The 230191-nt window shown below is 44.3% G+C and overlaps 1 protein-coding gene across 5 annotated transcripts; it reads right to left on the bottom strand.

The window, feature by feature from the left end:
• Positions 1–28422: 28422 nt before the first annotated feature.
• DOCK11 (dedicator of cytokinesis 11) lies at positions 28423–226505 on the bottom strand. Of its 5 annotated transcripts, none has more exons than XM_047765105.1 (54): positions 226254–226499; positions 178051–178167; positions 177878–177967; positions 176827–176909; positions 175496–175565; positions 174774–174869; positions 159786–159920; positions 156087–156264; positions 155616–155695; positions 154021–154104; positions 149994–150134; positions 148555–148767; positions 141691–141813; positions 139616–139698; positions 136517–136639; positions 136247–136323; positions 132779–132963; positions 132622–132687; positions 130795–130887; positions 128211–128334; positions 123871–123992; positions 123295–123381; positions 120633–120722; positions 114254–114372; positions 112332–112401; positions 112126–112251; positions 110867–110938; positions 109422–109568; positions 106050–106133; positions 103414–103525; positions 102857–102895; positions 101037–101215; positions 94990–95106; positions 94279–94354; positions 93330–93439; positions 90802–90913; positions 85452–85518; positions 83445–83492; positions 81727–81869; positions 80472–80587; positions 77770–77907; positions 73149–73331; positions 70117–70230; positions 67493–67708; positions 67348–67405; positions 57589–57695; positions 48094–48216; positions 45330–45443; positions 44649–44795; positions 38225–38435; positions 37664–37854; positions 37114–37214; positions 35311–35449; positions 28423–28893 (listed from the first exon to the last, which is right to left on the bottom strand). In XM_047765105.1, exons 1-54 carry the CDS (start codon positions 226353–226355, stop codon positions 28771–28773), a joined length of 6264 nt encoding a protein of 2087 aa, XP_047621061.1. In that variant the 5' UTR covers positions 226356–226499; the 3' UTR covers positions 28423–28770. The 5 variants fall into 5 exon arrangements, with proteins under 5 accessions (XP_047621061.1, XP_047621063.1, XP_047621062.1 ...); XM_047765107.1 differs by lacking the exon at positions 226254–226499 and adding an exon at positions 224907–226054; XM_047765106.1 differs by lacking the exon at positions 102857–102895.
• Positions 226506–230191: the final 3686 nt, after the last annotated feature.

Below are 230191 nucleotides of genomic sequence, written 5' to 3'. Positions count from 1 at the left end.
AGAGCCATGCTTCCCAAACAGGGGTGATTTTGTCGCTACAGGGGACCTTTAGCAACGGCTGGAGCTATTTTTGGCCGTCAGGACTTGAGGTGTGGGGGTGCGTGCTACGGGCGTCTAGTGAGTAGAGAGGCCAGGGATGTTGCAAACACCCTATGACACACAGGACCAGAATGGTCTCCCACAACAAAGATGTCCCCCGCTCAAAGTGACAATAGCTGAGAACTCCTGAACTATCGTACACTTCATTGTCTTTTGTACTTCACCCCTGCCCACTCACTGTCCCCATGCCCACCCGAAATCAGCGAGAGGAGTTCCCGTTATGGCTCAGGGGTTAAGAACCCAGCTAGTATCCATGAGGACACAGGTTGGATCCCCGGTCTTGCTCAGCATGTTAAGGATCCAGTGTTGCCGTGAGCTGGGGTGTAGGTTACAGATGCAGCTTGGATCCCGTGTTGCTGCGGCTGCGGCATAGGCTGGCAGCTGGAGCTCCGATTCGACCCCTTGCCTGGGAACCTCCATATGCCACAGGGGCAGCACCCCCCAACCAAAAAAAAGCATAAAGAAAAACCAGTGGGAGATTAATGCTAAAACTTGTCCTTGACACCGCCGTTTCCTGTATCTAGTGTACGTCATTTCCCCACCCCACCAACCAGCCATGCAGTCGCTGCTTAGGTGGGAAAACATCCCTCAGACCTACTCTCCCTGCTGCTCACCTCTACTGTTGTGTTTAGGTCCTTACCAACTTTCTGATGAATAGATCACAAAGGTCTTTGGATCCACCCTCCACGAGCCAGATCTTTGCAACGTGCACATCGGATCTTTTCACTCCCAGCTTAAGCTGTGTAAGTGACACCCCTGCCCTCAACTGCCATGAAGGGCAGTCTCAGCTCCTTGGCCTGCAGGCTTGTTTCTCCATGGCAGGCTCCCCAAACTCCTCCCAGCCTCACCTCCAGCCAGCTCCCCAAGTCACTGGGAGCTCTAGCCCTCCTAGCGGATGGGTCACCTTCAGGCTGAATGTCCCTTAGAGGCAATTTTGTTTGGCCTACATCGTGTTTCAACTTATCTAGATGCCCAAAATGAAAAACAAAACAAAACACAAAACCACACACACACACACACACACACACACACACACACACAAACAGCTTTTGCAGAACACCCCAGATCTTTAGCGTCTCTTAAGAAATCAGAAGTTCTGATAACATTGGGCCTGTGTTCCCTGTGCCAGCTCTCAGCAGGTGCTAAGCAGGGCTGCCACCTTATCAAGAGGGCCCATGCCTTGCATCTGCCCAGGCCCTATGCTCCCAGGCCTGGCCTGCTTCCCTTCCTCACTACTTGCTGACCCCTGTTTGTCACCTCTGATATTCTCTCACTGCAACCCTTTCCTCTTGCTGTTCTCTTTGTCTGGGAAGCTTTTCCATTCTTCAGATGTCACTTGTTTTTTGAGCTTCTTTTACTCCCAACTGCAAAATTCTTTACTTCCTCGTATGTGTGTGCCTATCGCACTTGGCAAATTCCTCTGCTGCTGCAGCAAATAATAAATACAAAGGTTTGTGTGTGTGTCAGTTTCTGCCACTGGATACAAGTTCCTGGATCCCAGAGACTCTATCCATGGGGACTCCAGGATTTCCACCCAGGAGGAGCTTAGGACCTGCAATCTGATTGGAAGGGACAATAACCAGGGGACTTCTCTGGAAGCCTTGTGTACAGCAGGCAAGCACACTGCTCTTACTTAGGTTCCAAGTTTATTTTGGGGTGGCTGCATGGAAGACACTGTCTGGCACCACAGAGAATATAAAGATGAGTATAGCATGATCAGTCCAGGTTTCATTGACTTGAAGTTTCTTACTTTTGAGCAAGTGGTTTTCTTCTTAAAGTTTCACAGGGTGTACTCAAGAGAGTGCTGTTTGCACAAGAAAATGCAACAAGGAGTTCCTGTTGTGGGTCAGTGGCTTAAGAACCCAACATAGGGTCCATGAGGATGCAGGTTTGATCCCTGGCCTTGCTCAGTGGGTTAAGGATCCAGCGTTGCCTCGAGCTGTGGTGTAGGTCACAGATGCAGCATGGATCTGGCATTGCTATGGCTGAGGCATAGGCCTGCAGCTGTAGCTCTGATTCCACCCCTAGCCTGGGAATTTCCAGATGCAACAGATGCAGCCCTAAAAAAAAAAAAAAAATCTTTTTAAAGAAAAAAAGGAAAATGCAGCCAAACAAACAAGCAAAAATGCTCTTTCGTGGTACAGGTTTCAGAGAAAGTTGAAACAGACCAATATGTTTGGAATTGCTTCTGAAGGCTTCTTGGAATAGATGGGAATTGAACTAGACCTTGAAGGATAACCAGAACTTAGAGAAAGAGAGAGAAGAGAGGGAGGGAGGGGAAAAGGGAGGAGAGAGAGCCTATAGGTGAACAGTAATTAGCCTTTGGCTGGATCTCAGAAGCAATAAGGCGCCTCTGAGGATTTTACCAGCAAGGTGGTGACATGCATAATAAAAGTGGTATTTACGAGATCTGGTTGTCTAAGATGGATTAAGACTTCCTTAATTCTTTTTTTTTTAAGTTTTTTTCTATTACTCAAATGAATTTATCACATCTGTAGTTGTATAATGATCATAACAATCCAATTTCGGAGGATTTCCAGCCCATAACCCAAGCACATAAGGCTCCCTTCATTCTTGCCCAGAGGCAAGAAGGCTGGAGAAAGACTATTTGAGGTATTAGCAGTCAGGGACAGGGTTGGCCTCTAGGCAAACTGTGAGCTCCACCATCAGACCCCAGGGACTGGGAGGCCACTTCTTCCCTGGGCCAAAGGGTGCGGGGCACTGTGCTGTGAAGAGCGGGCCCCTGGGCCCTGGCACCCCTAACTGTCTCTCGCTCCCCTTGAAAGCATTCAATTTCCCCCTCAGCCGCTCCCTGGCCTCTCTCCCTTCAGCTGCAAGCCCTCCCTCTCTGGAACTGGCCCTGTTCTGCTTTCTTGCACTTTGGAGGAAGGGCCACTGTGCATCCTCATTGGCATCCAGGGCTCCTCCTTGGGCCCCAGGTTGGGGTACTCTCCTTGGGGCCGCTACCCCAGCACCCAGCTTGGATCCCTGCAAACTTTTCACTGCACCCTCTCCATCCTGGATCTAACACCCCATCTAGGCCCTGTCCCCTTTCTGCACAGGGTCAAGTGCAGCCTTCAATGGCCGTGAAAGTGCTCCTGCCTCCCCACTCAGGACTCTAGGTTAAAGATTCAAATGCATCGTTTGCATGTCAGCCTTCTGTGCCTTCTTGCCCTGAAAAGTCCCCATTGTTTGTCTTGAAAGTGTAGGGTAATTTGTATTGACATTTGAACCCAGAAACCTCCAGTCCCTCTTGCCTCTTAGTGGTCCCCTCCATCCAAGGTGCCTCCCTGCTAAGGGGGCTCTTCGCATAGCTATGACACTGCCCTAGGAATCAATGCTCTCATTTGCACATCGCCAGAGGTCACTTTGCCTATCTGGCTGTTGGACGCTGGGCAAGAGGAATGGAGGTCTCACTTTTCACTTGGAGAACACCAGGTGTGGGGGAGGCTGGGGGAGCAGCAAATCCCGTCCCAATTTAGTTCCTGAATCATCACGCCATCTCACCCACAGCCCTTTACCTGGATTGCCCTTTCTAGCTCTGTGCTACTTAAAGCGGAATGACTGCAGCATCCTTGGCGCTGAGCCATAGCTGTGTGCACGCAGGCCCAGCCTCCCTGCGTCTCAGCCACAGAAGCAAAGGCCCATCACTTAGCTTCTCTGCATCCTTACTTCCCAGCCTTGCAGTTTTGATGAGTTTGCTTTATGACACAACGTACAGTTTATTTTTGTAAATGTCCCACGAGTGTCTGCAGGACAATTCTCCAATTATTGGGTCCAGTGTTCTACATGTATCTGCTGAATCAAGTTTGTGGATCGTGTTGGTCAGATCCATGCACTTGCTGAGTTTGCTTTTTTTCCTGTCGGATTTCTCAGTTACTGAGGTGTGTTGGACTCTCCCAGTGTGATACTCTGATGGTGGGTTTGTCCAGTTCTCCTTAGAATTCTGTTGATTTCCACTTTATGTACGTGTATTTTTAAGGCGTTTCATCAGATGCATGCATATCTAGAATTGTTAGAGCTTCATAGTGAAGCAAGTCATTAATCATTATGAAATAACTTCCATGAATCTACAAATGCTTTGGCCTCAAGGTCTATTTCGACTAGTATTAGCATAACTTCATAAGCGTTCTTTTGCTTAGGGTGTGCCAGACACTGTTTTCCCACATCCTTCCTTTCCTGTCTCTGCCGTGAAGTTTTAGATGAGCTCTTGGGAACAATATATAGTGCAAATTTGTTTTTTTTTCTATCTGATAGGCAATCGCCATCTTTTAACTGTAGAATTCAGTTCTAGTATGTCTACTATCCTTATTTCTACCATCTGATTTTGTGCTTTCTGTTGGTCCACTTTTTTTTTCTGTATCTTTTTTGTTGTTTATGGCCGCACCCACGGTGTATGGAAATTCTTAGGCCAGGGACTGAATCCTAGCTGCAGCTCCGACCTACACCCCAGCTGCAGCAACACTGGATCCTTTAACCCACTGCACTGGGCATCAAACCCACAGATCTGCAGCAACCCAAGCTGCAGCAGTCGGATCCTTAACCCACTGTGCCTCAGTGGGAACTCGCTTTTTTCTCTCTCTCTTTTTTTTATCCTCTCCTCTCTCTTTTTTCTTTTCTTTTTTTCTTTCTTTTTTTTTTTTTTTTTTGTCTTTTTGCCTCCATATGCCACTCCCATGGCATATGGAGGTTCCCAGGCTAGGGGTCAAATCGGAGCTGTAGCCACCGGCCTAGGCCAGAGCCACAGCAATGCAGGATCTCAGCTGCATCTGTGACCTACACCACAGCTCACAGCAACGCCAGATCCTTAACCCACTGAGCAAGGCCAGGGATCGAACCCGCAACCTCATGGTTCCTAGTCAGACTCGTTAACCACTGCGCCACGACGGGAACTCCTATCCTCTCCTCTCTTGAGTTCTTTTAAACGTTGTATGTGGAGGCGGGGGGGGGGGGTCTTTTTCATTGTAAGAGCTTGCTTTATCTCTCATAAAATATGCATAAGACTAGTACCTACCACAGGGTTTGTTGTAAGGATTAACTGAGATGAAGAAACTCACATAAAATGTCTCTCCAGTACCTAACACATAGTAGGCACTACTAAATGGGGACTATTATTAGAAGTTCTAGTACCCTTTCATCTTTAGGGTTCCCTTCTGTCTTGCTGTTCCGCTTCTGTGGTTCTCCTTTCTGCTGACAATATCCCATTTGTTCTCAGTCGCTTTTCTTTCATTTCTCCTTTACCAGTTGATTTCCTGGTTCCGCTCACCCTTTCTTCCCCAGGCCAGCTCCATGTTCAAGCCACAGTGGTGAAGCCCCTTCGGGCACGGGACGATGTGCAGGGGATCTGTGGCACAGCGGGGGCAGGAGGTGAGACAGCGGTGCCTTGTCCTCTGATCCCCATTCCACAGGCTGACAAAGGTACCGCCCAACACGTGGCCGAATCTGTGTGTCCCTCTAGGCTGGCCACGGTGACACTGGATCCGCCGGGATCATCGGTTTCTGTGACGTGGGTGCAAGGCCAGAGAACTCGCCAGCTAGGACACAGTTTAATTCTTAGCTCCTTGGCCAGATCCTCGCTGTCCACTCTCAGGAAGAGGCCCTGCTGTGGGAGAGTGGGTGTCACCTCACTAGGGATTTGTATATGTACTAACCAGAGCCTGGAAAGAGGAACCATTTGTACTCAAACACACTGCGGTCAGAGGAAAATTTTGACATCATTGTTGTGACAGCACTGCAACTAAATTTATCAAGTTATGTATTTTGCGTGTGTGTGTGTTATGTGCTGCTTGGAGAAAGCAACGTATGTTTCCAAAAAGCAAAAACTCCCCAGACCAAAAAGGAAGCCCTCTGCTAATCTGATATTTATTTGCCATGATGATTCCTTACTCCACTTACTTCAAATCTTTGCTTTTTCTGTGTCCTTTGTAGCATGACATTTTTTTCCAAGAGAGACTGTGTCACTGGAGGAACATTGGAACTTGCTGGAGTTTAGGGTGTTTTTCTGTTCTCTGGTGGTTTCCCTACTTGGCTTGAAGTAAACAGAGGTGCTGAACATCCATATATATGTTTTTTTGTCTTTTGTCTTCTTAGGGCCACACCCACGGCATATGGAGGTTCCCAGGCTAGGGGTCTCATCGGAGATGTAGCCACCGGCCTATGCCAGAGCCACAGCAACGCGGGATCCGAGCCATGTTTGCAACCTACACCACAGCTCATGGCAACACCGCATCCTCAACCCACTGAGCGAGGCCAGGGATCGAACCCACAACCTCAGGGTTTCTGGTCGGATTCATTTCCGCCGCACCACGACGGGAACTCCGAACATCCATATTTTGCATGGGCCTCACACAGATAGGAGAGTGTCATCTTTTGATGACCATTAAGCATACATTTTGATTCTTCACAATAAACTCTAAGTAGACGCTGGTGGTATTTTTTGAAACTGCTTTGTTACAAAATGCAATTTCAACTTACAATGTAGATGAAATGCATCCCTGTTAGCACGTACAATAACGAAATGCCTCTCTGTGATTGGGAAGTTCTGAAAAAACAAACCGTATATAATGTATTGTATCTGTCTTCATTGAGGAGAGGGCTACTGCCAGCATGGAAACAGGAGCAATTTAATTTCTTGCAAACCACAGAAAAGATCTTGAGTAAAAGGTGAGATAAACATAGGCTGGAGACTGAGGTGCAGGGTGCAACACATCTAGGGAGGTGAGAGAGTTTTAGGAAATACTAGGAAAAGGAATGGAGGAGAGAGAGGGAGGGAGAGGGGAGAAAAATGGGAGCGAGGGTCTTCTAATTTTAGTAGTCAGGTGAATGTCTGATTTGAAGTGAGTGTGAGGGGGTTTTACCTCTCCTAGTATGTTCTAGACCAGTGGCTCTCAAGGTTTTTGATCTCAGCACTTTTTTTTTTTTTTTTGTCTCTTTAGGACCGAATCCGTAGCATATGGAGGTTCCCAAGCTAACGCCAGATCCTCAACCCCCTGAGAAAGGCAAGGGGTCGAACCCACATCCTCATGGATACTAGTCAGATTCGTTTCTGCTGTGCCATGATGGGAACTCCCAGAATTCACTTTACATGAGTAAATTAGATCTCAACAAAACAAAAAGATCCGTTCCAGAGCTTTGATTTTCATTAAGTACTTACTGAGTGATTGAAGGAAAATACAAGAAAACCCATGAAACTTTCTTTCCACATGGAAGCATAAAGGTTTAATTAGAAAGATATTCCTCAAGAGTCTTTTTTAGGATTTTGGTCTTCATCCTCAACCTACGCTGTACTTGCAGGCAATACCGGATCCTTAACCCGCTGAGTGAGGCCAGGGATCAAACCCACATCCTCACAGAGACTATGTCGGGTCCTTAACCTGCTGAGCTGCAACAGGAACTCCAAAGGTTCTTGGTTCCAAGGCCTTGGCTCCTCTCTGTGTATGTGCATTGCACTGATTAGTGTTAAGTTCAGCTGAGAGCAACAGAGCTCCAAAAATAACAGTGGCATAAATGTGAGAAAACTTGTCTTATATAACAGCCCAGAGAAAGGCAGTCCAGGCTGGTATGAGTGTATGTTCCCACCATGCTCTCAGGCACCCAGGCTATTTCAATCTTGTTTTTCCAGCCTACGTGGCCTCTGTTTCTCAGGTTACCTCATGGTCCAAGATGGCTGATCCTGCTCCAGCCCTCACTTTTACATTCCAGCTGGCAAGAAAGAGTAGGATGGCAAGAAGAAGGGACATGGCAGGTGTTTTTTAAGGAAGATTCTCCGTAGCTTCCAAATGCCATTTTCTTCTGTATCCCTTTGGTCAGAGCTTAGTTGTGATAGTCTTTATCCTGGGTGACTGTCCAACTAAAAATTCTATCACAGATGTAGATGAGAATGGATGTTGGGGGATGATATCCACAATGGTCAAATCTTGGCCACAGTGGTCAAATCTCAAGTCATCAGATGACAAGTTAGCCATATGCCATGCTAGTTTCAAGTTTTCTCATCCTTCCTGGCACTTTATTTTCTTGCATTCTCAACTGTACCTTTCAGACATTTCCTCAATAAATATTTGTAGAGCACGTACTATGGATCCAGGAACTGCCGTGAACAAGACAAAAGCCCTTGTTCCCATGAAGCTTATATTCGAATTGAAGGTGACATACCATAAACAAACCAGAAAAGGTGATACTATAATGTCAGAGGGTAAGAATTGGGATAGAGAAAAATAAAGCAGGTTATAAGGGGATGGGGAGTGGGGTGAGCAATTATTAGTTCAGGGAAGGGCTCTGTGATAAGGTGGCGTTGGGGTAGAAATCTGAATGCAATGGAGAAGCAAGCTGTGGCGTTATTCTGGGCAAGAGCATTTCGGGCAGCGGCAAGAGCAAGTGCAAATGCCTTGAGGTTGACGTGGACATGGTAGGTTTAAGGAACAGCCAGGAGGCCTGTGTGACTGGAGCACTGTGGGAAAGTGGCAAGGGAGGTGGCAGCGGTTCACCAGAGGTGCCAAAGGGCCAGATGAACCAGAGCTATTATTGGAGTGAGAAGAGAGGCCATCGGAGGGTTTGAACAGAGGGGCGTGCCATGATCTGTCTTAAATTTTAAAAAGATCACTTCGGCTATAGGGTTGAGAATAGACTCTAAGGTAGTAAATGGTGGATGTAGGGAGATAATTTAGAAGACTGTTGTGATTGGCCGTGAAACAGGGGCATGCATTAACCGAGTGTTTCTCCGGTGCCAGATGAAGGAAGAAGCAAACGAATCTGTAGCTTATGCTTCTCACCATGAGGAACTTAAAGAAAACCTGGGAGGGACGCGTGCTTCTGTCTCCCATAGTTTCGGAAAACCTTTCTTTGCAGTCTTCAATTTTGCTTAACTGTCCATGTCAGAAAGCAATACGGAGGGGCGGAGCGGGAGGTTGGGGTGAGCAGCTGTGAGCTCTGATTCACGGAGCGGGGACACGACAAGGTCCTGCTGCATAGCACAGAGAACTGCAGCCAATGTCCTATGAGAAACCATAATGGAAAAGGATATTAAAAAAATAATGTATGTATAGTGGTTCCCGCTGTTAGCACAACGGGATTGGCAGCATCTGTGGGGGCTGGGACTCAGGTTCAATCCCCAGCCAGGCACAGTGGGTTAAGGAACCTGCGTTGCTGCAGCTGCGGCTTGGATCTGATCCCTGGCCCAGAAACTCCATATGCTGTGGGGCTGCCAAAAAGGAAAGTAAAAATAAAAATAATGTGCATTTTTATATATATATATATACACACACACATATATATAAATATACAAATATATATATACACACGCATAAAGAAATACACAAATAAAAAGCAAGTAATATGGACAAGTTCCTGATCTAAAGTGGTATAAATAGGAATGAAGAGGTGAACAGATTCAAGAACTATTTAGGAAGTGAGTCTTGCAGGAGTTGCCTGATTAGACGTGGAAAGGCAGGAGCGAGAGGATTCGAGAGCAACAGAATCCAGCCCACTCATTTCTGGACAACCCATAACATAAGAATGGAACCCATTTTTTAAAGAGTTGGAAAAAAAAATCAAGACTATTTTGTAACATGAAAATGCTATGAAATTCAAATTTCTGTGCACGCAACTGAGGTTTTATTAGAACACGGCCCCACCCCTTTGCTACATACTATTTACAGCTGCCTTCTTGGTGCAGCCTTGAGTTGGTTGCAATGGAGACCATATGGTCTGCAGAGCTTCAAGTATTTCATATTTGGCCCTTTATGGAAAAATATGCCTACTGCTAGTCTAGATGATTTGCGGGTTTCTGGCCTGGGGAATTGGATCGTGAGGTGCTCGTGGTCCCCAGAGGGAGTAGCCCAGCAAGCAGCTGGGTATAAGGCTCTAGAATTTAGGAGAGAGGCCTGGGCTGGACACCGAGCTAGTGAATATTAGCAAGCTTCCCCTTCTTCAGAAGCAAATGCCCAAATTCCCACAGTGTCTTCCTGCTCTTTTGGTAGGGGCTTAAAGCTCTGATGTTCACTTCAATTTCAGTGTTTGCTTTACACATAAAACTGCAATTCCTTTTATGTTTTTTTTTCTTTTCCTTATTTTTCTTCATGGCCTCACCAGCAGCATATGGAAGTTGCCAGGCTAGGGGTCCAATCAGAGCTACAGCTGCCAGCCTACACCACAGCCACAGCGACGCCAGATCTGAGCTGCGTCCTCGACCTACACCACAGCTCATAGCAACGCCGGATCCTTAACCCACTGAGCAAGGCCAGGGATTGAACCCGAGTCCTCATGGATACTAGTCAGATTCTTCCCCCCTGAGCCACAGTGGGAACTCCTGTAATTTCTTTTAGAACCTAAAAGATGTGGCATGGCTTGGGTAAAGACTAGAAGGTTTTAACAATTTATTCGAGAAATTAGAGTTATCTTCAGTTTAGTCTCCAATCTTCCTAAGACATAAAGCTTTTTCTTGTTTAAATTACAGCTAAAGGGCGAAGAGGGGGGCAAAACTGGATCTTTTGATTTTGTTGCTCTAGGTTGTGCTTTGGCAGAGGGGCGAAGAACAAAACCAAAAGGCAGCATCTTTGTATTCCTGAATTCACATGGATTCCTGCTGAAAACAATGGTTTTTCATAATATAAAAATAACAATGAGGAGTTCCCGTGTGGCACAGCGGGTTAAGGATCCAGCCTTATCACTGCTGGGGCTCCGATCACTGCTGTAGCATGGGTTTTAGCCCTGGCCTGGAAACTAGGGTGTGGCCAAAACACAAACAAACAAACAGCAAACTATCGATTCTTCTGGACACCACTTGCTTCGTTGGTTTGAACGTTTTTGTCCAAATCAACTGAACTCAGACTGGGTACTGTCTAGCAACAGCCTTCCAGTGTCAGGGAACTGAGTTTTGCCTTCTCCTCCCTTCCTTCCTTCCTCATCCTTTTATGCTCCTGCATCTCTCTTTTTCCCTTGATTTGTCTCGGTGGTGTGGCTCAGAGTGTGAATTTTTACACCAGATTCCCCGGTTGAAGTTCTAGCTCTGCCACTTATTAAGGATGTGATCTCAAAGCACTTACTAGCTGCACTCTTCCTCAGTTTCCCTATTCATAAGACGGTGGGTAACACTAGTAATTACCTCACAAAGTCACAGTGAGCATGAAATGAGTTCGTGTAGGCAAAGCACTTGGGTTTTTTTGGATTTTTTTCTTTTTTGTCTTTTTGCTATTTATTGGGCCGCACCCGTGGCATATGAAGGTTCCCAGGCTAGGGGTCGAATCGGAGCTGTAGCCACCGGCCTACACCACAGCCACAGCAACACGGGATCCGAGCCGAGTCTGCGACCTACACCACAGCTCACGGCAATACCGGATCCTTAACCCACTGAGCGAGGCCAGGGATCGAACCCGAAACCTCGTGGTTCCTAGTCGGATTCGTGAACCACTGAGCCACCATGGGAACTCCTGCAAAGCACTTGTGATGCTGCCAGGCACATATTTAAGTACTGTCTGAGTTATTATTCATGTCATCATCCCTTCCACATCCCTTTTTCTCTTTTCCCCCTTGGGTTACTGCCTAGACGTGGGTTTTCTTTTCATGGGTGCTGAGTGTTGTTCTTCTATGCGGAACCTCACAGAAGTGAGTCCTGACCTGACTAAGTCAATTCTAGGTGTCAGTCACGTTGGCAAAAGGCCTGTCTCTCAAACCAAAACCAAACTTGAACTAACTTGAATTGGGCAGGAGAGCCTTCACTGGCACATCTCTTGGGACACTGATGCTCCATCTTCACCAAGAAGATGTCACAGTGCCTAGGAGGGACGACCTTCTGGGGTGAGAAGTAGGTTTTGAATGGGGAGAAGCAGGGAGAAAAAGCCAGGACCTCAGGTTAAGGTGTCTCTGAAGTTGTGCCCGTCTTTTTTAAGGCTAGATGTTTCAGAGGTTTACTTCCTTTTGTGCCTTCCTAGAGTTTAATAACGACGTCCCCTCCTCCTCCTTGGACTGTCATTATTTTAATTTACATTTCTTTAATAAGAAAGTTGAATCAAAAAATGTTTATCAACCTTTTGCATTTTCTCGTCTGCAAATTGCCTACTCAGTGTTCTTTAGCCATTTTCCTATTGGAAATTTCATCTTATTGTTTTGTAAGAACACTTTTTATATTAAGGATATTTATCTTTATCATATGAGCTGCGCATATTTTACTTAGTTATTTTTCTTTGGATTTTACTTACAGTGTTTTTAATTTAAATTCTTCGTGATCCAAGTAATTAGTTGCTTTTCCTTTTTGACTTCCGGATTCTGAGTCTTCTTATAAAGACCTTCCCAACCTCAAGACTGTACATATAATAATACCTGTCCGATTTGAGTTCTTTAAGGGTCTTTTTTTTACATTTAAATCTATGATCAATTTGAAATTTATTTTGTGTAGCTAATAAAGTAGGGATTCCTTAAATTTTGTGCAGATACCTAGCTGATTATTCCAACACTATTTATTGAATAATCCCAACACCATTTATTGATTTCTTTTTTGAAATGAAACCTTTGTTATATAGATTTTGACATATATTATTCTATTATATTCTTCTGCCTATTTCCATATTAGTAAGTTCCCAGTTTTAAAAAAATGATTAAGGCTTTATTTTTTTAGAGCAGTTTTAGTTTCACGGCAAAATTGAGAAGGTACAGAAAACTTTCCATGTACCTCCTGCCCCACGCATATGTAGCCCCATTATCAACCTCTCCCACTAGAGTGGTGCATTTGTTACAACCGATGAGCCCACGTTAACACATCATCATCACTCAAAGTTCACAGCTTATATTACCGTACATTCTATGGGTTTGGACACATCTGCAATGATATGTATCCATCACGACAATATCATACAGAGTATTTTCACGGCCCTAAAACCCCTCTGTGCTCTGCCTATTCATCTCCCTCCATCCACTTCCAAACAGCAACCCCTGGTGTTTTTACTGTCTGCTTCGGTTTGCCTTTCCCAGAATTCACATAGTTGGAGTCATACAGTATGTAGCCTTCCCAGACTGGCTTCTTTCACTTAGTAATACGCATTTAGGGATTCTCCATGTCTTTTCAGGGCCTGATTACACATGTCTTTTTAGGGTTGAATAATACTCCCTTGTCCGAATGTACTTCAGTTTACGTATCCATTCACCTGCTGAAAGACATTTTGGTTGCTTCCAAGCTTTGGCAATGATGAATCAGCTGCTATAAATACTCACATGCAGGTTTTTGTGTGAACCTAAATGTTCGTGTCCTTTGGGTAATTTGCTGGATCATAGGATCAGTGTATGTCTAGGGTGTAGAAATGACCAAAGGGACTGTACCATCTCACATCTCCAGCAGCAACGAGTGGAGCTCCTGCTGCTCTACATCCTTGTCAGCATTTGGTGGTGTCAGGCTTCCAGATTTTGGCTCGGTCTCATAGATGTGTAGTGGGATCACGATGTTGTTTTAATTTGCATTTTCCTGATGAGATATAGTGTGGAACATTTTGGTAAATGCTTCTTTTTTGCAAGTATATTCTCCCAGTTTGTGACTTGTCTTCTCACTCTCTTGACTTTCACAGAGCAGAAGTGTTTAATTTTAATGAAGTTCAGCGCATTAATTAATTCTTCCATGGATCTGTCTTTGGTGTTGTATCTAAAAAGGCATCACTATACTCAAGGTCATCTAGGTTTTTTTCTTATGTTACTTTCTGGGAGTTATATAGTTTCCCATTTTTTTTTGTCTTTTTTTTTGTCTTTTTGCCTTTTCTTGGGCCGCTCCCGCGGCATATGGAGGTTCCCAGGCTAGGGGTCTAATTGGAGCCATAGCCACCGGCCTACGCCAGAGCCACAGCAACACGGGATCTGAGCCATGTCTGCAACCTACACCACAGCTCATGGCAACGCCGGATCCTTAACCCACTGAGTGAGGCCAGGGATCGAACCCGAAACCTCATGGTTCCTAGTCAGATTCGTTAACCACTGAGCCACGACGGGAACTCCTATAGTTTCCCATTTTACATTTAGATCTGTGATCCGTTTTCAGTTAGTTTTTGTGAAAGGGGTGTGGTCTGTGTCTAGATTTGTTTTTTTGCATGTGGATGTCCAGCTGTTCCAGCACCATGGGTTGAAAAGACCATGTTTGCTCCAGTGTATTGCCTTTGCCCCTTTGTCGAAGATTAATTGACTATAGTTACGTAGGCCTGTTTCTGGGGTCTCTTTCTGTCCCATTGACCCCTTTGTCTATTCTTCCACTTATAGCACATTGTCTTGATTACTGTAGCTTCATATTGAGTCTGGAAGTCGGGTAGTATTAGTCCTCCAATTTTATTCTTCTGTAAATGCTCAGCTTTAATAAGCTACATTATTCATTTAAATGTCTGCTAGGGCAAGCCTTTGTTTCTTATTCCTCTTTTGGGGGTATTCTCTTAGCTGTGTCTTTTTGTTTGTTTGTTTTTTGGTGTTTTTTTTGGCTGTGCCCACAGCATACAAAAATTCACAGGTCAGAGATCAAACTCAAGCCCCAATAGTGACAATGCTGAATCCTTAACTGCTAGGCCACCAGGCAACGCCTTTCTTAGCTGTTTTTGCATCTGTATTCTCTCTGATAAACTATAGAATCACTTCTCCAAGTTAAGAAAATCCTTTTGGGATTTTGACTAGGGTGGCATTGGATTTAGGTATTTAGGAGAGACATCACATTTTTGCAATTGTGACAAGGTGTGCTTCTCCATGGATTCAGGATTTTTTTTTTTTTTTTCCTTTTTCAGCCACCCCTGTGGCATATGAACGTTCCTGGGCCAAGGATGTAATCCAAGCTGGAACGGCAACCTGTGCCACAGCTGCAGCAACGCTGCTGTATCCTTAACCCACTGAGCTGGGCCAGGGATCGAACTAGAGCCTCTGCAGAGACAAGCCAGATCATTAACCCACTGCGCCACAGTGAGAACTCCCAGGACTTTTTTTTTATGCCCTTCAGTAGATAGTCCTCTTGACCTAAGGCTTTTTTCCTTCAAGAGTAATAACTTTTTAAAAATTGTATTGAAGTACAATTGATTTACAACGTTGTGTTAATTTCTTCTGTACAGCAAAGTGACTCAGTTATGCATCTACGTTCTTTTTCGTATTCTTTTCCATGGCTTTTTACTACAGGACATTGAATATAGTTCCCTGTGCTATGCAGTAGGACCTTGCTGTTTATCCATACTGTATATACTAGTTTGCCCCTGCTAATCAGGGCTAATAGCTTAGAGATCTTGGGGTTTGTTTTATTAAAGGGATTAAGCTGCTTCATAGATGGCAGCAACAATAGAATTGGAAAGGTTTGGCCTAGGGAGCGAGTTGGAGGGTCTCTAATAGTGAGAAAGGCTTCAGCAGAAAGTGGAAGGAAGGGACAGCTACAGAGGTGGTGAAGCAGACTAGAGCATTCCTGCAGACTAAGTGCCAAGTTAGAAATGAAAGTCAGGGAGTTCCCGTTGTGGCACAGGGGAAATGAACCCGACTAACATCCATGAGGATGTGGGTTCGATCCCTGGCCCCGATCAGTGGGTTAAGGACTGGCATTGCCATGAGCTGTGGTGCAGGTTGCAGACGCAGCTTGGATCCTGCATGGCTGTGGCTGTGGCGTAGGCTGGCAGCTGCAGCTCCGATTCGACCCCTAGCCTGGGAACCTCCATATGCCGTGGGTGCGACCCTAAAAAGCAAGCAAGCAAGCAAGCAGGAAAGCAGGAAAGCAAGCAAGCAGGAAAGCAGGAAACAAGCAAGCAAGCAAGCAAGCAAGAAATGAAATGAAATTCAGGTAGACTCCTACTACTGCTTGTGGCATACAAACATGCAAGGGGGAAGATAGTTGCAACTGAGGGTAAACGCAGTCATTAGTATGAAAGAGAGATGTCTCGGTGGACTTGCATTAGTGGAAAGACCTGCCAAAGGGTCCTTGAGGACAAACCAGCTGGAGGAGTAGCTGTCAAGGAGTCCAGTGAGGCGGGCAGTCCTTCCAAGATAGCATTTCTCAACTTCCGCAGGACTGACATTCGGGGCCAGGTAGATTTTTGCTGTGGGGGGCGGGGGGGCGGGACTGCCTGTGCATAAGAGGGTGCTTAGCAACATCCCTGGTCTCTACCCACTAGACGCCCATAGCTACCCCACTTCCCACCTGTGACAACCAGAAATGTCTCCAGACATCGTCAAATGTCTTCCTGGGGAGCAGGGGGCATTTCTCAGAACCGCTGTTCTAAGATCTAAGAGACCAAGGAGCAAAGGCATAACCGAAGAAGTGAGCTTGTGAGGCCAGCCAGGAGGGTGCTGGCGGTGAAGGTCAGGGTTTAGGCAATGGCCTCCTGGAAAGGGGAAGTGCAAGATACCCACCCCCACTCTGCCACATCCTGGTAGAGGGGGTGGGAAGGTGGGGTAGCAGACTTGCTGAGGATGTCCCAGCATCAGAGGAGGAAGAAGCAGAGCAGGGCAGGGAACGGACTGGCTCATAGGCATCCAAAGGCAGAAATCTTTGCTGGGGAAAACCTGGCAGGGAGGGAGACTGAAATGTCAGATTTGGGGTGGAGAGAGGGAAATTCTAATCAGTTCCACCTTCAGACATTTCCCTAGTGTAGGCTTATCAGATCCTTTAAAAAAATTTTGTTTAATGATAGCTGATTTACAATGTTCTGTCAATTTCTGCTATACCACAAAATGACCCAACCCCCGCCCCCCCCACATTTATACACATTCTTTTTCTCACATTATCCTCCATCATATTCCATCACAAATGGGTTAGGTATGGTTCCCAGTGCTATCCAGCAGGAAGCTTGACAGATCCTGACTAAATGTCACTTTTCCCAAGTTGGCTGCAGAAACTTGCTGAAATGTGCTTGGGTGAGATAAGCTGGAGTTGTGGGGCATGGTTGTGGAAATTGATTCGTTCAGATGGTGAGCGCTGAGAAAACTAACGAGAGGAGAGCGCACAGCATGGGAGCAAGGCGGAGCTCTTGGGGAGATGAAGGGACTGAGCAGAAGAGGACAGGGTTAGGAGGGGGCTGGGAGGTAGGGTCCAGAGCTTTCCTGCAATGCCAGGAGACAGCAGACCTCAACTCCAAGCTCCATCTCCTGAAGTGGGGATGAAAAGTCTCTCAACAGGGTGGGGCAGATTTTCCCCTACGGGGTTTCTATAGCTACAGAGAAATGGGTGGGAAATGGGGGAGGGAAACGGTGAAAACTTTCTGATCTTTGTCAGGAGAGCTGTAGAATGGTTATCGGTGAACATTGACAGAGGAAATCCAAATGAGAGATAGAAATTAAGCTCAATTGGGAAGTTTCCATTGTGGCTCTGCGGTAACAAGCCTGACTAGGATCTATGAGGATGTGGGTTTGATCCCTGGCTTCACACAGTGGGTTAAGGATCTGGCGTTGCTGTGAGCTGTGGCATACATGGCAGGCATGACTCTGATCCCCGGTTACTGTGGCTGTGGTGGAGGCCAGCAGCTGCAGCTCTGATTCAACCCCTAGCCTGGGAACTTCCATATGTCTCAGGTGTGGATCTAAAAAGAAAAAAAAAAAAAGAAAGAAAGAAAGTTAGCTTGGGTCCTCAATAATTTTCAAGTGTTTAAAAGGGTGCTGAGAGAGTTCCCATCGTGGCTCAGTGGTTAACGAACCTGACTAGTATCCATGAGGACCTGGGTTCGATCCCTGGCCTGGCTCAGTGGGTTAAGGATCCGGCATTGCCGTGAGCTGTGGTGTAGGTCGCAGACGCGGCTTGGATCCCACATTGCTGTGGCTGTGGTGTAGGCTGGTGACTACAACTCCGATTTGACCCGTGGCCTGGGAACCTCCATATGCTGCAGGTGTGGCCCTAAATAGAAAGAAAGAAAGAAAGAAAGAAAGAAAGAAAGAAAGAAAGAAAGAAAGAAAGAAAGAAAGAAAGAAAGAAAGAAAGAAAGAAAGAAAGAGTCAGGCTCACTTGAATAAGGTTGTGTATTTAGAGACTCTCTATGGAGGGAATACTGAGGGAGTAAATGCCACCAGTTCAATCTCAAATCCAAAATCCCTTCTGTATGATTCGGATAGTGGAAGCTAAGCAGAGAGGCCCTAGAGCTTGGGGGTATAAGGGCCAGCTTGTCAAGATGTGTATGGAAGCCATAAGTCACTGGCTTCTGTTCAGGAAGGCAGACACGGGCAGGGCCGATATTCAGCCAGGAAGCACCAGCATGGCCGTGTCCATCGCTCACTGCTAGCATCTGTGCATATTTGTTGGTGCCCACGCCACACAGGAGATAACATCCCTGTGCAGGGGTACGGATCCCTATCACAGGGCAAGACCTAGAGACGCAAGGGTGATCTGTGAACGATCAAGTAGAAAAATGGCCTGACCTTGAACCATCCATCGGACCCACTGGAGAGGTGGGTCCAGTGACAGAGAGCATGAGGTGGCTGGCAAAATTCTGCTATGCTTGGGGGTAAAGCTTAGCATTCTAGCGAACACGTATAAAGATGCCACAGTCAGAGAGCTGTGCCAGACATGGTTCTCTGTGCTTTATGCACCTTGCCTCACTGCTCTTTCATAGTAATGTTAGAAAGTAGGTACGACGAATAGCTCCATTTTACAGATGAGATAATGAAGGCAAAGAGGGCTTAAGTAACATGCCCAAGTGCCCACAGCTTGGTAAATGACAGCGTAGAGCCTCTGACCCAGCCAGTTGGCTTCTGAGCCTCTGCGGCCTACAGAGCGTCCCAGGCTGGGGGTCAAATTGGAGCTGCAGTTACCGGCCTACACCACAGCCACAAAAGATCCATAGCCTTAACCCTATGTAGATGGAATGCCGAACCTGTCAGAATGAGAATAACCATCAGAGGGTGACAGAGCCCCTGGGGAGGCTGTGAGGACCCCTAACCAGTCCACTCCCTGCCAAAGTCTCATCTAGAAGTGCAGGGGTTTCATGAAACACCCCATGGGGCCATCACACTGGTGGCTCTTCAAAGAGAAACCAGCAAAGGTTCAACCCACGGAGACAGAGTTGGAATGTTCCCTCCTGAAGATCTGCCTTCCAGGGCAACTTTAAGTTTTGTTTTCCTAACAAAGGAGGAGGAGGAGGAGGTGTTAGGAGCGGTGGTGTGGTTACCTTATTTTCGAAAACAAAACATTCTGCGTAAATACCCCCGATTTCTTTCCTGAACATAATTTCTTCTCCACGTGGCCTGAATTGTATTCAGCTGAACTTTCTCGACTGGGGGTTGTGGTGGAACAAAGTGCAGCCAAGTGTCCTTCTGGAAGTCTCTCGTTTTCCCTGTACTTGTTCTGATAAGGATAATTCTGTCAACTCAGGCCTTTTCCCTCACTCAGCCTCATTTATTGTGTGTGTTTGTGTCTAGATTTCGTCTGGGCTGTGGAGGGAGGGCACAGGACAATTACCATGATCTTACAGTGGTTTGGGAGGCATCTCAAGTCCTGCCTATGGCAAGCAAGAATTCTGAAATAATTAATTCACTGTATGAGCTAGTGAGCTTGGCATTGAACAGAACCCCATATCTATACTGGTTCTGCTTTTGCGTTTCAATATGTAATGTCCAAACATATCTCGACACACTATTCATTACATCCTTCAAAAGAGACATAAGATGTTTCCTTTCACCCATTCAGGCAGAAGACCCAGTCCAGTTATTTCTTTACTTTTTTTTTTTTTGGCTTTTCTCTTTTTAGGGCTGCACCGCAGCCTACGGAGCGTCCCAGGCTGGGGGTCAAATTGGAGCTGCAGTTACTGGCCTACACCACAGCCACAAAAGATCCAAGCCGCATCTGTGACGTACACCACAGCTCATGGCAACACCAGATCCTTAACCCACTGAGCAAGGCCAGGGATTGAACCTGCGTCCTCGTGAATACTAGTCAGGTTCGTTAACCACTGAGCCACGACGGGAACTCCCCAGTCCAGTTATTGACAGAAAAAGACTACCCTTGGATTAGCTACTAGATTATAATCTCTCATCTGCCTATCTGCCCACCGAATATTGCCTGGCTCGCAATGGGGGAATCAAAAAATTGTGACAAATGGTCTACAGTTCTTGGATTGTGGTCCTTGTCTGCTCATATGACAGCTTCCAATGATTTTTTTTTTTTTTTTGGCCATTTCTTGGGCCGCTCGGCATATGGAGGTTCCCAGGCTAGGGGTTGAATCGGAGCTGTAGCCACCAGCCTACGCCAGAGCCACAGCAACGCGGGATCCGAGCCGCGTCTGCGACCTACACCACAGCTCACGGCAACACCGGATCGTTAACCCACTGAGCAAGGCCAGGGATCGAACCCGCAACCTCATGGTTCCTGGTCGGATTCGTTAACCACTGAGCCACAACGGGAACTCCCCAATGATTTTTTTCTATTGGAGGCACACAGTCAGCATGCAGGATGAGGCATCCAGAGCCTTTAAGATTCTCAACCCTAGGAGATCTACTGAAGCCATGATTAGGACGAAATTCTAGGATACCCAAAAAACCAGACTTGCTGAGCAGAACTTGACTGAGGTTGGCTGGAAAAGTTTTCTAACATGGGAACGAAGCAAGTAAGAGTGTAAATTTTCTGGACAAAAAGAAAAAGCCGATTTACTCAATTTAGGACCAAAGGACAAGGGAGTCAGAAAAACAAGATAGGAGTTCCTGTCGTGGCTCAGTGGTTCATGAACCCGACTAGCATCCATGAAGATGTGGGTTCGATCTCTGGCCTCGCTCAGTGGGTTGCGGATCCGGCGTTGCCGTGAGCTGTGGTGTGGGTCGCAGACACGGCTCGGATCCTGCGTTGCTGTGGCTGTGGCTGTGGCTGTGGCTGTGGTGTAGGCCAGCAGCTGTAGCTCTGATTCGACCCCTAGCCTGGGAACCTCCATACAGCTGGTATGGCCCTAAAAAGACAAAAAAAAAAAAAAGAAAGAAAGAAAGAAAAAGAAAAACAACAGAGAGAATGTTCCCCGACTTTAGAGGCACCCTGTTATTATTTTTCCTTTGCATGGCCCTTGTGAGAGGGAATGGTTTTTAGGGATTTTTAGAGCGGGAATGGTTTTAAGGGTCAGAGTTCTTATAATAATTAAAATGGAGTTAATTTTTAAACTTCCTCTTTAAAGCCCTGCCGAAGGTACTTCCTTACCATACACACGCTAGTTCCTACCCTGCCCTGCACGAAGCCTTTTTTGTTCCACATCTAGAAAAGCTCTGCCTCTTCAAGCACTTGTCATTACCAGTGATTTGCTATTATCAGATGTCTTCATATCTTCCTCTGTGACTAGGGCTTATCGCTCTCCGCCGCAATCTCTCTGAGGGCTGGGATATTATCCACATTGCCTCGCGTATAATAAAAGCTTTAGCAATATCCGCTTATCTAAACTGGCTGTATTTCCTTGAGACTGCTCAAGTGCTTATTCTGCGGCAGGCACTTTGAGGTTCCCGAGAAAGAAAGGTGAAAAATCAGACACAGACTCTATCCTTAGGTAACTTGCCGCCTTAGTCAAAAAGTGGAAGGGAGGAAAATTATTGGTGTCTCTAGAAAGTTGCAGCAGAAGACCACAGGAAATAGTAAATAATAGTTGAAAACACTGTGGACTGTGAGTCAGGATACCTTGGCTTCATCTCTAACGTGGGGTGTATCTTGAGTACATTTCTGAACCATTTGTCATCTATTTCCCTACAGGTCACACAGGGATCATATGATTACGGGGGGAATTGAATCAGAAAACAGATGCAAATCCCTTTGGGGGAAACTTCCTCAACCTGATAAAAAGCATCTATGAAAAACCCACAGCGAAAACCATACTTAAAGGTGAAAAGACTGAAAGCATTCTTCCAGAGATCAGTAATAAGACAAGGATGTCTGCTTTCACCACTGCTATTTTACATTCTACTGGAAGTTCTAGCCAAGTGCCAAGTGAGAACATGACATGAAAAGAATCAAGATAGGAAAGGAAGAAGTAACACTATCTGTATTTTGAGATGACACGATCGTATATAGAAAACACTAAAGAATCCACTGAAAACTATTAATGCTAATAAATGAATCCAGCAAGGTTTCAGGATATAAGGTCAATATACAAAAGTCAGTTGTGGGAGTTCCCGTCGTGGCGCAGTGGTTAACGAATCCGACTAGGAACCATGAGGTTGCGGGTTCGGTCCCTGCCCTTGCTCAGTGGGTTAACGATCTGGCGTTGCCGTGAGCTGTGGTGTAGGTTGCAGACGCGGCTCGGATCCCGCGTTGCTGTGGCTCTGGCGTAGGCCGGTGGCCCCAGCTCTGATTCGACCCCTAGCCTGGGAACCTCCATGTGCCGCGGGAGTGGCCCAAAGAAATAGCAAAAAGACAAAAAAAAGAAAAAAAGAAAAAAAAGTCAGTTGTATCTCTGTAAGCTAATACACAATCTGAAAATGAGATAAAAAAATAACTCCCTTTGCCACAGCATTAAAAAGAATAAAATACTAAGGAATAAATGTAATAAAAGAAGAGCAAGACTTCTACACTGAAAACCACAAAACACTGTTGAAAAAAATTAAAGATAAACTAAGGAAATAGAAAAACATCCTGTGTACTTGGATTGGGACTTTTAATATTGTTAAGATGGTAATACTTCCCAAATTAAATTACAGATTAACAGTAAATACTACCAAAATCTCAGCTACTTTTTTTTTTTTAAAGAAATTGACAATCTGAGTCTAAAATTCATATGGACATGCAAGAGACCCATAAGATCCAAAACAGATATTCTAAAAAGAACAAATTCAGAGGACTCACACTTCTCAATTTAAAAACTCACTACAAAGCTACAGTGATCAAGACTATGTGGTACTGGTATAAGGATAGACACATAGATCAATGGAATAGAACTGAGAGCCTGGAATAAACCCATATGTTTATGGTCAACTGATTTTTGAAAAGGGTGCGAATTCCATGGGAGAAAATAGTCTTCTCAACAGGTGATACAAAGACAGCTGGATAGCCACATGCAAAAGAATGAATTTGAACCCCTACCTCAAACCATATACAAAAACTAGCTTGCAATGGATCAAGGACTTAAAAGTAAGAGCTAAATCTATAAAACTTGAAGAAGACACAGGTATAAAGCCCTATGACCTTGGATTAGGCAATATCTTCTTAGGTACGACATTAAAGCACAAGCAACAAAAGAAAACATAGATAAACTGGAGAGCATCAAAATTAAAAACTTGTTTCAAAGGACACCATTACAAAAAGGAAAAGGAAACCCACAGAAGAGGAGGAATATATGGAAATCATTTGTCTGATGAGGAACTTGCATCTAGAACATATAAGGAACTCTTGCAACTCGACAAAGGACAAACCAGTTTTCAAAAATGGGTAAAGAATCTGGACAGACGTGTCTCCAAAGAAGATCTGAAAAAAGTCAACAAACACAGGGCAGAATGCTCAACTTCATTAGCCATTAGGGAAATGCAAACAACGAGCCGGGTAAGGTACACTTCACATCCACTAGGAAGGTGATAATCAAAGAGGCAGATAATAACAAGTGTTGTTGAGAATATTGAGAAATTGGAATCCTTATTTACTGCTGCTGGACTTAAGGGTGTAGCTGCTGTGGAAAACAATCTGGCAGTTCTTCAAAAGGTCAAACATAGAGTTATCATGTGACTCAGTAATTCAACTCCTAGGTATACACCCAAGACAAAAGAAAACATCCACCCAAAAAAACTTGTACATGGGTGTTCATAGCAACATTATTAATAAAGGCCAAAAAGCAAAAATAACCCAAACATCTACCAACTGATGGACAGATAAACTGTGGTGTATCCATATAAAAGGAATATGTTCAGCCATAAAATGGAACGAAATTCTAATACATGCTACGACACAGGCAAACCTTGAAAACATTATGCTAAATGAAGAAGCTAATCACAAAAGGCCACATATTGTGCCATTCCATTTATATGAAATATCTAGAATATAAATCTATAGCTACAGAAAGTAGATTAGTGATTTTCAGGGGCTGGAGGCTGGCTGGTGAGCAAGCAGGGTGGTGGGGGGAGGGTGCATGTGAGTGGTGACTGCTCAGGTGTTTGGGGTTTCTTTTGGGGGTGATGAAAATGGTCTAAAATTAATTGCGGTGAGAGTTGTGCAACTCTGGATATATTAAAAACCACTGAATTGCGCGTTTTTAAAATCTATCTATTTATTTAGCTTTTTTAGGGCTGCACCCGCAGCATATGGAAGTTCCCAGTCTAGGGGTCCAATTGGAGCTGCAGCTGCTGGCCCACACTGCGGCCACGGCAATGCCAGATCCAAGCTGCATCTGCGACCTACCCCACAGCTCATGGCAACGCCGGATCCTTAACCCACTGAGCGAGGCCAGGGATCGAACCTGCAACCTCAGGGTTCCTAGTCGGATTTTTTTTTTTTTCTTCCAGTCGGATTCTTAGTCTGCTGAGCCACAACGGAAACTCCAAATTGTGCATTTTAAATGAGTGAATGTATGTGAATTACATCTCAATAAAGAGAAAAACAGAAGCAAAAAAAAAAAAAAAGCATGTTGGAAAAAAATTTTAAATGCCACACAGAGAGGCAAAATCTTTAGAGAATGTAGTCACAACTTCAATCAGGAGTTGGATAAACATACATACACACTTTTCTTAGGGTGACCATTATGTGGTTAGGGACTAGAAAAAAAGTATTATCGTAACTGGAACCAGATAAACAAAGCACTCTTACGGCCAACTCCCAGGATAAGGGAATGGCCTTGTTACACGAACCCACTTCCCATCCCCCACCAACTTTCCTTCTACTCCTTTCCCTTGTGTTTTGATGGCTGAAATAGTGTACTGTTAGAACAAGACTGAAGGTGGCCCACTGTTTTGTGGCTCAGAAGCCTGAAATATGTATCTGGTTATTAATATGTTCAAGAACTTGGAAATTCTTTTTTTTTGTCTTTTGCCTTTTTACGGCCGCACCTGTGGCATATGGAGGCTCCCAGGCTCGGGGTTGAATCAGAGCTGTAGCCACCGGCCTACACCACAGCCACAGCAATTCGGGATCCGAGCCGCGTCTGTGACCTACACCACAGCTCACGGCAACGCTGGATCCTTAACCCACTGAGTGAGGCCAGGGATCAAACCTGCAACCTCATGGCTCCTAGTCGGATTCGTTAACCACTGTGCCAAGACGGGAGCTCCGAATTTGGAAATTCTTATTGCAATATATATATGACTCAGGTTCTTCATTTCAGGCAAACTTGTATTTATAATCAAAGGCTTGGGTTTTTACTGTGCTGACCTGCTTAGTTTGTTAATTAACTAGTGAGTCATCTCTAGTTCTGTGATATGTTGGTCAAGGTTCCCAGATTGTTGCTATCACTGCTGCTTTCTCTTTCATTTTTTCAAAGATGTTTATAATATTTACACAGGCAGTCAAGTCACATAAATACGGTAATAATAACAATCTCATCTATAAGATATGGTGCCACTGGTGCACTGGTTACTAGGAAAACCTGCATGGAGTTACTTTTTTTTCTCTATGGGTTATCACTGTAGTGATAAACTAACACCAAGGGTGACTTCATTCACATTTGACAATGTGTTCAAAGACTTATCAAAACAGCTTCCAGGGGAAACTGGACTCAAGCTTAACTGCAAAATAATCAGTACAGCAGAAATGCATTCTTTGATGTGAACGAATCTGTAGCAGGCAAATCGCTTCATGAAATCATTAAACTATATAAACAGCAATACCTAATATACACAGTTTCAAAACACATTTAGCTGGTTTCTGTAGACTAGCCCCCGCATCCTCTCTCTATAGCTTCTGGCCCTCAGTCTGAAAGTTGGTGAAATAAATCTAGTGAAACTATGCCATGACCTGGAGAACTCATCGGCCACAGGACACAAAATTAACTCTTCCTTTTTCCTCCTTGGCCATCAGTAAGTCATGTCCAGTCTTTGCACACAGTATCTCTTAACTCGCCCTTTCTTCTCCATCCTTGTTCTTATCTATGGGTTTATGGACTCACAACTAGATGATTGCAACAACTGTCTAACTGGTTTCCCTATGTCCATCTCTCTCTGCCTCAAATACATGTGGTAGCAAAACAGGATCAAATTTCTAAAAATCACATTTAATTGACTCATCTGTTTAAAAACCTTGACTGGCTCCCTCACATGTACTGACTCGAGTCCATACACTATTTGTTAGCCTGGCATTCAAGGCCTTCCCCAAAATCTAGCTCCAAATTTTATCACCCCACTACTCCCTTGAACAAAACCGGTCCCCTCACCATCCTCTGAACTTCTGCTAATTCTTTTTATACCTTTGCTCATGCTGTTCCTCCTGCCTAGAAAACCCTCTCATCTTTGAAAGGGTCAATCTTTTGTCCATGAAACCATCCTTGAACACTGCAGTTCACAGTGACCTACCTCGCACTCCTTGAATGTGCTAAGAGCTATCAACAGTGTCCTTCATTTGGCAATGGTCATATCCAACTTTTTTGTCTTATATTGTTAATTCTCTCTCTCTTTTTTTTTTTTAGATACAACACCAAAGCCATGGCCCATGAGAGAAATAACTGATTTTTAAATTTAAAACCTCTTCTCTGTGAAAAACATTTTCTTCTTCTTCTTCTTCTTCTTTTTTTTTTTTTTTTTGTCTTTTTAGGGCCTCACCCATGGCATATGGAGGTTCCCAGGCTAGGGGTCCAATCGGAGCTGTAGCTGCCAGCCTACACCACAGCAACACCAGATCTGAGCCACGTCTGTGACCTACACCACAGCTCACGGCAACGCCGGATCCTTAACCCACTGAGCGAGGCCAGGGATCGAACCTGCATCCTCAGGGATGCTAGTCAGCTTTGTTTCCACTGAGCCATGATGCGAACCCCTAATTCTTGTATTATTAAATTTTGTGTTGATCTTGCCTCCTTGACTAGACTGCAAGCTCCTTGAGGGCAGGGGCCATCTATTGTACTTTAAAATGTTACCCACAGGCACAATACTGTGCTAGGGGACATGTTAGGGACAAATTATGGACAAAAGAGTGTGAAGTTTCCCCAGGACGCCTCATTCTCAGATGGCGGCACTCTTCTCAGAGTCAGTGCTAGGCGACCACTCTTGACACACACACGCCAAATATAAGGATGGCAAAGGTGAAACTAACTCGACAGGTTACTCCAAAGTATCAGGGACCTATAAACGGCCTTTGAAATTTCTGAATCTTCTATTAAAATACAAGACGAACCTTTAATCAATAATTTCATGCTCCCCAAAAGCTTAAAAATGACCTATAAAGAAAAATGGCCAAGCCAGGTGCATAATCTCTATGATTTACTTGATCACAAAGTACTTAAAAAACCAAGGCTCCATCAACCCACTTATATTTCAGTGTCTATCTCGCCTTTTTTCCCCACCTATAAAATAGGCTAAACTACATCCAAAAAATAAGTCTAGGACTTAACGTTTACATGAAAGGCAGCCAAAATTCTATGGATAATGCAAGCTAAAAACGTTCTTCCCATCTTGGTTGCTCCTGAATTACTTCAGTCGTCTGAGGTTTCTTCACAGTTAGAGACGTAACCCTTAGCTAGCACTTGGGAAATCTGTGGTGGTTATGCGTCCTGACCTAAGAATGCTGTAACCACCGAGTTCTATCAAGATGCTTGTTAACCTTGTAAACTGAAGAAAATAATCGTTACAAAATGCTTATCCTCAGGCTCTGCTGCTAAAGCTTTCAAGTTGCATAGTATACTGACTGCAAATTCTCAGAGATTTTTTTTTTTTTTTTTTTTTTTTTTGGCCACACCTGAGGCATACGGAGGTTCCCAGGCTAGGGGTCCAATCAGAGCTGCAGCTGCCAGCCTACACCACAGCCACAGCAACACGGGATCTGAGCCATGTCTGTGCCCTACACCACAGCTCACGGCAACGCCGGATCCTTAACCCACTGAGCGAGGCCAGGGACGGAACTCGAGTCCTCATGGATACTAGTCCAGTTCTTAACCCGCTGAGCCAAGATGGGAACTCCTCAGAAGACGTTTTGTTTCACTTTTATGGATAGCCTCAGCTGATGAAGCTTTGGCAACAAGTGCTGGGAGCAGGCAAACCTATGTCAGAGAGAGACCGACTGGACTACCTGACGTTGCTGTATCAATACCTAAAGGATCAGTAAGCTTGGTATTCCTCTGCTAATCCTTTCTTTGTGGACTCTGCCCTTTTAAATACTGCTTTTGTTTCCTTAAGCCAGTCTTGACCATTGGTAGGCAATCTGAAGTATTCACATTTGAAGGAAATTTTATCAATTTTTTTTCCTCCAAGGATTAGTATGACCATGAGTTTAGCTTCCTGTCAAGAAAAATGCTATGTTCAAAGTATTATTTCCTTCACTTCTAATTACAAATAAGTTTTACCTTTTATTGTGTTCCATTATACAATTTTACATAGTACCATTATTATTTTAAGCAACAATTAAGCAAATCGAATGGATGTTTTTGAGCTCTACTTCTCAGTATATAGATTTACCTAAAAAAGTACAAAGCAAGCACAGTGGTGCAATTTTCCAGGCACTTTCAAGTTGCTTAAATATTTACAAATATGTAAGCACCCTGTTGGAAAGCATGAAAATTTTGGTGTCAGGAAGAAACACTCCATGTACAGCAAATCTTTAAATTTTAACATTTGCACAGCTCCAAATATTCCTGAGAGAGTTCATTCTTGTTGTCACTTTCCATCTGCTCGTCTTCATATTTCAGCAGCGTATCTTGGGGAACCATAACCTCTGTCACTCGATGTCCCACTAATTGCACAAAATACATGTAATGTGTTGCTCATCCAGGGGGAATGCATTGTGTCTTCTTGTAATATCTAAAACAAAAGAAATCCCCATGTTTATCATGAAGCAAAACAGCCACTGCCAAAAAAGTATGTGTATATGAAATCACAGGCATATTTCAATTCATCACTGACACTTAGCTATTTCACATGACATAAAGCAGAAAGAGCAAAGAAAAACATTACCGACTCAAGTCTTCAAAGCTGTATTACAAAGGCAGCATATCAAAAAAGCAGAAAAGATCTGGTTACTCATTTAGAAAAACAAAAGGGTGTAAACAGCAAAATTCAATAAAAAGCGAGAGGTGATACAGTCTTTGAAATATTTTTTTAACAGATGGTCATGACAAGAGGCCTAAACAGTGGACTGGTTGATACAATTTACAGATCATCTTCTTATCGTGGTTCCCAGATCACCTGTGGGGCTTTTCAAACATGCAGGTACCCATATTCTCCTTCCCTGGATACTTGGGAAATAATATTGAGTGAGGAGAAAATGAGTGAATATTTCTAAAGACACACTATAATTGTACAAGTTAATGGATACAGAAGATTCTTCTTGGAAATGAAGAACTCCATCAATAAAAATTTTATATCTCATAAGTATATCCCATAAGTATATAAGCATACATATATTCATATTAGTATAGATGTTTTAAAAATACCCATTTTGGGAGTTCCCGTTGGGGCGCAGTGGTTAACGAATCCGACTAGGAACCATGAGGTTGCGGGTTCGGTCCCTGCCCTTGCTCAGTGGGTTAAGGATCCGGCGTTGCCGTGAGCTGTGGTGTAGGTTGCAGACGCGGCTCGGATCCCGCGTTGCTGTGGCTCTGGCGTAGGCCGGTGGCTACAGCTCCAATTCGCCCCCTAGCGTGGTACCTCCACATGCTGTGGGAGTGGCCCAAAGAAATAGCAAAAATACAAAAAAAAAAAAAGCAAGAAATATCTCATGCCTGGATTAGATGGAATAAAAGAAGAGCACACACATCACATCCAACTTCTTTACTCAACAGTCCCAACTTAGGTCTCGAGCTTTCAGTACCAGTTTCTCAAGTTAGCTCTGGAAATTCAGCATTAAGCCTGCAAACTGATTTATGGTGGCAGTAATGGGTCCTATCATTTGTGTTGCTACACATCATGTCTTGTATAAAGCCCATAATAGAGAAATTTCCTCTTACAAAAATCATAACTCATGACACTGGTCTGAAAGCCCAGGAGAGGTTTAAGAGATGACTAATCGATTACCCACACCTGTCAGATCTGACAAGCAAAGAGAGCACTCACCATGAAGCAAACAGGACAGACCAAACAGACACAACGATAGCTACCACCAACTCTATCTAATTAAGATCTGCAATTAATAGTCTTTTTTAAAATTTATTTTATTTTTTGCTTTTTAGGGTCGCACCCATGGCATATGGAGATTCCCAGGCTAGGTGGTCGAATAGGAGCTACAGCTGCCAGCCTATATCACAGCCATAGCCACACCAGATCCGAGCCATGTCTGTGACCTACACCACAGCTCATGGCAACGCTGGATCCTTTACCCATTGAGCAAGGCCAGGGATTGAACCGGCAACCTCATGGTTCCTAGTCAAATTCATTTCCGCTGCGCCACAACAGGAACTCCTGCAATTACTAGTCTTTTTTTTTTTTTTTTTTTGTCTTTTTACTATTTCTTGGGCCGCTCCTGTGGCATATAGAGGTTCCCAGGCTAGGGGTCTAATCGGAGCTGTAGTCTCCGGCCTACACCAGAGCCACAGCAACGCGGGATCCGAGCCGCGTCTGCAACCTACACCACAGCTCAGGGCAACGCCGGATCGTCAACCCACTGAGCAAGGGCAGGGACCGAACCCACAACCTCATGGTTCCTGGTCGGATTCGTTAACCACTGCGCCACGATGGGAACTCCTTACTAGTCTTAACATAATATAAATCCCTCTTAAAAAGTCAAAAGCTTGAAGAGCTTTTGGCATAGTGTAACAGATTACATTGAAAAAGGCCAAGGAATAGCCCAGCTGTATCTTTTTTGTTAAGTAATCATTTACAGAGCTCAACAGATAATTCACATTTCAGTGCACAACTATATTTTATGTTGTATTATTATCTTTTCCTTTGGGAAATAATGTCTCAAAGTGTATGACCAAAAAAAAAAAAAAAGGCTTTTATATGAGACTCTAGTAGGAAATATTGATTCACAAAAATTCACTATAAAGTCAACATTTGCCCAAGGGAAGGCACACCTGAATATGATTGAGGCCTTATGACAGCACAGCCTGCATCAATATAAACCAATAGAAACTAAGGTTTTTCTTGGTAAGCTATCAATATATAACATCAAGGGTCTAAAAATATTAGTCTCTAGAACTAAATAAAATAGCCATGATTTATGGAAATTAAAAAAGATAGGTGGGAAATATGACAACAGATTTGTAAAATCCATGCTTTGCAGTATCAAAAAAAAAAGAGATAAAAGGAGTTCCCATTGCAGCTCAGTGGGTTACAAACCCAACTAGTCTTCATGAGGATGTGGATTCCATTCCTGGACTTGCTCAGTAGGTTAAGGATCCAGCATCGCCCTGAGCTGTGGTGTAGGTCGCAGACATGGCTTGGATCCGGTGTTGCTGGATCTGATTTGACCCCTAGCCTGGCAACTTCCATATGCCACAGATGCGGCCCTAAAAAAACAAAGCAAAAAAAAAAAAGAGAGAGAGAGAGATCAAAGGCCTCAAAACGGAGTCACTTGTGCTAAGCCTACATCACCTCAACGAGACTCAATATCTAACCTAATTTTAGTTTCAGCCTTTTCTAGGCAGGTAATCTTAACCAGTCAAAACTGTGTATGTATGACTTTCAATCTGGAATTACCTGGTTGGCACTAGTGAGGTGGTCCACCTGACAGACCACCACTGTGCCCAGAGGAAGGTGACCTTGCCTGAAACAATCAGCTCTTTTCTAGAATAACCTCTTTGTCCTGCCTCCTTCTACCTGTAAAAGCCCTCCATTTTGTAAAGCTCTATGGAGCTCCTTTCTATCTGCTTGGTGGGATGCTGCCCATTTCGTCAAACACCAAATAAAGCCGAGATCTTTAAAATTTACTCAGGTGTATTTCGTTGTTTAACAAGGGCAAAATGAACTTTATAAAACGACTACTCTAAATGTCTTGATCACAGTAATAGCAGCAAATTGAATAATTTGCTTTCAATTTGAATAATTTAGAGGTCAAGGCTAGGTCATACAGTTGCATGCAAATCATATCATTGTAATATAATACACGTTGGCTTAACATGATGTAATTGTTTTATATCTTTTGTGAAGGAGGAGTTTTTGCTGTCTTTTCCTAAGGACTGTGGAGAACAGCAAGGCAGTTTCTGGGAACAAATTACGTCGTCTATTCGATCAAAGCATACTCCAGAACAGGGATGGTGAAGAGGGGTGTACCCCCCACCCACTGTAATCATGGGCCGAGCTTGAGATACAGACAATAAAGGAAGCGGAATGACCCCCTACCTGCCTCCTCCTCATCACCTGGCTACTGTGGGAAGGAGGCAAAAAGGGGCCTCTGCAAACAGCAGCCAAGGTATGTCTCGCAACAGTTTCCACTCGGTCCTAAGCGGGCTAACATAGGTAAAGAGGGCAGAAAGAAGAAATGGAACACTGATTCCAGACTTCTCAGGCCAACCAGATTCCCAGCCATGACAACGGGAGAATAGGCGTCTCATCGAACAGACGGGATGATGCAAGGCTGATGGACTGGCTTTTCCACACTGAGAAGATGACAATGGTTAGAAAACGAGACTCCTGGAGTTCCCATCGTGGCTCAGTGGTTAGCGAATCCGATTAGGAACCATGAGGTTCCCTGGCCTCGCTCAGTGGGTTAAGGATCCGGCATTGCCATGAGCTGTGGTTTAGGTTGCAGACGTGGCTTGGATCCCGCGTTGCTATGGCTGTGGCGTAGACCCGCAGCTACAGCTCCGATTAGACCCCTAGCCTGGGAACCTCCATATGCCACGGGAGCGGCCCAAGAAATGGCAAAAAAAGACAAAAAAAAAAGAAAAAAGAAAACGAGACTCCTGGTCACTCTGTGTGAATGTGGGCTAATTATACCTAAATTTTCCCAAGTCCTTTCTAAGAGAAAGCATACAAGATCAATTCCAGGAGGCAGAGCTTGCTTTGGAGTCACCTAGCTTTTGGTTTCCTCGAAATGTCTCTTCTCTCCTCCATCGTTATACTGCAGCTCTTTGGGTACTGACTACTGGCGGCCAAGTGCTAGCTACCTCCTTTGTGTGACGGTCTCACAGAGGGGACTGCCTCCAAGCAATCACTGAAACGCAGAGAGCAGGACAGAGGACGAACCAGCGCTAAGAACACATTCTCTAAATGGTCGTGGTCTCCGGAGGAGACAGTTTGGGGGTGGGGGGGTGTGCTTGGGTTATGGGGTGGAAATCCTGTGAAACTGGATTGTTACGGTCATTACGTAACTACAGATGTGATAAATTTATTTGAGTAATAAAAAAATAAATTAAAAAAATAAAATAAATGGTTGTAATCATCCTTGTTTCTTTTAAGGAGTCTTCACTGCATTTAAAATTTTTTGCTTGTTTGTTTTTATCTGTGCCCACAGCATGCAGAAGTTCCTGGGCGAGGGATAGAACACATGCCACAGCAGTGACCCAGGGCACGGATGTGACAACACCTCTGTGCCACCAGGGAACTCTCCGCCACATACACCAATGAAAAGAAAAAAGGGAGTTCCTGCCGTGGCTCAGGGGTTAACGAACCCAACTAGGATCCATGAGGATGCAGGTTTGATCCCTGACCTCGCTGAGTGGGTTAAGGATCCAGCGTCGCCGTGAGCTGTGGTGTAGGTCGCAACGCGTGGATCCCGAGTTGCTGTGGCTGTGGCGTAGACCAGCAGCTGTGGCTCCGATTCGACTCCTACCCTAGGAACCTCCATATGCCGTGGGCGTGGCCCTAAAAAGACAAAAGACAAAGAAAAAATGAGTTTGAAGAGTTTCTAAAGCAATTATTTCTTATTGAGTGTTTTCCTTAGTAAGGGAATGAAGGAGACTTTATGATAAGCTTAATAGACTCAGGCACCGAGGGAACCAGACCATCACACTGTGACTTTTATGACGGTGCTGAAGATGTTAAAAGACTTTGGTGGCAATCTAGATACAGAGTGGGTTGTAATCACAGATTTTAGGACCTCAGTGTAGGAATGACGTTGACCAGGATAATTCAGAAGTAATCTGGTTTTAAGGTAAGAAGGTACATAAAAGCCATACCACCTGATTATGACATCATTTCAACTCCAAGTGGTGAGCCGATCTTCTATGTTTTTCAGACTGTGTTTTTACTAAGTTATCTGTAATTGTCAATCACGCTCAGTCATAGATTAAAACGCTAGGTTTTATGAAAATAGTTTTGCAGGCTGCATGGGGACTAAGCCAATTCTCAAATTTTGGAAATTCTTCAGGATCTCACCTAAACGAGAGTATAGTGGTCCCTTGGTATCCTTTAAGGATTAGTTCCAGGACCACTGCCCCCTGTTCCCCCAACCCCACCCATGGATACCAAAGTCCGTGGAAGTGGGAGTTCCCGTCATGGTTCAGCAGAAATGAATCTGACTGGCATCCATGAGGACAAAGGTTCGATCCCTGGCCTTGCTCAGTGGCTTAAGGATCCGGTGTTGCAGTGAGCTGTGATGTAGGTCGAAGACGTGGCTGGGATCTGGCATTGCCGTGGCTGTGGCTGGCAGCTACAGCTCTGATTCGACCCCTAGCCTGGGAACTTCCACATGCCGTGGGTGTGGCCCTAAAACCCCCCAAATCTGTGGATGCTCAAGACCTTTATATAAAATGGCACAGTATTTACATATAACCGATGCACTTCCTCTCCTATACTTTAAGTCATCTCTAGATTATTTACAATAATGAATACTATGCAAATGTGATATAAATAATGGCCTGTGTGCAGCAAATTCCAAGTTTTACTTTTTGGAACTTCCTGGAATTTTTTTTCAAAAATTTTCAACTCGCAGTTGGTTGGATCTATAGATGCAGAACCTGTGAATATGAAGGGCCAACTATACCTAGATTCTTAGAACCAGGAGAGGGATATTCACTTAGGGACCTGGCTGCCGAGGGCCCTTTTACTTCTCTAGGGCCCTTCTTGAGAGACTCTTAGCCACGTTCACAGTAGATCAACTCAGACATGCTCAGCTACTCACTTCTAATGGCACAAAGAACAAAATGGCTTATTACTGACAATCGCTTCAGCAAGCGCTTCAAATTTGATTTGCATTACATCACTTAAATGATGAAAGAAAACAGGAGCACATTTTAAAATAACAGACTAATTTCCACACATTTCAAATCCATAGGTTGGCTAAGGAACACTTTTGGGATCCCAGGTCATGTTTTCATTTTCAACCACTGTAATACTTGCCTGCTCATGAATAATGTCAGACAATTCTTTCACCATGTCTCTGAAATTTGACTTTAGCCCTTCATGGTACTCAACTTGATCCTCTTTAATTAGCCGCTCATTGAGCTCCAGTGCAATGCTGCATGCTTGGATGAACTTCCTACGGATGAAGATCAAAGATAAAGTTTTTGTTATTTGTTCCTAGAAAATCTCACGGGTGATTTAATACTTACTTTAACCACGGCTTGCCTGGAAGGGAGATTAGAATCCTCTGTTTTTACCCTGTGCTTTTGCTAATGACATTCCCTAAATCTGAAATATCTTTCCCGTCTTTCTCCTCTGGTCTCTTACCTCCTTCAAAACATGGCTCAAAACACACACCCTCTAGGAAGCCTACTCGCTCAGTCATTTACTTGATAATGCTCTCAGCTAAAGTTGTGCTAACGATAATTTACATCTGTAGATAACATCATTCATTCAAAAAAATTTATTTAGGGCTAACTATGTACCCAGTACAGCGCTGGGTACTGTAGATAGAAAGTACCTGTCCTGGACTGGTAAGAGTGGGGACAGAGAATTGATGACATCATAAAAGCATTTTTTTCATCATTTCATGTGTTTACATTTAATGTCCATACTTAAATTTTCATGACTTTTTTTTTTCTTTTCTTTTCTAGGGCCGCACCTGTGACATATGGAGGTTCCCAGGCTAAGGGTCGAATCAGGGCTGTAGCTGCTGGCCTCCGCCACAGCCACAGCAACGCCAGATCCGAGCTGCGTCTGTGACCCACACCACAGCTCAGGGCAATGCCGGATCCCTAACCCACTGAGCGAGGCCAGGGATCGAACCCACAATCTCATGGTTCCTAGTCGGATTTGTTCACCACTGAGCCACAACGGGACTCCTTAATGTCCATACTTAGAACATAGGTCTTAGGGGACAAAGTACCTCACTGCCCATTTGTTTTGTATCCCTGTCATAGCAACTAACAGAATCTTATTGTACATGCCAGGTATTACTAGATCCTGAATTACTGTTACTGACTACTGGTTACTGTGTAACCTGAAACGGTTGATAACACAGAGATAGGAAAAGTCAAATGTCAGAAGCAAATGAGTAGATAAGTCATTATCTTTCTCCTTAGTCTATTTTACTCATCTCTCTCTCTTATTCAGAATGTAACCTCTTTTTATATACGAAACGGGTTTTTTTTCTAATGTAAGACCATTCAGACATGCCTTAGCTTAGAGGGCTGCTCAATCCAGACAAGATATCACATGCTCCAGACTGGCAGAAATTAAGAACATGGGATAGGATCAAGTCTATCCAACCCTTCCTATTCCAGATGGTCTGAAAAGCTGTAACATGATGTCCATCAGGCAAAGGAGCAAATCGTGTCATGAATGAAGGCTTGTGTTTGTGTCACAATATCCAAAGCAAAAAAAGCGCGTTGGCATATTTCATCTCTTTGGTCACTAGTAATTGGTTCAAGCTCTGTAGCAAGAGAGAGATCACACATTTCCTCACTACTTAGAGTACCACTAGAAGGTCACTTCAATGCTGTAAAAGAGAACAGAGAACATCCCTTTTTGGAGGGTCATTATTTGGTGAATATTTTTGTTTCTTTTAAGAAGGAAGTAGAGGAGTTCTCTTGTGGAACAGTCGGTTAAGGATCCAGCGTTGTCACTGCAGTGGTTTGGGTCGCTGCTCTACGTGGGTTCCATCCCTGGCCTGAGAACTTCCACATGCCATGGGTATGCCAAAGAGGAAGAAGAAGAAGAAAATGGAAGAGAAGTCTAATCCAAAAACTACAAAGCACTTACCTAAACATGTCTTTCAACTCATTTACTTTCTTAGGTGGATACTTGCTAGCTTGACTATCATTTAAGAACGCCCTTGCATAAGCTAAGGGACCTGCATTTACCTAAATTACAAAAGGAGAAAAACGAGAGAATTGTTAGAAGGCCATCAAGAAGTAATTTCTGCATTTGTAATCTTAAAAAAAAAAACCCGATATATTAAAAATCCACATTGAGAAACGTATTTACTATTTTTTTACTGTAAATTTATTGGAAAAAGATTAACCAAAGCAAATCATCTGCAAAGATGATAGTCTAATAAGTTAGTTAATAATTTCTCACATGTAAATGTAGGACTCGGCTATAGTCAAAGGGATTTCTTTCAAAGTCCTCTGATATAAAACAAAATTTATAGAAAGTAAATATAACTTCTCTGTTGAGTTTATTAAAAATAATGGACAGGTTTTTGCACTCGAGAAGAGTATAACACACAATTACCCTGAGTGCTTGCTCTGTGCCCTCATGAAAGAGGAATATCAAGAAACATTTAATACATGTTTAGCAACCAACATACCTGCACTGAAACACAGCCCTGCAATTTAAGTTGGAGCTGAATCATGTCCACATCAGCAGAAGAACAAAGCTTTTGCAGTTCTGCAGTTTTATCTTTTATTTCATCAGTAGCAACATCAATCGGCTTTAAGTTAATCTGCTGTTCGTAGCTTATAGGAATCCTCTTCTTCACGTATGGGAACGAGTTTGAAGCTATTAAATGTTAAGATTGAACAAATGAGTTTTTCAGATTGCAAATTCAAATTCGAGGAAAAATATGTTGTGCTTAATTCTCCCGATGTCTTCTCTAGAAAATACCTTAGGAGAGCAATTAGACAATGAGAAAGACACTCAGGACTGAGGGAGAAATTCTTTTTATGAGATACCTCAGAGCAATTATGAGTTACACATGGGAAAACAACGGTTTATAACGTAGCCTTGTTTGTGCAAGCTAGCGACTGAACAGCAGTACAATGGATGACTGACATTTCAGTTACATTTTCCTGCTGACCTGCTGTTACTTGTGTATCAAAAAAAAAAAAAGACCATATCAAACAAAGAAGTCCTGCCAAGTCCTACTTACTAGTCAAGATCGTACGGCGTTTGCACTGTTCTTCTATACAACCTTGTTTTTTGCCTGATAGTGTATAAGGAGCCTCAAAAACAAATCTGTTGATATTATGGTTTCTTTCAAACTCAGTCTTTCTTTCTGTGAGTTCTTTGTCATCAAAGTAGGGCTTCACATAAGTGACTTGGATATGAGCATATTTGGGATCAAGCTCTTTGACATTTACCTGTAAAGTAAAACAAAGTTTTGTTTTTTATTCAACAGAAGGGAAAAGGGTGTGCAGGTGACCTACTAAATCCGTGGAAATCGACTGAGGAACACTGTCATTGAATACACTGTGAATTGACTATGCACCTGAAAAAGGTCTTTGCTTTTTAGGGCCAAACCTGCGGCATATGGAGGTTCCCAGGCTAGGGGTCGAATTGGAGCTACAGCTGCCGGCCTACACCACAGCCACAGCAACGTGGGATCCAAGCCTCGTCTGTGACCTATACCACGGCTCACGGCAACGCCGGATCCTTAACCCACTGAGCGAGGCCAGGGAGGCCAGGGATCAAATCCACATCCTCACGGATGCTAGTTGGATTTATTTCCACTGCGCTGCCACGATGGGAACTCCTGCTCTTTTTTTAAGGATCACCTCCTTCTGATTATAAAGTTACAGGAACCTATTTGGAGATTATGGAAATGCAGGCAGAAAATAAAACCTGTAATGCTAACACTCAGCAATGACCATTATTCACACGTACAGATATTTCTTTCCAATCTTTGTTTCTATGCTCATATATTTACAAAGGTGATTGTGCTGAACATTGTTTTATAATCTGACTCCTTAAAATATAGTAAAATGGCTAACGACATTTGAATTCCATCTCAATAAAAATATATTATAGAGAGGATCCTGAGAAGACGGCAGAGCACCAGAAATCTTTCTACAGAGATGACGGTTACACTGGCAGAATCTGTCTGATGTAACTATTTGGACCTCTAAGAATTTCTTGAAGACTTGCAACTTCCAGGGGAAGGCTTGGATGGAAAATTGCAGTTAATTTTGATTTTGATCAATTTTAGCTCTTGGCACTGCCCATGCCTCATCCCTTAAGTACAATGGCAGGCACTTATGCACATGTTTCTGGAACAGCTCTCAGGCAACCCAGGATGAACAAGAAGGACTCAGTCTTCCAAATATTGGGAGTCTGTGCTATGACCACTGGTTGTGGCTTCTGATCACTAGTATCCACGAGGATGTGGATTTGATCCCTGGCCTTGCTCCGTGGGTTAGGAATCTGGCTGTGGTGTAGGCTGGCAGCTACAGCTCCGATTTGACCTCTAGCCTGGGAATTTTCATATGCCATGGCTGCAGCCCTTACAAAGAAAAAAAAAAAAGACTAAACCATGAAGAAACAGGAAGATCTGAGTAGATCTTTAACCAGTGAGGAGACTGAATCAATAGCAGAAAATTTCCTGACAAAGAGAAGCTCTGGACCTGATGTCTTCATTGGTGATGTCTCCCAAACATTTCAGGACAGCTAAACACCAAGCCTTCTCACATTTTTCCAAAAAATGTGAAGAGGAAGAAATTCTATGAGGTCAGCATTACTCTGATACCAGAGCCAGACAAAGACAGTACAAGAAAACTATAGACCAATATCCCTTATGAACGAACACTGATGCAAAAGTCCTCAACGGAATACTAGCAAACTGAATGGAGCAGCACAGTCAAAGGATTATATGCCATGACCAAGTGGGATTTATTCCTGGGATGCAAGGTTGGTTCAACATTTGAAATCAATCAATGTAATACACCATATTAACAGAATGAGGGGGAATGAAACAGATGATCATCGCAATCGATGTAGAAAAAGCATCTGACGAAACTCAACACCTTTTCCTAATAAAAACACCCGACAAACAAGGAATAGAAGGAAGCGTCTACAATCTATTCAAGGGCCGTTGTGAAAAACCCACAGCAAACATCATATTCAATGGTGAAAGGCTGAAAGCTTCTCCTCTAAGATGAGGAATAAGGCAACTTCTGTCCAACATGGTGTTGGATGTACTGCTGAACTTAAAATAGTGAAACAGTAAATGTTATGCATATTTTACCGCAATGAAAAACATTATAGGTATCACAGTTCTATATTATAGTCATCAGCATGACTTTTACTGGATGGATGTGGATGAACATAATTTATTAGATCAGTCAGTCCTTCATTAACAGACTCTTAGGTTGTTTCCCAACATTTTGCTATGATAAATAATGCTTCAGTCAACATCCTTGTATTTAAAATTGTATGGGAGTTCCCGTCGTGGCGCAGTGGTTAACGAATCCGACCAGGAACCACGAGGCTGCGGGTTCGGTCCCTGCCCCTGCTCAGTGGGTTAACGATCCGGCGTTGCCGTGAGCTGTGGTGTAGGTTGCAGACGCGGCTCGGATCCCGCGTTGCTGTGGCTGTGGCGTAGGCCAGTGACTACAGCTCCGATTGGACCCCTAGCCTGGGAACCTCCATATGCCGCGGGAACGGCCCAAAGAAATAGCAAAAAGACCAAAAATAAATAAATAAATAAATAAATAAATAATAAAATTGTATGGATTTTTTCTCATTTGTTCCTTAGGATAAATTCTGAGAAGTAGCTTAGTTAAAATATTTACATGGTATTAGGGATTTTGTTACATGCTACCCAACTGCTCTATAGAGAAGCTTCCCAATTTGTACATCCACAGTATTTGAAATTTTTTGTTTGTTTGTTTTTTGGTCTTTTTAGGGCTGCACCCACAGCATATGGAAGTTCCCAGGCTAGGGGTTAAACTGGAGCTTTGGCCTACACCACAGCCCACAGCAGCGTGGGATCTGAGCCATGTCTGACCTACACCACAGCTCACGGCAACACTGGAGCCTTAACCCACTGAGCGAGGCCAGGGATCGAACCTGAGTCCTCATGGATGCTAGCCGGGTTTGTTACCACTGAGCCCAATGGGAACTCCCAGTGTTTTGACAATTTCAGAGGAGGTACTCTTGACTGCAGCAATCCTAGCCTGTGGAGGAAGGGGACCAGGAAAGCGGAACGTCTCTATTCCCAAGACATAAAATCACAGTAGCTGCGGACTACTTAGTAAAGAGTCTAAATTCCATGTTAAAAGAAGCTATGCTGCTGGAAGCAAATCTCAGAACAGTCTTTCTTGGAGTTTCAATCTGTAGGCCCTAATACCCTCCCCTCCAGCAGTCTCTCCATTAACTCCAGATGGGTCCCAGGACTGTCCTACAGTGTTCTCCCGACTAGATTTGACTTTGCCTTGCACGTTGGTAACTTTGTCAATATCCTTGCAATCTGAGAGTCAGGCCTTTTTTGTGTTTAGCATAGGAAACAAACAAACAAACAAAGAAACAAACCAAAGAACCCAATAAAAACCTCCCAAGAAACAGCCCCTGCATCCTTTTTTTTCCTCCACATATACAGAAGGACAGACAAGGGACAGAAAGTTTCAAAGCATATTTTAAAACGTCTCCAACCCCATTCTGCTTGTTATTCTATAAAAAGCAAAAAGCCTATATCTAGAAATCCTTTCTGTTCTCTCCCATTAAAAAGCTCGATTTCTCCAGAGAAACCTCAGGAGACAGTTGAGGATGATTATCTGGCTCAGACAAAACATAGACAGGAAACAGAAAAGAGGTCAAGCCTGATTTTAGTTTTATAAAAGTAAACTATGCGTATGGTAAAACATTCAAACAGTACACGAGGGTATATATGAAAAGGAAGAAATAACTTTTTTTTCCCACATAAGACTCTAGTTTTCTCTCCTCAGGGCTAACCATGGTTAACATTTTCGTATGTTTCATTCCGGAAATAGGAATATCAGTTTGTATGCAAATGTAATCATCCCATCCATAATGTCTTGTACCTCACCATTTTTTTTCTCTCAATGTCTTTTTTTTAGGGCTGCACCTGCGGCATGTGGAGGTTCCCCGGTTAGGGGTCGAATCAGAGCTACAGCTGCTGGCCTATGCCACAGCCACAGTAACGCCAGATCTTGTCACCCTTGTCTGTGACCTACACCACAGCTCATGGCAACGCCGGATCCTTAACCCACTGAGCGAGGCCAGGGATTGAATCCACATCCTTGCGGATACTAGTCAGGGTCATCACCACTGAGCCATGATGGGAACTCCCATTAATATGTCTTATTAGGTTCATATCAACAGTTAGAAATTTTTTAATGCTTAAGTTACTAAGTCCATTATATGCATAATACTATTTCTTTCTTGCTTTTTTTTTTTTGGTCTTTTTGCCTTTTCTTGGGCCTCTCCCACGGCATATGGAGGTTCCCAGGCTAGGGGTCCAATAGGAGCTGTAGTCCCCGGCCTCCGCCAGAGCCACAGCAACGCAGGATCCGAGCCGCGTCTGCAACCTACACCACAGCTCACGGCAACGCCGGATCGTTACCCCACTGAGCAAGGGCAGGGATCGAACCCACATCCTCATGGTTCCTAGTTGGATTCGTTAACCACTGCACCACGACGGGAACTCCAGATAATACTATTTGCAGTACTAAAATCCTTTTTTTTTTTTTTTTTTTTGCCACAGCATGCTGTGGCTTGATCTCAGTTGCCAGACCGCTGCACTACTAAGAAACTCCCATAAGCACCTTTAAACATACATCTTTGTCTACAAGATAAAATCTTAAACGTGAAATTATGGGGTCTGAGGAAACATACATTTAAAATACAGGAGAATACTGCCCAACGGTTCTTCAAGTTGTTTATGCCCTTAAGCAGATCTTGTTCTTTGGCAAGTAAAAGAGGGGTTTAATTTTTAATTTCACACATTAAGAAAGAAACAAGGATATTAAAAGTAGCAACTGCTTATTACATCTGCTGCCTGTGACGAATGACTAAAATATTGTGCACACAAACACTGTCAGGAGTCCAGCTGCCTGGTGGTAGTTTGTCATTAGGGCTCCTTGGCCGAGTTTTCAGAGGCAGAATAAAGTAAGAACTTGTATGTTGTTCTGCAAGGCCAGCCTTCCACTAACTTTCCATTTATAGTGTTAGTAGTGTGACAGTGAGCCTAAAACTTTTTGGCCACAAGGAGACACAATTCTCTGTTGTCTTAATTCAATAAAACAACACAAAATAGTGAAACTGCTACGAAGTAGAGAGGTTTTGCTGAATATTAATGAAATTTGAGCCTGCCGGCACATCTATTTTTATTTATTATTTATTTATTTATTTATTTGCTTTTTAGAGCTGAACCCGCAGCACATGGAGGTTCCCAGGCTAGGGGTCGAATTGGAGCTATAGCTGTTGGCCTACACCACAGCCACAGCAACACCAGATCCAAGCCGCGTCTGTGACCTACACCACGGCTCACGGCAATGCTGGATCCTTAATCCACTGAGTGAGGCCAGGGATTGAACCCACAACCTCATGGTTCCTCATCGGATTCGTTTCCGCTGCACCACGACGGGAACGCCAGCACATCGCTTTTTAAATGTCTAAGGCATGTGTTCAAGATAGAACCACCTCCACGATATATAAGTAAGCCTACGAAGGGACGAGATCACTTTCATGGTAGAAAAGGACGTGTCTTCACCATTGCCGTGGGCTTTTCACTCTGGCAATGCGGCCCCTGTGAGCTGTTAAGTGCTTTGCACAGCACCACGCATATCACAGTCACTGAGTAAATATTGCAAGGGCCTACAGATCCTGCACTGTGTAGATGCTTCCGACCCTAAAAATCGGCTCTTCTGGACACACCCATGGTGACGAAGGAAAGTCAGGCATTCCTACAGTGCTTGCCTGAAATTCTGTCTGTAGGAAACTATGCATTTCTAAGAAAGAACCTCTCTTCCTGGACCCTTTCTCATCCTTGCCTTGGAAGGACCTAGTGGATGGATAATCTTTGGAGCAAGACATCTCTCCTACACCTACATCACTGCGAATGTAACTAATGAACTAAGGATACCTTAGAATAAAATGTGTGTCCTAAGATGATATGAATCATCAAGTACGAAACTGACAATCACGATGCCCAACAGCATGTGCAATAATGGCTCATCTTTATTGAGCATGCGAGCTTCTATTATTATTAGCGAATGCTTTTTATTTACCAGACCTCTAATCACTTTCCAGATATTAACTCATTGAATCCACAGGACAATCCCATGAGGAAGGCTCTATTACTAACGTCACATTACTGAGAACAATGAAGCACAGACAGCTTAAGGAACTTCCCCATGGTCACACAGCTAGCCGGGGGCAGAGAATGGAGATGTGCATCCTTCCATCCGACTCCAAATCCCTGTCCTTTCTTTCACAATCTGGAAAGGCTCTATTTCCCACGCCTCTCCATCACCAGCTAAAAAAAGGAAAAAGTCAGAAGGAAAGTACCACACTTGAAACTAACAAATAATGATCTCAAAGTGCAGGGCATATGTTACCTTGTCTGAATCCTGAATTATTTTGACATTCTCTGTGCCAAATTTTTCACCATAAAGTTTAATAAGTCTCATGGAAATCTCCGAGAGGCCGGTGAGCTTTGGCTCTTTATAGATGTACTCCTTTCCATCCTCTTCTTCAAAAAAAGACTATTATAAAGATAAATACACGATTTATAAATAGTAGGAGCAAATTACAGCATTTAGAGAAACTCTACTAAATAACTAGCAATAACGTATTTGAAATCGATTTTAAATAACACTACCCAAAGCCACATGCATATATTTTTTCTGAAACAAATGAGAATTTTCAAACTCACAGTCGTATGAATCTATTATTGGCCTCAAGATTGTCACATTCTACTTGTTTCATTCCCCGTATACTTGATTTTTTTTTTTTTTTGGAAGCTTCCAGTACTCGATAGTAAGTATCTATTTAAGAAGCTTAACAGAAAATGAAACCAAAGGAAAAATTCAAATGTTTTATGTTGTCCTCTGACCTAGGGGATTTAGATATGGAAACCAAAGTGAACTTTATACTTAACGAAAGAGGTCTCCTGCTGTTGCGACAGGTGCTCTATCTAGACAGAATCCTAGACCCAATAACTGCTATTACAGTAATCTAATAATTCAAAGGTGAACGTTCAAAAAGAAAAACACCTTTATGAACCAGAGTATACTTACTTGGCCATAAAAGGCAACTCTGAAGAAAGTGCCTAAAAGTCTTTTTTTGGTGTGCATAACCTCCAAAATTTTTGTGTAGGCTCCATGAAGAGTTCTATAAACTTGAGTAAGTTTCTGGGAAAAAAAAAATGAGAATAAACAAATTAGCTCCATCTTTTGCTTACTAAATGTCTAAGATAAATGCACAGGGAAAAAAAGGCAACGCTATTTCCTTTTCAGAATGGTTTTGGTGGGATCATTCACACTCGCATGGCCCATGGCCACAACAGGACAAAACTCCTTAATAACTGAAGGTCATAGGCTAGAACGTCAAAGAGTCAAATAACACTGTATTTCTAAGGCTCATGCTTCATTTCCTTCCTAGCTCAATGGCAGTGTATAGCTTTCAAATATTGTGTTATCGACTATCATTTTCTGTCTGAATTATTTTAACGGAAAGAGAAGCAAAATGCTTTGTTTGCGCCCTTAGGTGGAGAGATGCGAATAAGCAATCCGTGCAAACACTTTTGGAGAAGAAAGTAAAATGCAGATACAAAAATAACAATAACTGCTTTGATAACAAGTTCACGGACATTTTCAAAGAATATACTCTTCTGCACACCCAGAAAAAGGGAGCATACACTGTGCAAAGAACGTTATCAAGAGTATGAAAAGACAACCTACGGAACGGGAGCAAATATTTATAAATCACAGATCTGGTCAGTTTTTCTATCCAGAACATATAAAGAAGGCTCACAATTCGACAACAAAAAGACAACCCAATTTAACAGTGAGCAAGGAACCTGAACAGACATTTCTCCAAAGAATATATATATGGCCAACAAGCCCATGAAAGATGTTCAGAATCACTGGTCATTAAGGAAACACACATCAAAACCACACTGTGACACCTCTTCACATCCACTAGGATGGCTATAATAAGAAAGCAAAAACAGCAAGTGTTGGTCACCACGTGGAATGTGTACACTGCTGGTTGGAGGGTAAAAGGGAAAACAGTTTGGTGGTTACTCAAAAGTTACACACAGAATTACCAGATGATCCAGCCATTCCCCTCTTAGGTATATATCTAAGATAAATGAAAATATGCCCAAACAGAAACGTACACATAAATGTTTACGACAGCGCTCTTCATAACAGCCCCAATGTGGACACAACCCAAATGGATAAACAAAGTGTGGCATATTCATGCCATGGAACATCATTCGGCCATAAAAAGGAATGAAGTACTAATGCATGATACAACTTGAATGAACCTCTAAATATTAGGCTAAGTGAAAGAAGCCAGACACAAAAAGGTCCCATCTTTTATTAATCCTTTTTTATGACACATCCAGAACAGGCAAAGTCCACAGAGACAGAAAGCAGAGTAGTGGTGACCAGGGGAGGGTGGATGGGGTGGAAAGTGATCACTTAAAGGATATGGAGTGCTTTTCTGAGGTGACAAAATGTTTTCTAATAGCCTGATCTTCAACCTAAGAGTAAGAAAGTAGGTGTTTTAAAACCTTTACAAAGGTTCTTAGGATGTAATACTTTGATAGAAGGGGCCATGCCAACTCTTGTCTTGTCTCATAGGCTATTCTTTGTCATCTATCCGACCTAGATTTAATTATTTACTTCTTGCTTTTTAATATAATTATTTGAACTCCACTATGGGTTTTCAGACATGCCTCATAGACACGGAAAGTATGGCAAAGAGAGAAAGACCTAGAAGCTAGCAAGAAAAAGCTTGATCAGAGCCAGTTTGCGGCAGAGATGAGAACACTACACAGATGACATTAAACGTATGTTTTCACTCTTGGAATGAAAGAGTGAACAATGAAAGACTCCTTGTTATATTTAACGGTAAATTATGTTGTTTTTTTAAAAAAAATGGCTTGAACCCTAATTCACCCCTTCCCAGCACAGCAGGGTAGGAAATTATGCTGTGAACTTCGAGACTTGAATATAAAAAATTCCTGTTCAGTACTGGTGGCAACAGCTGTTTATTATCCTGCTATTCTTTATTAAGTGCCCTTCATCAATAGTTTTAGTCTGGCAGGCTAAATTGAAAAACTCATAATAGGACTATTACTACTGTCTTATTATTGCCCCCACTGTCATCTGCCAGCACCTTTAGTCCCCCTGTCAAATTGCAAAGAATAGAATCATGCTTATGCCTCTTCCCGGGCAACAAGGAAGCCAACAGCTTTTTTTTAAGTGAAGATTTTAGTGAAGACAACTTTGACGGTTTTCTGCCAGGAGTGGAGGAGGGGAGATTGCGAGATAAGAATGTTTTGAGAATAATTATACCATTACTACTGGTATAATGTAAATGTCAATTCATATTTTACTTTTTTATTTTTTTATTTTTTATTTTTGTCTTTCTGAGGGCTGCACCCGTGGCATGTGGAGGTTCCCAGGCTAGGGATCTAATCAGAGCCGTAGCCACTGGCCTCCACCACAACCACAGCCACAGCAATGTCAGATCTGAGCGGCGTCTGCGACCTACACCACAGCCCATGGCAACGCCAGATCCTTAACCCCCTGAGTGAGGCCAGGGATCGAACCCATAACCTTATGGTTCTTCGTCGGATTCGTTAACCACTGAGCCATGATGGGAACTCCCAATTTATATTTGAGATGTTTCATCTTTAATTTCATTGGGAAATTATAAGAACATACCATAGGATTCTAATTTTAGACCTTCACAGCATTTTTTAAGGGCTGTAACTTAAGATCAAAATAAAATATATAGGCCGGTGATGCAAATGTTTAAATTATCTACCTCGAACTCTCGACGTTTCTCATAAATTGGAATGATCAACTTGGAAATTTCAGAAATTACTTCATAACGCTCTGCTTTCCATAAGCCATCCACACATTGTTCTAGCAACTCCAGTAAAACTTCCTGTATTGAGAGAAAATGCAATCAAGAATTAGAGACAGTTTTAGAGCTCTGGGCAAATATATTTTGAACTATTTCCACTTAATACAGAACAGAATGTACTAAATTTAATGAAATGCACAAAAGGAGTAGAGTTGTGTGACTATATTTTCTAAATCAAAGACTTGAAATATTTGAAATTGAAACTATTCTTAAAAGCACAGAATTAGGAGTTCCTGCTGCGGCACAATGGGGCTAAGAGTCGACTGCAGTGGCCTGGGTTGCTGTGAAGGCAGGTTTGATCCCCAGCCCGGGGCAGTAGGTTAAAGGATCCGGTGTTCATATCCGAGTGTCCCCTTGGCGGTTTCGCCTAACCTCGAAATTAACGTAATTCCTCCATTCTTGAAATCATATTTTAACCTTGGATCTTAGATGTTAAAGAAAACAGAGAAACACTGTTTTTTTTAAAAAAAAAAAAAAAAAGGACCTGGTGTTGCCGTAGCTGTGGCATAGATAGGTCACAGCTGCAGCTCAGATTCAATCCCTGGCCCGGGAACTTCCCTATGCTGTAGGTGCAGCCATTAAAAAAAGTATGAAATTAATATCGACAATAGTAAATGACATGTATTTATTTTATCACATAATGAAGATATTAACCGTACTTGTAAATGGTAACACATTGAGAAGAAAATTTTTTTTTCTTTTTTGGCTTTTTAGGGCTGCACCCTCGGCATATGGAGGTTCCCAGGCTAGGGGTCTAATTGGAGCTGCAGCTGCCGGCCTACACCACAGCCACAGCAATGCGGGATCCGAGCCACATTTGTGACCTACACCACAGCTCACGGCAATGCTGGATCCTTAACCCACCGAGCGAGGCCAGGGGTTGAACTCGCAATCTCATGGTTTCTAGTCAGATTTATTTCCGCTGCGCCGACTCTGAGAAGCAGTATTTTTATTTATTTATTTATTATTTTTTTTTTTTGTCTTTTTGTTGTTGTTGTTGTTGTTGTTGCTGTTGTTGCTATTTCTTGGGCCGCTCCCGCGGCATATGGAGGTTCCCAGGCTAGGGGTTGAATCGGAGCTGTAGCCACTGGCCTACGCCAGAGCCACAGCAACGCAGGATCCAAGCCGCGTCTGCAACCTACACCACAGCTCACGGCAACGCCGGATCGTTAACCCACTGAGCAAGGGCAGGGACCGAACCCGCAACCTCATGGATTCGTTAACCACTGCGCCACGACGGGAACTCCGAAGCAGTATTTTTAAAAGGGGATACATTGTTCTAAACTGAGGATGTTTGGATGTCTAACAGGGTAAATTCCACTAAGCTTATAAATGTCCATTATTTTTCCTTTGTATTGAAATTACATTTAGGAGTTCCCATCATGGCCTGGGAACCTCCATATGCCTTGGGTGCGGCCCTAGAAAAGGACGAAATACAAAAAAAAAATTACATTTACACACAATTAAGAGAGTCTTAGGACAATTTGACAACTTTCAAGCTGCTGCATTAGTGACATACGTGTTTATTAAAATGATGTGATTTTAGTCAAGAATGCTTCCTTCGTCAAAAACAAAAACCAAAACAAAAAGAATGTTCCCTTCTTGACTGTTGGTTCTAAAATTACTGAGAACGATAGTATGATACCTCAAGACAGAGCTCTCCAACCCTGCCATAGTGACAACAGCTGCTATAAAACAAATTTATTTGTGAACCATAATCCCATGTTGTCAACAGTAAAAAGATGAAGCCAATTACTCATGCGATCCATTGGTCTTAACAGTTTGTTTCTATCTTATGGAGATGAACTTCAGACCCAGAGAACTGACTGCGAAAACGACTCTTTCAGTATGTCCTTCAGACAACTTTGAATTTATCTTCTTCCTGAAGTAGCTGTTTCATTTGTGTTTCCTATCTAGCCAGTGGTCACACCCTATAAGCTCCTAGCTAGAAAACTAAGAGCGGTTTTGGATTTACCCTTCTTTATGGGTTGAATTGTGTCTCTTTCATGGGACATTCTAACTCCCTCAAATGTGACCTTATTTGGAAATAGGGTCCCCGCAGATAAGATTAAATCGTGAAGGTGAAGTCCTACTTGGAGTAGGGTGAGCCTTTAATCCAATAGGACAGAGACACACAGGGAGAAGCCATGCAACGACAGAGGCAGAGATTGCAGTACTGTAGCCACAAGCCAGGGAACATCGAAGATCAAAAGCTCCCAGCAGAAGCTGGGAAGAGGCAAAGAAGGTTTCTATCCAGAGTTTCCAAGGCGCATGGCCTTGATGACACTTGATTTCAGACTTATGGACTCTAAAACTGGGAGACAATAAAATTCTGCTTTTTCAACCATCCACTTTGTGTACATTGTTATGGCAACCCTAGCACACTAAGACACTCTTCTTTCTTGACTCATTGCCTAATCAGTTCATCCCCAAGTTCTTTCAGTTTCACTTTCTAAATACTTCTCAAATCTGACCCTTCCTTTTCATTTCTACTCTCACTGCTAAGGTTCAAGACCTCCCTTTTTTTTTTTTTTTCCTAAGTGATCTTTATGTCTCCAGCCTTAGTACTTTCAAATCAATCCTCCCACAAATCTGCTGGAGGCCTTTCCACAGAAAAGAAAACCACGGACTTGGAGAACAGATGTGTGGTTGCCCGGGGGAGTGGGGGGAAGGGGAGGGAGAGGGAGGGAGGGGGAGCTTGGGGTTACAGATGCAAACTCTTGTTCTTGGAATGGATGAGCAATGAGATCCTGCTGTGTAGCACTGAGAACTATGTGTAGATACTTAACAACCCAGCACGACAATGGGAGAAAAAATTATGTATACATGTACGTGTAACTGGGTCCCCATGCTGTACAGTGGGGGGGGGGGAGTGTGTTGGGGGAAATAAGAATAAAAAATAAATTTAAAAAAAGGGCTCTGATTAAAATGTAAACCAGAGCACATCCTCCTTCTCGTCTCAAAATCTCATGATGGCTCCCCATCATGTCACAGAACTAAGGACAAGGTCTCTCGTTTGACACACAAGACTTGCAGTGATCTGGCTGATAAAATTTTATAATATCATTATTCATCATGCTCAGCCTTGTACTTTATACGCCAACAGCAAAGAACTGCTAGTAGTTTCCCTGAAGCACCATGGTGTTGACCTCACTGTGTGCCTGTTCCCTTTTGCCCTTTAATCCCTTTCATTTAGTTGACCCCTTTGAGAAGATAAAGCATCACCTCTTCCAGGATCCGTGTCCTGATCCGCACAGAGTAGCAAGACACCAGACATCTTTTCTTCCTACTCTGATAATTCAGAGGGTGGATATTTATCACTATACTTCCCATTGTCTATGTAGCTAACTTTCCAAATAGGCTCTGACTCTTCAAAATAGGGACAATATTTTGTATGAGACTATACAGTAGATGTCCGTTAAATGTTGCTACTTCAATAAGCAATCTGTATGTTAACATTTAACAGCCAGATTTAAAATTTTCAGCAACAGTGGGAAGGAAGAACTTTGGAGGAATTAAAAATCTGTTATAAACTAGTAAGGTTTGTCCCAGGAAAATAAAGTTGGTTTATAATTTACCAAAAAATCAAGGCAAACCGAATAGACCATGTAAACAGAATAGAAGAGGAAAATGTAATCTCCAGCAATAGATGCAGAAAAAGCATTTGAAAAAACTCAACACCTCTTCATGACATTAAAAAAGAATCCTCAGGGGAGTTCTCATTGTCGCTCAGCGGGTTACAAACCCCACCTGGCCTCACTCGGTGGGTTAAGAATCCGAGTTGCTGTGAGCTGTGGTGTAGGTTGCAGGCTCGGCTCGGATCTGGTGTGGCTGTGGCTGTGGTGTCGGCCGGCAGCTGTAGCCCCCATTCAATCCCTAGCCTGGGAACTTCCATAAGCCACAGGTGAGGCCCTAAAAAAAAAAAAATAAAAAAGACCTTTATCCATCTGATAAAGAGCATCTATTAAAAACCTACAGGGAGTTCCCGTCGTGGCGCAGTGGAAAAATGAATCCGACTATGGACCATGAGGTTGCAGGTTTGGTCCCTGCCCTTGCTCAGTGGGTTAACGATCCGGCGTTGCCGTGAGCTGTGGTGTAGGTTGCAGACGCGGCTCGGATCCCGCGTTGCTGTGGCTCTGGCGTAGGCTGGTGGCTACAGCTCCGATTCAACCCCTAGCCTGGGAACCTCCATATGCCGCGGGAGCGGCCCAAGAAATAGCAACAACAACAACAACAACAAAACCTACAGGTTGAATATGCTTCTAAATCTGGGAACAAGTCATGAATGTCTGCTCTTACCACTTCCATTCAACACTGTGCTGAAGGTCCCGGTCAGGGTAATACGGTGGGGATGGCGGAGGCATAGAGATTGGCATAGAGTAAAACTGTCTTTCTGTGCAAATGGCATGACTATGTAGAAAACACTAAGGAATATATAAACTACTACAACTAATAAGCAGATTTAGCAAGGTGGTAGATTATAAGATCCATGTACAAAATCACTGTATTTCTATACACTAGCAACGACGCGTTGAAAAAGAAGATAAAAAAAATCAAGCCACACTAGTTCCAGTGGCATCAAAACATCCCATTGTCTAATAATAAATCCAGCAAAAGACTTCTACTCTGAAAAATCACAAAATATTGCTGGGAGAAATTAAAGACTACCTAAAGAAGTGTTCATTGATCGAAAGACTCAATATTGTTAAGCTCTCCATACTCCATGAAGTGATACAGAAATATAACAAAATCTCTACGAAGCTTCCGGCAGGCTATTTTGAGGCAACAGAAAAGATGACTGGAAATTATACACGGAAATTTAAGGGATATAGAATAGAGAAAATGACTTTGAAGGATAAAGTTGGGGGGCTAACACTATCTGATTCTAAGACTTATAAATTTATAATGATCAAGACAGTGTGATATTGGTATCAAGATGGACAAATAGATCAGTGGCACGAAACAGAGTCCAGAAATAGCCCATAAACATAAAAAGAACCGAAATTTGACTAAGGTGCCAAAGTAATTCAGTGGGGGGTAAAAGTAAAGTTTTTATTTTTCCCCAAATGGTGTGGACCATACAAAATATCTGTCTAGAAAAAAAAAATGAACCTTGACCTCTTTTTCATTTCATGCTCAAAAATGAATTTTAGATATAGACCTCAACATAAAACTCATAGTTTATAGGAGAAAATTTAAAGCAATGTCTTCACAGTCTGGAGGTCAGCAAAAATGTATCAGACCAAACACACACACACACACACATATGTGCGTGCGTGCAAAAAAACATTAAAAAATGGTAAACTGGACTTCATCAAAACCCAAGCTTTCTGCTCAATAAAAGACTCAATCAAGAAAACGAATATACAAATCAAAGACTGGTAAATAAAACCACAGCTGACAAAGGACTTATATCCAGAATACAGAAAGAATTCCCATAAATTGCCAACAACAAAAAAATGAACAATGCAATTTTTAAAAATGGGCAAAAGACTCGAATAAACATTTCACAAAGGGATATACCAAAGACAAAGAAGCACATAAAAAAAGAGCTCAATACCATTAGTCATTAAGGAACTACAAAGGAAAAAACAGTGAGATACCAATTCATGCCTAATAGAATGATAAAACCATAAAATGTTTAGCAATATCAGGTGTTGGTAATGACGTGGAGCACCTGAAACTCTCATCCGTTGCTGGTGGGAATATACAATGTTCCACCCACTTTGAAAAACTCTGGGAATTTCTTATAAAGGTAAACATCCTAACTTCCCTAGGACCCAGCAGTTTCACTCCTAGGTATTTACCCAACAAAAAGGAAAACATATGTCCACAAAAGGTCACAGATAAGAACGTTAAAGGCAGCCTTATTTATGACAACCTCAAACTGGAACAATTCAAAATCCATCAACAGGAGAACGGATTTAAAAATCATATACCAATATAATAGAATATGTAGCAATGAGAAAGAACTTTGGATATACTCAATAAGGTGGATGTGTTTCAAAACCATTAGGTTAAGCGAAAGAACCCAGATACCAAAGGGTACATACTCAATGATTCCATTTTTAGGACACCAAAATAATGGCAAAACTATGGTGACAGAAATCAGATAGTGGGGATGAGGAGACTGACTCCTGAAATGGGCACAAAAAATGGAACTTTCTGGGGGAATGGACACGTTCTATTTCTTGTTTCTGGTGGTTAGTGGCATGGGTGTCACAACTGTCAAAATCCATCAAGCGATTCACTTAAGATGTGTGCATTTTATTACTTGCATTGTATGTATGTTACTTACATCTTTAAAAATTATTACATAAGTCAGAAATGCAGTTTTTTTCCCCCCGGGCTGCACCCGTGGCATGTGGAAGTTCCCAGGCCAGGGACTGAACCTGCGCCACAGCGACAACCTGAGCTGCTGCAGGGACAACGTTGGATTCTTAACCAGCTGTGCCACAAGACAACTCCCAGAAATGCAGCTTTAAAAGCAAATTCAATTATTATTGGTTTAACTCACCTGTTTAAGGCACTAAATGAACAACAATTTGTATTTTTCATTTCAATAAAACTAGTAAATCAATGACAGTTCGTTTTCCATTGGCTAGGGCCTGAAGACAAAGCCCTATTATATAAACTGAAACATAAAACGGCATTATGGAGAACATGATTCTAACTGTACACATTAAATTAAAAGTATGTATAAATTATTACTGTAGAACACACAAAAAAAGCCTTCCAACAAATGTGTTTACATAGACTACTGATTATAGTTCTTGACTAATAAGAAATATTACCACGCTTCTTGAGAGTATAAAGAAGGGTCAGGCTCAAGGCCATTCCTATGACTAAGCTGGAGCTGCTGTTTGGAAGAAAGGATGTAACTTCAGTTGTGCTGAACCATTTCCCTCCCATGAGCTCTCTGCCGTCCGCTCACACAAACTGGTGGTCTTAGATGAAAATCATCTTCGTCTAACTAGGACCCAAAAAGCGAATTAATTTACCCAAGGCTTCAAAGTCAAGCAATGAACTTGTGACTAAAATTCAAGCATCTTTTCTTGTTGCTGATTTTATGTCCCCCCCACCCCATGACATATGGAAGGAAGTTCCTGGGCCAGGGATTGAATCCAAGCCACAAGTGCAGCAGTGCTGGATCCTTTCACCCGCTGTGTCAGGCCAGGAGTCAAACCTGAAAATTCAGGCATCTTGATTCTCCGTTATGATTAATTAATTAGAGTCTTCACCTGCCCAGTATAATATTATCGCGTTTATTTTACTGATGAGGTGAGAGAGCCACATAGAAATAGTAGCTAAAGCTTCTAGACATATATTATTTTAGTTAAATGAACTAGAGCTAGCTTGAGACTGCTTATATTTAAAAAAAAAATAAAAGGGCATTCCCACAGCGGCGAAGCGGAAATGAATCCGACTGGGAACCATGAGGTTGCGGGTTCGATCCCTGGCCTCGCTCAGTGGGTTAAGGATCTGGTGTCGTGAGCTGTGGTGTAGGGAGCAGACGTGGCTCGGATCCCTCGTAGCTGTGGCTCTGGCGTAGGCTGGTGGCTACAGCTCCGATTCAACCCCTAGCCTGGGAACCTCCATATGCCCCAAGTGCAGCCCTAAAAAGCCAAAAAATAAAATAAAATAAAAATAAATACATAAATTAATTAATTTTAAAAAATAAAGTTTAAAGGGTGTCACTTAAACCTGGCTGCTTCTTAGGTTTCTTAATACAACCTTAAAAACTGTATTTCTACAGATTCAAATCCTTTAAATCTCTGCTTTCTGTTGCTTCTTTCTTTTTTCTTTCGGTCTTCACATTCCTTAATTGTGAGCATCAGTGTGATTCCGTCCTTGGCTCTCTGATCTTTCCGTGGTATATTATCGCCCATTCTCACTCTGCTTTGGTTCTCACACAGCTATGACTTCTAGATGTTGCTCTCCAACCTTGATCTGTCTCCCTAGACACAGTTCTGAATTTCTAATGGCCTGATGTTTTTTCCATTTCGATAACCTTGCACTTCAAATTCAACGCACAGCAAAAACGGAATGCAATCATCTTCCCTGTAAAAGCATCCATCTGTCATTTTTCTGTAACATTCAAGCCTGACTCTCAGCACTACTTTTGACTCTTCTCCTCCCACAGCCAGCAAGTCTTCCTCTTTTCTTCATAGTGTTTCCTGAATCTGTCACTACCTGCGGGGAGGCCTGACTGCCTCACGCCTGGATTCTTGGGGCAGCCGGCCCTCTAGCCTCTGCCTTCAGCCCCTATCCATCTACCTCTGATACATTTCCCGTAGCACCACAAACTAACCTTTCCTCTTCCTTGCTTTCATCTTGTCATTATTCTGTTCAAAAACCTCTGACAACAATTCAACTTTCTGGTCCATAAAACCTTCAAAGTTTCTCAAGATCTGATATCCACTACTACTCTTCTTGAGGTGAACCCAATGGCCTCTGTACCTCCAAACAATGCCTTACCCTTTCCTACCTCTTAGCTTTTGTTAAGGTATCAAACGTATATCAAAGGTATCTCTTACCCTTTGTGTTGTTTTGTTGTGCTTTGGAGGGCTGCACTAGAAGCATGTGGAAGTTCCCAGGGTAGGGGTCGAATAGGAGCTGCAGCTGCCAGCCTACGCCACAGTCACAGCCACGCTGGATCCGAGCTGCGTCTGCGACCTATACCACAGCTCACAGGAATGCCGGCTCTTTAACCCACTGGGCAAGGCCAGGGATCAAACCCATGACCTCATGGCTCCTAGTCGGATTCGTTTCTGCTGCGCCACAATGGGAACTCCAAAGGCACCTCTTACCTGTGACTCTGCCTGGAACATACTGTCAAAAGGCACCGTTTTACTTTTTTCCATTTCATGTAGGAGTTTTACCTCTTTGGGTAGACACTGGAAGCCAGGGATTAGCCAGGGATCTAATTATTTTATAGCTCCTATATCACTAAGTCCAAAGCCTCGCTCCTAAGTCAGTGCTCAACAAATATTTGTTGAGCGATTAACAGGTGCAGCCGTTTGCTCTCCATGTGCAGTTTAGAGCAGAAATTTTCCATTTGTAAATACTTGTATGCATCTTCTGCTTAGCTGTTACATGAACTGTATTTGGATGGAGATTTTTTTCAAAGTATGCTGACTGTGATCGGGTTACTGGGATGGTGAATTGAGGATGATAAATGGTACATTTCTAAGACCAGACAATTAGAACTATTCCAGAGATAGGGCTCCACATTCCAAATAGGGACTTCTTTTCCCTGGGCAGTTATAATGCTCACAGTTCATCAACTCTTGGTAATCTTTCAAATTGAGGTAGCTGTAATAGTTTTTTAATGTAAATAAATATGAAGAAGTTAAATTTGTGTAACTGGCAATGCAGGCCCTGGAGACTTACTTCACTATAATGGACATCCATCATTCCAGCATCTTCTTTCATCGCTCCCTCTTCATCTATATTGGGAGTAATTTTCTTGAAGGCCGAACATCCATTAGGGAATAATTCTGTGCGAATAAAAAGCAATCAAGTGAATTTATTTTTCAAAAGTGTTTTGTAAATAACAGATAGCCTTACAGCGATCTTGACCCTTAAATATAAACACATACTTCTTCGTAAAGGTCAAAGTCCTGAGTGCCATTTTCAGTAACAAAAAAAAAAAAAAAAAGAATTTTATAAAGTATTTTTATTTACTATACATCCTACAGGTCTTTTTCCTCCAAAGTGAGCTCAAGTTACTTACAAGTTAAGTTTCATTCTCTGACTATGCATTGTCTTCAATGGTTAGTATAGTAAATGCTTTCTTAGGGTGAACTAAAAATTGTTACATACACTTTAATCCTGTGTACGTTTACGGTCTGGCACTTAAACAAAGATGGAATGTACTTTTCAGGTAAACACTGAGCTTTTAAAATCACCTCTAGTTCCTCATTTCACTGGAGGACTGTAAAACAAAGTGGGTTGCTGGCCTAGCCTAGGGCTTGTAAAGAGAGGCAGGAAATAAAACAGACGCCAGAGATGAAGCATCCTTGGAGAAATGAGATGGGGCACTGGAAGAACCAGAGCTTCTGGTGTCAGACAGACCCCGTTCTATCACTAATTGGGTGATTTTAGACATGTTTTTCTCTCTAGGACTGTGAAAGGGTTTGTCATCTGTAAAACAGAGATAATAGTTACCTTATAAGAATTAAATAGAAGCGTTTAGTGAATTATTACTAAACAAAGCTACCAATAAATAAACTCGCTGTCTCTAGATAAAATAGAATAATTGCTAGCAGCTGGTATACTAAGTGACTCCGCAGCTGGACTCCTGGGAAGTAGGACGTGAGCTCAAGCTGACAACAGCTGCTGTAGGATTGTGGACCAAACTGTCACTGTCCAGCAAGGGTCTGGGTACAGAAGGCTACATGGTTGCCTTACAGATTCTGGACATGGGAACATGTCCAAACACTCCTGCTGTGGCTGCCTTTACCTCTAAGTGGGCCGTCACTTTAGAGCGAAGGAAAATTCAGTCTCCTTATATCAGAATCAGTGGAAAGTCAGTGGAAAACGGGGGGTCACGAAGGCAGCAAACAGCTTTTGCAATCTACTGTTCCACAAGCTCTCTAATAGTGGTGCTTAGAAGTGATGACCTACTCATGACTATTTGGTAAGCTTCCTGCTGGTGGAGGATGGGGAAGGAAGAAGGAAGGATTAAGAAAGCCAAACCTCATATACCGAGATTCCTCAGATTCTGACGGGAAAAGGGTCATGTATCATGGCTTAGATTTGGCCAACTCTCCTGGCCTAAATGAAAGCCAACTAGACATACATCTTCTGGTTAAGATGCTTGATGGAACATGAATTAGCAAGTAAGCACCACATGTCTATGAGAGAAATGACAGAGAAGCTTTCATTTAGGCCAGGAGAGTTAGCCAAATCTAAGCCATGATACATGACCCTTTTCCCATCAGAATCTGAGAAATCTTGGTCTACGAGGTTTGGCTTCCTTTTTCTAACACTATCCTCCATCGTGTTCCATCCTAAGTGACTAGATTCTCATATAACCTTCCGTCATATTCTATCCCCCAGATAGAAACACATAGGGAGTAGTTGCTGGATTTCTGTGAAGGAAGAAGGAGAGGCAGAGATGAAGATGAGATTTACTTTGACCCAATGGACTTAGGGCCATTTTTGTTCAAAGAAATCAGGTCATAAAAGACACCGAAGATAGGGTATGACTTATTTCATTTCTGAAGAGACGCGTGCCTCAAATGGTCTATTACAGACATCTAGGGGAGTTCTAGTCAAAGGGCTGGACCACAACAAAATAAGGAACTGCACCAGAATGTAAATCGAGTCATTATTTCCTGCTTGAGAAAAGTCTTGGTATGAAAAAAAAAAAAAAGGTTAGCTGAACTAACCAACAGGCTCCATGACACAGCCGATTTACATTCAGGTTAATACTCAAACGGTCCTCAGTCTGGAAGCTGGTCTAAGGGATACTATTTTTTTTTTTTTGTCTTTTTGCCATTTCTTGGGCTGCTCCTGCGGCATATGGAGGTTCCCGGGCTAGGGGTCCAATCGGAGGTGTAGCCACCGGCCTACACCAGAGCCACAGCAACTCGGGATCCGAGCCGGTCTGCAACCTACACCACAGCTCACGGCAATGCTGGATCCTTAACCCACTGAGTGAGGCCAGGGATTGAACCCGCAACCTCATGGTTCCTAGTCGGATTCGTTAACCACTGAGCCACCACGGGAACTCCCTAAGGGACACTTTTTGTGCAGCAATGCATTGGGAGGAAACGTCCTACTTGATTACCTCTATCAAGACGAGAGCTAGGCAGTAAGGAAGAAGGCCCTGAAACTCAACAAAGCGGAGGGCCAACCCCTGAAGGTCTCAGGCAGCCAGATCCATGACTGGGGGAAAAATAGCTTGTCTATTCAGAGGATGTTATTTTTTTTCTTTTGAAATGATTTTTATTTTTTCCATTATAGTTGCTTTACAGTGTTCTGTCAATCGTCTCCTGGACAGCAAGGTGACCCAGTCACACATATATATATACATACATTCTTTTTTCTCACATTATCAGGCTCCATCATAAGTGACTAGATCTAGTTCCCAGTGCTATCCAGCATATTCTGAGGATATTATGTGAAGTGATCCCCAAATCTAGGGTTTCTCTAGAAGGCTGTGCTTTAGGGGAGGACAAAAGGTGCCACACTCCTATGCCTGAGAGCTGATGAGACTACAGCAACTTGGGAGAGAGTCTTCCGGTGCGTCTCTTAAGTGGAAGGAGGGTAAATTATGGTTCTTCTCAGAAACAGACAGAGCAGTACCTACTCTTGGACTGTATTGTCTGCATTATCTGCTGTAAAGGCTACTTTTGTGGATTTTCAGTTTCAGAGTCCACTACTCTTGCTAAGTTTATTATCTTAATTCCTATGCCTGATGACAAATCTCTGCCTAGAGAAGCCTCTCTCCCCCTCTCTCTATATATATTTATTTTTATTTTATTTTTTTGTCTTTTTAGGGCCGCACCCATGGCATATGGAGATTCCCAGGCTAGGGGTCTTATCAGAGCTACAGTTGCCGGCCTACACCAGAGCTTGCGGCAACACCGGATCCTTAACCCACTGAGCGAGGTCAGGGATCAAACCTGAATCCTCATGGATGTTAGTCGGGTTCGTTAACCACTGAGCCACGACAGGAACTCCTCTCTCTATATAGATACACATATACATACATATACATATATGTCCCTTTGTTTGCTTAAGTAATCAACACCGACCAAATTATCCAAGGATAAGAGGACTCTTGTTTCCTAGGGTCTTTAAAATGCCTGGGGAAAATTCTTGGGATTCCCCCTAGTCTTGTTTCATTTAGTTGTGCTTCAGATGCAATAAGCTGCTGAATCTAGAAGTGACCAGTGTATATGTCCCAACAGAGGGAGGCAGGTGTGTGAGGGCTCACCTGTAGCCCTAGGTAGCATTACATAAGGTGGTATTGGAGAGTCTGCTTTGGCTCTTTCTGGTCTGCGACCTGGACTCCTGACTGCCCTTCACAGCGTAGCTTCTGGATTCCCGACTGCCGTCCTAGGGGAAGCAAGGTGCCAACTCTCCAAGCAGAGACTGCTTCCTTGAGCACCAATTATCTGGCCCATAGAAAAGAAGGGAAGCGCTTGGAGGATGGGAAAGAAGCCCAACCTTTGATAAAATAGGACTGCTAGTTGGAAGAGGGAGAGGGGCTAAGAGCCTCGAGGGGAGGGCCCTAAAAGGAAGAAGCTGTGATTGGGAAGGAATTGGGGAAATAAAAAGCTTTGCAGGAGTTCCCATTGTGGCTCAGTGGTTAACGAATCTGACTAGAAACCATGAGGTTGCGGGTTTGACCCCTGGCCTTGCTCAGTGGGTTAAGGATCTGGTGTTGCCGAGAGCTGTGGTGTAGGTCACAGACACGGCTTGGATCCCATGTTGCTGTGGCTCTGGCATAGGCCGGCGGCTACAGCTTCGATTCGATCCCTAGCCTGGGAACCTCCATATGCCGAGGGAGCGGCCCTAGAAAAGACAAAAAAAAAAAAAAAAAAGCTTTGCAGAACTTAAGCTATCAGATCCTGGGTATAAAGACTCGGGAAAGGGAACAACATGACTCTATAAGGCATGGAAAAGAAATGTCTTTTTCTGGGGTGATGGAGGCGCCCTACAGGCCTGAAGCTTTGCTGACCCTCAGATGCGCTATGTGGTGGTGGTAGAAGAATGCAGAGGCAGAACTCTTGCCTTCCCTGGGGGGCCAACAGTTGTGCGCTCTCTCAGGAAGAGAAGAGGGAGAGGCACGTAAGTCTAGTCTCCAGAGAATAAGATCTAGAACATTCTGAGGTTCTCAGAGAAAACAGAAATAAGGACATTTAGATCTGTTTTTTAATTATATATTTTAATTATATATTTTGGTGGGTGTGACTAATACCGTAGTATCACCACTTAGATGTGACTTAGGAAAAAGGAAGAGGATGCTGATCTTTAAGGTCTCTGGTACAAAGAGCAGGAGCTCTGGCCGCCTGCAACAAGTCTGAGGGTGGGGGTGCAGCACGGAGACCTGCATGCCTCCCTCCCCTTTTCCTTTCCCTTCAGTGCCTGAAACGTGGGGAAAGAAAAAAGGATCTAGAAATGGCCCCTCACTGGTGTTCTGCGGTCACCCCTGGAAGCCAGGGGCCCAAGTCCTTGCTCTGTTAGGCAACCATCCAATGGGACAAAACTATTTTTTTGTTTGTTTGTTTCATTTTCTTGTCTTTTCAGGGCCGCACCTGCGGCATATGGAGGTTCCCAGGTTAGGGGTCTAATCAGAGCTGTAGCCGCCGGCCTACACCACAGCTCACGGCAACGCCAGATCCTTAACCCACTGAGAGAGGCCAAGGGATCGAACCCACGTCCTCATGGTTCCTAGTGGGATTTGTTAACCACCGAGCCACGACGGGAACTCCCTGGAAATAAATAATTCTTGATTTTTGCTTAACTTTTAAGGTCTTCCCACTTGTGAAAAAAACTCTAAGGAAATATTTTAATATATTTAACTATTTTCACTATCTAAAGGGCATAGGTTTATACTTACTGGACAGAAAACTCTTATTTCAGATTTCTACTAATTAAAAAGATGAGAAATAGTAACCTGATTTACCTGAAAGATATACCTAAAACTTTATATAGTGCCGTGTTGAGGGTTCTCCTATTTGTTAGTTTATTATAATTGCAGGTGTGCAATGTCGACATTTATTGTGCTGTAATTGCACAGGCAGACAAGTGATGTGGGGAAAAAGCCTCTAACAGGGCCTTCGTTTGGCAAGCTTGTTTTCCATTTTAAAGCCACGTTCCGTACAAAAAAAAGAAAACGAGGGTATACCAATTTCAAATACACAGACTATTCAAAAGAATTGCACTATCAAACAAAGTGTTACATTTAAAATATAACTAAAACGAATCTACATTTTAGTCATGACACCATGTTTGAGAAGAAAGAGATATAATGAACTGCAGGAATTCTGGAATTAAAAAACAAAACAAAACAAAACATGCTCGTGCTTTCAGAGCCAAAGCCACAGTTTGTGACTCCCACAAGAGGGTTTCATTTTGTCCTAATGTCACTCACTGGACTGGTTTCAAAGACAGTGGGAGACGTCTTCACAATGTCTACTGCCAATCAATTTTTATTTTTATTTATTTATTTTTTGCCTCCTTTTTTTTTTTTTTTTTTAAGGACTGCACCCACAGCATATGGAGGTTCCCAGGCTTGGGGTCTAATTGGAGCTGTTGCTGCTGGCCTACACCAGAGCCACAGCAACACCAGATCTGAGCTGCGTCTTCGACCTACACCACAGCTCACGGAAATGCCGGATCCTTAACCCACTGAGCGAGGCCAGGGATCAAACCCGCATCCTCATGGTTCCTAGTCGGATTCATTTCCACTGCACCATGATGGGAACTCCTGTCCCTCAATTTTTAAAACCTAACTCAACTGTTTTACTATTTAAGTAGTTGTTAAGAGTAGTCAACAATATTACTTTTGGAAAGGGAAGCTTTCAGGCAGGGTTTTTTTTTTTTGTCTTTTTGCCATTTCTTGGGCCGCTCCCATGGCATATGGAGGTTCCCAGGCTAGGGGTCGAATCGGAGCTGTAGCCGCTGGCCTACACCACAGCCACAGCATCTCGGGATCCGAACCGCATCTGCGACCTACACCACAGCTCATGGCAACGCCAGATCCTTAACCACACTGAGCAAGGCCAGGGATCGAAGCCGAAACCTCATGGTTCCTAGTCGGATTCGTTAACCACTGAGCCACCACGGGAACTCCCAGGCAGATTTCTGAGGTACAGAGTTGCAGGATTGTGAACCCTTCAAGATCATGGCTCCTTCTTTTGCGCCTCCCTACCAGCCCCGGCTATACTGAAATATCATTGATACCTAACACTGTGTAAGTTTAAGGTGTATGTGTTGATTTGACACATGCATATACTGTGAAATAATTACCACACTAGTGTTGATCACTACATTAATTACGATTTGAGGGGGAGTGAGAACATTTACGATCTACTTGCTTAGCAACTTTCAAGTACATCACGCAGTATTGTTAACTATAATTACTATGTCCATTAGCTATCCAGAATTTATTCATCCTGTAAATGGAAGTTTATACCCTTTGAACCCAAATCACTCAAATTCCCCTATCCCCGGCCACCAACATTCTACTCTGTTTCTACCAGTTTGGCTATTTAAGATTCCGCATATAAGTGAGCTCATACAATGTTTGTCTTTCTCTGACTTACTGCACTTAGCACCAAGCCCTCAAGGTCCATCCATGTTGTCACAAATGGCAGGATTTCCTTCCTTCCTGTGGCTGAGTAATATTCCATCGAGTATATGTGCCACATCTTTTTTTTTTGTCTTTTTGCCTTTTTCTAGGGCCACTCCCACAGCACATGGAGGTTCCCAGGCTAGGGGTCGAATCGGAGCTGTAGCCACCGGCCTACGCCAGAGCCACAGCAACTCGGGATCCGAGACGCATCTGCGACCTACACCACAGCTCACAGCAACTCAGCTCATCCACTCAGCTGGATCCTTAACCCACTGAGCAAGGCCAGGGACGGAACGTGCAACCTCATGGTTCCTAGTCAGATTCGTTAACCACTGAGCCACGATGGGAACGCCATGCCACATCTTCTTTATCTATTCGTACAGATCCATTTCATGTTTTCATGTTCCTAATTAGCATCCTTTCAGGTCAGCTTAAAGAACTCCTTGCAGCACTTCTTCTGAGAGTTTTAATGGTGATCAACTCCCTCAGCTTTTGTTTGTCTGGGAACATCTTTATCGGTCCTTTATTTCTGAAGAACAATTCTGTTGGATAGAGTACGCTCGGTTTTTCAGCACTTGGAAAGTATCCTCCCACTCTCCAATGGCCTATAAGGTTTCTGCTGATAGTATCCCATTGATCACACAGGCATTCTTCACTCTTTTGCATTTTTCTTTGTTCGCCTCTGGCTGGATCATCTCAAAAGCCCAGTCTTCTCCATTCTGTTGGTAATGTTCTCTTTCCTTTTTCTTTCTTTCTTTTTTTTTTTTTTGTCTTTTTTGCTATTTCTTGGGCCGCTCCCGCGGCATATGGAGGTTCCCAGGCTAGGGGTCGAATCGGAGCCGTAGCCACCGGCCTACGCCAGAGCCACAGCAACGCGTGATCCGAGCCGCATCTGCAACCTACACCACAGCTCACAGCAACCCGGGATCGTTAACCCACTAAGCAAGGGCAGGGACCGAACCCGCAACCTCATGGTTCCTAGTCGGATTTGTTAACCACTGCGCCACGACGGGAACTCCCTCTTTCCTTTTTCATTTCATTCATTGCATTCTTCGCCTCCAGAATTTGGTTCTTTGAGATTTCTATCTCTGTTTAACTTCTCGTTTTGTTCATATACTGTTTTCCTGATTTTGTCGAATATTCTGTTCTATTGTAGCTCATTGAGCTTCCTTCGAACAGACAGTCTTAATTCTTTATTGGGGAAAATGAAGATCTCGATGTTTGAGTTTGGTTACTGTCAGATTATGGTGATCCTTTGGTGGTGTCATGTTTCCTTCGTTTTTCACGTTCCTTGAAGTCTTGCGTTTCAAAAATTCCAAGCCTTTCATAGACTTTCTTTTTGTTGTTGTTGTTTTTTAATGACTTTCATAGACTTTCTACGTTTACACCTGCTCTACACTTCCCGCTCCTTCTTATGGCAGAACTCTTAAGCTTTTGTGCAACACACCAGGCCAGGTGCTAACAGCCTCCCAGTTGCCTTGCCAAGGGTGGTCTGCAGATCTCGATGTCTTTGTGGTTGCTCCCTGGCCCACAGATTCTGGCTGGCTTTCTGCATGTGCTCACTAGCCGTCTGGCACAGCTTGCTCTCACCACCATCAGGAGCACACACAGAGATCCAGCTATGGGTGGGGGAGTATGTGCGTGGGGCACACGGAGCATGGGGAGTGCCTGTGGGCCAGTCGGGGGAATCCACAGACTAAGTATCTCTAGCAGCCTGTCGGTGGGCTTTTTAATGGAGTCTGTAATGCAGCCGGCAGGATGTGTGTCCCTGAAATGCCTGCCGAGAATCACCGCTGCTGCTCACCCGGTCTCATCCTGCCTCCTAGTTATTTGGCTCATGACTCAGTACTCTGGATGGGGCAAGAGAGAAACGGGCCTCTTTGGCAGCATCCTGTACTTCTGGGAAAGCTAGATGCCCATTCACGTGCCCTCACTTTTCCTTGCAGAGGAAATCATGGACGACAAGACTGAGCTGTGCCCACGTCGGGGAAGGGGTGACACGAGTGAAATCAAACTGTTCCTCTTACCCTCACCAGTGCACTCAAACTTCCATATATTTATTTTTTGCTTCAACGGCATGCTGGAACTTCTCCACTGGACTTCTGGACTCCCTCCAAGGCCCTCTCATCCGTCTAAGACAGTGTTCTCAAGGGACTCCCAGACTGCAGCCCAGAGGGGCTGGAGCCAGGTCATAGGCCACTGCAGGGCCCACAGACAGGACCAACATCTGTCTGCCTACTGCCTGATGCACACACAGGTGGGTGGAATTCCTCCCAGGTCCTTTGACATTTGGTGCTGGATCCACAGCTCCCCCAAAGGCGCTTCTGTCCATGGATGGACGCCAGATTGTTGTTGCGATGCAGACACAAACCAGGGATGTCTTTTTTGGCCATCCTGCTCATGTGCTGACTCTCTTTTAATACCAAGATATTGTGGCACTAAAGTGGCTAGAGAGAGCTAATCTGTGGGCAGCTGGTGGCGAAGCTGAGGTAGATGAGGGGGAAACAAATGATTTGTATTATCCAGAACTGCTCACAAGCCCTGAGAAGAATTTAATTGATGGCAGTCTTCCAGGGAGACAGTCTTGGAAAATAAACACTGGGCATCAAGCCTGGCCCTGCACTATTTTAACTTATTCTTGTACTCTTAAGGAAAGCAGAAGGCAAATGAAAAACTCCAGTTTTCTTTTCGAACAACTTCTGTTGAACACTGAAGGAGGCTACAGGTGAACATATTTTTCAGAGCTCAATCGTATCGCACTGACAGCTGCAAGCCGCAACGATAAAAACTCATTCTAACCGAAGTTCGCCCCACCTCTAAGAACAGAAATATCTTACTTTTCCGATGAAGAAACTCTGCAACCAAAGCTGCTACATGGACGTAACACATTGCTGCCTGAAATAGGAAGACAAAGAAAGAGGTGTCAGGGTGTGCTCCAGGAGTCTGCAGGGTTGTGGTTAGAATAAAGCCATACGTAGTCACCTCTGAAAAATCTCCATTTTTTATATGAATCTTGGCCATGCTATCAAGCCAGGTTTTCCTGAGCTCCGGGGTGCTTGCATAGGACTTGGCTAAGCTGTACTGGAGATCAATTAGCATTTCAGGGTCTTTCTCATGCTCCTTCATTTGAGCAGTGGCCATGAGAACAGTACGGATTCTCTTGGTCAAGTCTTTGACTTCTGTGGGAAAAGCAGTTGCCTAATTTCAAAACAAACAAACAAAAAGACATGTTTATCAATGTTATCAATGTGCTCTAATCCTAGGCATCCAATCCTGGGAATAATACACAACTTCTACCCTTTGTTAGAGTTCTTGGTATTTGGTTCTTGGCATGTTACTTACATAACCAAAGACTTTTAAATTAATTCTTTAAAAAAAATCCAATTAGCTCAGGCTTCAAAGGTACTAAATTTGATGGTAGTATATTCACCATACATAAAAACATGGACTCTGAGAGTTCCCATGGTGGTGCAGGGGAAACGAATCTGACTAGGAACCTGAGGTTGTGGGTTCGATTCCTGGCCTGGCTCAGTGGGTTAAGGATCCGGCGCTGCCTTGAACTGTGGTGTAGGTCACAGACATGGCTCTGACCCTGCGTTGTTGTGGCTGTGGTGTAGGCCGGCAGCTGTGGCTCCGATTAGACCCCCTAGCCTGGGACCCTCCAAATGCCGCGGGTATGGCCCTAAAAAGCAAAATAATAATAATAATAATAAAATAAAATAAAAATAAAAACATGGACTCTGGAGGCAGACTATCTGGCTTTGAACTCCAGCTCTTCCACTATGAATTCTACCACCATAACTGTAATCTATATTCGCCATTATCATGTAATTTTTGTTACAACACTAACTAAAAATCAACAGTTTACTATGCTCCAGGCAGTGGCTTAGGTGCTTTACATGTTTTAATTTTTACAACAACCTTATGAATTCAGGACTTTTTTTTTTTTTTTTTTTGCTTTTTAGGGCCACACCTGTGGCACATGGAGGTTCCCAGGCTGGGGGTCCAATTGGCGCTAAGGCTGCTGTCCTCCACCACAGCTCACAGCAACACCGGATCCTTAACCCGCTGAGTGAGGCCAGAGATCGAACTTGCGTCCCCATGGATGCTAATCAGATTCGTTAATGCTGAGCCACCACGGGAACGCCTGAATTAAGGATTCTTATAATTCATTTACTATTATAATTCATTTTTTCATGGGGAAACTGAGGCACACAGCATAACATGGAATTGAGGGCAGTTAACAACTGGTAAAATAAACTCTTTTAGGGTATGAGTAAAAGATCCGAAACGACATAAGCTGTTTCTGTGCTCATGGGATTAGCTGGAGCATATACTGATCTCCTGAGGAACCAGCAGAACTGGCTGAAAAGCAAACTTTCCCAGCCTGAGAACGGCTGGCACTGCTCAGTGAGGTTTTTTTGTTGTTGTTGTTGTTGGTTTTTGTTTTTTCTTTCTTTTTTTTTTCAGTCTAAGCTACATTCCTATGGGAATATTTTTTGGTACATAGATTCGACACGTCCCAAACATCAAGTATGCTGTGACTGTGAGCTTTTTTCTTCCAGATTTTACACAAATTGTCAAATAATGCTGCAAGATGACCTTTCCCAAGAATAGGAATGATTCCTCTGGGGAGGAAAAGTTCTCTATTGGCAAAGGATTCTTCTTCCCTTGTACACATGCACCACTGCAGACCAGAACGTATCTCCATGTAAAAAAACAACAAATGAATGTTTCCAATGTTATAGGTTTTTAGCATACAGGTAGGAAAAAGGAATGGTGGTCAGAGCCTTGGGCTTGGCCTCAGCCAGCTGGTGCCTAAGAACGACAGCCTTGGACTTGGGTTTGCCAGTAAGTATCTCTGGCAAGCCCCAACAGATGATTCTTAAAACTCAGAAAACCATCAAATAATGAATCCCTTCTGTGCCCTTCCTCAGCTGTTGGCAAAGGATCAGGCAGCTGTTAGCTCCTCTAAAAAGTGAGGTTTTCTGAAATTCCAAACTCAATGCTTAATTAATCTTGTAAATGATAACATCTGTTAAGGAAGGACCCAGGCCTTGTCTGAGCAAGTTTAAAAATTAAGCCTAGGAGTTCCTGTTGTGGCTCAGCGGTAAAGAACCCGACTAGCATCCATGAGGACACAGCTTAGATCCCTGGCCTCGCCCAATGGGTTAAGGATGCAGCGTTGCTGTGAGCTGCAGCCACGGTCACAGACGTGGCTCGGATCTGCGTGGCTGTGGCGGTGGCATAGGCCGCCAGCTTCAGCTCCGATTCAACCCCTAGCCTGGGAACTTCCATATGCCGCAGTTGTCGCCCTAAAAAGACAAAGTAAATGAGTGAATAAATAAATAAATACAAATAAAGCCTAGAAAAAATTCAAATCCCCCGTCATAACTGTGTACACATAGTATGGTCGCTCATCCACACATTTAACTGACAATGGGTATGTGCTGTGTACCAGGCAAAGCCTTGACTGGTGAAGCTCACATCGTATACATTCTACACCACATAGAAGTTGTAAATCCAACGAATAGTTTAACTCGAGGAATGTAAACTTCCCCGACAGTGAACATTAGTCCGATTTATTACTTGAAGTGAGAACATACCTTCATAGGTCTGTCACTATTTGCAAAATTATTGATAATGAATAAAGACTCCTGAAATCTTGATCCTCCACTCAGTGCTACGTCAGCTATCAGCTGGCTCACGGCAATTATTATCTGTGGGAAGAAGCAAATACTGTTTTTCAAATGTCTCTTGAACAAAAGCTGCTTATTTTCATCATTCTATAAGTCCACAGGCACTCATATGAAACGCTTCTTTTAAAGATTCTACACAGTTCCATCAAAATCTATTTTCTTCGTACACGAGGGATTTAAATTCTATTGAAATAGCAACTTCAGAGGTTCCTAATTTCATATTTTATCGGGACTTTTCTTGGTCAGATATGAAAAAACTTTACAAAACTCATGGCACAGCCAGATCTAAAACTATTTTCATAATTAATGAACAGATATCATGATGGTCAGGTCTCTACGTTCAATGTGCTTGCTAGGTAGCAGCTATGGCAAAGCTGGGAATTTGTTCTGATGGTTTCTCATCTCTTTTCACTAGTCTACTTCAGTGTGCTGAACTTCCAGCTCCACCATCTCAACTCCCTTCTCTGCTGCCTACCTGGTTTAGACAGCAGCATCTATGCAATGGCATCTACAATATGTAATGACAGCAGTATAATGCAATGTAATGGTGCTTTTTCATCTCTCAGGCTCGTTTGGTTGAATACCTAAATGATTCAGGCTGAGGTGTGAGTGGCTGGTCCTGAGATGCAAGATGCTATAGGAGCTGAGTGCGGGCTCTTGAATCAGACTGCCCTAGATTCAAATCTTGACTTTATCCATTATTCACTGAGCAGCTTTGGAAAAGTTATTTTTATTCTCTCGTGCCTCACTTTCCTTATTTGCAATATGGGGATAACAACTGCTACCTTATAGAGCTGTTATGAGGATTAAAGAGATCTTAATCATTATAATACTAGTTTATTGAGCACTCAGAAGCCTGCATGAATATTAATTCATTTATATTTGTTTTTTTTTTCTTCTGTCTTTTGTTGTTGTTGCTATTTCTTGGGCCGCTCCCGCGGCATATGGAGGTTCCCAGGCTAGGGGTTGAATCGGAGCTGTAGCCACCGGCCTATGCCAGAGCCACAGCAACGCGGGATCCGAGCCGCGTCTGCAACCTACACCACAGCTCACGGCAACACCAGATCGTTAACCCACTGAGCAAGGGCAGGGACCGAACCCGCAACCTCATGGTTCCTAGTCGAATTCGTTAACCACTGCGCCACGACGGGAACTCCTAATTCATTTATATTTGAATAAAGCACTTGAGGGAACTGAGGTCTTAACGCAGAAGAATGGACCCTAATGGGGAATTTCAGACACACCAGCACGCTAACTACAGAAATGTTTGGCAGAAGGCGGTACTCAAGTGACACCTCCATGGAAGCAAATATCAGACACCCGAACATATAATGTTGGCCCTAGTATCCAAAAGTAACCACGCAGAAGATTTTTATACGGAGCATATTCTTCTCTCAGAGTTTCACATTACTGATGACATTTCTAAACAGCTGCTTATGGCTGTTTCACCATCTATAACCCAGTCTCTAATAAACGACACCAATGAGACAGAGCATGACAGTGAAGACAGAAATGTGACCAAGCATTTCCTGTATTATAAGGAGGGCTAGTGAGCCAAGAAGTCCCAGCTGTGATTCAGTTCAGAGCTGTTTCATCAAATAATCAAAAAAAAAATATGGAGACACTGGCTAGCAACTGCCATGTCCTAAGTGTCCACTATGTACTAGGCATTTTGTGCCCGGCACAATACACACTTAATTTTCAACCCTTGTGATAACCCTGCAAGGTGAAACATACTTGGCCTCAATTTTACAGATGAGGCAAATAGTTAAGAACGATGGCGTAACTTGCCTAGGGTCACAATAATAAGTAAGTAGCTGAACTATAATTTAAGTCCAGTTTGATTTCAAAGTCCATTCTTCCCACTAAACCTTGTCTCTCTCTCTCTCTCTTTTTTTTGGCCATGCCCTTGGCAGGTGGAAGTTTCCGGGCCAGGGACTGAATCCGAGCCACAGCTGCAACCCAAGCTGCTGCAGTGACAACACCAGGTCCTTAACCCACTGCACCACAGGGGAACTCATTCTCTCATTTTTTTACTAAGTTGGCAAGCTGAAACACGAATAACACAAACTATTACCTGTTATGGGATATCTAACAAGTGTTTTGTTTGTTACTTAATCATCTCATCTAATCCTCACAACAACCCTATGAGGTAGAGAGGGATATTTCCACTATCTTACACAGGAGGCAAATGAGGCATTGAGAGACGAAGGAAGTAACAAGCTCGAGGTCAGACACTGTGCGGTAGTCCTGGAATCTGAACTAGAGTCTACCCTCTTAATACCCATGCTCTAGAGCAGTGCTGGCCAATAGAAATAAGATGTGAGCCTCATGCCTAATTTTAAACCATCTAGTAGTCACATTAAAAGTAAAAAGATAGGAGTTCCCGTCGTGGCACAGTGGTTAACGAATCCGACTAGGAACCATGAGGTTGCAGGTTCGATCCCTGGCCTTGCTCAGTGGGTTAACGATTCCGGCGTTGCCGTGAGCTGTGGTGTAGGTCGAAGACGCGGCTTGGATCCTGCGTTGCTGTGGCTGTGGTGTAGACTGGCGGCTACAGCTCCGATTAGACCCCTAGCCTGGGAACCTCCATATGCCGCAGGAGCAGCCCTAGAAAAGGTAAAAAGAGAAAAAAAAAAAAAGGTAAAGAGGTGAATTTTGATGTATATTACTTAACCCAATAAATCCATTCAAAATATCATTTCAACATACAGTCAATGTGAAACAATTGAGATATTTCACTTTTTTGGTATGTGGTCTTCAAAAGCCAATGTGCATTCTAGATCTATGACACAGCTCAATGTGGACCAGGCACATGTCAAGTGCTAAATGAGCACATGTCGCTAATAGCTATTCTATTGGATTGCGTAGCTTTAGATCTTGACACAGAGGCTAAAGATGGAATAGAAGAAAGAAGAGGGACTCGGGTTTCCACTGACCTGCAGATGTGTCCTCAAAAAGGTCTTCCTTTTGGTATACTCAAAGTTGTTTCTCATCAGAAGATACAAAAGTGCAGACGCTTCATTTCTGGTTGAGCTAATCTTTGACGTGCAGCACTTTAAAACCTCATAGCAAAACGCAGCACACATGTTTACCCTTCCTTTGAAAAAGGCCGAGGGAAACTAAAGAGAAGGGAAAATATAAATATCAGAAAACTCCATCATAAACATCAATCTTCTCTCAGGGGCCTATTATATTTTCACCTAGAACGAGGCTGGGTGCTTTGAGGATACAAAATCAACATAAGGCCAGGGCTCTGCTCTAGAGAGGCCAACCTAGTCCCAACCAGAAAGACCAGGATGAATCAGTGATAGAACAAGTCATGTCAGTATCCAAGTTTCTACAAAGTGTGAGGTACTGAGTATAAATGCTACAGATCTAAGAAGAGCTTACGATGGTCTGGAAAAGAAGCTAAGTAGGTTCTCCATCATATATATTAAATTAATGAATGACTGAAACAAAGGATGATTGACAGGTCTCAATTTGGGCCTTCAAAATGGGAAGCTGCATTAGTTACTCTTTTGCTTTATATCTAAATAGTTCCTTATATTATGAACTTCCAAGTGCTGAGAAAATGATAGACAGCAGGAATCTATTCGGCAAATAAAGCTGATCTTTTAACAAAATGGGGTATAGACAAAATGCATGCACACAAGCATAAACATGTGCCCCCTTTACTCATACATAGTGTTGATTAAAATACATTTTGGCCTCGAGAAAGACTTTGTACAAAAGTGGCTATCTAGGAGTTCCTGCCGTGGCACAGCAGAAACGAATCCAACTAGGAACCATGAGGTTGCAGGTTCGATTCCTGGCCTCGCTCAGTGGGTTAAGGATCCGGCGTTGCTGTGAGCTGTGGTGTAGGTGGCAGATGAGGCTCGGATCTGGTGTTGCTGTGGCTGTGGTGTAGGCCAGCAGCTGTAGCTTCACCTGGACCCCTAGCCGGGGAACCTCCATATGCTGCGGGGCGACCCTCAAAAGAAGAAAAAGAAAAGAAAAAAAAGGGGCTACCTAATCCTTGAAACTGTCAAGGGGCTGCACTTTGAGAATATATTCAGTCTCTTTCGTGGGAGATAAACTATGCACAGGCTTATTCTAATCTCCCATGTTTGCAAGTCTAGGCAAGCACATGGTAAGCTACTCCAGGGTCCACAATGGATGTTTTTCAGGGAGTATGAAGCTAGAGGGCCACCCTTTCAAAATGATTTCTTGGCAATATGGAATTTAAACCTGTGTTATAGGAATCTATCTTCTTCTTTTTAATCACCTTAACACCAAGCCCAATGCTATGTGGATAATGAACATTTAATAAATATTTCCTAACTGGCAACTGAGAAATTTCAATAGTTTCACCAGATTAAACCAAATCTTGTTGGGCAAGATATTCCAGTATGAAAATAAAGGTGTAAGGGAGGGCACAGCTGTAGTGTAGTTAGTCTGCTATAGTGAGTTTTCCTACCTAAATCACTTCTCTGCGTGGGCAGTGAGCAAAATCATCAGTGACCTTGTCACTGCCAATTCCAATGCACAACCTCTCCGCTTCATCTTAACAGACCACTCGGTACCTCATCACGATGCTGAAACTCTTCTCCTTCGGCTTCCAGGATACCCTTCTTTCTTGCCTTTCCTTCTACTTCTGTGACTGCTCCCTCTCACCCCCTCTACAGATTCCTCTTCCAACTCTTTCTGTGTTTTTTTCTCCAACATACTGCTCTTTTTTTTTCTTCCTGGACATACTCCAGGGGAAATGAAACCACTCCCATGGCTTAAAGTACCACTGGTATGCCAACGAGCTCCTTGGTTCACTACGTTCCAGCTAAACTGGGCCTTTCAGTTCCCCAAATTTCAAGCTTTATCCCAACTCCAGGCCTTTGCATATGCATGTCCTTCTAAAATTTTTTGTTTGTTTGTTTTACTTGCTTTTTAGGGCCACACCTCGGCATATGGAGGTTCCCAGGCTAGGGGGCGAATTGGAGTTGCAGCTGCTGACCTCCACCACAGCCACAGCCATGCCAGATCCAAGCTGAGTCTGTGACCTACGCCACAGCTCCTGGCAACGCTGGATCCTTTACCCACTGAACAAGGCCAGGGACTGAACCCATAACTTCATGGTTCCTAGTCGGATTCACTTCCGCTGTGCCACAATGGGAACTCCTGGAATGTTCTTCTTTGAACCTTTCAAAGAGCAGGGCCCCTTTTCATATTTCAGGTCTCATTTAAAAAGTGACAAACTTATCTAAACTAACTCCCACAAATCATTATTCTCTGTCACGGCACCTTGGTTCTGTCCTAGAATGTGTCACAAGTATGACTTTATTGACTCGACTATTTTCTGTCACCACCACCCTTGCCCCCCCCATTCGACTGAAAGTGTCACGAGGGCAGAGACTATACTTCTATACTACTTTTGAGAGATTTTCCCCCAACTGCAACAATTCTCTCAATAAAAATCCAATTGTGTCAGAGTTCCCGTCGTAGCACAGTGGTTAACCAATCCGACTAGGAACCATGAAGTTGCCGGTTCGATCCCTGGCCTTGCTCAGTGGGTTAAGAATCTGGCGTTGCCGTGAGCTGTGGTGTAGGTTGCAGACGCGCCTCGGATCCCGCGTTGCTGTGGCTCTGGTGTAGGCCGGCAGCTACAGCTCTGATCCGACCCCTAGCCTGGGAACCTCCATATGCCACAGGAGTGGCTCAAGAAATGGCAAAAAGACAAAAAAAAAAAAATCCAATTGTGTTTCTTCCATGCTCCCTGATGCCTAAAAGATGCCGTCTTGCTCCTGCAATGAGTACACTATCATCTGGTCCCCACTGACCTCTTCAGTCTCATCTTTTGCTGAGTCCATACTATACCCTAATTCCAATGCTGCAGAGAAACTTTTGCTAAAGCACAGTGTTTCTCATCCTTTTCCTGTTAACCCTCAGTTCTCTGTATAGACTTCCTTTACTCCAATGGCATCTGTGGATGCGCATCAGTGTGCGCGTGTGTGCTTCCCCCTACTGGACAATAAGCCCTCAGACTGTACCCCTGACACAGTGTCTAAGTACCCAGTAACTTTGTTAAATGGATTATTTCTGGGTTTTTTTGGGGGGGGTTGTCTTTTTTTTTTTTTTTTGCCTTTTCTGGGGCTGCTCCCACGGCATATGGAGGTTCCCAGGCTAGGGGTTGAATTAGAGCTGCAGCCACCGGCCTACACCACAGCCACAGCAACGCAGGATCCAAGCCGCGTCTTCGACCTACACCGCAGCTCACCGCAACACTGGATCCTTAACCCACTGAGCAAGGCCAGGGATCGAACCCGCAACCTCATGGTTCCTAGTTGGATTCGTTAACCAGTGTGCCACGACAGGAACCCCCCAAATGGGTTATTTCTGAATCTCTTTCCCTTAGTTTCTGAGAACATGCTTGTACTGAACTCAGGTTTCCATTTCTTTCTTCAGAAGACTGTATTAAAGAATGGCAATTTTAAAATAAACCTTCCAATCCACCTAATTTCTATATCACTTAAACACAATAAGCTGCCATACAAATAATGATGATAAGGAAGTTTTCCATGCTCAGCTATCCTATTACACAAATCAGTTAATTAAATTTGTCTTGTTGGACTTACATATACCAGAGTGGAGGCCTAGCCTGTGCCTTTCCATAATTTTAAGTCCATCTTGGTTTCCAAGGCATATTATTATGTTTAAAAGCTATCAAAACCAGACCAGAAATAAATCTTTGCTATCAGCTTCAGTCCTGGTTTGTCCTAACAGCGTAGTCTGAAGTTTTAGTTTAGATGAGGTAAAGGGCCTGAAAATTTAGAGCCTAGGGATACAATTAGCATTGAAAGGAAGGATTCATTCATTTGAATAGGTATTGAGTGCCTACCATTTGCAAGCTATCATACAAGGCCCTGGGGTTATAAAACTTGGTCTCTGTATTCAAAGTGCTTATACATGAATACACTCATAACTTACATATTTTCAGCATGATAATACTTTAAAAAGAAGAAAAACTAGCAGTTGGTCATTTTAAAATGATACTCTCCAAAAGAGTCTGCTCAAAAAAGAAAGGAACGACAAGAAGAAATACAAAGCACATGCCGGAGTTCCCATCGTGACCCAGTGGAAAGGAATCCGACTAGGAACCATGAGGTTGCAGGTTCGATCCCTGGCCTTGCTCAGTGGGTTCAGGATCCGGCGCTGCTGTGAGCTGTGGTGTAGGTCGCAGACGCGGCTCGGATCCCGTGTTGCTGTGGCTGTGGTGTAGGCCGGCAGCTACAGCTCCGATTCGACCCCTAGCCTGGGAACCTCCACATGCCGCAGATGCAGCCCCAAGAAGACAAAAGACAAAAGACAAAAAAAGAAAGAAAGAAAGAAAGAAAGCACCTGCTGGTTTTAGGGAATTTTGGTCAGGCCCTCTTGATGTATCTTGCTGTTTGGTATTTATATTTACAAAGGCAGGATGTGATGGCTCCAGGATCTGAGGTTTGGCAACGTCATCACAAAGATCCTTGTTGCTCCTTCCTTCCTGTTGTGAAGCAAGGTGACTAGCAGCTACAAAGCTTTTTTCCTTACCTTACTAATGAAAGCTCGCAGTGAGGCAAAGACATGTTTCAGCGACACTTCGGACTGCCCATTTTTAAGAAAAGCAAGATGAATATCAAATACTTTTTTCATTAATGGGTTGTGGCCATCATTATTTAAAAGCTGGCTCTATAAAACATGAAAGAAAAATTGCAGAAATAATTTAGAATGGGAGAACAGACTTTACCCACACCTGTTTATCAAACCACTGTTTGAAAGTTACAGAAAACAATAAAAAAGTTTAACATAATCTAAAAACATTTGCGCCCTCTTTCAACTTGGAAATCGCAAAATACTATATATAAACTATAACTATAGTTTTTTTTCTTTCTTTTTTTGGCCGTGCCCATGGCATGTGGAAGTTTCCGGGCCAGGGACTGAACCCGTGCCACAGTAGCGACTTGAGCTGCTGCAGTGACAATGCTGGATCATTAACCTGCTGCACCACAAGGGAACTCCAAACTACAACTATACTTAAGTTCGGCCACTTTAAATAGATGAAGAAAAGGTTTTTTTCTTCCAGTGTAACACAGCAAATATAGAACTAGTATGGGAAGAATATTTTCAATGAACCTCATCACACTGCTTCTCAATTAAATCAGCAAAATGGAGTTCCCATGTGATGCACTGGAAACGAATCCGACTAGGAACTATGAGGTTTCAGGTTCAATCCCTGGCCTTGCTCAGTGGGTTAAGGATCCAGCGTTGAAGTGAGCAATGGTGTAGGTTGCAGATGCAGCTGGGATCCCATGTTGCTGTGGCTGTGGTGTAGGCCAGTGGCTACAGCTCTGGTTCAATCTGGTTCAACCCCCAGCCCGGGAACCTCCATATGCCTCAGGTGTGGCCCTGAAAAGCAAAAAAAAGAAAGAAAAGATCAACAAATAAAAAATGGATACACAGTAACCGGGCTTTGTATTTCTCTGAAAGTGACAAAGTAATGTAAGAATTAAGGAAAATATCAATTCTATTTTAAAAGTCTATTATCTAATTTGCTTTTAAATGCATGTTTAGTATAAGATATGTTTAGCTACTGGTGATAAATTAAACCCTCTATGAACAGAGATAATAACAGGTATCACAATTAAACCAGCAATGTAAGTTGTTTAAATGTTCCTTCCAAAGAGAGATATACGAGAAACAACAATTTACAGAGAAATAGCCATTGATTTGTGAACCTTTTGTTTGTTTGTTTTTTTAAAGGCATTGGTAAACATCTCCAGTCTTATTCTCCTATCCTTTAAGAAACGAATTAGCAGGTTACAACTTGGCCAAAAATAACAACAAAACCCCCAAACCATACCCAAACTTGTAACAGATCTAATGGTAACAATGACAGCCAGAATCCCTGAATGGTGGTAGATCTTTCTGGCTCTTTCCTTAGTCTCCTTCCAAGCATGGGATGGTGGTTACAAGCATAGCCTCCTGTGATGACTGGCCTGGATCGGAATCCTGATTCTGCCACTAACTAGCTACCTGACACCAACTTCCTTCCCTGTGAGCCTCAGTTTTCTCTTCTAAAATGGGAAGAAAACAGTATGTATATCACAAAGCTAATAGGAGGATGTAAGGTGAGTTCGTATTTGTACTTTTAAGTTTGTCGAGGTGTATTTACATACCACATCATTCACCTGCTGTAAGTACAGGATCCAAATACTTTTAGTAAATTTACGTGCTTGTGCAACCACCACGACCCAATGTGAGTGCATTCCCACCATCTCCAAAAGTGCCTTGGTGCCCATTTGTGGTCCCCTTTTCCACCTCCAGTCCCACAATGAGAAAGTGAGTTCATATTTCTAAAGCACTTAGGATCCTGCCTGACATCTACCAAACGATGTATGTTCAATAAATAAGAAAAACCTGAATAGGAGGAAGGCCTACCAGGCAAACCTCGAGACCAAATGGCTTATTAACTAGCATGATAAACAATGAATTTGGGTTGCATTTTAATCAGAACAAACTTAATACTTTAAAGGCATGCTGCAGCCTGTTTCTTATTAGCATCTAATTCAGTTTTCACGTATAAGCCTCTTTGAAAAGCACAGGCCAGGTTGCCATAGTACATCTGGAGGGCTGAAGCAATTAACTGAATTACTCAGAGAAAGGGGAAGAAAAGAAAAAAAAATTATCTGTAACTCAGATGAAGAGCCAGCAAGGGTTTTCACTTGTGAGTTCTCCCAATACTGTTACTTTACATTCTATAGTCTTTATTTTTCCAAGCACTCTCACATCTCATTTTATACCTTCAACAACCCTGCAAGATAAATGCTTTTCATTTCTTCTTCTTCTTTAATCCCGGCAGGGATGATGTGGATCAAGAGGTAAATATCCGAGAAGAACCACTAAGCACCTGACAAGGGAAGCCAGCCAACCAGCCGGCCTGGACATCATCTGGCTTGACAAGACACCTCATCGTAACGGGTATTTGGATAAACTGACTCAGTCATAACATGGGCCACAAACTACTGGACATTTTCATAAAAGTGTGAAAGAACACTGCTTTTAGGAGTTTCCTGCTGGCACAGTGGGTTAAAGATCCAATGTTGTCGCTGCTGTGGCATGGGTTCTATCCCTGGCTCGGGAACTTTCCACATGCCAATCTCCTTTTGTACGACACTGGGTTTCCTCCGACTACTTAATTTTCGTCTAGTATCTTCTTTGCCATGATACTGATTGAATTCTAACTTCATTTTTACCTTGAAGCACTGGGTGAAAAATGATATGGTATCCAGTACTGTTAGGGAAACTTCAGTAGCAGTATTGCCTTCGAGAAGCGCCTGATGGAAAATGTCTGCTTCAGTTGTTGCAGAACCTGGGATTTAAAAAAAAAAAAAGGAAATTAAAACTGCCCAACACAAAGATTCATGTAATAGTTCTGAATGGTTCTTTCCCCCCTGCAAAGACAGAGACAAGCAAGAAGAAAGCAGGTTCTCAATACCTACAGACCTACTGAGTTTCACTGTATTTCTTTCTTAAGCAAATACGGTCTGGGTTCATTCCACTAATTTTTACTTCACCTCTGGATCAACAACTCTGCAACATATAATCAGGCGCCTACTTCTTTGGAGACAAGATTTCAGTGGTGCACTACGCTGATGTAACTAGGAAGTAACGGGAGAGGCATTTCAGGCTGTGCTGCTAATTATGTGCGCAAGAAATGAGAAAATCCTAGAAATGCAGCTCCATTCCATACTGTGGTGCCCTATGGCCAGATGTTTCCAATGATGCCAATGATATGAGGTTTGTTTTTAAATCAGAAGGAAAACAAAACATCCGGGCCAACTGAAGGGCATAGGTTTGTTACATTTTTCCAAGTGACAAGAGCAAAGCTGAAGCCTGTAAGACTTGCATTTTTTTTTAAAAGGTCTTGAGTCTATTAGCTCATGATCCATCTGCTCGAGACATTTGTTTTTATTATCAGTCCTTATCGCAAAGCCAGTTCTGCTGGCTTCCTTTTATGCAACCTCCAAGAGGACTGCATGGAAATGAACGTTTTCTCACTCTTTGACTTTTTATTCATATTTGCTTTTCAAAGGATAGCTTCCTCCTTGTCCTGTTCGACTTGTCAATACTTCAACCTGTGTGAAATACACCTCTGTCAAAATATTTACAGTTCTTTGATTTCTGCAGTCAGCTCAGCATGGGTAATGCCTTAATATCATTGAATGAACAATGGTAACTCTAAACAAATATTATTTTTACTATTATATTAAGATGCCATTATTTGCATTAAAGTAGAAATAAAAGCTATTCTATGTAAAACAATATGATAAGAACAGTAATTCAATGGGAAAATGTCCTCCAAAACTAAGAAAACACACCGTTGCCTAAAATTTCTTTAAAAAAATCAATGCATATTTTATTATATATTCACATCTGATAAAATGATTGTACATAAAGTTGAACAGCATTACATGTCTGCTCCATATGGGAGCACACATTTGCACTTACTATGATTAAGGGTAAATGAACTTTCCAGGCTACTAAGATGCTGCAGCCGGGCCTGCATTATTCCCGATCTATTTCGAAGAGCTGGCATGGTTTGCGATTTCCGGTCTATTCCAAAGTGTTTTGACAGCCAGGCATCATGCACCCTAAAATAAATGTTCAAGTTGGGAAAGATATTGAGATATATTATATTTTTAAACTAATAAGTGACTAGGTTTTCACACAAGCACGGGGCTATGCTCAATATTCTACCAACGATTATTTAGCTTCAATGAAGTGTCACTGGAAATTGAATGAAGTTCCAGTGTATATTTAGAATAGCTTATGTTGTAAGAATATAAGTAAGGAATTTAGAGGTTTTCTTACTTCTCTTCTCCTCAAAAATATACCAGAATAAAGTGGATAACACTCCAATAAGATTCAGTCTTTTCTCAGGAGGTGAGGAAGGACAAGAGTCAGAGAAAACTGTGAGAGGGCTATTCAGAGCTGGCCTGAGACAGGGAGAATTCTTTGAGTTAGATGGTCAAGAGTGAGTGCCTATTTCATCTGCTTCTGGACCTGAGATAAGCTGGGCTCAGAAATGTTTGCTCTTGGAGTTCCCTTCATGGCTCAGTGGTTAACAAACCGGACTAGGATCCGTGAGGATGTGGGTTTGACCCCTGGCCTCGCTCGGTGGGTTAAGGATCTGGAGTTGCCATGAGCTGCGGTGTAGGTTGCAGATGCCGCTCAGATGCTGCACTGCTGTGGCTGTGGTGTAGGCCGGCAGTCGTGGTTCTGATTCGACCCCTAGCCTGGGAACTTCATGTGCTGCAGGTGTGGCCCTGAAAAAACATAAAAGAAGAAATGCTTACTCTTTAAACATGTCTATTTACACATGTTTGTTTTCCTTTGTCAGGTCCCATTTAAAAAAAAAATTACAACTGGGTAATATAGGAACTAAGGAAGAAAAAAGAGTCTATCCTCTAGTGAACATAGACAGAGGGTCCGCAGAATCTTGGCGGTTCGGGCTCATGGTGGTAGTTCCCATGCCAGTTCCAATCCAGATCCCAGTGCTGGGAGAAGACAGTGGAAATTGTCCCCTGAATTATGAGGAAGTTCTAGAGACTCAGCAATAAACCCCATCCCAGATGCCTCTTTAGTGTTTGGAAGCGCCACAGAATTGAACTTCAAAAAAAGAACCCTGAATTCCTTTAATGACCAACTCTACCCCTGAGATACATCTTCTTGAAATAAACAGGTAATCTTTTCCTCAAACGTTTTCATAAGTATTTATTTTACAAAGACTTACATAGCAAAAAGAAGAAACAGGTAATACACAACGTATGTCCTAAACGCTGTGGGGGATTTCTAAGTACTTTAGTAACTAAGGTGAGTATTGATAGGTTGTAGATAAAAGTACAGACCTTACAGTTGTCCTCACTTTACGATTTCCTGCCTTCCCCTGGATCTAGCCCTTTCTCACATCCTTCAGAAGAGACAAGCATCTGTTCTAGGATTAGAACAGAAACTCTGCATATCAGTCTAACCATTACCCTTTGGAAAACTTAAAAGATTTATCAGTTCACATTAGTTCAATTTCAACTTTGAGTTGAGACACATTAAATAAATCATGAGCATCTTAATGTTAACGCAAACAAAATCATCTAGGGTTTTACATGATTAAGACTGCCCTCTGCTGGAAGAGAAGAAAAAAGTGGAAATTGCAGTGCTATGGGAATTACCTTGCTATGTTTCTCTTCCCCATATATCTGAAGTGAAACAAACATACTCTACAAAGAAAAACAATAGCATGTTAGTAAGATATTACCATACTTGGCATTTTAACAAGTAATATTGGAAAATGCATGTGTTACAAAGAATGGCTCATTTAAAATCAATTACAGGCGGAAACGAATCTGACTAGGAACCATGAGGCGGTGGGTTCAGTCCCTGGCCTGGCTCAGTGGGTTAAGGATCCGGCATTGCCGTGAGCTGTGGTGTAGGTCACAGACGAGGCTCGGATCTGGCGTTGCTGTGGCTGTGGATGTGGCGAAGGCTAGAGGCTACAGCTCTGATTAGACCCCTAGCCTGGGAACCTCCATTTGCCGCAGGTGCGGCCCTAAAAACACAAAATAAAATAAAATAAATTACAATAATACATGTTTTGGTACACAAAAATAAATATACAGATAACTACTTGCTTTCTACTAAATATAACTATCTTTCTACATTTACTTGCTATAATTACATCAGCACCAAAAGCCCCAAGTTATTTTTTTACTTCTCCTATAGTACATTTATTTCATTTTTAAAAGATTTTTACTTTTTCTTTTATAGTTGATACAAAAGCCTCAAATTATATTATGTCTTTATATAGCGTTATAATGGCATTTAAAAAAAACGCATCACTGCAAAGTATCCTTTGTGCTCTACAATGTGTCATATCCAAGGTCTCTAGTCCAGTCATTCACAGCAAAAAATGTTCTTAAGCCCTAAAAATTGGGGACGATTGCTATATTTTTTATAATGGCATTAAAACATCTTCTGGTGTTGAAAAGGACAAACACAAACAAAAAAGTCAGAAGGACAGCAAACTAAACCCCACACACCCAGCACCCAGCAGCTTCCACAATCATCGGCTCATGGCCATTCTTGTTTCTTCTACCCCAAGCAGGTTCCCCGATCTCCCTCCGCACTCCCTACCGCCTATATTTTTTGAAGCAAACCCCCAACATCATGTATTTTCATTAGTAAATATTTCAATATAATTAGAGTAGTTTTTGTTTATTTATTTATTTATTTTTTTGTCTTTTTGGAGCCGCACCTGCAGCATAGGAGGTTCCCACGCTAGAGATCGAATCGGAGCTGTAGCTGCCAGCCTACACCAGAGCCACAGCAACTCGGGATCCGAGCTGCGTCTGCAACCTATACCACAGCTCACGGCAATGCCAGATCCTTAACCCACTGAGCGAGGCCAGGGATCGAACCCGAAACCTCCTGGTTCCTAGTCGGATTCGCTTCTGCTGAGCCACGACGGGAACCTCTAAAAATCTTTACTGTTTTGTTTGCTGACGTGGTCTACAAAACCTTGAAAGACTTTAGTAAGTTTTTAGACATTGTCTACCCCCTTTGTGTTTGGGCAGACAGGCACATACACTATCATACATGTATATTATTTATTTAGAAATTTCTTAAATTTCATTCTCATTTTTCTTTTACCTTTCAATAATGATGTAAAAACAGCTCAGCATACAATACAGGACAACTTCCCACCTGCACTTAGGAAAAAAGGCTAGATATTTTTCCCCAAGTGTCTTGGAGTGGATATATATATACACACACGTTTCTCAAGTGGTTAGAATTACTCAGCTCTATATAAGAGTCCAAATTCTAAATTCCAACATTTGAGCTGCTCCATTAAGCCAGCATCTGCTCTAAATGAATGATTTAGGACAGCTGGTGCCACTTCTAAGTTTTCCAGATCACAGAAAGACTCCTGAAGGTCTGCAAAGATGGGCTATTATTAGCTCAAGTTTTCTGTACCATCACAAGTATTTCATCTCCATGTGTTTCTTCTATCTATGTGTGAAGAACCCATATGTCAGTCTCCAAACTATCGAAATAGTTTAACGTTTTCTACATTATTAACAAATAAGCTGTTGAAAACAGAAAAGGGGTAATATTTTATTATGTACAAAAATTGAGCTCCCCCAAAGAAGAGGAAATTTTATGAAAATAATATAACTTACTCTAGAAGTATGAGAATGTTTATGAGCTCCTGAGGAGATACTTTATTCCAGTAAGTTAAAAGTGTATCTGAAAATGGAATAAAAAAAAGTATTAGATCTTGAAATAGCATACTTAGAGCAAACGGCATAGCAAACTTCAAAGTACCAACAACTTAGCTTCAACAATCATCAACTCACAGCCAGTTCTGTCTCATCTATATCCTCTCATCTCACTGCCCAAAACACACACTGTATTCTTTTGAGTTAATTCCAAATATATTGTTTATTTGTAATTATATCAACTTCAATAATTATTTTTATTGATTTTATAAATTTTCTTTTGAATGGCTTATCATCCCTGAATTGAGGATTTATTAAGGACCTGGGATTTTTAATAAACTTCCAAAAAGTTTATGCAAGATGATGTGTTCACATGCATTTCTCTGAAGGGAGGGTCATACACCTTTGCCTGCTACTCAAAGGGTTCTGTGAACCAAAAAGTTTGAGAACTTTAAACTTTAGAGAAAGAGACAGATAACTTTTTTTCCCCCTGTCTCTGCCTTTGGATTATAAACTCTCATGTCCTGGCAATATATAAGCATACACACGGCACTCATGGAACAAGTATTTCTAATATAAAAGTACCTTGAATCAATCACATATACTTCTCTTTCAAGCTGTTCCTTTAACTTCCAACACACTCACTGATTTTTTTAAGAAGAAAGATATTACCCCCACTTAATCTTCCATTCCTTTTTTATCCCATTCAGATATAGCTAATGCTGTCAGCAAATGGTCTTCTAAATTTAAAAGCCCAGTAGGGATCAAGAAAGCCGGCAATGACGTAATTGCCAGCCCCCGAAAGATAGGAATGGACCACTAGGCAACGAGGGCTAAACGCGGGGGTGACAGGGAGGGACAAGAATGAGGATTTTGACTTTATTTCCAATTTACTCAAGACCATGACCATTGATAGTCTTCAATCGTTATAAAATATGGATCATCGGGTATAAAGAGGCTAAATAGGGTCAAATTAGATTTGTTTCAAAAATAAAGTGTGCAGCAACTCTTGGCCTTCCCCCCCCCTTCCGGTGCCTTTGATCTCAGAGGACCGGTTTCCCCTGGAAGTCGATGCGTTTCCGGTCACCTGGCCCAGGGCGGTTTGAGGGCGCCATCTTCCTTCACCGCCCCGCTGCTTCTTCCTGCCGAAAGGAGGCTCTAGCCTCCTTTCCACCCCAATCTGGGCTCTTCTGTCCATCCCTGAGCCATCCTCGAGGCACTCCCGCACCTCCCTGCGCCCTCCTTGTAGCCTGAGGCTGCTTCGCAGGCCTGTGTAAGGGGTGAAGCGTCCGCGGCCCAGCTCTAGTCAGCTCCCCTTCCGCCATTTTGTCAGCAGTGGCCTCTCTCTAACGTTTCCCAGTTCCAATCCGAGAGACAAGATGCAGGCAGGGAACGTGGGTGGAGGAGACAGGGAAGGTGGTAGGAAATCTTCCACAAAAGATAAAATGCAGGTTAGCGTCTGCGACTTATCTTCTGATGATTTTAAGAAAACCTGGCTAACGCTCAAAGAGCTCCACGATAAAGAGCTACAGCGTATACAGGCGAAACTAACTACTTTGAGGAAAGAGCGATTGGCAGATGGGAGGTGGTCGGGCTCCACAGCCAAAATTAAAGAGTTGACAGAGCAACAGAAAGTCCTGAATAACACCATCCATGACCTGCGACAGCAGTTAAATGCCAAAGTATGTGACCGTTGTTCAATGAATGAAACGTACAGGAATACGCTACAGCAAGAATTTTACGATATCCAACAACAAAACCTGAAGTTTATTGCTGAGCTCACTGCGGAAAGGAATAAATTACGAGAAGAAAATAAACAGCTTTCCGCAAGACTAAAAGTGAACCAACACCAGTTTCGCCGTTCTTTTTCCGATAGTGATGATGACTTCATTCCTTGCAGTCAAAGGAGCGTTTTTTCAGTTAGGGAGCCTCCGCCGGGGTCTCAGGTGCCTCTGCCCATCCAATTGTTAAAGCAAGCAAATACTGAACAGATGAAATCTGCAGGGAAAAAGGAACAGCCACAAAGTCCAAAGTTTCCAATTCCATTTTATAGTCAGGACCTCTTTGAGGTGCCAGAGACCCCTCTTGAGAAGACGTCCTCCAACAGCAGCAAGCCTACTACAGGAAGCAATGTCAACCAGAAGTCACCTACACCTTTTCCTTTAACATCTACACTGGGTCCCCAAACCGGGTGTGGATTTCAGGGTGACTCAACCCTCCCTGAAGACAGGCTTGGCCGACCTCAAAGGAAATCGATCTTGGCACAGAAGACCTCCACACAGAAGGCCTCCGCACAGAAGGCCTCCGCACAAAAGTGTGAAACTCAGATGGACTTCTCTTGGAGTCTTTCTAGTATTTCCACGGCAGAGACCCCCCCTATTCAAATAGTGTCTGAAACATCTGAGGAAAATATGCCTGATTATAAAAAAAGCTCACTTCCCTCTCTTACACAGAGAAAGGATAAGCTCCCTTCCAACGTCTTTCCTTTTGAAGGGACTTTAAGATCTACTGGGAAAAGAAGATCAACGATTGGTATTGGATTTTCAGTGAGAGATGGCTGTAGCCAGATGCCTCCCAATGAACAGTCGACTTTGAGGAAGAATACTAATGAAGCTGCAGGTGCAGGATATGGTGCCGATAAGCCACAAGGTGAGACCCAGAGTTTCATTTTGGGGTCTGCGATAAAGAGAAAAGCCAAGATGCAGTCAGAAAGGAGGGCGAAGTAACTTTTGCTCGTCCTCTCTCTTCGGGAGACTGCTTTTCTTTCCCAAGAGGACGGTCTTCCTGTCAATTCAGACTGTGTAACTGATAACCCCTGATTTTGATCCCACTTCTTAGAACATATTAAAGACAATAAGACCTAACAAAAGTTGGACAAATGACTAAGACTTTGAAACAGTGAATTACTGCCAGTTAATAAAATTTAGCTACAAACAGAGAAGGAAATGAGATCTTCAGATTTTCTCTACTTCCGTATAAAAGTGTAGAGGTCTACCATCTTTTTGTTGAAATGAAGTTGCTACTGTTGATGAGCCAATAAAAAGGCCAAAAAAGAAAGCCAAGAGAAGACCTCGAGTATAGACTGTAAGAGTTCAACATGTGAATGCACACAGAGTAATGGAAATGAAATATTTACTGGACTTGACAAAATAACTAGACTCTGTCCACTGAGAAGAATCCAGAAGCAGATGCTTTTCAGAATAAAATGAATGTGACACAGATACTACCGGCATGACTATATTTACAAAAGATAAAGAGATGGTACAGACTGTATCCTAGCTATTTGAAATGTGCTTCTAAAGATCGAGGCAAGACCAGAAGAAGGAAAACCTAGTTAACGAAGATCAAATATTCAGCAAGCAAGGTCAACATCGGCAAGAGAAGGAGGAAGGTTCTTAAGAAGCAAAGCAGTTATGGTTTTACCCATGACCAAAAAAAAGAGGCAGCCAGCGGCCTGTCACTGGTTATCACAGTATGTGGTATGTGGGTGTGTGTGTGTGTACGCACACGTGTGTGCGCATGTGCGCCTCTGTGTGCGCATGCGCCTGTGTACTGGGTGGAGGAGGGGAGAAGTAGTAAGTAATGCATCTCCCTCTCCTCCTCTCCTCTCCTCTTCCCTCTCTCCTCTCTCTCCCCGGATCACCCTCCTTCTTACTTTCCCTGGGCTGTGGTGGTATTCAACTGCTTTTTTCTTTCCATTTTTTTTTTCCATGTGCCTCTTGGGTCTTTACAAGAAAAAAAAAAAAACCCCACAAATTTATTGAGTGAATTCATGTGCCATAAAACTTACCTATTTCAATAGTGTACACTTCAGTAGTTTATGGTATAATTCAAAGAGTTGTAAAACCATCACCACAGTTTTAGAATATTTTTGTTACCCTAAAAAAGACCCCATACTTATTAGCAGTCACATTCTACATTTCGCCACTTTTCACCTTGTGGGGAGACAAAATACTGAGCTGTGGCTGTGGTTGTTAACTCACCCATTATCTCCTGGAACAAAATACCACCGGGGTTGAAAATGATCTCCCTTTACTGATTTCTTTCCCAAAGCATGGAGGCTCATCACACAGCTTCAATATATAATCTTCGACTTTTACTCTAAATCATATATTCTTAGAACTTGAAGATTCTAGTCCTTTGAAACTGTTTTATTAATGTACTTTAGAATTAACCATTCATAGCTAGCTTTTGACTTGTTTCAGTGTCTTTAGCAAGTTAACTATCAACTTTATTTTATGTTTTTATATCTCGAATTTTTTTCTTTTCAGGGCCACACCCGTGGCGTATGGAAGTTCCCAGGCTAGGGGTCAAATTGCATCTGCCACCCTACGCCACAAGCCACAGCAATGCAGGATCCGAGTCATATCTGCGAACTACACCACAGCTCATGGCAATGCCGGATCCTCAACCCACGGACCAGTGTCTGGGATCGAACCTAGTCCTCATGGATACTAGTCAGGTTCATTACTGCTGAGCTACAATGGGAACTCCAATATATCTGGCATTATTACAAAAAAAAAGTTTAAAGAATATTTATTAAAAACAAAGTAAAAATAGAAAATAAGTAAAATATAATTATTGTATGATTATAACCCAGGTGCTTTTATGTTTTTCATTCCTGCATATTTTTTTTTTCCAGCAGAAACAGTGAGCAAATAAAGAAAGGGGAGGGAACTGTATAAACAAATGTGGTATTAGGGATAAGATAACCTTCTGATTTTACTTCCAGAGGACATGCAGTTAATGAAAATCCTTTGATTATATTCTGTCATATAAGGTAAAGAGGAAATGGTCATACTAGTAAATACACCGACACACCAAGGAAAAAAGAGCAGAGCCTGAAAAAGAAGCTGATACCATACAAAACCATATGCTGGTACTTCAAGGATAACAGCATTCCTTACCCTTCTTACTCTCCTTCCTGTCTTTTTGTTTGCTTTTGGTTTTCCAAATCCTGGGTCAAATAAAAGCTAAAGTATGAAATATGATATTTGGTCATTTTATTTCCTTCTGTTTATATTGGTCATTTAATGCATTATATATGCTCTGCATGAAAAAAACTGTTTAGCACTTCATTTCAGAAACGAATTTTTTAAATCAATTAAAAAAAGTATTTCAAGGAATCAAACTTGTATGACCAAAATGAACCCATTTTAAGTTAAAATACAGGAATAGTCTAAGGTCAAAGTCTTCAAAGTTCTGTTTATAACGTGCATGTATTTGCAGATGATGGTCAGATATTTGTTGCAAGAACCTGTGAACGTCTGCGGGTAGAGTCGAGTCCATGATTAATATGCGGGTAACTCACCTTCAGAAATCATTTTTACTATATACAAATAGCACATCAAGAGGCTTCTGATTTCATACTGATCCAGTCGGTTATACTGGGACACACTACTCCTTGTAGAACTCTGCCGGGTCTGTAATGTAAAGACAGGACTTTGGTGAAACAACATTGGTACTATAGTTTCCCGTGGCCTTTAACTCTATAATTCTTTTGATCATTCCTGTTTGGGAAAATTCTAAGCATAAATTCAAATTTTATTTTATTGTCTTTTTGCCTTTTCTAGGGCCGCTCCTGAGGCAATATGGAGGTTCCCAGGCTAGGGGTCTAATTGGAGCTGTAGCCACCAGCCTACGCCACAGCCACAGCAACACGGGATCCGAGTTGCATCTGTGACCTACACCACAGCTCATGGCAACGCTGGGTCCCTAACCCACTGAGCAAGGCCAGGGATCAAACTCACAACCTCATGGGTCCTAGTCAGATTCGTTAACCACTGAGCCACGACGGGAACTCCAGGAAAATTTTTAAATAGTCATATGTGGCTATTCCAGGAAAAATGGCTTTTACATCAAGGAGAAACTTAAGGTACACAGAAGCATAAGAGACATTTTAAACTCTAACTTGAATCTCTCCTTAGAGCTTATTAAAATCCAGCATCCAAATAATAGCTCAGAAAAATCTATTTTAAAAGGGGACCTAAGAGTTCCTGTTGTGACTCAGTGGGTTAAGGACCTGACATTCCCTCTGTGAGGATGATGCAGGTTTGATCCCTGACCTCACTCAGGGAGTGGGTTAAGGATCTGGCGTTGCCGCAAATTGAGGCATAGGTGGTAGATATGGCTTGGATCCAGTGTTGCCATGGCTGTGGCGTAGGCTACAGCTCCAGCTCCGATTTGACCCCTGGCCCTGAGAACTTCCATATGCTGCAGGTGTAGCAGTAAAAAGAAGAAAAGGGGGGACTTAATGATATTACAAGACAATTTCACCAAGGAAGACCCAGTAATACTTCAAAATTAGAGCCTCTACAAAGTAATGATGATTCCATTATTTAGTGATTTTTGTTAAAACATAAGCTAAGCATGACAAGATCTGACTTACTTGGGAATTTATATGAATACAGTAATAATAATCTCTTAAAGAATCCACCCTTGTTAGAAACCAATACTTTTAGTTGTACTAACCTGGGCTGGGGGATATACATTCACTAATGTAGGATTTACTTAGAACTTTTTTTTTTTTTTTGTCTTTTTAGGGCCATACCCACAGCATATGGAAGTTCCCAGGCAAGGGGTCAAATCAGAGCTATAGCTGCCAACCTACACCACAGCCACATCTGTGACCTACCTGCAGCTTATGGCAATGCTGAATCCTTGACCCACTGAGTGATGCCAGGGATCGAACCTGTGTCCTCATGGATACTAGTCGGGCTCATTATCGCTGAGCCGCGATGGGAACTCCCTTAACTTAGAACTTTCACTTGGAGCAAAACATCTGGGTTTTGAATGGGTGCTTTGTGATGACTAGCAAGTCATTGACCCTCTTTGTATCTTATTTGTTTTACCTGTGACAGTGTCTGTTGTCTTAATTCTAAATGGTGTGACATAAGATCCATTACGAATAAATTACCAATTACCCAAAGACTCAAGGGAGTATAATCCGGTGGTTCCCAACCAGCAGCATCGGCATCACCCGGGAACCTGGAAATACAAATGAGCAGGCCCCATCCCAGGCCGACTACATCAGAAATGATGGGGATGAGGCTCAGCTGTCTGTGTGTATTAAGTTCCCCAGACGGCTCTGATGTGTACTAAGAATGCCATGATCTAGGAGGAAAAGTGCCGAATTGGAAAACTTCAGTTCAGCCCTTGCCCTGCAGTGCCGTGTGGTCGTCCTAAGTCACAATCCTAGTTTTCATTTGTAAATTGAGGGTTAGAATTTATTATTTCTATGGACCCTTCTAATTTTATATGATTCTATGATTTTACATCGCAGCATGACAAGGCTTTACAGGTCCAAAACAAAGTTTCTCTGTCTCAAGGAAGACACATTCCAAACTTTAATGTTAGGCCTGAAACACTTGATAAAAGAGTTAGCAAATATATTCTAATTAAGCGGTGCTGGGATGCTGAGATAATCAACTTAGGGACCTAAAAGATTTCCGCCCATATTACTACTGTCGGTACTCTTATTACGAGAGAATAAAAAGCCAAATTAATCCTGCCAGGAAGTGACTTAAGTGACAAGGTACATTAGGCATTTTAAACGTGAATCTTCCCTCTTTAGAATAGGTTCGCAGTGTGCTGGGAGGTAGAGCACCTAGAAAGTATTCAAAGTGAGAACTCTGAAAGATGAATCCCCTATACACAGTTTAAGATATCCAAGCAGCAGCTGCCAGGGTAAGAAGAAACTGCTACAACATCTAAGAATTATAGGATGCTTTTACAGATCCAGAACAGGCTACAGAATAGAGAGCCTCTTACTTACATAAAAAGAAAGACTGTTGTAGTTGAACACATCACTAGGGTTATCCTATATATTTAGGTTCTTACATTGTCTCCAGGAGTGCCCTGATCTGGGAATCCTGCGGCTCCTTCTGGGATGAGGGAACCTCTTGAATCTTCCCTCTTAATTCCATGTCCATTTTGAAAAGCTCCATAAGCTGAAAAAAAGCCAAGTCCTTGTTAGCAACAGGAGGAACCATCAAAAATATTTTCAAAAAATAAATACTAGGTTAATTTAAGACATGTTTTAGAAAATAGATCTAAAACGTGAAGTTGAGGAGTTCCCGTCATGGTGCAGCGGAAACGAATCCGCCTAGGAACCACGAGGTTGCGGGTTCAATCCCTGGCCTCGCTCAGTGGGTTAAGGATCTGGCGTTGCCATGAGCTGTGGTGTAGGTTGCAGACACGGCTCGGATCTGGCGTTGCTGTGGCTGTGGCGTAGGCTGGCAGCTACAGCTCTGATTAGACCCCTAGCCTGGGAACCTCCATATGCCTGGGGTGAGGCCCTAAAAAGACAGAAAAAAAAATAAATAAATGAAATGTGAAGTTGACAAATTATATCAAAATACCGTAAGCAGCCAATAGCAATTTCTTTTAACCTCTCGAAACACTTTATTATACATGAAACTATAAGCGATTCCTTGGAAATCACAAAGCCAAACAATTAAGAGAGAGAATTTTATGGATAAGGAAACATTGGCTCAGAAAAGGGAAGTGTCTTGTACAAGATTGGAGACAGATAAAAGGGTTGGAAACCAGTGTTTTCTCATTATCTTCTATTTTCTTAGTGTACTAAACCACATTTCATACAAGCTAAGACAAGGAAACCTAATAAGCAAAGAGGTGTGGCTGCAAGTATGAGTCAGATTTTAATTAAACTTTAGAGGAGATCATGCTATGTATAGTTTTAGTATGAAATAGTTTAAAAATACAGAAAAGTATAGGGTACATTTTCTAAAGAGCCATGCCACGTATAATCTTTAAAGGACTTAATTACCGGTGTCTTTGTCGGAGCTCAGACTCCCTCTACTTGTAGGTGAAGTAAAGCCACATGCAAACTCATCCCTGGATGCCTGGAACACAATGTGATACCTCTGTCATTTAAGCAAATCCATATGCTAGCATAAGAAACTGGAATTAACAGAATGAGATGGTACCCTAATTTTAAACAAAGCTCACTGTCAAAGTCTGCAGCAGGTATTTAGGTGACATCTCCTGAAAAAAATGAGTCCCAGTAGGAGTTCCCATTGTGGCTCAGCAGGTTAAGAATCCAACATAGTGTCCATGAGGATGCAGGTTCGACCCCTGGCCTCACTCAGTGGGTTAAGGATCTGGCGTTGCCATGAGTTGTGCTGTAGCTCACAGATGTGGCTCAGATCCTGTGTTGCTGTGGCTGTGGTGTAGGCCGGCAGCTGCACCTCAGATTCGACCCCTAGCCTGGGAACCTCCATATGCTGCAGGTGCGGCTCTCAAAAGACAAAAGACCAAAAAAAAACCAAACAGAAAAACAACTCTGTCTTAACAATTCCCCAGGTGGTGCGTACGCACATTACGGTGTGAGAAGCACTGCTCCAGGACCAAAAGTGTACATGTAAAAATGGAGTAAAAGGTGAACTACTGAGACCATTCAGCATAGGACCCCGATTCCAAATGCAATCAATAAAACAGGCAGGTCAAACGCCAAGAGAAACACAATAATACTACTTACAGAATTAGGCATGGCTGCACAAGAATACAATGTATCTCGACCCGCTAATCGCTGTATATTTTCCAAAAGCAGTCCAACGAAGGGGAGGTACAATTGTGCTATTTTGGCCTGCTGGTTCTGAAAAATAATTATCAAAAACTTAATAGGTGTATCACATGTATATGTTACAAATAAAGTTGGTTCCATCTATCAGTTTAAGGACCAAAAGCTGGCTAATGTCTGTAATAAATCAGTGAAGCATAAATCTAGACTCCTAGTCTCAAAACCAGTTAGCACAGAACTGTGTTGGTATTTGGATTTGCATACAATACAGAGTCAATCACACCCTTCAAACATAACTACATAAAGTAAAAAGGCAAAAAATTTTTTAAATAGCAGTTGACCCATAAAACAGATCCCATTAGCCCTGTTCAATTCCAGGAAGGGGTGAGTTTGATAAGAGCAGGGATCACATCTGTCTTGTTCACTGCTTCGGCCCGGTGTCTGGTCACAGAGGATATGCTCAATATACATTAGCTGAATGAATGAATACATGGAAGAAGTAAAAAAAAAAAAAAGATATATTAGCTATTCATTCAAGAAATATTGTTTTTTGTTTTGATTAAAGCTGCAATGAAAATAATGTGGGAGTTCCCACTGTGGCACAGCAGGATCAGTGGCATCTCTGCATGCCAGGATGCAGGTTTGATCCCTGGCCCGGCACAGTGGGTTAAAGGATCTGGCATTGCCACAGCTGTGGTGTAGGTTGCGACTGTGGCTTGGATCCAATCCCTGACCCAGCAGCTCCATATGCCATGGTGCGGGCAAAAAAGGAAAAATAAATAAATAAATAAGATAATGTGATCTTGGTCCATAAGACTGGAGAGACTGATGTATTTGTAACATATCAATCTGTATGTAGACCTGTCAATATGTATTATGTAAATACATAAGTAAAGCTGGCCACTGGTAGTCTTAATTAATTGGTAAAACTCTTTAACAAATTTATTTATTGCTTTTCTCAGCTACAGACTTTCCTCACCAGAGATGTACATATATTCAAATCAGCAAAAACAGTGGTTGTGATGGCACAATATGAGTTGCCCTCCATATTTCAGGGTTTGGGGAGGTGTGTCTGGAGATAAGGCCTCTGGGGCACAATGATCAACCTACAGACTACAGATCAATAGCATCTCCTAATTGGTTTAATTTGCATTTATTCTTGAGGTCGAACAACTTTTCTTATGTGAATTGGCCATTTACACTTCTTCTTTTGTGAATTTCAGGAACCCTTAACGATTTTTTTTTTTTTTTTCCTAGGGCCGCACCCTCGGTGTCTGGAGGTTCCCAGGCTGGGGGTCTAATCCGATCTACAGCTGCCGGGCTACCCTGCAGCCACAGCAGCGCCAGATCTGAGCCGCGTCTGCGACCTACACCACAGTTCACGGCAACACGGGATCCTTAACCCACTGAGTGAGGCTAGGGATCGAACCCAAAACCTTATGGTTCCTAGTCGGATTCGTTTCCACTGCGCCACAACAGGAATTCCAGCAGCCTTATTTCGAACATATAATCCTAATCAATAATAGTCTCTCTCCCTAGGGGATTCTGGATCAGTAGGTCTGGGCTGGGACCCCAGAATCTGCCCCAGATGGTGCTGATGTGCATAAAGGTTTGAGAACCACTGATCTAGTTCAACTTCCTGCCCAGGGCCCTTACCTGTACCCCTTAGTTTTTAGACTTCTCCTTAAACACTCCCTTTCAGATGTTCTCTTAGAAAAGTCCTTTAACTGATTCTAAGTTCTGTCTGCTAAGTGTAGTTCTGCCCTTTGGATCCACAGAGAGTAAGTCTGCTTCCACTTTTACATGGCAACCCTTTAAATATTTGGAGACGGTTACCATGAATTGTCTTAATTCACTCTTCACAAGGCTAAATAACTGTTACTACTTTCCTGTAGTCTTCACACAGCTTTTCAAGAATTTCCACCATCATCATTAACCTTTTTGGCAGTTGTCTACTTTTTCAGTGTCCCGCTTAAGGTTTGAGAGGCAGGATAGTCTGGTGGTTAAGAGCACGGATTTTGAAATTTAGACACACGTAAATTTCAGCTGTCCTGTTACTAGTTACTTGATTGTGATCAAGTCATTTAACCACAGTTTTCTCTTTGGTAAAATGGGGATAATAATGGTGATATTAATCCATGTGAGCTAATATTTGATACAGTGCTGGGCATATATTGAGTCTTCAGTAAATTTTAGCTGCTATTGTTAATATTACAGCTTCTAGGAGTTCCCGTTGTGGCACAGCGGAAATGAATCAGACTAGTATCCACGAGGACGAAGGTTCGATCCCTGGCCTCGCTCAGCGGGTTAAGGATCCGACATTGCCGTGAGCTGTGGTGTAGGCTGCAGACGCGGCTCGGATCCTGTGTTGCTGTGGCTGTGGCGTAGGCCGGCGGCTACAGCTCTGATTCGACCCCTAGCCTGGGAACCTCCATATGCCCTGGGTGTGGCCCTAAAAAGACAAAAAATATACATTATAGCCTCTAAATGGGGGCCCATCGGTTGACCTGAGAGAGGCGATCACTAGGGAAGGAGATACTACACTGCTCTCGGGTGAACAGAAACACAGGAAAACATACAGTCGGTGGAAAATGTATCAAAAGTTTTGTTGGCACAAAAGACAGAAAACTATCTATGAATCTAGTTACAAAAAACAGGTTAGATAAATAAAACAAGGTATATCCATATGATGGAATACTATGCAGATTTTTAATTTTATTTTTTATTTTTTTGTCTTTTTAGGGTCGCATCTAAAATTCCTGCAGATTTTTTTTCAATGTGGGAGATCTAATCTTCAGGATACATTGTTAAGTGAAAAAAGAAAAATGCATAATGGCCTCTCTTATATATATGGCATATAGGCTTGTGCACACATAAAACAGAAGTATGTATGAGAAATGATAACAGGACTTGCTTCTGGAGACATAAACTGAGGCATGGTGGTAAGGAATAGGAGAGGGGCATTTTGAATTTTTTTTTTTTACCGTGTATGTAGATTACGTTTTAAAAAAGGAAAAAAAAATTGCTCACAGTCCAAGTAGAAATTGCAACTCTTAGGCATCAACATCACTTGCAGTGGGTAAAGGAACTGATACAGATCCCAGAAATAAATGTTAGATGTTGGACGTTCTTGTTCTGAGCAGGAAAGACGTCTCGTGGCAAGTATAACAAGTCAGGAGATCTCCCAAAACATTTTATGAGAAGCACTTAATAGGGACCAACGTCATCCCTATAATTTCATTAGAGGAGAGGCTGAGGAGTGGCAACCTCATTGGAATGGGGGGTGATTTGTAGATCTAGTCTCAAAGCTTTCCACAGGAAGCATTTTTTTTTCTTTTTTTTTTTTAATTTTTTGCTATTTCTTAGGCCACTCCCACAGCATATGGAGGTTCCCAGGCTAGGGGTCTAATCGGAGCTGTAGCCACCGGCCCACGCCAGAGCCACAGCAACGCGGGATCCAAGCCGCGTCTGCAACCTACACCACAGCTCAAAGCAACGCCGGATCGTTAACCCACTGAGCAAGGGCAGGGACCGAACCCGCAACCTCATGGTTCCTAGTCAGATTCGTTAACCACTGCGCCACGATGGGAACTCCAGCATTTTTTTTCTTGACTGAATTTTTTTTTTTTTTTTTTTTTTTTTTGCTTTTTAGGGCTGTACCTGTGGTATATGGAGGTTCCCAGGCTGGGGGTCGAATAGGAGCTGCAGCTGCCAGCCTACACCACAGCCACAGCAACACAGAATCCAAGCCGTGTCTGCGACCTACACCAAGCTCACAGCAATGCTGGATCCTTAACCCACTAAATGAAGCCGGGGATCAAACCTGCATCCTCATGGATACTAGTCAGGTTTGTTACCACTGAACCATACCGGGAACTCCCCTTTTGACTGTATTTTTATTTGGGGTCACTATGGGAGACCCAGTGGAAATCACAGGGGCTTAAAGCTCCCATGTCTGCCCTCACCTTGGCATCATCATTAATGGTGAACATGTTTTAAGTGAATGTTTTTGACAAATGACCTTGTAATCAAGCCATGTGTGAACTCTCTGGGCCAAAGAAAGAAAGGAACTGAGGTGTAGCGAACTGGGCCCATGAAGCAAAGTTTCATTGGAGAGAACACTATACTCATTTAATACCTATCAGAAGATTCTGAACAAAGAGGAAAGGGCTTTAGAAATCACTGAAAGGGTAACAAGGTTGACATTTCAATTTTTCCTATAGCCTAGAACCTCAAATACTCAAACAGGCATAGTGTTATTTACAGATAAAAATAGTGGGGGGGGGTGCATGTGTGTGTACATATACTGCTCTCGGAATTTTAAAACGTAAATAATGTGCAAATGTGTGATATAAAATCTTGAAAATTCTACCTCTAGGTAAGACACTAGGGAAATCCCATTTCCTTGACTTTCATCTAAACATGCAGGGAAAGAAAATACAACTTCCTGCTTCAAGGAGGGGAAGTTCATTTTGTCCTTTTCCCATGAATCCTTTGAAATCACAGCTAAAGACATTTTTTTCCACATTACATAAGATCCATTTCCCCACTCCTAGATGTAACCGGAGCCCAGTGGTAACTGGCATGTTTAAAGGTTTGACACAGCTTGGTTGGAATGGACGACTTCTAAGATATTGTTTTCATTTCGATATATCATATAGTTTACTTAGGTTAAGTCAATATCAACATTCATCAAAAAGAAAATGGCACAGAATTGAGCGAATTCCACTAAACGGGAGTATGTTATTTATAATTACATTTTAAAAAATGCAAACGGATGTAAGTAACAAACAACATCTTGAATCAACGAAGGAGTTTAAATCAACTTTAGGATAGAAGGACGTGAAGAACACTAGCAAAATTTGTAAGTCAAACAAATCTTTGTAATTAGAGAAGTATGATGGGGTGCGGCTGGCATGTATTTTCTGTTTGTTAAGGAATACTGTAGAAAAAGAATAAAATCCATCTCCAAGTCAGCTTTGCAAAGTGATTACAATAATAAATGACCTGATCATTTTGTTATTTACATGTGAATGTAAAAACAAAGGGACAAATGAGTAATTATTAGACAATATGATGTTACCCTGAGTCATCCGATACCAGGTAAGTACGTTAGGTTATTCTCGATCCATAGTTTGCCATCTACATTTTGAAGCCCATAGGGTGTAGTGTTAATAAGATTTGACTGTACACCCTACCCCTGTATATAAGTTAAAGGTGCAGGAAATAGCAACTATAGCTGTGGCCTCACACATAGACAGTGTGTGCTGTGTGCAAGGCTTATAGTCACACCCACATTTTTTTCAGTAAGAAGAGAAACTTCATATTACCTATTTTATATCTGACATACTTAACATGTCTTATTACTAATCACTTCATAATAATAGCATGTTTGGTTAGGGAGATATACTTAAGGATATATATGAATGCATGTATTTGAAAAAATGCACATGGCTACAACCGTATATGATTTTTTTAAAAAAAATCTTAATGTAACAAATCATGAAGCAGATGTGTTGTTCTTTGAACATGATTTGAAAAACCAGTGTTTTTCTTCAAGAGTGGACTGAACAGGGAGTTCCCTTCCTGGCTAAACGGTTAATGAACCTGACTAGGAGCCATGAGGATGTGGGTTTGATCCCTGCCCTTGCTCAGTGGGTTAAGGATCCGGCGTTGCCGTGAGCCGTGGTGTAGGTCGTAGACGCAGCTGGGATCCCCTTTTGCTGTGGCTGTGGCGTAGGCCGGCAGCTGCAGCTCTGATTTGACCACTAGCCTGGGAACTTGCACATGCACGGGTGCGGCCCTAAAAACAACTAACGAACAAACAAAAACAGTGGACTGAACAGTATTTTTAAACCTAATCATTTGACACTGAAACAAAACATATTTGTAAAAATAACTTCACCAATACTCATGTCGCTCCTTGCTGAAAATTTCATCTTAAAAGGTAAAATCTCATTAGAAACGAACTACTGCGTTACTGATGCTAAGCCAGACAGCCTTACCTTGTGCTGGTATCGAGTGTCAAATGCATGTTTTATCAAAAGATTCTTTATGACAGAGATAGCTGTATATCTGATCTCATAATTGTCTTGAAGAGCAATGGCGGTTTCCCTCAGAAGTAGACCAACCAAGAAGTGATGCTTGCAATACTCATCTGATAAACTGTATTCAAGATTTGAATCTGCAGTACAATGAAATTTAAAACCCATTTATAAAAATATTCAAAAATTGCTCTAACATGAACATACTATATTTATTCCTTAGTCATATGTGATCATGCTAGCAAGAGCTCTATTTTTATTAACAAATATGAACGATTTTCCTTATCATATAGAATAAGCATGCAAAATTTTACAAGCTAGGACCACACATCACTGGGGCTAAATGATAGCCTTAATGAGAATTTCCGTTGGGAAGACAGTCCCTAGAATTCTTTTTCTTCCTAGATGCTTTTCAGATCGTAAAAATCTTAGAATAAAACCTAGAGTGAAAGAATGCAATATTTGGCAATGTTTTAATACATTTCCTTATAGCTGAAGAAATCTAGCTACAACTACAAATTGGAGTAATTCTCTCTAATAATATTTGCTTGACCTATCTGTTTATATTTGTAAAATAGGAAAAGGAAGAGAAACCAGACAACTGAAATCACTGTAACGGTATTGACTGTTTCAGTAAATGTTATATATTTTGGCCCCAGTACGAGGGGGTACAAGAACAATAAGAAAAACAGCCTCATCTCACTCAAAGTCATCATCACACAAATATATATCTTTTATGTCATAGAATTCCCACTTCAATCTATTTCTGTCGCTTCCTTTTTTAGCTCCTCGTCCATTTTAAATCCCAGTGGCTAATATCCTAGTTGGGACTTGCCTTCTAACGACTCAGAAGGGATTGTGACCAAGTTGAGTAATTCCTCCAATAGATATCTACTATTTTTATTTCCTATCCTCTACCTTTTAATTTTAGGCCATAAAGCTGAAGGATATGTTTCCCATTTCTTTTCTGGCCCCGTCAGCACTTAATGTAATGCTATGTATTCAGTTTGGACTTAATAAATGCTAAATCAGATTTAATCCTAAATCCTTACCCCCTTCCTTTCCCTGAATTCCTCAAGCTATGAATAAATACTGGGATATTTGAGCTCTACTTGCTCAGAATCTAATAAGGGAGTGGCTGAATAGGGGTGTTTAGGGTTGGTTTGTTTTTTTAACATTTTTTTCTCCATTTCCACTGGCGTAATTCAAGCACCATCGTTCAGCAGCTATTCTCCTAGAAACCAAGGCAGCTGATAGTCTCCCTGCCACTGGTCATTCTCTTCTGTGAAGGCCCATCATCTTCTATGCGCAAGGCCAGTACTGACTAACCCAGTGGGCTTTAGCTGGGTAGATTATACAGTGGTTGTAAGGTTGTTTTTACTTCAGTGATTTGAATAAATCCAATCAGGTAGTTTCATCCACACCTTCAAAACTGTGGCCAAGCAGTCATTAAACAGGGTCAAAGAGAAGGGACGTGAGCCTGGGAGAGATAAACACACACTTAAAGAACCCTCCAGCCCCCATGCTGGCTTGAGCCAAAACTTGTTCTCGGAAGACATTGTTTTAAAGTTGATTGCTCTAGCAGTAAAGGCTCAAGCTGATTTTAAGAGTAAACAAATATTACCCCGCCTCCTAGGTTTTCTGGGTACAGGAACTAAAGCCTCATTTTGGCAAGGGAGGATTTGAAAAGCAAACAAAGCCCCCATCCATCTTAGGCATTCATGAAATAATCGCTTTTAAAAGACAGCAAACTACTTTAGAGTGAACCGAGTTAAACCTACCTACTGAAGTCAAACGGTCCACCGCAAATGAAAAAAAATCTAATTAATATATGAAAAGAAAAGGGACAAATAAAAAACATAGTAACATAAGAATAGTGCTACACAACAAAGCATTCAATAAAACTAGCAATGGAGATAACTGAAGGCATTTCATAAATTTAATACATACATATTTACTATTTTACTCTGCCTTTATACTTCTCCTTTGATGTTCCATTCAGCAGAAATGCATTTATATGGTTTTTTTCTTAACCGTCTCACATAAGAGTCCAAATAGTACTACAGAGAACAATTTTCCTAGCATCTGACATCTGGGCTTAAGCAGTAGTCTATGTACCACACCGAATTTTGCATACTGTGAATACTACCCCGACACTATGAAGCACATGCAGAGTATCGTTAACTAACCTATCGTTCGATAGTAATAATTCTGAGGTTACCTTTAGATTGACTGGTTTAACTAGAACACATTAGACTAACTATACTAGCACTAGCCAAAAAGAGGGAAAAAAAAAAGGAAAACAGAAATCCAAATGATGGAAAACACAAATACGGACCTTGAACTCGCTGAAGTTTAGGTTTTGCAAATGCCATTGGCAAATTCAGAGGAATGTAATGTTCATGATTGCAAATTGTTTGCAGAAATTCAAACTTGTATTCAGCCAGAACCTAAATGGAAAGAAATTACACCCGAACTCATATTTAGTAGGCATTTACTATCTTCATAATTAAATACAGAGCATTACTTTTCAAAACGGAAGGGTTTAGTATTTTAGACATACCTTGAAATGTGACCTATGCAGTAAAGAGTTAACGTTGCAGGCCCAAGACTGCTCTCCTTAAAAAGGCCCGCTTGCCAGAACACTGTAAATTAACTATACTTTAATAAAAAAAAAATTTTAAGGAGTTCCCGTCGTGGCGCAGTGGTTAACGAATCCGGCTAGGAACCATGAGGTTGCAGGTTTGATCCCTGGCCTCGCCCAGTGGGTTAAGAATCCGGCTTGCCATGAGCTGTGGTGTAGGTTGCAGGACATGGCTCAGATCCCATGTTGCTGTGGCTGTGGTGTAGGCCAGTGGCTACAGCTCTGATTCGACCCCTAGCCTGGGAACCTCCATATGTTGCGGGTGCTACCCTGAAAAGACAAAACAAAACAAAACAAAAACACAAAAAATTTTACAAAGAGAGAATAAAGGCAGCACATTCTCAAAAACAAATAAAAAAAAAGCCTGCTTGCAAGGTTGGTCATTGGCTGGCATTTGGGAAATTTGATTTTTTAAAAAATAAGTTTCAGGTATATGACATTACAATGTGACACCTGTATACAGTACAAAGGGATCACTCCCACCGTTCTAGTCACCTTTCATCACCATACACTTGACCTCCTTCACCCATTCTGCCCACCCCTTAATCTTACCCTTCCCCTGTGGTAACCACTAATCTGTTCTCTGTATCTGTGAATTCATTTTATTTTGTTTCATTTTTCTTTAGACTCTACATATGAGTGAAATCATATAGAAGTTGTCCTTCATCTGACTTATTTCATTTAGCATAATATCTTCAAGATCCATCCATGTTATAAAATGGCAAGATGTCACGTTTTTTAAATATCTGAGTAATATTCCATTACACACACACACACACACACACACACACACACTTCTTTATCCATTCATCTGTCAACGGACACTTAGGTTGTTTCCTTATCTTGGCTATTGTGAGTAGTGCTGTACTGAACATAGGGGTGCAGATCATTTCAAATTAGTGTTTTCATGTTCTTTGGATAGATACCCAGAAGTGGAATAGTTGGGTCACATGGTAGTTCTAGTCTTAAATTTTTTTTTGCTTTTTAGGGCTGCACCCAGGGCATATGGAAGTTCCCAAGTTCCCAGGCTAGGTGTGGAATCAGAGCTGCAACTGCCGGCCTACACCATAGCCGCAGATAGCAACAGAGGATCTGAACTGCATCTGCGACCTACACCACAGCTACGGCAAAGCCAGATCCTTAACCCACTGAGTGGGGCCAGGGGTCGAACCTGCCTTCTCATGGATGCTAGTCGGGTTCGTTACTGCTGAGCCACAAGGGGACCACCCGCCAATACTATGTTGAATATAAAGTGGCAACAGTGGCCATCCTTGTCTTGTTGCTAATCTTACAGGAAAAGCTTTCAGTTTTTCACTGTTGAAGGTAACATTAACTGTGGGTTTGTTATATGTGCATTTATTATGCTGAGGTACATTCCCTCTATACCCACTATTGAGAGTTTTTATCATAAATGGATGCTAAATTTTGTCAAAGGCTTTTTTGCATCTATTGAGATGATCATATGATTTTTATCTTTCATTTTATTAATGTGATGTATCAGGTTAGTTGATTTGTGGATCTTGAACCATCCTTGCATCCCTCGAATAATCCCACTTGGTCATGGTGCATGATCCTTTCAAGGTATTGTTGGATTTGGTTTGCTAATCTTTTGCTGAGGATTTTTGTGTATCTATATTCAAGGATACTGGCCTGTGATTTTCTTTTTTCTTTTTCTTTTTTTTTTTTTTTGTGCTGTGGGAAATCAGATCTTGAAACAAACATTCCCAAGATGATAAGGTTATGCCTTCTGTGCCAGCCTGCTCAGACTGTTTGTGCAAACAGTGTGATTTATGGTGAACATCTGCTTTTCCTTTCCAAGACTCTGAAATTTTGACCAACCTCCAATATGTGACTAGACCCCAACAAAACCCCTAAACTCTGAGTTCCAAATGGGCTTTCTTAACCAGAAATATTACACAAGTGTGGCTCAATTTTCACTCCTGGATAGAGGACGTGCTCTCTGTGACCCTTCGTAGGAGAGAGGATGCTCAGGAAGCCTGCACATGGGCTGCCCAGAATTTCACTTGATGACTCTTTCCCTTACTGATCTATCTGAACATCCTTACTATGTGAAATGTCATGAATCTTAGCCATGAGTACGACCATATGTTGAGTCCTGTGTGTCACTGTAGTGAACCGCCAAACATGTGGGTAGTCTTGGAGACCTCCCCCCAAACACTATCCTTTTTTCCCTGCTTTGAGGTACAGCTATACGCAAAGTACCTAAATGAAAACAGCAGTTCTGAAATCCTCCAGAGGAGAATAAATGTCACCCTTGGTCTCACACTCTAATGTCTAACATCTACTATAGTTATGTTCTTCTAACTTACCTTAGGATCTTTAGGGCCGAATCCAGATATGTAGTCATTTATCAAATTGAAAACAAATCCCCTATCCATTAGTGTCAAACAGCGCTATAGAAACCAAATAAAAGTGAACAGTTAATTCCATAATTCTAAAAGTCTATCAAGTTTTTAAAATTTGTTCCACATTAAGAAGAGGATTGAGAATAGGAAAACTTTCAGAGATTTAGGTGATGTTAAAGAGATAAAGGGCAAATGACTTGTCATCGGAATTGGGACTGAACCGTATAATTTTCAAAGCAAGATATAAACACACAAATACATACATATATATAACGTATATGTGTATAAACATACACATAAACATATATGTGCATATATATATATATATAATCTATTGAGCTACATCACCTCATTTTGGTTAACTCTCCAAGCTCGAAGTGAACTATAGGGTGGTCAGTTAGCTACTGAGAGGAGGGATTGCCTTTGTAAACATTTCAGGCCAAAAGGGAAGTTTTTACTTTGGGTCCTGTGAAATCCTGGCCTATAAAATATTCTTCCTCTATGACAGCCCTATTAGCTGTTCATATTTTCCTGCTGTGGTTCTCCTAGTTAAGGCTTTCATTACCTTGCAACTGCACAACTGCACTTATCCTCCTAGCCAGTCTTCCCACCACTAATCTTTCCATCCAATCCATTCCAGATTAATCTCTAAGTCCTATAGCCCTAATCACTTTTCTTCCAAAAAGCTTTCAATAGTTTCCTATTGCCTCTAGCATAATTTCAAACTCTTTAGCTTGGCATTCAAGGACACTCACAAGCTTGTCTCAATCTACTTTTCCAGTTTTTTGGGTTTTTTTTTTTTTTTTTGTCTTTTTAGGGCCGCACCCATGGCATATGGAGGTTCCCAGGCTAGGGGTCGAATTGGAGCTACAGCTGCTGGCCTACACCACAGCCACAGCAATGCAGGATCTGAGCTGTGTCTGCAACCTACACCACAGTTCACGGCAACGCCGGATCCCTTAACCCACTGAGCGAGGCCAGGGATCAAACCCGCGTCCTCATGGATGCTAGTCAGATTCACTTCCGCTGAGCCACAATGGGAACTCCTACTTTTCCAGCTTTATTTCCTAATACAGCTCACATACTTATTATCCTCTCGAGATGCACTATGTATTCCCACCTTTGGGTCTGTGCTCACGCCAGGCCTAGCCAGCAACTGTATCACCACTTCCGCCTAACTCGTCCATTCTTCCATGTTCTGATGAGATCCCGTCTTCCAACTACCTTTGTTCACAGGACCCTTTAAATACTTTATACTAGCTTGCATTTTACTTATTATTTTCCTGTGCTTTCACCTAGAGAGCACAATATTTTTCTTTATGTTCTCCATGATGCCTAGGCGATCCCTAGACCATTCCTATGAAATACAAGGAACTCAATATTTGATTAACCAGCTGTCTGCATATCATCTTTCACGTCTCCTGTCAACTTCCGCTGCCTCATCACCTCTCACCTGGATTAATGAGGTGGGCTTATATTTATCCATTCATCCAAAAACATTCTGAGGATCTGTTGTGTTTTAAACAATGTATTACATTCTAGAGAAATGCAAAGGTGGGTAAGACATGCTCTTCCGTCTTGTCCAGGGGTAAAGACAAATAAACAATTAAAATAAAGCACAACAAGAAGTTATAGAAGTATGTGAAGGACGAGTAAATAACAGACGGGGTGATCAGCACTGCCTGGGAAGATGAGGAAAGAGCTAAGCCTAAACAATGAATGGACTCTGCCAGGCAGACAAGGGGGAAGGGATTGATCTAATTGGTTACCTTAACTCTGGCCTTTTCCTTACTTCTTTCATTATACCAGCAATACAATTATCTTCAAAAATCTTTGGTGTTCCTCCATTGCATGTGGATCAAAATCTAAAATTGTTACCCTGACATTCAAGGCCTTCCATCACCTGGCACCACATGGCCTTTCCAGCTCTATCTCCTTACACCCTAAACTCTGCCCAATGACTTTCTCGCTCATTCCTGAACAATTCTTGAATGTACATATCTCATCTATGCTTGTGAATCCTCCACCTGCAACACTCCCTGGTCATGATCCCTCCCTTTCTTATGTTCCTGTTGTATTTTGTTGTTTGTACTTTCAGTAAAACAGTCATCACTCTTTATCTTGTATAAGTATTTGAATATAATCACAGAGACAGCCTCTCACATCTTTGAATCCTCACATAGAAGGCAGACAAATGTTTGTTGATCTGAATTAGGTAAATACCACTATTAAATCAACTATGTTCTATTGCCTTTACATAGCAAACTTCAAGTTTCAGCTCCATGGAAGAAACTGAGACTTCGTATTTCAAACAGTCTCATCTTTACTTTAAAAAGACAAGTGGGTATTTGATTTTTTTTTTTTTTTTTGGCCGTACCCATGGCATGTGGAAGTTTTGGGGCCAGGATGGAATCTGTGCCACAGCAGTGACAACCCCAGATGTTCGGTTTTTAATACACGAGAGGGCTTATATAATAGTATCAAAACTTTATTTCCATTCTGGTGAAGAGAGGTCTTATATCAGAAAATAATGCTCTGAAGACCTGAAACCTAGTTGTGAATTTTAAATAAGAAAACAAGGGTATGTTAGACATTAAAACTGCCTGGATGGATTATTTGCCTGTGAGGTTCTTAAAAGAAGGTTGAGATATGCTAAAGGGCTGAGAGAAGACAGGGAGTGGAAAGAAGCAAGTAAAAACTAAGTGCATTACAAATCCATGCTCCATCACTGCAACAAGTCAAATATTTTTATTACCCACTTTCTAGAGCAATCGCATTCCAGCCTTGCCCCTTACAAACTGATAATAACAAAATATAACAATGAGAAATGTGCTATCTTTCATAAACACAGGCGTTTCTAGTATCTCTCAAACAAAATAATCTCACTGGCCCAAATTACCAATTTTTATTTACACATATTAGCAACAAGCAGATGGCGATTATATCAGCAACTTGTAGACTGTGCTTTTGGTTCAAGAGTTACAAACTCAAAGGCCAACAGGGGTCAGAGAAGCGATTGAAATGTATGAAGAGGATCAGAGGTATATTAAGGAGTGGTGGGGATTGTGGCAACCTAGAAAGGACAGGCCCCGTCTAAAGGCATTTGAAAAACAGCATGTAAAACAAGCAAGACAGGCATGCCTTCCTGATAAGCCGCCTGTGGAGGACCTCTGAGTTAATTAATTAGCTGTTGGAGGTGGAGGGATCAAACTTGACTGTTTAACTCGGCGGCCTAGCTGAGTCTCTAGAAAGTGGGTAATTGTTTTTTCCTTTGGCTTTAAAGACCATAATGGCGAAGAATAATTCCTTACCATGTTCTGGTTGCCTTTAACTCACCTTCAGGAAGCTAGCCAAACTATAATTGACATTTCTGGACTCATCAGGAATCTCTGCATAGCGAATGGTCACGTGGGGAATGATTGCAAGGAGCAATGAATGTAAGACATGATGATATGCCTCAGGAAATCTCTGGCCTCTGGGAAGCTTAAAGTAAATAGGCATTAAAAAAAAAGAGTTGCAAAAGGTCTAAATCAACCACTGGTTTTATTTTCAAATACATTCTGTATATAAATGTGTGGGGATTTTTTTTGGGGGGGTTGTCTTTTCTAGGGCCATACCCACGGCCTATGGAGGTTCCCAAGCTAGGGGTCAAATTGGAGCTACAGCTGCCGGCCTATGCCAGAGCCACAGCAATGGGGAATTCTACACCACAGCTCACGGCAACGCTGAATCCTCAACCCACTGAGCGAGGTCAGGGATCGAACCCGCAACCCCATGGTTCCTAGTTGGATTCATTAACCACTGAACCACGACAGGAACTCTAAAAATGTGTTTTTAACTAGAGTATATTTCTTCTCCCAACTTCAAAACGACATCATTAAATTGGGATTGGATGGGCAATGGCCTCCTACTGTACAGCACAGGAAACTGTGTGATTGGGTCACTTTTCTGTACAACAGAAACGGAAGAAACAATGTAAATCAACTGTAATTTAAATTTTTAAAAAATCACTCATTCAGTGTATACTTTAGGTCACTGTAGGAACTGTCTGGACCTCTAATAAGATAACTGAACTGAAATCATGAATAAGAGGGGGTCATTCTGACCCAACTTTGGAATCAAGTTCCTGAGATATAGGCCCATCTGGTTTTCACTGCATCTTTTTTTCCTGCCACACAAATTATACAAGTATCCAAGCATCTCATTTTCAGTAAACCCGTTCTGTGAAAATTCTGATAAAAATGATAAATAAGAGGTGAATATATTTTACTTCACAAGTCTTAGCTTTCAATTCCTATCACTGAGAACCTTTCTTTGTCCTTTTGCAAGAGTTTAAAATACAACACAATGGATACAGCACATTCCAGGAACACATCTATTGCATAAAGGGTTTGTAACTTTGTACATGTCTTCGACCTGTCTAAGAGAATGGTCTTTCTGACTTGGTACCTGTTGTTCTTCCCAATGAATGTTTTCAACATAAGGTGTTTATAACCACAAGGCAAAGGGAAAGCTTCAAAGATAATGCATGGAACGTGACAAGTACCTCCCAGCAAAGAATCTATGCGGAAGAGTCTCTGAAGATTAGACTTTGAAAACATGAACTGTCGGACCTCAGATTTGTGCAACACATGCACCGTTTGTTTGGGGTTTTTTGAAGCAAAATTGAAAGAGCTAAGAGCCCTTAAAATTTAAAATGGGATTTGCACGTGTGAATGGCTACCTGTGAATAAGATTAGACTTCTCTGTCTAGGTTAAGTATTATTCTTGAGCCTACTTACCTTAATTTTATTCTCTTCCAACAAGTATGTGGCCATAGACTTTGCAATAATTTCAAAGAAAAACCATGAGTACTAAAATGAACAAATAAATAGCAATCAATCTTTAATAGTTACCCAAATCCTTGAAGCTTAGCAAAGTTTAAGCAATCGGTATGGATTTCGTCTCTGAACTTTAATAACATTTTAAAATGATCGAAACTGACTAGCCAAGTCCCAGGGAATACCTGCAAACTGTGTTGGCCACGAGGTAATATTGGACCTCAAGGGCCGGCTGGCAACACACAAAGGGCGTTTAGTGGGAACATTCCTTAGTGGGGAGGGGTATTTTATCACTGGCATTGCTTTGATTTGCCTACATGTAGTGATAAGAGCGAATCGACTTTTAGTTTACTTTATTATTGCTTTTAAATGCTCTACACACAAAGACGTATATCATTGCCTACACCCAGCGGGGGCCCCAATCGCGCCCGTGGCACAACACTGGGGCCCGCCCAAGTAGCAGAGGTGTCTGTGGAAGGGTAGTTGGAAGGGTACAGAGAAGCTGCAAGCAGATACAACCTAAGATACCTGAAATGGCAATTCTACCGTTAATAGCATAAACAGTAAAAAATAATGACAGTAATCAGGGCCATTATTTGAGGGCCTACTATATACCAGGAACGACATGGTAAAAGGCTTTGCTTTTATTTTAGAAGCGAGGAATCGGAGGCTCAGAACTGCTCAATAACCTACCCTAGGTCACAGAACTATTATGGGGTAGGTACAGGATTCTAATCCAGGTCTCTGCTCCCCAATTTTTTTTTTCTTCTTGGGGTCGCACCTGCAGCATGTGGAAGTTCCCAGGCTAGGGGTCCAATCGGAGCTGTAGACGCCAGCCTACACCAGAGCCACAGCCACGCAGGATCCGAGCTGCGGCTGCGACCTACACCACAGCTCACGCAGCGCCGGATCCTTAACCCACTGAGCGAGGCCAGGGATGGAGCCCGCAACCTCATGGTTCCTAGTCAGGTTCTTAACCACTGAACCACAACGGGAACTCCCCAAATTCTTTCTATTACACATTCAGCTGCAGGCAGGGGGTAGGCGGGGAGAGTGAAGGGAAAGAAGGAGGTCCTGTGGAGAACTTAGGGGAAGGGATACACAGGCTAAGGGGCGGGGTCACCTGAGAAAATGATGGAAGACCAGATGTGAATTGGGAGGGTCCCCACGCAAACATGGCCCTGGCTGCTTTGGGGGCCTGCTGTGTCCTGTGTGCTTACCTTTAGGAGTTTGTTTATTGATAAAAAGTCTGCAGACTGTTTCAATATCGCGATCATCGTAGTAGCCAGCGTTTCATGTATCAGCTGGGCCTGAGGAACACTGGGTTTTTCAGGTCGGAAGCTATACTGCAATCAGAGAAAATGGACCGTAAGGCCAAATTCTCCCAGAAGACGACTTGCTCAGAAAGAAAGCTTATGCCACAAACCTTTATGAAAGATCTCAAATAATTATCCAAGCCTTCTTCATGGCACTTTGAGACGATATGTAAGAGAACCCTGAAACAAAATCCACAAAAGTCAGCCTGTCAGGCTACCATTAACCACCGCAGTTTGCCTGTTAAATAAGACTATCCTATGTAACCCTAAAAATATCTGACACTGTCAATAACGAAAGGCGAGAGGATTGCCTTAAAAAGTAATGGGGATCTGGGCCTGACAAAGATTTCGGCATCTAACATGCTCGGGGCCGTGTAGAATATATTTCCTGGTTCCAAAGACAGATATTTTATTTTGGCAGCCCAGATATTTTATCTCCTTTCTAAATCCCATTGCGAGTATGGTCACAGCTACTAGGTAGTAAAACAAACAAACAAGCAAACAAAAAAACCTTCAGTAAGGTAAATATTGCAATCCCCTCGAGGGAGAATAAAAGGAGAAGAATAGAAAAATAAAATGTTAAGCATGTCAACAGATGGGGGATACAGGGAAGGGAGAGACAGAGCAGGTGTGATGATAAAAATCGGAAGTACATCTAAAATTCACAGCAAGTTTTAAAGTTATGAGACCAGCAGTGGTTCTTCCACTTTGGCAGCATCCGGACCACCTGCAGGGCAGAGTACTTGACCCTCTCCCAGAGTTTCTGATTTGTGAGGTCTAGGGTGATATTCCATGCCTGACTTTTTTTTTTTTTTTGTCTTTTTGCCTTTTCTAGGGCCACTTCTGCGGCATATGGAGGTTCCCAGGTTAGGGGTCTAATTGGAGCTGTAGCCGCCGGCCTACACCACAGCCACAGCAACACAGGATTCGAGCCGCATCTTCAACCTACACCACAGCTCACGGCAACGCGGGATCGTCAACCCACTGAGCAAGGGCAGTGATCGAACCCGAAACCTCATGCTTCCTAGTCGGATTCGTTAACCACTGCGCCACGACGGGAACTCCTTATGACTGGCATTTTTAATAAGCCCTCAGGTGCCACTGATACTGCTGATCTGGGAGCCACATTTCAAGAACCACTGGACTAGTACAATGCTTTTAAAATTTTCAACCAGACTATGCCCAACAGCGGAGAAGAACAAATAAAATGCAACTGTGTGGAGCTCAAGCCCTGCAGGGAAAGGGTTTTTTTTGGGGAGGGGGGAGGTTTTGACAAGAGCAGAAGCAGCAAAGCCAGAAACACCCGGCACTAGGCTCACCATTTTTAAAAAAAGGTCCTGTTTTAAATTTGAAATATAGGTGCATTTTGCATTCTACGCTACAATGCACCCTTGCTTGTTTACATGTACAAAGAACACTCCATTATTCTTTTGAGTAAAAACTGATGGCCTAGGGCCACTCTGTCCAATAGGAGAACCACTGGTAACAAGTGACTATGTACATTAATTCAAATTAACTACCATTAAAAATTCAGTTCCTCAGTTACACTTGAAGGGCTCAGGAGCTAAATGGGCCTAATGGCTACCATATCGGACAGCACAAGTACAGAACATTTCTGTGATTGGAGAAAATTCGATTGGACAACATTTGTCAAGGGCAATGGTTGTCAGACCCCATTGCATTATGGCATCATTAGGGAAACTTAAAAAAAATACCGATGCGGAGTTCTAACCTCAGAGATTCTGGTTTAATTGATATGAACGAGGGTCTGGGAACAGACATTTTTTAAAGCTTCCTAGATGATTCTACCATGTAACAGTTTTAGAACCCCCCTGGTTGAGGAAAACAGTAAGTTTATCCTATGATTTCTGGTACCTTCTATTCCTGGGGCTATAGGTCCCTCAGTCTGAGAAGCCTGAAACTAGAGAAGGTTGCTATTCGATTTCTCCCTTGGAAGAAAATTTATATTTAAACCAAAGAAATGCAAAAGGAAACAAAAGTCGTGTCTTTGTATTGTAACCCGGCAACTCACATGGTGCAGTTGATGGGAACGTCATCTTCGCGGGTCATATTTGTGAGAACTCGGAAGAGTTGCATAAGAATTACAGGTAGAAACTGGATCATGACTTGGATCTCCATGGCATGCAAGCACTAAAATAAGTCATCATTAGTTACGAAAACCAACAGAATCTGACATAACTTGCAAAGGTGAAACAACAAAAAATTAAGTCATGGGAAACATATTCACGAGAATACAAGTTCACTTCAAGGCAAGTTTCAGGGGGTAGGGGACTTGATCAATTGCTTTTTATCCACATTTGACACTCTGATTGTCTTAGTTGATTTATTATTAAATGCTCTGCGGAAGATAAAAAGCATAACTGGGATAAACAGGTTTGGGAATAAAGACCATTGACTCCTGGTAAACCAACACTCAACGGGGGTGGGGAGCAGGTGCGTTTGGAGGTCCTGGAGACTGGCCTACCAGCCACTGGCATTTGCGTGTTTTACAGGAGAAAGTGGGCCATTGCTTTCTGGGGAGAACTTATGTGGGATTCAATAAAGTGTGTTTCTATATATAAGTGCCTTAATGCTGACACCACAAAGTGGGGCAGCTCTGCCTTCTAACAGCCGCATAATACATTTCTTCACAGTGCTAACTAACCCTCTATCTCTAGCGATGGGCATGTTACCAACAGAAAGAAGACATGGGTTCATATATACATAGAAATGACACGAGCAGCCACCTTTGGGAAAAGGTCCTTGCTTCTCCCTTCCCTTCTCTCTGTGTTCATGCCTTCATGTTCCTTCATTCACTCGCTCATTTAGTCAACTGGCCACCAAAAAAAAATCTCACTGAACAGCTTGTACACCAGTTCAACATTCGCCGTCATGGGAAATACAGAGATGGATAAGACAAGTCTCTCTACTAAGGAACTCCCTTCCTCTCGGATCCTCTTTCCACCCTTATTCTCACCATCCCTTTTCAGGCCTCTCTCAACTGTATCTGAATCATCTCAACAGGGACCTCGAAGATTTCCATGCAACTTCTCTTCCATCAGATGCATAAGGCAAGATGCTGAGTTCAAGGAACCTATGGTCTCCCCTTCGGGTCCTTCCTCACTCTTGCCTTCTCTCTTCCATCTCACAGCCATCACCCTTCTTCAGGACTTGAACCCATAAGCCAAAGGGTCTAATAATTTTCTAGTAGGCTTCTCTACTGTTTCTTCTCGGTCCCAATAAGTCCAACGCTCATTTCCAAAAAGTAACTCTCCTCAAATACTGGTTCCATCAGGCCACCTACAGCTACCATCAAGATTTTTTGGGGAGTTCCCACTGTGGCTCAGTGGAAATGAATTTGACTGGCATCTATGAGGATGGAGGTTCAATCCCTGGCCTTGCTCAGTGAGTTAAGGATCTGGTGTTGCCATGAGCTGTGGTGTAGGTCTCAGACACGGCTTGGATCCCACGATGCTGTGTCTGTGGTGTAGGCCAGCAGCTACAGCTCTGATTCGACCCCTAGCCTGGGAACCTCCATATGCCACAGGTGTGGCCATAAAAAGACCAAAAAAGTTTTTTTGATGTTTCTGCATTACATAGGGCAATGGTTTTCAACCAGAGACCACTCTGCCCCCACCCACAGGACATCTGGCAATGTCTAGAGACATTCTGAGTTGTCAGATTGGGGGTGAAGGGTGCTATCGACATGGAACAGATAGGACAGGGTGCTGCTAAACATCCTACAATGCACAGGACAGCCCTTTACAACAAAGAACTCTCCTGTCCCAAATGCCAATGGTGCCAAGTTTGAAAAACTCTGACCCAGGGTATAAAGTCTAAGTTACTTAAGACCCAACTACATTTTTAGCCTTAACACTCAGCATTCCTCACAGGGTCAAACTGGTGTCTTGACCGTTCCTTGAATATATCATATGTAAGCTTACCTTCGTGCCTTCGTTCACATTTTATTTTATTTATTTATTTATTTATTTTTTGCTGCCCCCACAGCATATGGAGGTTCCCAGGCCAGGGGTCCAATCGGAGCTACAGCTGCCAGCCTACACCACAGCCACAGCAACGCAGGATCCGAGCCACATCTGTGACCTACACCACAGCTCACAGCAATGATGGATCCTTAAGCCAGTGAGCGAGGCCAGGGATCGCACCTGCATCCTCATGGATGCTAGTCAGATTCGTTTCTGCTGAGCCACAATGGGAACTTCTGTTCACATTTTTCGGCCACATCCTAGCCACCCTTCCAAGTCAAGTTCAAACCCTCGTTTCAGCAAAAGCCATTCATTCACTCCATTCAACAAAGGCATACTGAATGAACTTCCAATTGCCAAGCACTCCAGAAAACCATGATTCCCACCATCAAACGGGTCACGGACTATGGGAGGAAAACACGTGGAAGTAAATGACCTCCATACATACAGTAACCAAAACAAGTATATACACAACGCACAGAGGAAGCAGCAGCTGAGTCTGCAAGGGAGGAGGGAACATTCCAGGTGGCTTCAGAGAGGAGGAAGGTTAAAGGGTATTAGGATCACATCAGGTAGGAAAGAGAGAGACGGGCATTCCAGGCGGAGCTGATCTCCCTGCTCCAGTACTGTCCCTCTGTCATTTATTCTCCACAGGGTTTGTTTTTTGTTTTTGTCTTTTTGCCTTTTCTAGGGCCGCTCCCGGGGCATATGGAGGTTCCCAGGCTAGGGGTCCAATAGGAGCTGTAGCCACCGGCCTACACCACAGCCACAGCAACACAGGATCCGAGCCACGTCTGCAACCTACACCACAGCTCACGGCAATGCCGGATCCTTAACCCACTGAGCGAGGCCAGGGATCGAACTCGCAACCTCATGGTTCCTAGTCGGATTCGTTAACCCCTGCACCACGACGGGAACTCGCCGCCACAGGGTTCTTTTTGAAAGGCACATTCGATGATGTCCCTTCCTTCCGTTACAAACGAAACCAACCATCACAAGCCAAAAGCCGTCAGGAGCTCCCCATCCTACAGGTACCCTACCCCCGCCCTGACGCCTCTGAGGCTGTCCTCCCCCTTCACTGCTCCCTGTGCTCCAGCGACGCTGTCCTTGTTTTTTTTCTGTCCTTCGCAAGTGCCATTGCAAGGTGTTTACACCTGCTGCAATACCCCGTCATCCTTTTAACACAGCTTCACCACCTATGCTGTCTTCCTCTTGCCAGTTTCTTTCAGCTCGAAGTGTCGTCCCCTCCTCAGACAGGGCCTCCCTGACAACTCCACCTCCACTGCACTCTCGCTCATGTTCAATCGCATTAACCTGTGCTGTTTTCTTTTTTTTTACTTTTTTTTTTCTTTTTATGGCCGTACCTACGGCACACGGAAGCTCCCAGGATCGAACCCGCACCCTCACAGAGGTTCTTTACCTGCTGAGCCACAACGGGAACTCCCCTGTTTTGTTTTCTTCACAGCACTGACTCCTCGCTAATGGGACTGACTTATTTATAATCTTTCTATCCCAACTAGAGCAGGTCTGCTGTCTGAAGTTGTCCTCTATTATATTCCCAGCATCCAGTACAATATCTGGCCCATAGTAGGTGCTCAATAAATATTTTCGGGGGGGGGGAGGGATGACTGAATAAATGAATAAAACAAGGAACCAAAGGATAAGATAAGGAAGGGAACCCTCTAGTCTCAGTGGTTCCTCAGTTTCATGACCTCAGCATTTTATCCTGTATCACACATTTAATATTTAGTTACGTATTGCCTAAAACTATCATGTGTACTGCTTGACCTATATGGTAATTTGACCTTTGTGGTCCTGTCTCTCTGACTGGCTGGAGGATTCCTCTGGGCAATGAGCCTAAGTGACTCTTCTTTGCAAGCCCCACAGCATCCAGGAAAATACTGAACACGTAATAAGAGCTCAGCATATGGATGTTAAATGAACTGATGAAACAACGTCATTTACAGGGACACCAGATAGCAAGGGAGAAAGAGCACGGGGCTAGGAGTCAAGAGACACAGCAAAGATGCCGGTTCGGCTCAGCTCTGTTACTAACCAGCTGAATGACCACAGGCAAACCATTCTCCTTGGGCCTCAGTTTCATCATCTGTAAAAAAAATCGCTAAAGATCCCTTTCAAAACTAACTTTCCCTGCAGGAGTGCGGCTCTCACTTGGCACTTCATTCACTGCCACTAGGGGGCGGGCACAGGTCATACAAATATCAGAAATTCCACGCCCTGAAAAACACAAATTTGAGTACTTTCTTTTCCCCCTTCATTCTAAGAAATCCAGTCTAGGAAAAGAGCGTTCTGTTTAATTCTGTTAAAACTTTTACCGAGCTTCCCCACTGGAAGAGAAAGCCAATGGGCTGAACATTCATACATAGAGCGGGAGTTAGATGATTATTATATTTCTTAATGATACTTAAGAATAACAGCCACCATTCATCAGCTACCTCCCTGACTCTTCCCTTCCAACAGGATTATTTTCTGTGTGGGAGGTGGAATGATACTTTAAAAACCAAAGTCACAGCATGCCATGCCTCTGTTCAAGGCTTCCCTTCTCAGGTGGGGTAAAATTCCAACGTCTCACCGTGGCTTACGAGGCCTTAGCTGACCAGCCCCCCAGCTACCTTTCCAGTGTGAGGTCCCCCTCCTTCCGGGTACCAGCCTCACTGGAACTCCTGCTGTTCCTTGATCGCAACAAGCAAGCCCCTCGGCGCCTTGGCACTTGGTTTCCAGCTCTTCCCCCCCAAGTGCACAAAGCCGGCACCCTCCTTTCCTTTAGGTCTCTGTCAAATGTCACTTTATGGGAGAGCTCTTCTTTGACGCTTTACCTAAAAGCCGGACCCCGGATCGCCCCTTATTCTCCTTTACGATGCTTTGGTTTTCTTTACGGCACTCATTACCACCTGACACAACACACAGTCAGCCCTCCGCAGCTGCAGGTTCTGCATTTGTGGATACAGAGGGCTGAGTGCAAGGGGCTCGAGCATCTTTGGATTTTGATATCGAATGGAGGGTCCTAGAACCGATCCCAATGGACAGAGGGACTGCTGTATATGTAGATATTTATTCATTTAGGGGTTTATTGTCCATCTGTCTCCATGACAAAGTAAATAAGCTCCTTGAAAACAGGGATATTGTTTGCTTTCTTCACTTCTGCTTCCAATGTTTAGAACCACGCCTGGCCCTTAGGAAGCACTCAAGAAACAAGTGTGGAGTGAATGAATATTATACAACAGATGCCCTATCTCACTGAGGTCTCACAACCACACTACAAGTTGGTGTTATTGCTTATCCCTATGTGGCAGATGAAGAAACACAGGCTTGGGATAAGTGTGGTAACTTGGTCAAGGTCAATCACAGAGCTAATATGGGACAGATCTGGGACACAAACTCAGGTTGTGATTCCAGAACCCCTATAGGTAGGTATGCTCTCTTGTCATACTACCTCTCCGAAAGAAATGACCATTTTTTGTTTCCTGAGAAGATCATTAGCAGTACCACATGTCCAAAGGGAAATCCTGCAGAGGCTTCGTTTAAAATCAAAAGTCCTGGAGTTCCTGTTGTGGCGCAGCGGAAACGAATCTGACTGGGAACCATGAGGTTGTGGGTTCGATCCCTGGCCTCACTCAGTGGGTTAAGGATCCAGCATTGCCATGAACTGTGGGGTAGGTCAAAGACTCAGCTCAGGTCCTGCGTTGCTGTAGGCCAGCAGCTGTAGCTCCAATTCAACCGCTAGCCTGGGGACTGCCATATGCCTTTTTTGCTCAAAAAGGCCAAAAAAAAAAAAAATCAAAATTCCTCAGACTTGCCACAGCTGACTCTACTGATGGAGCAGCCAAAAGAAAAGTCACTGTCAGCTAGGACGTGTGTCCAGGGCTGCCATGCCAGGGAATAAACAGAGTCTTGGATTCTCAACACATCTGGTAAAACATGGCTCTCTCTTAGGCAACATGCAGAAGCTAGGTTCTCTCTTTCAAGCTGACCCTTTTGATAATCTTCCTCCTACAGACACAGGAAATCATTTCCCATTTTATTCCGAGCAAAAGTGATTTCGTTTCTCCTGGCGGCTCCCCCCCCCCCCAGCATTCTCCACCTTGACTAGCCAGTCAGCAAGATGAGAACAGACCAAATCGATTTATGGAACCGAAATCAACATTTTCATGTGAATTCTCAAAATAATGTCGTCGAATTCTGGCTCTCACTTTTTCTTCCTCATGGAGCAATTCTGCTGTCTGCTTCTAAACAGCCATGTGTTGGAAAAGCGCATAATAGAAACTGTTCTCTTGAGGAGAGACGAAAAGCAGCCTAAAGTGTTAGCTGGATTTTCTCTCCCCCCGCCCCTCGCCTCGCATCAAAAACGTGGCAACAGAAAGACCTGAGAAACAAACCTTTCACAGATAGTGGCTGTGCATTTACCTTTAAATATTTAATGAGCTCCCCTGGACCTTCTTTCGATCCTGACTGAATCAGCTGGCAGTGATGGAAGAATTTGTGCACATGTAGATCCTGCAAAACAGATGGACACGGCCACCTGAAGTTTGATTCATTACCTGAAAAGCTCTCTACCTCTCTCCCACCCCGCCTTCCCCCCCAATCTTGCAGACCTGTTGACCTGGCTGGTTGTTTGTTTTTGTTTTGTTTTGTTTTTAGGGCCACATCCACGGCACATGGAAGTTACCAGGCTAGAGGTTGAATCCAAGCTGCAGCTGCTGGTCTGCACCACAGCCACAGCAACACCAGATCCGAGCTGCATCTGTGACCTACACCACAGCTCACGGCAACGCCAGATCCTTAACCCACTGAGCAGGGCCAGGGATCAAACCCACGTCCTCAGGGATACTAGTTGGGTTCGTTACCCCTGAGCCACAATGGGAACTCCCAACCCGGCTGTTCTAATGGCCACACTTGGCAGCTGCAGCTTCCAACACGTGTGTTCATAATGAGCGCCACGACCCTCCTGAGCAGCACACAAAGCACCCAAACCGGGCACCCTCAGCATATACCTACACAGTTTATGCCCAACTTGTCAAAAATTTGTTTAATTAATTAATTTATTTTTTTGGCCTTCAGTGTAAGCTCTGAAGGTGGGCTGCTTCTATGTCTTAATGAAACGAGCAGGATGAGAGGTCTGAACTGACAGGTGAGGAAAGGGAGCAGCACGGAGGCTTCAGAACAACAGTCTCAGGTGTTCAAGGCACACCAACCAGAGTCCAGCTGTCCTATATGGTGTCTGCAGAGGTTGATTTTTTTTTTTTTTTGCTTGTTTATAGGGCCACACCCAGGGTGTATGGAGGTTCCCAGGCAAAGAGTGAAATTAGAGCTACAGCTGCCAGCCTCCTCCAGAGCCACATCGATGCCAGATCCAAGCCAGGTCTGCGACCTACACCACAGCTCAGAGCAACGTCGAATCCTTAACCCACTGAGCAGGGCCAGGGCTCGAACCCACATCCTCAGGGTTCCTAGTTGGGATCATTAACTGCTGAGCCATGAAGGGAACTCTCGAGAGGTTGATTTTTGAGGACAGCCCAGATTGTATTAGGAACTGGCATCATGAAATTTGTATTTTGACCTGCTTCCTCTCATACTACCTGTGTGACCGCGGGTAAATCATCAAACCTGACCGAGCCTCAGTGTCTTTACCCACAGAATGGTGAGGTGGGAAGTGGGGACCCAGAGCGACCTTGTGGCCACACCAAGGGGCGTGGACTTCACCTTCTCCATCCATAATTTTTCAAACTGTGCTTGAGGCTTCTCAGCTCTTTGAGTCTAATTTCATGGATGCTACCAAGAGCAAATGGTAATAGCCAGCCATGATCCACTGACCGCCAACTTCTGTGTTCGACTCCAGTCTAACCATGAGAAAAACATCAGACAAGTTCCAACAGAGAGGAGTCCTACAAACTACCCGTACTCCTGAGAACTGACAAGGTCACCGCAAACAACAGACGTCTCAGAACTTGTCACAGCCAAGAAGAATCTAAGGAGATGGGACAACTAAATGTAACATGCCATCCTAGATAGACTCCTGGAACAGAAAAGGGCATTAACAGGTAAAAATGAAGGAAATTTGAATATAGTCCAGACCTTAGTTAATGATGATGTCTCAATATTGCCTCATTAGTTGTAGCAAAAGTGCCACACTAGTGCCAGACATTCATACTGGGCGGTGGAAGGGGGGGAATTACCTGGTGACCTGGCAGTTAAGAATCTGGCATTGTTACTGCTGTGGCACGGGTTCGATTCCCGGCCCAAGAACTTCTGTATGCTACAGGCACAGCCCCCAAAAATAAATAAATAAAATTTTTAAATTTTTTGTTTTAATTTTAAAAAAATCCTAGGGGAAACTACATACAGAGATTATGGGACATCTGTGTACTCTCCTCACAATTTTTCTGTAAATCTAAAACTGTTCAAAACAAATAAAACATATTGTTTAAAATGGTGATAATAACCTCCACATTCCTTTCAGAGTTTTGTTAGACTCGAATCAGTTAATGGTAATCTGAGAAGAATTTTAAATTTGAGCTATGATTAAGAATGATGGGAGCTACCGTTGTGGCACAGCAGTAACAAATCCGACTAGTAACCATGAGGATGCGGGTTCAATCCCCGGCCTCACTTAGTGGGTTAAGGATCCGGCGTTTCCATGAGCTGTGGTGTAGGTCACGGATGAAGTTCATCTCCTGCATTGCTGTGGCTGTGGCAGAGGCCAGCAGGTGTAGCTCTGATTTGACCCCTAGCTAGCCTGGGAACTTCCATGTGCCACAGGTGTGGCCCTAAAAAGAGGCAAAAAAAAATGATGTTATTACTAATGCGAAAGTCAGAGTTTCCACTGTGGTGCAGTGGGTTAAGGATCAGGTATTGCTGCAGCGGTGGCATAGGTTGCAGTTGTGGCTTGGATTCGATCCTTGGCTTCAGAACTTCCACGTGTCCCAGGTGCAGCCAAAAAAGGAAAAAAAAAAAAAACTAATGAGAAACTCTCTCAGGCCACAACTTCTTTAAGGCTGTAGGGATCGAATATAGTCTCTTTTAGTCAAGAAATATACTCAAGTATTAAAACTGACAAAAATCAACTTACTTGAGTGTAAATGGTGGACTCTAAGTGGCTTTTAATCTTCAACAAAGGCTTTGCACCATCTACCCACTTAATATCCACATTAGATTGCTGTGAAGAGAAAATACACACATGAGTTTCTGTAACATAGCAATGGATAGACGAGCAACATATGACGCCTTGATGCATTTCAACATTTTCTTTCAGAAATAAATGCGTTAGTTTCACATATAGGGAATTATTGGAGAAAATAACCTGCCTTTAGAATAAATGTATTCTAAATCATCTTGAATCTCCAATCCTTGGCAGGCTGATGCTTTTATAAATTGCAATAAAAATTACTAAGTAAAGGAATTTTCTAAATGATACACGAGATTGAAGACCCATCTTAAAAATCATTATTAGAATCAACAGACACGAGGTAACTTTGCCAAACTATTATAAAAGCTTCCTGACATTCATTTTCCAGACTTATCTTTGCTGGGTGGATCAGTACCAGTCCTCAAACCACACTTTGAGTAGCTATCAACTGCGCCAACGGAATTCGACTTTTTAAACATTTCATCGCAATTACTTCAACAAATACAGATATTTTCCTACCCTTCTGGATTCTGCATCATTCAGATTCAAGTAGCCTGGGGGAAGGTTGGCGGAAACTGGCAGCTGCTGCTCAAATGTGATGATTCTACCATCCTTCAGCAAAGGTACCCAGGCAAAGCCAACTGCCGAGACAATAATCAGCCGTGAGAAATGAGAGCGCAAATGCAATTAGCTACATGAATATCTGGCCGCTGGCGAGCAGGACGGGGCTGGTGATGTCGCCGGGGGGGTCTGCATGTGGGAGTCCGGGTGTTGGGCATCAGAGTACTGGGGAAGGCACGATGAGTTTGGGATGTTTACTACCTCCTAGACTCTAACGACGCACAGCTTTTCCATCTAACAGAATTATTGAGATACCAGAGTGAGCTAATATACAAAAATACTTTGAAACTTCTAAACTGCATCAATGCCATTATCTTTACACACTGGCGGATAATTTTTAGTAGACTTATGTTTCTTATAAGTAACTTTTCTTGGCCACACCCATGCCAGCCAAAGGTTCCCAGGCCAGGGATCGAACCCACGCCACAGCAGTGACCCAAGCCACAGCAGCGGCAGTGCCAGATCCTCACCCAGTAGGCCACCAGGGAACTCCCTGGTAGACTTATGTTTTTAAAAGAATTCAGATTCTCTCGTCCATCCTCACTAAAAGTACAGAGGGCCCCATCTGAGACTATAATCCGAGAGCAATCACCCCAAAACTTCTTCCGGCAACCCTAGGGTAAGGAAGGGGCTATGGAAAATTAAGGTCACAAGTCAAGGCTACATTCCATATTTCTACAAGGCAGTATTTAGCTGGGCGGGTCTCCTGATTACAGAAGGAAGAGGTGTAGTGCCAGGGCAGAGTGCTTACAACCAAAATCCACTGGAGAGTTGCCTCCCCAGTTTCCACATTTCTTAACAGATCTACCCCCGAAGAGCCTCTTGGCTTCCTATTAGAACACTCATCATGTTCTAGCTAAAAAAGCCAGAGCCATCTGTGTTGTTCAAGTCCAGCAGTGTCAGTATTTCCATTATAGAGATTACTCTGGGCTTCGAGTGTTTATAACTCAGCTGTAGAAAAGCTTGCTCTGGACTGAGTTTTGGCATATGCGAGAGGGTGTTGGCCGGAGAGTGCTTTTTAAAGCCACTGCTCTCTGATGCTTTAAAATTCTTCACGTTTGTGTGTGTGTGTGTGTGCATGCGTGTAGACTGTGAACACAGGAGTCGACACAAATCTGGTTAGAATGTTTTCATTCACGTGTTCAATTTGGCAAACGCTTTCATTCTTAAAGAGACTAATCGGCTGCTTTCTCTAAGTAGACCGAATGGCTTTCTCAGACGCTGAAACACGCCCGAAGGGCACCTTTGCTAATATAACCTCAGAAATGGTTTACCCAGAGCTCTGCTTTTATAAAAAGCAGAGGAAAGTAACATGAGCAGAAGCAGCATTTAAAAAGACTCTGTCAAAGTCGTTAAACTTAAAATTAGACAACAGGATTCCAGTCCCGAAAGGAGGAAAAGATATTTCGTGTTCTTAGGCCACATTTTTTCCTCATTGAAATTTTTACTGAGATACAATTCAGAGGCCATGCAATTCATCTATTTCAAATACAGAATTCAATGGTGCTTAATATATTCACAAAGCTGTCCAACGACCGCCAATATCTAATTCCCGAACTTTTTCATCATCCCAAAATGGAACTCCATAACCCTTAGAAGTCACAGAATATCTTCCCCTACGTCCAGTCCCGGACAACCAAAAATCCACTTTCTGTCTCTATAGAATTGCTTGGAAAACATGTTTTGCACAGTAACATTTGATTAACCCTTTGTGAATTAATCAGAGCATGGCCAAGGGTGTCTCTCAGACGAAATTCATACCGAATGCTCAGAAGCTATAAAGGTACAGTGTCAGGTGCATGCCATCTGGCTCAAAGGTGTGAAGCCCCTCAAAGGTGTGAAGCCCCCTAAAGGATGGACGGTTAAATGTGATGAGTGGGGGGAGGGATAATTAGGAGTTTGAGATTAACAGATACACACTACTGCATAGAGCACAGGTAATCAACGGGGACCTACTGTATAGCACAGAGAACTATACTCAATATCTTGTAATAACCTATAATGGCAAAGAAATCTGAAAAAGAATAGATATATATATTTATTTATAACTGAATCACTCTGCGGTACACCTAAAACACTGTCTATCATGTATACTTCAAAAAATGTTTTAATATATATTTTTAAAGCGATGACGAGTGGCACACAGAATAGCCATCTCACGCTCCGCCGAGCATCATTGTCCGCTTCTGGCGAGGATGTGGGTAAGGAAATGGTCATTTGTTTCTCAGGAGGTGCACGGCCATGGGTTCCTATTTTGCTGCCAGGATTCTGCTCACCCTGCAAGGCCCCTACCCTGAACGAACTGCAGTTTCTACAGGGGAGTTGGAACAGGACCAGGCTATCCACAGAGGGAACTTCCTAACATTCAGTCCTGCTGTCTTGCGGGGCATCACGCACACGGCTCTCTAGCAGCTCAAACTCAACATCCGTCCGAAACCTACCAGCCCCGCCCACAATCTTGCTACGTGGCAATACCCTCTTTCCAGTTTTGAAACTTCACCGCTAACTTTGAAGTCACTCTCTAGTAGCCCATCACTCGCCAGGCCCGATACATTCTTCCTCCGCACTTTTCTTTCTCTCCATCCCCCACCCCCCCCCCCCCCCCCCCGCCCCCTTTACCGCCACAGCGCGATGCCCTTTCTCTCCAGGGCTTCTGAAACAGCCCCCTAACTGGCGTTTCCTCCTTCCTTCCTTCTTCCTGCTCCAACTCACCTCAGCCATTGTTGTGCTGCCTGATTGGATTTCCTGCAAAACAGCTCTGACTGGTGTTTATAACCCCTCAGTATTTCTCTATTGGTAAGAGAATAGAATCGAATCCACACCCTGGCATCCGAGGCTCTTTGCACCCACCCTCTGACGCCTGCTTTTCTACCTGGCATCCTACAGTTCCCTTCCCAGCACCCCGTGCTTTGGTCCTATTGAATTGCTTGTGGTTCCCTGCCCATACCCCTCGGTACTCTGCCTCTGCCCCAGCCGTTCCTTCATCCTGGAATCCACTACCTTCCTGGCCTCACTGCATGACCAAACTCTACCCCACCCTTAAGGGCTCACCCAAACACCATCTCCTCCTCCTGGAAGCCTTCCCTGACTTCCAGACACTTGTCCCTTCACCAGCTGAAGGTATAACCCGCTGTATTCTGATATCACATAGCTCCATTTTCTTGGTAACTACTACTTTCTGGTTTTTGTCTTTTCAGGGCTGCACCCGCGGCACATGGAGGTTCCCAGGCGAGGGGAAAAATCGGAGCTGCAGCTGCCGGCCTACACTACAGCCACAGCAACGTGGGATCCGAGCCACATCTTCAACCTACACCACCGTTCACGGCAACGGCGGATCCTTAACCCACGGAACGAGGTCAGGGATCAAACCCACAACCTCACGGGGATGACAGCGGGTCCTTAACCCACTGAGCCGCAATGGGAACGCCTCTTGGTAACAACTACTTTCTGTCTTGTGTTATAAATGTCTACAGAGGTCTCATTTCCCCTACTAGATCATTGGCTCACTGAAGATGAGATTTATGTTTGATTCGCTGCTGTATTCGCCGTAGGCCCTACTACACTAGCTTATACACAATATATAGGTCGACACATCTACTGAGCAAATGAGCAAATGAACAAACTTAAGATTGACCCAGGCTAGCTTGGACCTGAATCCTAGGGTGTGCTGACATTGACACAGTGGGTGTGGCACAGACCATGTTCACAGGGCCCTCTATGTTCTCCTAAGGCTGCTTCCCATTGGTTTACCGAAAGCCTGGCTGAATGGGACCACAGCTGGGGCTTCATTACCAAAGCTTCTTCAAGTTAGTCCAACCTGTCCCCCTTCTTACCAGAACCCCAACCTCCCCCAAGTTCAAAAATGCCCAGGGCTCTGGGCTCACTTCCCTCTTCTCAGTGAGCAGCACTGGAAAATTTTGGTGGCTGGGCCATTCTACATGAAAGAAATAGGAAAAATTCTGCAGCACAGTATGGGTTTCTCTCTGAGAAGGGCAACATCACTTGATGCTGCCTATAGCAAGTTGTCCAAGCCTACTGGCAAGAATGTGGACACGCCATTGTGTAGACATGACGATAAAGTGAACATGTAATTCATCCTTTACCAATGAACTTCTTAACGCAGAAATACACTTTTTGGTGAGGGGAAGTGGCCTGTGGCTCGATGGAAAAGGGGTTTATATCCTGGACAACTGGCTTTCAAATAGCTCTAGGGAGAAACATTTAAAGAGCACACATACCTGGAGTTTCAACTGTGTCCTGCTTTTTGGTTGTTCCCTTTGTGTTAATTTCACAACTTACATGATAGAAAGTGAAAAGCAAATGATGCTTTTGGTGCAGGTGAATGGGAAGCTCAATTTTAACCTGAAACGAAAGCAAAATTACACATAGTATTTTGTTTGGTTTTAATTGCCAAGCTGGCCTGTCAGACCTTTAGTTCTGTCTCATCATACTTTTCCAATGACATACTTTTCTAAATCACAGGCCAAGGAGTCAAATAATAGATAGCATTTAAATATATTCCATATGCTCTTCTGGTCAGTTTCAGTTTGACAACAATATTCTCTTGGGCTGTGGATGCTCCTGGATTCAACTCTGCAGCAGGATTTTCTAAAAACACTGGATCAAAACCACATCCTTACAGACCAGAGGTACAATGTAACTCAAGCTGAGTCAGTGAATGCAATCCACCTACAACGTGCATTGAAGTTGAAAGGTCGCTTTTTTGGAAATCATTGTCCTCCTCTGAATGAAAAAAAAAATTAAGCCTTTACAAGTAAACGTGCAAATGGCACTGTGGTATTCGGGGACCCGCAAATTACAGTTCATAGAAGAGTCTTTAGAAGAAAAACAAGCCTCTGAATAAATAAAAAGGATCATCCTGACACATGAATTTAGTGCTAAAAATTAATACTGTGATACAAACATCTCAAGTCACTTTCCATTCAGAACCCAACTGAGTGTTTGTAAGGCCTCCTGGGAAGTATGTGGGACACAGATTACAGAAGCACATGCAAACACACACTCACACACACTCATTCACTTTTCTGGTCAATACACGGTAAATGAGTGAAAAGTCTATTTCTGGCTTCCTAAAGATGCTGTGGACTACTTACTGCATGAACAAGTTTTCTCTAATGACTGCACTGGTTACAGAGGGGGACATATTAAACAGCCTGGTGATGGACATCTGGCCTAATTATCATTCATACAAGGCATGGGTTTGGTGTTACAGCTAATTTCTGTTGTAGGTATATTTCACCACACAATGTGCCGACTCCCAGCATCCGGACCATCTGGGTATCTAATGCTCTGCTGCACATAAATACAGCCATACCCCCTCCCTGGGTGGCACAAAAGCACCGCTACCCTCCTCCTCATCCTCCAGGAAAGCAGGGGCACTGGACTGAGAAGGGATGGGCGAGCCTAGGCCTGGGGTATAAGGCCTCCGGATGCCGGCAGCTGGGTGGGGGCAGTCAGGACAGCAGGGGGGATGGGTTCAGACCAAGCCAGGAATGGAGACGTGGGGCCTGAGCAGCAGAACCAGCAGAGCTTCTGGCTGGGGATGCCCATCCGGGCTCCATGGACACATGGAGGGATGAAAAGCAGCCTGTGGATTTGGATCAGCTGGAGACATACAGACAGGAAGGGGCTGTGGCAGAGACACTCAGAGAAACCTTGGGAAGGGCACAGAGACACAGAGATAGAGGAGCATCGGGAAGAAGAAGGAGGCAGAGATAAGGTCAGAGAGGCTGAGGGGGGAAGGGCACGCTGAGACCGAGAGAGCACGCCAGCCCCTCTATTCCAATAGAATCTAAAAAATTAAAAAAAAAAAACAAAAAAAAAAACAGAACCAAACACCTTCTCTTCAACTCAACTCAGGAGTGAGCAAGGGAGTTCCCGAGTCAGTAGGACAAGGTCATCTGCAACGGTGTGAAAACCCCCAAAACCGGGAGTTGGGGGTTAGTAGAAGCCAACTATTGCCTTTGGCGTGGATAAGCAATGAGATCCTGCTCTATAGCACAGACAACTATATCCAGTCACTTGTGATGGAACATGATGGAGGATCATGTGAGAAAAAGAATGTGTTTATGTATGTATGGTTCACTTTACTGAACAGCAGAAATTGACAGGACACTGCATTACAGTAAATCAACTATAATAAAAAATTTTTTAAAAAAAATCCAAGCTATTTTCTTCCTCTCAAGGTGAATAAACTTTGCAAATGGGAGTGGGTGTCCTCAATGTGTCCTCAGAGAGGAAAGGCAGGGAGAATCTTCTCCCTGAAAAGCTTATCCTGTCATAGCACTGACACTATTGATGGCTGCACTGAGGCACTGAATGCAGCCAATGGGATTCCATGGCCTCGCCACGCTGCTGTGTCTCCGGAAGCAGGTCACTTACTGGGAGGCTGCAGCCTCCCCCACGCAATCACAGGAGGAAAGAGCTAGAAGGGCCTTCAGAAAAATCCCCTTCTAATGTTCTTATTTTCAAGCTTTGGAAATGGAGGCTCAGAAAGGGGAAGGGACTTGCTCCAGGTCACGGAGCCAGTTGTCAAAGCGGGGGCTGGATGCCTCGCTGCCGTCTGGTGTCTGTTTCCCACATTATCTCCTGCCAGAGCCCCTTCAATTCATAGGCTGATCTTCCACTGTCATCAAAGGGCACCAAGCCAGGCAGGGGCCCCTTGTTTTGATGTGACATGTTCTATTTCCATGGGACAAAACCTTCAGGGACTGAAAATGCAGATACCGTATCGGCCATGATGCAAAGAGAAAACGGAGAGCAACCACCGCGTTGTATCAATTTCAGGATAATGTGTTTTACCTCATCATAGAACTCTGGATTCTGGTTGTGATGCGAGACAACTGCATAAGCATTTGTGGTAAAAACAGACCCGGCCGGTTTTCCATAAATACACTGCAAAAAGAAGGAAACAGAGTCACCCCTCTCGACGCCAGCCTTTAAACGTGACGCTACAGAACCACATACAGTTAGAGGCATCTGTGAGCACAGGGTCACGGCCAAGCCCACCCGGCTCTCACCATGAGCCTGTAAATTCCAAATCATTTACAGTCACACCAGACACCACCTCCAGACATCGCCTAACTTGGCTGCCTGGATGCTTCTGAATTTCCGGCCATCAAAGAAACATAATTCCAACCTAGCTGACAGTAAGAGACGGAACGCTTCTAAGCATTTGGAAGGGAATCGCTCTCCAACCAGGCCTGGAAAACTCACGTCTCTTGTCTATTTGCACTTCTTAATATGAGAAGCTCCCCTCCTTGGTCAGTGACATTTGCTGAACACTCGCTGCGCAGTGGGCAAGGCGAGGAGTTAACCCAACAGAACCCACAGCAGATCCACCCCTAGCCTAAAGGAATTAGCAACTGAAGGTCCATTAAGCTATGGACAAGCTTACTGTCCTCTCACTTTATGAGCCACATTTTAAGAGCCACCAGCTCGCTGCTCCACCAATAAACCACCTGGGAAGGCTATTTCTCTGGTTTCATGGAAAGTTCCGATTTCATCTCACACTTCCATGGACCTAAGGAAAAGGAGTTCAGGGATGAAAATGGAGTCAGCCTGCCAAGGTCCTAAGTGCCTCACTCGGGCGACTTCGGAGCCAGCCTCCAAGCCAGCTAAGAAATGAAACTGAGACTCCGTGGAGGTGCAGCATCAGCTCGCCTTAAATGTGGTTATGAAAGCAATCCGCAGGGGAGGTAACCTAAGAATCTTTAAGTATATTGCACGGGGGCAAAGAAAAAAAAAGGTTATTCTCATCTGCACTGAAGGGAGACTCAGAGAAAATACACCTCATTTGAGCCAGCTAATCCTTAATTTAACTCAGGTTTCTCTGTGAAAAAACAAAAATCTCTTTTCCAAGGTAGGAGCTATTACACCATTCACTGACTTAATCGGGGACACTGCAGCCTCTTTCCCTGGGTGGTTTAAGTGGAAGACTCGTCATCCATCTGTCTGGTTCAGGCTCAAGCTAGAGAAGGGGGCGGCGGGGAGCAGATACACACTTCGTGATGGCTAGACGTTCTGCCTTCTCTCTCAGGCCTCTGATGAATGGGCTAAAGAGCCAAAAGTACAAAGTGGCTATAAAGAGTGAAAACGTAGGGGTGCTGTGAAGTGACAGGTATTTAGATAATGCTAAGACGCTTTTCGTAGATCACTAGTTCAAGTTTGGAGGCACCATGTGGCCAGCTCCAGAGCAGAAGTCATATTTCAGATCAAAGCAGTCATGCTGTGCTTCTGTCAGCTTGAAGCCTGTTCAGGTTTCAAGGAGAAAGGAGTTTTATACTCCCCTGATGGTACCGTTATAAACTGTCGGGTCTTGGGAGAAAACGACCTCGTGAGTAGGCACGGGAGCAGTGCAAAATCGCCGTGCAGCAGAAGCAACAATCTGGCAAAGGCAGCTGACTCATTTTTAAAGCTAGATATGCTCCCAACTCATTTTGCTCTTTTTTTAAAATAGTTACCTCATTCTTAGAGTTAAATGTGTGAGAGTAGAAAAGACAGTATTACAGTTGTCACTTTAGTACATGTTTCGATGTTTAAACACATTACGTTTAGCATATGAAACCACCCAGTGCCAAAAGCTCTGTCTCTACTAAGAATGCACACTTATCCGTATCACAAACCAACCTTTAGGGGGCTGGCATCGCTTTCATCGGAATCCCGGAATTCCACGCAGACTGCAATGTTCCTTGCCTAAAATGATTCATCATTCAACATGAGGCGCAAGACGAGAAGATGATAAAGAACATTTTACACCCCCAAATGTAGAGTTTACATTGTTTACCTTGGCAAATGTTTTCTGGCTATCGTATTTTAATTGCAAGGGATATACATACAGATGGTTTTTGTAAATAGTAAATGGATAACAATATTTTGTCATTTCTGGAACGAACTCTTCAACTTCCACAGTCATATTTTGACAACTCTTTTCGAAAGGCTTCAGGGGCACATATGAAGAAGTAATACAATCTATAGTGAAAAAAAAAAAAAACCGCAGGCAAAGATGACACCATTTAACAATCATTAACACATTCCTGCATTTATAAAAATATACATGGATTGTGTTCTCAGAGAGCAGTTTCACAAACAGAACTCTCAGTGATGGACCGAAAGTTACACGACCCCTTTAAGAACACAAAGAACAAGAAGGAGTAAGTAGTCTGATGCTGATTTTAGTGAAACCCTTCAAACCAGGCGTGGATTGCTATTTCATTCTCAACGTAGAGTGATTTGCCAAATATAACACACCATAATTTTGATAAATTTAAACTCTGCAAAGAAATCCACTACGTTTTTTTTTTTTTTTCCTCCTGTGACTGCAATTTAGCTTTCACTGGCAAATTTTTATCAGCATCAGGGAAGTAACAGCACATTCATGCCTCCAATTAGCTCACGGCTAGCCACTTTTAAAACGTTAACTTGGTGCAGGTGCAAATTTTCACTTAAGACATAATGGCAGCCTTTTGAAACTGTAGCTCTTACAGTGTGTCACCCATAATAAATTCAATCCTCTCAAACATGGAAAACACAATGTCTCAGAGAAGGGTAGCAGCACGTGTTAGTGAGGTGGCCACTTGCAGTAAAGGTTGTTCACACACTTAAGGGGCTCTAAGACTGCTGGTCCTTGCTGCAGAGTGATACTGATGGAGAAGGAAGACCCAGGAGAGTCAGATCTGAGGACACAAGATTTTTCCTCGGGTCTGGTTTTCTATTATGGCAATACTTCCAACAGACTATCTGGAGGTATAAAGGTACACAGAAACAAGTGAGCATTTCACTACCCAAAGATAATTACTGCTAATATTTTGGCATATTTTCTTCTAGTCTTTCTATGCATGTTTTATATAAGAATCCTACTGTATGTAGAACTTTATCCTGTTGTTTTTTGGTTTTTGTTTTTTTTTGGTTTTGAGCCACGCCTGTGGCATATGAAAGTTCCCAGGTGAGGGATCAAACCCAAGCCACAGCAGCGACCTAAGCTGATTGCAGTGACAACGTCAGATCCTTAATCTGCTACACCACAAGGGGACCTCCACAAATGATTTCTTAAACTGTGTAATTGATGTACGTTATTTTCTATTTAGAGGAGACCTTTCAATATTTCTTTTAGGGTAGGTTTAGTATTTTATTTTTGCCACATCCACGGCATGTGGAAGTTCCCGGACCAGGGATTGAACCCTTGCCACAGCTGTGACAACACCAGATCCTTAACCTGCTGTGCCACAAGGGAACTCCATTTTATCCTGTTGTGGGTTTTTCTGGCATGTTATCTGATGTCTTCCTCCATGAACTCTTTGTAATCATCATTTTTTCATAGCTGCATAAAGTTTACACCATAACTGCCTTAACCACACTGACAGTGTTAGACCTTTGGTTGTTTCCCATTTTCCCCTCCGATAGAAACAACACTGCAAAGAACATCTTTATGCATAAGCTCCTGTCTACACTTCCCATTATTTCTTTAGGAAAAAAAAAATAAGCCACTGTACTCTCAGATGTTTGAAAATGTCAATTGCCATGTTGCTACTTAGAATCCTTTGGTGACTTCTCATTGTCCTTGGAATGAAATCCAGTCTTTGAAGGCGTGACCATGGCCTTTACAAATCTCTGCCTGATGTGATTCTTCCTCCTTCTCCTGCTTCATCTCCTGGGTCCCCTGTTCCCATCACACACCACACTAGAGCCATCCTGGCTTCCTTTCCGTTCACACACACCCCAGCGAGCGAGTGCCCACGTCAAGATCGCTACATACGTGACACCCTCAGAGCGGCATGAACAGTCCCAACCCCTGCATGCTGGCTGGGCCACATGGTGAGGCTTCCTTGGCCAGCGACTTTAAAGCAGCCCACCCAATCACGGACTGCAATTACTCATTTATTTGTTTTCTTGTGTCATGCCTGTCACTCCTTTTAGACTTTAATCACCATGCTTTTGAAGCATCTCGGAGGTGTTCCATCACATTTACTCAATAAGTGCTGACTCAGCGGATACGTGGATTGATAGAATCTCAGAAGGGGAATGCCTTGGTTACGGACACTCATAGATCTCTATGGTCAAACTGCACTCCTGTCTGTGATAGGTGATGGTGCCTGGCCAAGACCTAGCCAGTGTTAGTTCCACGTTGTTTTTGTAAATCTGAGAGATTAATAACAAAAACATCCACAAAGCTTACATGTTTAAATCTATGCTGGTGGCCTAACTACTGAGACTGAACATTTTTCAAATATTTAGCAGTCATTTTATTTCCTGCCATTGTCTTTTGGGTCTTCGGTCCGTTTTTCTCCTGGGATCATAGGGTCTTGTTTTTAGACAAGAAAAGAAATGCTCCCTTCTTTTTGACCCCTTCGTTGATGAAACTTAGCCAAGGCAAAAGGAGCAGAAATTGACTGGAGCACACTCACAACATCATATGTTATACACAAAACAGAATCTGATGATACCAGTTTAATTTACTCCTTAATCTGTAACTATGCACCAGGCATATGGGGTTGAAGAGTGTCCCACCAAAACCCATGTCCACTGGAAGCTCAGAATGTGACCTTAATTGGAAACAGGGTCTTGGCAGATGCAAGTTAAGATGTTAAGATGAGGAGTTCCCGTCGTGGCGCAGTGGTTAACGAATCCGACTAGGAACCATGAGGTTGCAGGTTAGGTCCCCGACCTTGCTCAGTGGGTTAAGGATCCGGCGTTGCCGTGAGCTGTGGTGTAGGTTGCAGACGCGGCTCGGATCCCACGTTGCTGTGGCTCTGGCGTAGGCCGGTGGCTGCAGCTCCGATTGGACCCTTAGCCTGGGAACCTCCATATGCCGCGGGAGCAGCCCAAGAAATAGCAAAAAGACAAAAAAAAAAAGATGTTAAGATGAGGTCAAACGGGATGAAAGTAGGCCCTATAATCCAATGACTGGTGCTCTTAGAAGGCCACATGAGGACAGGCCAAGATTGGTGATGCGGCTACAAGCCAAAGGATACCAAGGAGAGCCAGGAGCTACCAGAAGCTGAGAAGAGGCAAGGGATAACTCTTCCTTAGCCCACTTAGAGGGAGCACGGCCTGCTGAGACCTTGATTTTGACTTCTAGCCTCTAGAAACACGAGAGAGTAAATTGGTCCTTTTAAGCCACCCGGTTTGCAACACTTTCTTACATCAGCCCTAGGAAACTAATACACCCCAGAAACCTCAAGAAAATATTGAAAAGATAAAAACCTGAGATTCAAACATAGCCCTTAAGGTTTATGTGCAACACGTAAGTTCTTACTTGATAAATCCACAGGAACACATTCCACTGTGATGTTTAGCTGCCCAGGAATAATCTGCAATTTGGTCTTCTCTGGCCTAGATATAAAATAACAATAGTTTATACCGAAAAAATATGAGAACTAAATGCATTGATTACCTTATCTCCAAACTTCCAAATCCAAATGCTCCAAAGCATGGGATTTCTCCCATATATGACTCACATTCATCATGTTAAGAAATTATAATTCGTCTACTTTATTGATTGACTGCAATAACTCCATACACTTACTTCTTATATTCCGAGAGCAATTTCAGAATGTCTTCATTTGAGAGCTTGCTGCTGTCTTGTTTATACAAAGGAGAAAACCTCCCATCCAGGTCCAGAGAGCCTTGAACATCTTTGAAAATGGGTCTGAAACAGCAACAGAAGGGTTTTTTTCTAAGTATTTACTAATTTTTAATTCTAAATTATTGATAAATTAAGGTAAAATAGTGCTAGGGGGTGGTGAAACTCTTTTGGAAAACAGTTGGGCAGTTTCTCATGAAGTCAGGCATACACCTAGCTTCTGATCCTGCAACTCCACTCCTAGGCATATTTCCACATGATACTTGAATGTTCATAGCAGATTTATTTGTTATAGCCCCAAACTGGCAACAACCCAGATATTCATCCACAAGTGACTGGACAAACAAACTGAAGTATACTCATACAATGGAATGCTACTCAAAATGAACAACCGAGGAGTTCCCACTGTGACGCATCGACTAGTATCCATGAGGATGTGGGTTCAATCCCTGGCCTTGCTCAGTGGGTCAGGGATCTGGTGTTGCCGTGAGCTGTGGTGGAGGTCGCAGATGCGGCTCGGATCCCGCGTTGCTGTGGCTGTGGTGTAGGCCAGCAACTGTAGCTCTGATTGGATCCCTAGCCTGGGAACTTCCATATGCCACAGGTATGGCCCTAAAAAGCAAAACAAACAAACAAACAAACAAAAAGAACAACTGATACATGCAACATAATGGATGAAACCAAAACCAGACTGAGCCTGAGAAACCAAATGCAAGAGTACATACTGCATGATTCCATTTATCTGAAGGTCTATAATAGGTCAAAGTCATCTAGGGTCAGGGGGTGCCTTGGTGGGGGTGGGATGGCTGACTGATTGGGGACATGAGGAAACCCTCTGGAGTGACAGATATGTTCTACCACTTGGTCAGGGTGGCAGTTACCTGACTGATGCATCTGTGAAAACTCATCAAGTTGGACATAGAAAATGTGCATTTTAATCAAAGGTAAACATACCTCAAAGATGATACAAGTTAAAGTAGATCTTTAAGAGCAATTTAGAGAGTTTCCAATGTGAATTGGAATTCTTCCCTCCCTCTCGCCTTCTTCTACGTTCAAGCAGCTATTTATTGCTAAAATGGGAAGTAGCGGACAAGCACCCAACACACTGGAAGCAGCTATAGCCAGAAATATCATTCCCCCGGCAGAGCCTCTGAAAATGTGGTTGTGGGCATTAACCATGATTCCTACTTGTGAGCATACCTCCTCTGTTTTCAGTAGGCAGGGGTTTTTCATACATCTTTACAATACCCCAACCAAGCCTTTACAGTGAGTTCCTGCTACTGCTGACAACCAAAACAATTCAGAAAGGGGAAAAAAAAATAGCACAATCCCTCATCAGAACTGGAGATCAAAGCTTCTGACTCAGAAGATTTTAAAATTTATTTTCCCACTGGCAAATCAGCATGAAGCAGCCACTGCTATGGCCTGATGGGGCGCTGGGGGCAGTGTGCCACGGGGGTCTAGAGCGACCTCTGAATCAGGTGCCATGGGTTCTGAGCCCTGCTCACGCACATGCCATGTGAACCTGGGCAAGGGTTTTTCTTTTTACTTTCATGACTCAATTTCTTTATCTCCAACCTGGGGGAAGAACAGCACCTATCTCTTAGGGAAGTATACATTAAGCACTTAGACCTCTGCCTTGCACAGATTTAGCACTTAATTACTAAAAATAACAACAGCAGCAACAGCAGCTGAGGCATCACTGAGTATCCTTATAGCCACAAGCCATATTTCCCACCTACAACACTTAAATACACCGCTCTCCACTACTCTTTGCCCTTGACCTAGCCTTGGCTATTGTTTCTTACCCGTCTGCAGCACAAGGACGAGGTGCCTTCCATCCACCAACATACAGTGCATTAAGAGACCTTCCCCCAAATGCAATGATTATAAACAGGGACAGAAGAGTTAATTATCTTCGAATCGCCTCTCCTTATGCTACTCCCCAGCACCCACTGAACATAATTGATTGAATTATTCAGAACATGGTGCCCTTTCCTCAGAAGTCCCAGGGAGCTGCACAGGCTGGGCCACAACCAAGCCAGTGAAGGGGTACTTCAAAGGGAGAATACACAAGAAACCCATTCTAAGTCATCACTGTAGGTAGACTTGCAAGATTTGGGGAAAAATCATGTAACCCATCCTCAGATATGTGGTAGAGATAACACACTTCCTAACACACGACCCTGAAGGGGTTGCCAAATTTGTCATCAAGAAGCAAGAAATTCTAGTAAGTAATTACACTCTTGCACTTAACAACTGCATTCTTTGCCTTCTAATTTTTAGTGTGTTTTTCCGAATTACTCTCAGATGGCTTTTCAGAGCATAAACCCAGCCAACTCTGAAATAGTGGGCATATTGTACATAATCCACTACAATTTCTGGTTTTCTGGGGGAAAAAATTCCATCACTTTAGCAAATAAGCTCTGCTTTAAAACGCTCTAAAATAAAGTGGTGTCAGTCAGATCAGTAACCCAAGCCAAAGAAAATTTCCCTGAAGCAAGACATTTGAAAGAAATGAAAGAGTCTTTGAGGCACAGCAAATACTAAGAGAAAGAATTTTTATATCGTGTCATGGACTGGATATCTGTGTTCTCTCCCCCCACCCCACCCCAAGGTTCCTATGTTGAAATCTAATCCGCAAGGTGATGATATTTGGAGGTGGGGCCTTTGGGAGGTGATTCGGTCATGAAGATGGAGCTCTCACGAATGGGATTAGTGCCCTTTTAAGAGGCCAGAGAGCTGGCCCACCCACTTTTGACCACGTGAGGATACAAGAAGTTGGTTATCTGCAACCTGCAAGCGAGTCCTCACCAGATCCCAACCATGCTGGCACCCTCATCTCGGACTTCCAACTTCCAGAATCGTAGAAGATAAATGTCTCTTGTTTTAGCCGCCCAAATGGACCGAGACACATCCCAAGTGTCCCAAAATAGAACCACCTTGTCAGAAACAGACTTCTGAGAGCTGCTTGGAAAGACAACAGCACTGGGCTTCACATATGTGCAGGAATCGATGGCTCAGGATTATATTTGTACAAACCTGGCAGCCCAAGCGAAGGGCATCCTGTATTGTCCAAGTCGGCTACACACTTGCTTAGCTGTCCTGTGCACCTTCTGGGCCGTCTAAGGTCAGAAATAAGAAGAGAGGCTCATATTTGTCCAAACCACCAGAGACTCGCCCCCCAAAATAAGTTGCCCAACTTACTGATAGAAAACATCAAAATTGAGGGGAAATATATATAGAAATAGCTACAAATAAAACACAATATACATCAGCCACCCACTTTTCAAGACAAAAGTATTTCCTAAAGGTTCTGTGTTTCTTATCACCAAAGCCCTCATCCAGCGATCAGAAGACAGACAAAATAGATGAAGGGCATGGCTTGTACCAAAGATCACTACTGGGAAAAATTTCAGCAGTTTTAATGTGTATTTCCTTTCACACATGAGCAGGCAGGCACTCATCATTCTTGGGAGAAATTTGTTCTGGGTACGGTTGACTTTTTACTCCCAAGATAAAAGTCAAATGACCAAGAATCAATGCAATTAGTTTAGTGTGGGCAGGAGCTGAAGTTTGCACAGACACTGGGAGATGACAAAGGAGATTAACTGACTATAGAGTCTAAACAGGCTGTGAAATGCTGTCTGTATGCTTATCCCTAGGGATACAGAACACTAGAGGCTTTTATCTATATTGTTGAGACTTTCTTCCCTCCTGCAAATTAGTCATATGTCTCCTCGGCATCTCCCACTTAATAAACACTATTAGGATACACAACTCAATGCCATGTACAACAGAGCAACTCTTGTAAATACTCAGCAGCTGGAAGGCCACTAATGAACTGTGCCATGGACAGTGCTTTCTGTCTCTGGGCCTCGGTTTTTTTCATTTATAAAATGAGAGGAGAGGGTTCGATGGATAATTTCCAAAAGTTTGGATTTCATGATCCAGAAATGTGAACGACTGCTAACCTTTAAGGTTGCCATCGAAAGACGTTAGACAGGGAGTTCCCATTGTGGTGCAACAGACATGAATTCAACTAGTATCCATGAGGATGCGGGTTTGATCCCTAGCTTTGCTCAGTGGGTTGAGGATCTGGCATTGCAGTGAGCTATGGTGTAGGTTGCAGATGCAGCTTGGATCTGGTGTTGCTGTGGCTGTGGCATCAGCCGGCAGCTGTAGCTCGGATTTGACCCCTAGCCAGGGAACATCCAAATGCCGAAGGTGCGGCCCTAAAAAGACCAAAAAAAAAAAAAAAAGATGTAAAAACAGTCCCCACCATTTCATATGCCAACATTTCAGGAAAGATGTAATGTTTAAAGCGTGGGAAGGGCACAACTCTCAGAGTAAAGGGGAGCCCTTTGAATGGAATATTGAAGCTCCACATGGCTCACTATCTTGTCTTTCTTAGTTCATCACAGACAGAAGCAAATCTGAGTACAGACTGGCGTTAGGAAAGTGCAGGACTGGATCATATTAACCCTCCTAGCTCTGACATTCTAGGGCTGTCTGCAGGGCTGGGAGTAAAGAAAGAGTACCTGTTGCCCAGGATACAATGTCAATGAACAGAGGTTGCCCAAAAGCCTTGAGCTCTTATTTTGAGAAACAAGCCCAAATCAGACTATCCCGCAAAAAGGACACACATGAAAGGGGCAAGGGGGAGTCACAGTGAAGCTTTGGCGGGCATACTCACACAGCACACGATATTTTCATACTCCATACTGAGAGAATGTTCGCTTTTGTTTTCTGGGGGTTTTTCTTCTTTTGGGGGGAGTAATTGACAATACCATTTAAAATATCGGTAAAAGGTGGCGTTTCCATTGTGGCTCAGCGGAAACGAACCCGACTAGTATCCTTGAGAACGCGGGTTCAATCCCTGGCCCCGCTCATGAGTTGCGGTGTAGGTGGCAGACACAGCTCGGATCCTGCATTGCTGTGGCTGTGGCGTGGGCTGGCAGCTGCAGCTCTGATTCGACCCCTAGCCCAGGAACTTCCATATGCCACAGGTGTGGCCCTAAAAAGTAAAAAATAAATAAATAAAAATTAAAAAATTTAAATATCAGTAAAAGGTAAATCCTACATTAGGCTGAAACGCTCCCAATCTTTAGAAATACCTTTGCCGGGTCGGAATTTTTGATGTAGGGTTCTGCACAATGCGTGATGTTTCCTTGGAGTACCTTTTCAATTCTCGCAACTAGGAAAATTTCAGGATGTGGATTCGTCACTGAGAAAATTCCCTGGGGAAAAAAAATTCCTTCCATTAGACTTTTTTTTTTTTTTTGTCTTTTTGCCTTTTCTAGGGCCGCTCCCGCGGCATATGGAGGTTCCCAGGCTAGGGGTCTAATCGGAGCTGTAGCCGCCGGCCTGCGCCACAGTCACAGCAACGCGGGATCTGAGCCGAGTCTGTGACCTACACCACAGCTCATAGCAACGCCAGGTCCTTAACCCACTGAGAAAGGGCAGGGATCGAACCCGCAACCTCATGGTTCCTAGTTGGATTCCTTAACCACTGCGCCATGACGGGAACTCCTAGACTTTTTTTTTTTAATTTAACTGCCTATATACAGTTGTTTAGTGATTTCCAGTGATGTGTTGAGCACGGAATGTTGATATTCAACACAGGATCATGTCCAGGACCCTGGTAATAGACAGCATTTCCTTTCAGAAGGGATTTCCAATTTTGTCACCAACTTCACATCTATTAGTCCCCAAAGTACAGGTGTCACCATGGCTGCTTAGCCTCTTGTGCTTGGCTGTGTTTTCGAGGTGTATCCTTTGACCTAATCAATACGTCTTGTATTGTTTGGCTTAAGTGGCACGTGCCATTTCTCAAGTGGAACAAGATATGTGCTTTTTTTTTTTTTTTTTTTGCTTTTTTAGGGCCGCACCTGCAGCATATGGAGGTTCCCAGGCTAGAGGTCTAATCAGAGCTACAGCTGCTGGCCTACACCACAGCCACAGCAATGCCAGATCCGAGCCGTGTCTGCAACCTACAGCACAGCTCATGGCAACGCTGGATCCTTAACCCATGAGTGAGGTCAGGGACTGAACCTGAATCCTCACGGATACTAGTCAGGAACTCTGAGATATGCATTTTTAAATGCAGCTGCATGTAACTTCAGGGCAATTCACTCACACTTAACCACTAATAGTGGGGAAGAAGGAAGAAAATGCTTTACAGCTCTGCATGGCACAAAGGCTAAATGATCCTAGAGAAAACATTCCTTTGCTGCAGTTAAAGAGCTCTGGCGCTCTCAATGTAAAGGCAGAAGACAGAGGACGCAAAACTCCTTTTGTTCCCATACATTTTATTTCAGGTAGTAATGGAGACGCAAGCCAGGTTCCATGGGTTTTCTCTGACGGGACGTAGAACAGCCAGATCATCTCCTGTCCAGTTCAGCTCCTTCCAACTATAACATCTCCTGAAGAGCCTCTTCGTCGGTTATGTGTGTTGCTTAAAGGAGCACCACACACACAAATTCAAGTGGAAAAATCCATCATTCAGGCTCTACCAAGTTTTATTTTTCTGCTTGGTATATTACCAACTGCGTTAAGATAGTGCGTTCCAGTTCTCAAAGCATTTCAGACGCATTAGCTCATCTGTTCCAGATAGAATGGTCTGAGGTAGACAGCAAAGAAGAGGAAACTGAGCGTAGGATGCTAAGTAACTCTCCCCAATCCAACAGCTTCTAAGGATCCCGGATGACGGCTGATTCAGCTTTGAATCCCCAAGCAGCAAGCATGGAAGAAAGTGGTGAAAAACTTGCTGGGGGAGTCACATTTCCTAGGTTCCAATTCCGACTCCACCATTGATGGGTTTAGGCAAGTCACATCCTCTCTACATCTCAGATGTCTCATCCATGAAATGGGGGCTGATGATGGTAATAGCTCTTTGTAATCTTCTTGAGGGGACTAAATAAAGTAATGCCCATTAGGTACCTGGTTATGACCAAAATAGCCCAAAGCGTCTCAAGGTCACAGCCCTCGATCTCTGGTTCTGCCAGGAGCATGCTGCCGGGGCTGTGAGTGAGATGCAGCCGGCAGACTGCTCCAGTGGCCCCTGCTCAGCACACCTCGAGTGCTTGATCTCATGCTTTCCGATGGTCACATAACTGCGCTGGATGGTTTTCGGGCATCCCCTCCTTTAGTCTCACAAAAACCGTCGGACGCAGGTGCTACTAGATACCCATTTTACAGATTAAGAAACCGAGGCTTCGAGAGGTTCAGGCAGTGAGTAAGTGGGTGAAGATTGCAGCCAGGGCTTTCGGATGATATAGCCCAGACTACAAAGCCTCTCGGCCTCGCAACCCAGGCACCCAGCATCTCATGCGATAAAGCTGGACGAGGACAGCGACACCGATGACTGCCATGCCTCACATTCACTGAGCACCTATTGTTCCCCAGGCCCAGCACTCCTGGCATCTCCCTGTACTGATGCTGGCAAGAAATATTGACTTTTTAAAGGATTTGACAATTGCTGAGAGCAAGCTGCTTTCACTCGTTTATCTGTGATCACCGGGACCGCTGCTGAGCAAATGCAGTGGGTCTGTTACAGGGCTGAGTGCTTTCTGGGGGTGGGGGTACACCTTGTGTGAGCCTCACAGCTCCCCCCCCATGCAGTTACAATGGTGCAGTTACAATGGTTACTTCCAGTTTACAGATGAGGATGCTGAGGCACAGAGATGCTCACTGTTCAAATGAGCAGGGGTGCCAGCATGGGGAAACACTCTCTGGGCTGTTTTTCCTTTTGTCCCATCAGCGTTCAGCTCTCCCTCTGTCCCCAGAACACAGAAGGGTAGCCAGAGAACACCCAGGTATCCCGTGTGGGCCAGGAGTCTGGCTCTTTGGGACAAGGTCACTGACCCAGCCCTCTTTGTCCACCAAGGAGGCATGGATGTGTCTGTCCCCCACCAGTGTCCCCTACTCTTACCTACCTTAGTGACCTTCACCTGAAAAGAAGGGGTCAGGTCCCCACCCACAGTCCTCAGCACTTACACAGCCCCCTAGGGCATGGCAGGGCATGTAGCAGTAGTGTCACCTTTTTGCCAGCCCAACAACGGCTACTGCCCAGTGGGGAGCCCACAAGTGACAAGGAGGCAGACCCCCGAGAGTCCAGAGCTCCCCCCACAACCCCCACCCAAGGTCAGATTGGGGGACACGGGGGACAGAGCTCTGTCAACGCATCTGGGAAGGAACCGCCGGGCAGCTGAGGGCAGCGGCTGGTCATAGCGGCTGTTTGGTGTCAGGAAGGCAAAAATGTACTCGAGGGACCCAGTGTCCTCCTTTTCCGGTGGCCACCTGTTGCTGCTCCTCAGGAAGCCAGCAGAGAGAAGGACTCTAAGGAAAGGATGGGGAGGGCCCAGAACGGCCCCCAAACCCCCACCTTCCACCAAGCCTGGGGAGCGGCCCCTTCCTATAGACAATACCGCCACCTGCACAGCCTTGCCAGAGGGGACAGGGGTGCCAGACAGCTGTTTCCAGGAATGCTGGCGGACTGGGCTGTCTCCGGCTGTCCAGGGTCCGGGGCGGGGGGGATGGGGAGGAAGTTGGGCTTGAGAGCCTGCTAGGCGTCGTCGGTTCAGGGCCCGTTCCTCACCTCATCAGCCCTGTGACCTTGAACAATTCACTTGACTGCCCCGTGCCTCAGTTCCCTCATCTATAAAAGGGGGATAGGACTAGAACCTGCTTAGGTTCGTGGAGTGTCATAAGAATTAAATGACTTCATACAGATAAAGTACCTAGAGAAATACTGGGGGGAAAAAAAGGCTGAAAACAAAATCAATGGAGATTCGTGCTCCAATCGGCTAACATTCAGTCTCTCCCTCTTGCCGTTTAGGACTAGGATGCAGTTGAAGAAAAAGACTTCTTCAAAATAAAATGTTCAATTTAGAGTTCCTGTTGTGGCGCAGCAGGTTAAGAACCCAACTAGGATCCATGAGGATGCAGGTTTGATCCCTGGCCTCGCTCAGTGGGTTCAGGATCCGGCGTCGCCATGAGCTGCAGTGTATGTAGGCTGCAAGATGAGGCTGGGATCTGGCGTCACTGTGGCCGTGGCAGGGGGCGTAGGACGGCAGCTGCAGCTCCAATTCGACCCTTAGCCTGAGAACGTCCATGTGACACAGGTGTGGCCATTACAAGAAAAATAAAAAGTTCGACTATTTGAAGCACATGAGGGCTTCCTGGTATCTTTAGTTGATCTGAATAAAGGATGCAAAATGATAACGTCATTTGAGGCCACCGCCGATTGTCCTCCATCACGACTCCAGCTCTCGTCTATGCCTCTGAAGCCTCTATCATGTCCCACATCTTCTGTGCTGTGAGCTCCCAACCGCTGACTGCCCCCACCCCCCGACCGCCCCCAACTCCCATTCCAAACGCCTCTACTTGCCATTGTGTTTTACACATCAGCACTTAATTATACACTTCTGCCTAATGTTGTTGGTTGAGGTCTTTCAAACATACCTAGGTTCAAATCCCGCCTCCACCACTACTGGCTACGTAACGATGGGCAGCTTCCTTAACCTTCCAGATGGGCAGTTTCCTCAGCTTCAGAACAGCAATCATTACTCTATTTCACAAGACTACGGTGTTGACGCGAGACACCAATAGAAAATTCTGGCACTTAAGAGATATTAAAGAAATGCTGAATTTCTTCCTGACCTAGATTACACATGGGATGACACCTGAAACTACAATTTTACCTTCTTGCATGGAACATACAGCTGAGCACAGTGAAGTAATGCCGCAAATGCATCATTGGCTTAGAAGGACTCATTTGACAGTGTGTGCAAAAATTTAAACATAGACTTCGATAGCAGTTTTTCAAATGTTTGCAATACTATCTTGATGAATCTCTCTCTTTTATTTTTTATGGACACGCCCATGGCATATGGAAGTTTGCCAGGAACTGAATCTAAGCTGCAGCTGTGACTTATGTCACAGCTACGGCAACGCCAGATCCTTCATCCACCTGTGCCAGGCCAGGGCTTGATCCTGCACCTCCGAAGCAACCCCAGCCACCGCAGCCAGATTCTCAGCCCACTGCACCACAGCGGGATCTCAATCTCTCTTTTATAAGCATAGGCTGTCATAGTGGAATGGTCACATGTGTGACAACTATGGTCTGAGTGACAAACTAAGGAGATGTAAGGTAATGACGGGCAACATGGGGAAAAACAACCACAGATGTACAGCCCAAAGAGGGTAGTGACAACACATGTCAAGTCTTCCCCTACCACTGGGCAATATGTGTCAATGAGTATAATCTTTGACCCTGAAACCCCGATGCTTAGAATTTGTTCTAAGGAGGTAATTCAACACATGAGCTAATGTGTTTGCACAAAGATGTTCGATGCAGCGTTATTGATGGTATCCAAAAATTAGAAACATCTGAGTGAGTTCACTTAATGGAATATCATCTTAGCCTTTAATAAAAATATGATTTTTTTTATCTTTTTGCCTTTTCTAGGGCCACTCCCGTGGCATATGGAGGTTCCCAGGCTAGGGGTCTAATCGGAGCTGTAGCCACCGGCCTACGCCAGAGCCACAGCAACGCAGGATCCAAGCCGCGTCTGCAACCCACACCGCAGCTCACGGCAATGCCGGATCCTTAACCCACTGAGCAAGGGCAGAGACCGAACCCGCAACCTCATGGTTCCTAGTCGGATTCGTTAGCCACTGCGCCACGACAGGAACTCCAATAAGAATGTGACTGATCCAGAGATACTGACATAGGATAATAAACATGATGTTAAATGAACAAAGTGTAAAAGAGCACGACTATGATATAGTTTGTACAAGACTAGACATAAATGTGTATGTGTTTACATGTACACAACAGAGACGGCTAGAAAGACATTCATCAAAATGTTAATAGCCATCGCTTATGGGTGGTGATTTTTACTTCATTATTGCTTTTTGTATTGCCTGAATTTCCTACATAATCATGTGTGTATCTTGATAATGAAAAAAAAAAGGGGGCATGATGTTTGGTTTTTGCTTTTTAGGGCCACACCCATGGCATATGGAGGTTCCCAGGCTAGAGGTTGACTTGGAGCTACAGCTGCCGGCCTACACCAGAGGCACAGCAAAGCCAGACCCGAGCCGCGTCTGTGACCTACGCCACAGCTGATGGCAACGCCGGATCCTTAACCCACTGAGCGAGGCCAGAGATCGAACCCAAAACCTCATGGTTCCTGGTTGGATTCGTTTCTGCTGTGCCACAATGGGAACTCCAGAACAATGTTTTTCTTGGGGATAAAATAAATCTCCTTACAATGTGAGCCGCTTTGCTATGCCCCTTCCCACTTTAATTTGATGCCACACTCTAGTGTCAGGTGCAAAAGTCAAGAAGGCAAACCATCAATTCAGCTCTGCCTAATCTCCAACGGCCTCCAGTCTGGTCAGAGGTCAAAAGGCCATCCCTGGGAACCCTTCGGCTCCTTGTAAGGGGATTCTTTGCATCAGATAGGGCAGAAGAGCGGAACTTTACAGCTGTGACACAGGCAGTTCCCTCCCATTGCTTTTCAACCAGAACTCCTTGTCGAAAGAGCCTAAATTTAGGCTCCATTAAAACTACCTACTCAGAATGGGAACGAGGGTTCGGGACGGAAGGTTACTGCAGGGTCAACTTTTTCTTCAAAGAAACAAGCCTTTCAAGTACTTACTGCCTTGCTCAAAAGTATGCGCGTGGACGAGGGGTGTGTTTGTGTCCGCTGCTTTCTGTCTCACCAAATATTTCCTTTTGAGATTCACATCACGGTCCCACTGAAAATGTCACTTCACCAACCTATTACGAGCATATGGGCTGGTTTCCTTTCTTGCCCCTCCAATGTCAGTCACCAGAAAAACATCTATACCCAGACCCTACAAGAGACCGAATGCCCGTGGAAACCCAGGCCCGAAAGGATGAAATAACCCAAGGGTGTTTCTCTTTCTTCTTCTGAATGTGCTCCCAAGGCTAAAAGATCATGCCTCACCTGCTTTATGTAGCGTAACTGAGATTCAGCAATTCCATGAATAAAAGACTCCGGCGAAGAGCCTCTTGGGTTTCCATCACTGGCCAGCTGGGTTGAAGGGCCCCCCAGCATCTCACGGACAGATGGAGGGTTGAGGTCTACGTGGAAGTCAGCGGAAATCTTACAATTGTTCTTTACATCAAATAAGGCGAGATTGATAAAAAAAGGTTCAACCTGGGAATGAAAAACCATTACGTTTTGGGGCGGGAGGAGGGACACACATTACAAAGTAATTTTGTTTGAATTCCTCAAGTTTCTGTGATTACCGTTCCCTTCTGAGTTCAACGTTTAGCTGAACGTGCATTATGGCTCATTTGCATATACGAAAGAGCATTCTCAGTAACAGACTCCCACGTTTTAACTTTTGTCAGGTGCAAATAATTTCACGAGTTATATGTTTCTATCAAGGATGAGCAGAAATCAGAAGCCACACCGAAAGACCATCAATTGTTCCATGCATAAACTGTAATTCTCCTTAGGCTTACTGAAATTACCTAAAAATAATGCCGGGATTACCGAGTAGAAATAAATCATCCTTTTTGCTGTGTTACAGCTTAGTGGATTACACATTTCATAAGGGCTAATATCAGTCAACATCAAATTACTTGACAAAAGCTTTGCCCCATCAGCAGTTTTGGAAGACATGATTCCTCTCTACAGATGGCATCTGAAAGCTGGTCACAAAGAGAAATTTCGTGCCAGATGGCATAAAGATTAACCCTTTACACACAGAAAAGTCTGCTAGTGCATCTCAGCTACTTTGTAAGGGAATAAATCATCATTGTGGATATTGTTCAAAGATAAACTAGAACCGAAAAAAAAAAAAGACTATAAAATGCAGCCTCTTTGGCGATTTTACATTCACAGATTAGTGTCTTCCTGAGCAACTCAAATGATCCGTGACAGCTAATAATTAGAAGACATTAGAATGAATTCGGTCTATGAGAATAGTGAGTGAGGCTACCTGACTGCACAGCACCTGTGTTTCTCCATGGCTATGAGTCAATTTCACGGCAGTCATATTGTCTGGTAGAATTTACAAATTTGAGGATTTTCCAGGTTCTGGGAACATGTCCCTCTTGAACATCAAGAGCCTACCTAGTCTATCTGCTACTTTCAATAGGTAAGACTTTCATGAACCCTCTCGAGATGAAAACATATTCCTATTCTGGCAAAAGAAAGCCATGTATGAAATTCTTTCATGTCAAATTTATCATAACACATAGCAATAGAATCTTTATCCAGTAATTCGGTTCTTAGGAGAAAGAAAGAAAAGAAAGAAAGAGAGAGAGAGAGAAGGAGGGAGGGAGGAAGGGAGGAGGGAAGGAAGGAGGAAAGAAAGAAAGATAGTTTCCTTACTGCACTGGTGTAAGGGAGGTAGGAGGAAAATTCATACATACATTTGTGGGTGGTCCTTTTGCATTGTCTCCAACTTGACCCAAGATATTGAAAGTTAAATCATGGCAATTTACCAGGAAACGTTTATTGCACTTTTCCTCAAATGGCTTTATGTCAGGTTCAATTCCTGAAAAGTCCAACCTCTACAAAATAGATCATATGAATCATTTCCCTCCCAAAATAGAATTCAAGCAAATATAGATCTATAAAGTATAAATTGCAGAATCCAACAGTTCTCTGTCTATTATTCATTTGAACTCTTTATTCTTTCATTCAACAAGCCTTTGTAGAGCTTGTACACTCAGGTTCAAAGGGTGACAGAGAGAAATCCCTACCTCACCCCCACCCCGCCCTGTGACCTCACCTCCTACCGCTCTAGCCTCCCCGAAACCTCTGTTCCAGCCCCACTGGCCTCCTTGGTTATTTCTCCAGCACACCAAGTACATTGCCACCTCAGGGCCTTTGCACTTGCTGTTCTGTCCAGAACCCTCCTCCCCCAAGAGAGATCCATGGCTTACAACTCCATTTCATTCAAGTCTCCAATCCATCGGCATTACAGAGAGAGCTTCCATAATTCCCTATATAAAACTCTATGCTCTCTGACAGTCTATATATACTCCCTTTCCTCAATTTAGTTTTCTAATATTATTTTAAATATTTACTTGGTTGTTTATTGTTTGTCTTCCCCACAAAATATTATGTTCCAGGATAGGAGAAATTCTGTTTCCTTTATAAGCTGTGCAGGAGACAAATTTGACATGAATGGACATGGGAGGCAAGAATAACACAATGGTCTCTAACTTGGAAGATTCAGTAGACTGTGATGCTGTAAACTTGGCTGTGAAAGAAAGATGAATAGACATGGGGGAAGGGGTGAGTAGAAATGATGAATTCAGTCTGGGAGGCACGGAGTTTGAGGTGATGCAAGTAAGTGGTTGGAAAAAGAGGAGCCGTGTGGGGTTAGAGATCTGGACTGGCAATCTGTGGCAACGAGGGTGAGGAGGACAAAGGTGGAACCCTGGGGACCAGCTACATTGCAATGATGAACCAAGGGAGAGGCGTGTGCTCAGGAAACTGAAAAGCACTGAGCCCAGCTTCTAACAGAGCTGGGGGATGAGCCCTGGCTGCCACAGACATATATTATTTAAAATTATTGGTATTTATTTTTATTTTATTTTATTTTATTTTGGTCTTTCTGTCTTTTTAGGGCCTCACCCCCGGCATATGGAGGTTCCCAGGCTAGGGGTCCAGTTGGAGCTGTTGCTTCAGGCCTACACCAGAGCCACAGCAACGCCAGATCCGAGCCGTGTCTGCGACCTACACCCCAGCTCACGGCAACGCCAGATCTTTAACCCACTGAGAGAGGCCAGGGATCGAACCTGCATCCTCATGGATGCTCGTCGGGTTTGTTAACCACTGAGCCACGACGGGAACTCCAATTACTGGTATTTTAAAATAAAGTTTAAAAAAAAAAGATATTAGAGTCAAGGAATTCCTCTCAGCAGGGGAGAAATCTGCCCCCCTCCCCCAAGAAACTCAAAGAATCCTCCTCCTCAGATCACACAACTCAGGCAATCTGAGTTCATCTGTTCACTCTGATGGTTCAAACATTCTGTTCACAATCGGGTGCAAAAGGATAGCCTGTGAGACGACATACTATACTTTCGGGAAGACCAGAGACAGGGTAGGAGGGAAATGATTGGATGAATCTGAGCAGAATATCCTGCCAATATGGAAAAGTCAAGCCAAGAAACACAGGAATTTTTCTCAATTGCTTAAGTCGTTCAAGCCAAAACAGGTATCGTGCCTGAAGAGTCTTGGATAATTATAGCTGTTCTGACCTTGCCTGCATCACTGACAAAATTCTCCTTAAAGGGGCTTAAAGTCTAATATCCGTACCTGAAAGTACCATTTTTCCCCCAGAGCCTATTTATCTCCAAATGAGTGGGACTAGACAGCTCCCTCTTGAACACTTATCTGGCTGTGGAGCCAGCGGAGGCACGTCATTGCCATGGAGATCAATTCTAATTTCCGCTCGTTTATCTGCTCTCCCTTCTATCTTGCTCAGACAGTGGAATGTGGAGAGAAAGTGGACCAAACCACCCCCCCAGCCCCCAGCTCCTTTTCCTTCTGAGGCCCACGAGTACCGACGTTGGGACATACGGGACGTGTCCCCAGTAGTTCAAAGTCAGAGCCATCCCCTCCAGTCGGTGTTTCTCTATTCTGTAAGGTCAGTGGCAGAAAACACATCTCTAGACGTTGAACGGTGGCCAAGAGAGAAGGCTGATAGGACAGGGTGACACTGCCTTAGAAAGGGACTCAACACAAAAAAACAGGGACGTCGGTGTGGCGCGCCTGCCTTCTAGAATTGACAATAGATTCAATCTGGGGTCAAAGCTGCTTTGCAACTGTGGCCTTGTCTCTCCCTGTAGCGCACTGATAAACAACTCAAATATAACATCGCTTCAGTTCCATGACCACAAGAACACGACGCCACAGATTTTTTAAAGACGCTGGATTAAGTTCCAACCACAGTCAATTGGCTTCTTTGTATACAATCAAAGAGTCTGACATGTCCAATTAGAGCCCAATCATGATGGGGGGGTGGGGGGAGAATCAAAGTCAGACGTGCTTGGAATGAGTAAATTTCTGAAAGAATATCTGAGAACCGACATTCCCAAAGCCTGCTATACTTTTTCTTTTAAAATCATACAACTTACACAAATAATATAATAGTGCTATGGGGGAAAAAAGAGAGATGAAACATTTAAAACAAATTTTCCCCAGATAATGTTATTTTCTCGTGGGATTTTTACTAAGGGAAAATTTCTGCATTACTTATTTACTTTTTCCATCTCAAACTAAAAAACTTTTAGTTATGAAACCGCAGGAAGCAAAAAGAAACAAAAAAAATCAGTCTGAAATTATTTTATATTTTATTGATACGTTCTCACTGAGAAAACACTCATAATGCATACTTTTCTATTTCAAGAAAAAAAAATCCCATGGATTTTAATTAGAAATTAAAATGTACAAAAAGTGGGGGAAAAAAACTCGCCTTCCTTCACATAATTTTATTTTCTTGTGAAAAAATGTTTGTAGGGAGTTCTGTTCGTGGCTCAGTGGTTAACAAACTGACTAGGATCCATGAGGTTGTGGGTTCGATCCCTGGCCTGGCTCAGTGGGTTGGGGAATTCGGCGTTGCCGTGAGCTGTGGTGTAGGTCACCGACACGGCTGGGATCCTGCGTTGCTGTGGCTGTGGTGTAGGCCGGCAGCTGTAGTTCCCATTGGACCCCTAGCCTGGGAACCTCCATATGCCACAAGTACAACCCTAAAAAAAATTTTTTTTAAAAAGGAAAAAAAAAGCCAAAAAACATGTTTGTAATCCTTTTATATACTATCGAATTTTGTCATTTAAACAAATCAGCCATTTAATTAGAAAATATCATGGAATCAAATGTTAACCGCATATATATTTTAGTAGAAGAAATGCTTCACTCTCACAAAAGAGGTTAAAATACACATCTGCACATAAACCTGTACTTCCCCGCTCTCTATCCATCTAACGTGGGGTTAACTGAGACACGAAAATTATCCCATTTCTACCAGCCTACATCGAAAGTGGAAAATAAGTCATGTGTCTCAGATGACGTGGTGTTCCTTTTATTGCAGGTGTTCACTGCTGCTGGATCACAACTGTATTTAACGGGTTAACAGCACTGAAACCGTCATTAAAGATTCTTTACTTCATCCACTGCAGGGAGTGAGATGAAGTGAAAAGAGAGAAAAAAAAATATATATATATATATTAAAATATATATATTCGGTCCCTAATTATTTATAAATATGCCAGTCCTCTTGAGGAAAGTTAGTTGTTAAGCTACCTGTTCAAAGCAAGCAAGACAAATACAAAGCCATAGAGATATATACCCAGTAGTGCAAACATCAGTGATTTCGCCAACTCAGACACTTGTTTACCCAAATAAGCAATAATTCCAGGATTATTGAAAGAAATTTATCCTTGATACCTGAACTTCCGAATCAAAAGAAAAGAGATTCTGTCTTCCATCTCCTCTACTGAGTTTGTTCAGCTGTTCGGTTTCTCTTCCATACTAAAATTAGACAAATAGACACACGCATACTGAACATTATTTCATGTGCTTCAAAACCATATTCAATACCATTTAAATATCTAGTTTATATGAAACTAGCAATCTGACACAGCTATTTCCAAATACTTAAGATGGTTCCAGAACACTCGCTGGGCAGTCACCGTCACCCATAATAGGCCATAGATCAGGTTCTTATACTTTCCATGTGCTTTTTAGAACACCAAGAATATTTTTTAACCCATACACCAAAACAGAAATATAAGAGACTCTGGATGTAAAAGAGAATTGACAAGAGAGAAAACACTATCTTTTATGTGTCCGTGGAGCCAGCCATGGAGTATTACATACAATTCTGAAGCCATCACTTTAGGAAAAACATAATGGGATGAACAGTCCCGAATGACAAAGATTCCGGGGGCGGGAGGGGGGGGGATGTTAAAACTTACAGGGGATCATGAGTGTGTTCCTAAATCTTGGAAAACAGCTTTGAAGCTTAAGAGAATGATAAATTTAAGGTAGAAAAAAAAAGTGACTTCTAAACTGGCATGAGTTAATACTTCGGGAATAAAGTAAAAATATAAAGGATTTTGGCAAAGATTTAAATGAAGAAATGGGTCATAATCTTCTAATCTATTACAGTACAGAGACCACAGACGAAAATCGGTAACTCTCTAAGCTGGGTGTGATAGTCTCCTCTACACTTTCAAAACTGGCTCATGTCAAACACCAAAGAGCAAAGTCAGTAGCACAAACGGTGTCTGTGAACCAAAAGCTTTATCTGATGAAATTATCATGGACACACACATAGGCATTCACAAACAGAGAGGCTATGATTTTCATATGAAATTAAGATAAACAAATCACTAGACTGAATATCATGTTCAATCTGCAGCAATACCCTTGAATGAAGAATATTTATGTTATGAAGGACATAGAGTAATTAAACAAAATAAGAAGTAGTAGATAAAATTAAAGTCACAAAAATCTAGACGTACCTCTTGGCATCCCAGAAAAAATAAATAAGTAATACGATTTTCCAAACTGTTACCTGGAAGGTACCTACAGGTCCAACTTTAGAAGTGTAACTTTTCTTTAACAATCTCTACCTGTTTCACGCATTTGCTGTGGGTTTTTTGTTTGTTAGTTTTTTGTCTTTTGTCATTTTAGGGCTGCACTCACGGCATATGGAGGTTCCCAGGCTAGGGGTCGAATCAGAGCTGTAGCCGCAGGCCTACACCACAGCCACAGCATCGCAGGATCCGAGCTGCGTCTTCGACCTACACCACAGCTCATGGTAACACTCGATCCTCAACCCACTGGGCGAGGCCAGGGATCGAACCCGCATCCTCATGGATACTAGTCGGGTTCATTAACCACTGAGCGAGGACGGGAACTCCTGCCGTGGTTTTTAACTTAGAAATGACATTGCCAAATGGAATCCAGCATTAAAACTTTAATAGCTCATTCTGTATTGTCTCAGCTGAAGGCAAGTTGCCATAAGAAAGATGTACCTTCATCAGTTCCGGATGCATGCTCCTTTCCAAACTGGCCATGATGTTCTCGGCTTTTCCTTGGCTGCTAGTTTCATCATCTGCAAATTCATTAAAAGCAGATGTTCCAAACCATGCAGACCATTACTAATCACCTAGGAGAAATATACTAACTATCTCTTCCACCCCAAACGCTCCTACTAGATTTATTGCAAAGAATTTTGATCATGAAAGCATAGGGAAAACATTAATGGACTTTTGAAAATCTGCCATGAATTCTCTATCTGTTTTAGTCTGGTTATATTTCATGGGTCAGAGCCCGTGTAGCATCAACTCTTTAAAAAAAAATCTATCAACCTCCATAGTCACTTTTAATGAAGAAGCAGGTCAACTTTCAAGATTAAGAGTTCTTTATTCACCCTACACAAAGGACAGTCTCATGGAGTAAAGACAAGGGCTTTACCTCCATAATGAATCATTAAAAATTCTGACCTTGTGCTGTTTCTACCGTCTCCTTTTTCTCTTGCACTAAACTGTCGGTATTGATCTGAATAATCTTTTTCAAAGTTATCAACCATTCCTCCATTTCCTGCTCAGTTTCAGCAGCCAGATAATGGCTATACTTATCTAACATCTTGAGTTCAAAAGCATGACGGCGCATTTTGGGGCACTGGAAGAAAAAAAAAAGTGTTCCGTTAGTTTGGCTGCCCTTTTAATATTAGATTTCATTTGTTTATTTATTTTTACCTCAGCTCAGCACATACACACGTCAATACTTTCATGAAAGAACTGCTTCTTTCGACAAGGAATAGAAACTCTGAGACGATGAATGACCATGTCAAACATATCTTGTGCGTTCCCCTCAGTAGTGAGCACGGCATGTGTGCACAAAGTTGGCATGAGATACTACACATTGAGTGAATAATATCATTTAAAGCCTTCTGACATCCTCCACATTTAGATCATCAAACGGCCACCATAAAAATAAGCAAATGTTTTACTATTTCCACCCTGCCCAAGGTTTTTCTGGCCTCTGTACAGATCTTCAAAATCAGCCCTTAAAAACAAGCATCCATGTGTGACCTGAAATCAATCTGGTACTTGCTTTAGATCACACCATAGAATGCAATCTTGGAGTTCCCGTCATGGCGCAGTGGTTAACGAATCCGACTAGGAATCATGAGGTTGTGGGTTCGATCCCTGGTCTTTCTCAGTGGGTTAAGGATCCAGCGTTGCCGTGAGCCGTGGTGTAGGTTGCAGATGCGGCTCGGATCCCACATTGCTGTGGCTCTGGCGTAGGCCGGTGGCTACAGCTCCAATTCGACCCCTAGCCTGGGAACCTCCATATGCCGCAGGAGTGGCTCAAGAAAAGGTAAAAAAACAAACAAAAAAAAAAAGAATGCACTCTTGCTCTCTGATTCACTTGACCATGCATGACATGAAATGCATCACCGTAGCAGAAAAGAAGACTGTAGTTGGGTCACATTAAATCCTGGCCCTCAATACGCATGATGGAAATGGCCAAAGACCAGCACCCAAGGAAAATAAAAGCCTCCTCCTTTCCTCAAACAGGATGGCACCTTCTTTTATAGAACCACCTTCTCTGTCAGGCTAAAGAACTGACACACGCTCCCCCTTCTCCCAAAGACGTCAGGCACAGGAATCAATAATTGTGCGCTGCATGGTCATTATTCAAGAAGGAACCAATAAAGTTCCTCCTTCTCATCTTCAAAGTATAGTAAAGGATGAAATTAAACTGCTGTAGCAAGTCATAAAGATTTATATATTCGAAAATATTTGGGAGGGGGCGAATCATAAATAGAAAGGGAGAGCAGAGCCTGGGAGCACCATAAAGGAAGGTCAATCCAGACTAGACTAACGGAGAAAATCTGGAAATTGTATGTGCCTTCGTCCTCCCTGTACGATAAGAAAGCTGTCTTGCATGCATGTGCCTGTGTGCTTGTGTATGTGTGTTAAGGAAGGCAACGTCTACTCACATAGATCTTTATGTTTTGTATATTTTACAATTTAAAGTTTTTTTCTGTTTGCTCCTCAGGGCAACCTCATTGAGAGTGAATGGATATTGTTTCCTTACATTTTTTTTAGGGCCGCACCCACGGCCTATGGAAGTTCCCAGGTGAGGGGTCGAATCAGAGCTACAGCTGCCAACCTACACCACAGCTGCGCCAAAGACAGATCCTTAACCCACTGAGCGAGGCCAGGGATCGAACCCGCATCCTCACAGAGACAATGTCAGGTTCTCCACCCGCTCCGAGCCACAACAGGAACTCCTGAGTAGATGCTATTCGTCCCACTTTACGGTTCTGAAATTTAAGATTCAAGTGGGTTGAAGGTATTGAACCGACATCATTGCCTGCCTCCCAATCAACGTAGTGATCCTGTGATCCTTCTGGTCAACCATGCCACCCTGGCTTTGCAGTAATGGCTCCTGTCTCTTGGTCGGTCAACTTGCTATTGAATCATCTCTCTGCCCTTGGCTTCTCACCCCATCCATGTTAACCCCAATGTCCATGCCCTCTCAGTAACTCAAATCAGCAAACATTTGTTAAGGCCCCTACTGTGTTCAATTCTACTCATTATTAAGAGGGACCCAGACATGAATATGACATGGTCTCTGTAATCGAAAAGGGAGTGTGCAGAACTAGTGACAAATGAGCATATGACTGATTGAGAAAAAAGCACAGAGGTAGCACAGGGGAAGGAGAGCTTAATTCCACTTGCTGAGCATTAGAGTGAGGAAGAAAACAGGAAATGCTTCACGGTAGAAGTGTCATTTGAGCCAAGCCTTAAAAGATAAGATTCAGGAGTTCCCACTGTGGCACAATGGGATCGGTGGCATCTCTGCAGTGCCAGGACGCAGGTTCAATCCCTGGCCCTGGGGCTGTGGGATAAAGGCTCCAGCACTGCAGCATAGGTCACAGCTGAAAATCGGATCTGAACTCCATACGCTGCAGGGCAGCCAAAAAAGAAAACAAAAATGGAGTTCCCGTCGTGGTGCAGTGGTTAACGAATCTGACTAGGAACCATGAGGTTTCGGGTTCGGTCCCTGGCCTTGCTCAGTGGGTTAAGGATCCGGCCTTGCCGTGAGCTGTGGTGTAGGTCGCAGATTCGGCTCGGATCCCGAGTTGCTGTGGCTCTGGTGGAGGCCGGTGGCTACAGCTCGGATTAGACCCCTAGCCTAGGAACTCCAGGAGCGGCCCTAGAAAAGGCAAAAAGACCAAAAAAAAAAAAAAAGACAGAAAACAAACAAAAAGATAAGATTCAGACAAGGACAGATGGGGAAGTACATGCCAAGCAGAGAAACAAATGTAAGAAAGGCACACACATGTGAAACTCTGGGGACTGCGTCGCCTGGGCCTGGTGTGTCTAGAGCATAGAGTATATAAAGGATGCTGGGGGCAGGGGCAGGGGAGAGGGACGACACGACGTTAGGAAGTAGAATAAGGTCAAATCACGCCTTGACCTGCAATGCCCTGGTGGGAGCTTCCGAGTTCACTCTGCAAGTCAGTAAGTCAAGAGCCAAAAGGTTTTGTTTTTGTTTTTTGCTTTTTAGGGCCACACCCGTGTCATATAGATGTTCCCAGGCTAGGGGTGGAATAGGAGCTACAGCCGACAGCCTATGCCAGAGCCACAGCAACTCGGGATCCGAGCCGAATCTGCGACCTACACCACAGCTCACGGCAAGGCCGGATCCTTAACCCACTGAGCGGGAACAGTGATCGAACCTGCAACCTCATAGTTCCTAGTCGGATTCGTTTCCACTGCGCCACAACAGGAACTCCCAAGAGCCAAAAGATTTTGAACAGCCAAGTGAAGGACCCCATCTGTGTTTCATGAAGACGGGGTAGAGCAGGACAACACATCAGAAAGGCAGGAAGGCAAGAGTCTAGGCAAGAGAATAAAAGGGAGAACTGGAAGAAGACAGTGAGAATGGAAGAAGGTAAGAGATGCAAGAGGCACTCTGGAGCCAGACTCCAAAGGACTGGGTAAACACCTGAATATTGGCACAGAGGGTGAGTGGGAACACTGAAGAGGATTTCGAGTTTCTAGTATGAATATTTTGGTGGATGGAGATGCCATTGACCAAGGCGGGAAAATGCTGAGGTTCTTAATAGTTGATCAATGACCCACTTCAAGAAAGAGAAAGAAAGATTACCTCCACAGCCCTACCTGAACCACATCAATGCAGGCGTCCAAGTAGATGCAACCTTTAGATTCTTTTGAATTTTTCTCATCTTTGTAGGAATTGAGAATATATGAACCATCAGGGAGCTGAGTTAAGTAAAAATACCGCCTCTTGAATACCTATAAGGGGGGAAAACCAACAGCGATACACAGTCGTTACATTGCATTGGAACAAAAAACCCTGAAGGGCTTGCCACAGGCATTCATTATATTCTGACACTCGTCAGACAACTTGAAGAAGTCGTAAGGAATTACCATTATCTTCACTGTTTTAAGATGAAAAGCTTGGGAGTTCCTGTAGTGGCTCAGTGGTTAAGGAACCTGACCAGTAACCATGAGGTTGCGGGTTCGATCCCTGGCCTTGTTCAGTGGGTTAAGGATCCGACATTGCTGTGAGCTGTGGTGTAGGTCGCAGACACAGCTTGAATCCCATGTTGCTGTGCTGCGGTGTAGGCTGGCAGCTGTCACTTGGATTGCACCCCTAGCCTGGGAACCTCCATATGCCGTGGGTGCGGCCCTGAAAAGACAAAAAAGAAAAGGAAAAAAGATGAAAAGCTTGACAACAAGTGCTTTACCCCCAGTCAAATATCTGGAGAAGTTTTAACACTTTAATTGAGCATTTCTGTATCTAAATCACTAACCATTTCCCTACAGCATCCTCAACCTATTTAATTGCAAACCATGACTGGATTCTTACAATTTCATTCCCATCACCACAAATCCAAGTACACACACACACACACACACACACACACACACACACACACACACACACTCACCCCTCTACCAAATATTTACATATCGCCTCACTCACGCTGTGCCAGTGTCCCCACTTTTGAGAATCTAGCTTATAATGCACTCACAGGGAAAACACTGACAGCCATTATTTGCCCCCAGTTGCTGTTTAGTGTCCTGTATGCTGAGATTTGAGTCAAAAGACCCAATGGGATTGTGCCATCCGCTTGTAATTAGCGATTCGTAACAGTTAAGGGGTAGCCTGTTGTTACAACTCACAGTGAAACCCACAGGAATGGGGAAAAGGAGGGAGAAAGCCTGATTCATTTATCTGCCCCTCTACTCTCCCTCTAAAAAGTCTTGGACCTGATGGAGGAATTGGAAAAAGGGGATTCAGAGCTCTCTGAGAAATCTATGCTTCTTTCAGTAAGCCACAGACTGCCAGCTGTCTCCAGGACGTGCTACAGAAAAATTCTCCAGGATAAGAGATCTAAAACCATTTCAGGGTGGGAATGGGAAGAGAGACAAGGAAAGAGCCTCTTGGTGACAATACTGAAGAAATGCATTCCTCTGCCATTTTGTTTTCCTTGCAGAAGTTGGCTTTGAGATGGAAGCTTGCCATTTCCAATCACTCCTCTGATTATTCAGTATGATCTCTGAGTATTTTAAGAACTTTCATTATAGAAAGAGCATTATTTGGCAAGAACATTCTTGAAAACTATTTAACTTCTGGCAAAGTATCTAAAATATCAACAATTTCTTTCCCCACAGCATGAGTAAGCAAAATATAGAAATGGGTTAAGGGACATTTCTTTTTAGGAAAACTAGTAAAAAGAAATCATATGCTTATAGTTATTTTGGACTTGTTCAAACAACACTGATTTCAGAATGAATAACAAAAATATTGGAGTTCCCATCATGGCTCAGCGGAAACGAATCCAACTATGCATGACGATGTGGGTTCGATCCCTGGCCTCGCTCAGTGGGTTAAGGATCTGGCGTTGCCATGAGCTGTGGTGTAGGTCGCAGACACGGCTCAGATCCCACGTTGCTGTGGCTGTGATGTAGGCCAGCAGCTGTAGCTCTGATTCAACCCTTAGCTTGGGAACTTCCATATGCTGCAGGTACAGCCCTAAAAAAAGAGCAAAAACAAAAAACGACAACAAAAAACAGTATGATGTCTACTCTACCAGGTTAGACTGGAAAGGTTAGGTTCCATTTCAGGGAGACCATATATGGGTTAGACAGTATCAACTGAAAGAAATACAAGCAGAAAAGGCCACTGTGAAATGGAAAGATATCTCATGCTCTTGAATTAGAAGAATTAATATTGTTAAAATGGCCATACTACCCAAAGCAATCTACAGATGTAATGCAACTGTTGTGAAATTACCCATGACATTTTTCACAGAACTAGAACAAATAATCCTAAAATTGATATGGAACCATGAAAACCCAAAATTGCCAAAACAATCCTGAGGAAAAATAGCAAAGCAAGAGGCGTAAGTCTCTCAGACTTCATACAATGCAAAAAGTTACAGTAATCAAAACGGCACAGTATTGGCACAAAAACAGACACGTGGCTCAGTGGAACAGAATAAAGAGTCCAGAAATAAACCAACAGACCTATGGTCAACTAATCGTCAACAAAGAAGGCAAGAACATAAAATAGGAAAAAGCCTCTTCAGCAAGGGATCTTGGGAAAGTTAGAGAGCAGCATGTAAATCAATTAAGTTAGAACACTCCCTCACACCATATACAAGATAAATTCAAAATGGCTAAAGGACTTAAACATAAGGCATGACACCATAAAACTCCCAGAAGAGATCATAGGCAAAACATTCTCGGACATAAATCGTACCAAGGTTTTCTTAGGTCAATCTCCCAAGGAAATAGAAATAGAAACAAAAATAAACACATGGGACCTAATCAAACTTACAGGCTTTTGCACAGCAAAGGAAACCATAAACAAAACAAAAGGACAATCTACAGAATGGGAGAAAATATTTGCCAACTATGTGACCAGCAAGGGCTTAATTTCCAAAATACATAAACAGTTCATACAATTCAACCAAAAAAAAAAAAAAACCCACCAAACAACCCAATCAAAAAAGGGACAGAGCACCTAAACAGACATTTCTCCAAAGAAGACATACATATGGCTAATAGGCACATGAAAAGATGCTCAATAGTTAGCAATAATAATATTGCTACTTATTAGAGAAACACAAATCAAAACTACAGTGAGGTACCACCTCACACCAGTGAGAATAGCCATTATTAAAAAGTCTACAAATAACAACTGTTGGAGGAGGCGTGGAGTAAAGGGAACCCTCCTACACTGTTGCTGGCAATGTAAGTTGGTGTAGCCACTATGGAAATTAGCATGGAGTTTCCTCAGAAAACTAAAAATAGAATCATCATATGATCCAGCAATCCCACTCCTGGGCATATATCCAGACAAAACTATAATTCCAAAAGATACATGCACCCCCTACGTTCATGGCAGCACTATTCACAATAGCCAAGACATAGAAACAACCTAAATGTCCATCAACAGATGAATGGACTAAGAAGATGTGGTGCCTATACACAATGGAATACTACTCAGCCATAAAAAGAATGAAATCATGCCATTTGCAGCGACATGGATGCAACTAGAGACTCTCATACTAAGTGAGGTCAGTCAGACAAAGAAAGACAAATAGCTTATGATTTCACTTATTTGTGGGATCTCAAATATGATGCAAACAAACCTATCTTTGAAACAAAAACAGATTCATGGACAGGGAAAACAGACTTGTGGTTGCCAAAAGGAGGGGGTTGGGAGAGGGATGGAATGGGAGGTTGGAGTTAGCAGATGTAAACTATTGTATATAGAACGCATAAACAACAAGGTCCTACTGACAGCACAGGGAACTATATTCAATATCCTATGACAAACCATAATGGAAAAGAATATGAAAAAAAATGTGTACTACGTATAAATGAATCACTTGCTATACAGAAGAAATTAACACACTATAAATCAACTATACTTCAATAAAAAAGAAAATACCACTTTGTTATCCAAAGCAAATCAAGTAAATATTACTGCATTGGGAAAGAGAGTGTGTGTGTGTGTGTGTGTGTGTGTGTGTGTGTGTGAGAGAGAGAGAGAGAGAGAGATCTCATTTCACCCACATTTACATTTACGGGAACTATAATTGAAGAAATCTAGATTCATATACAAGGAAAATGTTCATTATAATGGTATTATATATATGTTTGATTACATTTATGACAATAGTTCACATCTGTTATTAAGTTGATGGAACAAGAAGACCTAAAATGATATATATAAGGGTGATTTCAAATGAAAAAAAAACTTTTTAAAAGTTAATTATGTATGACAAAAGTTAAAATACATTTTCCAGGCAAAAATTAACATTAAAAATTACAACCAGATTAGAATCTGAAGTATGATCAAATCTAAAACTCAAAGTTCATAGATTCAGTGGTACAGTCTATAGAAGCCACTGGCAGAGTCCTGAGCCAGCAACAGAGGAAGAGAAAATTCAGAGCAAAACATTTGTGGCACTGAGTCAAATTATAGGCTGCAACATTTTCTTCATGCACAGCTGCCTCACCAAGCAAAGATGTTTCGTGGCTGCCGCCACTTCCAGTATTAGCAAATCGCATCATTACAATAGAGACGGAAAGAGATCTGAAATTACTGTAAATCACTTCCTGTAACATTGCAATTATGTCTCAATGTGTCAACAAGGTAAGTAGCTTATGAATCTGGGGACAAAGCTTGATTCCCACCCAGCACTCCTGTTCCCCAGCAGCGTACTTGTCCTCAAGACTCGGCTTCTCTCCATTTCCTCATTTGTAAAATGATGGGGATCCCACCAAATGATCGGTAAGATTCTTTTTTTTTTTCATGATCTATAAAGAGTTTGACTGAAAACGAACAAACAATACAGTAGCCTTCCTAGCTGGGGGCCACATTCCCCATGCGATTTTCTATAGGCTAGAAGCACACAGTTTGTACAGTGAGGAATTTTTTTTTAATCTTTTTTTTTTTTTAAGGGCCGCACCCATGGCATATGGAAGTTCCCAGGCTAGGGGTCCAATTGGAGCTGCGGCTGCCAGCCTACACCACAGCCACGTGAGATCCAAGCCGTGTCTGCGGCCTACCCCACAGTGCATGGCAACGCCGGATCCTTAACCCACTGAGCGAGGCCAGGGATCGAACCCGCGTCCTCATGGATACTAGTCAAGTTTGTTACCTCCAAGCCACAGCGGGAACTCCAGGAAATTTTTTTTAAGAAGTCATTTCTACAGAAATCAGACTCTGCCCCAACAACAGATCTGTAAGATCTCTTCTCGTAACATTCCAATGATCTATGATGGATTGCGACTTCTGAAAAGTTTCCAAGGTGCCTTTCAAAGAAGAAAAGAGCATCCTAGAACTCTCATATGGAACCAAAAGGGAAATCAGAAAGATGACTTCCCCATTATTTTTTAACGCTCCTATTTAAGGGTATAGGTCTACATTGCTTTTCCATTTCAAAAAGAAGACACCTGTTAAAGTAATGACTAAATAGAACAGTGGTGATTACTCAGTATCCTGCCTTTTACCTGAAGGCCTCAATTCCTTTGTAACCAACAGCTAACTCTTTTAATGCCACTGGAGGAGAAGCATCGTCACCCACTTTTTACCTACCAGCAAACAGAAAGACACAAGAGCTCGCTCAAGTTCACCCAGGCGGGTGGATGACAGAACTGGAATCAGAATCACAGGACAAGGACCAACAAAGAATGCCTCGCCCAAACCTTCCAGTGGCTTCACATCAAGGTTAAAATCAGACCCGAAATCCACCACATAGATGATGTGCCTGATCCGACCTTGGATCACGTCTTGGACTTGATTTCTAGTTATGCTGCTCCAGTTACACGGGCTTACCTGCTGTTCCTCAAACCAAAACGCCTCCTTCCGGCCTTTGCACTTTTGTCCCCTTGGCCTGGAAGCCCCTGCCCCCACACAGCCACAGGGTTTTTGAGGTCTCCACTTGAACCCTACCTCCTCTAAGAGGCCTTCTATTACTACCTGCCTTCATGGCAGCCCCTTATGTTACCTTATAACTTTATATTTGAATGATCACTATCCAAATATATCTTATTCACCTATTTTTTTTTGTCTGCCTCTTTTAAACTGTTAAGATCCACGTCTCACCCACTGCTGTATCCGCAGTCCCTATAACAGCGCTTGGAACGCAATAAAATTTTGCAAAATGAATGAGGAGTGAATGAATAATTCATCCTCCAGTGCAGACTCTCCAGTGGTTCCATCCACTAGAAGGCTGTTTCCCTGTAATGCCCATATTCTTCTTCCTCATCACCATCTTTATTATTTTTCCTAGATGGTGACCATAGCTGAAAATTCCCCACCTTCCTCAGTGAGAAGCATGGACCCTGACGAGTGATCCACGCAGGCCAGCCAGAGGAATCAAATGGAGAGTCAACCGAAAGAGATAATTTTCTGCCATCGGGTCTTGCCAAGTCTCCTGAAGGCCCTGAGCTGCCTGGATGACAACCTTTTGAACATTTACCATATGACCCTTTCTGGAGCAGAAACAAAGGCCTTTTTGTCTTTTTTTTTTTTTTTTTTTTTTTTTTTTTTTGCTATTTCTTTGGGCCGCTCCCGCGGCATATGGAGGTTCCCGGGCTAGGGGTCCAATTGGAGCTGTAGCTGTCGGCCTCCGCCAGAGCCACAGCAACGCGGGATCCGAGCCGCGTCTGCAACCTACACCACAGCTCACGGCAACGCCGGATCGTCAACCCACGGAGCAAGGCCAGGGACCGAACCCGCAACCTCATGGTTCCTAGTCGGGTTCGTTAACCACTGTGCCACGACGGGAACTCCAGAAACAAAGGCCTTTTGTCACTCAGGGGAATCAGCGATGGAAGGCAGGAAAGTGTGAGCACCCAGCATCCTCAAATGAGGAGAGCCTTTGAGGATTTTTATATAATAAATCTCAAGGATGTTTACCTAGGTGTGATACCTAGAGGGTAATTATTTACTGCTAACTTCTAGGAGCCAGGAGCCCTGCAAAAGGATGGTCTGAAGGCTTTGGCAAAGTAGGTGGGCCAGGAGCCGTGGGGAAACGGGGTGGGGGAAACTTCCTTGACTCACGTCTTAGAACAAAAGAGGAGGCAGCGAGGAAAAGGAGAATGCAGGGGAGCCACAGACACGCTGGTCTCAGAGCTGTTCGAAGCCAAGATGAAAGAAACAACGGGGAAGAACACCCCGCGACTTATCAGAAAAGAGTCTCGGTTAATTACACCAGAATGTCAGGCACATCATCCTGCTGAAGAACCCCTACCAGTAGGTTGGCAACCTAATCTATCACTCATCGCCCTCCACTGGATCATTTTCTAGTCCTCCCAAGTTTGAATGTATTATAGAGGTCAACACTCTGGAAAATCAGTTAAAAATCAAATTGCTTTTCATAAATCTCTCCTATCTGGACACTGGAGATTTTTTAACTATTTAGTTTGAAGCCAAGTCTAAAAGAAGGGGTCTACAGTCCACCATTCCAGACAAATGAATTTATCGACTTTCTTTGAGCATGTCACGGCCCTGCTCAAATTCCCAAAGACTCTCAGTTACCCCCATGGTAAGGCTTATGTGCCTGATTTGGCACAGTCCGAATAACAATATAAAATAATAACAATCTGTAAGGCGTTCCCCTGTGGCACAGCGGGATAAGGATGTGGCATTGTCACCGCAGCAGCTCAGGTCGCTGCTGTGGTACAGGTTCGATTCCCGGCCTGAGAACTTCCACATGCCATGGGGGCAGCCAAAAAGAATTAATATAACAACAACAATCTGTGACATCTACAGAGTGCCTACTCTGTTAGGGTCTCTGGCCAAATGCATTTCTCACATTATATCATTTAATCCTCATAATGCCCTTGCGGTAATTACCATCATCTCCATGTTACAGAGGAGAAACTGAGGCATGGGGTGATACCAAGGGACCAAATCAACTCCATCACCCATGACTACCCAACTTCAGCCAACATACCCCCTTCCCCCCCCACACACATGCACTGCCTGCCATGCTCACCTCCTTTCTGATTCCCTTCCTTTGAGGCCTCACCTCTTTAAGAAGCCGTTTCTGACCCCAGATCACAGTGACCTGGACTCATATAGCACTGGGTCTCTGTACCACCTTTAAACAATATATTGTCGTTGCGTGTCTCGTCTCCCCAAATAGGTTTTAAGCTCTACATGTTACGCCTCTCTTTCTCTCCATCCTCTGCAGTGCCAACACCTTGTACTAATAAGATATTCAATATATACTTGGTGATGAGTTCATTGATTCCTAATAGTGTCTGACACATAACAAGTCCCTAATAAATGGCTTTAAACAGACACCAATAAATGAGAGGAAATGAAACATAAAAAACCAATTAGGGAGTTCCCGCTGTGGTGCAAGGAGATCGGTGGCGTCTCTGCAGTGCCAAGGACACAGGTTCAATCCCCAGTCCAGCACAGGGGGCTAAAGGATCCGGCTTGCCACAGCTGTGGTGTAGGTCACAACTGTGTCTTGGATCTGATTCTTGGCCCAGGAACTTCATGTGCTGCAGAGCAGCCAAAAGGACAAAAGGAAAAGAAAAAATCCAATTAGTGAGAAATCCCTTTCCCATTAAAATGAGTGTAATCTGTTTGTTAGCTGTGAGAGGGACTGGTAGGTTTGTGCACACAATGTATTAACATATCAAAAATAAAAGATTTCCTCTTCCCTTTGCTCTAATAAACATAGTGCCCTTGGCCTCCTGGCAATTATTTTAATACTGTATTGCTTTCTTAGGTGAAATTTTCTCTTGATTTGTTGCTCTCCCATTGCAGAACGCCAAAAAAACAACAACAACAACAACAACAACAACAATGCTCCCAGAACAGGCAAAGAATAAGGGAGAACTTTTAGACTCTGGATGTACAACAAATGGCTCTTTTCTGTGCAAAGAAATAGAAGGAAAGAAAGAAAGGGCACCAGAAGTGAGTCATACATCAAGCGGTTGAACTTGCAACCCCGATAACATACCAAGACACTTCAGTGTTTAATTGCTAAGAACGAGGAGGAGGGAGCTTGAGGAATGTGACCGAACTGAGCCAAGAAGATGCATAAAGGTGGGTGTCCCAAAGGGTTGGCCAAGAATCTGCAACCGATTTTTTTTTTTAATGAAAAAACCACTCTCAAGATCAGATTCTTCCTTCTTCCATATATCATTATATCCCTTAGGAAAAATAGTTTGAAATACCGAGGGAAGGTCATGTGCAGTATCAGAGCTAGCTAGTTCTCACGAAATTCCTGCACTGATACGGAGAGAAGCTGAAGAAAGCAGATGTCTCTAGCAGCGACTTGGGAAAGAGAGCATGTAGGTTTCTGCTAGGAGTGGCGTTTCTGCCACAGAGCGCACTTCTTCTCTCTGCCATCTTCAATTTCTCTCCAAAACTTCTTCCAGGCACTGAAGAGTGGCAGTGGGGTGTGTTCTCATTAACTAGAAAGTACAAATTGAGGGAATTAATCACCTGTGACAAGGCTCGTCTTGTTTGAACATGAACCCCGAGCACAGAGCAATTATGAGCTGAGTAAAGTGGTCACTGCGCCCAGACAACCAGCAGCGCTTCTGTGAGAGCCGCCTGCTGCCAGCATCCGCCTCCGTGGAAGGACGCGCTCAGGCCCCGACAACTGACAACTGTGACGTGGAGAGTGACACACATCATTAGCAGCTCTCCTGGAGCCTGGGCTCCTCAGGGCTCGTTCTCAGCCAATAAATGGGGAAGCTCAGCAAGCACTTTTGGAAAAATAATGACAAGTGCAGAAAATGGCCCAGATTCTATCTGAACTGACCAGAGCTGGTGGAAAGGTGTATCCTGCGGAAAATACAAATGTTTATTTCACAAATACAAGGTCTTCCAGGCTTCCAATACGAAGAATTCAGCTTAGTGCCTTCTCCAGCCCCTTTTCCCTAGAGCCCGTCACCACTGGCTTGAATGTTCCTGCAAAACTGTCTATCTAGGGAGGTTTAACTTCCTAAGGCAGCTCATAAACAAATTACTTTGGCTATACCATTCAGATTGCATTCTAGGTCATATGGTTGCTTTCTCAAAAGACCTTATAAAGTAGAAATCGAGAGTTCCCTGGTGGCCTAGTGGTTAAGGCTCTGGTATTGTCACTGCAGCAGCTCGAATCACTGTTATGGCACGGGTTCGATCCCTGGCCCAGGAACTTCCGTGCTGCAGGTACAGCCAAAAAAAAAAAAAGGGAGGGGGGAATCTTCTGATTCCCTTTCAATTTCTGGGCTTTATGGAGCCTTTTCTAACCCTCTTGCCGTCATTTTTTTTTTCTTTCTACCTTCTCTCATGATTCATCTTCTTCCTTCCTGGCTATTAGATGCCCTTATTTCTCTGAGTTGAAATGGCCCGGGAAAAGGACTCAGACTTGCTGATAAAAAGTTTGACGTGGTCGTGCATAATTTCAAATTTTCCAAAGGACTGATTCTACACAGCTTTTAAAATCCAGAAATCGTTTAATGAATAAAGATCTGTAGACTTCAACCTCACTCCGAAAGACACCAAGCCGCCCTGCTTTTAATCCCTGTCATCCCCAGAAAGGTCTGCAGGCCAATGTCAAGCCACAGCGCATCTAGGAGGCACAGATAAAACAGGAGGGAAGAGGCATGGCTCCCCGTGGGCTGTTATTTGCCAATGAGTCATGATTAATACCCAGATCCTTCTGCTGGAGCTTCCTGCTTAGCCTGCTCTGAATTTGCAGGGGCTGTCAATGCTGGAATGTTCTGATAGAAAAGGTTCTTTGCTCTCAAACTCTGCAAGCTCTAGCCCTGTGGTATTCATTGCTGAAGCCACCAAAGTGTGTCATCCGTGTGGGCTGGAACTGCTAGCAGGCAGGGGACTCCAGATGCACCCAAGGTAAAACTGCCACCAGGATCAGGAAAATGACTCAGCCGACAGCATACCTGAATCATCTTCCCACTTGCTTATGAGATGCGTTGCCATGCTTCTCTTCCAAGACTAACACAGTAAGCACAAATATATAGGGTTTTTTCCCTGTGGAATGTCTCATAAACCTGCAGCCCTTGGTCTCAGTTCTTCTGTCCTATGCCTGAGCCAATCCAGGCCTGATTCGGGAAGAAGGTGTAGGACGCCCCCGAACCCTGGACAGAGCACCTAAGTCTACAAGCCTGAGGCTCCCAGTGCCCTGGGCTCCTGCTTTGGCCCTCACCAAGTTCCAGCCTGGCGACTACAAAACACTGCTGCCCACAGCCAGTCCCCAGCCCCCCACCCCGCGCCTGTTCCACACTCACAAGCCCTCTGTTTATACAGGGAGACAGAGCACAGTAAACACTGCGACTTTCCACTGATTTCGACTATGCTAAAACTAAATAAGAGTTAAAGCATAATTCCCTTTTTTTTTTTTTTAATCTTTTTAGGGCCGCACCCACGGCACATGGAGGTTCCCAGGCTAGGGGTCCAATCGGAGCTGTAGCTGCCAGCCGACACCACAGCCACAGCAACATAGGATCTGAGCCGCATCTGTGACCTACACCACAGCTCACCGCAATGCCGGATCCTTAACCCACTGATCGAGGCCAGGGATCGAACCCACGTCCTCTTGGATGCTAGTCGGGTTTGTTAACCACTGCACCACGACAGGAACTCCAAAAGCATAATTCTTAAAAAAAAAAAAAAAAAAAAAAAAACTATCTTGACAAAATCCCTCAGATGCTTTGAGTGAATCTGGCTAAAGCTTCCTCTCATGCCGACTCCAGCCGTGATAAAAGCTGGGACAACACCACTAGTGCTGTGGTTTAAGAGATAAAACCAGAAGGATACAGGATGTATATTCAGCTCCCAGAAATCCAAAATGGAGAGCCAGCACCCACGCTACAGAAGAGCGGGGAGAGTGGAAATCCATAGTCAGAGACAATTCCCAAAGCTCATTATGGCCTTTATATTTCAAATTATTCTCCACTCATTGCTTAAAAGAGCTGTGTGAAGCCTATGTCACCAAAGTTAGGTTACTTCTTTTCCTTCCTTTGCCTACTGTTTGGTAGAGATGTCTAAAAGAAATGTGTTTTTATGGAATGTGAATTATATCTCATTAAAAAAAAAAGGAGAAGAAAGAAGTGGCCAGAATATGAACAGCTGGGGGGTAAAAAAGAGGAAAAGCAACAAGCCTAGCTCAGCAGCAGCAGGGCAACAAGTAGCTGGAAACAGGCAGCAGCTGAAACCCTTCAGCCAGGCCACGTAGTCACTGGGTTGCCTCTCAGACCCACCACCACCCACGTCATGAATTTATGGTTCCTGCCTGGCCCCTGGAAGCGGTGGGGTTTGCAACCTCAGGGGCAGATGATGGAAGGCCTCAACAATCAATGTCTGACTGAGTGGACTGCTTTTCTAGTTCCGCTGTAACAAATTACCACACACTTAGTGGCTTTAAACAACACAAATGTATTATCTCACGGTTCTGGAGATGAGAAGTCCAATGGGGCTCTCACTGGGCTCAAATCAAGGTGATTGCAGAGCTGTGTCCTTTCTGGAGGTTCTAAGGGAGAATCCACTTCCTTGCCTTCTCCAGCTTCCAGAGCACCCCCCCACACACACTTCCTTGGCCCTTCCTCCGTCTTCAAAGCAGCCACTAAGCCTCCCTCTGATCCTGCTTCTGTCCTCATCTCTTTCCCTAACTTTCCTCTGCTGCTTCTGTCTTCCACTTATAAGGACCCTTATGACACTGGATAATCCAGGCTAATCTCCCCACCTGCTGACTAGTGATTTTAAGTCTCCTACATTCACCATGTAAGGGCTCCAGGGATTAGGAATGGACCTCTTGGGCGGGGGGCTTTATTCTGCCTCCCACATCAACCAATCTGCATTTCACGAATTATGAAAAGAGACTTGAAAGCATGCACTTTTTAGAGACAACTGTATTTTGTGTTATGATATGTGAGTGCCAACAAAAAAAGATATATGGAAAGTGAATGATAATTTAAAGGCACAGGAGTAACTCGCTATGGAAAGGAATCCAGTGGTGAACTGTTTCATAACCATATTAATTCCTTAGCGTCTTGTTTTAGGAATCCCGGTTTCCATACCTTATGTTTACTTTATCTTGGACTAAAGCTTAAGTATGGGTAAAACATTTGAATATTTGAAGAACGTTAGGGGAAGGGAGTGGATTAAGAAACCGGAGAACCGGAGTTCCCATCATGGCTCAGCAGAAACAAATCTGACTAGTATCCATGAGGATGCAGGTTCGATCCCTGGCCTCACTCCGTGGGTTAAGGATCCGGCGTTGCCGTGAGCTGTGGTGTAGGTGGCAGACGCGGCTCGGATCCCGCGTTGCTGTGGCTGTGGTGTAGGCCGGAGGCTACAGCTCTGATTCAACCCCTAGCCTGGGAACCTCCATATGCCGAGGGTGCAGCCCTAAAAAGCAAAAAAAAAAAAAAAAAAAAAAAAAAAGGAAGAAAAGCAAGAAACTGGAGAACCAATTTTTAACAAATGGCACAGAATTATCACCTTCACACGTGCATTTCTGAACCTGATACCTCTGATAGGAGAAACATTATAAGCTGTGGCATAGGTCGCAGATGCAGCTCGGATTTGGTGTTGCTGTGGCTGTGGTATAGGCTGCAATTCAACCCCTAGCCTGGGAACCTCCATATGCCTCGGGTGCAGCCTTTAAAAAAAAATAGTAATAATAGTAATAATAACGACACCTGCATCTAGGGCTGCCATGAGGATTAAATGAGATACAAAATATAAAACACTCGGTATGGCGCCTGGCACATACCAAGGATTCAATAAATGGACTTCCTCATCATCGCCATGTGCCAAGTCGCAGGCTTAGGTGCAGGAGACACATAGGAGGCATCTTAGAACTTGGACTTGTTATTTGCAGAGCTTGAAAATTAAAGCGAGAACAGGACATGACCACTACATGGAAAGCAGCAGGCAAAATATCAAATTAAGATAAAATGTGAGTCTCCCCTTGGTAGACACCCATGGTTTGTGCTGGCAGGCTCTGAGAAAGATAGAACGACCTTTAATACTTAATGGAAGTGTGAATCATCCTCAGCAAACCCCATGATGTTATATTGAACAGCTCAAAGAACAGTTATATTTGGTATCAGAGGATAATTTGTTTTTCTGCTCAGCATCTTCGAGGAGCTTGTTAGTTCTACCTTTAGATTTTCATGGCTCTCCACAGCCTCCCGAACAAAAGCCAACCCCACGTCCAAAGCATTCAAGGCCACGAACAATTTTTTTCCCTCTCACTGTTTCTAATGTTATCTGCCATTGGCCCTGGACACAGACTCGCTCTTCTGCCCAAACTGCCCAACGCTCTGGTTCTGACAGCACTAAGGTACCACTCTGTAGGGCAGTTCATTGGGTATCTTTCTTACCTAGTCTGGAGGCTACTGGAGGCCAGGGATCCCATTCTAAATATCCATCTATTCCCCCACAGTGGCCAGCATATAATAAGCACCTAATTAATATCGGCCAAATAAAGACAGTGCACTGTTCTTCTACTCACTGCATTCTTTTCCACACAGGCATCTGTGATGCCCTTTTGTTTCATTCAGCTGACAGCCTTCTTTTTGAACATCCTGATTCAGAAGATAATAATTACATTTCTTTAAAAAGGTGCACTTCTAAATTTATCCTGACATTTCAGAGTTTTGAGATTCCGTACATCTGTGAGACTCCTCTCACCGAAGTCTTTTGGGATTTTTTTTTTTGGTTTTTTTTGTTTTGTTTTGTTTTGTTTTTTGCTAGGGCTCCTTATAAAAATTTTTTACAGGGAGTTCCCGTCGTGGCGCAGTGGTTAACGAATCCGACTAGGAACCATGAGGTTGCGGGTTCGGTCCCTGCCCTTGCTCAGTGGGTTAACGATCCGGCGTTGCCGTGAGCTGTGGTGTAGGTTGCAGACGCGGCTCGGATCCCGCGTTGCTGTGGCTCTGGCGTAGGCCGGTGGCTACGGCTCTGATTCGACCCCTAGCCTGGGAACCTCCATATGCCGCGGGAGCGGCCCAAGAAATAGCAACAACAACAACAAAAGACAAAAAAAAAAGACAAAAAAAAAATTTTACAAAGAAATATTGTTCTCAGGCCACTCGTGGCAAGAGCCTTAAAATGGTGAGATAATAGCGACTTCTTACCTTCATGGTAACCGTGATGGTGCTATTGACATTGGCTTTATGCAACCAGCCTTGCTTTATCACGCCACCCTTCTGAGAACATAAAGAAGATGAATCCTGAAATAAGAGTGAAAACCCTCAGTGGAACAGCGGGCAGCCAGCCATCTCAACAAATAATTGGGGGAGCACGAACGAGGCCCTGCCCCATTTTCCCAAGTATCAATGTGCCCCTCCCAGCCCTCCATGGAGAGGCCTAACTCAACCTGAAATCATAACCTACAGAATGAAAGGCTCTGTGCCATGCACACAGTAGGCACTCAATATTTACTGAATCGTATGGGCTGTCTTCTGGGAAAGTCTTCTGCATTATGCAAACAGTCAAACTGCACCACAGAATGTCACAGACATCCGGGCCATCTGTCCCCAGAGGGATCTATCAGGCAGAAGGGCCCACATGAATCACCACCACACGCCCAGTGTGGGAAAAGCAACTCCACAAGCGTGGCCCGCAGGTGGGAAAACATGTTTACTTACAAATCACAGCCCATTTCGCTTGATTTTTTTTTCCTAAACTCCATTTGGAAATGCAACCATTTTTTAAAAGAAAAATTTAAAACATTCGTTAGCTTGAACGTTGGCCCCCAGATCATTCAAAAACAATTCTCTGCCTCATCTTTTCTCAGGGACATCTCTCTCAGCAGACGTGAGCTTGAAGAAATCAATGCAGTTGCCCCCAACTTTACCTCATCCTTGTCACAGTCTTCATCAATCTCAAACACGTGGTTGGGAATCTTTTCTGGTCGCAGAGATTTGCTGAAAATGCAAGAGAGTTGTTTTAGACACTGAGCAGAACAGACAAAAAGAAACACAAGCGAGATGAGTAGACTTCTTTCTTTTCCAACCAAGACAATGCCAAGACATAGAAGGAGCAATTCTTTGCTCTTTGCCAAACTCAGCTTCACGTTACCTTGTGTAAAAGGACTCCCACGTGTGCAGCCAGCAGCAGAGACATAACTAAGCCCCAGTACTCAGGGAGAGCAGGAATTGCAAGGAATGTGCGCCTGGGCTGTCAGTGGTGGGGGAACCTTATCTTTCCCAGGCCAAAAAGCAACAGTGTCGTTCTGGCTCTTCCTTCTGTTTGCTCTTATGACCTTAGACTGATCATCTTAGGACTCCACTATAAAGGGCAGCTTTTTTTTTTTTTTTTTTTTCAGGGCTGCACCCACAGCATATGGACGCTCCCAGGCTAGGGGTCCAATCAGAGCTGCAGCTGCCAGCCTACACCACAGCCACAGCCATGCGGGATCTGAGCCATGTCTATGATCTACACCACAGCTCACAGCAACACCGGCTCCTTCCACTGAGCCAGGCCAGGGATCGAACTCACCTCCTCATGGATACCAGTCGGGTTCATTACCACTGAGCCACGAGGGGAACTCCTAAAGGACATCTTTAAGACTCAGTTTTCTCCTCCAGGAAAGTGCTCTGAAAACTACAAAAGGCTATCCACCAAGTCTCATCTCTCCAAAATATCTCGTGTATGATATCCTGTAAGGCTAATAGTATTACAGGGGAGAAAAGTGAGGACTTCAACAGCCCAAGTGACTAGCCCAAGGTCAGGTAGCTAGTAAGTGGTAGAAATAAGATTTGAACCCTGGCAGTCTGGCTCCTGGGCCAGGGTGCTCACGGCAGTCCTTCAACTCAACTGAAAGGGATGGACTTCTGTCCACAGATGTCGGGCGCCATCCAATTGAGCCAAATGTCTTCTAGCTTCCTCCTTGACAGCACTAGAAAATGCTGACCATATTATCCAGAATTAAAGAAAAATGATTTCATGGTCAATACGGATGTCCCAAAGTCAAACAACGAACTCGTCCATTTTGGGGAACATTTCAATGAGCAAAGTCAAAACATATCCCACTACTCAAAATATATTTACCGAACACGCTGGTTGTTTGAGGTTTTGCTTTATTACACATCATAACTGGGAAGCTTTACAAACTTTTTTTTTTTTTTTAAAAAAAGTAGTTTAATAACTCTCCTCTTGAAAGTTTCCCTTCAACTCTAAACTTACCATGGCAACATTCGAAAGTCCCCAGAGAAGTCTTCATACTTGTAGTTTATCACATGCCAATCTGTGCTATAGGTTTTAATACACTGAAAAAAAAAAAGCTTCTTTAATTTGAAATGTAGGAAAAGTACACATATATCCACTCTTTTTAACATCTGATAATAAGCTGACAGACGTTTAATAATCATTTGAGGGAATTCCCATTATGGCTCAGTGGGTTACAAACCCAACTAGTATCCGTGAGGATGCGGGTTTGATCCCTGGCCCTGCTCAGTGGGTTAAGGATCTGGCGTTGCTATGAGTTGTAGCGTAGGCTGCAGATGTGGCTCAGATCTGGCATTGCTGTGGCTGTGGCTAGGCTGGTAGCTGTAGCGCTGATTCCATCCCTAGCCTGGGAACTTCCACATGCCGTGGGTGCGGCCCTAAAAAGACAAAAAAAAAAAAATCATTTGGGAATTGCTGGTAGTGGGATCTTCCCTCAGGGATTTTAACTATGTCTTCCTAAACCAGTCGGTGGCAATAAATCCCAATTTATATGCTCCCCTGGACCCTCTGACTCCAAGTCCAAAGAGTATTCAAATCCAAAAAAAATAAAAAAAAAGAAAAAAGAAAAAACAACTAAGAATATAAGCTACTTGTGAAAGTAGTTCAGCAGTAGCCTCTAAATCGCATCATATAGACTTGTTATGTAGGTCAGTTAAGTTCTAGTAATGTTGTTTTCCATTTGCACTAAAGGAAGACTATTTTTTTTTCCTTTTTAGGGCCACACCCGCGGCATATGGGGGTTCCCAGGCTAGGGGTCTAATCGGAGCTGAAGCTGCCAGCCTACACCACAGCCTCAGCAACGCAGGATCTGAGCTGCGTCTGTGACCCACACCACAGCTCACAGCAACGCCAGATCCTTAACCCAACTGAGCGAGGCCAGGGACTGAACCCGCAACCTCATGGATACTAGTCATATTCGTTTCCGCTGAGCCGCGATGGGAACTCCAAGGAAGACTATTTTAAATACAGTATATGATGAATGTGCTTCTGTGGCCTTTGAACCTCTTACCTCTTTGACAAACAAACTCTGGGCTCTCTTCTCACCATCTTCTGGCACAGTGGACTGCACCGTTCGGCGCTGACGACTTATCACCGAGATCTAGAAGGCAAAGAACATTCTTGCTGTACAAACCGGCTTGAAAAACGCAGTTTTGCTCTTTAAAGAAGTGCATGTGGACTCACCGATATATCTTCCATTGGGAACATAAGCAGGTCTCGGAGGGGGTCGCTGTAAATCTGGGTTTTTCTTTGGGTGACAACATTTTCATAGTCCAAGGGCTCAACGACTTTGGTCTTTTCCTTAATAAGAGACAAAAAGAAAGTTAATATTGTCAAACTCCCGAGAGAAGTTTCCTGTCATGGGTCAAAGACACACTGTTTCTCCAAAGAAGGGATTACTGATAATAAGCACATAAGGAAGACCTTTTTTTTTTTTTTTTTGCTTTTTAGGGCCGCAGTCGCAGCATATGGAAGTTCCCAGGCAAGGGCTCGAACCGGAGCCACAGCTGCTGGCTACAGCCACAGCCACACAGGATCCGAGCCGCATCTGCGACCTACACCACAGCTCACGGCAACGCTGGATCCTTAACCCACTGAGCGAGGCCAGGGATCAAACCCGCAACCTCATGGTTCCTAGTCGGATTCGTTTTTTGCTGCGCCACAACGGGAACTCCAGGAGACCTTTTTTTACCAGAGAACTATTCTCCATAATTAGACACACACACACCAAATACAGACAGACGCACAGGTTCTCTCTGCTAAAGACGAGAGTCCAGGAAAGATCATGCTGTACTCTGCTTATCCGTGTGCCTCCCAACAATTTATTAAATTGAAGGTAAAACAAAAAGTGGTATATTTGGAAGGCTGCCAGTTGATATGTACTGAATATGCACTATTCCCCGGGCAACTGGAAGGAAGAAATCATCAACATTCTTGTGCCTACTCTGTACCAGGCACACTGTCCAAAAGAGGTCTCCAGTTCTGGCTTAGCTGGGGCAGGCCTGGGTACCGGAGATGCTTGATCTGGGGGGCAGGGCATGAAAGGATGAGGTTCCAGGTAACCACGTCAGTGGATCCCAGTGGGACTTCCAGGTGACCAGGCCACTGAGAGTAGGGCCCCCAGCCCAAGGCCAAGGTTACCAAGAGCAGGGTTAGTGACTCAGAAACCCAGGACATGATGGATTAAGGAGGATAAGAGTAGTTAGCATTTACTGAGCCCTTTCTAGATGCCGGGCACCCTGCCAAAGGCTTTCTCTACATGTATTCACATAAATAATAACCCTATGAAACAGGTTTAATCTTTGTCCCCAGTTTACAGATGGGGAAAGCCTGGACTCGATTCAGGTTAAGGAATTTGCCCACCTTCAGACCTAGAATTCAAACCTGAGTCTGTGACTCCAAAGCTCTGTTCTTTCTACCTCCTGCAGCGTTTCCTCCTCTGAGAAATACACAAAGATCCTAAAGTTCAAGGTAGTGAACTTGGAATAGGACCTACCTTCCTATCATCTGTTCCTTTGATGAACGTACCCTGACCTGACACACTGTCTATTTATACCTCTCTGCCCGTTGAAGGGTGGAGATTTGCCTTCATCTGTTCACTGCTATAACCCCGGCACCTAGAACTGTACCTGGCACTCAAGAGACATCCAGTCATTAATGTTGAATGAATTCGGAGGTACTCAGATTCAACCAGAACCATGTCTCAACACACTTTTGTAAACCGAGGTAGGTATATATTGGTGATTTCTAGTAATAATGTTTTACTTAAATTATTCTTCTTAACAAATTATAATTAAAAACAGAATAAAGAAAACTTGAATTTCGTATATATTAAAACTTAAAATCATTACAGAATAGGGGTTGTGTTTGTGTACACCATATCCGAGGCACTCTCCAGCATACTGTATGCAACAATCCTTTGAGAACTGTTTTTTGTTTGTTTGTTTGTTTGTTTTTGCTGCGCCCATGGCATACAGAAGTGACCCAGGCCAGTGATCAAACCCAAGCCACAGCAGTGATGCCGAATCTTTAACGGCTAGGCCACCAGGAAACTCTCAAGAACTGTTTTTGTACAATGGTTCATGCTAGGTCGCAGCCATATCACAGTTCCCTACCTGAAGGGCGTCTCAGAGTTTCCTCTGTAAGATTGCTTGGAGAGATTAAACACTCTAAGGAATGAGAATCAGTGTTGAACAAGTCTAAAGACCTAACACAAACAGTATAGAAGCTCCTCAAGAAATCAAAAACAGAACGATCATATGATCTAGCAATCCCACTTCTGGATCTCTATCTGAAGGAAAAGAAATCAGTATCTCGGAGTTCCTGTCGTGGCTCAGCAGAAATGAATCTGACTAGGAACCACACGGTTGCGGGTTCGACCCCTGGCCTCACTCAGTGGGTTAAGGATCTGGCCTTGACATAAGCTGTGGTGTAGGTTGAAGACACGGCTCAGATCTGGCCTTGCTGTCTCTGTGATGTAGGCCAGCAGCTACAGCTCTGATTCGACCCCTAGCCTGGGAACCTCCATATGCCACAGGTGTGGCCCTAGAAAGACAAAGGAAAAAAAAAATCAGTATCTCAAAGAATTACACGCACTCCCATGTTCATTACAGCATTATTCACAATAGCGAAGACAGGGGAAAAAATCTAGGTATCCACTGAGGGAGGAATGGATTTTAAAACTATATATAATATGAAATATTGTTAATATGTAATATATATTACATACATGTAATATATGCTTTATACATATATTATGAAATATTGTTCAGTCATGGAAAAGAAGGAATTCTGCTACTTGTGACAACGTATATAAAACTTGAAGGCACTATGCCAAGTGAAATAAGCCAGGCAGAGAACGACAACTACTGCATGATATCACTTATATGTAGAGTCTAAAAAAAACCAACCAAGTAGAAGGGTAGGTGCCAAGGGCAAGGGGATGAGGGAAAAGAGGGAGATGCTGGTCAAAGGGTATAAACTTTCAGTGATGAGTTAAGTTCTGAGGTTCTAATGTACAGCATGGTGACTCCAGTTAATGATACTGTATTTTATTTTATTTTTGCTGTTTAGGTCCACACTCAGGGCATATGGAGGGTCCCAGGCTAGGGGTCAAATCGGAGCTGTAGCCGCCGGCCTACACCACAGCCACAGCAATGTGGGAACTGAGCCACGTCTTCAACCTACACCACAGCTCATGGCAACGCCGGATCCCTAACCCACTGAGCAAGGCCAGGGATCAAACCGGCAACCTCATGGTTGCTAGTCGGATTCGTTTTCGCTGCACCACGACAGGAACTCCAATAGCACTGTATTTTATACTTGCAATTTGCTACGAGAGTAGCTCTTAAACATTCTCTCCCACACAAAAATGGTAACCATGTGAGGTGATGGATGTTTTGATTGACTTCATTGTGGTAATCATGTCACCATGAATACATAAATCATCTCATGTACATTCTAAATATATACTTTTATTTTTCAATTATATCTCAGTAAATCCGGGTGGGGGAGATCCTAACAAAGATATACTTCAAGTCAAATTTGGATTTATCAACCCATGAGATCAAATCAAGCCGATTATCCCTATCATGCCTGTGGATACTCATGCAAAATGAGTTGAAATAAAAGAAAGCACTCCAGGGCTCCCACTGTGGTGCAGTGGGTTAATGATCCGCTCATCTCTGTGACATTGCTGCTTCGATCCCCGGCCCCACACAGTGGGTTAAGGATCTGGCATTGCACAGCTGTACCGCAGGTCATAGACGCAACTTGGATTCGATCCCTGGCCCGGGAACTTCCATATGCCATGGGTGTGCCCACCCCAAAAAAGAAAAACTCCTATTCGGGGAACTCAGATTTTCTGATAGAAAAATTTGACCCCCTTGTCTCATATCTACCATGTTTTCATGGACCCAAGTGAAAGGAAATTGTGACTGCAGATTCCAGCTCTAACACTCAGGGTTTCTGATCAATTTCTCTGAGAAGTTAAGTGAATAAACCCCCAAGTGGTATCCATGAGGACCCAGGCCTCACTCAGTGGGTTAAGGATCTGGCATTGCCGTGAGCTGTGGTGTAGGTGGCAGACGTGGCTCAGATCCCGAGTTGCTGTGGCTCTGGCGTAGGCCGGTGGCTACAGCTCCGATTCGACCTCTAGCCTGGAAACCTCCATATGCCATGGGAGCAGCCCTAAAAAGCCAAAAAAAAAAAAAAAAAAGCATAACTTGTTCAAGTGTACAGTATATGCCTTCTAAAAATGAAACTTCCAGCTTTCCATGTATTTTGAAGGCCACATATTCCTGTTATAGAAAACAGACTTTCGCTTGTCATTGAAAACTGATTAAACCAAGTATTCTGAGTCTTTATTCTTACTTCTTCGTCAGGGGCAGCTCAATTGCAAAAAAAAAAAAAAAAAAAGTGAGGGTGCCTATTCTCAGCTCCACGAATCCTCCCTAAAAGAAGATCTAGACCTGTGAATCAGGCTTCATCTTTATAAGAAAAAGAGGACCAAGACCCCCTCCCACATTCTGGCTGCCTCCAATCTCCATTTTTTTGTCCCCAGCCCACCCACCAGGCCTCAAAGGCATAATACAAACCAGCAGTGAAAACGAGCAGGTGCATCAGCCCCAAAGAACCACCATGCATCCCTTCCGGTAGGATTCAGTTATAACTCTGCTGGCATCAGAGGCAAGGAAAACCTTTGACTTTTAGAATTATCGTGATTTAATGGTGGCTCTGCCCTGTGGTCTAAAACATAACCCTCATCTAATGTTCCTATTCCACTTTATCATTTTATTATTAGACTTACACGGTTACCCTAAATAAAGTCTCTACGACACCCAAGAAAGGTCTTCCTCTCAGGTTTGGGCACCGACTTCCTGCCTGTTTGTGCACTGACTGGCCTGCAAAGGTGCTTTTTCGTAACTCAAGAAAACTGTGTTATAATAAAAGGTACTTTATAAACATTCAAATAATAGCCAGGTCCCACTGCGTACTTTTTTTCTTTCTTTTTTTTTTTTTTTTTGGCTATGCTCCATAGAGAAGTTCCCCACCCAGGGATCGAACCCACACTACAGCAGCAATGCGAGCCACAGAAGTTAACAACACTGGATCCTTAACCTGCTTAGCCACCAGGGAACTCCCCCACAGTGTACTTCTATATGGCTCTGTAGCAATGTTAAGTAAAAGGCAACAGCATTTACACAATCTGGAGAGAAGCAAGCATATGTTCCAGTCTTCTCTTAGTAAGTAGTGACAGGAAAACCGTCAGCCTAAATTTGGAACCTACTCAGTTTTCACCATGCAGGGGTAAGGAAAAAAAAGGTTTGCCTTTCTAAGTTCTCATTCACTGATTCCCGAGCTCTCTTAAAATAACTTGCTGGTAATATTATTAGAGTTTGGGGTTGTTGTTTCACTCGAAGATGACTTTGCAATCTTTAGAAAACACTTTCAAAGCATTCGCTACCTGTTTCTTAACCAAAACTTGTCAAAGAGACAAGAGAATACCATCATTTCAACTGTGTACATGAAGAAACTGGCTCGGAGGCTTAATTAAGATCAGCTGTCTACATCTAGTGATCAAATCGGGATTCAAATCCAGGTCTTCCAACTACTGATCCTTTTTCTGTTCTCAGCAGTGTCTCCCCAACTCCACTTACATACAATCTTCAAGATTTTTGCCACAACTTCTGCACTATCGTATGCCTCATATTTTTCCTCAAATCAAATCTCCTTTTCATTGAAATGCATCTATGGAAACAGTAAGCTTTATATCAGCCTCCAAAAGGAAAATAAGTCAGTCTTTTCCTAATCCCTAGTAAGATAAAATTTTAAAATGTCAATCTTTGTGCCATGGTTTGGGATACAGTACACCCTTTCAGACTTAGGCCACTAGGACCAAATCTAAATAGACTTCCATGTATAAACCCTCAAACTGTGAAGATGTGCACGACTGCACAAATTGAGGTAACTTTCTTCAGGGGGCCACACCTGTGGCATGTGGAAGTTCCCAGGCCAGGGATCGAACCCGAGCCACAGCAGCGATCTGCTCCACTGCACTAACAACGCCAGCTCCTTAACCTGCTGAGCTACCAGGGTACCCCTGAGATAAGTTTTCGATTTCTAACATAGAGTGAAAAGACAGAGATTGAAAAAGAAAACTCATCAATGCAGATTTGGTTACAATCTGCTTTTGGGGCCAAAGACAGGAAGCAACGGCTCCTTACCAGGAGTCACCAACAGCACCAAACACTTCAGACCTCATGGTTTTGTGGGGCTCCCTGTACATCCACTGTACAGGATAACTGATCTTTCACCATCTGAACCACATACGAATACATGTAAAACCAAGCTTGTGATCCTAAAACAGTATGTCTATGCAGGTATATATTCAACCCTCCAACCAGTCACATATTTAAAAGCGCACATCACTAGCAAGCCAATTTATGCCATTAGGCACTTAACCAGATAATTTCATTTTTAAAAAGTGCTCGAAATTGTGTAATTTTTCTCTGTCAACAGGGCAAAATCAGCCTGGGTTACTTCTGCTTGGGTATTATACCAAAGGTCATTAGGTTGCTGGTAAATTTTTGACTTTAGAAACTAGTTCTCCTTAAGAATTCTAAGAATGTCTCTTCTGCAAGTCTGAAGTGAACACTGGCTTCACAGAATCCCTTCCTATCACACTGGGAGGGACACCAGGGCAGGCAGAAGGCTTAGCAGCGGGCGCAGGGCCAATTCAAAAATCCACCCCTGCCACCCCCTTCTCCACATCCCACGTCCGTGCCAGAAGGAGCCCGGCAACGACTGGTTTAAGAAAGAGAATGATTTGGCCCCAAAGTTAGCAGCTCATTTTTGCGGTATTGATCAGACCACGGTCTCAATGGCATCTGAATATAACCTCGTTGAGAAGGACAACCTTCTTAGGAAAGGAGACTCAGAAAGAGGGGGTTCCTCCGGGTCTCCTCCCCATCCTTCTCCCACCTCCCTCTCTCAGGAACTTCTCCAGCCCCCCTAAGGGATTCAGCTCCCCTCTTGTTTCAGACATTTATAGCAGGGACTGGAGCGCTTTCTCCGCAGAGATCTCAAAATAACACTTTGTGCTCGAAATGGCCACTGGGGACTTGCTGTTTCCAGCAACGCAGAGAAGAACGTGGCTTTGGCGGTAGAGCATGCTTATGGAGTCCCTTCTGAGGTCCGGGCCCTTGAGAAGCTGACGGTCTAGAAGGGGAGGCAGCCGGATAAGCCCAAGTTGATCACAGAAGTTGATCACAGAAGCTGTTGTAACCTGAAGCCCTCTTGGCTTCCATGCATCTGTCAGACCCTCTTGATACCACTCCTTCTGCCAACAAAGCCACTGCGCAAGTGGGCGAGCCCATCAGTCAGAAGCACTGCCCTGTGTGGGTGGGTGTTCGTGGTCTCGGATTATTTGCATCTTGTCTTTTTTTTTTTTTTTTTTGGCCACACCCACATGTGGAAGTTCCCGGGCCCGGGATCAAACGGGCGCCACAGCAGTGATCCGAGCCACAGCGGTGACAACGCCGGATCCCCAACCCACTGAGCCACCAGAGAAACTCCCTGTCTTGTACTTTTGTTGATAAATTCTATTAGATCGGAGACTAGGTAACTGTCCAGAGTGGTATGTGACAATGAGGAACAGCAAACTTTGAGCAGTGACTAGCGGAAGTGAGAAATGTCACCACTGCAGGCTAGAGATTTCTAGAGGGGGACTCTACCCAGCGAGGCAACAAAGGAACCAAAACTGCAAGGAACTTTGTCATAAGGTTCAAGTAAAAAGCACTTGCCTTGTTATGACCTTGTCTCTTCTCAAGCGTTATTATCTCCTTTCACCAGTTCATTTCTTTTCCTCTTTCCCGAGAGGAACCCAAGTACTTAAGAACCTTTGAATGAACATAATCTGATGACTTGATGCTAGGGGACAGAAAGCCCTCTTTTCAGTTAGTACAACTGACTTGGCAAGACAGACATGAACATATTTTAATAAAGACTGTTTTTCAGGACAAATCTTGGCACTAAAACCCACATACAAATAGCTTTCAAGACACTGACCCTTCTTAAAGCTAGTAAGTAAGGGGGAAATCATAGGGTTTTTTTATTTGGTTTTTTTGTTTGGTTTTTTTTTTGCTTTTTTTTTTTTGTCTTTTTAAGGCCACACCCATGGCATATGGAGGTTCCCAGGCTAAGGGCTGAATCGGAGCTACAGCTGCCAGCCTGCACCACAGCCACAGCAACATCAGATCTGAGCCGTGCCTGTGACCTACACCACAGCTCACGGCAACACCTGATCCTTAACCCACTGATGGAGGCCGGGGATCGAACTTGCATCCTCATGGATCCTAGGTGCATTCGTGACTGCTGGGCCACAAGGGGAACTCCCAGAAATCATAGTTTTCAGGAAACCACTGGGTCGTGCTTATTCCTAATCCACTCCTTGGCTCACGGTATTCCTGTGACAGCCCAAGCTCTAACCCCTCTCACCTCCAGCCCTTCAAGTCTTTACTAACCACTGTGGGGTTTACTCACACGGAGCCGTAACTGCATCACACGGGGACTTCGGGCGTCTCCGCAGAGGGATCGTAAACACCCGGAGGGAGGAGCAGTGCCTTGTGTATTCTCTGTCCCTTACATTGAGCATTAATATACATCAGCCTGAGCACTTTATATCTATTCTCTCACTTGATGCTTTCAAAAGCCCTGCAGGGAGGTCTCTCTTTTTAAGCCCATTTTACAGCTGAGGAAACTGAGGCTCAGGCAGGTCCAACGTCACACATTAGTGGATCCGAGATTCAAACCTCTATCTGATGGACTCCAGAGCCAGTATTCCTGACCAAAATACACACAAACAAAAAGGAACTGTTTCTGCACCCTCGTTCGTACCCCATTTACTTTCCTTGGCCTGACTTTGCATTTTAGGATTTGCTAGAGCGCATTCAAAACTACACTATCATGTTTACCACAGTGAGATCTTGCCTTCTTGTCGCCCCGATGATCCCGAGCCTGACCGGCTTACCGAGCTTGTAATGTAATTGGATAAGGAGTTTTACATTTCGTAGCTGCTGCTTCCAATTTAGCCTTTGCCATCAACGAGCACGGATTAGCACCTTAGGTCTTTTACTTTGGGGAAAGGGCTTGGCAGATTCAGCTTCAAATGGGTTAGACTCAGATTGCAAGGAAACAACAGTAAGATATTGTCAAGGGACCGTGTCTAATTCCTCTCGGTATCCTCCGCAGAACCCAGACCAGAGCCGTGAGAACTACAAAGCCAGAAGTTTTGCGGTTCCTGAGGGAGAAGCGGCTGAATAATACAGAAGAGACTACAATCTTGCGCATCTGCCTTCCAAGCCAAAAGGGCAGTACACAAGGAGAGAGACCAGTCATAGACTGCTAATGGTTTCGGAAGAAATTCTCAGGCCCCAGCTTTAATTTAAATTTCTGACTCCAAGAACTCCGCAAAATGAGATGCTAAAGGTATTTAAATCTAGCAGAGGAAAAAATAAAAGTTTTTTCCTTCTTTAGAGTTTTCACATAGGGAGGAATTCTTTTTTTTTTTTTTTTCCATTGGGAGGAATTCTTTTTAAACGCCCAACCCCTTCCCTTTTCTAAGTCTATTTGGCTATCTATATAAACTCAAGAACTACTGTGAAAAACCTACAAAAAAATTATATTATTTTTAAATGACGAAATAAGTCTGATATATACCATACGCTTAGTTCGAAGTGAGTTAACGAGTGTTTTTCATTGCAGGTAACTCAAATATCATGCAAATAATCTAGATTATGTACAAATAAATGCAAGAGAATTCAATAAACTCTATACCTCCAAACTTCATTTTAACCAATAATTATAAAGTGTACTAAGTATGCTGGCCGATAGGTAAACAAATTGATTTGAATTCAATCATTCCTTACTTTGCGTTCACTTTGTGCTAGTAAGTATTTAAATGACTCAAAGATAAGATAAAAAGAGGTAAAAATGAAAAGAAAGGCTTGAATAAATTGAGAGAATGGCAAAGTAGCTCTTTAAAACCAGAAGAACACTGTTTCTATTCTTTAGCAAACCGCTATTGACAAAAAGGAAAAAAAAATGTGCATGGGTTACACATAATGGTTTTCTTTCTAACAAACAATTTAACAAGTTCACACGGATGGACAAAATTATTGCAGATAATTCATGCACGCAAGGAAAAATTAGAGTGTGTGCCCATCAACTAATTTGTAACCTGCCTTGGATCTTGGTTCTCCCTCCCATAACCAAACATGAAATCTCTGACTTTTTCCGGAGTTTGATAAACAGAACCATAATCTAAGTTGCATTCTTGAGCAGAACAAAGGATAAAGTGCAGTGCTGTTCTTTAAGTATGTGGATTTAGCTGGCTAGATTACGTACATTCTGTGAAAACAGAAAAACGCAAAGGTCCTGTCTGTGTCATCTGAACACATCAAGACAAGCCTAGATTTATAAACCAGCCACGCATCATTTTCTCCACTGGATCCAACCACTGGTCTACCCAAGCCATGAATTTGCTCCTGACAATCGAGAAAAGAAAATCGATGGGCCACATTTTGAACATCAACCTTGACCGGGGCAAAAATGAACCTTTCTACAAGTATTTTCATTTTCCCTAATCAGTCATATTGGCTCTATCCATGGACTGAAATTCCCTCTGCCTTTTACGAAGCTACTAGTATTTTCAGTTTATACTATTTCATGAGATAATACATTCTGGAAGCTAGGGGAAATAAATAAGGTAAGAGTGCCTTTGGTTGTTTTCTTAAGGTTACATCTTTAAAGTATCAGGAAATGCCCCGCTTCTTGGTATAATATTCCAGTACTTGGTGACCTGGGTGATGTGTATCCCGTCTACCCACTTATGATTAGCCAGGCGGACCTTCTTCCAGTAGGTTCTGTCTTTGGATGGGGTGAAGCGGGGGTCTACAGATGGCGGCCAAAGCCCTTCCTGATCATGCTTCGTATTTCACTGTCCTGCCAGCCCTAACACATCCTGGGCGGACTGTCCTCAGTGTCCCCTGCTGCCTTCCCAGATTGTAATCAAGCTCAGAACCTATCCTCCTATTAATAAGTTCCAGTCACCTCCCCAGCCCTTGTTCATCCAGAAACTCATCTCTCACTTTCCTGTCCACGTTGTCCAGCCTAACAGAGTCTCCCTGGGGTATAGCTCCTAGAGCGTGACCGCTCTCAGATTAGCATCCTTTGGCTACTCAGACTTTCTACATATCATCCTCTTTAAAAATACCTGTCTATAATTTTTTTCTTCGTCAAGCCAATCCCCTCCCCCATGACAAACCCCCTATCATCAGAGACACCATCTGATAGGAGAGTCTTAGGGTTTGGCCCCTGCAAAAGGTTTTTTGAATGTCTTAAGTTAATAACCTTGAGGTGATTAAAATGCTATAAAATTGATGTGGTGATGGTTCCACTGACATATACACCTTAAGTGGGTGAGGTGTATGGTACGTCAATTATATCTCAAGAAAGCTATTAAGAGGAAGTTCCTTTGTGGTGCAATAGGTTAAAGATCCAGCACTGCCGCAGCTGCGGTGCAGGCTGCAACTGCAGCTGGGGTTTGATCCCTGGCCCGGGAACTTCCACTTGTCGAGGGCATAGCCAAAAAAGAAAACGATAGAAAGCTATTAAGAAAGCTAGAAAAAAGGAGTTCCCTGTTGGTCTAGCAGTTAAGGATTCGGCACTGTCACTGCTGTGGTGTGGGTTCAATCCCTGGCCCTGGAACTTCCTCATGCTGCAGGCACCACACTCCCCACCAAAAAGAAAATTAGAAAAAAGCAACCTACCCAGTTTCACTTCTTTTTGTTTGTTTGGTTTTGGGTTTTTTTGGTTGTTGTTTTGTTTTGTTTTGTTTTTGTATTTTTGTCTTTTTTAGGGTCGCTCCCGCTGCATATGCAGGTCCCCAGGCTAGGGGTCTAATCGGAGCTGTAGTCACCAGCCTACACCACAGCCACAGCAACGCGGGATCCAAGCCGTGTCCGTGACCTACACCACAGCTCAGAGCAACGCCGTATCCTTAACCCACTGAGCAAGGCCAGGGATCGAACCCGAAACCTCATGGTTCCTAGTTGGATTTGTTAACCACTGCGCTACGACGGGAACTCCCAGTTTCACTTCTTAATACCTAAAAAAACCCCTCCACTGTTCAGTAAGAGAACTTCCCAGTACAGAAACCATGCCCCGACCATCCCCCCCGAATGGTTAGAAATCAATGCGTGAGCACCCTACTGACACACCTGGAACAAAGGTGAGGCTCGCTGCCCTGTCGCTCCCTGACAATCACTGAGCAGCAACCGAGTGCCAGGCAGTGGGCTACAAAGCTGAGAAAACAAAGACGAGCAAGATGTGGGCCCTGCCCTGCACAAACTCATGGGCTTAAAGAGAAAGACCCCTAAACAGAGAGTTAACATACGGTGGGGTAAGAGCTGGGCCGGGGGACACAGAGGGGGCTGTATGGATGCAGGTAAGGGAGAGATGCCTTCACCGGTGAAGGAGGCTCAGCGCAGAGGTACCACGTGGGCAGAGCCTTGAAGGAACAAATAAAAATGGCCACGGCAGGAACAAATGAAAAGGAAGGAAGGCGCTGCAGGCAAAGACGAGAGCAGAAGTAATCGAGGAGGACAAAAAGCCTGTGTTCAGGGCGTCTGGGGATGTACCCAAGAGGGAGAACTGGCCAGGCTGAGCTGGAAAGGCACACCGACGGAGGACCACGGATGCCAAGGCAATGAAACTGGACTACTTCTGAGTGTAGGCGACGGGCAGCCGGCAGAGGGTTTTAAGCAGGAGAATGACATGAACAGATGCTCTACTCATATTTATGCACTGAAAGCCAGAAGGTCAGCGCTAATGGAAATTAATCCATAAAATGACAGCATAGGCTGAAAATTTGCCCCATTGTCTACATTTTCCAGGAGCCATACGTTGAATTATGAAAAAGTACGCATTAGGGTCGCATACAAAACTACAAAGGAAAATCAAACGAGGGCTCTGTTTCCCTGGGAAGAGCTTTGCTTTCAAAGAGAAACGCGTGCCTTAAATTCACCTGGACATTTTATTTTGAGAAGACCAACTTCCAATCTGCACTTGATTGGTTTCCAACACCTTGTCAATGGCTAATTGGATTCAAAACGGTTAAAGTTGCAAAGAAACCTAAGCTGGATCACAGGATTCCTTTGCTTAAACCCCTTTGGTGGCTCAATGGAGGCTACAGAAAAAAAGCTTGAATGGGAGTTCCCTGGTGGCCTAGTGGTTAAGGTCTCGGCATTGTCACTGCTGTGACTCGGGTACCATCCCTGGCCCGGGGACTTCCCCATGCTGTGGGTGCAGCCAGAAAAAGAAAAAAAAAAAAAAGCCTCAAACTGTTTGGGAAGGTTTCTAAGATCTGGCCTCATCCAGCCTCCAGCCCAGGCCCTCCAACCCTAGTTGGCACTGGCTGGTGGAACTCCTAATGGGCCCTGTTACTCAACCGGTGCTGCGCTTAACCTCTCTACCAGTTCTTCCCCCAACCCCACCGCAAGACTCCATGAAGCTGCTGATCTTTCCAGGTACAAACAGCCACTCCCTCCTACCCAGTGCTATCCACCTCCTCAAACCCAGAGCTCGTACCCATACTTCCCTCCGCATCCCAGGGCCACCGATGAAGTGCCGAGGTTCCCATTTCCTTTTCTGTCTCTCCCCTGTCACGAGAACGAAAGCTCTGGGGTTAAAGGGTCTTTGTCTTACAACTCTATTCCCAGCACCCCCACATTATATCTCGAATGACTGAATGAGCAAACTATGAATCCATGGTCATCATCGTTCGAATCCTCGGCATTAAGATGTTCTGCCTCTTCCAATTTTTCAAGACGATCACAATCTACGAAATACAGAAATACACACCTGCGCACAGCTGTCCAAAGGAGCACTGGTACTGAGCACTTCAATAACATGAATCGCCCCCCATTCTTTTTTTTTTTTTTTTAGTAAATTCACAGATTCATATATATGAAGTTTTCCTAGGACCAGGCACACCTACACGAAGACGTGTAAAGTGTCAGGAGGTAAAAAATCGTGCTGGGTGGGCGTTTGAATTAAACCTGAGAGAAAGTTGATGACTCCAGCAAAATTCATTTTGTCCTGGTAATAGTTATCTCACTGCCAAAATTCCTCCTGAACAGCCTCTCTGCCCGCATCCTTCCCCTCCCTTGAGTTCGCATGACTCTGTGTGCTGAATGTGCCTACAGGTCAAGTTCCTGGCTGCTGCTTCTGAAAGCGATCCGAAATACATCCTGTCACACATGCGCAGAAGAACTAGCAAGAAGCACCGCCCACACCCCTTATCTAAGCATCCCCACTTTGCAAGGTTCCTTATCCAGTGCACTGCCACTGGGAGACCTCAGAACAACCCCGCCTCTACAGGCCACTACCAGCAACAGGAGGCTGAGCCACTGGCTTGATGACAAAACGTCTCTCTACCCCTTCTCCGCAGGGCCATCTCCAACGGAGCTGACATCACCTTTGCCCATTCTCGCCACACGACAGCACACTCCTGTCCTGTCTTGGGTTTTGTTTTTGGTTTTTTTTTTTTTTTTGCTGTGTTTGTTTTTGCCACATCCACAGCAAATGGAAGTTCCCAGTCCAGGGATCGAACCCGAGCCACACCTGCAAACTATGCCACAGCTGAGGTGATGCCGGATCCTTAACCCACAGTGCCACAGCAGGAACTCCCTTGTGTTCATTTTCATTTCAACCTGGACCCCATGGCCAAGAGCCCTCTCACGCATGCCTCGTCATTCGGAGTCACATGGCCGCTCCTCAGCTGGGCCTCGAACCCCTGCTTGCCTGTCTTTGCTGCTGCTGAAGAAAATCCTGACTGGGTACTCAGGGCCTTCATTTATGGGGATATGAACCCTAGGCTCAGCTGGACTCTCAGTTCCACTCTCAAGGCTTTTACTTACTCCTCGTCAGCTCCCCATGACCTATAGGAGAACCGGACGCTTGAGGTTTCAACACATGGAAAATCCCCTCTCTTGGTACAATGGTAACCTGGTTGATTTGCATAGCTTGATCCAAGGGCTGTTCTGCTGAATCCCATGTCCCCCCACTGATGTTAACAAAACACATATAACCCTGTGTCCTTTCACGTTTGTGTGGTGGTTAATTCCTTTTGGGGTGCCACTTTCCCCATTCCTAATTTGTTTCCTAATCTGGCATCCTAAATCATCCTTGGATGGGCTACATGGGATCTGCAAAAGTCTAAAATTATATGGATAATTGCCAGCATTGTTGTGGCTGTGGCTGTGGCCGGCAGCTGTAGCTCTGATCAGACCCCTAGCCTGGGAACCTCCATATGCCTCGGACGTGGCCCTAAAAACAAAATAAAATAAAATAATAAAGTAAAATAATATGGAAAACGCTGTATGTACACCTTTATAGGAGGATGCTGAGCTTTCCAGAACCTCAAAGGAGTGTGTGACCCAAGAAAGGCAAAGATCTACTGCCTTACTGACTTCATATAAACAGGTTACATTTTTTTTACACAAGATTTACTGGCTTGTGTAATTATAAAGCAACCTATGTTCACTGAAGAATCTTTAATCTAAAAATGTAAAAAAGAGAAGAGTTCTCTGGTGGTCTAGCAGTTAAGGATTCCATGTGGTCACTGCTGTTTTTGGAGTTTGATCCCTAGCCTAGGAGCTTTCACATGCCTCCAGCATGGCCACAAGCAAGACAAAACAAAAATAAAAATGCAAAGAAGAAAATGAGTTGCTTAGAATCCCATCATCCACAGAGCACCACTGTGAGGGGCCATTTTGATGTTAATCTCTTTTCTTCTTTTTTTTTTTTTTGTCTTTTGTCCTTTTAGGGCTGCACCCGTGGTATATGAAGCTTCCCAGGATAGGGGTCAAATCAGAGCTACAGCTGCTGACCTAGGCCAGAGCCATAGCAACATGGGATCCAAGCTGCGTCTATGACCTACACCACAGCTCACGGCAATGCCGGATCCTTAACCCACTGAGCGAGGCCAGGGATCAAACCCACAACCTCATGGTTCCTAGTTGGATTGTTTCTGCAGCGCCACAACGGGAACTCCAATGTTAACCTCTTTTCTATTTTTTCTCCTAAATTAGATTTATACTGTTGATTTTTTAAATTGAAGTATTGTTGATTTACAATATTGTATTAATTTCCGCTGTACTGTATACTATTGATTTCTGATAGTTACAGTGTTCCAAATGATATAAGAAAAACTTGAGGGTACAAAGAATTTGGAACTAGTGTTCCAAATTCCCTTTAATTTCCTTCAGATTGATAATCCACCAGCAAATGATGGAGCACCTGCTATGTGTATGACAGACTACTTTGAAAGTGGAGACAAATCCTTATCCAAATTCTCACACAAGGTGTTTAAAAATTCTAGGGATTTCGGGAGTTCCCGTCGTGGCGCAGTGGTTAACAAATCCGACTAGGAACCATGAGGTGGCGGGTTCGGTCCCTGCCCTTGCTCAGTGGGTTAACGATCCGGCGTTGCCGTGAGCTGTGGTGTAGGTTGCAGACGTGGCTCGGATCCGGCGTTGCTGTGGCTCTGGAGTAGGCCGGTGGCTACAGCTCCGATTCAACCCCTAGCCTGGGAACCTCCATATGCCGCGGGAGCGGCCCAAGAAATAGCAACAACAACAACAAAAAAGACAAAAGACAAAAAAAAAAATTCTAGGGATTTCGATAGGCTATGTGAAGCTCCAGCCTAAGAAACAGAACCTTTCAGCTTAAAATGACTGGACCTATATCAACCAGAAAAAAAAAAAAACAAGTGGGGAAAGCAGATGGCAACAATAGACTTATAGGAACACAATTAAACCACTTGAAGTCAGGTTTTTTTTAACGATAATTTTTCTTTGTTACTCCGATGTGGACACTTACCTAATGATTAAAAAAGTAGGTGATAGGAATTCTCTGGTAGTTTAGCAATTAAGGATATGGATGGCACTGTCAATGCTGTGGCTCAAGTTCAGTCCCTGGCACAGAACTTCCACATGCTGCAAGCATGGCCAAAAAAAACACAACCCAATAACACAATTGAAAAATGGGCAAAAGATCTGGAGACATTTCTCGGAAGAAGATATACAGATGGCCAACAGGCACATGAAAAAATGCTCAACATCCCTAATTATGAGAGAAATGCAAATCAAAATTACAATGAGGTACCACTTCATACCAGTCAGAATGGCCATCATCAACAAGTCCACAAATAACAAATGCTGGAGAGGGTGTGGAAAAAAGGGTACCTCCTGCACTGTTGGTACAGTAAATTGGAACAACCACTATGGAGAACAGTATGGAGGTACCTCAGAAAACTAAATATAGAACTACCATAGGACCCAGCAATCCCACTCTTGGGCATATATCCAGGCAAAACTTTCCTTGAAAAAGACACATGCACCCTTTGCTCAGTGCAGCACTATTCACAATAGCCAAGACATGGAAACAACCCAAATGTCCATCAAGAGATGACTGGATTAAAAAGATGTAGCATATATACACAATGGAATACTACTCAGCCATAAAAAGAACAAAAGAATGCCATTTGCAGCAACATGGATGGAACTAGAGACTCTCATACTAAGTGAAGTAAGTCAGAAAGAGACAGGAAAAGACCGTATGGTAGCACTTATATCTGGAATCTAATATACAGCACAAATGAACCTTTCCACCGAAAAGAAACCCATGGACTTGGAGAAGAGACTTGTGGTTGCCAAGGGGGAGGGGGAGGGAGTGGGATGGACTGGGAATCTGGGGTTAATAGATGCAAACTATTGCATCTGGAGTGGATAAGCAATGAGATCCTGCTGTACGGCACTGGGAACTATATCTAGTCACTTATGGTGGAACATGATGGAGGATAATGTGAGAAAACGTGCGAGTGGATCACTTCGCTGTACAGTAGAAATTGACAGAACACTATAAACCAACTATAATGGGAAAAAAATAAAAATCATTAAAAAAAATGCATGTGAGGAGTTTCCATTGTGGCTCAGTGGGTTAAGAACCTGACCTCCCTCAGTGGGTTAAGGATCTGGGTTAAGGATCTGGCATTGCCACAAGCTGTGGTGTATGTCACAGATGTGGCTCTGATCTAGCATTGCTGTGGTTGTGGCATAGGTCTCAGCTGCAGCTCCAATTTGACCCCTAGCCTAGGAACTTCCATATGCCGCAAGTGCAGCCCTAAAAAGGAAAAAAAAAAGTATATATATATATATATATGTGTGTGTGTGTGTATATATATATACACATATGAGATGGGACTATATAGTAAAGGCCTTGGTCATCTCACATGACTCAAAGTCACTGAGGGAAATTCACTGTATTTTGAGCAATGACATTAGGGAATAACTGCGTAGCCCCCTACGGTGGTGACTGTTGAAAGGACAGCACTTGTTTGCTTGTAAAATCCCGCTGTGTTTAAGGAGGAAGATCAGTGTAATTACTTCACTGCCACTGCTTACATATTTCACAATCAAGATAATTCTGGAAAAAACAGGATTATTGCTTCTCTGCTTTAAATACATATAGACAGAGGACGAGCCAACTGAAGGATTTCTTAACATTGCAAGTCCACTCTCCGCAATGCAATTTTCACCCTGCATTTACCTAATATCCCATTCTCAAGCAGGAAAGCAAATAAGTCTGTCCAGAATTCAAGGCCGAGCCCAGCGAAAGGCTTCAGGGCCTTCTCTGTCAGTTCCCCCAGCCCTTGCTCAACCATCGAGTTTTCCTCTCTCCTCTGACCATTGGAGGCCTCTCGGAGGGAGCAATCCAGGTGGGCCTGGCCAGGCAGGAGTTACCTGGAACACACTGGCATGGACTGGAGAAGTCGCGGCCTCTGACCAGGTCAAAGGCTCGCCCCTGCTGGCTTGTAAACACCACCACCTCGAAGGCAGCAGCTTTCAGGCCATAAGCGAGGTGTCATCAGGCCAGCAGGCAGAGGCAGCCCGCTGCAAGACCTCAGCATCTTTCTCTCCCTCAGGGACCCGTGGCCAGAGCTCCCTTTGGAAGGCCCCGGGGCAGTCAGAAAGGCTGAGAGGGGACGCGACAGAAAAGAGCCCCCACGGTCTCTTAAAGCAAGAGCTGCACTCGGTGTAAGGAGGACTTGAACCTGTGACTAAACGTGATGCTGCTCCGGGCTGTGTGCAGCATGAGAGAGACCAGACATTCGAGCCTTTTCAGGAGTTCCCTTGTGGCTCAACAAGTTAAGGACCTGGCGTTGTCACTGCCATAGCTCTGGTTACAACTGTGGTGTGGGTTCAATCCCAGGCCCCGGGAAACTTCGACATACTGTGTGTACGGCCAAAAAATGAATAACTATATAGTAAAAAATTAACGCCCTTTCATACACTGTTCATGGAAGTGTAGCCGGAAGCCAGACCTGTTGCCCCTATAGGTCCCCACGCTCCTGCCAGCAGTGCTCCCACAATATGCTCCACAGCTTTGCGACAAGACACTGCCATGGAGGCACCTTCTTTCACTCCTCAAAGGCCTTTTTTCTTCTCTTCTGGGTGGGGATTGTTTAAGGCACCACATTTCATGGGGGAATAAGTAGGTGCTCTTGTGCTACCTGTACAGGAAGTGGGATAAAGTGACCATCATTTTACTGACAAGAGGAGAGTAGGTAAAGGTAAATATGAAATGAAAACATTCAAGATTTCTGTAATTTTTTTTTGTCTTTTTTTTTTTTTTAGGGCCGCACCTGTGGCATATGGAGGTTCCCAGGCTAGGGGTCGAATCAGAGCTGTAGCCCCTGGCCTACGCCAGAGCCACAGCAACGCCGGATCCGAGCCGCGTCTGCCACCTACACCACAGCTCACGGCAATGCCGGATCCTTAACCCACGGAGTGAGGCCAGGGATCGAACCTGCATCCTCATGGATACTAGTCAGTTCATTTCCACTGCGCCACGACAAGAACTCCCACATTTATATTATTCTACAACCATCCCCAATGTCCAAATTTCTTCACCATCCCAAACAGAAACTCTGTGCTCACTAAACACTCTCCGCCTCCCTCCCAACCGCTACTAATCTCTCACCTACTGTCTCTATGAATTTGCCTATTTTAGGCATCTAAATGGAATTATACAAGAATCATCCTTTTGTGTCTGACTTATGTCACTTAGCAATGATATTTTCAAGGTTCATCCATGTTGCAGCAAGTGTCAGAATTTCCGTCCTTTTAAAGGCCGAATGTTTTTCCACTGCACATATGTACCATGTTTTGTTTACCTGCTGATGGACATTTGGCTTGTTTCCACCTTTTGGCTGCAGTGAATAACACGATGTGAATCCCGATAGGATGTGTGGATAGGAACACTGGTTGCATAAGTACCTGTATGAGCCTCTGCTTGATTCAGTTCTTCTGGGTCTATACCTAGAAGTGGGATTGCTGGATCATGTGGTGATTCTACATTTAGCTTCTTGAGGGGCTGCCAAGCAGTGTTGCACAGTGGCTGCACCATTTTACATTCCCACAAGCGTGGCACAAGGGGTTCCAATTTCTTGTCATCTTTGATAATAGTGGTTATTTTCCACTTTTTTTGGATAATAACCATCCTAAGGGAGGTGAAGAGGTATCTCATTGTGGTTTGGATTTGCATTTTTTTTCTAAAGATTAGTGATGGTCAGCATCTTTTCATGTGCTTGTTGGCCATTTTTTTTTTTTTTTTTATCTTTGGAGAAATGTCTACTCAAGTTCTTGCCCCCCCCCCATTTTTTGGTCTTTTTTAGGGCTGCACTTGCAGCATATGAAAGTTCCCAGGCTAGGGGTCGAATTGGAGCTGTAGCTGCCAGCCTACACCACAGCCACAGCAATGCCGGATCCTTAACCCACTGAGCGAGGCCAGGGATGGAACCCACATCCTCATGGACACCAGTTGGGTTTGTTACCACTGAGCCAGGATGGGAAGTCTTCTTGGTCCATTTTTAAATCAAGTTGTTTGTTTTTTCATTGTTGAACTGTAGGAGTTCTTCATATATTCTGGATATTTTTTATATATATCATGATTTTTTTTTCATTATAGCTGGTTTACAGTGTTCTATTCTGGATATGGCTCCTTGATCGAGCATAGGCCTTGCGAATATTTTCTCCCATTCTGGGGGTTGCCTTTTCACTCACTTGAGAGTGTCTTCTGATACACACACATTTTTAATTCACTTCACTTTTTAAAGAAGCTACAGGTAAAATTTTCAGGGGGCAGGCAGACAGCCTAAAGTATAGATGGAGAGAGGGATCCCTATGCCTCCTTTTAGACTTCCTCCTCGCAGGGAAAGGAACAAGAACTGAGGTCTCCTCTGCGAGGTAGGAGCTCATCACTCCTCCCCTAACTCGGCCCCTCCCTAGGCAGCTAGTGCTGCAGGACCCTTATGTGTAAGCAAGAGTCACAGAAAGGGAACTCACGCTGGGTGTGCTGGGTGAGCCCATCGGGGACGGGCAGGATGGGGGAGGGACTGGGATCCTGTGAGACTTTAAAGGTTCCTCAGTTCCAGCAGGTGGACGTTTCATGCTACCCCTTCTCTGGCTGGGTCTTGACTGTACACACGCCATCTTCCCAACTTCTCACACGGAAGCTCAACGGGCCGATGTGTGACTACTGAATGGCATGGCCTGCTGAAGTCACTACTGGGAAAAGCGACACCCCAGTTCTGTTCCCTCTTGAAGAACCAAACTCTCCGGAAGTGACTCCCTTGGCTTGGAAGTTGCAGGCATTGCCTTTTTTGTGTCTTCATTTCTTTTTTCTCCCCCTCCCCTCTCCTTGCCTCCCTCCTCCTGCAAGATGGGGCTTCTGAAAAACTCTCTGTCACATGGGAATTTATTTTCCAAGTACATTTGAAGTTTAATCAGGTTCTGCAGGCGATCAGAGCACCACTTAAGCTCTCCTAGGGAGGGCCCAGGAACCACACCCCAATCCCCGGGAATATGAAAAAACTAGGTCGAAATTTCAGGACCATGGTTTTTTTACGTACGACATTATTTTTTTTTTCTTTTTCTTTTTATGGCTGCACCTGCATATGGAAGTTCACCGGCTAGGGGTCAAAGAGGAGCTGCAGCTGCCGGCCTACACCACAGCCACAGCAAGGCAGGATCCGAGCCGGTCTGTGACCTACCCCACAGTTCCAGCAACACCGGATCCTTAACCCACTGAGCGAGACCAGGGGTTGAGCCCACATCCTCACAGACACTACGTCAGGTTCTTTTTTTTTTTTTTGTCTTTTTTTGTTGTTGTTGTTGTGGTTGTTGTTGCTATTTCTTGGGCCGCTCCCGTGGCATATGGAGGTTCCCAGGCCAGGGGTTGAATTGGAGCTGTAGCCACCGGCCTACGCCAGAGCCACAGCAACGCGGGATCCGAGCCGCGTCTGCAACCCACACCACAGCTCACGGCAACGCCGGATCGTTAACCCACTGAGCAAGGGCAGGGACCGAACCCACAACCTCATGGTTCCTAGTCGGATTCGTTAACCACTGCGCCACGACGGGAACTCCCAGGTTCTTAACCTTCTGAGTCATGACGGGAATTCCAATTTCAGGACTATTGTGAGGGTGAACTGCTGAATCTGTCTAAAGCTAAAGGTTGGAAACCCAGTGTAGGTCCCATAAATTGATATCTCCTGCTCTACAAAGTAAGCATTTGTTACCAAAGGCATTCTCAATTATAGATCGCTGATCCACCAAACCATTCCTCCCTAAGTAGACTAATACCTGCACCTATTCCCTTTAACTCAGAAACACACCTCATAGCCCAGGGCAAAACTCAAGTACTGAATATGCATTCATTTCGTAAAGCATCCAATTAGAAAAATATCTGTACACTCCCAAACAACTGGCTTCAAAACTTCAGCGTTACATCATTTTCTCCTTAGAAAGACACTCCCAAACAATTGGCTTCAAAATTTCAGTGTTACATCACTTTCTTCTTAGAAAATCTTTTTTTGTACTTAAATCATTGGGGGGGGGTTTTCCCGTCGTGGCTCAGTGGTTAATGAACCCGACTAGGAACCATGAGGACACGGGTTCGATCCCTTGCCTCGCTCAGCGGGCTAAGGATCCATGAACTGTGGTGTGGGTCGCAGACACGGCTCGGATCCCGAGTTGCTGTGGCTGTGGTGTAGGCCAACCGCTAGAGCTGTGATTCAACCTCTAGCCTGGGGCCCTCCATATGCTGACAGCTGCGGCCGTAAAAGACAAAAAGACAAAAAAAAAATCATGGGGGGGGGAACCCTCAATTCCTTTAGCCTATGCTCACATGCTCTACGTTCAAAGCCATTACATCCTGGGATGCGTGGGGTGAAAGCAAGGGTAAGAGGCGAGGCAGCAAAGTGGCTCTGCTTTCGCATGATTCTAACATTTACTGAAAGCTTGCTAAGCACCAGGTGCTGCGCTAAATGCATTACACGCGTTACCTCATGCGATTCCTACATAATCCTGTGAAGTAGAAAATCCTATATCATGTCTCACATCTTATGGATGGGGAAACTGAGACTAAGGGAGGTTAGGCAACTTGCCCAAGGGGGTGATGGAGTTGCGCCCGTAGGCAGAATTCTGTCTACTCGCCCTGGATAAAGTCCCTCCCCTTGATTAGAAGCAGGACCTGTGAATATTATGGCATCACTCCCCTGATTGGCTTATGAATAAATTGACTCTGGGGTAATCCAGAGGGAGATTGTCCTGGGTGGGCCTGGCCTCATCAGGTGGTCCCTGAGCGAGGCCTCAGGCCCTTCCTGGAAAGGGAGATTCACCCCCTGACCTGGAAGAAGCAGACAGCTGTGTTATGAGAGGCCCAGGGGCTCGGACCTGAGGGTGTCCTCTAGGAACTAACAGCCATCCCAAGCTGCCAGCCCAGCAGGGAAATGGGTCCAGTCAGTCCCACAACCACAAGGAGCCGGACTGTGCCAACTTGAAGAAGCTTGGAAAGGGCCCCTGAGCTTCCAGATGAGAGCACGGTCCTGCCAACACCTGCGACACCCTGCTGTAGCGATTCCAGCTGTGCCCTGCCCATACTTCTGACCCAGAGAAACTGAAATAAGTAATGGGTGTGTTATTTTAAGCTGCTGCGTTTGTGGTCATTTGCTGTGCAGCAATAGAAAACTCATTCATTCAGGAGTCAAAGCCAGGGCTGTTTAACTCTGGCATGCACGCTCTTAACCGCTACAGTAGTTTCGGTGGCAGTTTCACAAATTCCTAACCATTTTTAATTCTTCCAAAAGAGTAGGGACATCCATTTCTACTGACCAGGAATGGGTATGATCTTCTCCTTTTCCGGTGTGGTTTTCAAGTTTTGGAAATGTTTCAATCACAGTCTAATATAGAAACGCATGCATATTGCTTTGAGATCTGCGGGAAGAATACACACTCAATAGAAAACTGCTCACATGCAACATGATAACAGGTAAGTTGTGGAAACAAATACGGAGGATGGAAATGCTACAGTTTTATTCACCAACCGCACCTTGTTGAAGCAGGCTTGGCTTCTGCAAGGGCTCCAGGCTGTGCTACTTAGGAACACTTTCCTTCTAAGTACTGCGCGATCTGCAAGATCTGTCATCCTGTGCCCCCGAGGAGATGACAAGACGTTCTGTCTCTCTCTCTCTCTCTCTTTTTTTTTTTTTGTCTTTTTGTCTTTTTTCCAGGGCCGCACCTGCGGCATATGGAGGTTCCCAGGCTAGGGGTCGAGTCGGAGCTGTAGCCACTGGCCTACACCACAGCCACAGCCACATGGTATCCGAGCCGCGTCTGCGACCTACACCACAGCTCACAGCAATGCCGGATCCATAACCCACTGAGCAAGGCCAGGGATCGAACCCACATCCTCATGGCTCCTAGCCGGATTCGTTAACCACTGCGCCACGACGGGAACTCCACGTAATCTCTTTTGAGACAGCCCAACTAAAACTTCACTGAGGCCAGTGAATTCTCTGCTGGAGTGAAATGGAGTTAAAGAGCATCTCAAAAAAATCATACTGTGGAGTTGCTTCTCAGCGGGCATCAGTCAACAACTCATGTTTCATGTTCTTTCACACACGAACACACCCAAAGTGCACGGGGGGGCAGGGTGGAGGGTGGGCAAAGCAGATGAATAACAATAACCAAGACTTAAGGAGCTGATGCCAAGTGTTTCTCATGAATTATGTCATTTAGGCTTCACACTTAGCTCATGAGGTATTATTATCAATGTCACCCCCATTTTACGGACCAAGAAACTGATGAGACTTAGAAAGTTAAGTAACTGTCCCAATGTTCTCCATCTAGAGAGTGGCCTTTCAACTCAGACGCAGACACCAATGCTCACGTGTGCAGTCACTTTGCTGTATCACCTGTGCTGCTTCTGCCTCCCAATGAGATATTTCTTTCACCCTCCATGGTACCTAGCAAGGCACCTTCACACGGGGATGCTCAAGAGATGTTTGCTGATAATGATAAAGAATGAGGCCAGGAGTTCCCGTCGTGGCTCAGCAGAAACAAATCTGACTAGCATCCACGAGGACGCAGGTTCGATCCCTGGCCTTGATGAGTAGGTTAAGGATCCGGCGTTTGGTGAGCTGTGGTGTGGGTTGCAGATGCGACTCGGATCCCATGTTGCTGTGACTGTGGTGTAGGCCAGCAGCTGCAGCTCCAGTTGGACCCCCCAGACTGGGAACCCCCATATGCCACAGGTGTGGCCTTAAAGCAAAAGGAAAAAAAAAAAAAAAGAATGAGGCCAGCTCCTGAGGAACTAGGTAAGGCTTCTCGACCATTCATCATCATGAGAAGACGGGAAATACGGGGAGGGCAGGAGTTGATAGGGGGGTAAGGAGGCCAGCGGAAGGCAGCCCCCCACTTACATGGGTGCTGGTCTAACATTAAGTTGAACAGGATCATACTACTTAGAACGCCAAATATATGTTGACTAACCATATACACAGGAAGATCTGATGCTGGCCCTCAGATCATAAAAAGCCATAAGAAAACGAACTCAAGTTTTTCAGAGTTTATTCCTCCCTTTTGGAAAAAGTTTTTGCTACACATCTGGAAGTGATTTTCTAACACGCTAGTTCCAATGAGTCATCTACAATATTAAGCAATGATTCCATAGGGTGAACCCTGACCATATTTTTCCATCAAGTGGCATCCACTGAGGTCAATGAAAGGCAATAGCTGACCCAGACTTAGAGACCCTCACCCTCCACAGCCGCATTTCATATTGTCAAGAAGACGGGTTAGGAATGCAATCTATCTCCCAGCACTGATGCCAGACTTGTTCTAATACAGCTAGTTTCCCTTCACTGGTTGTGTGCAGAAGATGGATCCAAAGACTGCTTGAGGGAGAAGCAACTCTAAGTCAAGCTGGCGGAAGAAATGGGATGGGGCCACGTGGAAACACAGGGCAGTCAGAAACGCAGGGGGTTCCAGAGGCAAAAAGAATAAGACAACCTATGCTACATGGAATACAAATGGAGCTCAAGACTCCAACAATTTCTCAAGAAGGAGTTCCCACCGTGGTGCAACAGAAATGACTCCAACTAGCATCCCTGAGGACGCGGGTTCGATCCCTGGCCTTGCTCAGTGGGTTAAGGATCGGGCATTGCCGTGAGCTGTGGTGTAGGTCACAGACGTGGTGGCTTGGATCCTGCGCTGCTGTGGCTGTGGTGTAGGCTGGCAGCTGTAGCTCCAATCGGACCCCTAGCCTGGGAACCTCCATATGCCGTCGGTGCAGCCCTAAAAAGACAGAAAAAAATAAGGAAGTAAATAAAAAAGAATTTCTCAAGGAATAGTCTAGAAAGGACTGCCCATCCACCCCTTGCCCTTTCAGCCACATCCTAATATAGTGGCTCCAACCATCAACTTTTCACTCATATCGTATTGGTTTCCTAATATTTAAAACCTCTCGTATCGATGTTTAGAAGTAGAAGCTAAGTCCACTTCTCCGTGTCTTCTGACACTTGGATTCTGTTCAGGTTACAATGAAGGAATGAGTCATGTTCTTTCAGAGACCAAGGAGCCACTTACAAAGGCTATTTTAAATCTTTCAGGTGACAAGGGTATTATTTAGTTCCCAGAAACAATAATTGACTAAATGGCTTCCTCAGGGCTGAAGGAGTTAAAGCAACTTCCCAGAGGGATTCTTCTCTCCCAGGCACCAAAACAATCTGATTTTAAATGGCACAGGAATTATATAAACTTAAAGCATCAAATCCTACCTTACAAAAGATATAAATTAGTGGGCGGTCATTTGCATTACAAAAGGATTCTTTGCTTTGTCAAAAGATTCCAATGAAATTGCTTCAAAATTCAGAGTCCCCTAATGTATGCTAAATGATTTGATTTGCACATGGGCTTCGTGGGTGCAAACACAGCTGTACCAACGTCTCAATCTGATTACAGGTACCTCTTGGCCATGACTGTGGCCCAGGAGGCGCCCATACCCATTTCACTGCCTCCAAGGTCATACAGTGAGGAGGTGACCTTAAAACGTTTGACTCATAATTCCCCCACTCTAATAATAAAATTGCTTTGCTTTCTACCTCGCGCTTTTCATCCAAAGTCTTCAAACCATTCAATTCGCATTTGTTAGGCTTCATAATGATGCCAAACCAATTGGCAAGAGAGCTGCGAATGCAACCTTCCAAACTACCAGGGATGGGGGGGGAGAAAACTAGGACCACTGACACAGGCAAAAAAAATTAAAGGTCCACATAAGCACAAAAGAACTACATTGAGGTTTATTTTTTCCCCCAAATACAGTATTTCACGTACGGTTATTTTTTTTAAAATAGACGTTAATTTTTCGAGCAGTTGCAAGTTCACAGTACAAGTGAGCAGAGTACAGAGAGTTCAGTTCCCGTGTACCCCCTGCCCACACACACGGCACAGCCTCTGGCATTGTCAACAGCCCCCACCAGAGTGGTGTATTTGTCACAATTGATGAACCACCACTGACATATCATAATCACTCCAAGTCCATAGGTGGCACCAGGGTTCACTCTTGGTGTTGGGACAGTCCATGGGCTTCAAATCTATTATAACATGTATCTCCCAACAGAATCCCATACACAGTAGTTTCACTGCTCTAAAGTTCCTCTGTGCGTGCCCTCTTCAGGCCTCTCTCCCCCCTACTTTTGAGGTTATAAAGAGAAAATATTCAAAATTCCATTTCAATACAACAAGTCAATTTTTATACATCAGTTTTATATCGCCAACGTGGGGGTTAGAAAGAAAAGGGAGTGACAAATGTGGTGGGGGAGAGAGAGAAGGACCAAAGCAACGAAAAAGAAATGAACTCAAGGAGGTACGTGCTGCTGGGGTGGGGGGGAGGGGGGCACACAGTACAGAGGGGAGGAGACAGACTTGCTCCTCAAGATCTGCCGCATAATCTAATTATCTGAAATGTCAGAGGCAAGACCTTCCATTTCAGAGCTCCTAATTCATCCGTTAATTCTCCCATCCATCTGTTTTAAATCCACAAGAAATCTGAGATTATTTTTAAATAAAAGGACGGAGATACAGCGTGTTCAAAAACCAGGAAAACTGCAACCAGAAATCCTTGCAGGATCAATACTATCACCTATTAATTAGCTTTGCTTGAACGTTAAGTCCCTCTAGTGATGGATAACACGAAAGGCTGCAAAGGAAGACTACAGTACTGACAACCTGAGACACAGGTCACATGCAAAAAAGATGAGAGCAATGTTAATTTACATTTCAGAAAATTCAGAGTAGGCATTTCTGTCTCTCAAAAGCTGTGAAGATAACATGAAACATCACATAGACATACGGAGATATATGGGCTTACACATCGTGAGAGTCTACCTACAAATCCACACACCCTTTGACGGTCGCTTTCCAGGGACTCCACGATCAGAATTGTAGGAATACTCAAGCAGGTAGCAATGAAAAGCAAATGGGAACTGATCTCTCGTTTCTAGACCATCCTAATTTTATTGATTCAAGAGACAGAGCATGCGAGATGTGCAAAGCAACAGGCAAGGAGCTGCAGGGTTACAGGAGAAACTATCGTGATGTTAACAGCACCAGGCTAATTACCATGCAGATACTTTATGTCACATGCGTACACACTTACATATGTCACAGAAATACAGTAAGCCTGAAAAGTAAGTATGGAACTTGTCTTGAATTCTACTTTTTCCGATTATAGAAATAATATATTTTAAAATCAGAAAATGTAAAGCAAGAATAAAATTTACTCATAATCCTACTGCCCAGAGATACATACTTGTAATATTCTATATACGCACACAAATATTATACACACAGGTATTCCCTTTGAGAATGTTTCCTTTTTTTTTTTTTTTTGGTCTTTTTGCTATTTCCTGGGCCGCTCCCACAGCATATGGAGGTTCCCAGGCTAGGGGTCGAATTGGAGCTGCAGCCACTAGCCTTCACCAGAGCCACAGCAACACGGGATCCGAGCTGTGTCTGCGACCTACACCACAGCTCACAGCAACACTGGATCCTTAACCCACTGAGCGAGGCCAGGGATGGAACCCGCAACCTGATGGTTCCTAGTCGGATTCGTCTCCACTGTGCCACAACGGGGAACTCCGAGAATGTTTTCTTTGAATATAACAACAATACTAACAGCTAACATTTATTCGGTGCTTCTTATATTCTGGGCATTGTTCTAAATGTTTTATTGTGTTATTTTACTCAACCCTTATCACAACCCTGCAGTCAGTACTATCACTACCTCCCTTTTACAGATGAGAAAACTGAGGCACAGAGTGGTTAAGCACCTAAAATCCCATGTGCATTAACTTATCAAAATACAATCAGACTTGCCGTTTCATAACCTAACCTTTTTCCCCTGTCAATAATAAACAGAGGTGCCGTTTTAATGACCGCATGGTTTTCTAGTGTATGGATGTAAATTTTGCCCAATCCCTTGCTTTTGAACATTCAAGTTGTTTAAGCTTGGCGTGGGGAGGATTGTTGTTTTGCTTTTTTTGTTTGGTTGGTTTTTTGTGGTTTTTTGTTGTTGTTGTTTTGCTTTTTAGGGCCCAACTCACAGCATATGGAGGCTCCCAGGCTAGGGAGGGGTCGAATCGGAGCTACAGCTGCCAGCCTATGCCACAGCCACGGGGGATTCGAGCCTCATCTGCGACCTACACCACAGCTCACGGCAATGCTGGATCACTGACCCACTGATCGAGGCCAGGGAGCAAACCCGCATCCTCATGGATACTAGTGGGATTCGTTTCTGCTGCGCCACGACGGGAACTCCTATTGTTTTGCTCTTATAACAACTCTGCAAGGCCCACAGAGGTCAATATTATCTCCACTTTACAAAGGAGCACAAGGAAGATCCACAGAGTTAAGGAGCCCGCCCAAGGTAACAGAGAGGGTCACTGGAACTGCTGCACCTTTCTGGCCCTCTGACTACTAAGCATTAAGCCCTTCTAGTCTCAGGTCAGCTCCTTCAGGCGTTCACATGCTAATGGACAAGAAGAGCTGTCAACTATAGTTATGAAGCAGCAGGAAGTCAATCGTCTCTAAAACGAGAGAACCAGAGTGGTAGACCGGAAAATGCTCCCCCCACCCCCAAAGACAGGCTCCCATCCTAATCCCTAGAACCTGCAAATGCCACCTGATGGCAAAAGGGTCTTCACCCATGAGGTTGAGGTTAGAAGGGTCTCAAGATGAAGAGCTCCTCCTAGATCATCAAGGTGGGCCTTAAATGCTGTCACACGTCTCCTTAGAGGAAGAAGGCAGGGGAAGATCTGACAGGCCCAAAGAGAACGCAATGTGACCCATGGAGGCGGAGACTAGAGTGATGCAGCCACAAGCCAGAGGATGCTGGCAGCGACCAGAGCTGGGAGAGGCAAGGAACGGATCCTGCCCTAAATGCTCCCACTGTGGCCCGGTGACACTGACTCCAGACTTGTGGCCTCCAGAACTCTTAAGAGAATTAATTTGTTGTCTGAAGCCACCTACTTGATGGTAATTTTTTACATCAGTGACAGGAAACCAACTTAAGTAGCAGGAAGCCCTTAGGCCTGCAGAAGGAGCAACTTGCTCCAAATGTGGAGGCTGGGGGTGGCCCTTTGACAGTCACGACTCCCTTTAGCAGGGGAGGGGCTGGAAGGGCCTTCCAGGAAGAGGAGTCAGCAGTGCGAAGGTATGGAGATGAGAAAGGGTCGAGTGTCTGGGGAGCAGCCATGGTCCAGCGCAGCTGGCGTCCAGGCCACAGGAAGGGATGCGGCGGGGGAAGAGAATTCAAAAGTGGGATGGGCCTTCCTGGTGGACAGGAAGGAGCAGGAAGGCCTGCTAGGAAAATCTGGGTGCTCATTTACGGTAATGTGGAGCCAATGCAGACAGAATTGGTACTTTTATGGGTTTGGGGATTTTGTTCTTTTCCCTCATCCCTTCCTAAGAGGCAGCTGAATGCTGGGTCAGTTTCTTGCTATTTTAAGACAATAACTGTATGCCACAGGAGCGGCCCAAGAAATAGCAAAAAGACAAAAAAAAAAAAAAGACAATAACTGTTTTGCTTACCGTCAGGAGGGTCCACTCTGATTTGTCACACTCCTGGGGACATGTGGACAAGATCCCTACCCAAATGATTATTCCGAGGATGGGGCAAGAAACGAGACAGTGGGATAGACCTGCTCCATTCTACCTGGTGTCAGCTAGGAGGATGCTCGTGATCCCCAGGAGACACTGAAGTGTGTGCGGCCTCTGCCAACTCACCACCCCAAGAAGGCAAAATCCTCTCTGAAAAGGAGCTGCGGGAACTTCACTGGTGGAAGGTTTCACTTTTGAAAGGTCTACTAAGCCAAAGGCCACTCTTCCTTGATGAAATCGGGGGGGGGGGGGGGGGGGGGGGGGGGGAGAACAAAACACAGACACACACAAAGTGACGTAAACTGGGCTCTAGAGTTGTAATTATATCATTTCTTAAACTTTTCATTCTTATTCCACAATTCCACAGACAGAAGCTCTGCTTCTTTTGGTTGGAACTAAATCCAAAGCCGGGACACGTTAGGGGACAACCTTGCCAGATGTGTCGCTCCACGCCATTCCCTTAGCATCCAGGCCACTGGATTTCCAGAAAAGGCACCCAGCCATCACTAGCTCAGGCCTCTGGAATTTTCCATGCTTGGCTAAAGAAAAGGTTAAAAAAAATAAACACGGTGATGGCCCTGGCCCACGGAGAACACTGTATGGCCAAACTGAAGGCAAGAGAAGGAAGAGGTGCGAAAAAGACGAAGAGGGGTGAGGGAGAGTGTGCCCCTGGTGGAAGAAGTTCCCAGAGCCTGGCGCCGGGGGATGGGAGAGCCGTGGTGCGCAGGCTGGCGTCAGGAACCAGCTATACAGAAGCTTCCAGAATGTCGCAGCGCAGAGAGGCAGAGAGGGGATGGTCAGGAGCAGCACTTGAGGAAAACCAGAATGACGGGAGAGCAATCGGGAGGCGGTAGGAGGTAGAAGGAGAAAGAAAAGAAAGGAATCTGGTTGGGAGAGAACCCAGGCAGATAAAAGGAATCCGGCCCCAGGCAGGGGGCGCCCCTCTCAGAGAAAGTCTCCAGGCCTCGGAGGGGCCGCCTCCACTGCCACCACCCGGGTCCCGCAGGCTGCTGCCCTGAGAAATCCGGTCTGGAACAGGTGGGAACAGTTGCTTCTGCCACCAGAAGATGCAGGAAGGGAGGGCCGGCCGACCTGGCACCCGAGTCCCTCCACCCGTGACGCCCCCCAAGACATCTGGCCTCTCCCGGTTTCTGGAAGTCGGAAGGCTCTGACGTCTCAGTTGGAGAACTGGGGTCCAGCTACCACATACGGCACAGAACTGCACACGCGTATCCGCCACGTTCCCTGACTCATGGTTTGGGGGTCTTGAATAAAGCAAGAGGACAAGGCGCGCTGCCACCATCCCTGGAATCAGAGTCTCCTCGGCCCCGCTTCGGTCCCACGCAAAACTCTTCCATCTACCTAGTTTCCACAGGGCTTGACCTCTTCCTGTGTGAACCTACCCACATACCGCTACCCACTTTAAATATTGTTAATATTTTCATCTCTGGTCTCTTGGCTATTATAATAAGGAGGAGGGGGAAACCCTTCCTTCCATCTTTTTTGTTTTTCTGTCTTTTGTCTTTTTAGGGCCACACCCACGGCATATGGAGGTTCCCAGGCTAGGGGTCGAATCGGAGCTGCAGCCACCAGCCTACACCACAGCCACAGCCCCACCAGACCCTGCCAGATCCAAGCTGCAGCTGCAACCTACACCACAGCTCACGGCAATGCTGGATCCTTAACCCACTGAGCGAGGCCAGGGACCGAACCCACATCCTCATGGATCCTAGTCGGGTTCATTAACCACTGAGCCACGATGGGAACTCACCTTCCATCTTATTTTTATCCTTTAGTTTCCTCAGATTAAGTCCTTGTCCTGATTTTCCCCAGCCCACCCCCAACCTTGCCTGAAGTAGATTTAACCCATTCAAAAGAAATCAGTAGAACTAGATTCTCTGCTTCTCTTCAATTCAAACAACAGTTCTAAAAGCCTCTCCCATGGGGTTTTACCATGACCCAAAGAAAAGGATCTATCTTTTCCTTCAGCTAAGGCAGCTTTGTCTCCTGCAACTCAGCATGCCTCCTCTCTCTCTCTTTCTCTCTCTCTCTCTGTTTCTCTCTCTACTTCACTCTCAAACAAGACATTTGCTTTCTAGTTTCTTCCGGTATATACCCACACTCCCAAATGTTCCTGAGGCATCAACTCTGGCACGAAGCTCACTGATTGAATGCCTACTACTCATAAGCCATGACGTTCAGACGCGGGCCGGTGAAAAAGGAAAAGCTCTCACACAGAAAGGAGTCAATCAGTGAAATACCCTGAAAAAAAAATGTAATAAAATAAGCCGGGTTAAAGGGCAAGAGCCTCTCACAGAAAGAAAGTGAACACCAATTTCTAAAAAAAGATTTAAATAGGATTACAGTTAATACCCTTTTGCATTCTAGACATTTGTAGTATATAAATACATTAGAAAAAATTTGAAGGTAATTCCATTGAAAACATCAGCAATTTTTAATTGAGGTGGCTGATAAGAGAATTGGCACTGTTTTCCCATTGAGGAGGAAAAAAAGGCAAACTGGATCCGGAAAACGAGAAGGTGGTTAATACATATTTCGTCTGCACAGATTTTTAAACAAAATCTAGGGGTTTCCCAACCTTTAACAGAAAGCTTTTCGGTGCACAGTGAAAGTGCCAGTTACCCAAGAGCCTGAAAAAAACATAGGCCAGGCCTCAAAGAAACACAGCCATGGCCAATTAGAATCAATGTAGAAACAGAAAATGCAATTCGCATCTGTGATGGAGGGCTTCTTCGGGGCAGTAAAGCTCTCTGCCGTCAGCTCATCGTGGATATTGTCAGTGGCCAGCATGAGGAGGGCTGGTGCAGACGTGATGAGCCAGGAAGCTATTGCGGCGTGTGTCTCTAGGATGGCAGTGACAGGACTTGGTGAGTGAGAGGAAGTTTCAATTTCTCTCTCAGTTGAAATCATCAGGAAGCCAGAAGGAATCAGAGAGATTTTCCAGTCCTTCTGTCTGCTTCTCTAATCACGTGTTTTAGAAACCCAATTCTGGGAAAGGGTCCCATCAATTGCCTTGAAAATGCAGCAGCGCCATGCCTGGTCTAACTTGACCTTCGAGATGGGTGAAGTGTCTCTCACACTGTCACATGAGAGGTATCTTGGGGCTTACCAGCCAAAGCGTTATTCTCTGATGTGAAACCATCCTCTTCTCTTTTAAACACACACACACACACAAGTGCATGCGCGCGCGTGCGCGCACACACACACACACACACACACACACACACACACCCTTACCTCTTTACTCTTTAGCTGAGGGTGGAAAATTCCATAGGCCTGAGCTGGCTAAGTGCCTGCTAAGTGTCTGGCCAGCTTGTATCTTAAAACACCTCAAGTCTGCAAGCAGTGCCCACTTACAAGAACTCCAGACTGAGGGGGTTTTGTGTGGGAAAAGAAGTTTTAATTATGAAGAACTTAAGAAAACATCCAAATTGAAATTGCAGACTGTAAACCTGTATAAAGCACTTTTCAGCCAAACATCTCAAAAGGGCTTATGCTTCCTCATTCTAACTCTGTGTAGGCTTTTGCACCTGGCTCATGGTTTACCAGCCTAGCAGACCCCTGTTCCTCCTCCACCGTAAGGTCGGTATCCATGCTGGGACCCCATCTGACCCTAGGATTTCACCATTCCTCAACCTCCAGCCACGCCTGGACACGAGGCAGAAATAATGGTTTCCCAGAGATGTCCACGTCTCAATTCCCGGAACCCGTGCCTATGTTACATTACTTGGCAAAAGAGGTTTTGCAGATGTGATTCAGTTAAGGATTCTGAGATGGGGAGATTATCCCAGGTTATTTACCTGGTGAGACCAATGTCATCATAAGAGTCCTTCTAAAGGAGGGAGGGAGGGAGGCAGAAGAGTCAGAAGCAGAGAAGGCGACATGATGACAGAAGCAGCGTCAGTATGATAGGATGTGAGAAAGACTTGACCATTCATTGGCGGCATGAAGGCAGAGGAAGGGGCCACGAGCCGAGGAATGCAGGCAGCTTCTAGAAGCTGGAAAAGGCCAGGGAACCAGATTCTCCCCTAGAGCTTCTGGGAGGGAGTGAGGACCTGCAGACACCTTGGGGTTAGCCCAGTGAAATCTGTTTCAGACTTCTGATCTCCAAGACTACCAGCTACCAAATCTGTCTTGTTTTGAGACACTGAGTTTGTAACAATGTTACAGTGGCCATAGGAGATGGACCCGCCATGCACCCAGTGAGCCTCTCCGCAGGGCTGCTGCTAAAACTCATCTCTCGCTCTCTCTCTCTTTTAGGGCTGCACCTGCAGCATATGGAAGTTCCAGGCTAGGGGTCAATTTGGAGCTGCAGCTGCGGACTACGCCACAGCCACAGCAACACCAGATCTGAGCCACATCTACAAGCTACGCCACAGCTTGTGGCAACACCAGATCCTTAATCCACAAGCGAGGCCAGGGATTGAGCAGGTATCCTCATGGATACTAGTCAGGTCCTTAACCTGATGAGCCACAGTGGGAACTCCTGCAACTCCTCATCTCAAGCACTCTGCCTTTTCTGAGTTCTCCAAGCAGTCACTCCCGTCTTCAGCCCACACTCCCAGCGTGCCGAGCTCTAGCTGTGGTCCAGTCCACGGTGAGGGTTGCACAGCCCTCCTGGGGACCAGCGACAAGACGAGAACTCTCCTAGAGAAGCTGGGAAACTGGCTGGCAAATCCAAGCAGAGGGTAGGATATGGGGTAAGGAGTCAAGACAAGGACATAGTGGCTGGGAGAGTGACACAAGGGGACAAGGAAGAAGGTAATACCCAGTGGCCAGAAGTGGATTCTACAGACAGGGTAGAACCGGCAGCCTAGAGGGCGGAAGACCCCGATCCCGAGCTCTGAATACAGGAGGTCTCTGATGTCCTCTGCTTCGGCCTGGGCTGGCCTCTGGCCCCAGGGGTTGCTAAGCCCGCCATGGGCATCCATGTGGCTCCAGCTCCACGCATAGGAGGCCGGGAGGCTGGGAGCGGGGAGCTGGGCCTCAATCACAGAACTGAAGCAAAAAGCCTTAAGGAATGCTCTTCTGGCTCTCCCGGTGAGAACTCTGCCAGACCATTTCGTTTTGCTTGGACGGGGAAGACAGAGGCAGAGCGCCTCCGTAAGCGATCCCGCGGTCACTAGGAGTGGAGGCGCGATTCTCCCGCCGCCCCACATCCCCGCCCCGGGATCAGGGCAGCAGGGACAACCCTCTTTGCTGCACCAACAACACGGTGCGAGCTCAACACTCTGCTGGACAGAAGAAGAGCTGTTGGCTCCTACGAGCTCTGCAGAGAAACCTCTCCTTCCATTCGTGCCACAGCTGATTCGGGGCCCTCCTCGATTTCAGGCATTTCTCAGTGGTAAGTCCGGCAACTTAGACGGTGGTGTTGCCCCCGCCAGGTCTCTAGGAAACTGTGTCATGGACCAAAGGCTTAGGAACTTGTTAACCTAGGCAGATAAGCTGATTTTTGCCAACAACACTCTTCCACTCCCGCCATGAACGTGGGCCACGGGTCCTGGAAGGCAGAAAGCTGGCAGTTGCTCAAGTGGGAAAGCGAGACACCTCATATAAAAGGCATGGGGAGAAATACATATGTTGTTATTTTTGGATAGCACTAACCTGCTTGAAAAAAAAAATCATGAAAACAGTTCCATGAAAATGATCCCAGGTACCTCAGCAGAGCCAGTGTTCTAGAGACTTTTTTTTCCCCCATATAGTTATTCAAATGGCACAGAAAGGCAGAACAGCCAATTGCAAACAGTTCTCTAAATCCTTAAGCTGACTTTGGCAAGGAAAAATCTATACTGATCTTGCCCACATTTCTCAATAACGACCCACCCCTCTTTTTTTTCTTTTCCTATCCTCACCTCCTACTTTCCCACTAAAGAGACCTAAGCTTGTTCAGAAATAAACACTGTTTCCCAATGAAAGGAGTTCATCGCCAAAACCACACAAAAAGAGCTTCCTCCACCCCACCTATTGTGGAATCTGGCCCGGGAAGCTAGTGCTTCTTTACCTGATGATGCCAAAGAAACTGAGACACCTGGACTGCATTACCTGCTCTGTCATTGAGCAAATATGGGTGGCCTACAGCCTGCCTCACTTGAAACCATGCCTCCGTTTCCCCACTTAATAAAGAGAAGTGACAGTGTGGTGTGTGTTTTGTAGTGACCTGTTAGAACACGTGAGGTCATAGGCACAACAGCATTTTTAATGCTTCATAAGATCAGGGCTATAAAAATACAAGGTCTTCTTTGGTTTGTTTGTTTTGGCTTTTTAGGGCTGCACCCACAGCATATGGAAGTTCCCAGGCTAGGGGTCAAGTGCTGGCCTACGCCACAGCCACAGCAACGCCAGATCAGAGCCGCATCTGCGACCTACACCACAGCTGCTCACGGCAACGCCGGATCCTTAACCCATTGAGCAAGGCCAGGGATCAAACCCGCATCCTCATGGACACGAGTTGGATAAGTTTCCACTTCACCACAATGGAAACTCCCTAAAAATACAAGGTCTTATGTATAACTCACTGGGTTACTCTGCCGTACAGCAGAAATTGACAACACACTGTAAATCAATTATAAGAAAAAATGTAACTTAAAAAAAAAAATACAAAGTCTTGTCGTCGTCTAAAAACCAACTCCAGTACAAAGGCATTCCGCAGCCTGACACACCTCGCTGCAGCACTTCAAACAGAGATGTTCTGTCTCCGAGGCTTAGAAGAACACTTGACTTCTTAGTTAAATCTCACCCAGTAAAATGTTTCGGTCATCAAGGAAAGGGACATGACGGGAAAGCCGAAGTATCAGAACGCCTTCAAACATTTCTCAGCAGCTTGAAACACATACAGTCCAACGCAAGCTGTCAAGAAAGGCAAAAATACAACTTCCTGTCAACGATAAACTCAATGGGCAATAAAAATTAGGTGGAAGAGAATTGCAGGAAATCATTAATAGCAAATTTTGGCATGATTGTTCGAGGCTGTGTGTAGACAATAGGTAAACCGCATGTCCCTGGAACAGTTGGCATATTTTCCACAGTATCGACTCTGCTGGAAACCTGTATGTGCTATTCCTCATAGAAGCGATCCTGCTACCACAAAACCAGAAGCGCCAGATAGAAAGTACATTAATTTCTTAGGAGGCCTTCATGCTCTAAATGTTTCCATTGACAGACGTGTTTCCAAAATACATCTTTAAAATGGCATTTGAATTTCAATATTCATTTGATTTTTTTTTTTAACCAAGGAAGGATGAATGAGTGAAAGAGATGTTAGGTTTTGAGAGGGAAAGGACAGCGCGCCCAAGTTCTATCCTTCCACACAGGAGCCGATGCTCCTCTAGCCTGGCCTTTACCTAAACCAGACTGTCTTAAGTTCCCCAGACTAGTGGACCTTCTTCCCAGGCACAGGATGGAGTGCTCCTCCCCACTAAAACCACTAGCCTGGGAGTTCCCGTCGTGGCGCAGTGGTTAACGAATCTGACTAGGAACCATGAGGTTGCGGGTTCGATCTCTGGCCTTGCTCGGTGGGTTAAGGATCTGGTGTTGCCATGAGCTGTGGTGTAGGTTGCAGACGCGGCTTAGATCCCTCGTTGCTGTGGTTTGGCATAAGCTACATCTCCAATTAGACCCCTAGCCTGGGAACCTCCATATGCCGCGGGAGCGGCTCTAGGAAAGGCAAAAAGACAAAAAAACAAACAAACCAAAAAAACACTAGCCTGTCCCACTCACTCATCTGAGTAGCCTGACGGCAAGAACTGCCAAAGACCCAGAGCCCCAGTTCACAATCCACTGGGCTCTTTAATATGACCGAGTCTGCCTGGGAATGGATATTCCCAAGGACCTCACAGGCAGCCAGCTTGTTCTTCCAGGAAGGGTATGAGTCTTGGCTCAGCCACGCGTGTAGCTCACCCACTGGAGTGCGATCTGGAGCTAGGAAAGAAAAAAGCAAGGGTACCTGCTTCCCTTCTTCCTCTTTACTTTGGTCTGCTAACTTGTAACACAGACACAAAAGCCTTCTCTGGCCTGTCATAAAGCCTAGAGTAATAATGACAGCCGGAGTTCCCGTGGTGGCTCAGTGGTTAACAAATCCAACTAGGAACCATGAGGTTGTGGGTTCGATCCCCGGCCTTGCTCAGTGGGTTAAGAATCCAGCATTGCAGTGGCTGTGGTGTAGGCTGGCAGCTGAAGCTCCAATTGGACCCCTAGCCTGGGAACCTCCATATGTCACAGCTTCGGCCCTAAAAAGACAAAAAATAAAAAATAAATAATGAGAGCCAACTGTTGTCCACTGCCTTCCCTGTACCAAGACCTGCTCCCCAGCGTTTCACGTGCAACTCAGTGAAGCCTTTCAACAGACCCGTGAGAGGGTTATCACGGCATAGGTTAAATAACTGGCCCAAGGTCACCCAGCCAATAAGCAGTGGAGCTGAACTTTGAACCCAGGCAGTGAGCTCCCAGAGCCCACTCTGCTCTAACAAGCAAGAGTTACAGGCAATGGAGCTGAATGAGACTGTCCCTTTGCCCCAGTTACTGCTCTGGAAGCCTCCAGGGTGCAGCCCTGCAAGAATCTGGAAGGCATCTGGCTCTTGGTTGACATAAGGGACAGGCCATTGTGACCCATGAACCCTTCTGCACTGCTGACAAAAGCCAAAGGAAACCAAGAGATCTAAGTCCCCAAGAGAAACGTATCATAAAATTACTATTAGGATTTATAGAAAAGGGGAAACAGCTCTCGTTCCTTCTCCTGCCTGTGGTTTCTAACCTTCCTTTCTGTGTTTAAAAAAGAGAGAGAGAATAGAAAACAGAAAAAAAAAACTAATAATTTTTCAACATGCCTACTGACAAGTTTGTATCTCCAAAGAAATCAAAACCAGGGAGGCATGGCTCCTCTGAATGGAATTCCAACAAACAAGCAAGGGGGCTCCAGAGGTGGAGCCCTGAGGCTTTGGGAAGGGAGCAAGCCCTCGGGCAATCACAGAGCTCAGGGCACAGAATGCCAAGGTCAGCTACACATATACACTGTGCATGAATTTCTCAGAGTGTGAGATGCTGCCATTTACTTTCCCTGTTGCCATTTTTTTCTTAAAAAAAAAAAAAAAAAAAGGTCCCTGTAGTTGAATAGATGTGGGAAATGCCAAGATGCACACTGCTTTAGCAAAGGCCTAACATAACGCGATTGAACCCAGAAAGGACCGACCTCTTGAAAAATGTTAAGGATCCCCCCTCAAAAAAAAAGAGCGGGTAGAAATGATGTAACTGAAGAGGAAAAGGCTGCACCAATCGGGCCATGCCTCCATCTTCTCTATTGCACAGATATTTGCATACATCTCCTCTCCCTGCCGGGGCTCGTGAGTCCCTAAAGAGCAGGACACACCTTATTGCGCCTCTCCAGGCACCTGGGGAAGGAGCTTGGTCCACCCTCCACCGAGGGTTTCTGGCCCCGGGAGGGGAAGCTGCCCGGGAAGGGGGAGGGGGGCCCTAACCGGCCTCGGCCCTTCTAACTGGAAGTCTGGGGCTGGCCTCCAGACCGGTCCTCCACGCCCTGCCTCCCACTTCCCTAATCACCCCCAAAGGTGCAAACCTCTTCCATCAGCTAATCTCCCCTCGCCGGCCCGCCCCGGCCCTTCCTCCCCTTCCTGAGCCCGTTTGGAACCCTTTCTTCTCTGCCCTCGAGAACCCTAGACTTGTGCCAAAACGCAACGCTACACGCGCAGCCCTTCCCCAGCAGGTTCTGTCCAGCGCCTGGCTCAACGGAAACTCAGCTTGGCCCCGACGACCCTCTCAAGCAGAGGCCGCCCCGTGGCTTCTCCCTTCCCCTGCGGCGGCGGCGGCGGCGGCAGCGGCGGCGGCTGCTCCGGGTCCCCGGCTGACAAACATCAGGCACCTTGACCGCAGCTCCTCTCCTCTCTCTTCCTCCCACTTCTTCCTTCCCCTCTGCTCCGCCTTCAAGAATCACCAAATCCTCCTGATTTGATCACCTCCCTCACCTCGGCCTCACTGCAAACCTCTGCTAGCCCTCTGCGGAACCATCTAGCTGTGTTTCAAGGAGTTACCTCGCTTCCGGTCGGTCACCCAACACTGGGGCCTGCTGCCCGCATATTATCCGCTGGGTCCCTACCGCGTGGCAGGCGCTGTGAGAGGCACTGGGAACAAGAGAGGCACACACAGCCCCTAACTTCTTGGCTTGGTGTGAAATCTTGCCCCCTTCCCCACTGTACTCTGACAGAGCCTTCTAGAATACGTTCTTTTTTCACCCACTCCCTCCAAACCTTTAGGAATGACTTAGCCATCAGACACTTACCATACATGACCGTCTTCGACCCTCACCAGAACGCCAGGAGGTCAGTACCACTATGTGTACCCATTTCACAGATGAGGAAAACGAGGCCTGCTTACTTGCCTCGGTTCGCAAGGCAAGCAGGTGACAGAGGGCAGATCCAAGCCCAGGTCTGACCTTTGAGCCCCGGCTCTGCCTCCCACATTTTAAGGAGGACCCTGAAACCTTGGAAAAGAGCCCCGACAAGATTACGATGGTGGGCATCGCGGCATCTTGAAACCAAGTCATGTGAAGAAGGAAGGAAAGAAAGAAATGAAGGCTCTTGGGCTTTGGGAAGAGTGAATTTAAAAATGACATGGTGGCCTTCTCCAAATATTTGAAGGGTTGTCATGTGAAAGAGGAAGCATATTCTGTGTGGCTCCAAATGGCAGAGCTAGGTCTAGCCCAGGGGTGGAACTTTCAGAGAACAAATTTCAGTGCAAGCGCTGTTTCTAACCCAATCCTCTAACAGGCAGGGAGCTCTGAAGGCGAAGCTAGTAACCATTTCTCAGAGCTGTACAGCAGACATCCCTGCATTGAGCAGGCAACTGGTCTAGACCTGTGTTTCTGTGCACATCAAAAACACCGCGGGTAGTTTTTTTCTTTTTTGGGGGGGTGTGTGTGCTTTTAGGCCCACACCCTCAGCATATGTAATTTCCCAGGCTAGGGGTCAAATCAGAGCTGTAGCTGCTGGCCTACACCACAGCCACAACAACTCCGGATCCTTAACCCACTGAACAAGGCCAGGGATGGAACCCGCATCCTCACGGATACCAGCAGGGTGTGTTACCATTGAGCCACAACAGGAACTCCCCCTTGGGTAATTTTTAAAAGTACAGATGCCCTGGCCCCACCCCCCAGACTTATCGAAACAGAATCTTAGGGTAGAGACCGTTAGTACAAGAATTACAAACCAGGAAATAAGTCTGTAAGACAGTTCACTCGAATCCTCAAGAGAAGAAATCCAAATGGCTCATCGACACACGCAAACCTGTTCAGCTTCGAGATTAATCAAAGTAGAAATGCAAATGAGAACAGTGATAGGCCATCTATCTCCTATCAGACTGCAAAGGTTAGAAAAAAATCTTCATTACTGGTGTTGGCTTGGGAGAGGGGAAACACACACACACACACACACACACACACACACACACACATTCTGGTGATGAAGGAGCAAAAGGCAGTAACTTCCTGCAGAGCAATCTAGCAGCACCTTTAAGAGAAATTTTTAGTGCTATAAATGTGTCCAATGGTTCAGCAAGCAATTCCAATGGTAGAAATTTATCCTAAAGGGACAGTCTGGCCAGTTTGAAAGTACCTGCTCTGAGATGTTCATTTGAAGGCATATTTGAAGGCATATTTAATACCAGCGTTGTCCAAAAGAACTTTCTGCAATGATGGAAATGTTCTTTCCCTGTGTTATCTATCCTCTATGGATACTGAGCACCTGAACTGTGGCAAGTGCAAGCTGGAAACTGATTTTTTTTATTTTTAATTAATTCAAATGTAAGTGTAAATAGCTGCATGTGTCTCAGCTGCTGTACTGGACAGCTCATGTTTATAATACCACAAAATTAGAAATTCTCAAAGTATCAAACAAAGGGTGATTACCCATGGCACACCCACAGCAGAATTTTTGGCAGTCGATAAACGTGATTATGTAGATTTCTATCATCGACGTGAAGAAATATTCATAAGATATGGATAAGTGAAATGATTATGTAAAAGTTGGGTAGTTCCCATTGTGGCGCAGCGGAAATGAATCCGACCAGGAACCATGAGGTTACGGGTTTGATCCCTGGCCTCACTCAGTGGGTTAAGGATCCTGCGTTGCTGTGAGCTGTGGTGTAGGTCGCAGACATGGCTCGGATCTGGCGTTGCTGTGGCTGTGGTATAGGCCTGCAGCTGTACCTCTGATTCGACCCCTAGCCTAGGGACCTCCATATGCCATGGGTGCAGCCCTAAAAAACAACAAAAAAATTTTTTTAATTAAAAAATTAAAGTTGGTATGACAGGAGTTCCCTGGTGGCTCAGTGGGTTAAGAATCCAGCACTGTCACTGCTGTGGCACGAGTTTGATCCCTGGCCTGGGAACTTCCACGGGCCCTGTGTGCAGCCAAAAAAAAAAAAAAAATTATACGATAAATTTGTTTAACACGTTCAGCTTAGAAAACAAATTCTACAATTTGGTGCCTCAAAGAGGGTTTGGGCAGGAGGCCTCTCAGGTTTCACAGCAACTTCTGAACTGGGCTTTTGGACAGATCTTTCCAACCTGGAGGAGCCAACAGGGGCAGTGAGACTATTTCACGTTTACTTGCCAACACTCTGGGGCAATCTCCCGACTCTCAGTTCATTCAGAGCCCGGCTAAAGCTCTGAACTGGAGACTTACGGTCAGAGCCCATTGCAGCTGGCTTTATTCTACCATATGCGTTGTTTTGTCCTCTATTAAGTATTTTCCACAATTTCCCCTGGGAAGAGGGAACAGGGGAGCAGATTCATTTTCAGGCCTTCCCTAAAAGCAAACCTAAAGCGGAACATTCCCCGAAAAGGTAGGGGGTGTGTGAGTGTGTGTGTGTGTGTGTGTGTGTGTGTGTGTGTGTGTGTGTGTGTGTGAGACGGGTGTCAGCAGCTGCAGACCCTAATGGGCCATTCTCAGCTCTCAGAGAGCTTTTTCTCTTACTGGCCTTGTTCTGTGCCATCTGGCCGGTGCCAGCCAGGGGACCAGGCATGCACTGCCCTGCCTCAAGGGGCCACAAGCCGTAATATAGAGCAACTCTTTCCTGATCCTTCAGCGGCTCACAAGGAATTGAGGGTATGTTCAGCAGCAGCGAGCAAACAGTCTTTAAACATCTAGGAGTGACTCTGCCAGGCTGACACAAAGACTCCTCCCGCGGGCAGCCGGAATACAACAGGTTTATCAAATGCCTTTGTTCCCCCAGAGGCACAAAGAGCTACATCCTGAATTACAACAAAAACAGCGGTGAAACTCTGCATTTTTTAAATGTGCATCCATGTAAACACTTCCCAGTTAATCACACACGCTCTCGGGTTGTAATACTCCTCCCCAAGCCTCTCTTGAGAAATCTCTGCCCGTGGTTAATTCTGTAATTAGCCCTTTGCCTGGGTTAAAACTGTCCTTCAGAAAAAAAGCCGAACTTACAGAAAAAAATGCAGCAACGAAACAGTCTCTCTTCCTCTGGCTGCTTCATTATGTAGTGAATAGATCCGAGGAAGTACTGATAACTGAATGAAGGTTGGAATCCACAACTACATGCTATATATAGCAGCCCAGGCCTTCTGAATTTCTCCAAACAAAAAATTTTTCAGTGAACAAAACTCAATGATGTTAGCAACTAAAAAGGGTATAATTGTTAAAAAGAAAAAAGGAAAGAAAAAAAAAAAAAAGGAAAACCACCTAAACAGGAAATTCTGTATATTTGTTCAGCTTGGTGGGTTTTCCAAGTTCTAGGGAGAGAGACACCACAGGAAAGCTTGATCAGTGCCAGGAATGACTCCATATTGAAATCTAATGAATATGTGACTCCATATTGAAACCCTAACTCGAGTGTCATGGGTTTACAGCAGTGAGTGTAAATCCCCCTCAGCAGGCCCCAGTATACATTTGGGGGTCTTAAATCAGAAGAGAATCAGAGGTTGCTGCGGCAGCTGTAACATGGTCCACTTGCTCTCCTGCCACTCTTGGCTTTGCTAACTTTGTTGGGGTTTTTTGGGTTTTTTTTTTTTCTTGGTTTTGTTTTGCCTTTTAGGGCCACACCCGAGGCATATGGAGGTTCCCAGGCGAGGGGTCTAATGGGAGCTACAGCTGCCGGCCACAGTCACAGCCACAGCAACTCGGGATCTGAGCTGTGTCTTCAACCTACATCGCAGCTCACAACAATGCCGGATCCTTAATCCACTGAGCAAGGCCAGGGATCGAACCCTTAACCTCATGGTTCCTAGTTGGATTCATTTCCGTTGCGCCACAAGGGGAGTCCTGCTAGCTTTGGTTAACAAGCTCTTGGTGTCAGAAAAGCCGAGCCCAAGAAAGAGCCATTTAGGAGAGGACACTCTACATTTTAGACTGTTCCTTACTTCGTAATGGACTGGTCTCCTACAAAACAGCATTCACTAAGGTGCTGGGACTAATCTAAAATCCATCTCTGTAGATAACGCAGGTTGGAACTAAAGAAAACAAATGCAGATGAGGTCATCCACATTCCCTCATAATTTTAGGGCATATGGGGTTGTGGTCTTGCACCCAGCAGGGGCTCGACAGGTACTGAATTTGATTCCTAGAATCTGTTCTCCCCCACTCTCTAAATCGCAGTGTGGACCACATACCAGAGTAGTAAATAAATATCATTCTTGTGCTGTGCCTGGTAAAAATCTGTGGCCTCGGTCCCAAGTAAGCTAGGTTGGCAGCCTCGCCCAGAAGAGTTTCCTCCCACGAACAGTTTTTCCAGCTCTGCCACAGAATCAATGGTTAGGAAGGGACAGCTGCACCTGTGTCACCCCCAAGCTCTCTGTCAAACCCTCAAACCTGGGCAAGAAAGCGAACGTTAACTTTTCGCTGCTGAGGGTGGCAGGTCAAATGCTGGTAGAATCCCAGTGGAGGTTTGCTGAGTCTCATTTATTCTCTTGAGACCATCTGTCCACATCACAGGCTCCCTTCACACAAGGACGCGGTGGAGGGTCAGCCACCCCTGTTTAAGTGAGGTAGGTTTTCTTTCCTCCTGAATTTAGGAAAGCATTTCCTGTGCTACGGAGACTGAATCACTTGTTAACAAACACCCAAGTTGAGAGCCCTGGTATAAACTCCCTACACACAGCCTGCCCTCCTCTCTCAACTGCCTGTGATGACAATGGAGGTTCCAATCTGACCCCAACAGGACCTCATTCGAAAATCGGTGAGACACACAATAAGCCAAGTCCATTAAAACAACATTAAAGCTCTGGGTTTTCAGCTCTACTAAACAGCAGGATTAAACTTTCAAGGGTCCAGCCACGATAGGGAGATTTCTTTAAAGTCACTTGGCTTTGCACAGTTGTAGCTATTAGGGATCAGATCTTTATCTCAAAGGTACATATTTTACCTTTGATCCTCCTCCAGAACTCCCACTAATGTCAACTTTCTCCACTGTTGGGATCAGGCCCCTGGCTTCCCTTTAATGTTGGTTTTATCACAGATTCTACAAGATCAACAGAAAAATTACAAGGAAAAGCTGTGAAGTTCCCTTCCGATAAGTTGTTTTAACAAAAAGAGCTCACTCTTAACGGTGAGATTTAAACACAGCAGAGGACTCGCTGTAAGGTAGAATGGAGAGAGACAAAAACGAACAAACAAAAAAGCCCACAAAAAACACCAAAGTAACAAAACAAATGCTAATTAGCCAGCCAGACTGCTTATTTAGGTTTTGCTTGCTGGTCCAGGAAATTGGCAACGAGTATCTTGAAAACAGGAGCTGGGGCAAGTGCCCGTTAGTAGTACCCGCCGGCTTCGCTCCTGAGTCAGACAATCCGGATGCGGCTGAGGGTGCGCTGGGAGGGTTCCCAGGGGGTCAGCGCGCTTTCCAATTCCCATCCCCCAGCCCTGAGTGGTGCGGCTCTGAGCCCAGGTCCTTCATCCCTTCACCAGCGTACACCATCTTCCCCCAAGGCCCCATTTCCTTGCTTCTGGAGCGCTCCCGGGTTCCAGGGGACACCCTCCCCGTGGGGCGGCCGACTCCGCGCCCACTTGCCCCGGAACCCCGTTGTCTCCAGTCCCCTCCCTCCGAGGCAGCAGTAGCAGCAGCAGCAGCACCCCTTCTACACCCATCACCACCCTCTCCCCAGTAGCAGGAGGAAGTCGCTCCGCTTCCTCTGTTCTCACCGCCCGCCGGAGCTTGGGCGCCCGGGGCTTTTTGGGTGGGGTTCCTTTTTTTGTGTACACGGTGTGTGTGTGTGTGTGTGTGTGTGTGTGCGCGCGCGCGCACGAGTGTGTGTGTGTGTGTGTGTGCGCGCGCAAAACATTCATCGCATCCTTCCGCCTAGGCTGCCTCAGGTGCAGGCTGGAGGGAATCAGGATCTCGCCGCGCCCCGGTCGCCCGCTCTTTGTGCCGGGTCTAGGGCAGCGCGGGGTGCGCTCTCGAGCTCACATCCCCCGCCCCGGCCCCAGTGCCGAGCCCCCGACTGCCCGTAGGCGTCCAGCCGGGCGCACGCCTCCGCGGTGCCTGGCAGCCGGGCAGCCGCAGCGCTGTCAGCGGGCGCCAGGGCTTCGGACCCTGGCGAGCAGCTGCCGCGGCGAAAACTTAGTGAAGCGGAGAAAGAGCGCGGAGCGCACCCGGCGGCTGCCGCCAGCGCCGTTCCCGTCCCGACCCCCCGCGCGCGCGCGCGCGGGAAGCCGCCGGGTCGCTCTCGCCCGGAGCGCGTCCCCCGGGACGCCCGGTCCCCCGGCCACTCACCAGCACCACGGAGCCCCGCACGGCCTCCGACACGCTCTGCCGGAGCTCGGCCGCCGTGCCGGGCTTGCTGAGCCGCTTGGTGAATTTGCGCACTTCGGCCATGGCAGCGCGGGCAGGTCTCGGCGGGCGTGCTCACTGCCTCGGGCCGGGGCGGCCGCGGTCGCTGCTGCTCCCCGTGTTTATACGCCTGCCGGCCGGCCACATCGCAATCGGCGACGGTGGCGCGGCTCCCGCGGCTCCTCCCTCCCGCCCTCCGCTGCCCCTCCCTCCGTCCCTCCTTCACTCGCTCTCTCGCCCGCTGTCCTGCCCCACGGCGGCGGCCGCTCCCTCCCCTAGAGAGCCCGAGCTCCACTCGCGAGCAGCCCGAGGAGGAGGGTGTGTCTGGCGAGGAAGGGTGTGTGGAGGGGGAGGGAGAACTGGAGGGGGGACGAGGGTCACGAGGGAAGAGGGGGGAAGTGGCAACCGCTCGGGCTCCGCCCGCAGCTGATGTTGCTGGTGCAGCCTCATCCGGGAGCGGAGATCTGGGCTGCTTCGTTTTGTGTGCGCGCGCGTGCGTGTGTGTGTGTGTGTGTGTGTGTGTGTTGGGGGGGGCACGAAATGTCTCCAAGTGAGCGGTGTGCTCTACCCCAGCGCTCCTTTCCCGCCCCGGAGGCTGCAGGGCCCTCCGGGAGGCTGAGGGAACTCTCGTGTCCCCTACCCCGCAAGCCCCCGGGGGCCGAGGCGGCGAAGGGCTGCGGAACAACGTGGAGAGGCCGCCTATTGTGTGCTCCGCCGGGGAGGGTCGCGCCGATGTCAAAAGACGGAGAGCGATTTTTTGGGCTGGAGCGACTCGCTAGGGTCCTCTCCCGTCCACACAGTTTTCTTACGCGCGGTCCTCCTCACGTGGTTGGGGGGCGGGGTGGGGGGAGCGCAGCCCTAGGAGGGAGCAGCCTTTGGGGATTGGAAACTTGCTGTGGCAGAACCCACTCCCCCACCCCCATCCCCACCAGGGCGGGGGAGAGCTGCATGGGGGGCCTGAGCCTGTGGCAGGTTGTCTCGTTCTGCAGAGACTGTGCGTCACGGGTGGGGTGGGGTGGGAGTGCTGTTGGGAAGGCCCTGACCTGGAGTCTGGAGGACCTAGCGCGCTTCTAGAAGCTTTTACACACTCTGCAATCACCTTGCCATTTCCTACTCCTTTCCTTAGCCTCTTCACCTTCCAAGAAATTGTTTCCCAAGAATCAAAGAACATCTTCTAACTAGATGTAAAATAAACAAGCTTAAGACAGAAATAAGGAAGTGAAATCTTCGAGTACTACTGGTGACCCTGTAAAACCTCCCCAAGTACAAAGTGAGAGATTCTGCTAATCGCTGCAGTTTTCTTTCTGGTTACTTCATGTGTTGAGTTTGAAAATGGCCAGTAATTCCTCTGGAGCCATGCAGCCCTTCTATGGGCACTTTCCCCACCTTTCCCATCTTCAAAGACCAAGCAGTCACACCTACAGATAGGACTTTGCTTTGAAAACCAGGGCATGGTTGATGTTTCTGTGACTCCAGAGAAGCCCAAGTCTCTTAGCAACCAGTCTGTTTCAGCAGCCATCACACGAATGCCAGTAAAGCCCAAACTTTCCAAGAGGGCTTGGGGCCTGGAGGTCCTGTAAAGGCAGACACCTCATATCACCAAGCTTGGCTTTGCACAGTACGTGTGTATATAAAATTTGTTTATTGTTGAAGGTAGGTGGATCAGCCGGAATTCACGACCTCCGTTCCATGTGGGTGCCTGCGTGGCCCACACCACTGGTTACCTCCACAACAGCCATAACACTTTTTCCTTGCTTCTGCTCTAGAGCAGAGCCATAGGGCTTAGGGAAGGCAGGCCCAGCTCCAGATGATAAGTTATGACTGGTTCACAAGAAAATCATGATAATGTCACTCTCCTTTACTAGAAGAATGGTCTTGACTCCTATTCAGTTTGGGCCTGTCCAATATAAAAGTGGGGGAGGAAGGCTCCTGAGTTTTTCTACCTTTTTTTTTTCCCCTCAAAAGCTGTGCGAGTGCCTGTTGTGCTTCAGTGGTAAAGAACCCAACTAGTGTCCATGAGGACTTGGGTTCGATCCCTGGCCCTCCTCAGTGGGTTAAGGATCAGGCATTGCTGTGAGCTGTGGTGTAGGTGGAGGATGCGCTTGGATCCCACGTGGCTGTGGCGTCAGCCGGCAACTGCAGCTCTGATTCGACCCCTAGCCTGGGAACTTCCATATGCCACAGGTGCAGCCCTAAAAGCAAAACAAAACAAAAAAGAATAGATGGCCAAGAAAGCCCTCTTGAAGAAGGTAAAAATTGAGCTGAGTCTTGAAGGCAAAGAAGCAGCCAACAGAGATCAGGAAATAGAGCACTCTAGGCAGAAGGAATGACAGGTACCAAGGCCTGGAAATGGGGGAGGACACAATGCATTCAAAGCCAGAAAAAAAGGCCGGCATGGTTGGAGCGTAGAAGGAAGAGGAGTAGTATGAGATGGAATCGGAGAAATAGGCAGTTTCCACAGAGCCTTGTGCGCCATCGGAAGCATATGTCACATGGATGGTATGCAAACACCATCTGGTCATTATGTAGGCTCCGCACTTACTCTTCAGCCTGTAGGTGTCACGTTTTTGCTTTAGGGCTTCTGTGTAATTACATAAACATCGAGCACTGTACTATGCACTGAGGGAGGATGCAGGATGAATTAAGGACACTGTCCATCCCCTCGGGGGGGAAAAAAGTCGAGTAGAAAATACATCAGTGATACAAGGACGTATGTGATAAGGACCATACTTGATGTAAACATGGAGATGGCAAGATCACATCGGACTCGAGCTTAAGGAAGGCTTCCTGAAGGAGGGGGTGTTTGAGTTGGACCTTAAGGATGAGTAGGATTTGGACATGACTGCACTCACATGGTAAAGGGCAAATGTAGAGGCAATCTGACATCTCCCAATAGAGTATTTTATTGGGTGACTTCTTTTCCACAGTTGTTAAGTACCTTTGATTTTATCACGAATTTACCTGCCACGTTAACCCTATCCTAACTGAACCTGAGATTCATGAACTCCATGCCATAGAGGAGTTCCCTGGCAGCCAAGCGGTTGAGGAGCCATTGTTGTCCTGGCTGTGGCTTGGGTCGCTGCTGTGGCACAGGTTCAATCCCTGGCCCGGGAACTTCTGCATGCCTCGGGCGTGCCCCCCGCCCCAAAAGAAATGCCATTGAGCCCTTTGACATAGAAGTTCCACTTCAGTAAATCAATGCCAAATAAAAACTCTCACATGTGAACTGAGATGCTTGCATAAAGATACTCATTGTATCAATGTTTGTAACAGCAAACTATTAGAAACAACCTAAAGGTCCACGTATAGGGAACTACTTTATCCTCTGCCCCTAGACCAGTGCCTGGCACATAGTAGGTGCTTCAGAAGATGAATAAATAAATAAGGGCGGCAGACTTTCAAACTTCTCTTTCCAGCATCAACCACCAGACTTGTATATCCCGTTCTTCATCTCCACAAGGATGTCTAATAGATACCCCTAATTAAGCATGCCGAAAACCTAACTCCCATTCTTTTTTTTTTCTTTTTTTTCTTTTATTTATTTATTTATTTATTTATTTATTTATTTATTTATTTATTTTTAGGTCTGCACCCAAGGCATATGGAAGTTTTCGGGCCAGGGGCTTCTATCGGAGCCGCGGCTGGTGGCCTACGCCACAGCCACAGCCACACCAGATTCAAGCTGCATCTGCAACCTACACTGCAGCTTGCAGCAACGCCGGATCCTTAATCCAATCCACTGAGCGAGGCCAGGGATGGAACCCACATCCTCACAGATACTAGTGGAGTTCTTAACCTGCTGAGTCACAACAGGAACTCGGCTAACTTCTATTCTTTCTCCATAAATGTACCACTTCTGTAATTTCCTCTATCTCAGTTTA

This window comes from Phacochoerus africanus, chromosome X (genome assembly GCF_016906955.1).
Source record: "Phacochoerus africanus isolate WHEZ1 chromosome X, ROS_Pafr_v1, whole genome shotgun sequence".
Classification (NCBI taxonomy): domain Eukaryota; kingdom Metazoa; phylum Chordata; class Mammalia; order Artiodactyla; family Suidae; genus Phacochoerus; species Phacochoerus africanus.
The sequence above is the reverse complement of the archived record's forward strand: the minus strand, read 5'-3'. Positions and strand labels throughout refer to the sequence as shown.

Bases quoted from the DNA above. Each gene is read 5' to 3' on its own strand.
- DOCK11 (XM_047765105.1), bottom strand. From the start codon at position 226,355: ATGGCCGAAGTGCGCAAATTCACCAAGCGGCTCAGCAAGCCCGGCACG. The intron at 174,870-175,495 runs GTAAAGTTGGGG...CTCTTATTTCAG, and splicing joins AAGACTGTGACAAGGATGAG to GATTCATCTTCTTTATGTTC. The intron at 81,870-83,444 runs GTAATTCCCATA...CATTTATTTTAG, and splicing joins GGGAAGAGAAACATAGCAAG to GGTGCATGATGCCTGGCTGT.